This window comes from Cnephaeus nilssonii (assembly GCF_951640355.1).
Source record: "Cnephaeus nilssonii genome assembly, chromosome: 8".
Lineage (NCBI taxonomy): Eukaryota > Metazoa > Chordata > Mammalia > Chiroptera > Vespertilionidae > Cnephaeus > Cnephaeus nilssonii.
In genome coordinates, this window is record NC_137079.1 from 59,984,727 (window position 1) to 60,273,084 (window position 288,358).

At 41.5% G+C, this 288,358-nt stretch overlaps 2 protein-coding genes and 1 pseudogene across 7 annotated transcripts in view; 2 read left to right on the plus strand and 1 right to left on the minus strand.

Annotated features, from left to right (window-relative positions):
* Nucleotides 1–1,035, plus strand: part of COMMD6 (COMM domain containing 6) — a 15,245-nt gene extending 14,210 nt beyond the window's left edge. For both annotated transcript variants that reach the window (XM_079779195.1, XM_079779194.1), the window contains exon 3: nt 1–1,035. This exon is cut by the window's left edge and continues 640 nt beyond it. The gene's annotated coding sequence lies outside the window, so the exon portion shown is untranslated.
* Nucleotides 1,036–25,122: 24,087 nt separating this feature from the next.
* Nucleotides 25,123–233,960, plus strand: TBC1D4 (TBC1 domain family member 4). Of its 4 annotated transcripts, XM_079778638.1 has the most exons (21): nt 25,123–26,289; nt 152,481–153,065; nt 154,753–154,842; nt 158,083–158,187; nt 164,890–165,022; nt 174,422–174,513; nt 174,784–174,894; nt 179,678–179,797; nt 188,481–188,555; nt 190,064–190,290; nt 191,871–192,035; nt 196,549–196,572; nt 203,118–203,278; nt 205,772–205,981; nt 209,428–209,586; nt 212,929–213,087; nt 215,958–216,202; nt 219,934–220,093; nt 224,309–224,478; nt 225,754–225,930; nt 231,705–233,960. In XM_079778638.1, the coding sequence occupies exons 1-21, from the start codon at nt 25,792–25,794 to the stop codon at nt 231,936–231,938; spliced, it is 3,900 nt and encodes a 1,299-aa protein (XP_079634764.1). In that variant the 5' UTR covers nt 25,123–25,791; the 3' UTR covers nt 231,939–233,960. The 4 variants fall into 4 exon arrangements, with proteins under 4 accessions (XP_079634764.1, XP_079634762.1, XP_079634761.1 ...); XM_079778636.1 differs by lacking the exons at nt 191,871–192,035; nt 196,549–196,572 and adding an exon at nt 178,510–178,556 and having other exon boundaries at nt 25,124–26,289; nt 179,725–179,797; XM_079778635.1 differs by lacking the exons at nt 191,871–192,035; nt 196,549–196,572 and having other exon boundaries at nt 25,125–26,289.
* On the minus strand, nt 85,036–86,641 carry LOC307104434 (ubiquitin-like FUBI-ribosomal protein eS30 fusion protein; annotated as a pseudogene). The gene is made up of 2 exons: nt 86,555–86,641; nt 85,036–86,232 (listed from the first exon to the last, which is right to left on the minus strand). The product of its transcript is annotated as a ubiquitin-like FUBI-ribosomal protein eS30 fusion protein (transcript).
* Nucleotides 233,961–288,358: the final 54,398 nt, after the last annotated feature.

Genomic DNA, 288,358 nt, shown 5'->3' on the forward strand with positions numbered 1-288,358 from the left:
AAGGAGCACAAGAGAGAGGGAACTCTGTCTGAGGATTTTATCCTTCCAGGATTTTGTGTGCTTGCAGTGGCTCCGCCCTCCTAGCAAAATTATCTTTTTTTCAGGCTAGACTGGCAGGCAAGCTTCTTCCCTACATCACTCTGACTTCACTGCACATGTGCCATGTCCCCCTTTCTTGAGTACTTTCCCCCAGTGATCTGCAGGGAACCGACAGGTGATTCCCTGGGGAAGGTGAAGCTGTAGCTTCCTGGTGAAGCTGCCCAGATGCCCATACTTATAATGTCTGGCCTCCTCTCTGTTCGTTTCCTGTTATTAACTAGCTAGTTGTGACAACAAATTGAACACTTTAAAGGGGGAACTCAGTGGTATGTGAATTACATATCAATAACAATGAAGGAAAACATTGAGAAGGATGACATTACTTTATAAATTCAATAACACAATGTTCAATTACTATAAAAGCAATCAGTGAGAAGAGTGAGTTTGCTCTCAAACGTTTGAAATCAGGTTAGGATTGACCATTGTTTCCTTATATTAGCCAAACATTCAGTTATTTCTGTTATTAATTTTTATAGAAAGTTCAAATACATGCCCAGAGATAGATAAGTTTTATTCTGAGTTCTGTTTACAACTGAGTAAACGTGTTAGTAAAGTTAACATTTTACACGATCTTTGTTGAATTGATAAACCAATTGTTAAAGTTTTTTATATGAAGCCACAGCAATCAACACATATGGCATTGCTTAGGAATGGGCAAATAGATCACTGAAATAGACTAGGTGGCCTACAAATAGATCAAGACATTTTGGACAAGGATGGTATTTCAGCTAGGTGGGAAAATGTGATTATTTAATAAATGATACTAGCAGTTACAATATTTGCAAAAATAAATTCCAGATTAATGAATTAAATAGAAAAGATAAAAATTAGAAGTCTTAGAGAATATTTATGTTAACTAAGGCTTGGGAAGATAGAAACCCCATAGCTATAATATAAAGCATATTTATTTGAAAATAAAATTTTTTTTTAAAATTTCTTTATTGATTAAGGTGTCACATATTTGTCCTCATCCCCCCATTCCCCTCCCACACCCCTCCCCATGGATGCCCCAACCCCCTGTTGAACTTAACCATTGGTTAGGCTCTTATGCATGCACACAAGACCTTTGGTTGATCTCTCCCTTCTCCCCCCACCCTCCCCTATCCTCCCTCTGAGGCCCGATAGTCCGATCGATGCCTCCTTGTTTCTGGTTCTGTTCTTGTTCATCAGTCCATGTTGTTCATCATTTCCCCTAGATGAGCGAAATCATGTGTCACTAGAGATATACTTATAAGAATTGAATGTGCGACGAGCAATAATAGTTATGCTGACAGGCAAATGAATCAGTCTGTAGTGAGTTTCTTTCTGGACCAACAGTTCTTTTGAGACCCAATATCAATGTCCACCAGTTCCTTATGAGTACATGTCGGCACTGACCCCTAAGCTCTGGATGGTGGACAAATGGTGGTAATGCAGGTCGACTCCCTCTGGTTTGGTCTCGGCCGGACCCAGGGGCATGGCTTCACCCGGATCCAGGGGCCCACGGCCTCACCCGGACCCGGGGCCAGGCTCACCCGGATCCAGGGGCCCACGGCCTCACCCGGACCCGGGGCCAGGCTCACCTGGATCCAGGGGCCCACGGCCTTACCCGTGAAAATAAAAATTAAACATTTATTTGTAGAAAAATAATGGGCCATATACAAAGACAAACACTAGGTTGATATATAAGTTAGTGCTTTAAATATTTCAAGTAGGAAGAGAGTTTAACAAGAAATTAGACGTTCACTAAACTGTCAGACTGAGGAAACGAGTCGGGAGAGAGGGCTGGCTTTAGAAAATCCGGTAGTGCAGGAATTCCAGGGAAGGCCACTGCCAGCAATCTGCACAATGCCGCTCATCACCTGGAAGCCACTGTACAACGTGCTCTCTGCCATCTGTCAGTGCGGGCCTCTCATCATGTGGAAGTTAAGCCAGGGCCCTGCTGACACAAATTTAGCCAACTGAATTTCCAGGTTTTTAGTGCCTATGAAGGGTAGATTTAGAAAGAAGAATGGTGCTGCGTATTTTGACTTTGCTGGCAGAACTAGTTGTGGTCTTTTTGCAAAGTGATTACACACACAGACATACACACAGTTCACATAGAAATTTCACAGTCCAGGAATATATCATTTGCAATAAATCCACCAATATAAAGATATTTGGCAAAATTGTCTACCTGCTCATCTATTAAGTCTGGGCCTATAGGAAGACTGCATTTCCCAGCCTCCCTTGCCGTTTGTTTGGGATCACATGATTGGGTTGTAGCCAATGGGTTTGGGGCAGAAGTATCTTAAGGCACATCCAGCCTTCCTCACCAATCCTTCCTTGTCATCCTCCAAGCCCTCTCCCATCCTGGCTGCTGGTAAAGAAGGACTGTAAAACAGCAAAAAGAAGGTGGATCCCTGAAGCACCACTGGAGACAAACTGTGCAAGAACACCCTGACTTGCAGCGGACAGTAGTGTGAGCGAGAAACAAACTTTTATTGTAAGCTGGTGAGATTGTTGGATAACATAAAATATATGTACGAAGATTTTTATTGTAGTATTTCCAGTGCAAAAAGCAAAATGAAGCAGCCAAGAATACCTGTCAGGAAATGGTTAAGTAAATTTGACATATCTATGCTATGGGATGTTATATAGCTGCTAAGATTTGTCTCTGGGATATTATCAATATTGTACATATTACTGTGGCATATAAAATTTTGTAAAAATGCATCCATACAACCCAGCTGGTATGGCTCAGTGGTTGAGCATTGACCTATGACTCAGGAGGTCATGGCTCGATTCCCCTTCAGAGCAGTTGCCTGGGTTGTGGCTTGATCCCCAGTGTGGGGTGTGCAGGAGGCAGGCAATCAATGATTCTCATCATTGATGTTTCTATCTCTCTCCCCATCTCCCTTCCTCTCTGAAATAAATAAAAGTATATTTTAAAAAATGCATCCATACATTTGAATACTGAATGGAAAACTAAGAGAGGCATGGAAGGAAGGCTATCAGGTTAGAAGCACTGGTGGAGATGGTATCTAGAGAAGGAAAGGAAGAACTGTTAAAACATTTTTTCTTGTTTTAAGTCCATGATGTATTCTAAAAATCACGTTAGGTTTTAAGATTTTTAAAAAATAGATTTTGAGAGAGAGAGAGACATTGATATGAGAGCAGATCATTGACTGGCTTCCTCCTGCATGCCCCCTATCAGGAATCAAGTTCACAACCTGGGCATGTGCCCTGACTGGCAACTTTTCAGTGCATGAGATGATGCCCAACCAACTGAGCCACACTGGCCAGGGCTGTGCTATGGTTTTAAAAAAGTACTTGGAAATACATTATTTTTTAAAAAAAACACTTGTTTTTAAGTTGCTTTTGAAAAGCTCTTATAGTTTTTTAGTGATATAATGTTTTATTTTAATATAACTAATATGTGGTGTTTATAAAACAAAATGATTTATAAGGGGCCTCCTCAAACCAGGATAGACAACCCTGAAACACATCAAATGTAGGCCTTGCTGTGCTTTAGAAACAGTGACTCCAGGTGGGTCTGACATTTTGGTTGGCACCCCTCTGAGAAACTTCATTTCTACCACTTACCCGTTTCCTCTTCTGATCCTCCACGTTGGAAATGGATGTCCTTTTCACTTCCCGCCAGCTTGCTTGCAGGTCTCCTATGTAAGCCTACATTCTTTCTTTATCCTCTGCTAGGTAGCACACTGCTGTGAGGAGCTCAGGTCCAAAGTCTCTGCTGCCCACCTGGGGACTGAGGTCCCAGCAGCTTGACGAGTTAGCTAGCTGGTCATTCGGGCTTACCCACTGCCACCAGACGTGTCCTGTTACCCACCCTCTGGGTAGTAGCACATTACTGATTCTGAGACTGAGGAGCCACGTCCCTTTCCATTTCTTTTTCCATCCTGTTGAGCACCAGTTTCATTCTATACCCAGAAGTCACAGGAGAAACCCTCCCACCCCCACCCAGTCTGAGTGAAAACAACGTGCTTGCCTTCCCAGACTGTGCATAGGGTCTCTCCATCTACCACCTATCCCAATTCAATGCCTTCCAATCCCCTCCCTTTCCACATTTACAGTATTTAAGGTTATATGCAGAGGCCCAACGTGAGCTCCTGGCTCAAACACTTGGGGTGATGGAATTAATCTGAATAAATTTAAATTGTACTTTTAAATTTATCTTTTGAATTTAAAAGACAAGCTTTTTTTTCATAATATAATTTTATACTATTTTTATTGCAAATGTCTTTTTGCTTATAATGAATTTAATGAGCTTCACTGGGCAGGCCTGGGAATTAACTACTGTTTGTAATAACATTTCTGTGGGAAAATGTGTTTCAAGTTTCAAACACTTGATTTAAATGTAAACTTTTGGAAAACAGCTAATTTTCAACTTGGAAAATGTATTAATGAGCTTTTTGTTTACAAAAGGAATAGATTGCTCCTGAGCTTATCAAAACATAACACAAGTATTTTAATATATTCTGCTACCAAGACAAGTTAACATAAGAATCAAATTTATGTGGAAAGAAGGCAAAACAGTCACATTTATTTAAAGGGACTGACTGAGAAGCATCTATTAGACCATCAAACCTCAGAGGGAAGGTAGGGGAGGGTGGGGGTAAGGGGGAGAGATCAGCCAAAGGACTTGTATGCATGCATATAAGCCTAACCAATGGACACAGACATCAGGGGGGTGAGGGCATGAGTGGGAGGGGCAATGGGGGGATAAGGACACATATGTAATACCTTAATAAAGAAAAAAAAATAAAGGGACTGAAACTTCCAATATACTGGTGGCTTGTTTTTAAAAGTGCTTAAGCAGAACGATCTTTTATAATAATTTTTAAAGATTATTTTGTGATTTAGATTAAAAAAAAAATAAACTAATTTTTTTAGAAGTTTTAGATGTATAGAAAAAATGAGAAGATATTATAGAGTTCCATCATACCTCACACTGTTTAACATCTTACATCTTACATGGTACATTTGTTATAACTGACAAGCCAATAGTGATACATTAGGTTTCTTTAGTTATTACCTAATATCCTTTTCTGTTTCAGGATCCCATCCAAGACATCATGTTACATTTAGTAGTCATGTGACAGACCGTTCGTAAGACTTTCCTTGCTTTTGTTGACATTGACAGTTTTGAGGAGTACTGGTCAGGTATATTGTAGGATGTGCCTTAATTGGGATTTGATGGGGTTTTTTTGGACTGGAGTGGTAGATATTTGGGAGGAAATCACAGACATAAAGTTACATTTTCTTCACATCATATCAAGGGTGTATTCTAGCAATATGATTTATGACTTGATGTTGACCTAGATTACCTTGCTGAGATGGTGTTTGTTAGATTTCTCCACTATAGAGTTCCTTTTCCCCCGCTTTTCCCATACTTTACTCTTTGGAAGGAAGTGTCCATCTGCAGTCCATACTTAAGGAGTGCTGAGTTATGTGCCCCTTCTTTTATGATATATATCTTACCTAATAATAGACAAACATGTAAATTGACCGTACCTCTGCTATGCCCACAGCCAATCAGGAGTGAGTATCCAAATTAACCCAACAAAGATGGTGGGTTATTTTGCATATGCAGGCGTGGAGCGGGAGGGAGCTACAGGAGTGGTGCTCTGGCCGGGAGCAAGGACTTGCAGGCTCCTGGGTGGCCGGGAGCGAAGCCAGAGGAAGGAAGGCCTATTCTTGTACAATTATTGTGCAACGGGCCTCTAGTGTGTGTGTGTGTGTGTGTGTGTGTGTGTGTGTGTGTGTGTGTATATATATATATATATATATATATATATATATTAGAGAGAGAGGTAGGGAGAGAGAGAGAGAAACATTGATAAGAGACAACCATTGATCAGATGCTTCCTGCATGCCCCTTACTGGGGATTGAGCCTACAACCTGGGCATATGCCCTGACCAAGAATCATACCTTCGACCTCTTGGTGCACGGAATGATGCTCAACCAACGGAACCACACCAGCAGTAGCTACATATTTTAATTGTAATTCTTATGTGAGGTATTTCTCTTCCACAATTATTAATTATATCAGTATGAACTCATGGGTATTTATTTTATACTTGGGATTATAATTGAATACTCTTGTTGCTCAAATCATTCCAATTTTGACCATTGGGAGTTCTTTTATTTGGCTCCTGTGCCCCTTTGACATTGCCCCCCCCCCCCATTTTTTTTATTGAGGACTTCCCTACTTTCTGTCACTTGACACTACAAGATATTCCAGCCTCATTTGTATATTTTCGGTCCTGGTTCTAGAGTCAGCCATTTCTTCCAGGAGCCCTGGTTCTTTTTATTGGATAATGGTCTTAGGAACCAAGATCTGGATGCTAAGTATGTTCTATATTTTAGATTTTGAGATTATTAAAATTTTAGGAGTCTGATGTACAGCATGGTGACTATAATTAACAATAATGTATTGTATATTTGAAAGTTGCTAAGAGAGTAAATCTTAAAAGTTCTCATCACAAGAAAAACAATTTATGACAGTGCAAGGTGATGGGTGTTAACTTATTGTGATAACCATTTCACCATATATACGTATATCAAATCATTATGCTGTACCTTAAACCAATACAATGTTATATGTCAGTTAGAGCTCAATAAAACGGGGAGGGAAGGGCACTTAGCGGTCTGAAAGGAAAAGTTCTGCTGCTGATAGAGGTCAGACCACAAAATCTGGCCCATGTTTTAGGATTGGTGAGAAAGATGACCTGGACTTGATTAATGTTATTATGGCTTCAGTTTACAGTTGAACCAGCTGACAAACAGGGCAAAATAATATAGGTGGGATCATGGATGCATGAAAGTGGGTGCATCTTCCTAGTGAGGTGGGCTAAGTAAGAGAGTTGATGTGGTGGCTCTCCTTTGGAAGTCATCGAGGGCTCCGGATTCTTTATGGATTCCGTGTGGTGAAGAACATGGCTGCTCCAGTTTCTATCACCATGTCTACATATCAGTCAGTAGAAGAGAGAAAGGGAATGGCAAGGGCATATTTTTCCATATAAACCTATGATCTGGGTGTTACACACTTCATTCTGCTCACATGCCATTAGCCAGAACCTATTCATAGGCCACCACTGCAAAGGAGACTAGAAAATGTCTGTAGCTGGGTAGTCGTGTGCTGGTTTAAGAGTTCTATTGCTATGTTACAACACTGTATCCAGAATCATAAGTTATAGTTACAATAAATTGTTACAGTTTTTTTTTAAAAAACTTATAATGCTTAGGGAATGCCCAAATTTTCATTAGCAATGCATTTATAAACCATTTCTTACAGGGTGCAAATTTGTAATCCTCCAATTAAGTGATAGCTTTCAAAATAGACTTGGGGATTGTGTTGGGAGTGCTCAAGACCACCCTTAGTTTTGGTAATTCATTAGAATAACTCCCAGACTCTCAGCATGTGGTCATACTCATGGCTATGATCTATTACCATGAAAGGATGCAAAGCAAAAACAGCAAAGAGAAAAGGCGTCTGGAGTAAACCAGATGCAAGCTTCTGATTCCTCTTCCAGTGGAGTCACAGGATGTGCTTAATTCCTCAAGCAACAAGTTGTGACAAATTGTGGGAAATACTGCCAACCAGGGAAGCTCATTAGAGACTCAACACCCAGAGTTTTTATTGGGTGCTGATCGTATAGGCACCCTCTGCATGGAACATACCCAAATTTCAGTCTCCCAAAAGGAATGCGAGAGTTTGCATAAATTATATTGTTTGTACGAACAGTTTAGACCTAACAAAGAGTCGGGCATATCAGTTAATGGTGGGAACCCTCCTGAATCCAAGTTCCCATATGCCAGCCAAGGGCCAACCTTTTACACAAGCAGGCCTTTTTAAGTATAAGCAATCAGGACTACTATGTTAACTCTTTTCAGCACAGGGACAATTAAACTTAGCTAAAAATTCTGGAGGTAACTTGCTATAAGCTTCTTACATGTTGCCTAAAGAAACAATATACCTGCTTTTGTGCTATTAATATTACCGGTAATGTTTCATTAATTATCATGAAATGAATGATGCTAGTATAAATTTAGCCCATATATTCTACTACACTGGTCAAGAATTCACTGATAAAGTATTTTAGAATTTAAGTATTAAAAGTTTAAGTTTGGCCTTGGCTGGTGTGGCTCAGTTTGCTGAGTGTTGTCTTGTGCATGGAGAGGTCACCGGTTAGATTCCTGGTCAGGGCACACACCCAGGTTGCATATGGGAGGGCAGCGATTGATGTTTCTCTCTCCCTCTCCCTTCATCTCTAAAATCAATAAAAACACATTAAAAAAATAAGTAAAAGTTTTTATGTTTGAATAAGAAACTTATGTGTGCCATCATTTAAATGGAATTTTACTATTTCACGTGTCATTCTCCAAAGGGTGTGCTGATTTTCCCAGGCCTATATTTGATTGGGGGGATATTCTAGCAGTTGATTTAACCACCATTTTATAGCTCACAGACATACTAAGGATGATGGATTGCATAGCTTGATTGACTTGATCTTGATGTATGCACTTCTGAATTACAAGTGCCGTAGGAGAAAGTAGCTATTAATATTTGGCTAGTTATTATTTCAGCATGTGAAGAACATTTGTTAAAGAAAAGTACTTACATGCCTTATTATGTTTCACGTTTCTGTACCAAGGGAAAGGGCAAAGGAATATTTAAGACATGCTATTCAAGGACTGCTGTTATCAAGAACACAACTGCAGGATGCAGGGAGATTTCAGATTCTAAGCCAGGATGATTCAGGCAATAGGTTTGAGGAATTCAGACAGAAATGAGCATTCTCGCCCATAGGAGTTTCCAAAGGAATGCAGGGCAAATGGGAATCTCAGAGAACCAGACTCTGTTCCCTGTCTCCTTCCAATGTATGCCCACCCCTTCACACCATACACATAGTTTTACTTAGTTTGAGGAATGAGGAAAGAGAGTGTTTTTCACTTGCTAAAAATGTTGCCCACTGGGGGAGGGGGATTGTTTGGAAAAACCCTTGCTTTCTGGTATAGACATTTAACTATTCATCAATCATATACTTGGTGCCTACTTTGTACCAAGTGTACACCAAGAGTCAAGTTTATTGAATGAATGAAAGTGATTATGCCCTTGAGAGATAAGATTTTGAGGTAGTGTTGTTCAAACTATAAGGTGAGTACAAATCAGCTGGGGAGCTTGCTGGTGGATGGGGGTGTGTGTGGAAGATTAACCACTTATTAGTAATTGTTGGAATTGGGTGGTGTGTATATTTGGATTCCTTATGCCACTGTATTTTTGTGTGTGAAAATTTCCATAATAAATATTTTTTAATCCTAGTAATTTACCATGTTTTATTAAAAAATAAAAAAACTGTAGCATTTGTACCTTACTTTCTGCTCTCCATTTTGGATTTCACCATGCCAGCTATTGACTCAAACAAGTGGCCTCCTGATCAATTTAGACATCAGCATCTTTTTTGGTGCCAATTTTGGTTATAGGGATCACTTTTTGTACTTTGGTTTTTTCCAGGAGGTCCTGATTCCTGCAATGAATAGTTAGTCATTAGGGGTGATAGCAACTAGTACAAATCCTGGAGGACCATGCTTCCAACATTCAGTGCCTGGTTGTATCTTCAACCACCTTGCTGAGTGTCTCATTTGCTTTACTTAGGTATGTGATAAGGTCATTTCTAGCTTACTGTTGTCTATGTCCATGCGTTCTCTCTCACAGGACTTATGAACTTGCTTGGTTCATCAGGATAAAAATCTGGACAAAATAGATCCAGAGACATGGAAGCATGCAACAGATGAATCTCAGAAGGAAGGGTTGGGGTGACAGGAAGATCTTAACCAAAGAACTTATATGCCTACATGCATAACCCATGGACACAGACAATAGTGCAGTGAAGGCCTGGGGAGGGGGTGAGAAGGGGATGGAAGGGGTCAATGGGTGAAATAAGGGGGACATCTGTAATACTTTCAATAATAAAGATAAATTTAAAAAAAGATGGACATCTGAATTTCCTTCTGCTATATAAACTACATTTATTTTCATAATTTTCCATAATGTTCAGTCTTTCTGTTATCACAAGATAACCTTTCTCATGTTTCACATTGCCTTTGCCTCTATTTCTTCCGCATTCCCATTGGCTTCTTGTTCAATGAAAGCCATCATGTGCTTACTCTACCGCTGCATGTCCACAATGCTGAAGGCCAGACAAGGGGAAGCTAGCCGGGAGAATAGGCTCAAGCTGGTGTTTGAAGGGACAGAAGGAAGAGGTGGCAGAGGGACACTCAGCAAAGGTCGTGGCTGCTTCCTCGACATATGACCGCAGATGCTGGTTTTGCTATTTTTTTAAAGTTGATTTATGTTATTCTTTCATGACTTCTATACTTTTCTCAATTTCTGTTAGCTTATTCTGAAGTATTAGATTTGTTGGTATGTCTTTCTGAAGTGTTTTTCATCATGGTTGTGGGAATTTTATTCTGACCATCATTCTTCTTTTTTTCTATAATTTTGCATAACATTTGGCTACAATTCTTTCTTTTAAAAATATTTTTATTGATTTCAGAGAGGAAAGGAGAGGGAGAGAGATATAGGAACATTAATGATGAGAGAGAATCATTGATCGGTTGCCTCCTGTACGCCCACACTGGGGATCGGGCCCACAACCCAGGCATATGCCCTGATCAGGAATTGAACCATGACCTCCTGGTTCATAGGTCAATGCTCAACCATGAGCCATGTTAGCCAGGCAAAATTTCGTCTTTCAAAGATCTGCCTCTCACTGCCTTTTATTTTAATGAAAGCAATGGATTACTGAACAAGGGAGAATTACTTTAAAAGAAGAAATATCACAATGCTTAACTGAAAGAGGAGTTTTTATTTTAATGAAAGCAATGGATTACTGAACAAGGGAGAATTACTTTAAAAGAAGAAATATCACAATGCTTAACTGAAAGAGGAGTTTGGTTGAAATCAAAGGTACATATTGAATTTAATAATATAAAACAGATTAATAGTTCTTCTCTATAGTTATAGCCATAATTATCAAAATATTGTCTAGTCTAAATAACTTATCCCACACATATTAGAGCAAAATGATGAGAAACTTTGGTAACTATATAAACCAGAGGCAGTCCCTCTGCTTCTTGGAGTATTTTTAACTCCTCAGTCATTTTTTGTTTCTTCCATCCCTCACCCACCCCTTCGTTTAAAATAAATTTCCTAGGCTACCCTTTTCAGTGTTTTCTCTTAAGTGGTCTCACTACTAGGTAATCAATTATTTTGGCAAAGTGTTCTATGAAGCTATATGTATTATTCATAAGTTTGTGTGCATTCCCTGAAATTTTTATGAGAAGTGATTTAAAATTCCCTACAGTTTATAAAAGATACTTTATATAGTATTTCTTTGTGTCTTCTTCAGTTTCTTTTAATAATGTTTTATCGTTTTCTGTGTATAAGTCCTTCACACCCTTTGTTTATTCCTAGGTATTTTATTCTTTTTGTTGCAATTTCAAAAGGAATTGTTATCATTTCTTTTTCTGAAATTTCATTGTTAGTATATAGGGTGCAGTGGATTTTTGTACATTGAGTTTTGTATCCTGAAACTTTACTATATTTGTTTATTGTTTCTAATAGTTTTTGGTGCAGTCTTTAACGTTTTCTATATAAAGAATCATGTCATCTGCCCAAAGGGACAATTTTACTTTTTCATTCCCAATTTGGATGCCTTTTTGTTTATTTCTCGGTTAATGAAGATGTGGTACATATATACAGTGGAATACTAATCAACCATAAGAAAAGATGAAATACTGCCATTTGGGACAACATGGATGAATCCTGAGAATCTCATGCTAAGCAAAACCATACAGAAAAAGTCAAGAACAATATAATTTCACTCATATGTGGGGTATAAAACTGAAAGCAACAAATGAACAAACAAGACAATGAAACAAAAACTCACAGACACAGACATGATGGTGGTTCCCAAAGGGAAAGGGGTGGGGAGGAGGTAATAAAGAGTAAAGAAGGGCAAATATACGGTGACAGAAGATTTGACAATGCAATATGCAGGTGATGTACCATAAAATTGTATGCTTGTAACTTAAATAATTTTATTAACCAATGTCACCCCGATAAATATAATTTAAAAATACTTTACACATTGTTCAATTGGTTAGATAATGACTAAAATCAACATATAGTTTATTATTCTGTTCAATTTTTGTGATGTGTGGTAATATTTATCTTTATACATGTTTGACCTGATAGTGTAACAAAATCACCCATCTTATGACTATTTTTCTCTCTCAGAGGTGTGTTAGGTTTTCTGTGTTATATCCTGATGGGGTTTCCTTGTGGAGGCCATAGACAGGTAATATTCCTTAGATTTTCAGCAGGATTTCATCTCAAATGGAGAAGTCCTTTCCACTATCAGTCATCTGAGAAAGTGGAGGGACTTACGCCCTTGGGAGGCTGGAGCAGGGATGTAAGGGCAGACTCCATGGCCCTGGCTTCTCTGCCTGAAGATGACTCAAGTTCTGTGGGAAGGGACTAATCTGGTGGGACAATGCTGAGAAAACGAAGGAGAGAATAAGTATTGAAGATCGTGGCCTAGGGTTTCAAGTGAGGAAGGTACAGGAAAAGGTGCCAAGTGATGATGAGTTCATCTGATTCAGTATGAGGCCCAGTCCCGGAAGTACGTATAGGTCACTCCTTTCACCAGCCACCACACATATTGCAGAGGCTGGCAGCTGCTTAAAGGGGATTTTCTCTGAAGTGTTTTTTCAGAACAAGAGACTATTTCATAAACCTTTTTTATTCTTCTCAGTCCTTCCAAACTACTATCTCTTTTTTCATTTCCCCAGATGATCTCATCTTCCATTTCACAGAGAAAACAGAAGTCATCTGATGGGACTCTCTCAAGTTCTTGACACCATATCTACCAAGTGAACTTCATCCACACTTATTTCCTCCTTTTTGCCTTTTTGATGGAAGAGATATCCTGCTTCCTAACTACAGACGATTCTTTCACCTGTTTTCTGGATTAACTGCCCCTTCTGTCTTCTCAGGGAACCACTCATTTACTTCATAAATACTTATTGAGCACTTACTTTGTATTAGACACCATGCTCCATTCATTGAATAACTCTTCTTTTTTGTAGATTCAACTTCTCTCACTCTACAGGTTTCTTTCCAATAGTGTTTAACCATGATCAATGCTCTCTTTCAGTTAAAAACCAACTAAGTTAAACCAAACTGAAAAAAACACACACAACAAAACCCTCTTTCTACCTTACTCCTGTCTTCATCTACTAGCCTATCTTTCTTTTCTTCAAAGTCAAGCCTCTCTAAAACATTGCCCATACTTAGTATTTTTATATCTCTATGTCTCATTCATTCTACAACCCACAGCACTCTAGCTTCTGCTCCGATGGCTCTCACTAAAAGTACTTTCACTGTGCATTTTAAAACACAGTATGGACCGCTTCTTTTTTCACTAGATTTCCATGATACCACAATCTTCCTATGTCTCCGGTTCAACCTTCTCAGTCTTTCTGCAAGCTACACTTCAGTCTATATTTCCCTGACATGTTAATGTTCCTCAGGGTTTCCTAGGCAATCTTTCTTTCTCATTGCTGGCACTCTATGGTTGATGTCATTAGCTCCTAAGACTGTAATTATCATCCTTATCATGAAAGAAAAATACTTGACATTGTGTTTAGACACGAAGTGGTTGGAATCACAAAGATTGTCTTGTTAAAATAAGGAGAAAGCCAAAATAAATGTGTTAATGAATCCTGACAATCTATTTCATGCCAATTACATACCAGTGGAGTGACAGAACAAAGTTACTAGGTTTATAGTTAGTTTCTTAGTCATCACAATGCTGGGTACATATTACAAGGTAGATGTGTGGAGTCAAATCTTACCGCAAACACCCTAACAGATATAATTTCATGCATTACTGATGTAGTATATAAATACATCCTACATTATAAAATGGTAATATGTAAATTACCATCACTCCGCTACGCCCACGATTGGGCCAGCAGGAGGCGCAGGGGGCGGAACTCAGGGTGGCCGGGGTAGCTGATTGGGCCAGCAGGACGCTGAGCTCGCGGCGCCACTGGCGCCGCGAGCTCAGCGTCTGTGCCATGGCTGCGCCGGAGGCTTTCGGAAGGCCTGGGGCACCGGCGGACAGCCAGCCCGCTGGTGCACCAGGTGCATGATTAAATCATGCACTGGGCCTCTAGTATCATAATAAACAAGGAAAACAAACTTTGTAGTATCTAGCAACCCAAGTTAATGTTACATTTCAAAGGAGATTTTGATGATGGCAAAGATAATTCTTTTATAATCAAAAGTGAAATCCTTAGCAAGTTGTCCAGTGATTCATAAGATACAGAAACTTTATACATATATTGAACAACCTATCTATATACATGCTATATATTCTTTGTGCATTTATGATACATGGTTTATAGATATTATTAAATCTTCTTTATGCCAAAACCTGTGCTAGTTATTTTCCATTTGCTCATCTACATATGTTTTCTGCCCTTGTCTCTCTTGCCTTATGCCCTGAGACATTGTCCTCTGAGGACTGTATCACCTGTGCTACTTTGGCTTATCCAATGGGAGGTATACCAGCAGGAGGTGTAACACAGAAGGACAGCAAGGCCCAGGAATTTCTTCTCTGCTCCCTGCCTGCTCAGTGCCAGATCCCTGGCGATCGCTGTATCCCTCCCCAACTACAGGTTCTGTAGGACAGTGCCTCCCCTGGGTTCCATTAACACTGCTTCTTACTCTTGACTTTTTAGTCCTAGGTGTCATAATGATTTCCCACTGTTGCAAGTCTCTCAACTCCTTGATATTCTGTTGTCCCATCAATTCTGCCCACACTTTTGTTAATACTCTTTTGAGCCCCGGCTGGTGTGGCTCAGTTGGTTGGGCATCGTCCAGTGCATCAAAAGGTTTCAGGCTTGATCCCTGGTGGGGGACATGCAGGAGGCAGCCGATCCATGTTTCACTCTCACATCGACATGTCTCTCTCTCTCAAAACCAGGAAACTATTAAAAAATACTCCTTTCATTAAAGTCTTAATTTGAATTTATTTCTGCTCTACCCACTTCCCCCCAGGAACCTGACTGGTATGACAACGTAAAAATAGTACAGGGCTTTGCATCCTCAAAAGCACTCAGGTCAACAATCTTCTGCTTCTATTAAGGGTTCTCATTGAATAACACTGTGAGGTGGGAGGTCACCAGATTTCACCTCTATTTCAACCATGGCTGAAAGTTTGGATTTGTCATTTTGTATTTTCCCACGTGCTAATGACACTCAAATTTTTATCTCTAGTCCAGATCTGTCAACTCCTCTGATTTCTCTTCTCTTATTTCCTACAGATACTTAAAATGCCAAATATCCAATTCCAATTCATCTTCCCATACTTCCTTTGAGCAACTTTCTCAGCCTATTCCTGACTGTCTGAAGTTAGGGACCCAGAAACCTCTTTCCAATCTGAATAGTCATGGTCTCTGTTGGTCCAGGCTGGCAATACTTTTGTTAGTATTATTCCCTTAAGAACTTTGGGGGATTTCTATAAATTAGATTAAAGTTCACTCCATACTCTAGAAGCCAAACCTACAGATGTTTTCAAGACAGGCTTCTTTTTTAAAAAAACAAAACAAACAAAAAAAACCTGACTTATTGCTACCTTGGGATCAGGTTTCTGTGGGACTACTAGTACATCTTTAAACTTCCAGTGAACCAATTTTGTTCAGCTGAGAAACCAACAATTTAATTCCTTAGGAGTTTTAAAAAATTGTTTTATAGCCATAACTTGATTTGACCTTTATCCTTAGGCCATGTCTTAATTTGGGGTTCTTTTATTTGCTTGAGAAAAAGACATAATTTACATTCCAAGCTGATAAATGCTAGCCCCTCTATAATTTCTCTAAGTTCTGCTTACAAATTGACCAGTTCTTTTCTAAATATATTTCTTTCTTGAAGGACCTTATATTTAACCTACTTTCTACTGAAAAAACTCCAGAAAGATGGTAAGTCTGTTCACAATACCTGGGACATAGCAGGTATTCAATATATATCCTGTATAATAAGGAGTTAATATACTAATTAGACTGGACTGTGGAACGACTTTCCTGAACGACCAATAGGTGGGGGGCGGGGCCACGAGGCAGCCGGGGCTGTGAGGGCCGAGCCCCTTTCACAAATTTCGTGCATCGGGCCTCTAGTCACTTAGTAAGTAAATAAAGTGATTCTCAGTTTTCTGCTTGGAAGTCTCCTAGCTCAAATCCAAAAGTCCAGCAAGTAAGTGGGTAGACTATCTCTCAAGTTTCTGCAGGTGATACTTTCACCCTCACATAACATGGGTCACTATTTTTTCAGTTTCTATAGCGATTTCCTCACCATTTTCCCAGTCTCCTACTGAAAAATCATTTTCTTGCTATTTTTTCAGCCTCCACTAACAGTTTTTTCCCCCATCTGTCACATGGTCCTGGTTCAGTGTCACATATTTTAGATTGCTGTTAGGCACTTTCCAGTTCTGTATACCACACAATATTGTAGTTGCTTTCACTTGTCTGCATTCCTCACTGGACAAGCTCCATAAGGATGGCAAGTCTGTTTACAGTGCCTGGAACATAGCAGGTATTCAATATACATTACTTAATAAGCAAATAAAGTAATTCTTTTTTTAAAAAATATATTTTATTGATTTTTTACAGAGAGGAAGGGAGAGGGATAGAGAGTTAGAAACATCGATGAGAGAGAAACATCGATCAGCTGCCTCTTGCACACCCCTACTGGGGATGTGCCCGCAACCAATGTACATGCCCTTGACCAGAATCGAACCTGGGACCCTTGAGTCCGCAGGCCGACGCTCTATCCACTGAGCCAAACCGGTTTCGGCCAAATAAAGTAATTCTTAATGCCTGAAGATGTTTTAAAGGTATCATTGTTAAGTTTTATCAAAGCTCTATTATCTTAGTAACTATTAATCTAGTTCAGCTAGTTTCTTCTTAACTATTCTCTTTAGTATAGTACCTATTTGTGTACACTATATAAGCAGTGGCCCTGTTTTGAATCAAAACTTTCCCACTTCCGCTGTCCTTAAGGGGGACAGCATAATCCCTGAAAGCAAAAAACAACACAACTTTCCCACCTTCAAAGTGCGACCCTAAAAAAGGTTCCTAATGTCTGTATGTCCCAGTTTTCTCATCTGTAAAACAAGGATAATAGTAGTACCTGACTCATATGATTGTTATGATGATCCCTGGTGCAAAGTAAGTACCCAATAAATGGTGACCATTATGATTTCATTTTTAGATCCATTTATTTAATAAACTTGCATTAATGGCTGCTTCCAGGAAGAAAATGGGTAGCTGGGGAAAGGAGTGGAAGAGAGACATACATTTTGCTATATTTATATATTTTTAAAAACTTTGAGTTTTGTACCATATACATATATTAACTATTCAAAACATTTATTGTTCATTAAAATATACATGTATATTTTTTCATTTTACTATCTATCATATTAGTAGCTTAAATGATGCATTTTAAAATCAGCAAGAAAAACTTGGAATAATTATTCATTCATGACAAACTTAATATTGATTCATCTTAAAGTGCTTTATAGCCCATTGGGAATAGTTTTATTGTACCATTAATACTACTTTAAGTTGTAAGGATTTTCATTAGGTTCAAGAGAAAATAGTCATAATATTAGTGTAAATTCACATAATTCTGAAAAACATAAATGTGAAATTATACTCAATGATAAAGGAGTATATGGTGGGGGAAGTGTTTAATTTCTCTACACTAATGTCCTCATTCAAATGTATAGAATTTCATAACTTGTGGTTTATCTCATATCTGGTTTTCTAGTAGTTATCCCTTATTTATTCCCTCTTTCTTTGTCACCATCTCCCAAGTTGGGCAAACTTTCTTTAGTAGCTAAAGTAAGAGAAACTTACTCAGAGCGTATATTCTAAATCTCTTGCCTTTGCCAGGTCCTTGTCCTTAGCTTTGAAACCCGAAAGCTAAGAATGGACTCTTTGTTATCTGTGTTCTGCTGTGTCATCCTTTCCCTGAAGCTGTGAAGATGCAGTGTACAGGCTGCCTGGGATAGGGAAGGTCACAGGGAACGAGGAACAATAGGGGAAACCCTATTTTATAATGAACTGGTGTATATATTTATATGTTTTCCTGAAGTCAGCTAATTAAATAATTTGGTATATCACCCTGGGCTTTAAAACCCATTTTTAATCTTTAGTTTCTTGAATTCTAATTTGCTATTTATCCAATTCAATTCATTCCTTCAGTCAATATTAAGGACCTATTAAGTGTCAGCTACTGTGCTTTCTGCTAGAGGAAATATGAGACAAAATAAATAATCCCTTTACTCAAGTTGCTCTCTTTGTGGTGAAGAACACAGGCAAATCACCCAATAATTAATTATAAAGAATGTGATAAGAGCTGTAATTATGGAATTTATTTAAAGAGGGCAAAGAAGAGAGGACCACTAACTCTGACTGAGGAAGTAAGAAATATCTTCACCCAAAGAGATGCCCTTTGAGTTGGGTCTTGAACAATGGATCAAGTATTCAATTAATGAAGGGTGGGGAAAGTCAAGTTGTGGGGCCGTAGAGAACAAGAGCAATCAGGGAGAAGAAGCCTACGAAACCCCATAGAGACAACAAAGAAATTTGGGAATGGAGAGGTTGTCTGGATTAGGGAGCAGCAAATATAAGACTAGAAAGATCTGTGCTTTGAGCTTTAGGAAATATATCTTTGTCTAAATAATTTTAAGCAGGGAAGAAAAGTAAATGTTGGGGGTCACAGAATGGAAGAGAGAGAGAGAAAGAGAGGGAGGGAAGGAGCGGGAGAGAGAGAGAGAGAGAGAGAGAGAGAGAGAGAGAGAGAGAAGTTTAGAAATTGCAACAAACCTTTGTAGTCTTATACCACCACATTAGCTCACGCCCTTATGTATATAATGCAGTACAAATTTTTAAAGTAGGATTTGAGGGATGTTATAACTTCTAATTCATGCTGACACTTTATTTATTTATTTATTTATTTATTTATTTATTTATTTATTTATACATCTTTATTGTTGAGAGTATTACAGATGTCCCCCTTCCCCCCACACCATTACCTTCTTCCACTTGGTTCCAGCCCTACCCCAGGCCTTCACCACCCTATTGTCTATGTCCATAAGTAATGCATATATGCATATGTTCTTCGGATAATCTCTTCCCGGCCTTCCCTCTGAGATTTTTCTGTCTGTTCCATGTTTCCATGCCTCTGGTTCTATTTTATTCATCAATTTATTTTGTTCATTAGATTCCTTGTTTTTGATTTTTAGATTCAATTGTTGATAGATATGTATATATTGCCATTTTATTGTTCATATTTCCTCCTCCTCCTCCTCCTCCTCTTCCTCCTTCTTCATTTTCAAGAATACCCTTCAACATTAATACTGATTTGGTGGTAATGAACTCCTTTAGCTTTTTCTTGTCTTTGAAACTCTTTCTAAATGATAGTTTTGCTGGGTAGATTAATCTTGGTTGTAGGTCCTTGCTATTTATCACTTTGAATATTTCTTGCCACTCCCTTCTGGCCTATAAAGTTTCTGTTGAGAAATTAGCTGACAGTTGTATGGTTACTCCCTTGTAGGTAACTAACTGCTTTTCTCTTGCTGCTTTTAAGATTCTCTCTTTGTCTTTTAACCCTTAACATTTTAATTATGATGTGTCCTGGTGTGGGCCTCTTTGGGTTCCTATTGTTTGGGACTCTTTGTGCTTTCTGGACTTGTAAGTCTATTTCTTTCACCAGGTACAGGAAGTTTTCTGTCATTATTTCTTCAAATAGGTTTTCAATATCTTGCTCTCTCTCCTCTCTTTCTGGCACTCCCATGATGTGAATGTTGGTACCTTTGAAGTTGTCCCAGAGGCTCCTTCCACTCTCTTCATATTTTTAGATTCTTTTTTATTTTTGCTCTTCTGATTGGGTGTTTTTTGCTTCCTCATATTCCAGATTGCTGATTTGATACTTGGAATCCTCTACTCTGCTGTTGATTCCCTGTAAATTATTCTTTATTTCTGTTTGTGTGTCCTTCATTTCTGACTGATCCTTTTTTATGTCTTTGATATTCTCATTAAGTCCCTTGAAATTCTCACTAAGATCCTTGCAATTCTCACTAAGTCCCTGGAAGCTCTCATTAAGATCCTTGAGCATTGTTATAACCATTTTTTTTTTTTTTTTAACTCTGTATCTAGTAGTTTGCTTCCATTTCATTTGGTTCTTTTTCTGGAGATTTCTTCTTTTCTTTCATTTGTGACATTTCTTTGTCTCCACATGTCTTTGGCTGTTTCCCTGTGTTTGTTTCTATGCATTAGGTAGAGCTGCCGTGTCTTGTGGAATTGGTAGAGTGGCCTTGCATAGTAGGTGTCCTGTAGGGCCTAGTGGTTCAACCTCCCCAGTCACCTGAGCTGGGCATTCTAGGTGCATCCCTGTATGGGCTGTGTGCACTGTCCCATTGTAGTTGAGCCCTGATTGCTGTTGGCATCACTGGATGGAATTTCCTCCCAGGCCAACTGACTATGAGGACCAGCTGCAACTACAGTGGGAGAGCTGCTATGCAGAAGACACCCTTATGGAGGAAAACCTACTTCAGTGGGGCTTTGGTGCTCACTAAGTTTTCCCCTTGAGTGTATCACTCATGGATGTGTAGAATTTTAATCTGGCATGGTCTGAAGCTCTCCACTGGGTACACTGGCTTTGTGCCCTGCACAACCCTCACCCCCCACTGGAGGTGAAAAGCCACTGCCTGTACTCTGTATGGGACCACCTGCCAAGAGTTACAGAGTGATCTGAAGATGGCTTCTACATGTGTTGGGCTTGGAAGTGCTTAGGAGAGGCCAGCTGTGAAACCAAGCAGGCTGCTGCTAATGCCAGGCCTGGGGCCTCTCATTGAGAGGAATGGGGCATGAGGAGGCCAGCTGCTGCTTGTTTGAAAGATTTTAGGAATGTCTGAAGCCTGAGCCAGGACACACAATTCATATGGGAAATCTGCTGCAAACAGAGGGAGTGAGTAAGTCTGTGTGCTGGCCCCTTAAGAGGAACTGCCTGGGACTCCAGCCACCTCTGTGTCACTCAACCACAATCCCTGCTGGTTTTTATAGCCCAAAGTTTTGGGGACATCTCTTCCAAGCACTGGAACCCTGTGCTGAGGGGTTTGGTGTGTGGGTGCAACTCCTTGCTCCTCACAGCCCACCTCCACAGCCTAGATATCCCTCTTGATTAAATAAATGTGGGTGTCAGACCAGCCCATTCCGCACCTCCGCTCCTCCTACCAGTCTCGATATACTTTCTTCTTTACTTCTCTAGTTGTAGGACTTCTATTCAGCCAGATTTCAGGTGGTTCTGAATGATGGTTGTTCTATATTTTAGTTGTAATTTTGATGTGTTTGTGGGAGTTGGTGAGTACTGGTGTTTACCTACACTGCATCTTGGTCCTCCATGACATCATTAATTTAGATGGATATTAGAGGAAAAGTTAAAAATACACACACACACACACACACACACACACACACACACACAATTTGTTCAATTTGGAGGTAATAGGTAGAAGTGCTTAGAAGACTATTTAGTACATTTTCTTGCAGATTGTTGGAAATGCTTTCCATGAGCATATTCTTTGGCCCTCTTTGAGGGAAGTGTGAGGTTGAGTGTGAAAGGGCTGGGTGTCTGAAATTGATTTATGGCCCCACCACTTAGTAAACATAACAGATCTGCATATTGTGTGTAATATCTACCAAATCTTTAAAAAGTTGTACCTTGTTCTCTTATCTTTTTTAAGTTCAAGTGATCAAATATATATGAGCACTTTTTTATGTGCATGCAATTCTCTATGTTTCTGCAGATGATTCAATGGTGGTAAGAAACTGATAGCTTACCATCTAGTTCATAAATATAATTAGTCAAATGTATAAATGATAATAAAACAAGTAACGAAAGACACAATGTATTATCTATTATAGTATAATATGTTTTTTCAATAGTCTAGGATAGATTAACACCTGATAGTAAACAACTCCACCATCTCAGTGGTTTAACAGAACAAAATGCTTATTTCTTACTCATAAGAAGTGTGCTGTGGGCCGAAACCGGTTTGGCTCAGTGGATAGAGCGTCAGCCTGCGGACTGAAAGGTCCCAGGTTCGATTCCGGTCAAGGGCATGTACCTTGGTTGTGGGCACATCCCCAGTAGGGGGTGTGCAGGAGGCGGCTGATCGATGTTTCTCTCTCATCGATATTTCTAACTCTCTATCTCTCTCTCTTCCTCTCTGTAAAAAATCAATAAAAAAAAAAAAAAAAGAAGTGTGCTGTGGGCCTGGGAGGTTCTCCAGGACAACGGTCCTCCCTGTGTCCACTGAGCATTCTGGGCTGCGTTGATGAGGAGGACCTTCTATATGGGCATGTTTCCATGATGGCTACTGGAGGGGGAGAGTGTGGATGGAGAGCAAGAGTCGGCTGGGTCATTGACTACTGGCCATTTAATGCTCCTACTCAAACTGTTACCCAAGTCAGTTCTGCTTTTTACAGGACGGGGTCTGGGCCCAAAGTGGGTCAACCTTGGGCCAGCCAGCAGTGTGTGGGTTCTTGAATTCATGCAGGAAAGATTTCACAACATGGGTCCAGGCGATTTTGAGAGTATGTTTATTAAAGCTGGAGACAGTGAAACAAGGAGGGGCCCGGAAGAAGTAACAGGAGAGCCCAGGCTGGACTGCTTTAGCTCCCGGAAAGTCACAGAAAAGGCGGCTTTGGAGACAGGATGAGGTTAAAGCCTGGACAAGCTGCCACTGCCCATTCCTCCCCTGGTTGCAAGTCTCGTGAGGTCCCTTAGACAAAAAGAACAGAGATACAAGGTGTGGGTGTTCTCTAGCGAGAGCATGCTATGGGTCCTTTATCTTGAGGCTTTTTATCTTTCTTTGGCTAGCCAGACTCCTAGGGGAGGGTCTTAACAGAATATTTAGTAGCCTTTCAGATATTTCCTTCAATATGTTCATTCATCAAAATGTGCATACAGAGGGGTCAGGGGCTATTTTCTGGTTAGTTTTATTTTCAAAGAATGTCATCAAGAACTTCAACAAAGAGGGATCAGGACAGAGGCCCATCTGGCCCCGGATGGTCTGGAACAGCAGTCGCCAACAGCAGTCTGCAGACCACTGGTGGTCCGTGAGGTCTGAAAGGTTGGTGACCGCTGGTCTGGAATGTATAAACCATTTGCTCGTAAGTGTATTTGGTTGGGGAAGATAAAACCCTGTGATTCATTAGCTGGCTGTAAATTGCTCAGCTTGTTTGGCCTTGTTTAATTATTTTATCTGTTTCCCTTATTCCACTTGTCAAGGAATTTCCCCAACTTCTTACTCTCCTGCCACATGCTCACATTTCACTGTCAAAACAAGTCTTATGACTGTGCCTAACTTCCAGAGGGCAGGGAAGAGCTATCTTCCCATGTATCAGGAGGCAGAGAGGACCAGATATTTGTAGACAGTAATAACATTCATTAATGCATTGTAGGAGAAACATCGCAAAAACCTACAAAGAAAGGGCAAAGGGCATTCCAGAGCAGGAAGCAATCACACTTAGGATGTCATATAATAAAAGAAATGTCTTCTGGTTTTTTGTGTGTCAATAAGTGAAAGCTGTTTATTGCTTCCCTTTCTTTTATCAGTAGGAAATGGCCTGCTGGAGCACCACATTCGGTCCTGGCTGCAAAGCTGGTTGATTTGGTAGAACCTACAAGACTTTCATGCTTTTCTCAGATCCTTGTTTTTTTTTTCTTTCTTTTTAGATCTCAGATATGTGGCCTAGAGAAATGGGTCTGTCTGAGAGAGTTTCTGGTAGGGTTCTAGTAGGTTTCAGTCAACATTCCAAGAACTTTTCACCACTTTTTGAAGACCTGGGCCTATGGTGGTGTGGTTAAACCAAATGACTAAAACTCAGCAATGAATGTCTCCATCTTAGAGTTTAGATGCTTATTTACAAGAGAGCTATCAGGTGCACCCATACACTCAGCATAGGAATTAAGGCAGTTGATTATAGTGATTTTCCATAAATGGGGTAAAAAAATATTCCCTGGGTTTTATAGATGCTGAGACTAACATTGAACTAAAGAGCGAGAGCAAGAGGGAGAGAGAGAGAGAGAGAGAGAGAGAGAGAGAGAGAAAGAAACCTGGGTTTTCCTTTTTCCTATAAGCACTTTGGAAAAAGTTGGGAATTTTTAGTATCTTTCCCATTTATTTTGTTTACCTCTTATCTAATTCTTAATTATAATTCAGTAAGAGTAAAAAGAGAAGACAAGAGTCCAATTTGCTAAAATGAATAAAAAAATACTTCTGTAAAATTAGAATGACCAAATTATCCCTAAAACTTTCTTGAGGTTCTTGGGAATACATATCACTACATATTAAAGGGCGAGCAGTCTCTACACTAGCTCTGAACTGAGTACAAATAATGACTAAAATATGATTTTTCCTTATTTTAAGGAGCTGGCTGCATAAAGAGCTAGGAAGATTCATATTTCTTATACAGTGTTATATTTTTATGAGAAATTAGAATTACAATATTTTATTGTGATATTATGATTAAAAACACGAGCATTTTTCACATTAGGAAATAAGATTCAGAAATTACGCAATCTTTAGAAGGGATTGAAACCATGCAAATACTATTAATGAAAAGAAGAAATCCCAGCGCCCCATTGAGAGTGGCCCCCGTTCCAGGGGGCAGTAGAGATGCCCAGAAGAGGGCAGAGATCCGGGCGACCTGAGAGAGGCCGTGTGGGTCCGGGGAGTGCCCGCGCCAGGCGCAGGACTGCTCCCCCAGGGGCGGACTGGAGGGGCGGGCTGGGCCAGGGGCCGGAGGAAGAGGCGGCGGGGCGCCTTCACAATTATGCTTTCGTAGGACGGGAGGCGGGGTAGCAGCCCCATTAAAGCAGCAGCCTGGGAGGAAGGAAGGAGAAGGAGCGAGGGAGGGACGGGAACAGTGGGAGGAGGAGCGGCGAGTTGGGCCGCGGCGACCAGGGGAGGAGCGACCCCCACGAGGCCACGTTTTGTTTTTGTTATTTTCCATTCGAGTAGTTCTCGCCGGCCCTTTCGGAAGACCGATCGCGTGGAAGCCCAGCCGCCCCGACCTTCCAGGTGACAGCCGGTCACCCTGGCAGGAGTCGGCTCCGCCCCCAGACACCCGCTCCCGCCCACAGCCCGCTCCCCGCCCAGCCTCCCGGGCCGGCCCCAGGCGAGCGCGGCGGCCGCAGCGGCTCTGCGGCGCTGAAGGAGGCGGCCACCGGCGGCGGGGGACCCTCGCCTCCGACGGAGCAGAGCAGCGGCGGAGGAAGGGGCCAGTCCGGCCCTCAGGCCCGAGCCGCAGAAGGGAGCATGGCGATCTAACCCTCCCTCTCCTGCCAGTCCAGCTGCCCGGAGCTCCCCAGGTGCCCGCCGCCGGGACCTCGGAGCGGCGCCCGGGAAAGTGCCGCCTGGGGCAGGGCCGCTGAGCGCCGAGTTCTGGGTCGCCCCGAGGCGGGCGCGGGGCAGTTGGCACAGTTTCGGCAGCGCCTTCGGTGTGGGAGTTTGGGGCGCGGCGCGCCTCTTCTGCCGCCTCGGAGCCCGGGTGAGGCGCGCGTTATGGAGCCCCCCAGCTGCCTTCAGGACGAGCCGTTCCCGCACCCCTTGGAGCCCGAGCCGAGCGCCCCCGCGCAGCCGGGCCCCGGGAAGCCGGGCGACAAGATGTTCCGGCTGTGGTACGTGGGTGGGTCGTGCCTGGACCGCAGGACCACGCTGCCCATGTTGCCCTGGCTCATGGCCGAGATCCGTCGGCGCAGCCAGAAGCCCGAGGCGGGCGGCTGCGGGGCGCCCGCACCCCGCGAGGTGCTCCTGGTGCTCAGCGCGCCCTTTCTCCGCTGCGTCCCCGCGCCTGGCGCCGGGGCGGCGGGGGGCCCGGGCCCCGCGGCCGCGCAGCCCAGCTCGGCCGTGTTCATCTTCGAGCACAAGGCGCAGCACATTTCGCGTTTCATCCACAACAGCCACGACCTCACCTACTTTGCCTACCTGATCAAGGCGCAGCCCGAGGACCCCGAGTCGCAGATGGCCTGCCACGTTTTCCGCGCCACGGACCCCAACCAGGCAAGGCGGCGGCTCGAGGGCGCGGGGGAGGGCCCGGCGCCCGCGGGAGGAGCGGCGGGGCTGGCGGCGCTGGCTCCCTACTTTGGGGATCCGTCCGCTGGTGCGCGCTCTGCACGGGGCGCATTGGAGCGCCAGCTGGTCGCGCTCCTCGGACCCCGAGTCAGGAAACCTGCGTTCCGGGGCGTGTTGGGGGGGGGGGGGGGGGCGGGGTCCGACGGAGCACTGAAGCCGGCGCAAGGGCGGGAGGCAGAGTGGTCCCCGGACGGAGGAAGAGCGGGCGTGCCCTGGGAGGATGCGGGGAGCAGCGCGCGTGCAGGGAGGATCGCGGTGTCCGGAGTGTGACTGCAGATAACGACATGCCTGGCCAGCGCCTTGCGTGTGTGCATGTGTGTGTTTAAGAGGGAACGCAGGAGAGGGTTGGGTTTCGAGAGGTCCCGCGCTCGCTCTTGGTCTTGGTGGAGTTCTGCCCCTTGACCCATTTGGATGGTCGCATCCCGGCCACAGAAGCACCTGCGGGTCTCCGTCTGGGAGGCTATTTCGAGCCCTCGGCTTAGGAGAAGTTACTAGATATTGTCAGATTCTTGGCCAAGGACGAATCTGCGTTTAGATGTTGAGTGGAAAGAGTTTTGTTAAAAATGTTTTTATACGCTAACGGGAGGCAGAATCAATACCTACTTGGGTGGTTTAAAAAAAAATCAGTGTCTCAGGAGAGGTCGAACTCTGTTTTCTGAGATAATGTCTCCAGAGTTTACTAAATCGAGGTGCCTGTTACCAAATAGTGTATTTTTACTTCCTTAAAAACTAGCGCGGTTTTTATCTACTGGCGAGAGTAATCTAAACAAAACTTTACCATAGTGATTGTGTCTTTGAGAACAGGCTTTAAAAATGTGTGAAGAGTTTTTACCACATCAGAAGCTCCGGAAACGCTATGCTAGAGGTAGTTATTTAATGTTTGCATAGTACTTTAGGTCCTTTGGAAAAACAGTGTTGTCAAAATATAAATAAACGAAGTCTCAGTTGCACCATGTGGCTGTTCCTCTGGTATCTGGGAAATGAATAGTCAGATGAGTAAAATAGCCTATAAATAAGGCTTTAATTTTAAAAAAATTCACTATTTTAGTATCAGTAATTGAAAGACATTCTGTCTGTCCAGTAGATTTTCACGAACAGCCTGAGGCTGAATTGAAGAAAAGAAAAGCTCATTGTCTTAGATTTCATCAGTCACTTTATAAAGTAGTTTAGTAACAGAATTCCCAAAGTGAAGAGAGCAATTTTAGCTTATGTGACCACTGTTATATTTATGGTAAGGTATCTTACTACAGATTATTTTAAGACACTGAACATGATTAAAATAACTTGCATTTTATGCTTATTTGTTAAAAACTTTTAATCTTTCACCTATATTGTGAAATTAGAGTGCAGCCTGAGCGCCTCTGGTATTTATTGGTAGTCAATTAAAAACACCCCCTTTTATTTACCTTCATGATATATTTAGGTGTCAGAGGCTGAGCGTGCTTTTTACTTTACAAATAATAATAATATACTTAGGCTCATGTCCTCCTTTGGTTCATGTAGGAGCAGTGGAAGCCATGTGTCTTTTTGATAAAAAACACAAACATAACACTTTCTGTTTATTGCTATTTCCCAGTCGAATCTTTGATCTAAAGCAGTGATTTTCCACCTTTTTTGTCTCATGGCACACATAAACTAATTACTAAAATTCTGCAGCACACCAAAAAAAATACATATTTTTTGCCGATCTGACAAAAAAATAGGTATACTTTTGATTCATGCACACCGGACAGCTATTGTTGTGTTGGCTGTTGTCTTTTTTTTTTTGGACAATATAAGGGAAAAGAGGTCAGTGCCCTAATAGTCAGGTACTGCATGCTTTAAGAATTCTTTCAGCACACCGGTTGAGAATAAATTATCTAAAGAAATAAATTTCTGTTTGCTATTTTGAAAGGCCAGATGTTGTCCCTCTAGGGGTTGTCTCCAGCCATAAATCAGGGGTTATAAACTCTAATGCCTGGGAAGAGGGTTGAGTGAGGACTGTGGAGGACTACATAGTGGGTGTCCTTTCTTAAGGTGCTCTTCTGCTCCAGTTAGAAACCGAGTGAACAGGTTACAAACCCAGGGCTGCCAGAGCTTCTGATGTCCCAAGGGAAAGTGGAAATTGGGATTTTGATGAATGCATCCACATTTAAAAATATTAGCAACTGTCTTAAACATTTAAGAATCCTCTCTGGGCCGTGCAAAACACAGCTGAGGGTTGACTTCAGAGAACTAAGGACTGCCGCTTTCAGTCTTTGGCATTAATGTTTGTTGAGTGGATAAGTGCAGTCACCAGGCACTGCGTGCTGTTTGCCACATATCCTTTTGAGTATCTGAATTCATTTCATATGACTCTCATAGTAGGGAACATTAGAAACATTTTTGGGGAAGCATCTATTGAGTAAAACTCCGGTAAGAGATGATGCTTCATCACTTGTTGAGGGGATGATTTGCCACATTATTACCATGCAGCGGTATGCCTCGTAGAGTAGACTCTGGGTGGTCTGGGCACCCTTGAAATCAGAAGGAAAAAGCCGTGCTTGCTTTACCTCCCGAGTTCTACATTTGAAGAGGAGAAAAATTTAGTTGGACTTTCAAGATAATTGTTAAGAGATTCTCCTAAGTATTTTTCCTCAGTCACTGAACAAGTGTGGAAGGTAGCCTAGAGCAGTGGGTCTGCAAACATCCCCAAATAAACTTGCCTCTGGTTTCTCCCGCATGCCTGTCCCTTTTCTGAAATGGGCCTGTCTGTCGGATGACTATATAATTTATTGTTTTTTAATTACTTTTTAAAAAATATATTTTTATTGATTTCAGAGAGGAAGGGAGAGGGAGAGAAAGATAGAAACATCAACGATGAGAGAGAATCATTGATTGGCTGCCTCCTGCGTGCCCCACACTGGGGATCAAACCCGCAACCTGGCATGTGCCCTTGACCGGAATCGAACCTGGGACCTTTCAGTCCACAGGCCTGATGCTCTATCCACTGAGTCAAACCGGCTCGGGCTATAATTTATTGTTTAATCCGAGACAGTTTTCAAGAAGAAAGGAGTCACCATTAATGATTACACAGGCATAACAACTACAAACCTAGATTGTTGAGGGTAAACCGAGACAAATGATGACTCTAGTTAAATGGCAAAGTATATAAAACGTTTCTGTATATAAAATGAGGTTTTGCAGAATATCTTTTCACACATCTTTTTGGGGGTGGATCTGAATGTGACCTCGGAGATGGAAGCACTGTTAGTAGCGTGGGTTTGTTTTGGGGAGTTGCTGTAGTGACGTGCCCTCTGGCTCTAGACCTTCCTGTTAGGTCATAGGCAACTTAAGGATGTGTGTCTGGAGGAGCCCTCAGTGGGAATGGCCTAGTACAGAGCTGTTTCTCCCAGGTGCAAAGACAGGTGGGGGTTGGGAGCAAACCAGCCAGTTCCAGATCAAATATATGCCAACACAGTTTGGTTCCCATTTACTCAAGCCTGTGCAGTCTTGCACAAGGGAATTGTCAGCCTAGCGTATTTCAGCAAAACTTGGATATTTGAACTAGTAAACGTGCTTACCTCTTCTTGCTTTAAAAAGTTCCACTGGCATAAATTGAGTTGTAAAACTGGTTGGGGATCTAAGAATTCTCTACCTATGATCTAGAATGGGTCACTAAAATTTTTCAAATATTTATCTGTATCTACTTCCAGAAAGAGGCTGTATAGCATTATCTCAATTGCCCTACTAAGAAGCAGAAATTGTTTTATATCATGTGTATTTTACCATACCAGAGGCCCAATGCATGAAATTCGTGCAAGGGGCTCGGTCCTCGTAGCCCCAGCTTCGTCCTGAAGGTCGTCAGGAAGGTCATTCGGCTGCCCGGTCTAATTAGCAAATTACGCTTTTATTATTATCCTATATAATAAAAGGCTAATATGCAAATTGACCAAACTGCAGAATGACCAGTCGCTATGACGTGCACTGACCACCAGGGGGCAGACGCTCAACGCAGGAGCTGCCCCCTGGTGGTCATTGTGCTCCCACAGGGGGAAGCGCAGCTCAGCCAGAAGCCCTGAGCCAGGCTCACGGCTGGTGAGCACAGTGGCGATGGCGGGAGCCGTTCCCGCCTCTGCGGCAGCACTAAGGATGTCTGACTGCCCCACGGGGAGTGGGCCTAAGCTGTCAGTTGGACATCCCCTGTGGGCTCCCAGACTGCTAGGGAGCACAAGCCGAGACCCCCCACCCCCCAGTGCACAAATTTCGTGCACCGGGCCTCTAGTAGATTATAAAAAGCAAGAGTTGTTAGTGTTTATAAACATTGTTAGAGTTAATTATCATTTGCATGAGACTCTTAGCAGGAAAATTATATATCATAATTATAGCATGAACAATCATTTAAAAGATAAAAACATAATAGCTATAATTTTTAAATGTTTTTATTGATTTCAGTTATTGGATTTCAGAGATTGGAAGGGAGAGGGAGAGATAGAAACATCAATAATGAGAGAAAATCATCAATTTGCTGCCTCCTGCATGCCCTCTACAGGGGATCGAGCTGGCAACCGGGCATGTGCCCTGATTAGTGCCCTGACCAGTGCCCTGATCTGGATCCAACCCTGACCTCGTGGTTCATGTCAATGCTCAACCACTGAGCCACACTGGCCAGGCTAATTTCTGTAATTTTCATTGATTTTTTAATGTACTTTTATTTATTTATTTATTTATTTATTTATTTATTTATTTCAATTTTTTTATTAAGGTATTATATGTGTACATATCTTACCATTGGCCCCCCCCCCTCCCATATATTTTAAAAGTTGCCTATGACCCATCAGGAAGGTCTGGAGCCAGTTCACCTTCCATTGATTTCTAGAGAGAGTAGAAGGGGGGAGGAGGGAGGAAGGGAGGGAGGGGAAGAGAGAGAGAGAGAGAGACAGAGAGAGACAGAGAGAGACAGAGAGAGAGAAGCATCCATATGAGAGAGACACATTGGTTGGTTGGGTCTCGCATGTGCCTCCCCCGGGACTGGGGAACCTGCAACCGAGGTACATGCCCTTGATTGGGAATGGAACCCATGACTCCTTGGTCCACAGGCCAACACTCTAACCAGTGAGCACATGTATATATTTCTTGAAGCTTCTAAGGACATATTTTCTGAGCTTTACTCAGGTAACCAATTTTCAACTTAATTTTTATTAATGTATTTCAAAAAAGTTCTTTCTCATAGTTGATGGTCAGTAGCTTTGTGAATATACTAGTCAGGAAACTAGAGAAATAGAAATGTGGAAGTTTCCACAATTCTCCCTCTGCTTACTGAGTGGTTTGCTATTCTGGACAGGTAGACCTCTCCCTATGTTTGATGTAGTCATTTTTTTTGTTCTCTCCCTTCCTGCTGATCTGAGGTGGAGGTTAATGTGCTCTGGCTCCATGGCAGAATCTTGCCTGTGATATCTTGGGGAAGGTAGAAATGTGTGCCAGCGCGTCCCAGTTGTGAAGGAGAGTTTTAATGAAGATTGAGGCTCTTGGTTATCAGGGCTTGTGTGTCATAAACCAGAGGCTCTCAAACTTGGTTCTGTGTCAGAATCGCCTGGAGGGCTTGTTAAAACAGACCACTGGATCCGATGCCAACAACTTCCCAGATGATGCTCAGACTACTGGCCTGGGGACCACAGTTTTAGAACCATGGCTGTCAATGATGTTGTTCATGTGTTTGGTTAATTATATGGCCACAATGTTCCTTTGGTTATTTTTACAATCATTCTCAGACTTGAAAGTTCAAGGTGAGTGTGAAGAGGAAAAATATCTGACTACAGAAGATTTTAATGAAAGTCTTCTTTTTCTGCTTGATAACTTTGCGTCTCTTCTTCTCTTGATAGACATTATTCTGCCAGCCATCATAAGGCTATTCATATGTTGGATGGAAACTTTACCTTTCAAGCAAAAGTTCTAAGTTCTGCAGAGGAACTAAACAATTTTTGGGGGAATATATCCTAATGTTACATTAAGATGAGTTTTTGCAAAAATCAAAGCTTTATTTGCATATAGTGAAATAACAATATTCAGCATTTTTGATAAACTATCTGTTAAGAAAACCAGGCAAAAAGAAATAAAGATTTAATACTTTGGTGAATAAGATAATGGCCACTCTGAATAAATTACTGCATACTATTCTGTTTATTCCTTTTTTTTTTTTTTTTAAATAAATCCCAGGGCCTTTGTTTTGTCAAATCATCTGGATGGTTGTTTCATTTGGGCCATGTTAGCGTGTCTGAATCAAGTCAACATGCAGTTACTTAGATATAAAATGAGGGGCAGATTAATTATAATTTAGTATGTTCAGAATAATTGACCAGGAAAAGGATTGTGCCTGAAGTATGGTCTACATAAAATATTAATACAAATTTACCAACTCATTGGGAGGCATTGACTAAGGATGTCTTTGGCCTGTTACTCTAATGCTGTACACCATAGTATGTCTGTGTGAGCTTTGCAATGCATTTCCTTAAAAGTTAACATTATTGAGCTCCTGCTGGGTGATGTCAGTGCCTGTGGTGCATTTCCTAGGCTGTCACATTTTATCTTCACAGCTACCATGTATAAAGTGTACACCAGGATTCTCTCCCGTTTTACAGATGACATAACTGGTATAGAAAAGTTAACTTATTTCCTTAAGGACACAAAGCTTGTAATAATAGAAGCAGATTCCAGTCCAGGCAGACAGACTCTAAAGACTGTTCTCTTATCTGCTGTGCTAGAATGCAGTTGTTGAAAAATTGTTTTTAGTTGTCAGTGTTATGAACTTTTATGCTATCACTTTTACCCACTATTTCTTTCCAGCTTTATTGAGGTATAATTAACAAATAAAAATTGTGTATACTTTAGGGTACACTGTGATTTTTTGATATGTGCATCAAATGAAATGATTACCACAATCAAACAAATTAACGTATCCATCACCTCACAGGGTTATCATTTTTTGTGGTGAGAAAACTTATCTTCTCTTTTTGCAAATTTCAAGTATACAATGAATTATTATTAACTATAGTCACCATGCTGTCTGTACATTAGATATTCAGCACTTATTTATCGTGTATATCTGAAAGTTGATGTCCTTTGGTCAACACCACCCCATTTTTCCCATCTGCCAGTCCCTGGCAACCACTATTCTACTCTCTGCATTTGTGAGTTTGACATTTTCAGATTCTATATATAAGGAGATCATGTATTATAGATTCTGTATATAAGTGAGTATTTGTATTTTCCCCCACTTTTATATTGAAATTCTCCACAGTTAAAATAGGCATATTAACTTTGTAAATAACAATTAATGCTGAATGCATGCTTGGATGTAGTTATGCTAGTATGTACTTTTCTTTTAATAGGAAGAAAAAAGTCTATATGATTTGTTAGGCTGGTGAAGCTAACCTGCTAACCTTTTACTCAATCATTGGAAAATGTTTAGGATCAGTGAGGGAATTTAAAATATAAAAGCCTGTCAAGAAATAGAATACAATATCATCCATTTTCATATTGCTTTAATATTGTTATTAAAACTTTGGACAGAAATCTGAGCCTGCTTCAAATTAGATAAAAGGTGATTAGATATTAGATGATTTGACTGTGAGTGGTGGGCACACAATGCGATATACAGATCTTGTATCATAGTAATGTACACGCTTGAAAGCTATATGATCTTATTAGCCAATGTCACCCCAATAAACTTAATTAAAAAAAGAATTATGGATGAATATAGAGGGCACAACCACCATACATGCCAACAGGCCTTTGCAAAAATCTATATGAAAACTAAAATAAAAGCAGTGCACAATGGTTAACAGCCTTGCAAGGAGCCAACAGGAAGGGACAGGAACAAACCATCTCACAGAAGAGGGAAGACCAGCTTTCATAACTGGAAAGAAATTCAACCCAACAGCAGTGCACAATATTTAAAGAGATAGGCGACAAGCATTTGGTGATCTTCAAAGTGAGCAACAGAATCAGGGCTGTCCAACACAGAGTGATGAAGTATCCCAGCAGGCATAAAGAGCATGCTACTAGATTCTTAAGGGGAGGAAATATTTGGAGAACCAAGACAATCAGTTAATTTCTGGTAAACTCAGGAAAAACGCTTGGACTGCCCAGCTAAAGAGAATTAAACAGCTAACACCAGGGCAAAAGGTGAATTGAAGAAGCTGGGAACCATCTAGGGCCTAAAAACAGATTTGTTTATTGGTTTGTAAAAGGCCTAAGCCATAAATGTATTTCTTCAGATTATATAACTTATTACTGAAAATCTGTGTGAAGATTCAATTGTGAGATAGAAGACTACTTGATTTGCCCAACCAGAAACACTGACTTAGAATTTGAATTGGTAAGAAATTACTAACAAGTTACATAATACTGATAGTACAATGTTATATGATTTTAAAATTGGAGAATTTTTTGAAATTTGTGTAAAAATCCACAGTAGTTTCAAAGTAAAGACTATTCAACTGGTTAAGGGCATCCACAAAATACAAGAACTAGAGCAGCGTATTTAGGTTCTATATTTAGCCAGGAAGATCCCATTACTTGGAAATCCTTCCATCCCAACCACTTATAAGAAATGAAACTTGGAATAGATCAGTAACTAAAAAAATAATAACTCTGATATACTTTTTGGTGGGATTGCAAAAACATGTATCAAGGTTATCTGAAATTAAACAACCAAAATTTTAATCCCATATTTTTTCCCTTTCTGTCATCTAATCATTGAGTATCAGGGACATAATAAATAACATCTGAAAGTCTAAACTCAGAGGTTTCCAAACTTATGGTTGTTCAGAATCCTTTTAAATGTAAATTAAGATGTTAACATAATTATTTTACTGTTACTTTAAGTATGTTTGCAAAAATGTAGATATAAACTTTATATACTTATAGCTCTAGCTTTTAAACAATTCTAAAACCAAAACCAATTTACAAAATACCCACAAACACAAGTATAAAACCAGTAACACTTATTTTATACTAATAGCCTAAATTCAATATGATGAAAGATGTTATTTTCTAAACACATTACTATGGCACTGGATGCTATACATAGCACAGGTTCAGCACGCTGAGTTACTGTGGACCCTGTGGCGTTTTTGCGGGGAGGGAATCATTTGTTTCGGCTTGAACTCCTACAAAACCATACATCAGACCATCAGGTCACTGGGCTTTATCTAGCTAGCCTTAAAATTTAAATATTCCTTTTTCTTCAACCCAAGGTAATTAAGGTTGTACAACTTGGTGCCAATGTCCCTTGCTTTATTGTATATATTGTATAATGATGGTAAGATGCATTATTTTTATATTTTATACTTCATAGTACATGATATACTTTTATATAACAATAAATACACTTTAATCGTTTCTACTTTGTAATACTTTGTAGTATTTATATACTTTATGGTTCAATAAAATATATTCAGATTCATGGTTGTATCTGTTTCTTAAATACATCTCCTAATATTTTTTTATTCTAAACAAAAGTAGTTATAAAGTTTACAAATAGACTTTCATCCTTTACTTCCCTGCCTTTACTACACTATTACATAAAAGATACACCAGAGTTCAGATTCACCATTTGTTAGACTGGTGTAGTTCAGTTTCATGTAATTTCTCAAGTGTTCTTATATAAGTCTACCTCATAGTTTAACAAGAGTTTGCTATCTCTCTGTTGATTGACACACCATAGGTATCCAGCATTTGATTCTGTCTTTGGAATTAAATTGTAAACTTCTAGGAGTCAGGTTAGTAATAATAATAGATATGCATTCATAATAATAATAATACTCTAAGAAGAATCTATACTTTATTTATTTGACAAGAGGGTCTCAAACTTTAGCATGCATCACCTAGAGCTTTTGTTATAATACTGACTGCTGGACCACCCCCACAGTGTCTGACTCAGTAAGTCTGGGGTGAGGTCCAGAATTTGCATTTCTAACAATTTCCAGGTGACCCTGATGCTGCTGGTCCAGGACCACACTTGGAGAACCACTGCTCTAAACATAGGGGTTGGCAAACTATGGCCTTTAAAAACAACAACAACAACAGTTTTATTTGAACACAAGCCCACTCATCTGTTTGGATATTGTCTCTGGCTCTTTTCATGCTACAATGGTAGAAGTGACTATTTTGACTGAGACCCTATGGCCGCCAAGCCCCAAATCCTTATTATCTAGCCCTTTACAGAAAAAGTTTGCTGGCCTCTCCTCTGGACAATCCAATTAAAAATAGGAAACCCCCCCCTTTTTTTTTATAGGTGAGAAAGCATTAATTTCCCTAAGGACACAAATTAGCAAGTAGAAGATCTGGGTTTCCAAAACCCATGCATGTTTTAAAACCTACTTTGTGAATTTTATTGATGGTTCTTAAATTAATCTCTATAGCCTAGCCCTCTCGGTTGAGCGTCAGCTTTTTTTCAGTATCTGAATGCTTATTTGACACCTGCACTTGAATATATAGTTGCTGATTCAGGTAACCTAGGAATTATATTTGAGTCCTACCTTTTTGGTCCTGGAGGGAAGTCATGCTGATTCTGCCTCCAAAACTTAGTTTTAGTATGTCCACATCTCTCTATGACCAGTGCAGCCGCATCATCTCTTGCTGGGATTATTAGACTCCTCTCAACTATCCTCTCTGCTCTCCTTTTGTCCTACTATCAATCCCTTCTCCCATGGAGCAGTAGGAGTGGGGGTTGTAAAATTCAAAGCAGATCAGTTTTTCTTTGCACTCAAATAGGCAATTTCCTTCTCACCTGATCCTCTATGACTCAACCCCTTTAGTATCTCCTGTCTCATCTTAGAGTGCTTCTCTCTAGCATGCTCTCTATGTTTTAGCCATCTTTAAAGAAGCCCAACTCTTAGATTACTTCAAAGCCTTTGCATGTGTGGTTCCCATTCCTTTTTTTGTTTGTTTTTGTTTTTTGTTAATACTCACTCGAGGATATTTTTCCATTGATTTTTAGAGAGAGTGGAAGGGTGGGGGAGAGACAGAGAGAAACACTGATGTGAGAGAGGCACATCAATTGGTTGCCTCCTGCACATGCCTGGACTAGGGCTGGGGATCCAGCCTGCAACCGAGGTACGTGCCCTTGACTGAAATTGAACCCAGGACCCTTCAGTCTGTAGGCTGATGCTCTATCCACTGAGCCAAACCGGGTTGGGCCTGGTTCCTATTCTCTGCTAGATCAGCTTTTTCTCAGGTTTCAATTCTTTGCTTAACTCACAAATGTCACTTTCTCAGATTGGCCTCCAATGACCCTCTATCTAATAAACTAGCTAGGTATCCCAGTTTTGCACTTCTGTCCCAGCTCTATATTTGTTTTCCTTTTGTCCCTTAAACATTTAAAATTAAAATTTTTAACGCTTTCTGGGGTTACTGTCACCATCTCTGGAATGTAAAGCTCTGTTCACAGTTGTATGCCCAGGACCTAGTTTTATAGCAGGGAATCATTTGAACAAATTAAAATTAAGGTGAACCCAGCCAAAGTGGCTCAGTTTGTTGAGTGCCCATCGCCCTGTGCACGGAAAGGTAGCTGGTTCGATTCCCAGTCAGGGCACATACCTGGATTGTGGGTTTGATCCTGGACAGGGCATGTATGGAAGGCAACCGATTGATGTTTCTTTCTCTCTGTCTGTCTCTGTCTCTGTCTCTCTCTTTCTTCCCCTTCCTCTCTCTAAGCATGTCCTCCCATGATGATTAAAAAAAAAATTAAGTTGAGTAAGAATTAGTCCCTGCCCTCAAGGAATTTAAATCCACAGGCAGAGTTTAAAGTTTACGGGCAAGGATACACATATGCTCCCATATTTGTTGCCTTTAGTTATCATTAACTTTAACAAATGTTGGTTGTATTATTTGTACTATATTATTCCTTTTTTGTTATGAATATTTATAATTTTAGAGACATCATATTGCTTATAATATTAAATGGTTTTATAGGGCAGGTGTTTTTAATAAGTTATGTAGTTTCTGAAAAAATTAGTAGGCTAATTTGAGATGGATTTTTTTCTTGCCCCATCAAAACACATGAAATTTATTGATGCTGCCCACATGGTACAGACGTCTCTGTCACATTTTCATTGAATAATGTGAACTGAACCTTCGGGCATTTGGAAGATGATCAGCAAGAATGATGTCCTTGCAATACTTGGATTATTTTTCAGTTTCAGTTCAGCTCAGTTATTTTGGCTTCTCAGTGGGTAATGATCCAGTTTGGAAGGCGATTTAAGATATTTACTCAATGCTTTGAATGGATTTGTAAGTTTTTACTCCAAAGTCTAAAATTGACTATTTTCTTAGGCCCTGAGTTTTAAGTCTTATCCCAAAAAGGGCAGGGAGGACCCAAAAGGTGTCTCAAACATTTTTTCTTTAATCAAAATGGTAAATGGGCTGCTGGTCAGATGGTGGCATAAGTAAATGAAGTACTAGAATCCTTCCAGAACCACATAAAAAAATACAACTAATATTCAGAACAACCATCATTCAGAACTGCCTGAAATCTAGCGGAATGGAAGTCCTACAAATAGGGAATTAAAGAAGAAGCCCCATCAAAACTGGTAGGAGGGACAGAGGCACTGAACAGGCTGGTCCCACACACATGTGTGGCAGTTTTTAATGGGGAGGGATATCTTAACTGCAGAGGTCCCCCTCTGAGAGGTGAGGGGTCCCACCCTAACACCAGACTCCTCAGCCCAGGGTTCCAGTGCTGGGAAGAGAAGTCCGCATAACTTTGGGCTGTAAAAACCAGTGGTGATTGAGTCTGAGAAAAACAAAGGCTGCTGGAGTCCCAGGCAGTTCCTCCGAAAGGGCCCACACATGGACTTACTCCCTCTGAACTCCAGCTGTGGGGCCGAAGTTCGAAAAGAACAAGGCACATACAGGGAAGAACTAAATCTAGCCTTATCTAGCATCAGGGCAAGATCTAGGGTTGAGGGGGCAGCTTTCTCCCAGACAAAGTGCTGGGAAAGGCCATTGTTCCTTTGCTAAGCCTTCCTCACCACAGCAGTCACACGCAGGTGCCATATCTGAGTCTTCATCAGCCTTGCTTACACTGTTCATCCCATTCTGGTTATTCCCTGAGATCCACCCCACCCCACCCCACCCAACTGTGGACTCATCCAAGCCTTTTCCATACAACTGGCCTTACTTGGTTTATGCTTCTGACTTTTCTAAAATCTCTCAAACAAGTAGCAACTGGCCTCAGTGTGCTCTGTGCCTTTCACTAAATGGTCCCAGGCCCAGCACCAGTGGCAGCTCACCTTGGTTTACAGTTTGGTCTCTTATGGGCACCTTCCAGCCCATCACAAGTAGAAGCCATCTGCAGATTGCCCATTAGCTCGTGCCCGGTGGCCCCAGGCAGGGCACAGGGAGTGGCTGACTTTGTGCCTCCTTGGAGGCCTCAGAGCCAGTGCACCTGGTGGATAGCTTCAGACCACACTGGATTACAACCCTACCACCTCCATGAGTCACAAACTCAAGGGGTGGACTTGGTGAGCACCAAAGCCCCACTGAAGCAAGTCCTGCTCTGTAGGGTTGACATCTGCACAGAAGCTCTTCAGCTGTAGTCAAAAGTGGTCCTCACAGCCAATTCGCCTGGGGATCAGTTCTTCCCTGTGATGCCAACAGCAACCAAGGCTCAACTACAACAGGACAGTTCACAAAGCCCATACAGGGGCACACCTGGAGCATCCAGCTCAGGTGACTGGGGAGGCTGCATCATTGTGACCTATAGGACACCTACTACACAAGGCCCCTCTACCAAGTCTGGGAGACATAACAGCTTTACCTAACACATAGAAACAAACCTAGGGAAGCAGTCAAAATGCAAAGACAAAGACACATGTTGCAAATGAAAGAACAGGAGAAATATCCAGAAAAAAACCAAAAACTAAATGAAATGAAGGCAAGCAAACTACCAGATACAGAGTTTAAAACAATGGTTATAAGGATGCTCAAAGAACTTACTGAGCATATCAAGGAACTTAGTGATAACTTCAACAGCATGAAAAATATTTAGCAACCATAAAAAAGAACCAGTCATAAATGAAGGATACATGAACTTAAATGAAGAATAATTTATAGATAATCAACAGTAGAGTAGAATTTGCTCATAATTAAAAAAGCAATTTGGAAGATGAGGATGCAAAAATATCCAATCAGAACAGTAAAAAGAAGAAAGAATCCAAAAATATAAAGATAGTGTAAGAAACCTCTGGGACAACTTTAAGCATACCAACATTGGCATCGTGGGGGTACCAGAAGGAGAAGGGAGGATGCAAGAAATTGAAAATGTATTTGAAAAGTAATTACAGAAAGCATCCATTACTTGATGAAAGAAATAGACTTACAAGTCCAGGAAGCACAGAGAGTCCCCAACAAGATGATTCAAAGCGGCCCACACCAAGACACATGATAATTAAAAGGCCAAAGATTAAAGACGAAGAGAGACTCGTAGAAGCAAGAGAAAAACAGTTAGTTACCTAGAAGGGAGCTCTCATATGACTGTCAGCTGATTTCTCAACAGAAACTTTGCAGGCCAGAGGGAGTGGCAGGAAATATTCAAAGTAATGAATAGTAAGGACGTACAACCAAGATTACTCTATCCAGCAAAGCTGTCATTTAGAATTGAAGGTCAGATAAAGAGCTTCACAAAGTAAAAGCTAAAAGAATTCATGACCACCAAACCAGTAGTGCATGAAATGATGGGTCTTCTTTCAGAAACAGAAAAAAAAAAACCGAGATAAAAATATGAACAATAAAGTGGCAATAAGTACATACCTATCAACAATTGAGTCTAAAAATTGAAATAAAGGAACAAGCAGAATAGAAGCAGACTCATAGTTACAGAGAACATTTTGACGGTTGCCAGATGGGAGGGGGTTTGGGGAAATGGGTGGAAAAGGTGAAGGGATATACAAGTACAAATTAATATTTATAGTGTAGTCATAGGGGTGGAAAGTACAGCATAGGGAATATAGTCAGTTATCTAATAACTAAGTACTGTGTCAGATGGATATGCGATTTTGGGGGATAATCTTTTAGTAAGTTTTATAATGTCTAATCACTGGGGTGTACACCTGAAAGTAATATAATGTATGTCAACTGTAATTGAAAATAAAAAATGATTTAAAAAAAGGAGGCAGGAGGTCAGTCTTTGAGAAAAGTATTCCAGCGGGTTTCCCTGCATCCTCAAGTCTGCCTTGGACTTCTCCTTTAGGCCAGTACTTCTCAAACACAAAGATCCCCTGGATTACCTGGGAAACTTAAAAAAAAATCACTAACGTAGTACATATAAAATATGGAAACAATAAATAGACATACTAAATAAAATTAGATGTCTTCCTGCTAAAAAAAAAAGAAAAAAAAGTAAACAAATGAACGAATACAGGATGAGACCAGGGATGGGAAAGAAAACAGCTGTGGCCAACGTCCACAGTGAACTGTTGACGGATAATAAGATGTAAGATTTGTATTCTGGATTTTTTTTTTTGTTTGCTTAAACAGCATGTCCTGTGACAGAGTAATTACTTCCCTTGTATTCATTTTATCTGATGTTTAGAATAAGAACAGTTAATAGGTTGATTATAATGTTCAGTGGCCACGGGGGCGTGAAGCAGGAAGCCACACGTAGGATGGTATTCACACTCTGCAGTACAGTATTCCCCTGGGTCGGGGCTCTACTTTAAAGAATACACACTCAAGGAAAGAAGACTTTATTTTTCCAGGAAAAATGAAAAAGTGCCACAGTCATTTGCCTTTATGAATACAGGCCCCCTGCTTCTTCCTCTCCCCCTTAGAAAGGGCATTTTCTCCTCATTCCTCATTGCTTTCCGGTATGATTTGTGTACCCACCAGCATCTCCACGTTTCTTCAGTGTTTGGTCCCTTCCACAGGGTAGGAGAATACCTTTTGCTCCATTGATGGAGCAGGGTGTGTTTTCTGAAAGAGCTGCTCTGTTTTGTCATTGTTCTTTATTAATGATTGAAATATCTTTGAAAACCTCCTTTCCATTAGTAACCTTGGTCTGAAGACAGATATTGCTGATGCTGAATTGTTCAAAACAGCAAATATAGCTGTTATTAAGGCAAAAGGCAAACATGTAAATAGTTTCATAACACATCTGCCCATTTAAAAATGGTTGTTTTCCTTGGCTCCTGGAGTGGAGGATAAACCTGGGAGTCACTTCTGCAGAGAAACAAGCTGTAGTGTTCACATTGAGTATGGGAGTTGATATCTGTTAGCATTGGGTTTGTTACTCTGTTTACATTACCCTGAGGAACCAGTTAGGTTAATAGCTTTTGTGTATTTGTGATTCTACCAATTAATAGCTTCTCTGGAAATGTTGTTGGCTGTGATTTTGCTGTGATTTTTCTTTTGAAAGCAGAATTAATTCTGGACATCGACAGTGGGAACGAACGTATCTGTGCCCTGTAATTTTCTGTTATCTACTTACATTTTCCAGATGATTTATTTTTAGAAGTCCTTGCACCACCGTGAAAGAGAATTACAAGCACTTTGCCTATACTTAGATCTCCATAAATCAAGTGGATACTTTGAACTGATTAGTTTTCTAAAATTTGTTGATTTAAAAAATATTTGTTAAATTTCCTCAGTACCTGCACAGGGCTTAGTGTATGTTTTCAGTTTTGGGTTCTTACTCTCAATGAACAAAATGTTCATTTGTTGAATGCAGGTAAGGTAAATGCAAGAAAATCTCATTCTTAACTCATGTCATTCTATGTTTTGAACATATTCACTTATCATCTGTCTTAAAAGAAGCGAGTGACTCCTGCTTGAGTCTTCATTTGCTGTTCAGTGGCTTTGCAAAGGAGAAAAGACTACTTATTATTGACTCTGTAGGTGTACCATGTAGAACAGAGATAACGGACCTCCAGGGAGAGGAGCCAGACACAGGAAATGGAAGCTGTGGCCCCCATTCCTCCATAACATGGAAAATCTGTGAATCTGGATCATGGTTTTCCAAGTTGTTCCTTTGTTCATTACCTCATTCATTCACTTATACCTTCAACCATCTATTAATTTGTTCAGGTATTAGGTGAATTGAATGTTTTTTATGTGTCTGGTGTACTACATTAGACATTAATATTGAATAGTATATAAAATAAATGCATTCCCTGCTTCATCTATCTCGTAGTTTTGTGGAGGAGCGAGGAAGAACTAAGGAAAAGAACCACACCCGGCAGTCGCTGAGAGCCTGGGCTCTGGGGGCTGGTGGTTGGGACTCAAAGCCCTACCAGTATGGGCTCCATGGCCCTGGGCATCTCTCGGTATCTTGCTCTCCTCATCTGTAATATGGGGATGATAGGATTGTTCTGAGGATTAAGTGAAACCATTCACAGGAAGCATTTAGAGCAGTGCCATATAATAAGTGCTCTATAAATGTTAGCTACAAATCCACACATAATCCAATGTCAGACTGGGATAAGGGCTATGAAGAAAACGATTGTGGTGCTGTGAGAGATTGGGTTGAGTAGTAGATAGATTCTCCAACTCTCTTTTCCTAATAAAATCTTACATGTTTCTTAAAGATATCTGTTCTTTTGCCACTCAGCCCACATGGAAAGCTGGCCCCATCCCAGGTCCAAGGTGGGAAATGCCATTGACTCGTCCAGGAATCCAGGCACATACTAGTTTATAAGGTTGTATCTGGTGATCCGGGGAGTGTGTCTCAGGTTTTGCCAAGAGGAGAGAAATTGGGTTGGGGCTCCCGAGTAAGTTTTCTCCTCGGTCGTTGTGTATAGACTTAAAGCCTGGAAGTCCTACAGTTCTTTCACTGCCAGGGTGAAAACGGGACTAACACTGAGGGGGGCACTCTTGAGGGATGGGAAAAACTGCGCCTGAACTGGGGACATGCCTGATTACCGCCTACCTGAAGGCCTTTTCCGTTTATGAAAGTTGAGTTGAATTTTCTGGTACTTGCAGATAAAAGCAAGACATGAGTTAGGGAAGGAAGGGTTTTTGTGGACATGACAATTAAGAGGAACTCCCTGGTTTGCTGAACTTTTGACTAATGGGTGGGTTTCATACTGATAGGAGGAAATCTGGTTGGAGGAGTCCGGGAGAAATAGGCTTTAGGGGCAAATCAAGAGTTTTCATTTGTCAAATAAGAGGGCTGGATGCTAGCAGTGATTTGCACACTTTTTCTTTTTCTGACCAAAGATACCCGAGAGAGATGACATCCTTCATCAGGAATTAGGATTTTTAGAGCTTGGTCACCATTTTCATGAACATGGGGCCAATGAAATCAGAAACTCTGTGGGGGTGGAGAGGGTGATATGCAGGTAGTTTTCAACCTGAGAGCACATAGAATCTTGTGGGGATTTTGAGAAAAGCATACATATTTATTGGATTCTTGGGCCCCTCCCCAGATATGTTGAATCAGAATGTCTACCTGGGAATCTGATTAAAAACTGGTGACTGGAATGCAGTCAGCTTGGCAGTTGTGCAGCCTGGGTTTGGAGAACCACTGCACTGGGAGGTCAAGGCCCCTTCCTGTACAGGGATTTTGATCACAACCCTAGGAACCGACTTTGGTTAATTTAAGATCAGGAACCAGCAAGACCCACAGGACTAGGCACAGCACCATCTTGTTAAAAAGCCTCAGCTGCCATCATGGCACCGTTGCTTCTGGATACCACTTCTGGTCACATTGTTAGGATGTGAATTCTTTCAGCAGTGATAGTCAAAGCGCTATATCTGACTGCAGGCATAGTGGCACTATTGCAAGGGTATTAACAGTTATCAATGCTTGGGGGTTTGATTGATGGTTATTAGAACACTAGGGGCCCAGTGCATGAATTTGTGCACCTTGAAAGGAACTCTGGGCCGCGACGCTATGGTGGGCACAGGGGCAGGTCTTGGCCCATCCTCCATAACCCCACCTGGCCCCTCCCACCGTGACCCCCAGTCCCATCTGCTGGCAGCCCCGCTCCCACCTCTGCTCCCAAGTGCTGACGGTGCTGGCCCCACGCACACCCACTGACAGTGCGGCGCAATTGGGGCCGGCTCCAGCAGCGGGTGCGAGTGGGGCTGGCGCCGTCAGTGGGTGTGAGTGGCGGCTGCTGCCCCCATTGCCCCTCAGGAGCAGGGGGAGGTGGAGAAGCCCTCGGGCAATCAGGGCCAGCAGCCGCTGCTCACACCCATTGACGGCGCTGAGTGATCGGGGCTGGCGCCGGGTGGGACTGTGGCACACGGGAGCAAAGAATTTTCAATAACCACCAGAGGCATGCCCTGATGACAGCAACCAGCGCCCTGCCTTGGTCTGGTGCCCCTGCTCACCTGCTCCACCATTCCACTGTGGCTGATGCCCACCATGATCCATACTCTGCCACCTGCTGCCGATGCCTGCCATGTTTTGCGCGCGCCCCCTGGTGGTCAGCGCATGTCATAGTGACCGGTTGTTCGGTTGTTCCGCCATTTGGTCTATTTGCATATTAGGGTTTTTTATATATATATATATATCTGTTACTTAACTGTTAAAATGTCACTTTACATATTGGTAGCTGGTAAATTCCATGAGAAATCAGGTGCCAGATCAGCCTCTAATCATAAGGTTATGTTCCATAGTAGTTGCAAGGACATTACTATCCATGCTTTGCCCAACAGGTGACTTTCATCAGACAGTGAGAGGCTGTCCTGGAGAAGAAACGAGCCAAGGACACACTGAGGCATGATTAGCAGCAGTGTTACAAGCAGCAGGGAAGTGAGTTGTCTGTGATGGGGATGAGCCAAGGACGGTACTGGCTTCAAGGCTGAGACAGGCTCCCCCAAAGAATGAGATGCTCTGCAGAAAGAAATTGCTCTAATTAATATAATTAAGGCTTTATTCATGATCATTTCGGGCTGCATTGGCAGCTAGGCAATTTGCCCAAGGTAGTAAAGATTCTCTCAGCTTTGGAAAATGATGCTGCAGGCATTTTGGAGGAAATTTAGCTTTGCTTTGCCACATCTTTTTTTTCGTCCCCTTCAACCTCTACCCTCATAGATTTTCAAGTGGTGGATGGAGAACATTTAGTCCTGGAAGGAGGCAGCAGCATATTAATTCTACTATGTAGTAAGAGACAGGTTTCTGTTTTGAATTCCCCAGAAATAAAACAAAATGTAAATATAACAGTCTTTGTGCTGATTTATTTTTGAGGTAATATGCACTTTGGGAGTTATCTTAGGTATGATATAAACCTAAGAACGTTGGACACATTTGCATCTGTTTCTCTTTTTCAATTTGCCATCCATAATTGAACTGGCTTTTATACTTAAAAATTCGTTGAGCCTGGCTGGTGTGGCTCAGTGGTTGAGCACTGGCCTATGAACCTAGGAGGTCTTGGTTCAATTCTGGACAGGGCACAGTTCAGGGCACGTGGTTGTTGTGGGCTCGATCCCCAGTGGGTTGTGGGTTCGATCCCCAGGCAGGGGAGGGGCATGTAGGAAGCTGCTGATCACTGGTTCTCATCATTGATGTTTCTCTCTCTCTTCCTCTCACTTCCTATCTGAAATCAATAAAAATATATAAAAAGAAAAAAAAATTAGTTGATCTGAGAAAAAAAAAATGGTGTCAGTGTAGGATATTTAGAGGATGACTTTTGGTTACATGTTAGAACCAAGCATGTCAAACTCAAAGGCTAAGACAGGCCAAATGAACGAGGCATGTGGCCTGCAGGCTGTGAGTTTGACATGCTTGTGTTAGACCTTGGAAGCCGTGAAACGCTCGTAGTCATCAGAGTGTTTTAATTTCAGCTCCACTACGGCCATGAACATGGTTGAGCTAATGAAGTGTAAAGATTAGCGAGTTAGCAACCAGGCATGAGAGATTGGAGTGATTTCTGCAGAAACAGGTGAACAGTGGTAGAAGCATAAGCTTGCCTTACAGGTGAGGGAAGCGGCTGAGAGAACACATGTTTAGTGAGTCACTCCACATTCTCTGACATGAGGTCTGTACTATGTCTCCAGGGACTGGTTCTAGAGTTTAGAGAAAAGTGACAGATAATTTTTAACAATTAAGGATTTTGTTTTTTAGTGGAATGTTGCCCTTAATCTGTCTGAGACTTTTTAAAGTCAGTACATCTACTGGTATGAAGGAAATTAAGAACTCTGTTAGGAAATTTTAACGGCAGTGATTGTTTTATTATTCTTACATTTCTAAAAAGAATATGGCATTTATGGGTTTAATTGAGTTACACATTTCTTTCAGTAGCTTCATGATGATTTCCAAGTTGCTCAGAAACATAATCATGCCATTTTGAAAGAACATGCTGGTATAGCTGGCAAGTTTATAGCTCCTACTAATTTTTGAAGTTGTAATATTAAATAAATTTATAGCTCCATTATGTATGGAAATGGGAGCTTGAAAACATATGGTAATTGAAATCCACACATAGTCCTTCGCTTGGGGTCCTTTCCAGACTGTGGTGAGAAATAAAAATCATAGCACAAACCCTTTTTATTTTAAGCTCTCACTTGCATTTCTCTTATATCATATGTACTGAAGATTCTAAGAGATGTTAAAGTATTTTTAAAAAGTGGTAAACTGAATATGAGCTCCTCATTGTTTTGCTTCTTCCTTTCTGTGGTACAGACATTCATGGGACCCCAAACTTACACAGAATAGTAGAGGCACTCTTCTGTAATCTAGTGACTTAAGTAATCATGGTAGTATTGGAAATGACAACCAGAAACTATGTTGACTGTTCATGGGAACAGATTATGAAAGGGTGCAGCTTAATCTTGTATAATGTTAGTGTCTGGTCTCTAAGACTCTGTAGTCATTGTCGGGGTATTTGGCTCAACCGTTTATTTCAGTCCTTGTTTCTCTCCTTCCTTAGGCCCAGCCCCATTGCCCAGAGAATGCCCAAGCTGCTTAATGTGGCTTAGGTTCTGCCCCTTTCCCTCTCCCCCACCTGCCACGCCGGCTCTGCCTTCCAGCCTCTCGGAACTTCTCACGCCCCCTTCCCATCTTTATGTTTACACGCCGGTCTTTTTGTTGGGAATGTCTTCTTGCCCACCATCCTGGTGGTGTGGTCTCCTAATCTTGACAGGCACCACTCAAGTCACTTCTTTTCCTGTACCATCTTCTTTGCTATCAACTTCCAGCCCCCATTTGAGGGCTGCTTCTTCCTCTGTGCTCCCGGACTCCTTCTGTATAGCTTTACCATGAAGTTGTCTAGTAATCTTTTGTTCATTTATGAGCCTCTCTCCACTGCTAGTTGATAAACTCATTGCAAGTTGAGACATTGTCTAACCACTCTGTGGTACACCTGAAACTAAAAATATGTAATATTGAATGTAAACTCTAATTTAAAAAATTAAAAAATTTGAGGCAGTGCCATTTTTGTATCTGTAGCATCTAGCACAATGACTGATATGTATTCTGCATTCATTAATGCTTTGTGGAAATAATTTCAACAAAATATATTTTTGTTGCTGCTTTTGACTGGTTTCTTCCTTTCTGAGTGCTGTGTCCAGTGGTATAAGAAGTGTGACATCTGACTTGGGCCTTAAGAGGCTTAAAATTTTTTTTAAATCCTCACCCGAGGATATGTTTTTATTTGATTTGAAAGAGAGAAAGAGAGAGGAAAGGGGAGAGAGAGAGAGAGAGAGAGAGAGAGAGAGAGAGAGAGAGAAGCATTGATCAATTGCCTCCTGTATGAGCCCAGATGGGGGATCGAATGTGAAACCTAGGTATGTGCCCTGGCCGGAAATCAAATTCACAACCTATTGGTGTATGGGATGATGATCCAATGAAATGAGCCACCCGGCCAGGGCCTTCAGAGGTTTATATTGCAGTTGGAAGAGAAAAGATACAAAAGGAAAATGTTAAATAATTCAAGACAGTGAATGGTACTACCACTGCTTTAAGAAAAAGAACATGGAGAAAGCATGTAGGTCCTCCATGGAGAGCTGTGTAAAAAACGCTTTGTTTGTACAGAAGAGGAGAGAGAGAGAAGGAAGTTGGATGGAGCATATGCATCTATTTTGGAGGAGGAAAAGGAAAACATAAATCAGAGCCTGAGTATGGAGACTAGATAGAATTGGGAGAATTAGTAAATTTCTTAATCTAAATATTGTTTCCTCTTCTATAATAATAGGAATAATATTAGTACCTATTTCACAGAATTATGCAAAAGAAGTGAGATAATTCAAGCATTTAACATCATGCTTGCAACAAAGGAAGTACTTACATGGTAGCAATTTGTTGTTATTGTTGTTGTTATACTTGTTCTCAGTAAATTGTAGTGGCCAGGCATAAAAACTCACTATTATGAGGGAACCATGGGAAGCAAATCATGCACTCAATCAGAAATACAGTTGGAGAATCACATCAGCCGAAAGGAAATTGGGAATGAACACGGATCAGGTCAGTGTTTGGAGAAGGGAAAGGCAGAGAAGTTTGAAGAGCAGGCTAGAGCTAATACAAGAACTAGTGAACAGGAGACGACCTTGAAGCTAAGGCACTGCTTGCCTGAGGCTGGTAAAAGAATGATCAGCTTTCTGCTGGGACTGGAATGATCAAGGAGTGTGACCAGCCAGGCCCTGATGGCGGGAGCAGGTGTGTAGAAAGAGGGAGCTGGTAATTAGGATGACTTGTGGAAAGTGGGGAATTGCAGGAGGGGCAGATGGTGACAAGAGACAGAGGAGGCCCCAGCCGGTTTGGCTCAGTGGATAGAGCGGCTGCCTGAGGACTGAAGGGTCCTGGGTTCCATTCCGGTCAAGGGCACATGCCTGGGTTGCAGGCTCGATCCCCAGTAGGGGGCATGCAAGAGGTAGCTGATCAATGATTCTCATCATTGATATTTCTCTCTCTCTCTCTCTCCCTCTCCTTTCCTCTCTGAAATCAATAAAACATATTAGAAAAAAAAGAGAGAGACAGAGTAGTGCTGGAGGTAGGTAGGGATACTTTTGAGGAAAGAGAATGGCTGAAAGATTGACCAGAAACAGGACCCAGGTTTAAATTTACCTGCTGCTTTCTCTTCCCACTGCCCTCTGTTGGAAAAGCAAGACCAGCAATCCAGAAATGGATTGAGTGTGGCCCCTTGAGTGTGGCTCTTCCACAAAATACCACGTACCATAATTAAGTTAATAACAATGTACCTACCTATATAGTTTAAGTTTAAAAAATTTGGCTCTCAAAAGAAATTTCAATCGTTGTACTGTTGATTTTTGGCTCTGTTGACTAATGAGTTTGCCGACCACTGGCCTAGGGGTTCTCAGCTGGGGAGGGGGTGGATTTTATCCCCCAGGGGACATTTGGCAATGTCTGGAGACAGGCACCTAGTGGGTAGAGAGGCCATGGATAATGCTAAATATTATACATTTTTTAAATTTTAAAAAATATTTTTTATTGATTTGAGAGAGAGAAAGAGCGAGAGAGAGACAAAAACATCAATGATGAGAGGGAATCTTTGATTGGCTGCCAGCTGCAGGTCACACCCTGGGGATTGAGCCTGCAACCTGGGCATATGCCCTGACCAGGAATTGACTATGACCTCCTGGTTCATAGGTCAATGCTCAACCACTCTGGCCTGGTCTAAATATTCCTTATGACCTCCTGGTTCATAGGTCAATGCTCAACCACTCTGGCCTAGTCTAAATATTCCTTTTAAAAAAATGTATTTTAAAATTCATTTTAGAGAAAGAGGAAGGAAGAGGGAGAGAGAAAAACATTGATTGGTCGCCTCCTGTACACGCCCTGACAGGGATCCAGCCTGCAACCTGGGTATGTACCCTGACTGGGAATTGAACCTTCGACCCTTCAGTGCAACCAACTGAACTACACTGGCCAGGGTAATGCTAAAATATTCTATAGTGCTCGGACAGCCTCTTACAAACAAGGAATTATCTGGCCCCAAATATCACTAATGCCAAGGTCAAGGAAGCCTGGTTAGCCCTAAGGTCTGTCTGAATTCATCTCTATATATAAAAGCCTAAGTGACCATTTGACCATTTGACTGTTTGACTGGTTGCTATGATGCACACTGATCACCCGGGGGCAGATTCTCAATGCAGGAGCGCAGCTGACTGAGGGGCGCCAGATGCTGGGCTCACGGCGGCGGTGCAAGCCTCTTCCGTGGACACTCCCCCTGCACACCCCTCCCCAGTCCGGACCGGGACTGGGATTGGGACCAGCATCGGGACTGACTGGGCATGAGCCCATGGCCGCTTCTCGGTCACGGGTGTGCCGGTATTGCCTAGGACAGGCATGCGGAGACCACAGTGGAGTGGCAGCGAGCCTACCAAGTGGCAGTGGTGGCAGGTGCAGCGGGGCCGGGATGAGCGGGAGTGAGGTGGCGCCCACCCAGGCTTGGGCTCCTCCCCGGCCGCCTGCCACGTCGCACACTACTACATTTCTTGGGAGATGTTGGACTGCCGGTTTCGGCCCGATCCCCACAGGCCACGCTGAGGGACCCCACCGGTGCACGAATACATGCACCAGGCCTCTAGTTAATAAATAATTAGTTAATTAACTAAGTCTTTAATCACATATCATATATATCCCATGTGACTTCCATTCATATTAAATATAGAACATTTCCTGCACTCAAAAGCGTCTTGTGTCCTCCTCCAGTAGATACCCATTCTTCTTCCACAAATCATTATTCTAAACATCATAGATGGCTTTGTTTGTGCCTGAACTCTATAAATAGAATCATATAGTATGTACTCTTTTGTGTCTTGCTTTTGTTCAAATTTATACTTGGGAGATAAATTAATGTTGTTGCCTGTAGCAGAAGCGTGTCCTTTTTTATTGTTGCATATGTATTACTGCAATTTAGCTATCCATTTTACAGTTTGACAGATTTTGTGTTGTTCCCAATTTTTGGCTATTATGATTAAGGTACTGTCGACATCTTTGCATGTGTCTTTTAGTGGCTATAAGCAATCACTTCTCTTGCACATATTCCTAGGAGTAGAATTGTTAGATGTTGGGATAGTGTTTGGCCTCAGTAGATAACAGCCAAACAGGTTTCCCGAGTGTTAGAGCTCACCAGCGATGTGTGACAGTTGTATAGCTCCACTTCCTTCCTTCTGTCAGATGTTGGCAGCTTTTACATCTTTATGGGAGTATAGTGGTATTTTGTGGAGGTTTGAATTTGCATTTCCTAGATGACTAATGATGTGCTAAGCACTGTTTTATAGGATTTATTGGCTATTTGGATATTCTCTTATGTGAAACTAGAGGCCCAATGCATGAAATTCCTGCAAGGGGCTCGGCTCTTGCAGCCGCGGCGGCTTGCCTTGGCCCTCAGCTTCGTCCGGAAGGTTGTTTGGCTCTCTGGTCTAATTAGCATATTACGCTTTTATTATTATAGATGTCTGTTCAAAGTTTTTTGTGCATTAAAAAATACTGTATACCAGCTATACTTAAATTTTTTAAAAATTGGGGTTGTTTGTCCTTTTATTATTGACTAGAGGCCCAGTGCACGAAATTTGTGCATGGGTGTGCATGTGTGTCCCTCAGCCCAGCCTGCACCCTCTCCAACCTGGGACCCCTTGAGGGATCTCCGACTGCTCGTTTAGGCCCGATCCCACTGGGATCAGGCCTAAAGGGGCAGTCGGACATCCCTCTCACAATCCAGGACTGCTGGCTCCCAATTGCTCACCGGCCTGCCTGTCTGATTGCCCGTAACCACTTCTGCCTGCCAGCCTAATCACCCCCTAACCACTCCCCTGCCAGCCTGATCGATGCCTAACTGCTCCCATGCTGGCCTGATTGCCCCTAACTGCCCTCCCCTGCCAGCCTGGTTGCCCCCAACTGCCTTCCCCTGCAGGACTGGTCGCCCCAACGGCTCTCCCCTGAAGGCCTGGTCACCCCTAACTGCCCTCCCCTGCAGGCCTGGTTCCCCCCAACTCCCCCCCCCCTGCAGGCCTAGTCACCCCCACTGCCCTCCTCTGCCAGCCCGGTCACCCCTAACTGTCCTCCCCTGCAGGCCTGGTCGCCCCCAACTGCCCTCCCTTGCAGGCATGGTCCCTCCCAACTGCCCTCCCCTGCTGGCCTGATTGCCCAGAACTGCCCTCCCTTGCTGGCCTGATCACCCACAACTGCCCTCCCTTGCAGGCATGGTCCCTCCCAACTGCCCTCCCCTGCTGGCCTGATTGCCCAGAACTGCCCTCCCTTGCTGGCCTGATCACCCACAACTGCCCTCCCCTGCTGGCCATCATGTGGTGGCCATCTTGTGTTGGAGTGATGGTCAATTTGCATATTACTCTTTTATTATATAGGATTTGTAGTTTTAAAAATATATTCTGGATATGAGTCCTTTTTCAGAGCTATGTATATTGCAAATGTATTCTTCTAGTGTGTTACTTGGCCTTTTTGTTCTCTTTTGTCTTTTGTGAAATACCAGGACTTAACCCTTTGCACTCGCTTGCTTTTTTCTCGATTCCTGCTACCGATGCTAACCATGTCGAGTCACACTCGACATCCGAGTGCAAAAGGTTAATTTTAATTAAATCCACTTTATTAATTTTCTGTTATAATTAGTGCTTTTGTTAGAGCAGCGATTTTCAACTGGTGTGCTGCAATAATTTTTATAATGTGCAATACTTGACTATTTAGTCAGGGACCCTGACCTCTTATCCCCTAGATTGTCAAATAAAAAGTGACAACAGCCAGTCAGTGTGGCTCAGTGGTTGAGCATTGACCCATGAACCAGGAGATCACTGTTTGATTCTTGGTCAGGGCACATGCCCAGGTTTCAGGCTTGATCCCCATTGGCGGGGTGTGCAGGAGGCAGCCAATTGATGATTCTTTCTCATTGATATTTCTATCTCTCCCTCTCCCTTCCTCTCTCTGAAATAAACAAAACAAAAAAATATATTTTAAAAAATGACAACAGCCATCACAACAATAGCTGTTCAGTGTGAATAAATCAAAATTATACCTTTTCCCCCCAGATCAGCAAAAAATATAACATACTAGAGGCCCTGTGCATGAAATTCATGCACTCGTGGGGGAAAGGTCTCTCAGCCCGGCCTGCACCCTCTTTAGTCCGGGATCCCTTGGGGGATGTCAGTCAGACATCCTTAGCGCTGCTGTGGAGGCGGGAGAGGCTCAGGGCTTCTGGCTGAGCAGTGTTCCCCCTGTATTGAACGTCTGCCCCCTGGTGCTCAGTGCGTGTCATAGTGACCAGTCGTTCCAGCGTTTGGTAGATTTGCATATTAGCCTTTTATTATATAGGATTTTTTGGTGCACCACAGAATTGTAGTAATTAGTTTATGTGTGCCATGAGATGAAAGAGGTTGAAAATTGCTGTTAGAGAAATTAGTGCCTGTCTCAGACATCTGAGATCTTTTGATGTTCAAGCTTCTATGTCAGCTCTGATCTTTGTAGTGAACCAGATTTGAAGCAATTAGGGCTTGTTTTTCTTTTGTATAATGTAGTTGGTTTGTATTGGGCACTGTGTAAAAAGCATATATGAATAGCAGGCATATATATATATACATATATAATGCTAGTCTCTTGAGGTAGGTCCAGGTCAAGCTTCTTTTTTGCAGATAGACACATTAAAGAGAATAGAGTCTCTGATCCAAGCATGTCAAACTCACGGGCCCATAGGCCGCATGCAGCCCACAACGAATATTCTTGCAGCCCAGCCAATATAACAGTATGTAAGAAACGTTTTAATAAAAATTTCTTGACTTAATTTTTACAATATCCTGTTATATATAATTATTAATAACGAACTACAATGTTTGCTAATGACTGATTATTATAATCGTGTTGCATTCATTTCTCTTATGTGCCTTACCTGCAGGCGCACCATTTCTCTCCACTAATACTGGCAGCAAATATTTTAGTAGCCGATTGCCATGTCATTAGTCTTGTTTGGTGTGCGCAACAGGAAATATTTCGCTTTCGGAGAACTAGAAAAGTAGGTTTATTGGCGTTACGCTCATTAATTTGTGCAGTTACTCAGTGTCTAGTAAGTTAATGTTCAAGAAAAAATATTAATTTTTATTAAAATGTTCTATTATTTTATGTTAACTATTACTCATTTATTTCAGCCCTCTGTATTCACCATGTCTCTATCGAAACCTATGTTTCTATGAAAATTGAAGCTTTTCTTCTTTTGTGGCCCACATAAACTTAAACCTTGTTTATTTGGCCCGTGTTAGCCTTTGAGTTTGACATGCTTGCTCTGATCCATTTTTAAACTAAACTGTACTTTAAAGGTTCTCTTGAAGTGGAATCAGAATGTGAAGACACTTGGGAATCAGTCTAAGTCCAAAGTCATCCTACATTTTTACAATTTTTCTCATTTTCTTTTATGGTTGTCCAGTCTGCACTTGATTTTGACAAGAGGTTTTTGTTTTGTTGACTTGCCTTGGTCCTGTAAGTCACTTTTTTAAAATTTTATTTGGGACTCATACTTAATCAGCTTATGTTATATTTAGTTACTTGATTGTGATTACAACTGTTGTAGAGTGAGTACAAACAGGGCTGGGGACAAACACAATAGACTTACAAACACAGGATTCAACTACTAGGGGGACTGGTAAGTTTTCGTATGTGGAGGGCGGGCCCCTAATGACTAGTAGCTAGTGGATGTGTGGGCACACGGGACATGCATGTTTTACGTTCATCAACTCACTTTTGGGAAGGTTAATTAAGAAGCTTCTCCAGCTGGGTGTGGCTCGGTTGGGTGTCGTTCCATGCACCAGGAGATTGCTGGTTCGATTCCCAAGTAGTGCACCAGGAGGTCGCTGGTTCGATTCCCTCAGGGCACATGCCGGGTTTTCCAGCTTGATCCCTAATAGGGGGTGTGTTGGAGGCAGCAATCAATGTTTCTCTCTCGTGAATGTTTCAATAAAAACATATATTTTATTTATTTATTTATTTATTTTTAAATTTCTTTATTGATTAAGGTATCACATATTTGTCCTCATCCCCCCATTCCCATCCCACACCCCCCCCATACATGCCCCCACCCCCCTGTTGTCCTTAACCGCTGGTTAGGCTCATATGCTTGCACACAAGTCCTTTGGTTGATCTCTCCCCTTTACCCCCACCCTCCCCTACTGAGACCCGACAGTCTGATCCATGCCTCCTTGTTTCTGGGTCTGTTCTTGTTCATCCATCTATGTTGTTCATTATTTCCCCTAAAAACATATATTTTAAAGAAGAAGCTTCTCCAGTTCTCATCGAGGCATGTAGTTTGAAAAACAGGATGGGAAGGACTGAAAATCAGCTGGTCTTTTTGATCAGCTACATAGAAGCAGTCTCTACTTTTTCTAACCTCTCTAAAGTAGACAATTAAAATCTAAATTTGGACTTTTCACCAATTCATATTTTTTGAAAAGAATCAGAAGCGAATAAAGGAATAGCCATATATTTCATTAGGAAAAACATGTTGATGTTCACAGTTTTTCTAGAGAATACTGAGCTTTCAAGTTTAAAATAATAGTTTGGGATCAGATAGAAGATTCTGACAACTACAGAAAGTTACATTTGAGTACGTTTTCAGTGTAATTATGTAAAGTGCTTTAAGATTATATTTCAGAAGCAAAATACATGTGCCTTTCGATGAAATCATTGTAAACCCCGGGTAAGAGGACTGGGACTTGCAGACTCTTGTTGGGTCTTGCTTGTCTGTATCTAGAGCCAGCCTTACATGAACAAGCCAAATTCCACCCCATAAATTCTGCCAGAAAGCACTCTGCCAGTTTGAAGCTGTGTATTGCTTAATAAAGTCTAGCAGCTCCTATATGTTTTCTGTAGAAGCTGAATAAATGTAGCAAGATAGAATCTGTGCTTAATTCCAGAAATGATAGTATCTTTTACTTAAAATATTTCAGTTAAAAGTTGGAAGTATTTTTTGCATGTAGCTTTAATTTCACATGAACTATTTTTACATACTGTGGGAGAAGTCTTATAAGAATTTAAAATGGAACATCTATGCTAGCATTTGTATTAGTTTTTTTTTTAATATATACCTGGAAAGAACCCTCTTAAATAATATGAGTGTATAGTTTAAGTTACTATATACTTTTTTTTTTTAGTCACAAGTGAGATTTATTTTATCATGCATTGTTAGAAATAATTGTATTTCACAAGCTATTCCTTTTATTTTCATTTTTGCTTAATTTATTGTTAACAATTCCAGGTACTAGGATCTATCCACACATGATTTTTCTTGTTCACTCTTTTAAATAAGAATCTTTTATAATAGAAATTTTTTCTCTCCAGTGGAATATACTTATAATTAATGTTTTAAAGAGAAAATTGAATAACTTGATTTATTTTTATTTATTTTTGTTAATCCTCACCTGAGGATATTTTCCCATTGATTTTTAGGGAGAGTGGAAGAGAGAGGGAAAGACAGAGAGAAACATCAATGTGAGAGAAACACATGGATTGTTTGCCTCCTGCATGGGCCCTAGCAGGGCCCAGGCCAGGAGGATCCTGCAACCAAGGTATGTGCCCTTAACTGGAATCGAACCAGGGGTCCTTTGGTCTGCAGGTCGTTGCTCTATGCACTGAGCCAAACCGGCTAGGGCTAAATAACTTTTTTATTTTATTTTTTTATTTTATTGATTTATTACAGTGAGGAAGAGAGAGGGATAGAGAGTTAGAAACATCGATGAGAGAGAAACATCGACCAGCTGCCTCTTGCACACCCCCTACTGGGGATGTGCCCGCAACCAAGGTACATGCCCTTGACCGGAATCAAACCTGGGACCTTTCAGTCCGCAGGCCGACGCTCTATCCATTGAGCCAAACCGGTTTCGGCAGGGCTGAATAACTTGATTTAAATGTGTATGGGCTCTGTCTGGTTGCTCAGTGGTTAGAGCATCAGCCCGAGGACTGAAGGGTCTTGGGTTTGATTCCTGCCAAGGGCATGCATGTACCTTGGTTGCGGGCTCGATCCCTGGCCCCATCAGAGTGCTTGTGGGAGGCAGCCAATCAATGTGTTTCTCTCTGTCCCCCTCCTCCCTCCCTTCCGCTCTCTCTAAAAATCAATGGAAAAAAATATCCTCAGGTGAGAGTTAACAAAAACATGTGTATGGGTGTAACTCAATTACTTGGCAGTATTTGGGGAGGAAAATATGAATTGGTGAAAAATTCAAATTTAAGTTTTAACTGTATAATTTAATTATTGTGTTGAAAAGAAAAGCTGAATAAATGTAGTGAGATAGAATCTGTGTTTAGTTTTGGAAATTATAGTATCTTTTACATTAAATATTTCTTGTTAGAGAGTCTTAAGAAATTTGGATTTGAATAGCTAAGAAAACCTTGTAACTAGAATAATTCTAGATGTACAACTCAGTGCTTGAGGGTGCTTGGAAACAATTTTTTTTTTTTGCCTAAAAGTCCTATTTACATATTCATAAACCACCTGTTTGTGTTTATCCTTTTTTTTCAGGTAAAAGCACTATTTATTACAGATGTTTTACAATCTCATAACGCCTGGGATTACTCAATATATGGTGTTGGTAGTCTGTCTAGAAATCAGAAATAAGATGAACTTTTGTACTTCTTCCATAAAGGACAAAGATATTTTCTTGGAGTTTATGACCCAAAATACCCTAATTAACATACGAGGCCTCCATCTGTTCAGAAACTATGAACATATGATATGAGCATATTTTTATAAAGCTATGAGCATATCTTTTTAAAACTTGTCACATTGGCTTACAAAGCTAAATTACAACACCAATAAAAATGGGGAAACATAATTTGAAATATGTATTCATTCTTATTTCATAATTTTCTAAGAACCTGTCAATTATTTTTTATGATTAAATATTAACCCACATTCCATTGCCATTCCTTAAAAGCTGTTACAAATTGACACAAGTAATTTTCACCAGAGAAACGGGTAGAGGTTAGTCTATATTCTGTTTTAAAACACTTTAATCCCTCATATGTGAGTGGAGGAGTGTAGTGATTATCTGGATCACAGGAGATAAGATAACATTTCGTTGTGGTTCTGTAGAAATGCCATAGGAAAGTCTTTTTCCTTTTCGTGCAATGTCTGTTTCCATGTAGCGTGTTGCTGTGCTGGGAAAACCTGAGGAGGAAACCCAGGGCAATAGTGTCTGGAGGTCTTAGACTTCTCACTCAGCATCTTTAATCAGAGCAGCTGCTTTTATTTCATTTGTGTACTGGGATTACTTGGATGATGTCCTTTGAGATAAAGAATCCTTCCAAGACAAAACAAAACCAGGCTGGTTTAGAAAACCCTGGCCCAAGAGAATGTTTAAGGATTTTAAACATAAACTGAGCAGTTGAAAATTATACTAGAACAGAGAAGTAGAAAGGAGAAGCAATACAGATGGCAGGAGACAGATTCATTTTCTCTCCACACACCACAGTGAAAATGTGAAGAATATAATATGACTGTTTGGCTGCTAACCATATGCTACTTGCTGGGCTAATGCCGCACTTTATTTTTTTTTAATTGAGGTAAAAATTTTAGAACACAAAATTAACTCTTTTAAATAAACCGTACAGTCCCGTAGCATTTTTATGACTATGGAGTAGTACTTCTAATTTGTGCTTGTTGAATGTATTTATACTGGACTTTTTTTCCAAAAAGAGCTTGGAAATGGCTTTTACTAATGACTATTGATGAACTAGAGATGGAGATCAGGACCAAGGAAAGGAAAGGAGAAGGGAGCTAATATGGAATCACAAGTGTTAGTGTCGTCTTTATTCTGTGTCGTAGTTGCCTCTTAGGTGTCCCAGCAGCAGAGCATTCAGGTACATCCCATAAATAATCTAAAAGCAGAGCAAGTACCAGCTCCTCAGAGGAAACAGTTGTTCTTCACACTCAGCTCTAAATGAAATTTCTCGTTTTGGGACTTGACATAGCATTGAATGACATTTTTAATATGGCTGTTTTTGTAATAATGCTCAATAAAAGCTAAAGGTACAGCATTATTCTGTGAGGCAATGACAGGAATTTTAGAAATAGCAGAGTCACAGATATTTGACTTCTACTTGCTTGATCTCATTAGTCTAGGTAATTTTCTTTTTTAACTAAAAAGAGGCAGATGTGAAGTTGGCAGGAAGTCCTTAAGAAGGCCTCTGTCAGCAGTCCTGAGGAGATGGGAGCCTGGTTGGCCCAGAGGTATGTTTTGCAGTCAATAGTGAAATATTATAGTTTGAGGGCTGGAGTCTTTTTTGTATGTTTATGTAATGAGGCATAGAGGATACAAGTGTTAACATTTTGGGACATTTGTATTACCTTTTACCCCCCCTCCCCGCCCACCCCACCCAGCATTTTATTTATTTATTTATTTATTTATTTATTTATTTATTTATATAATCTTTATTGTTCAGATTATTACAGTTGTTCCTCTTCCCCCCCCATACCTCCCCTCCACCCAGTTCCCACCCCACCCCATGCCCTTACTCCCCTCACCCACTGTCCTCATCCATAGGTATACGATTTTTGTCCAGTCTCTTCCCGCACCCCCCACACCCCTTTCCCCCCGAGGATTGTCAGTCCACTCCCTTTCTATGCCCCTGATTCTGTTATATTCACCAGATTATTCTGTTCATCAGATTTTTTATTCACTTGATTTTTAGATTCACTTGTTGATAGATAGGTATTTGTTGTTCATAATTTTTTTTGTTATTGTTGTTGTTCATAATTTTTATCTTTACCTTTTTCTCTTCTTCCTCTTCTTAAAGAATACCTTTCAGCAATTCATATAATACTGGTTTGGCGGTGATGAACTCCTTTTGCTTTTTCTTATCTGTGAAGCTCTTTATCTGACCTTCAATTCTGAATGATAGCTTTGCTGGGTAGAGTAATCTTGGTTGTAGGTTCTTGCTATTCACCACTTGGAATATTTCTTCCCACTCCTGTCTGGCCTGCATAGTTTCTGTTGAGGAATCAGCTGACAGTCGTATGGGTGCTCCCTTGTAGGTAGCTAACTGTTTTTCTCTTGCTGCTTTTAATATTCTCTCTTTGTCTTTTGCTCTTGGCATTTTAGTTATGATGTGTCTTGGTGTGGTCCTCTTTGGATTCCTTTTGTTTGGGGTTCTGTGCACTTCCTGAACTTGTAAGTGTATTTCTTTCACCAGGTGGGGGAAGTTTTCGGTCATTATTTCTTCAAACAGGTTTTCAGTATCTTGCTCTCTCTCTTCTTCTGGCACCCCAATAATTCGGATGTTGGTACGCTTGAAGTTGTCCCAGAGGCTCCTTACACTAGCTTCATATTTTGGGATTCTTTTCTCTTTTTGCTTTTCTGGTTGGGTGTTTTTTGCTTCTTTGTATTTCAAATCTTTGACTTGATTCTTGCTATCCTCTAGTCTGCTGTTGGATCTCTGTATATTATTTTTTATTTCAGTCAGTGTATGCTTAATTTCTAGTTGGTCCTTTTTCATATCCTCAAGGGTCTCATTAAATTTATCGGCCTTTTCTAGAAAATTCTTGAAAAACCTTATAACTGTGGTTTTGAAATCTATATCCAGTCGTTTGCTTTTTTCCATTTCTTTCATTTGTGACCTGTTTCTTTGTCTCTGCATTTTGGCTGCTTCCCTGAGTTGATAGAGTGGCTTTGTGTGCTAGGTGTCCTATAGGGCCCAGTGGCTCAGCCTCCCCAGTTACCTTTGGTGGACATTCTTGGTGCACCCCTTTGTGGGCTGTGTGCACAGTCTTGTTGTAGTCAAGCCTTGATTGTTGTTAGTATCACTGGGAGGAATTGACCTCCAGGCCAATTGGTTATGAGGATCAGCTCTGTCTATGCTGGGAGAACTTCTGTGCTGGAGACACCCTTATGAGGCAAGACTCGCTTCAGTGGGGCTTTGGTGCTCACTGAGTCTGCCCCCTGAGTGTGTCCTTTATAGATCTGAGGAATTGTAATCTGGATGGTCCTACTCTGACCCCTGGGTACACTGGCTCTTGGATCTCTAGGGAGGTGCTAATTTAGCCTCTGCCTGAGACCACCCAGCAGGAGCTACAGAGAGATCTGCAGATTCCTCTTCTTTGTTTGGGTTTTGGAGGTGCCCAGATGAGGCCCAGCTGTGAAGCAATGCAAGCTGCTGTGGGGCCTTGGGCCTTCTTTTGGATGTTCTGGGTCTCTCTGATTCAGCTGCAGTTTGTTAGGTAAGTTTAGATTTCAAAGGACCAGGCCATTCATATGCAAAAGCCTCTGTGCACAGCTTGGATGGGGCAGAGTCTCAGGGCGGAGCAAACAGCAATGGCTTCCCATCAGCCCTGCCCTAAGAGGCCTCCGGGTCTCAGTGTCCCTTGGTAATCTCTGCAAGCACCTCTGAGAGAAAGTCGCCCTCAAGTTCTGCCTGCTTCCAGACAGTCCAGTTTCTCCCTGTATGAGTCTGGGTCCCTAGAGTCTCACCCGGAACTGGAGTTCAGAGCAGTCGAGAGCTTGTGTCTCCCTCTGGCTTGAAAAAGACAGCTGCGTACTCAGTTGCCAGCCCTCTCCATGCGCGCGCCTCCGTACCTCTGCCTTCCGCACCTCCTCTGAGTCTCAATGTGCTTTTCTCTTTCTTTCTAGTTGTAGAATTTCCACTCAGCCAGTCTTCCTGTGGTTCTGGATGATGTCCGTTTTGTCTTTTAGTTGTAGTTTTGAAGTTGTTGTGCGAGGCGGCAAGTTCAGGTGTTTACCTATGCCACCATCTTGGTTTCTCCTGTATTACCTCTTTTTATTAAATGCTGAACCATTTGAAAGTAAGTTGTAGATATGATATTTTAGCATGTATTTTTTTAAAAGTATGGTTATTTTCATTTATTCCACAACCACCCTGTCATTATTACAGCCGAGACATTTAACACTGATATTAGTAAAGTTATCTATATTCTGTCTATATTCAAAATATCCCATTTGTCCTGGAAATGTCCTTTATACTGTTTTTCTTTCCCCCCCCTAATTCAGGATTCAATCAAGGCACATGCCTGGCATTTGCTTGTCATGTTTCTTTAGTCTCCTTCAATCTGGAAAAGCCCCTGCTGCCTTTTATCTTTCATCATATTGATAGATTTGAAGAGTACAAGCAGTTTTTTTTATAGAATGACCAGCGGTCTGGTTTTGTTTGGTTGTGTTTCCTGTTGGATTCAGGTTATATATGGCAAGAATGTTACATAGGTGAGATTGTGTTCTTTCCATTTCATCACGCCAAAAGGCACATGTGTTGTTTGTTCTGTTTTTTGGTGATGCTCTATTTGATAAGTAGGTTATGGTGGTATTCCAGAACTTTTTATCTACTGTTAACTTTTCTCCTTTGTAATTAATAAAGGAGCTATTTGATAGCATATGAATATCCTTTACATCATCTGTATATTGCATTGTGTGCCCATCACCCAAATTCAAATCATCCTCTGTCATCATCTATTTGACTCCCTTTATTTACCCTTTACTATCTCCGATCCCCTCTTCATTCTGGTAACTGCCACACGGTTGTCTATGAGGTTTTGTTTGATTGTTTTTCTTGTTTGTTCATTTGTTGCTTTCCGTTTTAGATCCCACATATGACGGAAATCACTCAGTTCTTTAAAACAGGGTTTTGTTTTTTTTTCTGTTTTATCGCTCTGTAACATCACAACATTTTCTTTATCCATTCATCTGTTGAGGACACTTAGGTTGTTTCCTTATCTTGGTTATTGTGAATAATGCTGCCGTGAACATGGGAATGCAGAGAGCTCTTTGAGTTACTGATTTTGTTTCCTTTTAATATATACCAAGAAGTGGGATTGTTGAATCATATGGTAGTTCTGTTTTTAATTTTGAGGAACTTCCATACTGTTTTCCATAATAGCTGTACTAATTTACATTCACACCAACTGTGCAAGAGGGTTCCCTTTTTTTTACATCCTCAACAACAGTTGTTATCTCTTATCCTTTTGACAATGGCCTTTCTAACAGGTGTAGAATCATATCTTATTGTGGGTTTAATTATTTGTATTTTCCTGATGATCAATGATATTGAGTACCTTTTCATGTGCTTGTGGCCATCTGTATGTCTTGGGAAAAATGTCTATTCAGGTTCTCTGCCCATTTTTTAAGTGGATTATTTGCTTTTTTTTTTTTTTTTTTACTATTGAGTTGTATGAGTTTCTTATATACTTTAGATCTTAACCCCATATCAGATATATGTGGATATATTGTCTCCTATCTGTAGGTTACCTTTCATTTTGTTGATGATTTCCTTTGCTGTGCAGAAACTTCTTAGTTTGATGTAGTCCCACTTGTTTATTTTTTCTTACATTACCTGTGTTTTTGGTGTTATAGCCAAGAAGTCATTGTCAAGACCATTGTCAAGGAGCACTTCCCCTTAATTTCTTCTATGACTTACATTTAAGTCTTTAATTCATTTTGAGTTAATTTTTGGGAGTGGGGTAAGATAGGGGTCCAGTTTTGTTCCTTTGCATGTGGCTATCCAGTTTTGTCAGCACCATTTATTGAAGAGATTATCGTTCACCCATTATGTGTTTTTTTGCAGCTCTTATTAAAGATTAAGTGATCATATACGTGCAGGTTTATTTCTGGGCTCGCTAGTCTGTTCTGTTGGTTTGTGGTTGTCTGCTTTTGTGCCAGTGTCATGCTGTTTTCATTGTTATTGCTTTGTAATGTAATTTTAAGTTAGGAATGATATCTCCAGATTTGTTCTTTCTCAAAATTGCTCTGCCTATTTGGGGTCTTTTGTGGTTCCACACATATTTTAGGATTGTTTTTTCTATTTCTGTGAAAAAAGCTATTGGGATTTTGATAGGGATTTCATTGAATCTGTAAATCGCTTTGGGTAATATGGACAGTTTAACAATATTTATTTGTCCAATCCAAGATCATAAGATATCTTTCAATTTACTTCTTCAGTTTCTTTGATCATTGTCTTAATAGTGTTTATTATATGTCTTTTACCTCCTTAGTTACATTTATTTCCAAGTATTTTACGTTTTGGATGCTATTGTAAATGAAATTTCTTTCTTAATTTCTCTTTCAGATATTTTGTTGTTAGTGTACAGAAATACAACTGATTTTTACAATGGTTTCCGAGGAAAACACAACAACAGACATTATTATACCTTTTGGTACATATGACATAATAATGTGCTAAAGGACCATGTTTCATATTCAGATCTCCACAAGAAGTCCAATATCATATAGACAAGGGAGTGTTCTCTTCTACAGATTTGAAGATATTTATTCAATAACAGCTTGAGCATTTTTAAGAACAGTGCCATTCATTGTTCTATATGCTGTATGGGACACAGAAATGAACAATGCATACCTATAGTTTATTTCAAATTCTGTAAAGATGGGAAATTGAGAAATGGCAGTTCACTCTGTGGTTATATATATATATATTATATATATATATATATATATATACACATACATACACACTAGTAGCCCGGTGCACAAAATTCATGCACAGGGGCGGGGATGTCCCTCAGCCCAGCCTGCACCCTCTCCAATCTTGGACCCCTCGGGGGATGTCCAACTGCCAGTTTAGGCCACAAGGATTGGGCCTAAACTGGCAGTCAGATATCTATCCCTCTTACAATCCAGGACCACTAGCTCCTAACCGCTCACCTGCCTGCCTGCCTGATTGCCCCTAACCACTTCTGCCTGCCAGCCTAATCACCCCCTAACCGGTCCCCTGCTGGCCTGATTGACGACTAACTGCTCCCCTGCTGGCCTGGTCTCCCCCAACTGCCCTCCCTTGCTGGCCTGATCATCCCCAAGGATTTTATTAGTACACACACACACACACACACACACACATTTATTTATTTATTTATTTATTTATTTATTACACATATATGTTTAAATATATCTTTATTGATTTTTAGAGAGAGAGGAAGGGAGAGAGAGGTAGAAACATCAATGAGAGAGAAACATTCATTGGTTGCCTCCTGCAAGCCCCTTGCTGGGGATCGAACCTGCAACCCAGGCATGTGCCCTGACCAGGAATCAAAGGAGTGACCTCTTGGTGCGGGGGTGACACTCAACCACCGAGCCACACAGGCTGGGCTGGATATATTGTTTGATGGCTGCATGATGTTATTAGAAAATACCAGTTTCAACTTTGTAGTTCACAGCCCTTAGCTTTTCTATTGGTTTGACTTGGGCAAGTGATTTCTTTTTAACTGTTGTTTGGAAAATGGAGATAATTGTATCTGTTCCCAGAGGTTTTGGGAGGGTTAAATGAGACCACGTGCAATCAATATATAGTAGTCACCTGAGATTTGGCTGTCTGTAGGAAAAGGTGATTTCCTTTCAAGACCATCAAACTTGGGCTGAATATTCTCTTTCTTGACAGCTATCTATTTTGAGCCCGGGGGAAAGTATACTCAATTACTCAGGTGGATATAATATTCTATTTTTGTAATGTGCAAAGACACAATCTATAACCCAACTGGGAGTGAATTTTATTATCTATCTAGTTCCTCTTATAAATATTGGAATTATTCAATAAGTAGTTTTTGAATGCTAAAAAATGGTAGTCATTAATATAATTTCCTTTCAATATTGAAATATAAAGTAGAAATATAAAGTAATCATAATAAGTCACACTATAAATTAAGGTATTAACACAATATCAACACAAAATATGAATTTAGCTGTGTAAACTAACATACAGACTGCAGGGATATATGATCAACTCTAGAACAAAGGCATTTTATTTTATTTATTCTTTGTCCCTTGAGTCATTTTGTAAGTCTGTAGGTGGCTTATAGAAAAGCTGGGGAATACATCAAACATTGTCTGGTTAGAAGCCAGATTATCTGGCAAATCTAGCTGTCTTTGGGTCTATAATTCTAATGTTTATATTATTTTCAGAAACTTTCAAAACTCCATGACAAATCTTGCCTTTTAATTTCTTCATGGTTAAACTCAACAGTGAAAAGAGCAGTTACACAGTTATTTGTCAGTGACATATTTGGCCACTATATCCACTTTTCATCTGCCCACATTTAATGAGGGGCCTCTGAACTGAAGTAAGTAAGCCCTGGGGAGCTATGATAAACTTCACAGAAAAGACAGATCAGTGATACATGTAGCAGTTTAGCCATAATGGTGCTGTCCTCAGGCTAAGTGGTGACGCTATTTTTAGCTTTGACCAGGACCCAGAGAAGAGTTCTCAGCCCAGGCAGGAGAGGGAGTCTGCACTGTTTTTGTTTGTTTGTTTGTTTTTCCCCTTTGTCTCCCTTCACTATCTTTTCTTCATCCTCCCACCCCCCCCCCCACCCCAAGTAAGTCACACTCGAATTTAAATATTAGCTTTAGATTATATTCCAGGACCAAATGTAAGTGATTTTTACACTTGTCTTCTATTTGGGGATATTCTAGCATTGCTGTACTTTATTACTGTTGATCATTAGGATCTTAATAATAACTAGTAGCCCATTTGCAGGAAGAATCCTGCAAGCGGCCGCTGCGGCCGCTGTTGCGGCCGCCGCACCTGCACCCTCTGGCCGCTGCCACCCGCCCCGCTCTGCCCCGCCCCGCCCCGCCCCCCGGGGCTTTCCCTCTGGCAGCCACCTTGCTTTCAGCTTTTCCTCCCTCTTCCTTCTAAGTTGTCTTCAGTCTTCACTCCTCCCTCCCTCCGTGTATGCAAATTAACCGCCATATTTGTTGGGTAATTTGCATACTCAGCCTGATTGACTGGTGGGCATGGCTTTGGTGGGTGGGCGTGGCTTGGGCGTAGCAAAGGTGTGGTCAATTTGCATATTACTATTTTATTAGGTAGGATAACATTAATTATCATGGCTATAATGGCTAAGGTTTAGTAAACATCAGGTATGTGCTAGATTCTCTACTGGACATTTTATTTGGGTTCTAAAATGATTCTGTGAATAATGTTACTAATTGCCCTATTTCATGAAAGAAGAAACAGGTTTTAAGAGGTTCAACGTAAAACAACATTTGTCAAAAACTAACTAAAGACCACTTCCTCCTCTTTGAGACCCGATATATATTTTTTGAGGTTACTCATTATACAACTGAGGAAGTACAAAAAATATGTATATATAGCATATACTATGAAGTTTATAAATTATCCAAGTATTTACTAAAACTATTGAGTAGCCCTAAAATGGAAATATGACTAATCATTATTAATAAGTACATGTAGCGGAGTTAAATATTGAGTATAGTTACACCATACCATTAGATACAAAGATGTGTTAAGTGAGTCTAGTTTGTCTTCATGTGGGTGAAATAGACACATACAGTTAAACTGCAATGCGGATCAGATTGTGATAGCTGCTATAATTCACGGGGGAAGCCACAATGGGAGTACAGAGAATGCAGTGATTGATTTTTACTGGCAGGATTGGAAAGGCTATAAAGTTGTCCTACTGTTTCTGGATTTAACTGATCCTGTTGCAGCTTGCAATTTTAAATTAGTTCTAATAGTCATGACTACATAATTTTGTAACATAGTAGGTGTTGTAGGCCATCTGAGCATGTGGTACATAGACCTTCCTGGGCAATGGCAAATAAACTATATTTTTAATCTTCTTAGAGGTACTAAGAATATAATGCTTTTAAGGTAGCATATTAATTCATGGTTTCTTGTGGTATTTGATGTCTACTCTTGAAAATACGTTTTCTAGATGAGTCCCCTAAAATAGAGATAGCTGTCTTCATTGTATATATTTCACATATTGTTGAATATATAAAGCAATAGTTTTTTATATCTCAAAAGTAATGTCATGTCTTATTCTCTTTTTTTTATCATCTAGCATTTAGCATAGCACCTGTCTGATAGAAGTGAATAATCACTGAATGTGAATTAGTATTAAAATGTGGAGATGTAAACATCGGTTCAGTCTTCAATATGTATTTCTTGCTTTTAGTTTAGTCTTCATATTCTTTTAAAAAAATATTGTTATTGATTTCAGAGAGGAAGAGAGAGGGAGAGAGAGCTAGAAACATCAATGGTGAGAGAGAATCATTGATTGGCTGCCTCCTGCATGCCCTCCACTGGGGATCAAGCTCGCAACCTGGGCATGTGCCCTTGACTGGAATCGAACCCTTCAGTCCACAGGCCAAACCAGCTAGGGCAGTCTTCATATTCTTTATATCACAGGCAGTGTCCCCCCCCCCCCCCCTAAAATTTAATTGTGCCAATCACTGCACTAGTTAAAAACCCCAGCTGTTTTTCTCATTACTTGAAAGATGAAGTCCAATTTTGTGCATGGCCTAATGCCCACTTCATAATGTGACCTGGCTCAGCTGAGCCTCAGACTTCTCAAGGGACATATCCCCCCTTGAAGATTTAACCATTTCACGTGTGTATTCTTCACTCCCACTTGAAATACCTTCCTCTTTACTTCCAATGAAAGCACTTTCTACCCTATTGTAAATGTTCATTCACTTATATGACTCTTTGGAACTTCTTGAAGATGGGAATTTCTGCTTTGCTATATTTATATAATTCATCTTTAAAATACCAGTGTCTTTCTCATAGTAAGTAGATAAAAAAAATGCTTGTCTAATAATTGTGTGCTCTCTCAGAGTCCTGCACACAATTTTTTTTATGCTCATTAAGTATAAAGAATCTTTTAGTAAAAGATGCAGTGCAAAGTCAGACATTAGTTTTAACATGTGGTATACTATATTCCCAGGAGTTTGGACTGTTTTAGATACATCGACGTACTGTCATACTGACACATTGTACACTAGCACCAGTAAAAATGACTGTGTGAGTTTTCTATTGCTGCTGTAGCACATTACCGCAGATACGCAGGCTGAAAACAGCCCACATTGATTGCCTTACAGTTCTGGAAGTCAGTCTGAAATAGGCTTTGTGAGGGAGAGCCACTGTGTTGGCAGGGCTGCTTTCCTGCTGGAGGCTCCAGGGAGGACCCGCCTGGACTCTCGGTGCAGTCCTTGGCTTGTGGCTCCCCTCCAGCGATTGCATCACTGATGTTTGTTTCCTCCAGTGATAGCTTCTTCTCTCACCCCATTGCCTCTTTTTTCTAACTCTTGTGATGACACCAGTCTCGCTGGGATAATCCAGGATAATCTCGAGACCCTTAATTTAATTACACCCGCACCCGCAGAGTCCCTTTTGCCATGTAAAAGTATTGGGGATTAGGACATGGATGTCTTTGAACCGGGGGGTGGGGGGTGGGGGGTGAGGGGGGCGGGGAGGGATGATTATGGATGTTGTTGACAGGGGGGGGCATGATTCTGCCTACCACACTGATTAAATGCTCTTAAAAATTTTTTTTTAATTTTATTGTTTTTTTACAGAGAGGAAGAGAGAGTTATAGAGAGTTAGAAACATCGATGAGAGAGAAACATCGATCAGCTGCCTCCTGCACACCCCCCACTGGGGATGTGCCCGCAACCAAGGTACATGCCCTTGACCGGAATCGAACCTGGGACCCTTGAGTCCGCAGGCTGATGCTCTATCCACTGAGCCAAACTGGTTTCGGCTGCTCTTAAAATTTTATTTGTTTTTCTAAACAATGAGCCAAGTGAAAATAGTAATGGACAGAAAGAATAGACTGATGGATGTGTTCTAAGCAACTCCAAGTGAAGTATTTATCAATTTATACCAAGTTTCAGACGTAGTCAGTGGTTTATAATTTCTGTTAAGGACTCTCCATACCAACCTTATTATTTTGTATAATTAATATGATATTTTTTGAGTGAACAGTATGGTTTGCATAGGAGAAAGAACAAAAGATTAAAAGATCAAGCATATTCAGGATGATGACAAAGTATTAAATATGAACTGCTAAAAGAAAATAATTATAAGTTTTATCACAATACTGGCCTGAAGTGAATAAAAATCAGCATACATACAGTAAGAACTAAGTCTTTTTATAAAGTTTAGTATAAAGATATTTAGATGTAGCAAATTTTACTTAAACTTTCCATCAAGAAACTGGAATTATCTCTTGGATGAGGAACGAGGCACTTTTTTTTTGAGATTTACTCTATGGCAAACATTTATAGGATTTTCAAAAAGAGAAACATTAATAGTTTTGTTGCTAGAGCTTATCGTCAGCTGTAGCAGCTAAGCTCTCTTTGTTCTCAAAATATATGGTGCACACAACACCATAAAACAAAGTATTAAACCTTTGGCACTAAAAAATGTAGCTCTTCATTTAAATGATCTTAAACCGTAAATATTTTTTACCTCATATCATGTGCCCTTTTTACTATACAGGTACATAATTGTAAGAAGGGATTTCTACATTTTGTAAACAATGAGTCTAAGGGAATTGGATTAGCCACTGTTTATCTGCAGTGGATGAGGGTGACATTAAACTGTTACAAAAAATAAGTGAAGAGCCATGCCATGTTTTTGGATGAAAGTCTTTTTTTTTTTTTATATATATTTTATTGATTTTTTACAGAGAGGAAGAGAGAGGGATAGAGAGTTAGAAACATCGATGAGAGAGAAACATTGATCAGCTGCCTCTTGCACACTCCCCACTGGGGATGTGCCCGCAACCAAGGTACATGCCCTTGACCGGAATCGAACCTGGGACCCTTGAGTCCGCAGGCCGACGCTCTATCCACTGAGCCAAATCGGTTTCGGCATGGATGAAAGTCTTAACATTGTAAAAGTTTTCTGTAATGTTTTAGTGCTTGTAACTTGAATTTTCAGTGTTATATGGCCTTGTGTGTCCTTGCCTCTTAGACCCACTATTGGTAGAGAATTTGGCTACACGTTTGCTGGCTATGCTTCCTACACAATGGGTGTTATGGTGGACATTGATTGGATTTGCCCCTTTCTATACATCTAGGTTGGAGCCTTTTCATTTTAAAATTTTTAGATATTTGCAAGTGACTAGAGTTTTGTTAAGGTGGGTATTTCAGGAGCAGCTAATATTCAAAGTCAAAGTTAATGAAATGTTTCTAGAGAAAACAACATAAACATTGCTTCAATTAATTATTTGGAAAATTTTTTTACAATGGTCAGATGCTTTTTTAATTTTTATTTTTTAATAGATTTTTACTGATTTCAGAGAGGAAGAGAGAGGGAGAGAGAGAGATAGAGATAGAAACATCAATAATGAGAAAGAACCATAGATCAGCTGCCTCCTGCATGCCCCCCACTGGGGATCAAGCCCACACTTCAGGCCTGTGCCCTTGACTGGAATTGAACCCGGGACCCTTCAGTCTGCAGGCCAAAACTCTATTCACAGAGCCAAACCAGCTAGGGCATGTTTTATTCTTTATGAGTTATAAGTTTCTAATAATTTCTAGAAAATCTAATTAATGAAATATGTATTTCAAGAGGAAGGCTTGACTGTGAAAATTAAAAGGCGGAAGTTGTCTTTTGAAAGAGCAATTCATCATCATTTTAGTTATTGGATAAAGCAAGATGATAAAAAGTTTATACTGTTGAAAAATTAGGGTGTGATTGTAGAGTCCGAAAGTTTTCCCCCCCTATATTAGTTTAGCTTTTTTGAGTATCAACTAGGCTTACAATTTTCCCCAAATTACACTAATTGCAGCTATAGTTTCTCTAAAATAGTTTAGAAAGGCTTTTTAAAAAAAGAACTAGGTTTATTAATGATTTTAAGCACATCTCTACTCTTTAGGCAGCCCTCTACTTGTAACCAGGAAGAGTTAAAGGCATCTTCAAATAGTTCACAGGGAATAACAGTGACTTCTTCTCACTGAGAAGGTCAGGACACTTAGCAGCCTGCTTAGTTTTTTTTTTTTTTTTTGAGGAATTAGCTGCTACTGGTGAGTTAGCTATTCTCTGAGAGGCTGCTATCCACTGGAGCACTGCCAGGCTTTTTAAGACATCAGCAACTTTTTAGTGTGTTAAGTTTGAAAACTTGTATGTTGGTTTTTTGTGGAGGGGCTAGAAATAACCCCACATTTTTTTTACTGTCTGTAATGAGACTATAACTTAAAGGAATTTGCTCCCAGGTGATAAACTGGACACAAGGAATGTGTACACTGTAGCCAACTGATTGTAGATTAAAAAAAACCCCACTATATTTTACAACTATTTTGTTTTGAAATAGTTTCAGACTTATAGAAACTTTGAAAGAACATTACAAAAAAACTTGTCTCTTGCTCAAATTTCCCGTTTGTTAACATTTTTGCCAAATTTGCTTACAATTCTCTCTTCATACATTTTTACATATTTTAAAAAATATTGTTTTATTGATATCAGAGAGGAAGGGAGAGGGAGAAAGAGATAGAAACATCAATGATGAGAGAGAATCATTGATAGGCTGCCTCCTGCACACCCCCCCTACTGGGGATGGAGCGTGTGCCCTTGACTGGAATCAAACCCGGGATCCTTCAGTCCGCAGGCCAACGCTGTATCTATTGAGCCAAACCAAGTAGGGCATAATTCTTACATATTTTTAATGAATTTTTTGAACTATTAGATAATTAGTTGCAGATGTGATGTCCTACCACTAGCCCTGTTAGTACGTAAGTGGGCTTTTCCTATAAACAAAGACACTCATATAACCACAGTGCTACCATCAAAATCAGGAGGTTAACACTGATCTATTATTACCATGTAGTCCACAGGCCCCACTCAGATTTTGTCAATGACCTCCATGATACTCTTCATAGGTACAGGATTTATATCCAATTCATTTGTTTATTTGTTGAATAAAGCTGTTGTAAGGCCCATTACAGCCTTGCTTCCCTTTTATTCTCTCAGGGACGCCCCAGAAGTAGCTTAGCTTAAGCTTGCCATGGGTGTTCATTTGCCAGGGTCCCCTCATGAGCTGAGTTGAAGTTCAGCTCATTTGAAGCCACAAGGCTTAAAATTCACTTTGTCTTTACATGAGAAGCAGCAAAGATATTCTCAGTCATGGTGGTGGGCTGTGGGGAGTCACGCAGGAAGGCAAGCTCGAGCAAACACACCTCAGGAAGGAGCTATGCGGCTTTATGGAAAGGAGGAGTGTGGGGAGGATCAGGTGCTGTGCCAGGGGAGGACGCCCGAGGGGAGCAAGTGTTCGTATCCACAGATCAATGGGAAGTAAAAGAATGAAAGATTCAAAGCAGACACGGCCATCTGCACCTATAGTGACATTTGGTAAGTGGTGGTTTCTCCGTCCGTCCCCTGATGAGCTGGAGTGGACATTGGTGTCAAGCAGCAGCACTTAACAAGAGCAGCCCTTGCCTGGCCTCTTTCCCAGGTCGGCCGGTTCCTCATTCTGCTTTCTACATTCCAGTGGCGACCCTTTGGGTATGTTTGGAAAGAAGAGGAGATGTAAGAAAGAAAAGAGATTTTGGAGTGTGTGCTTGGGATGGAGCGGGAGCAGGGTAGAGACTGTCTTGAGAAATGGCCTATTTAATTTAGAATTCACCAAATTCACTTACTTAATTTCAAAGCAATGAGACAATGCTACATTAAACTCCAGAGTAGAAATGAGACCGTGCTAAACTTTTCAGAGTAGAAAGTTGTCAGCCTTTAAAGAACATTTGTGTTTCACAGTGAAAAAGGAATGTCCTCTAACGTAAAGTGTCATTTTTGTCATCTCTTTATTTAGATTACAGAATAAGTTTTATAATATCCAGTTACAGAGTGAATCTATAGGAAGATATAGGTACAGATGCTGAAAGAATATTTTGGGTAAACTTGGATTCCCAAGGGGTCATATATATTTGTCACAGTTTTATTTTATTAAGTTCACCAGGATGCTTTCTGTAGTAAATGAATAAAATTTCCTGTTCTGTCCTTGTCTGGAAATCTTGCTCATTCTTTGTGGACTAACTCAAGTTTTCCACCTTTTCCATGTGGGTATTCTTGGAATACTTTATTATGTAGATTACAAAATTAATTTAAAAATCGATTCATTCTATTCAAGTTCTTTAGGAGTACTTTGTGATCTGAAAGTGCTATGGGTTCTCAGACTGAGGTTTTTCTAAGTTCCTCTTTGCATTTCAGTGTTGTCTTTGTCCATTTGTGCGGCTATAACAAGGTGTTATAGCCTGGGTGGCTTACAAACAACAGAAACCTTTTACTCACGGTCTGGAGGCTGGGAAGTCCAGGATGAAGGCACTGGCAGTTTCTCTGTCTTGGGGCGGTGGGGCGGGGGCGGGCACTTTCTGGTTCATAGATGCTTCTTGGTTCCATCTATAACCTCACAGAAGGTGAGAGTGAGCTCTCTGGTGTCTCTAATCCCATAACCCCATTCATGAAAGCTTGGGTCTTAGGACCTATCACCTCCCAAATACCATCACATTGAGGGAATACGTTTCAACATATAAATTTGGGGAGGGCACAAATGTTCAGTCTACAGCAAGTGTGTTAAGGTTTATCAACTTTTTTTTTCTCTAATTTGCCTCACATGTTGTTGTTGTTTTTATTCCTTTTTTATTTTTTAGTAGCAGTCCCACATAAATAAATTTTAAAAACATTTTAGGATCATTTAAAAATTTATTATTATTATTATTTTTTTAGTATTTATTTATTTATTCTTTCTTAATTACTTTATTGATTAAGGTATCACATATTTGTCCTCATCCCCCCCATTCCCATCCCAAACCCCTCCCCACGCATGCCCCCACCCCCCTGTTGTCCGTGATCACTGGTTAGGCTCATATGCAAGCACACAAGTCCTTTGGTTGATCTATCTCCCTTATCCCCACCCTCCCCTACCTTCCCTCTGAGGTCTGACAGTCTGATTGATGCTGTTCTTGTTCATCAGTCTATGTTGTTCATCATTTCCCCTAGATGAGTGAGCTCATGTGATACTAGAAATTCACTTATAAGAACCGAAAATGAGACAAGCAATAATGGTTATGCTGAGAGGCAAATGAATCAGTCTATAGTGAGTTTCTTTCTGGGCCAACAGTTCTTTTGAGTCCCAATTTCTATGTCAAACAGTTCCTTATGTGTACATAACAGCAATGATATTTCAGTTCTGGATGGTGGACAAATGGTGGTAATGCAGGTCCGACCCTCTCTGGTTTGGTCCTGGGCAACCTGCAGTGACGCACAGCTGCTGACTGCTAGTATGGCAAGGCATCGTCAGCATCTTCCATCTCTGGACTGTTTCTCTTCTGTCTTCATGACTGGAGCACTCCTGTCAATTCCTCTCTGTTGCAGGAATCCACATGGTCTTGGAGTTGTTTTCTGAAAATATACAAACATATTCTTGACCAAAAGGTAATTAAGGAATCTTTTCTATAAATTTGACTTGCGATCCTTTTTCATTTTTTGCCCAAGCGATTTTCCTTTGGCTTGTTTTGACACCATGTATGTTTTACATGGGTGTCTTGCTGTTAGCATTACAAATGACAGTTAATTTTCTAAAGTAAAAATTTTCTAGATGTAATTTACTTACAGGATATTTATCCTTACATGATATTCTTCTACTATCCCCCCTTTTTTGGTTTAAATATTAGGAGGCTTTTGGAAATTTTATGCTGTAATCTTGATAGCTTTTAAATTTTAATTTTTTGCATTAAAATGTGACTGCTTTAGGTTCATTACATGTTACACAATTTTACCATGCGATGAACTACCAATAAAAATTTTATTTATCACTTTAAGAACAGCTTTTTTGTCCAGTACAATTGATTTTTCTAGAATATTCGCTTATTTCAAATAGCCAATTTAAATTAACCTGAAAACTTGACTACTATTTTACTGTCAAATTTAATACTCTAACAACCATCTTATTTTACCCTGTAAATATTAGTGGAAAGGATCATTTGCCTTCTTGAGTAGGCCCTGAGCATTCCTGGTGCTAGGCTGGGTTTAGATATCAAAGACCCCAGTTCCCCGCATCATGGGTACAAGACATCTCCATCAAGTCTTGTTGCAGTGAGAGGGCATCTGCTGTCGGCCAAGTCTCTGTCTGTTACCTGGGTCCCGATTTGAGCTGGGCATGGGAAGCTAAGCAGCCATGGGGTCAGGAGACCTCCCTCAGCAGGGGTGAGGGTTCAGGCCCCTGCAAACTAGGATCATTTAAATGAATTCCTTTTATTTTCTGTTACTAAGGATTTTTTGAAGTAAATTTGTACAGTCTTTCTTGTCTGACTGAAGTATAAATGCCCAGGAATGGAAGTGCTGGCAAACGGCACGATGTTGCCAAGACCCGGAACCTTAGCTACTATGCAAGGTCAGGCCAGAAGATCCTGGAAGCACTGGTTAGCCCTGGGTCACGCTGTCTTACAATCACACCCCAGAAGTTCTGTTCCAACTAGGACTTCGGCTTATTAATCGAATGGTGGAACTGGGCTCTTCCTTAAACGCATGTAGTGGAGCTGATTCTTCATCGGTCATAAGGTGAAAAACACAGAACAGGAGGAGGAGGGAGCCTGCCAATGGAGAGCCTGGTCTTTGATGAGGGGTCTTTTGTCAGCACTCTGGGATACCTAAGTCCCTAGTATCTAAGCATACTTTACCCAGACCCCAGAACTGAATAGATTTGGATAGTTAAGGATATTTGTTTTTTCCTCGTGTGATGCTTACTGATATAAACATGTGTGCCTGTCTGCTCTTTTCCATTGATAATGGACATGACTTCCAATACGAGTAAATGTCACATGTAGGTTTGTATTGTTTTCCTCTCTGTTTATGAATTAACTTATATAAATGTGCCTGTATCGAAGCATGCATGCACACATATGTAGAGGCATAAAATGCTAGTTTGAGCAAATTGCTATTGTGATATTTCTTTAAAAAAATTTTGATTTGAGAGAGAGAGAGACATAAACATTAATGTGAGAGGGAAACATCGACTGGTTGCCTCCCATACGTGCCCTGACCAGTGATTGACCCAAAACTTGGGTATGTGTCCTGACTGGCAATCAAACCTGTGCACCGAGGGAAGATGCTCCAACCATCTGAGCCACACCGGCCAGGGCTATTCTGATTTTTCTAGATACTTATAAATTATGACTAGGAACCTGGTGCCTCATTTAGGCGTCCTTATTGTGTTTTGTTTTGTTTTTGTAGCAGGTGATTTAATGCCATGAAAACAGAATGTGATGGTTTTAATTTGTCAGTGATGCTTAAAAATAAAAAACAAAAAAAATCTCACACAAAGCTAGGATTGTCACCACTGGAGACTCTGTGTAGTGGTAATCTGGGCATGTGCTGTATGAGATTTTGTGATAGTTGGGTGATTCGACAGTGACAGTTTCCATAATTAATTTTTTCTTATCTCTAGAATGCATGGGTTTTTAGGCAGTGGGGCTCCCGTCGTCATCATCTCACTGAAAGTCAGCGTCTAAAGACCAAAGCCGTTCAGGGTGGAAACGGAGCCATAGGAAATGTGTGACGAAGGGGTTCTTCGTGACAGCTAGCATTCTCCTATCGACCTCCCCCGCCGTCTTCCCTGAAGATGTTTGTCTCAAGTGTTGGTCCTAGAAGGCACCGGGTTTTGTAATATTGCCTCAGAAGCAGGTGACTCCATTTCAAAATGGACAAATGAGCTAGTCCAGGGAATTATGCCACCAAAGTCCATTTTCAGAAGAAAATTGTTCCTCGATTGTCTATTATATTTTCGTTTCTGTTATGTTCAATCCCTGATTCTATACCTAGGGTCTTTTAGCTTATCAAAGGATTGTTTTTATTCAAAGAGCTAAATGAAATCATTATGTGTTAATTCCAGACTTACTTGATTTTCAAGAAAATTTTATATAGAACCAGCTCAGTGAATGCCACACCAGTTTTCCAGTATTTATTATTATATACATAATTTTTAAAAGTAAGGATGGAGCAGAAACATGCAGGGGATGGTATACAAAACGTGAAATTTTTCATAGGTAAATTTTCAGTTTTTTTTAACTTTAAAAATCTGCTTTGATGGTTCCCATCGCAAATTGGTGAAGAATGTAAAAAAGTAGATAAATGTTTGTGATCTGTCTCTTGAGATGAAGCATATATACTGCAATGGGAGAGCTTTGCTTGCTTTATTTCTTGCCTTCCCCCCCCAAAAAAAACACCTTAATAAACAATAAAAACCCCACAGTACAGAAGCACCCCAGTAATGAAGGCTGCAGATTATATCCTGTGTGTTTATCCTTGTAGAGAATACCAGTTATTAAATACCAAGTTTTATATAATTTTACACCAAGTGTTAAGCACTTACTCCCTGACTTTATTTTTATGGTTCATACTTGTACAGTCTATTCCTTATTTCAGCCCTTCTTCCTGCTGCTAAATTGTTAGAGGATTGTTTCTCAAAGTACATTAGAAATTGATGAATAATTTACTAAATTAATTATTATTAGAAAAGTAATTTAGCATTTTCTTTTTGCTCCTCTAACCAACACAGTAAAAGCGAACAGACATGTGCAGTATGTTTTAAAGGTTTTTTGGTTAGAGTGTGAATAAAGCACTGTTGGAAATGCTGAAGTGGGTGCAAAGATGAGTGAGACCAGTGAGGAGAGTGGTGTTGATGAGTAAGTAACTGGAGAGAGTGAATGTAGGACTAACGTACGATCCCAGTGAGGTATAAACACAGAAGAAAGCCAGGCTCAACCTCCAGGAGTGTAAGGCTCATGACCTGCACTCAAAATTCTGTTTTAATAATGCTGGTATACATGGGTACTTAAAAGTTAGTGTTTTGCAGGTATTTATTTTTTCTACTTTGCTTAAAGATTTTTGATCTGGGGATGTTTTCCGTTTCATGAGGTTTTTGGAGATCAAAAGCTTTTTGTGGTAATTACCAGACATTGGACTGTGCAGGACGGCTTCCGAGCCTGTGTAGGTGTTTGTCCCATTAGGTAGGCAGTTGAACCAGCACTTCTTACCTGATGAATACTCCCTAGAATTTCATATCAATGTTGCTAGGAAATTAATTAATTTTATTTTAGAGAGAGAGGAAGAGAGAAGGAGAGAAAGATAGAAAGATAGAAACATTGATGAGAGAAACATCAATCAACTGCCTCCTGCACACACCCCACTGGGGATCAAGCCTGTGCCCTGACCGGGAACTGAACCGTGACCTCCTGGTTCATAGGTTGATGCTCAACCACTGGGCCACGCCAGCCGGGCTAAAATTAATTTTTATTGAGAGAGAATAAAACCTGTGTTATAAAAATAAAGCAGGGACCCTGCCAAAAGGAATTATACTAGAAAGGCCTTAAAATAGAGACTCAACAGAAAATGTAGCTGTGGAGTCACTGTATCATGGAAGTTTTTTTTTTATAGTCTCATAGAGAAGTCTTTCTTCCTGAGCCTTCAGTACTGAGGATCATTAGAATAATTAATATCTGGAATTGATTGATGTCTTTACCTGCTTGTGTTTGTTCCCCTCCACCTTGGTTATTCAATCTTCTTTCTTTTTACTGACTTATTAAAATTTTTTTAAAGAGAAAACTCTCTTTCTTAAATATAACTTCTGTAGCAAGGCAGTAGTCCTAACAAACCACCTCTTGTTAAAAACAGTGCTTCCTGTATTTTTACTGCTGTAATAACTGGGGGAAATATACATGTTATTATGCCACATTCTTTTGGAAATAAGTTATATGGAAATTTACTGACATATTTACCTGCAACTTAATAACTAGCTTTAACAGCAAAGAAAACTTAAATATATACATATCTAGCTATATAAATTAAATGTTAACATAGATTATATTACAGTAAAATTGTAGCTACTTTCTGTTGACTGAGGGCAAATGCCAACTCTCTACTTAGACCTAGTTTGTGATTACTTTGGGCTAATGTTTCTGCTTCCAATGTAGGGTGTTTTGCTTTTTGAAACTTTCCTTCCTAAGATTAGCTTTGGTATAATGCCATTATAATACGTTTTCCCAGTCAGCTGGGTCATTAGCATGAAATTGGCCTGATCTTTTAAAGTTTAATTTGAGTAAAAACTATAAGGTAAATTAAAGTAGAATTGATAAACAGATGGTGGTTAGACATACGTACAGAAATCAATTTTAAAATCCAAAAGTAGCTGGATACTTGATTTTAGTCTCTGTTTTGCTTGTATAGAAAAATGATCAAATTAAAGGTCTTCTAAATATTCTGTGACATTTAGAAATGCATTGAGGGCTTTTCCCCATCAGTCCCAATTTTTATTAGAAGTAATTTTTTTCAGCGACTCTTTTTAAAAAAATATATTTTTATTGATTTCAGAGAGGAAGGTAGAGGGAGAGAGAGATAGAAACATCAATAATGAGAGAGAATCATTGATTGGCTGCCTCCTGCATGCCCCCTACTGGGGATTGTGCCCATAACCCAGGCATGTGCCCTTGACCGGAATTAAACCCGGGACCCTTCAGTTCACAGGCTGACACTCTATCCACTGAGCGAAACTGGATAGGACTCAGTGACTCTTTTTATTAGGAGGCACGTTACATTGATGCTACCTTTACATAAATGCCCAGAGAATATCCTTTTCACAGATTTTTCTGGAACAGTTATGAAGGTAATTCAATAAATGAATAACAGAAGTATGACAGTTTTTTAAAAGATGGATTTTAATCTTGTGAACGATTAACTTTTTGAAAGAATTTTCTTTGATAATAAAAATTTATAGTAGGAATCCTCAATATTTTAAAATGCACTTCCAATATTTTCTGATTCCAAAATAAATTAATTTTTTATCTGAATAATTAACCAATTTTTGCTTGACATAAGTGTGCTTATCGAAGGGAATTTTAAGATGCAAGTAAATGGGATAGTATCTGGGATTGTATGTTACATGCAGCTTCTCATCTTGGTCATGAGAAAGGAAGGGCATCCAGTAACTGTCACAGAAGCGGTGGCCTTCTAACTTGAGGCATGAATTATTTTGATTTTGTTTTTAACACTATATTTTTCAGACAGCATCCCAGGGAACTCCACGAGGTCAGGGGACAGGTTGATTTCATCTTTGCTCAGTTCATAATGTGGGTCAGCAACTTTAGCCCCTTGGAATAAGGTCTGCCATATTACAGTGGGTGACATTAAAAATAACGCCTAGTTCACTAACTTTTCATTTTAGTGCATAATCTTTGTAAACCATATACCTGTGGGGAGCAGAAAGTGCCTTTGTACAATATTGGATGAAATGGAAGAACAAAGAACCCAAGTGATTGATTTCTCCCAATGTCAGTGATTAAGCTAAGTCACAATATTAACCTTGGAACACATATCTTTTATAGATTTGGAATATGGTTTTCTTTTGCTAAGAAAGGAAATTCTTACTTGTTTGTAATATTACAGGAAATGAGGTACATGTATTTTTCAAGCCTAAAATTATCTTACTGAAAATAAGATTTGTTAGAGTTCTCTTTGATTAGTCTGTAATATGCTGATTCATGTCATGGTTTGCTTCCAAGACTCTACACACACAACCAATAGAGTAACCATGAGTGCTCCTTTGAAGTGTAATTGTTCTTAGCAAAAATAATTATTCTGGAGTTCTTGTTATAGAACAGTTTGTAACAGGAAAGCATGTGTAAATATACTCCAAAGAAAAATTTGGTAACAGAGTTTCCAATTCTACAAGAAAGTCCTGAGGACTCATACCAGGCCCTCAGAGGTTGCAAAGAGGACTGTGACCCGACTCCTGTCCCTGAGGACTCTTGAGAACTCAGTTGGGGGATAAGATCACACAGTTCGGGAGACTGGAAATGGGGTCTGTGAGACCAAAACCAACTACAGTGATGTTTCCAAGGATGGAGAGATTAATGTGGCCAAAGGGGTAAGAAAAGTCTTTGTGGAGAAAGAAGGTGGCTTCTTTCATTGTTTTGAGATGTCGTTGATGTCATCATGAGATTTGCAGCAGCACCTCAGATACCTGTGGTGTGGTGGTGCCGCCCGTTGCCCCCCAGTTTACTGCTTCTCTGAAGGACACTTGGAAAGCAAATGTGGCAAAGCTTTCCAAGATTTTTATTAGTGCTTCGTTTTGAACATGTAGGTAGGGTTTCTGTTGATAAGCACGCATCTAAGTTGTGAATGGAGAAAGATGTTTTTGTTTGTTGATCTTGGAATGTCTAAAGTCAGGCTCTTAATAATAACCAGGTATAGCCGAAACCGGTTTGGCTCAGTGGATAGAGCGTCGGCCTGTGGACTCAAGGGTCCCAGGTTCGATTCCGGTCAAGGGCATGTACCTTGGTTGCGGGCACATCCCCAGTAGGGGGTGTGCAAGAGGCAGCTGATCGATGTTTCTCTCTCATCGATGTTTCTAACTCTCTATCCCTCTCTCTTCCTCTCTGTAAAAAATCAATAAAATATATTTAAAAAAAATAACCAGGTATAAATCTGCTTAAATCATTCCTACTGCTTTGCATTTTGTATTCATTCAGGTTCCATTTTCTAAAGGCCTTGTTCACCTCTTATATGTGCTACATTTCTTCTCTAGAATTTGTTCTCTCCTTCTTCCTGACCGATTTCCTGCTTTTATGTTTTCTTGGACTGTTTGTACTCTTCCTGTCTTCTTGGCATCGGCATATTCCACTATATTAGACGTGACTTAAAGTATTGTTGGGTAGAATTCACAAGGACCTCACAAGGCATAATTGTGTGAGGTTATTTGAAACTCTTTGTTATGTCGGATTATGTTCCAGGAACCTATAATAGTGATCTGCTTATGATTCCTCCTTATTATCTTCTTGAAAATAGAGTATCTGCATTTCAGGTTGCATTAAGTACTTGTAAATGTCTTGCTTATTTGTCTCACCAAATCTTCACTTGAGACCCATGTAGTTTCTGTCACAAAAGGTAGGATACCTACATGGACATTTTGTTGATTATTTTTTCAAAGTAGCACTCTAAAAAAATTCATCCTTTATAAGATCTAAAACTAATGCTGACTCCATGCTTATGAACATAATAAATGAACTACATCAATTTGACTACTTCTACGGCTCTGAATTTGCAAGGCTGTGGAATTAGAAGGCTAGCTGCAGCTGGTGAGTAGTGGCGATCCTCATTCATTTGAACTTCCCTGGGGTCAAGTGTCTCTCAAATAAGAGAAGTCTCTCTCTCTCTTTTTTTTCCATTCCCGTTTCCACTGCCCTGCCCAGTGCTCACCCCCCACCCCTTTCCGGAAGCTTTTGGCATTAACTTCTTAGTTTGCCACTGAGGAATTTCTCAGACCGAGGCTCTTTGGCCTATTCTGTCTCTGTCAAAATGTGTAACTTGGATTCTTCCAATACATTCTTCTCGCTCCTCTTTCTTTGCATTTGTTCCTGTAGTGTTCTTCCCAATTCTGCCCAGTGAAATCCTGCTTTTCTTTCAAAATCTAGCTCTTATGCCTCTTCCTGCATGAGGTCTTCTGATCCTTCCAGAAATTGTAATCTGTGCTAGTGGCATCATGTTTTTTTAGGGTTTATCATATTTGATATTCTGTGGCTGTATATATGAATCCCCCCCCCCCCCCCCCGCAGGAGAGCTGCTGTATCATATAATATATTTTTATATTCCCTATAGCATGTAGCATTGGTACCAGGCACACAGGAAGCACTCTGCAGAGAGTTTTTGGATTTAATAAAGTCTGTGAGGCCCAAATGTACCAGCACATATAAGGTGGCCATGGCAGGGAGACCACAGTTAGCTGTGATGTCTGCTTCTGTCTCATCTTCGAAAGATTATAAATTGTGATAAACCCTTTACTACCATGTGGTGGCTCTCATTCATTTCCTATTGTAATTTAAGAAATATATCTGTTAGAATATTTGGAAGATTTTTTTCCTCATTTAACATTATTTTAATAGCTTTTTTTCATATAACTTTGAGGTGTGCTTAATCTGAACTGAGATACTTGCCCTTCTTTTAGTCTATATTTTCTTAAAGCTGGTAATAGACTAGTAAATCTAAAAAGTTGGTAAAATCCCTGATCTTAACTAGATACACACTTTTTTTTTTTTTAAAATGTAGCAATCCAAGCGAAAGAATGTGGGAATGCTGAATGAAACGTCAACTTTTTCCCCCTCCAGTATTGGAATGGGAAGAGGACAGAGTGGTAGAGGCCAGACGATTGCTTCAAATCACCCCTTAGGTTTCCACAGAACTTGACTAGCAAAATAAGCTCCAGCGAAACTTTCTTAAGCAATTATCTGAGGGAATTGTAAAATTAGCTGCATAGTAAAGGGGCTGCTTAAGTAAAGGTCATATTCAAATTTGAATTACTATAAAAGCGCCTTGAGTTATTTATAATTAGAATATCCAAGTTATAATAGTCAGATTATGAACAATTATGTAGGACCGTGTATTCATGTTATCTATATTTTTTCATTTAATTTAACGTTGCTTGAAATACTGTCAAGTAAATATTTAGAAAGCAAGTATTTTATTAAATTGAATTAATTAATTAATCAAAAATTTTATTGAAGTATAGACATATAACATTATATTCGTTTCAGGTGTCCAACACAATGACTCGATATTTGTATATATTGTAAAGTGATCACCACAGTAAGTCAGCTTAACGTCCATCACCATACATACTTACAGGTATTTTTTTTGGACGGGGCTGTGTGGCTTTATTAGAGAGCCAGGATCACAGAGTACTTCAGAGTTGGCATTGGGGCTCTTCTTATTTTTTATTTTTTTTAATATATGTTATTGATTTTTTACAGAGAGGAAAGGAGAGGGGATAGAGAGTTAGAAACATCGATGAGAGAGAAACATCGATCAGCTGCCTCCTGCGCACCCCCCACTGGGGATGTGCATTGGGGCTCTTCTTGTTGCCGAAGGTGGGCACAGCGCTGACCAACTGTCTGTTGTATTGCATCTGCAGCTTGGCCCAACCAGTCTTCTTTTGCTCCTTTCTGGCCATCTTGGGGATCTGACCTCCTACTTTTCCAGCATGGGCCAGGGCACCGTGGACTTGACCTCCGAGCACGTGGCCGGCTACTTCCAGAGTGGACAGAGCCTCCACCCGCGTGGCGCAGGGCAGCCTCATCCTCGAGGGGCGTGCCTGCCAAGAGCACGACTTGATCTGGAGCGACGCCCTACAGCGAGGCTACATGAGCCTTGATCTGGGCCACCGTCTCCTGGCCGGTCACCTCGAGGGTGTGCGGCTCCTGGGCGCGGACAAAAAGCTATTTTTTGGTGACTGAACTGTGGCTTCTCCAGATTTTTTGTGTGTGATGAGAATATTTAAGATCTAGTCCCTTAGCAACTTTAAAATAGGCAATATAGTAGTATTAACTCTAGTCACCATGCTGTATAATACATCTCCATTACTTATTTAATTTATAACTGGTACAGTAGATATTTGGGAAAGGTTTAAAGGCCACATCTTAGATTAATTAGCAAGAAGGTTTGACCTAATAGCTAAACGTATGCCTTTAATTGCTTTTTATGTTTACTTTTTGCTAGGATTCTCTTCTCCCTTTGTTCACTTGGCAGATTCCTACCTACCTTCAGGGCCCAGCTCAGATTCCACTTGATCCACGTAACTGTCCCAGATTCATCCCCTTCTGGCATGAGAAGTAATTGTCTCTCCATCTGGATTCTTATTTAGATTGGTTTTTCCACACCTTTTATTACAATTTTTCTTAACGTTCTGACTTCCTAATAGACCGTAAGGATAAATACTCTGGTGTTCTAAGTACTACATTTTGGGGCTCAGTGTTGACAGTGACAAAAGCTATCACTCAAACTTTGAATTAAAAATTGGGAAATTAATTAAAATGAATTTTACTGAATGACTCAGAAGTTAGTCTTTGTCAAGTCTAACATTTTATGATTCCAGGAGAAATATAATTTTTAGTATTTTTAACAATAATGATGATGATAATAGCAGTAATAAAAATATAGTAGTCAACATTTATAGGTATTTTATTATATTCCATATACTATGATTTATACATATGTCCATTTAATTTTGGCACCAGCCTATGATGTTGTCAGTGTTATTATCACATTGACAGATGTGGAAGAGATAATGTGACGTACTCAAGGTCACATAACTCATAATTGACAATTTTTGAACCTAAAAATCTAACTGATTTCTGAGCTTATCTGTCAGCAGAGTTGGAACTGAAAAGTAACAAAACAAGATGCCATCTGGGGCATTTATTTACAAGGATTGGTAGCTCACGAATCACTGGAATAAGAATAAATACTGCCGAAACCGGTTCGGCTCAGTGGATAGAGCATCAGCCTGCGGACTCAAGGGTCCCAGGTTCGATTCCGGTCAAGGGCAGGTACCTTGGTTGCGGGCACATCCCCAGTAGGGGGTGTGCAAGAGGCAGCTGATCGATGTTTCTCTCTCATCAATGTTTCTAGCTCTCTATCCCTCTCTCTTCCTCTCTGTAAAAAATCAATAAAATATATTATATAAAAAAAAGAATAAATACTGCCAGTTAAAATAGATTTTCATGTATTAATTCCAACTATCGGAAGGAAGAAGCCACAGATGAGGCCTGAAGGAGGCTGTATATTTCGGTGGATGTGTCCCTCTCCCTCTGCCTCATCTCCACTCCTGTTCTCCACAAGTTTAAGGTCTGGCCCAAGACAGGCCTTTGATCCAGCCTGTCCCCATCCCCTAAGCTAGAAGCAGCATCCTATTCTGAAACTACACAGTGTTTTCATCTTCATGGCTCTGATTTTCTATCTATGCTACAGTGTCAGGAGGATAATAAAATGGGATTCTGTTTGAGCTGAGGTCCTAAGCGCCCATCACTCTCATGGTCCAAGGCACAGTGCTGCACCTCCTAAGCAGGACTTGCTCAGGGCAGGGTGAGGACCAAGGTTTGGGGATGCCAGCTCCACACCCACCTCCAGCCTGTCAATGAGGCTGCTGAGGCTGAAAGGAGATTTGGAAATAGGAGATGATGCGGCTAGTGTTCCGTCAACCCCCCCATCCTGCTGAGAAGGTGGCAAAGAGAGCCTCGTAGGTGTGCCCTGGAGCTTGGGGAGCAAGCGGACCGTGAGTCAGTCATGCCAGAGAAATCGAAAGGGAAGGAGCTGGCTGATACAGCCAGTGACAGAGGAGAGGATGTGGACAGGAAGGGACTGTTTCCCACTGCGGGAGGTGTTCTGTGACATTGTAAGTGACCGTCCAAAGAAGGTGCATTCATGCTTGTCAAGGATGAGCAGTCAGCTTTGATCATCTGCACAGCAAACCCACCAGATATTTTCAGGGCAGTTATGACTTTCGCTGCCCCTGTAGCTCCCCTGAGGGGGCCAGAAGCAGCTGTGTATCCGTTATTAGGAGGCCGGGGAGATCGGCTGTCCAAGGGAAGAGAGGAAGCGAGCCTGCCCTCCTGCCCCAGACACCCTGCAGGCTCTGTGCCTGCAGCAGGCCAGAGCAAGGGGAGGCAATGCCGAACTTCGAATGAAGTCCAGACTTTGGTTTTTACGTGGACTGGGTATTTAATTACTGAACTGAGGCTATTTTTAGGGACTTTTTATTATCCAATACCTGGCACACAATTTGGGCCTGTTTTAGATTTAATCCCGGGCCAGAGGAAGATGTAGCCTGACAGAGTAGGTTTCTAGGGGCCCATGAGAAAGGGAAAGACATTGCTTTGTGTTTTTTGTGTATTGTTCTTACAGCGTCCTGAGTCTTTTTTTTTTTTCTCTCCTGAACGTTCAGTTCCTTGGCTGTGGGAGCTTGGAAGTTAGAGGGAAGTGGGATTTTTGTCATCAGGTCTCAGTTACCTTTGCAAATGATACAGAGCTGCTCACCCATTTGTTCAATGCATATTTATTGAACAGATGCTAGGTTTATAATATTAAGCAAAACGTGATCTTTAAGTAAAAAGAAGTACAGTGATTCCTCTCCCCCACTCCCCAAAAATAACCTTTTTATTTTAAGGTAGTTTTAAATTGATGGAAAAGTTACAAAGATAGCGTGGCGAGTTCCTACACACTTGCCCAGTTTCCCCTATTGTTAAAATTTTACTTTAGTATGGTGCATTTGTACAAATTGTACTTCCTAGGTATGAGATAATACAGGAAAGACTGCCACAGAATTTACTTCAAAGAGTAACCATTTTGATTTCTGGATCAAGATTTTGTACTTAGTATTTGTTAAGCTTCTTCATGAGTTTGCTTTCTACAAGCAATATGCTTCCTAATTTTAGTTATAAATAAAAAGGGAAGTAGTTATGCTTTTCTTTAAAATGATTTAGGAGGAACTTGATACTTATGTGAGCTGCTGTCTTCCTCAGTCCCTGGTGGAGTGTGTCACGTTGCTGCCAGAAATAGCGTGAATTAAAAGTTAAGATTGTTTTTGGTTCAGGTGGTTTTGTACAAAACCATAAAATATCAGGAAGCAATCAAGTAAAGGTTTTTAATCTAAGAAATGTTCCTCTTTCACTAGCCCAGCCTTTACCAGTATATCCTTGATCCAAACAGTGTGGTCTTCCTCTCAGAATAATTGCAAAGAAAAAAAGCCAGTGAATGTAAGAAAAATACTCAAAGCTAAATAATGTGATACACACTTTGTCACTGTTGGCCGAACTGCATTGGGTGGTCTGTTCTTTAATATTTATGTGTTCACAAGCACAGTTTAACCTTACAGTAAACAATGCTGAGATTAGAAGTGCTCTGAATAGGTATGCCTATGTGAAAAATGGCTTAATAAACTTGTTTCTGAAGATGATTTAATCACCTGTCAGGGAAATTTTATTAATACTTTTTCTAGTGTCATTGGGACTTTTCCCACCAAACCTGCCACCAGGGCTGGCTGCGATTGGATGGCTTATGTCACTCCAAACTCAGTATATCTAAAATGAATTCAACTTTTGAAGTCTTAACTATTTCTCTTGACATCCTCTTTTCAGTTCATGGCAATAATCCAGTGACCTAGCCCCAAACCTCACATTTTACCTTTGATTTTTTCCCCTTTCTACTTCTGTGTTAAAAAAAATCTTCACATGGTTGACGTTGAATGCATTTCTTCTTTCCACTTCCAAGTCCTTGGTTTAAAGCTTGAACACCTCTTATTTGAATTATTGACACAGCATTCTAATTGGTCTACCTTCTTTTATTTTCTGTTCCCCGACACACACATACTACACTCCTACTCCTACCAGGCCACCCTCACGCTCCACACGCCCCTACACCCTTCCCACACAGGAAGCAAACGTGCACATGCCTTTGGTTGACCTAACTCATGGTTAGATTAATGTTCCTAAAGTACTTCCATTCATTTTAGCACAGTACAGACCTTTTAATGGGTGGCTCCTCATGCTGATAGGATATTGTCTGGGTTTCTCAGTCCAGCTTTGTAGGCAGTTCACCTTGTATTTTGCTTTGTTGAGAACTCTCCCTCTGCCAGCCCTAGATTTTTGTACGTAGGAGATTTATGTGCTCTTTATTGAGACTTCTAAGAATGTCAGCTATTTTTGTGGCATTGTCCAGAACTCAGTCAGGACTGTCCATTGGCCTAGGCCTAGAATCCTCCTTATCTTATGTCAAAACCAGAGAATACATCCAGGCAAGCTGAATGATTCGTGCTTAGCTTTATGAAAATTTATAGGATAAAATAGAGTTAATATTGCAAATGCAGATAGTACTTTTCTAAAACTATGTTTTCATTGATTTCAGAGAGGAAGGGAGAGGGAGAGAGAGAGAGAAACATCAATGATGAGAGAGAATCAGTGATCCACTGCCTCCTGCATACCTGGGCATATGCTCTGACCGGGAATATCGGTCAGCGCTCAACCACTGAGCCATGTCAGCCGGACCAGGTAGTGTTTTTTGATCCCTAACAGTCTTAAAAGACTCTGTACACATTCTGTGGTTAACTGACTTAATAAGTAGGGGTTGTTACTACAGCTTCAAACAACAGTTTCAGCATTGTTCTAGTAAAACCCTTTGGCCAAGTGATTCCTACCACTTAGGCCTTTTGAGAGAAGTTCTTTCCTCCAAATGTTTGTGAGTTTGAGAGGGATCCTAAGGGCTTTATGGAGTAGAGGCCTTTATTGATATATTATAGTTTGTGTATAATTATATCAATTATAATATTGATACTATTAATTGAATTTTACGTAAGATCTCCTGCTTCATACTAAGTGGTACCTAGCTCTATTTCATTATATTACATTGAAAAGGTGGAAAGAATAGAATTGTGTATTTTATTTTATTTTTTGGTATTGTGTATTTTATTTCACTATAATTATTGGCATTAGAAATTGGGTTATTGTCATATTTACCATATGCTTGCCTTTAAAGCTCAGTAAAGCAAAGGAACAGATGTGGAGAAGAGAATCATTTCAGTCATTTGTTGTAATATCTGTGGCACAATGTGACGGCAACTTTGACTTCATCTGATACAGCTTTTGCCTCTTGGATCTATGGTTTGTGTGAAGTATCTGGCATTTGACATGGGTTGAAATATTTTATACTATACTTAGAATGTAGGGTGTACATTTTCCCCTTTTTGGTATTTGTAAGATAGTTATTTTCACGTGTTTTGTTTTGTTTTTAATAATCCTCACCTGAGGATATTTTCCCATTGAGTTTTAGAGAGAGTGGAAGGGAGGGGGAAAGACACACAGAGAGAGACATATCAATTGGTTGCTTACTGCACATGCCCCAAACAGGGGCTGGGGACTGAGCCTGCAACCGAAGTACGTGTCCTTGACCAGAATTGAACCCAGGACCCTTCAGTCTGTGGGCCGATGCTCTATCCACTAAGCCAAACCCGCTAGGGCTATTTTCACTTTTAATTTCCATGTAGTATTTCTGAAAAAAAAAGAAGAAAAAAAAAGACAGGTGTTTAATATTTTGGTAACCAATTGTAGATCTGCAATCACGTAGCAGCATTCTTCTGAGCCATGTGCCATGAACCATCTTCTTAAGCAAATATAGCACATGTAGAGTTTATTTATAGTTTTGACATCTAGTCTTCATTGGCTCCTACTTTATTTGGGGCATAACTCACTGGGGTTATGGGTTGCAATATTTAAGGGTCAGCTGAGGAGAAGGAGACTATCATGTGTATAGTATACTGAGGTGTGTCCACACTTAAATTATGCATTATGGTGGGTGTGGTTTAGGCAGACGATGAAGGACAGATGGAAAGCATAGGGACCTTTAGTATGAAAGGGGGAGATAGGCATAATATAGAAAAGCTTTGAAAAAATATTTAAATATTAACTAGAGCCAGCATCTACTGAGGGATTATCATGAGCGTACACCGTGGTAAGAACTTTATATATGACAGCTTATTTAAACCTCACAACAATTTTCCGAGAGTGTTGTTATTTCCTTTGTACCAAATAAACAGCCGAGTTTTAGGGATACGGCAAGTCAGGGTAAAAGAAACAAACATGAATTTGGTGAACATATGTAAAACTCCTGATGTTGAGTAAATGCTTTATAACTTTGTGAAATGGATCAGAACATTTAAAAATTTTGCATTCAGATTTATTTTCTCAAGAGGTGATAGCAGGACAAGTATAAAGTGACACTACTATCTTAACATCCTAAGTTTAGAAGGAACTTTTGTAGCCATCTAGAAAAAGGTTTGCATAATTTATTAATTGATGTTATATAAATGTATAAAAAGAAGCTTGGATTGCAGACAACATTCACCAAATTTTTGAAGGTGCTTGTTGGCAGCAAAATATTAATCTGTTAAGGAGATTTGTGTTTTTGTACTATAAAATTGTGTCTAGGATTTTGTTTTTTCTGTTCTGAAACTTCTCCAAGGATCAAACTTAAGTGAATTAACCCAATTTTCAAAAATTCAAGAGGAGCCCAGATACTTTAAATTATTAACTAGAATATATTGAAGGGGAGAAAAACCTTAATGAGTATTTTAAAATAAATCCACATTGGAAAATAATTGAATGTTTGCTAAGACAACTGATATGGAATTACAAAATGATTGTGAACCCAGTCTTTAAATTAAAGCAATTGATCAACTTCTTGACAGAAGTGAAAACACACTGTTTAAACATTAATAAAAAATTTAAGATTTGAAAAAATTGTACACATTTATTATAGATAAAAATTAAAACAAAGTGAGCAAAGAGGAAAAAAATTGCCCATAACTAGCCATCACTATACCTTGAACATTGGTAAGATTCTGGTATGTACTTTTCTAGCTTAAAAATACACACACATAAGAGTATAATATGTCCACACACATTTACATATATTTGTAATAAACATGCCAAAAATTATGTTCAGAAAACAATTAATTTACAACAGCATCAAAAAGAATAAAATATTTAGGGATAAATTGCACAAAAGAAGTATAAGACTTGTACACTAAAAACTACAAAATATCACTGAAAAGCAATAAAATAAGGCTAATAAATGGAAAGTCATCTATATTCATGGATTAGAAGAATTAATATTGTCAAAATGGCATTGTCAAGTTGATCTACATACAACAATGCAGTCCCTATCAGAATTCCAACTGGCTTTTTGCAGAAATTGGCAATCTGATCCTAAAATTTATGTGGAAAGGGAAGGGATCCAGAAATCTGAAAACAATCTTGCAAAGTGCAAAGTTGGAGGACTCATACTTCCTAATTTCAAAATTTACAAAGCTGCAGTAGTCACGATAGTATAATACTCACATAAAGAGAACAGAATTCAGAGTAAAGAAATAAAACTTTACATTTATGGTCAGTTGACTATAGACAAGTGGGGGAAGGACAAGGCTACAGAGATGTTACTGGTAATAGATGTAAGTTTCTTTTTGGGGTATTGAAAATGTTCTAAGATTGGGTAATGGTGCTGGTTGCACAACTTTGTAAATATAGTAAACACTAGTGAGTTGTATGCTTTAAAAGGCGTTTTTATGGTTTGTACGTGATATGCTCATAAAGCTGTTAAAAATATGTAGTTTATTTTCTGAGATTTCCTAGCTTGTTCCCCTCTTTCTCTTTGATCTGAATCGTCTGTTTCTTTTTTCCCTATTTTGCCTGTTCTGCTCAAGTTTGCTTCTGTGCCCAGCAGTTTATCATTGTGAGTTCCTATCTTAAATATGAGTCTTGGGGGAGCAGTTTCCAGAGTGTAGACTGGGAGATGTGTTTTTGGGCCCATCTCACTCGCCTGGTACTGGTATTGGAGTAGACAGAAGCCTTCCAGTTCAGCTGCTGTTCTCCAATTGGCCAGCCAGGCTCTCAGTGAGGACCTGATGGATGCTCTGACCCCTCAGGCACCCTGTTGCTTCCCTTTCTTTCCTCAGAGGCACAGAGAATGTGCGGGTCTTGTAGGTATTCAGTATGTGATTTGTACCAAAACATTTGTATTTTGGGATTCTTCAGGATACATTCTCGCCTAATTTTGTTGTGGCATTGTCCATGGTTTTTGGTCGTTCTCTTTTAATGTGCGTCCATTGCTGCTTCCATCGTTCTAGAATTCAAAAGTATAATCTTTCAGACATACTTGAGGAAGAGATTTGGAAGGAATTGGTCTGACAGAAACAGAGGATAGCCTCCTGGAGATTAGGGAAGAGCCTGTGGTGTATTAATCTTTCTAAATCCAGAACCTAGCATAGGCTAAAGCATTAATTGACACCCAGCTAAATATTAGTCAGTTAACTAGAAGTGACCTAGAACTTATAGCTAGTACCCACTTACCAGTGTTGACATAAAGGGGTTCTGGGAAAGTGTTTTCCTTCCTTACACATGCAGATCAGAAACTGCTGAAGTCTTCGTTCAGCTACTCAGCTGTGTGACCTGCCTCAGTGTATCAAGAACTTGTAACATGATATCATCATTGTAAGTGTCTAGTATCCTAGGTATTGATGATCTAGGTTGCTTGGGTTCCACATGCACCTGAATGAGTATTGGTAGACCCTTAATTGACACCTAGGTTCTGGGTCTATGTCCCAGAAGGCCATGATCTTAGATTTTTTTTTTTTTTTTTTTGGAACCAAGGCCTCCGTGTGGTAAACAAATCACGTAATATGAGATAAAGTCATGTCACCCAGGACCTTCCAGACTGATACAGGGCAAACTGCCTGGTCTTTCTTAAGCTCCCTTGTTTCTCTAATAAATCAGTTTTGTTCATTCTACTCTCCTAGGAACCATAAAAACTTGGTAAATAGAACTGTATATTTTACACAAGTGAATTCTCTCCAGGCTCTCCTGTATTCTGAAACTGCTTCTGGGCTGCCTTGGGCCAGCTCCAGTGATGTGCCAAATCCTGCTGATCCCTTTATCCTCAGCATTACTCCCCTTCCCGTGTTTCATTTCCTTGGTACTCTGTGTTTTGCAACACTTAGTTTTATGAAATTGTGCTGAGATAGAAATGAAGGACAAAGGCATAAAATGTGCTGTTCAAGACAACACATTTATTTGTGTTGTAACAAAGGCCTGCAAGGCTTTGACTCAGAGAAGTTGAGTTGGGTGGAAATTTGAGTACTTTTGCCATTTTTCAAATCCAGATGATACCCAATGATGTGGGAAATAAGTAAAGAAATGTGAATAAAATGAGGAGTACTGAGTGGCTGTGAGCCTGATTAGAGTTACAGTTCTGGGTTGGGCTCCGGGATGGATTTCTTAACAGATTCTATTGAGACACATGTGTCAAATCAGCTTGTTAAAAAGCAAAGGAGCATGTAGCATCACCCTCACAGTTGGATGCTTTTAGACACTGCAGCTGTTCCAAAGGCCGGGTGAACTAATTCAATTATGGCTGAGAAACCTATCGCCCTATGTTAGTGCTTGTCGTGAACATCCCTCTTAAAATAATGATAGCTGGGGGGAGAGATGTGCAAGGATTACAAGTGACTACTTTTATTTTCAATTAGCAAAGGAACAAAACACCCCAAAATGGCATTTATGCTTTTAAAGGTAAATGAAGAATTGTAATCTTGGTATGCCATGCTTGAAATGCATCGAAACTTCCTTTATTTGATTCACTCTTTGGAACTGTGACTAATTTTGTATATGGTGTTTAATTCAACTTTTTAAGTAAATGAGTTTTTGACTTAAAGCTTTTCTATTTAAAAAAAATCTCAAATAATAATAGAAGATGTTTACAGTAAAGTTTACATAATATAAAAGTATAAAAAGTGAAAAACAACTTTCCTTTAAATTTTCCTTCCCCTTAGGAAATTACAGAGTGATGTATACCCTTCTAGACTTACAAATGCATATATATGATTTACTGGAGATGAATTTATTAATATCATTTTGTAAAAATTGCATCATGCTATTTATACTATTTTGCAACTCTATTTTTTCACCTACTAGTTCATGAAATTCTCTCCATATAGGTGAGAGTTTTAACGAGCTGAATTCTCCCTTTTTGTATTCATAAGGGTATTCAGTGTTGGCCTGTATGCAAGAAAGATGTCAGGGAAAAAGAAGCCTCTTCATATAGTTTGCCCTTCTCTGTCTCTAGCTTAAATAGATGTGCCAGTGCCTAGAAGTCATTCAACAGCTGTCAAATCAATTGCACGGCTGCTGGTGACACGGAGGAGAAGCAGCAGCTGGTAGACAAAGGTAGCCACCCCGTTTCTGAGTATGGGAGGAGGGACAGTAGATGGACATATTTATGCTATTGTCCCATTTTTAACTCCATGCTTTTCCCTTAGGTGTTCCTTTTTACAGCCATAAAAATGGTTTTAGTGAAATATTTTCAAACGTGATTTAGATAAATGAGAGAAGAAAAGAGTTACCCACAGAACCTCATTGCCCAAGTAAATTATTGTTAACATTGTGTTCTAGTTCTTTTTTTCAATGCCCTCTGTTAAATGTGTTGTTAGAACTAGCACTTCGCTTCTGTGATCTTCCTCACTGAAACTCATCACCCCAGTCTAATCATGAGAAAAGCATCAGAAAACCCCCAATAAAGGAACATTCTACACAGTGGCAGATGATTGGGCCTCAAAACTGTCAAGGTCATCAACAAGAAAAGTCTGAGAAATCGTCACAGCTGAGGGGAACTTAAGGAGACTTACATGACTATATAAAAGTGGTATACCGGAAGAGATCCTGGAACAGGAAAAAAAGGACATTTGGGAAAGCTAGGGACATTGAACATGGACTTTAGTTAGTAATGAAGTACTGAAATGGGTTCATTAATTGTGACAAATGTACCATGCTAAAGGAAGATGTTAGCAATAGGAGGAACTGAGTTTGGATTTTATTTTATGTACTAGAGGCCCGGTGCACGAAATTCGTGCACGGAGGGGGGTTGTCCCTCAGCCCAGCCTGTACCCTCTCCAATATGGGACCCCTCAAGGGATGTCCGACTGCCCGTTTAGGCCCGATGGGATCGGGCCTAAACGGGCAGTCGAACATCCCTCTCACAATCCAGGACTGCTGGCTCCCAACTGCTTGCCTGCCTGCCTTCCTGATTGCCCCTAACCACTCTGCTGCCAGCCTGTTTGCCCCCAACTTCCCTCCTCTGCCGGCCTGGTCACCCCTAACTGCCCTCTCCTGCAGGGTTGATCACCTCCAACTGCCCTCCCTTGCAGGCCTAGTCCTTCTCAACTGCCCTCCCTTGCAGGCTGGGTGCCTCCCAACTGCCCTCTCCTGCTGGCCATCTTGTGGTGGCCATCTTGTGTCCACATGGGGGCAGGATCTTTGACCACATGGGGGCAGCTATATTGTGTGTTGCAGTGATGATCAATCTGTATATTACTCTTTCATTAGATAGGATACCTCCAAAGCACAATGAGTAAGAATCTGAAGGTTTATGTGGCTTCTATTTGGTTTCTAGGACAAAGTTCTTTCCTTTACCCACCACTCACTTCTCTCCTTTTACTCTTGAATGTTAATTTCAACATAATTTTTGTAACACCTCTTGAAAAGGATCCCACCAAGTTTTTGATAGTCCACATGATAAAACTTACAGAATAATACAGCATGAGACTTTCATTCTCTCACTAACTTCTTCATATAACTGTAATTCCTCAGCCTCTAAAGAATGAAAAAGGAAAATAAAAGTGCCTTCTCTCATTCCAAGGCCTTTCTCAGTCAGGCAACCACAAAAAGAAAGAATGAGCCTACAATTCATGTCATGAAATCTCTATCAGGCATAATTCAAATCAAATCCCATCATGCAAAGTCTGGGATACTTAAAATGTATAAGAGAACAGTGGTGACCTGGGGGAGAACTTATGAAACCTTGTCTCCTGCTTTTGCTGACTATTCTTTTCCTTATGCTAGACTCCAAGTCCCTATCGGGGACTTGGTCAGGCGGCTGTGGGTGCTAACCCACGCCACCTGGATCCGTGATCCGGTACCTGGGCAGGCCTCTGCGGGTGCTAACCCATGACGCCTGCCATGGTCTGTGATCCATGATCGTGGACCTGGGCAGCCTGCTGCAGGCTTTAACCCACGCTGCCTGCCCTGCTCTGAGATCGGTGATCACGGACCTGGGCAGCCGGCTGTGGGCTTTAACCCACGCTGCCTGACCTGGTCCATGATCCCTGATAGGGGCTTTAAGTCAGCTGCCACTGGCAATGGCTGACTCGAAGCCCTTATCCAGGACCTGGTCAGGCGGCTGTGGGCGCTAACCCAAGCTGCCTGCCCTCGTCCGAGATCGGTGATGGCGGACCTGGGCAGGCAGCTACGGGCGCTAACCCTCGCCGCCTTCCCTGGTCCGTGATCCCTCATCATGGACCTGGGCAGGCGGCTGCAGGCCTTAACCCACGCTGCCTGCCCAGCTCTGAGATCAGTGATGGACCTGGGCAGGCAGCTGTCCTGGTCCGTGATCTGTGATCGTGGACCTGGGCAGCCGGCTGCCGGCCTTAACCCACGCCGCCTGCCCTGGTCCGCGATCGGGGATGGCGGACCTGGGCAGGCGGCAGCGGGCGTGAACCCACGCCGCCTGCCCTGGTCCGCGATCGGGGATGGCGGACCTGGGCAGGCGGCTGCCGGCGTGAACCCACGCCGCCTGCCCAGGTCCGCGATCGGGGATGGCGGACCTGGGCAGGCGGCAGCGGGCGTGAACCCACGCCGCCTGCCCAGGTCCACGATCGGGGATGGCGGACCTGGGCAGGCGGCTGCCGGCGTGAACCCACGCCGCCTGCCCAGGTCCACGATCGGGGATGGCGGACCTGGGCAGCCGCCTGCCGGCCTTAACCCACGCCGCCTGCCCTGGTCCGCGATCGGGGATGGCGGACCTGGGCAGCCGCCTGCCGGCCTTAACCCACGCCGCCTGCCCAGGTCCACGATCGGGGATGGCGGACCTGGGCAGCCGCCTGCCGGCCTTAACCCACGCCGCTGCCCAGGTCCACGATCGGGGATGGCGGACCTGGGCAGCCGCCTGCCGGCCTTAACCCACGCCGCCTGCCCAGGTCCGTGATTGGTGATGGCGGACCTGGGCAGGCGGCTGCCGGCCTTAACCCACGCCGCCTGCCCTGGTCCACCATCATGGCTTGGATCTCACTGACATGGGTGCTGCCCTTTCCCCCCGCCATCTTTGCTGGTTTAACGTGTATATTTGCTCCTGGTTGGCCGGTGGGCGTGGCCGGTGGGCGTGGCTTATGGGTGTAGCGAAGGTGCGGTCAATTTGCATATTACTGTTTTATTAGATAGGATGAATGTATTGTAATTGTATTTTTACTTAAGGTTAAGCATGTAGCATTTTATTTATTTATTTATTTATTTTTTAAAAATTTCTTTATTGATTAAGGTGTCACATATTTGTCCTCATCCCCCCATTCCCATCCCACACCCCTCCCCACGGATGCCCCCACCCCCTGTTGAACTTAACCATTGGTTAGGCTCATATGCATGCACACAAGTCCTTTGGTTGATCTCTCCCCCCTCCCCCAACCCTCCCCTATCCTCCCTCTGAGGCCCGATAGTCCGATCGATGCCTCCTTGTTTCTGGTTCTGTTCTTGTTCATCAGTCTGTGTTGTTCATCATTTCCCCTAGATGAGCGAGATCATGTGTCACTAGAGATATACTTATATGAACTGAATGTGAGATGAGCAATAATAGTTATGCTGACAGGCAAATGAATCAGTCTGTAGTGAGTTTCTTTCTGGACCAACAGTTCTTTTGAGACCCAATATCAATGTCCACCAGTTCCTTATGTGTACATGTCGGCACTGACCCTTCAGCTCTGGATGGTGGACAAATGGTGGTAATGCAGGTTCGATTCCCTCTGGTTGGGTCTCGGGCATTTTATTTATTTTTATTAAAAAAATCTTTATTGTTGCCCGACTGGCGTGGCTTAGTGGTTGAGCATCCACCTATGAACCAAGAGGTCACGGTTCATTTCTGGTCACGTGCCTAGGTTGGAGGCTTGATCCCCAGCAGGGGGTGTGCAGGAAGCAGCCAATCAATGATTCTCATCATTGATGTTTCTGTCTCTCTCTCCCTCTCCCTTCCTCTCTGAAATCAATAAAAATATTTTTAAAAATCTTTATTGTTGAAAGTCACCTTTTCCCCTCCATTGACCCTTTCTAACTCACCCCCACCCCAGGCCTTCACCACCCTATTGTCTGTGTCCATGGGTTATGCATAGATGCATACTTTGGTTGATCTCTTCCCACCCACCCACGCAGCCCTGCCTTCACTCTGAGATTTGACAGTCTGTTCCATGCTTCTATTTAAATGCTATACTACCTTTGCATCTTTTCTGTGAATCTAAAACCATCTACACTAATAAAAGAGAAAGATGCAAATTGACCATACCTTTGCGACGCCCACTAGCCAATCAGGAGCGAGTATGCAAATTAACCCAACAAAGATGGCGGGTTAATTTGCATACGCAGGCGCAGACCACCCCAGCCGCTCTGGGCCTCTGGGCAGCGTGGGAAGGTGGAAAGGTGGCTTCGGCCGGAGCAAAGGTGGTGCTGGCAGCCAGGGGAAGGAAGGTCCATTCTTGCACGAATCTTTGTGCATCGGGCCTCTAGTTCTAAATAAAACTTAAAAGTGTTGTAGTTATACTGTATATATTGTTTTATATTTTGGTTTTTCTTATTGTGTTGTCTTTAAAAACTTAGCGATTGTTTACTATTTCTCAGGATGAATATGTTACAACTCATCTATTTCTTTCATGTGGGTTATATATTATATAAATTGTTTCTAACAATTAGTAATGCTCTGATAACAGCTATATCATTTATTTGTATATATACTAGTATACTTAATATATGTATATATTTTTAACCTTTATTGTTGAAAGTATTACAAATGTCTTCTCCCCGCCCCCCATTGACCCCTTCTAGCCCCACCCCAGCTCCAGACCTTCACCACACTATTGTCTGTGTCTGTATATATATATATATATTTAATATTTTTATTAATTTTTAGAAATAAAGAAAGGGAGAGGGAGAGAGAGAGAAACTAAGATGTGAGAGCGAAACCCAGGCTTGACCCCTGACTGGGAATTGAACCTGTTACCTTTCAGTTCAGGGGACAACGCCCAACCAACTAAGCAACACTGGCCAGGACTGCAGAAGTATATTTCTATGTTAATTTTTTGAGGGGAGAATAGATTCTTAAAGTGCAGTTACTGGGTCAAGTTGAGTGAAGATAGTACACATTTTGCCCATTTGTTTTACTGAAAGATTAACCGATAGTTATACCACCAATGTAATTATATAAGTGCCTGGTTTCACAGGACCTCCTTGAGCAATGCTGATCATCCTTTGTTTTAAAAACCCTTTCAAAACTAGCATCTTAATGAGGTAATCTGTATTTCTTTAATTACTACTTCTGTTAAGACTTATCTGTTCACATCCTTTGTCCCACTTGCATTTGTGTTTTTATTGCCAGTTTTGCTTGAGCTCTTTAAATAGCAGACATAAAACTTTAATAGTAAACACAAAATCAGGTGAGATATTGGATGTCCTATGTACTCCTTTATAATAAGGATGTGCAACTAGGAAGAGGAAAAGTACAATTTATTATGACAAAATTTGATGTAATTGAAATTTGCATCATAAGAAGTTTAAAAAATACTATGTAATCAAACCATCATTTTGTAAACATAAAATTAATAGTGTTATATGTCAAGTATATCTTGATAAAATTGGAAAGAAAAACAAATAATAGTAAGTAGTAAGTAATTTCCTTTGTACATGGGTAATTCTTTTGGAGCAACATGTGAATTTTGGAAATGTTAGAGTGTTGAACAAAATTATTCACACTTTTTGCTTTTATTTATTAAAGTATCTACCAGATCAAAATTAGTAGGCTTTTTAACCTTACGATAATATGCAAAAAATCCACAAAATTATATGGAATGTAGTTGAAGCAATATAAATAACAGAACGTATAATAGCATTTTGTTTAGTAATGATGAAAAACTAGTTGTTATTATACCTATGAAATGAGAAGAAATCATTATTTTAATGCTCTCTCCCTCACCAAAAGAATCCAAAACTTTTCTCTGAAATATAAAGTGAGTAATGATGCGAAGCTGAAGACGCGGTGGAAGATGAGGAAATGAAAATGCAGTGACCTTGGGTCTATGATACCTGGCCATGCGCAAGAGCAGGTCGTCATCTGTGGGTAACAGGCAGTTCAGTCTCCTGGTTTGGTTTATTTTGGATCTGCATGCCTGGAACAGTCCTTCAGTGAGGGGCCCTGGAGCCCACAGGCTCACGTTCTTTCCCCATGACTGCAAATGCCAGGCATACTCTGAAACTGACTGCAGAGCTCACTCACCCGGGCCTGATGACCGGCATGCTTCACAGCTTCCTCTCGTTTTGTCTGGGCACAGAAGTTCAGAAGGCCTGTGTGTGTGTGTGTGTGTGTGTGTGTGTGTGTGTGTGTGTGTGTAACTTGATCTCTCTCTGAGTTGTTTTCCTCTTTGGGGCTTAGGCAATATCATGATTTTAGATATAAAAGCCTCCAAGTGTCTCTCTCACTTTTACATTCCTTGTAAATTTACCCTTTGTTCTGTGCTCACCTGAATTAAACTACATGTATAGAATAATTTATTAGAAATCTTTTTATCACAGATCATGATACTTGTATGTGGTGTGTGTGTGTGTGTGGGGGCGTGGTGTATACATGTTTTACTAAGGGTGGAAGATCACATGGAAAATGATTTTCAAAGTAAAATTGTATGTGCCAAATAAAATACTTGGAGTAAGGTTGACAAAAGACCTTTTAAATGGGGAATGTGAACAGAAAGTTCAACTTTAAATACTTTATTCTTTTTTTTTTTAAGCCATCAGCTGAGAATGGAAGTACTTATACTACAGTCATTGTTATATAAATGTCTGGTTCTTTGAGTAATATAATGGTGAAAAGTTCTGTGAAATGCTTTTGAGTTTTTTAGCAAAATCTTAAGGGCAGAGGAACGTGAAGGTGTATCCCTGGGTGACTGGGGTGAAACCCTTGCAGTCTGCCACAAGCTCTGTAGGACTTTTAAGCCCTGCTGTACATTAAAAACACATTCATATTTTAGTCTCTTCTATAATACACCTTGTTATTTTAATATGTCTTAACTTTGCTTATTAATAAAATTATTAAGCCCCCTCCCCTCTAGCCTACAAGTAAGAATGGTTCTATTAGAATACATGCCACATATATCATTGACTTTGGGACACCCTTGGTCGTCTCTTACCCAGTCTACAGAGTACACCCAACTTTGTTTAAATAGCTTGGCAATTTATGGAGGAAGAACAGCTCAAGATCTGCATGTTTAAGGAAATGCAAAGCAGAATTTTCTTTAAAAATATATTTTTTTTATTTTTAGAGAGAGAGAAAGGGAGAGGGAGAGAGAAAAAACATCGGTGTGAGAGCAAAACATTGTTCAGTTACCCCTTGCACGCCCCCTACCAGGTATCAAGCTCGAAACCCAGGCATATGCCTTGACCGGGAATTGAACCAGCAACCTTTTGTGCATGGGATGACACCTGACCAACTGAGCCACACCAGCCAGGGTGAAAAGCAGAATTTTTTTAAAAAATGTATTTTTATTGATGTTAGAGAGGAAGGGAGAGGGATAGAAAGATGGAAACATCAATGATGAGAGAGAATCATTGATCAGCTGCCTCCTGCATGCCCCCCACTGGGGATCGAGCCCGCAACCCAGGCACATGCCCTTGGCCGTAATCAAACCCGGGACCCCCCTCAGTCTGCAGGCCGATGCTCTATCCACTGAGCCAGACCGGCCAGGGCGAAAAGCAGAATTTTATTTGAAGTGTTAATTTGAGTAAAAGTCCACATATTTTCCTAATTTAAGTAATGCCTCACTGTTTAATGTTCACTTCTCATAAACTCATTCACTAATTTGACAAATATTCTAGTGCCAGGACTGAAAAGTGTCTGCCTTCATGGAATTTACAGTGTCGTTTTTCCTGTGAGTTCTAGTTTGACAGACACATTCTAAAACTAGTTTGAACTTCTTGCCTTTGTTTTTCATTAGCTAAAAAATAAAAAGTAAAAATGGAAACCAGAAGCATTTTTATTATATGAAAATAAATCTGCTGCATTCTGTGGGTGGGAAAATGCGTATACATCTGTAGATTCTGTTGATTATTGCTGAGAAGAGACTTTCTCATCACCAGAGCATTGTTTTTTTTAAGTTTTATACATAGCTCTTGATACAAAAGAATTGATTGTGCCCTGAAGGTGAAGCTATCAAACAAGCTGCCTAATGCCAAGATCATTTATGATTATGTACTGACTGAAAATGCTTACAGAGGTTGTGCTGCCTGGGAAGTACCTGATTCATAAACAGTGCCTGCACATTTCAGCAGGCGTCCTTTCCCCTCAGCTCGCCTTCACATCACCAGAGCCATCATGAGAAGGAAGCTCCCGGTTGTGAATACGATGTGACTTGAGAGGAAGAAAGGGGGGAATCAACAAACAAAAACAGTAAAAGAGTCATAGATGCAGAGAACAATCTGATGGTTGCCAGAGGGGAGGGTGGTTGAGGCACTGGGTGAAAAAGGGGAAGGGATTAAAAAGTACAAATTGGCAGTTACAAGATAGTCATGGGGATGTAACGTTCAGCACAGGGAATATAGTCAATAGTATTGGAATAACTATGTATGGTGCCAGGTGGGTACTGAAAATATCAGGGGGAACACTTTGTAAAGTATAGGATTGTCTAACCTCTATGCCAGTGATGGGCAACCTTTTGAGCTTGGTGTGTCAAACTTCGCCAAAAAACTGAGCATAACTCGGGTAGTGTGTCACTTTGAGGAAAACACATTATTTCGTGATATTTATAGTTTAAATAACATAAATGTGTAATTGTTATATATAATTGTATTTAATAAACCTCAGCGGCCGCGTGTCATCAGAAATGACTACGCGTGTCAGTGCTGACACGCGTGTCATAGGTTCGCCATCACTGCTCTATGCTGTATATATGAGACTAATATAATATTGAACATAAAGTGTAATTGAAAAAAAAAAAAAGGAACAGATAAGGGAGCTGATCCTGGAGACAAGATCTCATTAGGTATGAGAGGAGGGCTGGGGCCAGGGAGAAGAAGGATGGCATGTGTCACTGCCTTTTGAAACCTGATTTCCTTTTCTGACTAACTTTTAAAAACCATTTTGAGAATTAGAGCAAATTAAAGAGATCAAGAGATTGTCTAGGTTTTGTCTAACACTAGTGTTATAAGTAAAGGAAGCTGAAGCCTGTTTTAAGTGGCTTGCCCAAGCTCATATAATGTTAACGTAAAAAACCATTGAAACCTGTAAAGAATTTTTGTGAGTTTATTTGAGCCAAACTGTCGACATATGCCGGGAAGCAGAACCTCAACGAATTGAGATAATGCTCCAGAAAATGGCGGGTTACATCTGTATTTATACATTGCAATCAAAGGAGGGACATAGGAGGGTTACATGAAATTCATTGGTGACGGATTAAGGAGGTGGGATAAAGTCAAATGGTGAGAAACCACTGGGATTGGATAAAAAGTAAAATGATGGACACTACTTAGGTGGGTGCAGGAACAATTAACATGTAATGAAGGAATTTGTGGTATTTGTCCTGACGCTCACCACATTTGGTTGTGCCCCAGGGGCTCCAGAAAAAGGGAAGTTACAAGTTACCCAGACAGCTCACAGATATGTTATCGTAGAGGCAAAAGGCAAATGGGCTCAGTAAAGATCTAAGTTGATCTTTGTCAGTGAAGATACCGGCCTAGGATGTAACTGCCCACCATAACTGCATTTAGTTAAAGTTTAATTTCAGGCCATCCTTTGTGGTTCCTTTAGGTCTCTGAGTTTGCAAGACCGCCATGCAGGCCTTCCCTGAGCTTGTCAGGTCAGCACGTGGCCCCTTTCGTCCACATGGTTAATTAGTGGCAAGATATATGCATCTAGATTCCAGAACCTAGGCTTGGATTGTTTTTGTACTAGACTTATTATTTCTCTGGAGTGCTCATTGCCCATGGAAAATGATGGGATGTGGAGTGAAGCGGTCTGAAGTCAAACATTGAGAGGCATTGTATGCCTTACTGAGGGATTCTCTTGTGTGTGATGGCAAACTAGGGATGATTTTAAGCACGGGCATGACCCTAGATTTGCGTTTAGAAACTTTGTACTCTAAGTCCTCACTTAACGTTATTTATAGGTTCTGTGACTTTAAGCAAAACATGTATAATGAAACCAATTTTACCATAGGCTAATTGATATAAACAATAGTTAAGTTCCTATGGCATCTCATCAATGTTACAATGAAGTGGTGTTGAATGAAATAATTTTATTTGAGGATCTGCTGTAATTGAGAATATGGGTTATATCTGGGATGGTGGTGAATGGGTGAAGGGATATTATTAGGAAGCTACTGGAATAGTCCATTCAAAAAATTACGAGGCTGAATTTAAACAGTGCGAGTCAAGAGAAGAGTGGACTTGTTAGAGCAATATTAGGGAGGTGGAAATAGAATTTAAGGATTATTTGTATATTGGTGCTAGATGGGGGTAAAAGGAGAGTGAGAAATTATGTTTTGATATTCTAGGGTGCATAACAAATCACCTTACCAATTAATGGCTTAAACCAATAGCTACTATTCAAATGTTCACTATTTTACAAATTGGACAGGGTTTGGTGAAGACTGTTCTGTACTTCATATGCTATCTGATAGAGCTGGGATATTCAGGATGGCTTTTTAAAAATATATTTTTATTGATTTCAGAAGGGAAGGGAGAAAGGGAAAGAGATTGAAACATCAATGATGAGAGAGAATCAGATAGGCTGCCTTCTGCCCCTCCCCACCTCCTCTGGGAATGGAGCCTGCAACCTAGGCTTGTGCCCAGACTGGGAATTGAACTGTGACCCCATTTCTATACACTGATTTTTCTTTTGTTTATTGTGTTACAAACCACCCCCAAACGTAGTGGCTTCAAATGACAACAGCATTTATTTACTTACTACCCTGCAATTTGGGTTCTTCTTGGTGAGGACAGCTTATCTCTACTCTACAAGACAGCTGCTAGGACTGGAATGTCCACAGTGGCTTCTTCATTCTCACATCTGGATGGTTGAAACACCTGGAGCCTGGCTAAGCACCTCTTTTTTCTTTATACAGTCCCTTTACAAGGCTGGCTTGGGCTTCCTCACGCCATGTTGGTCTCATGGCAGGCTGGCTGCTTACATACATGCTGGCTTTTTTTTTTTTTTTTTTAGAAGGCAAAAGCAGAGGAAGCCAGGCCTTTTTAGTTCCTGAGCTTGGAAATCCCAGAGTGTTACTTCAGTTGCATTCTATTTGTAACAAGGGCAAACCCTGACTCAAGGGGAGGCAAATAGCCCTTACCGCTCAATGGGAGAACTACAAAGAATTTGAAGGTGTCTCAGAATCACTACACTGGGATAATTCCTAGGTGATTCGGGTTTCGGTAACTATTCACTTAGATTAAGTTTTCTGGAAAAGGTCATGTTTTACTTGTAGATACATTTAAAAAAACTAAGTCCAAAACAAAACAAAAAAGAAAAAGAAAAACCCATTCTGTCAAAGATAGAGACTGACTTACTCTACCTCTCTCTGCAATATAGTTCTGTTGCCATTTTCAGGTCTTCTACCTGTTACCTCAGTTGTCTATCAGCTGTAGATAACATCTCTTAACATTTCTCTGTCAACTCTACCACTATGGCTTTTATCTATTCTTCCACTTCCACTTTTCCAGTTTCTGTTTGTACTTTCTTTATGTTGTTAAAATTGAGATGACATCATGGTGTGTCCATATTTAATACCATGCTTTGTAGGCTGATTCTAAATTTGATCATTAGTAATAGGTTTTATGCTACTGTGATTATGTAAACACTAGTGGCCCGGTGCACGAAATTCGTGCACGGGGAAGGGGTGGTCCCTCAGCCTGGCCTGCATCCTCTCCAATCTGGGACCCCTGTGGGATCGGGCCTAAACCTGCAGTTGGACAAACCCCTCGCAATGTGGACTGCTGGCTTCTAACCGCTCACCTGCCTGCCTGCTTGATCTCCCCTAACTACTCTGCCTGCTGGCCTGCTTGCCCCCAACTACACCCCCCACCAGCCTGATCACCCCCAACTGCCCTCCCCTCTTGGTCTAATCACCCATAACCGCTTCTGCCTCAGCCCTGCCACCATGGCTTTGTCCAGAAGGACATCTGGAAGGTCTCATGGTCTAATTAACATATTACCCTTTTATTAATATAGATAGGATATGACATACTGCCATAACTATAACATATCTACCAGTATTACTCTATGAGAATACATACTTCATCCAATAGGAAGGCATCTAATACATTACATTGTATATGTTGTAAGTAGTAGGAAATACTGTATTTGTAGCAATAATATATACCCTGTGACTTCCCTTCCTGATGTGGGAATGGTTCCCCAGTTCTTTTGACGTTTCCTGGCCCCTAATGTATTTTTTTTGTCATTCAGTGTAACTTTATTTACTGTTTATTGCACATGATTTGAGGTCTTTAATTTCTAACCACCAAAGATTCAAAGGATTATCTTTTCCATGAAATTTAACATTAACATTAGTGAATTCATGTATTCATGTATTTTTATTGTAAACATCTGAATTATTCACATTGTCATAGATCCTGAACTCATAAGCATGGACCATGCACAGGCTGGCAGCAAGCCAGGAAGCCACTCTGCAAGCAAACAGATACTCTGCATAAGGAGAAAAGTTATAGCATAACATTTAATGTCCAACCTGAGTCACCTCAGAATGTTATATATATTGACTTCTTAATTCATATCGTATTGGGAACTCAACTGCTTGGTTGGTGGCGGGGTTGACCTGGTTTTGGGAGGATTATTCCTGAAATAATTAATGAAAGGAGGGCTCAATCTTTCTTCTTGGTTGCTTGCTCCTCCCCAGCACCTTCATCTTTCTTCTCGTCCTCAGCTTCTTGGGCATCTTCTCCTTCACCTTCACCTCCTTCTTCCTCCTTTGCATCCTCAAATTCTTCCTTGGCACCTTCTTCCTCTTCCTCCCCTTCCTCTTCCTCAGCCTCTTCCTTCTCCTCCTCTTCAGCTTCTCCTTCAGAAGGGGGTTCATCCTTAGCTTCCTCAGATTTTGCAGCCTCAATGGTCTCCTCCAACTCAATCTGCTCTTCCTGAACGTGGCTGGTGTATTAAGAAGGGAAGGAGTGAGCAGACATCAAGTAGGAGCTAGTCTGTAAACCACCGTAGGCAGATCACCAAAGACCTGGGAACTCTGGTAGTAGCTGCTGGCTATGCTTCCCATGCTGGTGAAACTGAGCCGGTCTCCTCACCTTCCAAGAGTTTCCTGTAAGCTGCAATGTCAATATCCAAAACTATCTTCACATTGAGGAAGTCCTGGTATTCTTTTAAATATCCTGCCATTTCACTCTGTGGTTCTCAACTCATTTTCTAATTTGTTGATTGTGTCCTGCAGAGCACTAACGTCAGAGTTCTGCTTATCCTCCAGCTCTTGCAGCTGCTTTCCCAGCGCTTTGTTCATGCCCCAGCTTGCTTCAATCTCCAGGGTCTTGGCCTTGAGCAGTCGCTGGCCCGCACCCCGTAGGTGCTCTTGGCAGTGCTCTCTGTCAGCATGGTGAAGCGGCTCTTGTACCATTCTTCGGCATTCTGCATGTTCTTGGCAGCCAGCTTCTCATACTGGGTGCGGATGGTCCTTGAGCATAGTGGAGAGGTCGGACTTGGAGAACACGTCCATCTCCACGGAGATCTGAGCATACTGGACATGCACCTTCTTCAGAAAGGCGATTTTGTCCATCAGGCTTTCGATGCACTTTTCCAGCTCAGTGCTGGCAAGAGCCGCCTCATCTGCATCTTTGCTCACCTCCATCAGCCAGCCCTCTGCATCCTCATGGTTCAGCACCTCTTCCTGGTAGCTCGCCTGCAGGTTGTTCCCAGCCACTTCAGAGCCCCGGTGCCTCCTAACTGCCCACTTCCCTTTCCTCTCCAGGGACAGGGCATGGTGGGGCAGGGCACAGGCATCGCATTTTCATTAAAATGTTCAACCCTGGCCTGCTCCACCGGTGTCCACAGGTGGCCCGGGGCAGACAGTGATCCCGGAGACCCTGGCCACCCCCGCCTACGGAGCCCGCAGGCAAAGTCAGGCACTGACCACGCTACCTGCCCAGTCCCAATTGCACCCTGGACCCCGTGGGTGACATCAGGTGCTGTCCATGCCGCCTGCCCGGTGCTGATCGCCACCTGCACCCCGCGGGTGATGTCAGGCGCTATCCATGCCGCCTGCCAGGTCCCGATCGTCCCCTGGATCCCACAGACAGCGTCAGGTGGTGTCTATGCCGCCAGCCAGGTCCCGATTGCCGCCTGGACCCCGTGGGTAGTATCAGCCGCTGTCCGTGCCGCCTGCCTGGTCCCGATCTCCCCCTGGACCCCGTGGGTAGCGTCAGGTGCTGTCCATGCTGCCTGCCTGGTCCTGATAGCACCCTGGACCCCACGGGCAGCGTCAGGTGCTGTCCATGCCACTTGCCAGGTCCTGATCTCCCCCTCAACCCCGTGAGCAGCGTCAGGCGCTGCCTGCTGAAACTGCCTGGTCCCGATTGAAGACTGGACTCAGCGGGTGACGTCAGGCGCCATCTGCCGGGCCAGCCCAGTCCCGATCACCGCCTGGACCCCGCGGGTGACATCAGGCACTGCCCATGCTGCCTGCCTGGTCCTGATGGCACCCTGGACCCCACGGGCAGCGTCAGACGCTGTCCATGCCGCCTGCCCAGTTCCGATCGCCACCTGGACTCCGCTGGATGACATCAGGCACTATTTGCCAGGCCAGCCCAGTCCCGATCGCCACCTGGACCCCGTGGGTGACGTCAGGCGCTGTCCATGCCGCCTGCCCGACCAGATCGCCCCATGGACCCCGCGGACAGCTGCCATGCTTAGTCCCGATGGTTTCCCGGTCCCGCGGGTGATGTCTGGCGCTGTCCGCTGGGCCTGCCTGTTCCCGATTACCACCTGGACCCCGCGGACAGCTTCAGGTGCTGCCTGCCAAGTCTGCCCGGTCACTATCATGGCCTGGACCTTGTGGGTGACATCAGGTGCTGCCCACCAAGCCTGCCGGGTCCATGGCGGCCTGGACCATTCAGGCTAAGTCAGGCAGCACCGGCTTGCCTCCCTTCTCCGCTGCCCCGCCTGCTTGCTTCTTCACAGCTTTGCTCCCTTCTGCAGCGCTTCACTTCTTTCTACGCTGTCTTGATATGCAAATTACCACCATCTTGGTTGGGTTAATTTGCATACTCACCCTGATTGGCTGGTGGGCGTGGCTTGGGCATAGCGAAGGTGCGGTCAATTTGCATATTACTCTATTGTTAGGTAGGATTCACTACAGAGTCAGTGTGCTATAATGATGCATATTTTGTTTTACAGGTTCCCCCCCCGCCCCCCCCCCCCCGGAGTCTCTACCAATTTTTTCTTGCCTTCTTTTCTTTAATTGTATCCTTAAGATAGTCTAGCATCACAGGTGTACTCACTAATCTATGAAACCTTGTGTTTCCTAGATCCTCCCCAGCTAGAGCCCCCTGATGCTCGGTTTCAGGTGGGACTGATGGCTCGCTCTGTTGTCTGTGGCACAGCCCTAAAGTTTGGAATCACTGTTTCCTAGATCCCATGACTTCTGTTTTTTTGTTTTACTGTTTTGTTTTGCTCAAAAATAGCTTTAAATAACTTTTCCAAAGTGCTTGTATGGGAAATCTTCTGAATCTTTCCCATTGGAAAATGAGTCTATTCTGATCAGAATTTATTTCAACATTGTTGGAAACAAAATCCCTTAAGTACTCTTAATTACGCTATAAATAAATGTGTGTTTTTTAACTTGTCTCCCTCCCCACCCCCCCACAAATCTATGTATAATCTTATGTTTGTCCACTTCATTCTTGTTTATTTTTTCTTTTTGGTGTTCATATTTTTGAATTTTAGGCATTTTATCAGACATTAGTTGTTGGGCTTATTCATTGGTAATTTATTACATTAAGTAACACACTTGTAAAATTTTACCTAATTGGAAATCATTATTGTGAAACAAATAGATAAGCTTTTACCTAAGACTAAAAAATGTTCGGAGTATTCCTTCTTAGTCCTTATTTAATAATCTCTTTGCTTTTTAACCTGGTGAGATAAGTTGGTACTGTTTAAAACTCTTATTTCAGGAAGGTTTGTCCCTACAGGTGAATTTAAGCTTTATCTTTTAAAAACAGTCAACAAGGTCTAAAAAGGTTTTAGACCCCTGGGCAGTGGTACTTTTAGGTCAATTCTGTTACCCTCCCCCCTCCTTTGAGACCACTGTTGAGAAAATAAAAGGTTGAGCTATAAACCCCATTAGCAGCATTCATGCCTGGAAGAAAAATGTGCTTTATTGTTTTAGTATAATGAATGGAACAGCCTGTGAGTCTGTGCTGACTTTACCTGTGGAGGTGTGAGATTTGAAGCTTGTGATTTTTAATGAAGGAAACTGGATTAAACATTGACCCTTTACATAAATTATAAGCATGTGAAATTACACTGTGGAAAACATTGCCTGGAAGCAGGAACTACATTAATAGCAGTCATGAGACAAACGAGGTGCTGTGTTGGCAAGTCCAGAGCCCGTGGTTTGCAAAAGCCACCTGATCCTGTATATAAATGAGGACGCTTAAACAAGCCAGCCAATTAAAATGGAAGGACCAAAAAACTAACTGGTTCTGGAGCCATGATACAGAGCAAGGTGTCATCCCCCCCCACTCCAGTGGATTGTGAACATTATAAACTGCTTATAGGTTTGCTACTTCTAGCAACACCAGGCATCATTATATAAATAGCCTTTGATAGTATATAGGTATTTTATTATAATGTTTGAGGAATGCATTTCATATTATGACTTGTGAACTTTACTACTCACGTTTAAAAAGCGTGGAAGAGGTCTTCTAGTGTAAAGTCAGCCTTGTACACATCATCCTGTGCCTAAGGCGAAGAGTCACTGGGAGAAGTAGTGGTACTTGTGTTCTTCTCAGGCCTAACCTAATCACACTGCCCAGTAGGTACAGACCAGTGCATGCACTGGCCATCCTTCAATCTCTTTGGATTTCAGAGAAGTTCTACTCTTGTTCTTTTTTTTCTTTAAGTATTTTTATTGATTTCAGGGAGGAAGGGAGAAGAACAGAGAGGTAGAAACATCAATGATGAGAGAGAATCATTGATTTACTGCCTCTTGCACACCCCACACTGGGGATCAAGCTCAAAACTGGGCATGTGCCCTGACTAGGAATCAGACTGTGACCTCCTGGTTCAAAGGTTTATGCTCAACTACTGAGCCATGCCAGCCAGGCTCTACTTTTGTTCTTAAAGAAAGACTAATACTTAAAGGAACAGCAATATTCTTTTCAGAAAATATATTAAAACTAGAGGCCCGGTGCACGAAATTTGTGCATGGGGGGGGGGTTGTCCCTCAGCCCAGCCTGCACCCTTTTCAATCTGGGACCCCTGAGGGATGTCCGACTGCCCGTTTAGGCCCGATCCTAGGATCGGGCCTAAACGGGCAGTCGGACATCCCTCTCACAATCCAGGACTGCTGGCTCCCAACTGCTCGCCTGCCTGCCTTCCTGATTGCCCCTAACCGCTTCTGCCTGCCAGCCTGATCACCCCCTAACCACTCCCATGCCAGTCTGATTGATGCCTAACTGCTCCCCTGCCAGCCTGATTCCCCTAACTGCCCTCCCCTGCAGGCCTGGTCATCCCTAACTGCCCTCCCCTGTAGGCCTGGTGCCCCCGCAACATCTCTCTTCTGCAGGCCTGGGTGCCCCCCAACTGCCCTTCCCTGCAGGCTCAGTTGCCCCCAACTTCCCTCTTCTGCTAGCCTGGTCTCCCCTATCTGCCCTCCCTTGTAGGCTTGATCGGCCCCAACTGCCCTTCCCTGCAGGTCTGGTCCCTCCCCACTGCCCTCCCCTGCTGGCCTGATCTCCCACAACTGCCATCCACTGCTGGCCTGATCCTTCCCAACTGCCCTCCTCTGCTGGCCATCTTGTGGCGGCCATCTTGTGTCCACATGGTGGCAGCCATCTTTGACCACATGGGGGCAGCCATCTAGTGTTGGAGTGATGGTCAATTTGCATCTTACTCTTTTATTAGATAGGATAGAGGCCTGGTGCATGGGTGGGGGCTAGCTGGTTTGCCCTGAAGGGTGTCCTGGATCAGGGTGGGGGTTCCCTTGGGGCATGGGGTGGCCTGGGCGAGGGGCCTGTGGTGGTTTGCAGGCTGGCCATGCCCCCCGGCGACCCAAGTGGAGGCCCTGGTATCTGGGATTTATTTATCTTCTATAATTGAAACTTTGTAGCCTTGAGCGGAGGCCGTGGCCGGCCAGGGTGTGCAGGAAGCTTGGCTTCCTCCATTGCTGGGGAAACCCAAGCCTCCTGTTCTCTCCGTGGCTGCAGTCATTTTTGTTGGGATTTGTTTATCTTCTATAATTGAAACTTTGTATCCTTGAGTGGAGTCCAGGGCCAGCCAGTGCAGGAAGCTTGGCTTCCTCCATTGCCAGGTAAACCCAAGCCTCCTGTTTGCTCCGTGGCCTCCGTGGCCGCAGCCATCTTGGTTGGGTTAATTTTCATGCTCACTCCTGATTGGCTGGTGGACGTGGCTTGTGGGTGTAGTGGAAGTATGGTCAATTTGCATATTACGCTTATTAAATAGGATATGATAAACTCATTTTTTAAATTTTTTTTTTTATTGATTTCAGAGAGGAAGGGAGAGGGAGAGAGAGATAGAAACATCAACAATGAGAGAGAATCATTGATCGGCTGCCTCCTGCATGCCCTTGCCCGGAGTCGAACCTGGGACCCTTCAGCCTGCAAGCCAACACTCTATCCATTGAGCCAAACCAGCTAGGGCAACTTATTTTTTAATTTACTTCTAGATGCAAACTTTCTGCATTTAGCATCTGCACTCTGTAAATGCTTGTTGGTATATCTGGCAGCTTCTCTACTGAGTGCAATCATTTTGAAGGCAGTGCTTTCCCCCATTGTATAAGTCTAGCAGGGTTTTGCACATGTGAGATGCTCAATAATGTTTGTTGAATGAAATTAACTAGATGCAGCCCTGTTCCTATTGTTGTTTCCCTTTAAGGCAAACACTGTGTTAGGGTATTGAAAGCACAGCAGCGTTGTTCCCAGTGTTCAGATTCATTGGGAAGAGCATATTTGACTTGATTTATACTGAGAAATAAAACGTGAATCCAACAAAACAATGAACTGCATACTTTTTAATTTTTTAAAAGATTGCCTGGCAAATCTGGCTTCTGTTGTATGTGCAATATGAAATATAATTCTTTGTGTATTCTAGCAAGTATTTGGCAGGTTGGTGGGTTTTTTTTTTTTGAGTACTTCCTTTTTTTCTTCTTTTCCTTATTTTAAAAAAGCACAGCTGAAACATCTGGCAAACTGATTTAATACACACAGACAAATCACCACTGTTTTTTCATGAATGTGCTTTTGATGACTTCTTGTGTTTAATAATGTCATTTCTTTTTTATAATTCACAAGGGCCTAGCAATATCTAAAATTCATGGAATCTAATCCCTGGTTCTGCCAGGTCTGTAGGCTTAATAAACAAGAAAGTAATATGGTAATATGAATTTGAGTTGAAAATAAATGGGTCTGGGTTGACAGTAAACTTGTGTTTACTTCTCTAAGATAATTATACTTGTCCTATCTTCCTCATAAGGTAATTTTAAGAGTCAACTTAAAATTAGTTGAAATACTTTATATAATATTGGGAAGTCCATACTTGGTAAATCTGACCTATGCCTAGCAAGCCCAGTGGGCAGTAGTGGGTAGTATACTGTGTGGTGAATCTAGTACAGCAAAGGATATCTATTGATTCATACTTGTAAAATGTTTAGAGCAGGGCCTGGCACACAATAAGCCCTATATAATTTTTATTATATACACTTTAAAAACTAAGGAAATATTAATTATTTTAGTAAAAAGGTCATTACCAATAACATTCCAGAGACCAGTTTAGTAGAATGAGGATCAAAAGTATGAAGGCAAGGGTTTCAACGTGTATAAGGAAAGAGTATCCATTTTGTTTTCAGAGAGTTGGGCAGCTAAGGGCAGGAAAAGAAAACCTATGTGGTGGAGTAGTGAGATTAAACAAAGGCTGTACATGTGGTGGTGGTGGTGGTGTGGTGTGTGTGTATTTTTTAAATTTAAATTTAAATATATATTTAAGATGACAAAGAAAGAAAAAAAGATGAAGCCCATGGTGAAGAAATGAGTGGAGGTCTTAAAGAAGAGGATATATTGAAAAAATTGGAGTCCCATCTCCCAGGAGGAGAGATGGATTAGGGGCTCAGTGAAGGTGAAGGATTTACTCTAGAAAAGAGAAGAGAGACGCCTGCAATACTTAGAGGAAAGTGTGAGATGATCGATGTAGTGACAGTGAGATACTGAAGTGAAACAGAAGCACATGAAAGAACTTACGTGATCTCACAAGTGCGGTAAATTGAAAGTGGATTGTCTGCTGTGGGGACCTGCTCTTTGTCTTTGGATTAAGAGTACTGGAGAGGAAATGGAACTATAGGAAATGTAGATGTGATAGAGAATGCACTTTGCTAATGAAGTAGAAATAAAGTATGAAGGAGAATATGGTGATATTTATGGTAATATTTGCAACATACTGTTTGGATTTTTAAATATGGCAATTTTTAGGCTCATTATAGGTGCATTTTAAAACACAGTCTTTTGCTTATTCAATAAATATTTTGTTTGCTTAACAAACATTTATTAAATATTTAATTTCATAGGGCTTATATTTCAGAGTGGGAAGACATGTTGAAAAGATAAAGAAGCAAAATATAGAGTATGTTAAATAGTGATAATTGCTAAGGAGAAAAATTAATGCAGAAAGGGAGGGTGAGGGTGGAAGGAAGGAAAGAAGGAAGGGGGAAGAGAGAGAGATAGAGAGAGAGAGAGAGAGAGAGAGCGAGAGTGAGGGAGTGGTAGTTTTGGGAAATATGGCCATTGAAGTTCTCACTGAGAAGATGACAGCTGAGCCATGATCTAAAGGAGGTGAGGGAGAGGGACAGGAGTTCATGGACCTGAGCAGGAAGCCTGCTGGTCTGTGGAAGGAGCATAAGGAGGCCACTTGGCTGGAGTAGCCTGAGTCGGGTAGAGTGGTAGGAGATGAGCTCAGAGAGGTAGTAGGAATCAGATAGTGCAGAGGATTGTATGGGAGACTGGGTGACATTACTAAGTGGAGTGAGTATAGACAGAAAAGAGAAGAGGCCCAATCATTGAGCCCAGGGTGTCTCCAAGGGTTAGAGTTCTGGGAGATAAGAGGGAATAAGTAAAGGAGACGGAAAAAGGAGAGCCAGGGACATGGAGAAAAACTAGGACAGTGTGTGTCTGGAAGCCAAGTGGAGAAAATGTTCCCAAGGAGAGGAAGTGATTTTATCTGTCAAATGCTCTTGATGAGTCCAGAAAGAGGACTGAGAATTAACCATTGGAGTTAGCACTGTGGTAGTCCAGCCTCTGATTTGATGGGATAATGGGAGCAATTGCCTGACGGATGTGGTTTGAGAAGGAAAGGGGGAGGAGCAATTAGAGACAGAGCACAGGTAACTAACTCTTGCAAGGATTTTAATCGCAAGTGGTGGAGAGAATTGGCATTGTTAGCTAAGTATCTTTGAAGTGCAGCGTTTTTAAGCTTTTACTTTAAGCTTTGAGAAATTGCTGTTAGAAAGGCAGAATGTTAGAGTTGGATTCCAGTTCACTTTCATTGATTATGTTTTAAGTGTGGGCTGCTGTTATAAGTACTAGTCACACAGGTGAATGAAGATTGCTGAAAGTGGCAGTAAAAGAATCCCTTGGTGTCAGAAATTAGTAACACCTTTACAAACCCTCTTGGGCATAAGCCCTGGTGCTGGGATAGTGGGGGGAAAGCCCTGTCTCAGTTGATTCCATATCCTGGTCACAATGCAGATAGACTGGTACCTGATCTCCTGGATACTGGACCTTTTGACCCTTGAGACTTGACTTTCCATTTAATCTCTGTTTTGACCTTTCCATTTAAATTTTTTGCCTTAAAAACTTAAGTCTTCTAGACTAATTCTTTCTGTGATTTCTGGCACCCCAGACTTCTGATTTGCTGATAATTTCCTACAATATTCTTTGCTTTAACTTGTTAACTTTCATATCTTTCTGCTCACATTTTTTTGCTGGTCTTTGTCTGCATCTGACAGACACAATTGTTTTGATGCCTCGAATTGGTATGCAGTAGACAATTAGTCTGTAACAAAACTGACTGGATTTCTAATTTGATTTATAAATTTCAATAATTGCTATGCCTGAACTGATCAGAATGATTTCTTTCTTGAAATTATGAAATTACTTAACTAGTACAAATTAGCTAATTAATTAATTCTATATTATTTAGTCAATTTAACTGTATCTCATAATCTACAGTATTAAAAATAAAACATAACTCTGAAAACATAATAGTGAGCTAAAACTAAGCTTTTCTAAAACTACTCTGTTTTTACAGATAGTTTTTTTTTTTCCTGAAAGAGCAAAAAGAAAAAAAGACTGTGGTAGCTTTTGAAATAAATAAAATTACATAGAAAATATGTAGTTGTGACTTAATTTTCACAGTATGATTAATGCTTTTGTCTTTTTTCCCCCAAATCTCCTTTCAAAGTTGTTTGTGATTTATTTTGACTGCAGGGTAACTGACAGAGGCAGGTCCGTCGGCAGAGTGAGTTCTCCTGGTAATACATCATGTGGTCCTAGTTGTCATAAAAATAGGATTCAAGTAACATATTGAGGTCCCGTTTTAAAGATGAGAGGAATCTGGAATATTGCAATCTGTCTATCAATTTTTTAAAAAGCCAAAATACTTGAACCCAGAATAGATGTTGAGCAACAATGGCTTACCGTTCAGTGAGCACTTATTATGTGCTGAGCAAATATACTCTCTCATTTACTCCTTGCAACAATTATTGGAACTAGTTTCAGTAAACCATTTTATATGCAAACAAAACTAAAGTTTTAGAGAAGTTTGTGATCCATTTGTATATGGCCACACAGGCAGTAAATAGGAGAGTGGGGATTGCAGCCTGTTTAAACAAATTTGAAAGGTGTTACATTTATAACCTATATGTTTGTCGGTTTAGCAGATTATTGAATGTAGTGGAGATAACTTAAGTCAATGTTATAATATGTTTTTGCTGTGGGCATGGTGGGATACTCTATTACCATGAACCCTGGACTTCCCGAGGTGCATTAAGTGGGACAGCGAAACTATTTTCATCATAATGTTAAGACGTTCTGAGTCCTTTCATTATGTTGCCATATTCACGGCTGGTACAAAAGCAATGGTAGATAAAATGCTGTTGCCTTAGCATGTATTGGCACCAACTCTATTAGTGGTCACTGAACTCACAGTTTTTTTTAAAAGACCCATTCACTTAAGAGTGTCCTTGATGAATCAGTAGAAATTACTTAATTTTAAAAATTTTGACCCCTTAGAACACATCTTTTTAGTATGTGTGACAAAATGAGAAGTGCCAATACATTTTTTAAAAAGCCAAAATACTTGAACCCAGAATAGATGTTGAGCAACAATGGCTTACCGTTCAGTGAGCACTTATTATGTGCTGAGCAAATATACTCTCTCATTTACTCCTTGCAACAATTATTGGAACTAATTATTGGAGATAACACTTAAAACCTGTATAGTTTTGTGAACCAATGTCACCTCAATAAATTCAATTAAAAATGGATTTTAGCCCAGCCAATGTGGTTCAGTGGTTGAGCGTCAACCCATGAACCAGGAGGTCATAGTTTGATTCCAGATCATGGCACGTGCCCAGTTGCAGGCTCGATCCCCAGTAGGTGGCGTGCAGGAGGCAGCCAATCAATGATTGTCTCTCATCATTGATGTTTCTACCTCTCTCCCTCTCTCCCTTCCTTTCTGAAATCAATAAAAATATATTTTAAAAAATGGATTTTAATGGAACAGCATATAAAACACAGTTTCACATTGTAAAACACTTACAATCCAAATTACAGGGGTTGTTTAGAGGAAACTTATCTGTGCAATTATATGAGTTCTGTGGTAGGCAGATTAATGGACCCGAAATATGTTCTTGCCCTAATCCCTGTGAGTATTTCACCTGACATGGCAAAAGGGACTTTGCGGATGTGGTTAAGGTTAAGGATCTTCAGATGGGGAGTTTATCCTGAATATCCAGGTGGTCCCAGTGTAATCACATGAGTCCCTGAAAAGGGAAAGAGGAAGATAGAAGAGGAGTTCAGAGAAACATGATATGAGATGGCCTAAACCTGCCATTGCTGGCTTTGTAGATGGAGGAAGGGGCCACAAGCCAGAGTGCAGATGCCCCGGAGAAGCTGGGAAGAGCCCTCAGGTGAGAGCCAGAAAGAAAGTGGTCCCTGGTCATACAACTGTAAGGAAATGCATTCTCTCCTGAGACTCTGAGAAAGAGTTCGGTCTTCCAGCACCATGACTTTAGCCTCGTGAGAATTGTACTGGACTCTGGACTTACAGAACTATAAGACATTAAAGTAAGGTTTTGGCAGTTTGTTAGGCAGCAGCAGAAAAGTACAAGTGATGAGCTGAGCTAGTCACTGGGTGGAACACCATTTTTATCTGAAAGCATGACTCACAGCAAAAGATGTTTAATCGGTATTGGGTGTATGGCAGACATTTTCTTGAAAATGGACAAAATGATCTTACCACTTCAAGGAAAACAAGTGATAGTATTGAGAATTTTGGGAAAACAAATTTATCGCTCTGTACTTGTTAATACTAAAGACTTCTGATGAGAGTAGTGGTGATATTAACATGTGTGATATTTTGGTAATATTTAATAATGTCAGCATTTGCATAACTCAATGAACCAATATTATCCAATAGACCAAAGCATGAGTTATGAAGTAATGCATTGATAAAAGATTCATTTAAAGTGCAAGAAAAGAAATAAATTTTAATTCTAATGAACAAAATAAACTGATGAACAAAATAGAAATAGAGGCATGGATACATGAAACAGATGGACAGCTGTCAGAGAGTGGCAGTTGGGGCTGGATGAAAGAAGGTGAAGGGATTAAGAAAAAATATATATTACATAGAAACAGACAGCAATGTGGTGATAGCCAGAGGGAAAAGAGGGTCGGGGCAAGTGGAGGTGGGCAAAAGGGGGATAAATGGGTATGGAAAGAAACTTTGCTTTGGGCAATGGGCACAAGATGCAGTGTGCAGATGAATGTTTTATTGAGTTGTACACTTAAAACCTGTATAGTTTTGTGACACAATTTCACTTCAATAAATTCAATTAAAAATGGATTTTAGCCCAGCCAATGTGGTTCAGTGGTTGAGCGTCAACCCATGAACCAGGAGGTCATGGTTTGATTCCAGGTCGTGGCACATGCCCAGTTGCAGGCTCGATCCCCAGTAGGTGGCATGCAGGAGGCAGCCAATCAATGATTGTTTCTCATCATTGATGTTTCTACCTCTCTCTCCCTCTCCCTTTCTTTCTGAAATCAATAAAAATATATTAAAAAAATGGATTTTAATGGAACAGCATATAAAACACAATTTCACATTGTAAAACACTTACAAAAAAACTGTCATTTATTGGTTTTGGGGATAGTGTCAAAAAAGAATATTCATAATTATCTGAAAGGAGTCTTAAAATCCTCCTTTTTCCATTTATATATATTTGTGTGCTACTGGAGTTTTCTTTATATACTTCAACCAAAGAAACATATTGCAGTAAAATGAATACAGAACTGAATAAGAGAATCCGGCTGCCTTCTATTAAGTTAGACATTTAAGGGATTTACAAAAATGTAAAACAATACCAGTATTCTTACAAAATGTTTTGTTTTGAAAAACTAAGTTACTTATAAAAATATGCCACTTAGGTTAATATGTAATGATTTATTGTTATTTTAAATGAATACATAAATATTAATATTTTAAATTGCGATATCTAAAATGATGAATATTGATAAATACAGCCACTCAAAAGCTCTTACAAATCTCTCAATGATTTTAGAACACAAGAATGGCTGTTCTAGAAACCTCTTAAAAAATGATGATAAAGATATATAATTATTGAGATGGAAAAGTGCCAAAGCCATGTTTCAAGCACAAGAGCAGGGGGGAGGGGGTGTGTCACAAAAAGTCTGCTTAGAATGACCCTTTTTATTTAACACTTTATACCTACACTAAGTATATGTGCATAAGATGTGCCTGGAGGGGTGTTCACTAAAATTACAGTAATAGTAATCTCTAGATAAATATTTTCTTATTTGTGCTTTCTTTTTTTATTTTGTTATTTTATTAATGAGCAGCAATCATTAAAGAAAACAAGAAAGATATATTAGAAACCACATTTTATTATTTTACAGAAAGTGTCATTTTTATGAAACCATATAAAAAGTGTAGAATGTTCATAAAACCTTTTTTATAGTGCATTCTTTTTCAGAGATGCTGAATAATAACTGTGGTTTGTGTTCCAAATTTATAGCCCAATAATTTAACTTGGTAGTTTGAATGGACATATTTAAGACGGTGTTATTTGTAGCTTGACGCAATAGATGTTGATATTAGATATCTGAAAATGCAGCTGTACTTTAACTTTACTACTATTTTTGTTTTCTACCTAGTATTTATGTTTAAGACTTATAAGACAGAATTATACTGAGGATGTTTGTAAAAATACTGTGAACTGTTTAAGATCATAGCAGGACATGGCGGCATTATGGTGGGTGTAGTTAATCGTGAGCAACACTGTCACAGAAATCCAGTGTTTGATGTCTCGTTCCTTTGATCTCTTCTTTCTCTCAAGTTTGGAAATTGTCATATTCATTTCCTTGATTCAGTTAACATGATTTAGTGAGTTAAGCAAATATGCAGAACCTAGGGCAGTTTCTTATCAGTAAAATCAGAATAATAATAGAATTACCTCAAAGGATGATTGTGAGGATTGAAGGAGATAAAATATATAAAGCATTTAGAACAGTGCCTGGTGCATAATAAATACTCGATAAATTATTTAGGAAGTGCCCAAAGTAAGTGTATAGCAAACATTATTTACAAATTGCTAACTTTTCCCAATATCTATGTATATAAAAGGCTAATATGCAAAGTGTCCCCTTGGGAGTTCGACTGGGAGACCAGGAGTTTGATTGTTTGCTATGACGTGTGCTGACCACCAGGGGGCGGCATGGAACTAAGGAAGGCCCCAGCCGGCAGCCGGGGAAGGAAGGAAGGCAGGCCCCGGTTGGCAGCCAGAAGGCCTTGATCGCCGGCCAGGCCTAGGGACCCTACCTGCATGAATTGCGTGCACCAGGCCTCTAGTTCATTTATAAATTGTCCAGTGTTTACATTAGCATTGGTTATAAATAGGCTGTTAGGTTTTCTTTTTAGAATAGGCACCTGCTTTTAGGGGGCATTCATAATTCGATTAATACTGCTTTCTCAAATGAAAACACTCTGGGGTTAGGCAAGCAGCTTTGTAGTGTTCTGATCTAGGAAAGTGAGTGGAACCATTTTCTTCTTGATTGTTTGCTCATTCATCTATTCATTCATTTTGCAAACATATATTGAATGTGAGCCATATGTGCTATGCTTTGTGCTAGGAAAAGATAAAAAGCCACTCTGGCTGGTGTGGCTCTGGTTGAGCGTTGACTTATGAACCAGAAGGTCACAGTTCTATTCCATGTCGGTCGGGGCACAGGTCTGGTCTGCAGGCTCGATCCCCAGTAGGGGGTGTGCAGGAAGCAGCCAATCGATGATTCTCTCTCATCATTGATGTTGCTATCTCTCTTCTCCTCTCCCTTCTTCTCTGAAATCAATAAAAATGTATTAAAAAAAAAAGACATGAGACATCTGTGGGAGAGACAGATGCTGTTAGATGGCTAATATGGTTTGGTGTGTCTCTGGGTCATTTGGAGGGGCCTGATGCTGCTACTGGGCTCTTGGTTTGGGCACCTGTTGGAGAGGGGGTGGAGGGAAATTCCCTGAGGGAATGATGTTATCTTGTGGAAACCCTGAGCAAAGGGCCTCCCAGGTCAAAAGGGCCTACCAGGTTGAAGAGCAGCGTGGCTTTGTTTCAGTTCTCCAAGAACATTTTACCATCTGCTGACATGCCCTGGAGGCAGTTTGCATGGAAGACTTATTAGTGATGTTTTTATGTTCTTCACATTCTATTCACCAGGCTAAAGGAGAACATATGTGTTTTTCCAATATTTATAGGCCATCAAAAGTTTTAGGAATGTTTAATAAGGGCAAGGAGGTTTCTGAAAGTTTTTCCCTTGTGTTCTTTTAACTATCACTGGAGTTTTTAAAAATTTAATGATTATTTGTTTTATTTCAGAAACACTGAAGGAATACTCTCTCCCAAATTCTTTTTTTTTTCTGAATCAGTCTACAAATTTGTAGATTAATCATAAGAAATTCATTTAACTGGTATCTGTATAAAGAAATTTTTTTATTATAATTAAATGTTCAAATTTTTGGGTTCATATTTTTACCTTTTGCAATAGTTTTTTAAACTAATTTTCCCTTGATTTTTTTATGTCGCTAAACGGAAGTATAATTTGTGAGGAACTGGAGAGTTACTGTCAGGTTGATCTGATTCATTGCTGTAGGGGTGTCCAGGAGGGAGTCTGTTAGCTCACTGGAGATAAGTTTAGAAATGGCTTAAGTGCTGGGGAGTATGAGATGGGAAAATAGTTCAGGGAAGCAGACACACTATGTGCTCAGGCGATATATAATGAGATAAGAAAGAGTACTGAGCAAGGGATTTACAATCCAGTAAGAGCCACAAGGGAAGAAGACAAATTATATACAAGTCAGAATGTAATAAGTACCATGAAGATAAAAACAAAATGTTTTAGCAGTTTATTCAATAAATATTTGTTGAGTGCCTATTCTATGCCATGGGTGGGAGGGATATAATTCCCACTTCAACAATTCAGGAAAGTTCATTGTTTATAAGTTATGATACATCTCTTGAAGATTAAAAGAATTAATCTTGTTTATCTAGTTCATTACCATTTTAGAGAGAGACCTCTCGTTTGTTTCCTTTTTCTAACTATAGAGTTTTATAAAAATCTAGGGGTTGAGAGGAAGAAACATAAGAATAGGTAGGTGATTTTTGTAATATTTTTCAATAGATTCTAATAATTAATATAGACTTAATATACATTTAAATAAATTTTAATAATTTCAACTAACTTTTAGTAAAATAAAATTTAAAATATATTGATGAATGTTTATTATACAAGTTGGAATATATGGAAACAGGCTAAAGTTGAACAAAGGATAAGGAGTAAAATCATGTTGATGAATTTTTTCACTAACAAAATGTGAGACATAACTATAGTACTAGTATATTGCTCTTTAGCATATTATAATAATTGTAATTTATGAAACTTCTAAGATATGAGAATCCCAAATCATAAGATTTTTATATTTCAGAAGAGAAATTTAAGGCTATCAATTAGAAGTATATTTTCATGTCATCCTGTATAATAAAAGCCTAATATGCTAAGTGTCCAGTTGTCTGGTTGTTTGTTCAACCAATCAAAGCATAATATGCTAATGATATGCTAAGGCCGTTCAACCACTCGCTATGACGTGCACTGACCACCAGGGGGCAGATGCTCCGAACGGTAGGTTAGCTTGCTGCTGGGGTCCAGCCGATCGGGACTGAGTGAGATGGACCGGACATGCCCTGGAGCCCTCCCACGGTCCCTCTCCAGCTGGCCAACCTCCCGTGTCCCTCCCTCCCTGGCCCTGATTGTGCACCAGTGGGGTCCCTCGGCCTGGCCTGTGCCCTCTCACAATCCGGGACCCTTCGGGGGATATTAGAGAGATGGATTTGGCCTGATCCTGCAGGCCAGGCCGAGGGACCCCAATGGTGCATGAATTTGTGCAATGGACCTCTAATTAATATATAATTGCATGCTACTTTTATGCATTCATTGTAGCAAGTTCCTAAGTGAATTCTATTAGGTCTGGTTTAATTGATACATATAATGTTTTTAATATAATAGAATATCATTAAAATATTTCTGTGATTCAAATTCTTGCAAGTGCTGACTTGTCTTTATCAGTGAAATAGTACTTGACTAGCAGGAGAGTAAGCGCATGTCTTTCTCTTTGCTCATTTGTGTTTGAAGAAACAGTTGTAGTGTCCATGGGATAGAACAGTGATATGTGCATCAAATAATTGTTGCAGTTGGGCCTTTTGTTCCCTTTGGCTTTCAGGGCCATAGACACAAATAACAGTATGGTGGTTCCAGAGGGAAGGGGTATGGAGGAGTAAAGGGGGTCAAATATATGGTGATGGAAGATTTGTCTTTGGGTGGTGGTCACACAATACAATATGCAGATGATGTATGTGGAATTGCACACTTGACACCTATATAATTTTATTAACCAATGCCACCCCTGATAAATTCAATGAAAAAAAAATCAATATACAAAAGTAAAAAATGTGTATTAAAAATGCTGAGACATTTTCTTCTAGAACAGTGGTTCTCAACCTTTCTAATGCCGTGACCCTTTAATACAGTTCCTCATGTTGTGATGAGGAACAACACAACATGAGAGACCATAGGAAAACACAGATATTTACATTACGATTCATAACAGTAGCAAAATTACAGTTATGAAGTAGCAACGAAAATAATTTTATTATTGGGGTCACCACAACATGAGGAACTATATTAAAGGGTGGCAGCATTAGAAAGGTTGAGAACCACTGCTCTAGAAACAAGCATGGTGTTAGTAAAGAATCAAAAAGCACAATTGTATGTCACACCTCTTCATAGTTTTGGAGAACACAGTCTACAGAAGTAAGCAGATGGCCATAGCAGTTGCTCTACACTGTATATCGTGGAAGTAATATGGGGGCCATATTTCACATGTAACTGCCTCTCTCTGTTTGAAGGGGAAGGTTCTTTATGGTGCAAATAGTTTTTTGATATTTACTTAGCAGTTGGCTAGGAACAGGGGGACACTACTGTGTTACATTGAAGGTCTGATGTTCACCCTTTACAACAGACAGAAATATTTACATCACGCCTGGTAATACTGTTTATGAAGGCAGAGATGTATTCAATACACACCCCAAATGACTAAAATGAAAAATTATAGACATCAAATCAACTATCAGCTGCTCCGTATATTCTTGTAATAAGATAAATGCTGGTTTAAGGGTGATAATGTTCCCTTTGCTTGGACTATTGGAATGAATTGAATCTATAGGTCCCAAGATAAAACATAATTAAAAATTTAATTATATTTATTAACTAGTTTCATTGCTTTGTGACTGTGCCAGAATACTATGTGCAAGGGCTTATTACAGGTTGAAATAAATATTAGGTGGTTATTTGTGGGTTGTTGCCCTATTGCTATCTCTATAGACCACCACACTAACATGGTAGGTTCCAGTTAGAAAAAATATTTACAACTAGGGGCCCAGTGCACGAATTCGTGCACTTTGAAAGGAACTGTGGGCTGCGAGGCTGCGGTGGGCACAGGGGTGGGTCTCGGCCATCCTCTGTGCCCCCGGCCAGCCCCTCCCGCCATGGCCCCTGGTCCCCTGTCTGCTGGCAGTCCCGCTCCTGCCGCTGCCACTCCCATGCGCTGACGGCACCGGCCCCGCTCGCACCTGCTGATGGCACAGAGTGAATGGGGCTGGTGCCAGCAGCGGTTGCGAGTGGGGCCGGCGTCATCAGCAGGTGCGAGTAGGGCCAGCACCAGCAGTTGGTGTGAGCAGCGGCTCTGGTGCTGGCAGTGGGTGCGAGCGGGGCCATCACTGGCAGTGGGTGCGAGCAGCGGCTACTGGCCCCGATCGCCCTTCAGGAGCAGGGAGAGGTGGAGAAGCCCTGATGGGCAGTCGGGGCTGGCAGCCGCTGCTTGTTTCCGCTGATGGCGCCGAGTGATCGGGGCCGGCGGCAGGTGTGAGCGCTGGGCAGGACCACGACGCGCAGGAGCAAAGAATTTTTATTAACCACCAGAGGCTTGCCCCGATGACGGTGACTGGCGCCCCGCCTTGGTCTGGCACCCCCGCTCACCTGCTCTACCATCCTGCTGTGGCTGATGCCCACCATGTTCTGCGCTCTGCCGCATGTTGCTGACACCTGCCATGTTCTGCACACACCCCCTGGTGGTCAGTGCACGTCATAGCGACTGGTTGTTCAGTTGTTCGGTTGTTCGGTTGTTCTGCTTTTGGTCTATTTGCACATTAGCCTTTTATTATATAGGATGTCAGTGGTGACTGTTGATGTAGCTAACTGTGTTACCATCACAAGTGCTTATTATATTTGAATTAGGGCCCAATGCATGAATTTGTGCACCTTGAAAGGAACTGTGGGCTGCGAGGTCTTGGCCCATCCTTCCCCGCCCGGCCCCTCCTGCCACAGCCCCTGGTCCCCTATCTGCCGGCAGCCCTGCTCCCACTGCCACCGCTTCCACACGCTGACGGCACCGGCCCCGCTCACATCTGCTGATGGCGCAGAGTGATTGGGGCCGGCGCTGTCAGTGGGTGCAAGTGGCGGCTGCCGCCCCGAGGCCCCTCAGGAGCAGGGGGAGGTGGAGAAGCTCTCAGGGGCGATCAGGGCCAGCAGCCGCCGCTCGCACCCGCTGATGGTGCCGAGTGATCAGGACTGGAGCTGGGTGCCGGCAGCAGGTACAAGCGCCGGGTGGGACTGTGGTGCGCGGGAACAAAGAAATTTCAGTAACCACCAGAGGCTCGCCCCGATGACAATGACCGGCATGCTGCCTTGGTCTGGTGCCCCTGCTCACCTCCTCCACCATCCTGCCACAACCAACACCCACCATGTTCTGCACACACTCCCTGGTGGTCAGTGCATGTCATAGCGACTGGTTGTTCGGTTATTCAGTTGTTCTGGTTGTTCCACCATTCTGTCTATTTGCATATTAGCCTTTTTTTAAAAAAAATTATATTATTGTTTAAAGTATTACAAATATTAGTACATATATTTCCTTTTTTTCCCCATTGACCTTCCCCCAGCCTCCCCTACCCACTGGCACATACCCTCATCCCACCCCCCCAGTGTCTTGTGTCCATTAATTGTGCTTATATGCATGCATTCAAGTCCTTCAGTTGATCTCTTTTCCCCCCTCCCCAACACTCCCCAGCCTTCCCGCTGTAATTTGACAGTGTGTTCGATGCTTCACTGCCTCTGAATCTATCTTTTTATTCATCGGGTTATAATGTTCTTTATTTTCCATAAATGAGTGAGATCATGTGGTATTTTTCTTTCATTGCCTGGATTATTTCACTTAGCATAATGCTCTCCAGTTCCATCCATGCTGCTGCAAATGGTATGAATTCCTTCTTTTTTTATGGCAGCGTAGTATTCCATTGTGTAGATGTACCATAGTTTTCTAATCCACTCATCTGCTGATGGGCACTTAGGCTGTTTCCAAATCTTAGCTATGGTGAATTGTGCTGCTATGAACATAGGGGTGCATATATCCTTTCTGATTGGTGTTTCTAGTTTCTTGGGATATATTCCTAGAAGTGGGATCACTGGGTCAAATGGGAGTTCCATTTTCAGATTTTTGAGGAAACTCCATACTGTTCTCCACAGTGGCTGCACCAGTCTGCATTCCCACCAGCAGTGTACGAGGGTTCCTTTTTCTCCGCATCCTCGCCAGCACTTGTCGTTTGTTGATTTGTTGATGATAGCCATTCTGACAGGTGTGAGATGGTACCGCATTGTCGTTTTGTTTTGCATCTCTCAGATATATAGTGACTTTGAGCATGTTTTCATATGTCTCTTGGCCTTCCTTCTGTCTTCTTTCGAAAAGTATCTATTTAAGTCTATTGCCCACTTTTTTTATTGGATCGTTTATCTTCCTTTTGTTATGTTGTATGAGTTCCCTGTAAATGTTAGAGATTAAACCTTTATCGGTAATAACATTGGCAAATATGTTCTCTCTCCCATACAGTGGGCTTTCTTGTTGTTTTGTTGATGGTTTCTTTTGCTGTGCAAAAGCTTTTTATTTTGATCTAGTCCCATTTGTTTATTTTCTCTTTAGTTTTCATTGTCCTAGGAGCTGTATCAGTGAAGGCATATTAGCCTTTTATTATATAGGATGAGAAACTACTGTATAGTCTAATAAGGGTTGAACATAAGGTTTTTTTTGAAACACCTAGTCCAGGCATATCTTTTTAAAATACATATAAAAATACTCGGTCTTATACCTATCCTCAGCTTTTCTCTGTTGAAGAGCTCTGACTAATGCCTTTTTTTCTGCTGAATCATTGACAATTTTGACAGGAATGCAAGTTGTTCTTGATGTCTCTTATCCCTTCTTTAGTGTTAGAATTTTAAACTAGGTACATGTCCATTCAGAGTCAGAACTACATTTTTTATTTTTATTGATTTCAGAAAAAAAGGGAGAGGGAGAAAGAGATAGAAACATCAACGATGAGAGAGAATCATTGATCAGCTACCTTCTGCACACCCTACACTGGGGATCAAACCTGCAGCGGGGGTATGTGTCCTGACCAGGAATCGAACCATGACCTCCTGGTTCATAGGTCGATGCTCAACCACTGAACAACACCAGCTGGGCAGGACTACATTTCTTAGTTGCTCTTGCTGCTAGGAATTCCTCTAGTTCTGTCCAGTGGGGTGTAAGTAGATTTTTGTGTGTGATAGCTTCCTTAAGAAAGAGAGTGTCCAGTGTGTGTGTGTGTGTGTGTGTGTGTGTGTGTGTGTGTGTGTGTGGGCGGGGGGGGTGAGGTAGGGAGGGGGATACCTCTTGCTCTCTTTTTCTCTTTATTCATTCTTTCTTCACTTCCTGCTGCCTAGAATACAGTTGACACTGTTTTGGACAGTGGGATCGAGGCCCCTAAGGTAGAACAAGAAGAGAGAAGGGACCCGAGTCTTTGATGTTCAGTGGCACGACGGAGTTCTAAAACTCCATCCCTGCTCCCTCCACTGCACTTTTGTAGAGAAGGAAATGAACTTGTGTTTCGTGTAACCAGTTGCTCTTTTGGTTTTCAGTCATAGCAGATGAACCCAATCCCAGTGATCCTCATAGATTTGGCTACCAGTTAAGACGTAGAGGCAGGGGTGAAAGCCACCACCTATGTAAGGATCCTGAGTGACCCCCAGAATTGGAGGCCCAGGCTGTCTACAACCAGGGTTCTGACCCTACCATTTCTCTTTCTCACCGTATCTTCTTTATTTTTTAAGATGATGCAACAGAGCCAGCATCTTTCTTTCTTTTTTTAAAAATGATTTTTAGAATTAATTTTTAGAGAGAGAGGAAGGGAGAAGGAGCGTGAGAGAAACATCCATGTGAGAGTGAAACATCCATCAGCTGCCTTCTGCATACCCCCTACAGGGATCGAGCCCACAAACTGGGCATGTGCCCTTATTGGCATCGAACCAGCAACCTTCCGGTGCATGAGACAACACCCAACCAACTAGGCCACACCAGCCAGGGCTGTATGTTGGTTTTAGTTCTCTTTTCCTCTGGGTTTCATTATGTGTCAATCCAGACTGGCTTTCTTCAGCAAAGGGACCTGGCCGCCTGTTGTGCCAGATTAACTTCTTTATCAGCTTGAGACCTCAGATGGGAAACAGTTGTATCCCATCTTCTTTTGAAAAATATTAGGGAGTGACTCAGATTGACTTTACTTGGGTCCCCTGCCCACCCCTCTATATGTCACTGGTCCAACTTGGATTACATGCCTTTCATTGTGGCCCACTTTGTGGGGGGTTGGGAGATTGGGTGAGTGGAAGGGTGCAAGAATTGGCAGTGTCCATTAGAGTCATTTGTTCTAAATGAAAGTGAGTGGTGGGTGCTGTTTAGGTAAAACAGTGCCTATTTCAGTGACTAAGTCGTTCACAAATGATTTAAGAATCATTTCTTTCTCAAAAGCAGTCCATATATGAAAAAAACACACACCAAAAACAAAACCAAAGGCTGCTAATTTGCTTTGAATTTGCTTTCTGACTTGGAAATTGTGAGTTTTTACAAGCTGCAGCTCAGATTGCTCTCTTGTTTGGAAATTTTAATGAAAATGAATTCTGGCCACATTTACACTGTACAGGTTAATTACTAGTAGCCACTGAACAGATTTCCTTAATTTCTTTTATCTTCAGCCATGTTGATTGTAATGTCAGCATTGAAGCATTGTTGTAATCATTAATCCTTTTAGTATAGATACTAGATGCCTGGTGCACAAATTCGTGCACGGGTGGGGTCATTGGGTCGGGCCGGCAGCGGGGAGGGGACATGGGAGGTTGGCCGGCTGGCCCTGTCCCCGATGGGGGGGGGCGATGAGGGGCCGAGCTGGCCAGGGGGAGGGGCCGCGGGAGGTTGGGGGGGCCGTTCGGGGCTCCGATTGGGCCTGTTGGCTGCTGCAGTGCGCATCATAGTGACCGGTTGTTCTGGTTGTTCCGTCATTCTGGTCACTTGGCTTTTATATATATAGATGAGCAAGCAGGTGGGTGTTAGAAAATTAAGGCTATTACATCATGAGAAATATTTCAGTGCCACACATTCTATTTAAAATTCTAAAATGAGAGTTTCCTTCAGGGAATTAAAATTCAGCAGTTACACCCTGGTCAGTGCGGTTCAGTGGCTAGTGGCTAGAGCATCGGCTCGTGTACAGAAGGGTTTCAGATTCAATTCCCAGTCAAGGGCATGTACCTGAGTTGCAGGTTCAATCCTGGCCAAGGTCTGGGTGCCTGTGCGAGGCAGCCAATCGATGCGTCTCTCTCACATTGATGTTTCTCTCTCTGTCCCTCCCCCTCCCTCCCCTCCACTCTCTCTAAAAATCAATGGGAAAAGTATTCTCGGGTGAGGATCAACAAAAAAAATTGGCAGTTAAATGTTTGACATACATAAAAGTTGATAAGTAAAAATGCTTTTGGGAGGGCTTTCTCATACTAACTTACCAGTTTATTGAAAACTGAAATGAAAGACCAGTTAATTGAAAGGTAAAGGTGTAATGTGATTGAGTTGTGTGAAGGGGAGAGATCTCTGTCCACAAGGCAGGTCCAGGGGTGTGCGGGCCTGGTTTGTGCTGGCAAAGGCTGTTCCTGACAATGCACTCTTCCAGGTGGCTTTCAAGCAACTTGGTGACATTACAGAGACTTCAGAGGCGGAGTTTGACTGCTTTAGAATTACTTCATTCATTAATGTGGTTTCGAGTCAGATGTCTGGGGAGTGCTTAGAAGGAATATATTCTTTCTCCAGGACTCTGAAAGGCTAATGATTTTCATTGTTTTCTGCAATTAAAGATGACAGGGAAATGGGTTGCTTGAGTCACCGAAGTCATTATATGCTTTCCCTTGGTGTCATTTAGCCAGACCACACAGAGAAGGGGAGGAGGGGACCTCTGATATGTAATGAACAAGGAAGAAAATCTTTTTACAGCCAGTAGCAGCTCTGAAAAAAGTCTTTTCTGACCAGAAACTTGTAGATAATATTCATCATCGTTGCAAGCAAGATGAAGGAACGAGGGCCAGAATGGCAAGTTTTCGTAGTGTTAATTTTTTATGTCCCTAGGAGCAGCTGTATCAGACACACTCCATTGTGACTTAATTATGTTTGCAGGAGGTTCGTTCTACTGGGCGGCTGGACACAGGGCAGTGTAGACGAGACCTCCAGTGCATAGTCACCGTGGGCAGGCAGTGCTTCTTCTTCACCCTCGGAAAGGGCCAGCCCCGGTCAGAGATGAGGCATCTGGTCGCTTGCCATTGCCTTTCCTGCCAGCTAATTTTTGAGAGAGGGGAAAGCAGGTTTCCCTTTTTCTCCTTGGGTAGCAGGCAGTTCAGACTTCTTAGAAGGGAGACATTTGCATATTTCAGGGGTAATGATAATCATGTGTACAAGAAACTTGATGTCTCTGAACAGAAGCTCAAGAATGTTGTGTCGTTTTCATTTGCAAGGTGTAAAATCTGTGGTGGTGGTATAAATATCCGAAGGAATACGGAAGCCAGGACCAAAATAGGTTTCTGGGAAATCCATGGTGTTTTCTGCTTCCTGATAGTATTACAGCTTTATCCAGGATCTCAGCCAGGGCTCGCCCTGCCCAGGCCCCTGTGGGTTAGCCTTCGCTCCCTCGCCTCTTTTCCCAAGCCCGTTCCATTGCACAACGAGCCTGGCTCCAGCAGTCCTCCCCTCGGCAGTTCAGACATTTCATAAGTTAAAACTGCTTATTAAGTGTTCAATTTCAGCATTTTGTTTAGATGACTTTATACCTTCACGGATCATGATAAAGGATCACAGCATATGTTCTTATTAGATTTATTATGTCCTGTATAAAAATATCTAACAGATTAAATGTTGACATACATAAATGCATTTATCAAGTGCTGATTATTTTGTTATACTCTTAATTTTTTTAGTCTAACTTTATTTTATTAACTTACTAATATTATTTTCAAACTTATCTCAGTTAAAATTCCAGTTAATTTACTTGCCAGTGACTAATTTTATAAGCCTGAATGGGAGCAGTAGTAGTAATATTTTATAAAGAGTGACTTTTTTTTTTTTACTATTATGAAAATCCCTTTTTTAAAACATTTTTTTTCTTTATTGATTAAGGTATTACAAATGTGTCCTTATCCCCCATTGTCCCCATACCCCCCCAGTCTTGCCCTCTCCCTCACCCCCTGTTGTCTGTGTCCATTGGTTAGGCTTATATGCATGCATACAAGTCCTTTGGTTGATCTCTCCCCCTTATCCCCACCCTCCCCTACCTTCCCTCTGAGGTTTGAGCATCTGATCCGTGCTTCTCTGTCTCTAGATCTGTTTTTGTTCATCGGTTTGGTTTAGGTAAACTAGTTCATGTGGGAAAGCTCCCTCTAGTGTTTCTTGGAGTAAATACAAATGTATTGAACTGCTTACTTTATTTTTTTTTTGTAAAGACTTTTTTTTTTTAATCAAATGCTTTTTCTGCATCTATTAATATGATCATGCAGTTGTTACCCTTTGTGACAGGTAACAAAAGGTAACATGGATGGACCTGGAGAGCATTATGCTAAGTGAAATAAGCCAGGAAAGATATGTACCATATGATTTCACTCGTATGTAGAATCTAATAAGCAAAATGAACTACCAAGCAAAATAGAGACAGATTCATAGATAAAGAGCAGGCAGACAGCTCTGGTGGGGAGGGAGTGCCTGGGGATGGAGGGATTGATCAAAAAAGAAAAAAAGAGAGAGAGAACTCCTGGATAACAGTGTGGTGACTGCAGGGGTGGGCGGGGTAGGAGGGTAGGTTGAAATGGAAGAGGGGATAGAGGGGATAAATGGTGATGGAAACAAAATAAAAAAGAAAAAAGAAACATAAAATAAAAAAGAGTTTTTAAGAGAAATTTAGGGTTCATAACAAAATTGAGAGGAAGGTACACCACTGTCTTCCATACACCTCTGTCTCCACACATAGCCTCTCCTGTTACTAGTATGACTAACAAGAATTGTGCATTTGTTAGCAAGGGTGAACCTACATCGACACATCATGATCACCCAAAGTAAATAGTTTACCTTAGGGTTCACTCTTGGTGTTGTATACTCTTTGGGTTTGGACAAATGTGTAATGACATAGATACCTCATTATAATATTATACAGAGGATTTTCACTGCCCTAAAAATGTCTGTGTTCTGCCTAGTCACTCCCCTCCCCCACTCCTTTTTTTTGTCTCCACAGTTTTGCCTTTTCCAAAATTTGTGTAGTGGAATCATATATAGCCTTTTCAAATTGGCTTTTTTCATTTATTAATATGCATTTAAGGTTCCCCGATGTCTTATCTTGGCTTGATAGCTCATTTCATTTTGGTGCTGAATAATGTCCCATTGTGCGGATGTACTTCAGTATATCCATTTATGTACTGAAGAATATCTTGGTTGCTTCCTTGCTTTGGAAATTCTGAATAAGTATTCTGTAGATATCTATGTACAGGTTTTTGTATGGGTATACATTTTTGAGCAAATACCAAGGTGCCTGGATTGTTGTGTCAAATGTTAAGAGTTATGTTTAGTTTTGTGAGAAACCAGTATTTTTACTTTTATAACTATCTTTCAAAATATCTATCTTTGAATGTGCCTGTGTCAGTTTGCGTTCTCATTAATCATGCATGAAAAGCTTCTTCTGTTCCACATCCTTACCAGCATTTGGTGTTGGCAGTGTTCTAGATTTTGGCGATTCTAATCAGTGTGTAGTGGTATCTCATTGTTGTTTTAAGTTGCATTTCCCTGAAGACATATGATGTGGAGCATCTTTTCAATATGCTTATTAGCCATCTGTCTACCTTCTTTGGTGAGGTATCTGTTAAGGTTTTCCTTCCATTTTTTAATGGGGTTGTTTGTTTTATTATTGTTGAGTTTTGAGAGTTCTGCATATTATTTTGGATAATAGTCCTTTCCAGAAGTGTCTTTGGCAAATATTTTCTCTCAGTCCATGGCTTGTCTTCTCATTCTCTTGATACTCTCTTTTGCAGAACAGTTTTAAATTTTAATGAAGTCTACTTATCGACTATTTTTTTCATGGATTATATCTTCGATGTTGTATCTGAAAAGGCATCACCATATCCAAGGTCCTCTAGTTTTCTCCTGGAGTTTTATATTTTTGCATTTTACAGATAGGTATATAATCCATTTGAATTAATTTTTACAGAGGGTGTAAGATCTGTGTCTAGATTATTATTTTTTTTGCATGTGGATGTCCAGTCGTTTCAGCATCATTTGTTGAAGAGACTATTTTTTGCTCCCTTGAATTATCTTTGCTACTTTATCAGAGATCAGTTGACTATATATTTAAGTGGCTCTATTTTTGGGCCATCTCCTCTATTTCTATTGATCTATTTGTCTATTCTTTTACCAATACCACACTGTCTTGATTATTGCAAATCGTGAAGTCAGATATTGTCAGTCCTCCAACTTTGCTCTTCTTCAGTATGATATTGGCTATTCTGAGTTGTTTGCCCCTCCATATAAACTTTAGAATCTGTTTGTCAATATTCATAAAATAACATGTTGAGGATTTTGATTGGCATGACATTGAATCTGTAGATGAAGTTGGGAAGCACTGACACGTGGCCAATATTGAATCTTCCTAATCGTGAACATGGACTACCTCTCCATTTATTTAGTTTTTCTTTGATTGTGTTCATCAGAGGTTTATATAGGTCTTGTGTGTGAATACTTAGATTATACCTAAGTATTTTATTTTTGGAAGTGCTAATGTTAATGGTATTGTGTTTTTAATTTCAAATTCCACGTGTTCATTGCTGGCTAAGCAATTGACTTTTATATGTTAACCTGAACTGCACTCAGCACGGCCAGGGTGAACCTGAGGAGGGGCGGTGAAGGATTAAAGAAGACAGACAAGAGAATACAGCTGGGGCTAGGTGGATCTCCTGGGCCTGGATGAGGACACAGAGAGACCCAGCCTGCAAGCCGAAGCTTTATTTTATAGTCAGAGCACACAAAGCAAAACAAGGGAAGTGGTCAACATGTTTACAATGTTCTTGTGAGTTTCACCTTGTTTTGGCAGCACTTGCTGCACCTCCCACAGCCCATTAGCTACCTAGGGAGGACTATAAGATCAAGCTTAATTATGCTAGGAGGGCTCTGCCCTCCACGCTGGGACTTGTTTGTGGCCCTGCCATAGGTCAGTCCGAGGCTTAACCCTATAGCCACTCCCTACATTAACCTTATATCCTACAGCCTTGCTATAGTCATTTACTGTATTAGTCCTAGGAGTTTATTTTGTTGATTCAGAGATTTTACATAAATGATTATGTCATCTGAGAATAAAACAGTTTTATTCCTTCCTTTCCCATCTTTATACCTTTTGTCTTCTGCTCTTGCTCAATTGCATTAACAAGGACTTCCAGTGTGATGCTGAAATGGAGGGGTGATCTTAGTGGGCACCTGATCCTTGCCTTGTATAGGAACTTAGTAGGAAAGCTTTGAGTTTCTCATTATTAAGTATGATAGAGCTAGGTTTTTTTTGTAGATAACCTTTATCAAGTGGAGAAGTTGCCCTCTATTCCCAGTTGGCTCAGAGTTTTGATAATGAATGGGTGTTGGATTTTGTCAAATGTTTTTCTGCATTTATTGATAGGTCATGTGATTGATTGATTGATTGATTTTTGGTCTGTTAATGTGATGGATTATGTTAATTTATTTTCAAGTGTTAACCAGCCTTGCACACCTGTGATAAATCCCACTTGGTCTTTGTATATAATTCTTTTTACGCTTTTTTTTTAAATTCAATTTCAAGGATTTTTGCATCTCATTGATATTTCAAGGATTTTTGCACTTACGTTCATAAGAGATAGTGGACTACAGTTTTTATCTCTGCTTTTTTCCTCTGAAAGAGATTAGAGAGAAATGATATAATTTCTTCCATAAATATTTTATAAAATTTAACAGCAAACTCATGAACCTAGTGCTTTCTATTTTGGAAGCTTATTAGTCATTGATTCAATTTCTTTAATAGAGATAGGCCTAGTCAGATCATCTGTTTCTTCTTGTGTGAGTTTTGCCAGATGTGTCATTTAAAGAATTGGTCTATTACACTTAGGATATCAAATTTCTGGGCATAGAGTGGTTCATAGTATTATTTTATTATCCTTTTAATGTCCATGGGCTCTGTAGTGATGTCCCTTTTTCATTTCTGATATTAGTAATTTGTTTTATCTCCCTTTTTATCTTAGTTAGCTTGGCTAGGGGATCATTGATTTTTTATCTATATACTTTTAAGAAGGTGAGCATGAAGAAAACAAGATGAATTTGATGAAAAGAAGGCATCCAGTTGAATAAACGGGTAGTAGATTGATCTCACATTGAAAGTGCTTTTTGGTTGGGTAAAGGGCTCTGCTGCATTTGAAATTGAGATTCTCATAGTACCAGCGTACATAAATAAATAACAACTTTTCAGGGGTATTTCTTAGATACCCCTATTTGTAATTATAGTGAAAAAATGGAAGATTTAACTTTCTTGATTACATTTATATAAGAAGTTTGCTTTTCTTGTATTAATGAGTTTGCTTATTTCATGTTTTTGGTTGTATCTGTATAAATACCCACAATCAATAAAAGAAATATGGAGTTATTTTACACAAGTGGCACAAATACTTTGTAATCAAACTATGTTATTTTTATTTTGGTAAGGTACAAGACTGTGTTTTTTATTTTTGGTGTTTTTTTGTTTTTTTTTTGCCTAACTGCATACACTGTTTTTTCCAAAATTTATTTCATATATAAATTCAGTACTGTTTTCTCCCCTGAGCTCTAGACACATATTTTCAGTTGCCTACTGTCATGTCCTCTTGGACTTGTCCGAACAGAACAGCTTCTCAAAATTAACATGTCCAAAACTAAGCTCCTGCTTTCTTAAGCATCCCCGTCCCTCAGTGTGTTTCACTGGCCCAAACCCATGAAGGTCATTCCTTCCTCCTCTCCCCTCTTACACATCACATTAACTACATCAACAGGTCGCCTTGACGGTGCTTTTAAAACTATATCCAGACCCTTCATCTTCTCACCACTTTCCTTGCTGTGGATCCTGGGTGAGCCACCATTGTCCCCCCTGGGTGGGTGCAGTAGGCTCCTGCCTCCACATCTTTGCCATCTAATCACACAGCAGCCAACCGGACCTTTGCACACAACTCAGCACCCGACCTTGGCTTTCTGTCGCACTAAGAGTAGACGCCAGTCCTTTCAAGGTCCTGCATGATTTGGATGCCCCTGGCCTCACAGTGGCCTCTTGGATAATCTCTCCTGCTCACTCGCTCACATTCAGCCACACTGGCTCCCTGTGGTTCCTTGAACGTGCCAGGCGATTGTCTGCTTCAAGGCCTTGGTACATGATGTTCTGTCTGTCTGGAATGCTCCTCCCCCACATATCAGCATGGCTCACCTCCTTGCTGAAAAGAGGTTTTTACTCCACTCACTAAAAGTGCAAATCTTCTGCCACCCCCTCCAAATTTTCTGTCCCCTTTGCCTGCATTATTTTTCTCCTTGGTAATCTTTACTATCTAAAACCCTTTATATTTTACTTATTTTATATCCCTGCTACTAAATTTCATGAAGACAGTGTTTTCTTATTTAGCAGCTTCTTCCATCTGCTTACACAGTGCAAATCCGACTTACCTATTTTATTTACTTGAACAGCATTGAATGTTTTCAGTGTCCTAGCAGTGTGTCAGGCACATTTGCCCATTTAATTTAATTTTCCCAGCTTACCTCTGAAGTAAACACTTTCCCATTTCGCAGAAGGAACAAGCGAGGCTGAGAGGATATGGTGTCTTTCCTGTAATGGGCAATATGGATATTGGAATGGGGCTTTCAACTAAAGACCTCTAACTGCATGTTATGTCCCCTTCTGTTATGCTACGCTGTGGACTAATCTGCTCTAAAAAATAATGATTTTGCTTTTGAAAGGGAGTTTGAAAGGGACTGTTCTTACCTCTCCTTTGCCATCTGACCTCTGTCACCACGTTTCTACCTTGTGCTCATCTTTTCCTGCAGCACTTAACTCAGCTGCTGCTGAGGACATTCCATTCCCTGAACCCAACGGCATGATTCCCCACATTTTGTTCCATGAGTTAGTCTCATGTGTTTTATATATGACCGCGTTTGCAAATTCTAAGTGGTCTTACAGGCAGTGGTCATATCTCCCAGAGAAGGAATTCGACGATATGATCAGTGAGATGGAGTGGGAGAGGAGAACTTAGCTGAAAAGTTTAAGGAATTTCTCTCTCTCTCTGATGCTGGATCGGACTCAGATGCCACCAAGAAGGCAGCAGTTAGAGAGCTGCTGAGCCAAAAATGAGTTTGGAGCAAAGTGACAGGGGACTATCTGAGAAGGAAAATCCTGGTCTGAGAGGAAACTGTTTTGGCTCAAGCCCAAGACAAACTAAGCAACTTGGAAGCAGAGATACTCCGCTTTCTTTGGCCCCAGAAAGTCTCCTTCCCTGCACTCTCGTTGTTTTCTGCTTTATTAGCTTAACTTTTGATGTAAATGGTTTGTTTCCACATCTGTAGAACAAGATAGTGCACCTTTAGTTTTAAAATTCTGTAATTTTAAAATCACCGTGTTACTCCAGTCAATTTAGACTCTAGACCTAGTGAAAATCACACATCTTTTTACTGGTGCAGAATATCTCTTAAAGTAATATTTTAGATTTTTAACAAAGACTTGCTGAAGTACTTTTGGGCAAAAGTGAAAATGGTTTAAAAATCATTTTCATTTCTAATTAAGATTGTCAGACGGCCTCACGTTAAAAATGACAGACCACGATCCCAAATAACTGGGACTGGAAAAACCTAAGGGTTCTTAGGGAGCAGTTAGTGTTTCCGTAATGTGAGTGGGCCATTTCACGATGTGCATATACCTTCTGATCACTTTCCATTGGCTGGAGATGAGCTTCAGGAAACCAAATAGAAATTATAACGTTAAATGACAAAATTGGACTTTTCTCAAAATGCTGACCTGATCTTAATAGTTTAAGTCAGACAAAATTAGGAAGGGACCCTCCCCTCCCCTAAAGGCACATATTACTCCCAAAGCAAACATATTTCTTTTCCATACTGTCTCTATTTGATTGAAGCGAGTTTAAATTGTTAGTTCTTCTCATTAGGCAGTTTTTTTTTTTTCATTTTACTTGAAATGTTTCCCAAGGTTTCCTTCAAAAGTTTTTACACCTCTTTTTGCAATTTTCTATATCTTGCTGTACTTACTATAATTATTATAAAAATATGAATAAGAAATGAATCAATTAATCTCATCAATTGTAAAAGGATTTACCCAGGTTTTTTAAAATTTTATTTTATAGAATTTTATTGATTTCAGAGAGAGGAAGGGAGAGGGAGAGAGAGAAACATCAATCATGAGAGAGAATCACCCACTGGCTACCTCCTGCACACCCCCCACTGGGGATTGAGCCCACAACCTGGGCATGTGCCAAGACTGGGAATCGAACCCTGACCTCCTGGTTCATGGCTATGCTCTACCACCTAGCCATACCGGGCCAGGCCCAGGTGTTTTGTTTTTTTTTAAAGTATGTTTTTAAGCAGCTTATTCTCACATTCATATTTGTATCCATTTCTAAACGTTTGCTGAGGTTCATCTGTTTATCAATGAAGTCTCTGAGGAAAAAGACATGGTACCAGAGGTTCATCTCTTGTCTTCATTATTAATGAGTGCCGGGCACTTGTGATTATTTAAGTAGCATAAGAAAGACAATGGCTATCAAATTTAAAATGTTCTTTCTAAAGAAAGCCAGCGAACGCTCTTGTGCTTCACTCCTGAACAATCAGGGTGTTTCCTGATTGCAGAGTCAGGAAATACTTTCCTTTTGAAGCAATAACGGTTACTCCTGGAAGCTTTTATAATTGGCTGCATAGGGATAAGGTGGACTTCCAACAAACACAGTGCAGTCACGGCTGACTGACTTAAGAAGAAAGGGAACTTCTAAGTGTGACGGAGGCGAATACTGAGGATTACATCGGTGTGGTGTATTCAGTGCTTTTGGAGAACCACTTGCCACCGGCTTCCTGAGCACAGGTATCTTTCCTTAGTGCGTTTAATGACCTCGATTTTTACCCTGTGTTTGCCTGAGTCTGTAAACTTTATTGTGCCGTAGTTGTAGAATTTGTTTCTGAAGTCAGGCAAAATGTAATTTTTACAATTCCACTGGGTTGCTTGGAGTGTGATAAATAATTATGATAATTAATGAGAAACAACAGCATGACATTTAGGGGTCTAGTGGGAAATTCCTTTTACTCTAGAGTGAGGAATTGCTTTAATGTCTGAATTTTTGATACTTGAATCTAAATTCTTTTAGTGAGATTACTGAAGTGTAACAGCAAAATGTTAGCTAAAGGTGGCACTGTGCTTTTTCTAAAGAATCAAGAGGCATTTGTAAAAAGCCCTGTTCATTTTATTGTTTGTTGAATTGATTACTTTGTGTCAATGGAGATGAATAATTTCAATGACTTACTATATTTCTGGCTTAATAATAGAGACAGTTTTCCATTTTCTTTTAATGTATATTATCTTGCTCCTATAGTGACAATTGATACAAAAATAAACTCACAGATATTTGTATCTAGATGAGACTCTATTAACTATCTATCTGTCCTCCCCTTTACTGGAGAGGAAATTCAAAGAGGCAGAATAGCAAAATTTCTGGTCCAACTAGAAATAGAATTTAAACCTGTCAATCTCTCGTGTGGTGGAACTTTTGAGGTCATTATTATTGTTTTATGTTAAAGATTATGTGCTGCCACAGAATAAACACCTTTCCTTGAGTTGGCATTAAGTCCTCATCGGCTCTGTGGGATGCGGGTGGACTCTGAGCAATGGTGTCTTCTGTAGCTAGGGTGTGAGGACCCAGAGTGAGCAGCAGGAGTGTGTAGCTTGAGGTGCTCCATAGCTTCTGGAGACATTCCTGACACACGCATTCGCTTCCTGCTTGGGGTGAGCAGAGTGGAAAGCCATGGCTCCCTATTTTGAGGACTGCCAGACCTCTTGAGGTATCAACAGAAATTTAGTAAACCTATCTCACTCCCAGAGAACTTTTATCAGGGTTCTAGGTAGCTGTTCACTACTACTTCTATGACTGTTTGCTGACAGCAGTTGCCCCATTTCTTCTGAGCAGAGAACACATTCCCAGTGGTCATATGGAAGAGCTCTAAGTAAGATTCAAAATCACCCCAACTCATTCTTTCACTTAAGAGCTTATGGTGTAACTAGAGGCCCAGTGCATGAAATTCATGCACTCAGGGAAGCAGGGGTTCCCTTAGCCTGGCCTGCAGCCTCTCGCAGTCCAGGAGCCTTGGGGGATGTCTGACTGGCGGCTTAGGCCTGCTCCTCATGGGGAGGCTCCCGCCACTGCCGCTGCACTCGCCAGCCGTGAGCCCAGCTTTTCTGCTGTGGGCTGAACGGCGCTCCCCCTGTGGGAGTGCACTGATGACCAGGGGGCAGCTCCTGCGTTGTGCACCTGCCCCCTGGTGGTCAGTGTGCATCATAGCAACCGGTCATTTCGCCATTCAGTCGATTTGCATATTAGCCTTTTATTATATAGGATGTTGTAGAAACATAGGAGATGTAAGATTCAATACACACAGGAAGTCAAGTTCATTTATATATGTAATGTCAGTTAGCACTGTCCTCTGGGAGAATATTGTTTCCTCAAAATATCATTTGTATGTGCAAGTACTAGATGGAGATTTTATTTCTCTTCTGCTGCTTCTGATAGCTCCTTTAAATAAATGCCTCCATAGAAGGTTTTCATGATTCTCTGATAACTCATTTCCCTACTGTGAGTGCGACTTTTCTGCTGTGGGCTCTGAGCGTGTAGACAGGGGCTGTATAACGTTAACTTTTATGTGTGTCTTGCACATGATGACAAGCAAAACCAGAGCTGAGTGTTGTTAGGTCAGTCTCGCAGCTAGTCTCTCTGCAGCTGTGGTTAGCTATGACCTGAGAAAAGCTATTACAGGCAGCTAGAATTTAGGTTTCACAGTGTAGTTAACAACTCAAATGACTGGAAGGTTAAATGGCTCAGTTCAGTCCAGATGATGAGCTTTGCTTGTATAAGCTGGGTCATTAACTGTATCACATGTAGGTGCTGAGCCTTTACCTGTGGTCATAGGGAGCTGTCCTGTGAGACTAGAAATTCAGACACTGATCAGTCCTTCCTGTAAGAGCTCTCAATATAATGGAAGAGAAAACGTACAAACAGGTAACACAGAGTGAGTGACACAACTGAGGTTGAGTTGACTTTATATGCAGCCTCAATGGTGGAATACAATATAACTTTAACGCCACACCAAAATAACTTCAATATTTGTAACAAGATAAAAATTCTCCAGGTTCATAAAATCCTGCCGATACTATTTCTGTCCGTACTTTTACAGAAACATGTCTGGAAATTTAGAAGCATGTTGGTTGCAAAATCAGATGAAAAATATGTAATAAAAAGATGGTTTTTATTACCTTTCGCAGGGTTTAATGTCAGCTAGCTCACTTCCATAGCTTTGAACCTTATCAGGTATTGAAGTAAAAAGAAAATGCCAGAGAGCTAAGGCTGCTGGTCATGCTTTAGTACAAAACCCCTGACGGTTTCCCTGAGCCATGCCAAGTGTTCAGGGCGAGTCATTGAAACTATAGTGTTTAGACTTTATCTTTTCATAACAGCCAGCTGAAATTATTGTGATTTTTAAATTGTGAATTCTCTGGCAATATATCCCAAATAATTACATGGAAGAGAAGAAATTCTGGATTTAGAATTGGCGCTGGAAGGTTTGAAGATATGCCGTAGGAGTCTGAATGTGAAGCAGCCCTGAAGATAAGATGATCTCCTCTTTTTTCAAAGATAAAAATGACCAAAGCAGTTTATTTTTGCTAGTACACATATTGAGGGTCTGAGATGTACCAGGAATTATTCTAGGCTCTGGGGATACAACAAGGAAAAAATGAAGAAGGAAGGAAGGAAGGGAGGGAGGGACAAATCACCACCCTCCTAGAGCTTATATTTTAGCAAATAAATCATACAAAATGTTAAAGTTGGTAAGTGCTATGGAGAGCTATAAAGTAGGGGAAAAATCCAGGAAAACGCTGGCTGTGTCAGTGTGTGTGCGTGTGTGTGTGTATGTGTGTTTTCGTTCCAGTGGGGGATGGGCGCTGCCTCACAAGATGACATTAGAGCATCAATTTAAATGAGGTGAGGGGGGGAGACTTGCAGTTATATGGGGGAGGAGCATGGAGTTCAGAGACCTTAAGAGAGGAGTGTGTATCCGGGTGAGGCTGGGTCCCGGGTCCGGGCGAGGCCGGGTCCGGGCGAGGCCGCGCCTCCCTGGGTCCAGGTGAGGCCGTGCGCCCCTGGATCTGGGTGAGGCTGGGTCCCGGGTCCCGGTGAGGCCGCGCCCCTGGGTCCGGGAGAGGCCACGCGCCCCTGGGTCCGGGTGAGGCCACGCACCCCTGGGTCTGGGTGTAGCTGAATCCTGGGTCCGGGTGAGGCCACGCGCCCCTGGATCCGGGTGAGGCTGGGTCCCAGGTCCCGGTGAAGCTGGATCCTGGGTCCGGGTGAGGCCGTGCGCCCCTGGATCCGGGTGAGGCTGGGTCCCGGGTCTGGGTGAGGCCGCGCCCCTGGGTCCGGGAGAGGCCACACGCCCCTGGGTCCGGGTGAGGCTGGATCCTGGGACCAGGTGAGGCCGCACACACCTGGATCCGGGTGAGGCCACGCACCCCGGGGCCTGGGTGATGCTGGGTCCCAGGTCCGGGTGAGGACGCACGCCACTGAGTCCAGGTGAAGCCGCGCCCCTGCATCCGGGTGAGACCAAACCAGAGGGAGTCGGACCTGCATTACCACCATTTGTCCACCATCCAGAGCTGAAAAGTCAGTGCCGACATGTACACATAAGGAACTGGTGGACATTGAAATTGGGTCTCAAAAGAACTGTTGGTCCAGAAAGAAACTTACTACAGACTGATTCATTTGCCTGTCAGCATAACTATTATTGCTCGTCTCACATTCGGTTCTTATAAGTATATTTCTAGTAACACATGATCTCACTCATCTAGGGGAAATGATGAATTACATAGACTGATGAACAAGAACAGACCCAGAAACAAGGAGGCATTGATCGGACTGTCGGGCCTCAGGGGAGGGTGGGGGTAGGGGGGAGAGATCAACCAAAGGACTTGTGTGCATGCATACGAGCCTAACCAATGGTTAAGGACAACAGGGGGGTGGGGGCATCCGTGGGGAGGGGTGGGGGATGGGAATGGGGGGATGAGGACAAATATGTGACACCTTAATCAATAAAGAAATTAAAAAAAAAAAAAAAGAAAAGAGTGTGCCTGGCAGGTTCCAGGAATAACTAGGAGGCTGGTGTGGCTGAAGGTAGAGTGAGTGTGAGGGAGTGCTATGTAGGAGTAAGATCAGAGCTAATGAGCCGGGGATGAAAAAATGAAAATCCAGGTTGACCTCTGAAGGGGTCATGGAGGATGTGTAGCCACAGTGCACGCTTAATCTATATGCTTCTCATATTCAGATGACAAGGACTCTGTACATTGTAAGTGTTAGGTCTGATCAAATAATTGAATAAATACCCCCTCCTCTGGGAACTGACCTTTAGACCACTTCACAACAGACAATCCCTGTTGCTTAGACCATGTTCCACTTGCTAAGACCATTATCCTTCCCCTTCAGACCTTCCCAGGATCTGGACCCGCCCATAGAATTCTCCGCCCAGAAAAAGCCCGCCTAGAGTCATTTAAAATCTCTGACTTCTGTCTCTGGGGGCTGATGCCATTTTGGGGCTCAGCCCATCTGGTATCCAGATGACCTAATCCTATACAATAAAAGGCTAATATGCAAATTGACCAAACGGCAGAATGACCGGTCGCTATGACGCACACTGAATACCAGCGGGCAGATGCAGATGCTCAATGCAGGAGCTGCCTCCTGGTGGTCAGTGCCCTCCCACAGGGGGAGCGCCGTTCAGCCAGAAGCCGGCTCATGGCTGGCAAGCGCAGCGGCGGTGGTGGGAGCCTCTCCCGCCTCCGCGGCAGCGCTAAGGATGTCCGACTGCCAGCAGTCAGACATCTCCCAAGGGCTCTGGGACTGCTAGAGGGCGCAGGCTGGGCTGAGGGGACCCCACCCCCCCAATGCACGAATTTCGTGCACCGGGCTTCTAGTAATTTATAATCATTTACCAATTTTGGCCTTCTTCAGGGACCCTAACAGTAAGGATCTTGTCTTTTACCCTTAATGAAATGGGGAGCTTGGAGGATTTGCTAGTAACATGACAAGTTTAAAAAGGATCCCTTTGACGTTTAAGAATAGACTGAAGCGGGCAAGATACACCAGTTAAAAAGTTTATTGCAATAAACTGGGTGAGAGATGATGAGTAGTATTCCATTGTGTGAATGTACCACATTTTTCTTATCCATTAACTTTTTTCTTCAGTATTATTGACATACTAGAGGCCCAATGCACGAAATTTGTGCAAAAGTAGGTCTTCTTACCCGCGGCTGCTGGTACCGTCTTCCCTCTGGCACCTGGAAGGTCGTCCAGAGGGACGTCCGGAAGGATGTCTGGTCTAATTAGCATATTAAGCTTTTATTATTATAGATGATGTTGTATTAGTTTAAGGTATACAACATAATGATTTGATACATGGATGCATTGTGACACGATTTACCACAATAACTCTAGTTAACATCCATCACCTTACATCAGCAATTTCAGCTGGTGTGCTGCAAGAATATTTAAAACATGCGATACCTGACTAGTCAGAGGCACTGACCTCTTTTATCTTAGACCGTCAAATAAAAAAATGACAACAGCCAACACAATAGTAGCTGTTCCGTGTGAATGCCCTGTCTTGCACCAAAAATATATAGGTCATATAACAGAGTTGTATCTTATTGGTCACATAATAAGATTGCATCTGATTGGCTAATTCTTGGTGCCAGAAATTAAACAATGATTTTTTAAAAAGTCACTTTAGAGCAAAAATGGTAGGTAATTACTATTCTTACTAGAGGCCCAGTGCACGAAATTTGTGTGCACGGGGGTGTGTGTGTCCCTCAGCCCAGCCTGCACCCTCTCCAATCTGGAACCCCACCGGGATCGGGCCTAAATGGGCAGTTGGACATTCCTCTCACAATCCAGGGCTGCTGGCTCCCAACCGCTCACTTGCCTGCCTGTCAGATTGCCCCTAACCGCTTCTGCCTGCCAGCCTGATCACCCCCTAACCACTCCCCAGCCAGCCTGATTGACGCCTATCTGCTCCCCTGCCAGCCCAATTGCCCCCAACTGCCCTCTCCTGCTGGCCCAGTCACCCCTAACAGTCCTTCCCTGCAGGCCTGGTTGCCCCCAACTGCCCTCCCCTGCTGGCCTGGTCCCCCCCAACTTCCCTCCCCTGTAGGCCTTGTACCTCCCAACTGCCCTCCCCTGCAGGACTGGTTGCCCCTAACTGCCCTCCCCTGCTGGCCTGGCCGCCCTTAACTGCTCTCCCCTGCAGGCCTGGTCCCCCCCAACTGCCCTCCCTTGCAGGCCTTGTCCCCTCCAACTGCCCTCCCCTGCAGGCCTGATTGCCCACGACTGCCCTCTGCTGCTGGCCTGGTTGCCCCTAACTGCCCTCCCCTGCCGGTCTGGTCACCCCTAACTGCTCTCCCCTGCAGGCCTGGTTCCCCCCAACTGCCCTCCCCTGCAGGCCTGATTGCCCACAATTGCCCTCTGCTGCTGGCCATCGTGTGGCGGCCATCTGTGTCCACATGGGGGTGGCTATTTTGTATGTTGGAGTGATGGTCAATTTGCATATTACCTCTTTATTATATAGGATATTTTTGTAAGTAATTCAAAAATATACCTATTTCTTGTCAGATCAGCAAAATACGTAATACATTTTTTGGTGTGCCACAGAATTTTAGTAATTAGTTTATATGTGCCATGAGATGAAAAAGGTTGAAAATCGCAGCTGTACATACTTACAATATTTTTCTTATGATGAAAACTTTTAAGGTCTCCTCTCTTAGCAACTTTAAAATATACAGGCAGTCCTCGGGTTACTTCAGTCTCGACGTACATTTCGTGGTTGCGTCGCCATCTCTCATTTACAGTATTTATATAAAAAAAAAACAACGTTCCATCATTTTGACGTATGTACATATGTGCTTTATGTTTTTTATTATTTAATTACCACAAGTAAAGGTCAGGAATAGTTATCTTTCTTTTAAAATTTTTTTACTGTTTCTCTTCATTACTTTCATGTTATTGTGAGTGACATAGGTGCTTATGTAGGTGGGTTCCGACTTATGGTGAAAATCGCGTTATGTCACGCTGTAGGAACGAATCTCCGACGTAACCCAAGGCCCTACTGTATAATAGAGTATTATTACCTACTAGAGGCCTGGTGCACGGATTCATGCACTGGTGGGGTCACTCACGTGGCCTGCAGGGATCCGGGGAGGAGCCGCTTCCGCTCATCCGGGCCCCACTCATCCTGGTCAGCTGAGCAGCGCTCCCGCTGTGGGAGCGCACTGACCACCAGGGGGCAGCTCCTGCGTTGAGTATCTGCCCCCTGGTGGTCAGTGTGCATCATAGCGACCGGTCGGCCTGTTGCTTAGGCTTTTATATATATAGTTACCACACTGTATATTACATCCCCAGAGCTTATTTATCTTTTGGAAGTTTGTACCTTTGATCACCATTCCCCCCACCATTGGCTTCTGGCAATCACCAATTTCTTCTGTTTCTATGAGCCTTTTTTGCTTTTGTTTTTGTTTTTGGATTCCACATATAAGTGAGATCACATAGTATTTGTCTTTGTCCAATTTACTTTACTTAGCAAAATGCTCTTAAGGTCCATCCATGTTGTACCAAATGGCAGAATTTCCTTCTTTTTTATGGTTACATAATATTCCATTGTGTGTGTGTGTGTGTGTGTGTGTGTGTGTGTGTGTGTGTGTATTTCACATTTTCTTTATCCATTTATCTGTTAATGGACACTTAGGTTGTTTCTGTGTCTTGGCTTTGTGAATAATGTTGCAGTGAACATGGGGGTGCAGATATCTTTTCAAGATAGTGATTTTGTTTCCTTTGTATATATGCCCAGAAGTAAAATTACTGGGTCATAAGGTAGCTCTATTATTAGTAGTGTGAGAAACATCCATACTGTTTTCCACAGAGGCTGCACCAATTTACATTCCCACCAACAGTGCGCAAGGGTCCCTTTTTTGCGTGTCTGCATCAGCACTTGTCATCACTTGTCTTTTTGATGATATCATTCCAACAGGTGTGAGGTGATGTCTCACTGTGGTTTTTTTTTTTTTTTTAATCCTCACCTGAGGATATTTTTTCCATTGCTTTTTTCAGAGAGAGTAGAAGGGAAGGGGGAGGGAAGGAGGGGTGAGAGAGAGAGAGAGAGAGAGAGAGAGAGGAGAAACATCAGTTTGAGAGAGACAAATTGACTGGTTGCCTCTCGAACGAGCCCTGACTGAGGGTGGGGAGTGGACCCGAAACCCAGGTATGTGCCCTTGACTGGGATCGAATCCAAGACCTTTGGTGTGCGGGTCAATGCTCTAACCACTTAGCAACACTGGTCAGGGCTCTCATTGTGGTTTTGATTTGCATTTCCCTGATAATTAGGGAGTGGTCACTTGTTGATGAACATTTGTGAGTTTTTGGTGTTTTTTTCCCCCCAGTTTTGGGGTGTTTTGACTAAGGCTTCTGTGAATATTCATGTACCAGTACAAGCTTTTATGTGAATATGAATTTTCAGGGCTTTTGGCTAAATCTCAGCAGTGGACTATTGGGTCCTGAGTTAAGTCTGTGTTTAACTCCTAAGAAACTGCTGAACAGTTTTCTAAAGTGGTTGTGCCTTTGTACATTTCCAAATACAATGTATGAAAGTTCCAATCGCTTTGCCTCCCAGTGGGCTCTTGGTCTTTTGATTGTAAGCCATTCTAATAGGTGTGTAATGTTGCCTTACTGTGGCTTTAATTTGCATTGTTCCTGATGGCTAATGCTGATGGTGTGTGGATTTTAATTTGTTGATCTGGAAAGTTGAAACTTTGGTTCCTGTCTGCTGAGGCTCATAATAACTTTTATTTGTTTATTTATTCATGTATTTTCAATCATTACACTTTAAAAATGTTATCTTTTCCCCTTAATTTTGATGCCTCACAATAACTTATAAAAGCACTCAAAAGGTAGACTATGATTTATTAAAGGTTGATAGTGGCCTATATCATTCATGGTTTTGTTGTTTGGAAAATGAATACATTTAAAACGGGAATGTATAATACGGTATCATTAAATGTCAATCTTACTTTTAAGTCATCTATGTCTGATAGTGTAATTTAAATTTACTTTACGTAGGGTCTGATTGTTACTTTCCATATTTTATCATTTGGTAGCATTCTGTGTGATGATAACAGGTCTGGGAAACATACATGATCTCTAAGAGTTGGCTGAAACGAGTATTGTAAATTACCTTTTAGGTTCCGGATGTCATCAGCAGCATAAGGCAGTTGTCCAAAGCGGCCATGAAAGAGGATGCCAAGCCCAGCAAAGACAACGAGGACGCCTTCTACAACTCCCAGAAGTTCGAGGTCCTGTACTGCGGGAAGGTGACCGTGACCCACAAGAAGGCCCCGTCCAGCCTCATCGACGACTGCATCGAGCAGTTCAGCCTGCACGAGCAGCAGCGCCTGCGGGGCCAGGGCGAGCGCGGCCCCGACGCCGCCACCCCCCGCGCCGTCTTCGAGGTGGAGGGGCCCAGCTCCCCCGCAGACATTCTGTTGGAGGAAGGCGATGGCATCCCCGACACCCCCGCTGCCTTACCAGCCGTGGCCAGCCAGCCTGCGCTGGCCGGCTCTCGAGTGTGCTTCCCCGAGCGGATTTTGGAGGATTCTGTCTTTGACGACCCGCAGGAGTTCCGCTCTCGGTGCAGCAGCGTCACCGGCGCCCTGCAGAGGAAAGTCCCAGAGAACAGCCACAAACCACAGCCACGAAGGCGACACGCCAGCGCGCCCAGCCACGTGCAGCCCTCGGACTCGGAGAAGAACAGAACCATGCTGTTCCAGGTGCTGCCCTGCAGGGGGCTCTGCGGCTCCGCAGCCCCGGCTAGACAGAAGCACGGGGGCCGGCGCCTCCCACTGCCGCCTCCTGCAATAATCCAACTTTTATTTCTCCCCACCTTGGGAAGCAGAGAAGGCAGGTGGAGAAAGAGGAAGGAAAGGAGAGAAGGGCCGAGAGACAGGCGTGGAATGCGGATTGTAAGAAACGAGGGAGCAGGGAGAGATGGAGAGAAAAGCAATGAAAGAAAGGAGATTTCGGGAAAGCTAGTGGAAGGCGTAAGAACAGAAGAGGACTCTTAATATCACCAGCAATTTGCCTTAGGGGGATGAGTAAATAAAAGTTGCTGTTTTCTAAATAACTGTAGAAAGCCAGTTTTTTTGTTGTGTTGTTGTTTATGGGGGTCCACAGTGACCCTCAGTCACGACTTTTACTTCATTTGGGACCCTGAAGAGGCAGCTTTATCTTTACTTTTTTTTTTTTTTTTTTAATCCTCACCCAAGGATATGGGTATTGATTTTAGAGGGAGGAAGGGAGAGAAGACATCACTCCTCGATCAGTAGCCATGTGCCCTGACTGGGAATCAAACCCACAGCCTTTTGGTGTATGGGTCAATGCTCCAACCAACTGAGCCACACAGCCAGGGCCAGAAAGTCAGTTTTATAGATTATTTAACGATGTGGATCTGGAGAGTGAGATTAGGCATGGAGGAGAGGAAAAGGAAAAGTCCAGAGGCTTATAGGGGTGTTTTCAGATGAGATTATACACAAAAGAGAAGGTTAAAGAAACACCAGAGGCCTCATTATTTCCTGGATCAGGGATTAATGTAATTTGGTGCACGCTCTCTTTATTATAGGTGTAAAAGATACCGTCTTAATTATAAAAAGTTTTTGAAGTTTTATAGGGTATCACTTAAAAGAGCTTAATTTGTTACAAAGCCTTGTAGAGGTTCTTTAATCCTGAGTTTGTCAAGTTAGTTTTCTTTAAAAAAATAAAAGTGTTGATGTTCTTTATATCCTGTTATAAAGAACCCAGGAAAAGGAAATTCCACAGCATAACTTGGTAAACAGTCCCTGCGTGTAATATTTCCTTCATCAGAAGTTCATGAGTTCTTTAGTTTTGTTCTTTTTAAAAAGTTAATATCACTCTAAGCATATTATTAAAGTGTCTATCATCTCGCCTTTGGTGATGAGTTAATTGTTTCCCTCTTCTTTGGGCTGTCGGATTTATTCTTTTCCTTAGATAGCCATAGTCCATGATGTTAATTTTTCTGAAGAGTTGTTTATTTAAAAAAAATTAATTACCTGTCCAATGGCAAATAGTATATCTCTTTGTTGACTATTTGGGAGAAAGTTATGATTATAAATTATAATTAAATAATTGGTATTTTTAGAAATCACAAAGTAAGGAAAGGTTACATTTTTTTTGAAGAGACAATCACTTTTAATCTGAAAACAAAAGGTATCTTATAAATTAAGACCAACTTAATTGTTATGATGTTTAGACAAAAGAAAGAAATATGAGGCTGCTCATATTTGGAGTTGAAATATTGGTTAGAATGGATGATAAAGCACATGTGCATATGTATATCTGGATATAGCATTTGAATCTATATTATTAGTTGACTATTTAATTATAAAGTAGGATGTTAGGCCCTTGAGTGTTGAAATTAATTGGAATGTTTTTACTTTTAAGGTTGGGCGGTTTGAGATTAACCTGATCAGTCCAGACACTAAATCAGTTGTGCTTGAAAAGAATTTTAAAGATATCTCTTCTTGTTCTCAGGTATGTATTGAAGTAAATCATAGCTTTGAGGAAACCAACCAAATCCTGTTTCTAAATTAGCCACAAATAATTGGGCTTAAACATCTTCAAATTGGGCTATTTAAAAACAATTACAAATTTTAAGTGGATTTGTCTTAAGTTGAGAGTGTTCATGTGTTTGTGTCTATGTCAGTAACAAAAGCCTGCTCAGGGTCAGAATAGTTTGTCCTCATTTTCATCAGCCCTTTCTCTTCGTGGCGTCACTTCATTAAATTCTCCCCACTGTTGGAGTTTTTGTGGTGATGAGTTCTTTTGAAAAACACCTTCACAGATAGTGTTCCTCCAGATCTTGGTCAGTGGGACTTGTGGGTATCACTGAGTCATGTTGGCTCTTGACACCATAGTAGGCAGTAAAAGGAGAACCGGTACTTTCAAATTCTGTTAATGGAAAGCCTAAATTTTGAAAAGAAAATTTTGGTGTATTTTTGTTCTTTTGTTTATTTTAAATTCATAAACCGTGTCTTTGAAACTTGTTTAAATAATTGATACAGTTAAATGTGTACAAGTCATATTAGACACAAACTAGTGTCCTAAATACCATGCTGATAATTTAGAATATCTATCCAAAAGTTAGAACTACCTAAATATATTGTAAACATAGAAAAAAAATGTGAAGATGTTGGAGTAGAGGGAGTATCTAAATCTAAATATGGGCAGGTTAAAAATGCAAGGATGCCTCTGGAATAGAGAAGGATTAACTTCTTTCCTAGAAAGGTGACTTAGATATACTACAGGGCTCTTGATTTTGCCAAGATCTCTTCCTCTGTTTTTATGTTGAAAAATCAAGACTTTTTAAAATTGATTTTTAGAGAGAGAGGAAAGGAGAGGGGGAGAGAGAGAGAAACATTGATGTGAGAGCGAAACATGGATTTGCTGCCTTCTGCATGCCTCCTACTGTGGATCTAGCCCACAACCCGGGCAAGTGCCCTGACCTGACCTGGAATTGAACCAGCAACCTTTCAGTGCATGGGGTGAAGCCCAACCAACTGAGCCACACTGGTCAGAGCAAGACTGTCTTAAAAAAAAAATTGTTTTTCAAGTTAGCATTACCATAGGTATGATATTCAGACATTTTTCCCTTCGAAAATGACAAGCTTTTGTATATCTTCTTAATTATCCACGTCAGCCTCAGCTAATTCATTTTGTTCTATTATATGAAGGCATAAAATTATGTTGTAAAGGTAAACATTTTCTACTCTAATAAGAGATAGAAGCAGCATATCTCTATAGGAAGAATATATTCCAAATTTCTAAATTCCCATTTAAAGGACAAAAAATTGAGAAGAAAGATGATTCACTTTGATGGAAAAAGTATTTTATTGAGCATTCTCATAATTATCTGTTTACTGGGAGATCCTACGCTCTATGAGGGCAGGTGTTTTATTCTGTGGTGTCTTATTCTACAGAGCATCAGAAGAAGATGTGTTAAGACAATCTTCACACTTAGGTATTCAGTAAATGTTGAGTGGATATTTCAACATGTAGGGCCTTGTGCCAAGTACTGGGGAGAGAGTGGTGTATAAACTGTGTAGTTACTGCCTCACTCCCCCCAGAGTACAAAGAATCATCCTAAAAAGTGCCACTTACCCCACAGTCCCCACGCCTTTCTGTAAGAAAACTGGCAATGCTCATTGAACACCCAAAGGAAAAAAAAATAGTTAAAAAACAACAACAAACCCAGCCAAGTCCAATATGTCAAACTGGCAGTTCAAATGTGGTTTTTGTCCCCCCCTACCCCCCCCCAGCTTTTTAAAGCAATTTTTCTATTCTGACATTCTAAAAAAAATATGACAGAAATTTGTGGAAAAGCCTTTGAATGGAATAATTGTCAGGTTATCCCTTGCTCCTCACTGAGTGGCTCTGCTCTTATTACTTCTTTCCCCAGAACTGAACTGATGTCATGTGGCCACTTTCAGGAATAGGCCTGTTTTTTAACACATGCACACCTACTAACGTTTCATTCTTCGGAATCTGTAGGACTGTGTCCCTGGCAAGCAGGGGAACAGGAGAGTGGTTTTCTGTACTGGAAACAGTGCCCCTGCCTGAAGACTCACTGAGCTAATGAGGTCCCGTGAATTTTCCCCATTTAGGACTAAGCTAGTAAGCGATATTCTTTCATCACCAGTGAGTTGTACCAGGTGGAGCTGACTGTCACCTCATGAATTGTAGCCTCTCTCCTCACTACAGACTTTTTCCTTTTTATCAGAGTTGATTTCCTTTCACCATATCTAGTAGGTAGCTTGAGCTTATTAGTACAAGAATAGTGGTTACCATTTAGCAGACGTGCCAGGAACTATGATAGATATTTCTTAGTTCCAAATCACAAAAATGTTTTGCAATTAGTGCCATTTCCACTCTTTCATAACAAAAAATGGAGCCTCAGAGGTAATTACTAGCAACCCAGCGCAATGCCTCGTACCCAGTAGGTGGTTGAACTAAGATTGAAACTCAGATCTGTCTGAATCCATACCCCGCACCCTGCACACTATTTTTTTTTTTTTTCCTCATTGGGATTTTGGTTGACTGCAAGACAACTTTAAATTTTTGCCTACCTGGCTTTTCAAAATCCCATGCTTGCTATTAAAATAACAAGGTACTGTCTACTAATTGGTATGTATGTATTCAGGCTGACTGAGATTCACCAATGACTCAGAATGTTTTAGTAAGTGTAGCTGAGTTTGTTTAGCTTAGCCTACATTCAGGGAGCACAGTGATTTGTGCCTTTGGATAACTGACATCTGCAATAATTTCTTTAATGCATCGTTTTCTAGCAGGCATGGCTCCTTAAGGTCTATAAGTAGACAAATGTTCTAGTATTTTTAATGCACACTTTAGGGAATTGTATGCCATTTAATTAGAGCATTGTTAGATGTGGCTTCTCTGATTCTTAGCCTCTTGGAAGCAGGGTTTATGATGAATCACCAGACCGCCCATTCACTGAGTAGCAGTTCATCATATTTTTCTCCTGTGGCACTGAGTAAACAATGTTTGTCTGAAATAAAAAAAAAAAATAGAGTTTTTGGTCTCACCCTTTATTTTATGTATCAGAAGGCCACCATAAAAATTTGGTGTGACATTATGTTCCCTGTCACAGTGCTGTAAGGAGCCTGGTGGGAGTGTGGAAGCATAGAACTAATGTTGATTTTCACAGCGTTGAGTAAAAGGACATATTCCCATAAACACCACTTCTTTCCCTGCCAGGGCATAAAGCATGTGGACCACTTTGGCTTTATCTGTCGGGAGTCCCCAGAGCCTGGCCTGAGCCAGTACATCTGTTACGTGTTCCAGTGTGCCTGTGAATCTCTGGTAAGTGGTGTGATTGTTTCTGCCCAGAATTCCGGCTAATGGGAGGCACGTCTCTTATGACCCAAGCCTCACAGAACAGCCACCAGGGGAAAAGGAAGAGGACACCTGGAAATAGGTTTCTTCTCTTTAAAGGAGCACAAGAATAGGGAAAACAAAAATTGCCATGGTCATTTTTAAGCCGAGATACTTTCTAGAGTTTAGCAAATCCAGTCATCTTACCAGGAGTATTTTTAAAAAGTAGGAAAAGACAAATAATAGAAGAGCTGTTACTGTTTTCATTGCTCATGTAAGAATATAAGGAAGGCCACTCACCTCGTATTCCCTTAATTGCTATAACATCTCAGAATACATAATGCTTCCGAGAATGACTTTGTTTTATTTCATTAGCCCTGTCCTCATTTTGAAAATACTTCATTCTTTATGGTCTTTAGCCTTCCTTTTCTTTCTTTGGAGTTTGAAAGTCGATTCATGTCTTCAACCCCCTCTACTTTTTATGGGGGCTGTTGGAGTTTGGAAGAAATATGTAAGGCACACTTGGAAATACATCTGAGTGAATAAAAATATATTGTTATTTTCCCCTAAAATGTCTTACTTTTTCTTTCACTTGTGTTATCTTTCCTAACCATTTTAACACAGACCTTTACATATATCACCATCATTTGAAGGAAGATGTTTCCTTAGACATACAATGATTCTTCCACAAACATTTCTCCTACACACACCTTAGACATACTCAAACGAGCCAGGCAGCATTCTCTTCATTTCCTTGGTGCATGATTCCGGTGTGGCTCTTGCCGTCCATAGTCTCAGCCTGGAGACTGCGTTTGGGAATAATGAAGAAATGGAAGTGCCCGGATACCAAGGCACTTTCTGACACGTGCCTTCTGGGTCTCAACCTTTTCCTCTAGGGATTATAGTATTCTTGCCTCTGACCGTTTGTTATTCAAGAGTGGTCCATATGAGTTTTGTTCTCACTCTAAGTAATTAACCACACCTATGGCAAATCCAAATGTTGGTATCCAGGTGGCCACCCTGTAATAGTTCAGTTCAAGACTTGAGAGAGAAATTTGAGGGACAGTGTGATGTAGATGACAGTTGAAGGCATGGAAGTGAATGAGCACCCTGGGGGAAGTAGGAGAGAGAAAGCCAAAGAGAACCAATGACTCAATACTGGGAAGTGCCCACCAAGTAAGAGGTAGGCAGAAAGATAATGGAGGATAATCTGTCCCCATGCCCACTGCTCAGTTCACTCCTCACTACTTCCCTTCTCTGTCCCTCTTTTCCATCTAAGACCGATTCTTCCACCAGGTTTTGGATCCTTTACTCTCCTTCCTTCCCCAAACCTGTCATATGGGCCATGTTTTATTTTGGCAGCTCCATTTATCCAACTTCTCAATTTAGAAACCACAATGCATTTTCTTCATCTTCTATACCCACTGTTCACTAAATTCTATTAACTCAAGAGAGAAATATCCCTTCTATCCATCTTGCCTTCCTTTCTTCTCTGTCTGCTTCTTGACTCTGGGCATTTATCTTCTTACACTACTAGAAGCCTGGTGCACGAAATTCGTGCACGGGTAGGGTCCCTAGGCATGGCCGGCAATCAGGGCCAATCTGTGGGGCAAACAGCAAGGTGATTGGGAGGCTCCCGCTGGCACCCACCTTGGCTGGCCTGACACTGCCCGCTCGCCGGTCCCGCCCCCCACCGCCACCACTGGTCACCTCCCTCTGCGGGGAGACTGGCGGGGCAATTGGGAGGCCCCGCTGGCACCCGCCTTGGCTGGCCTGACACTGCCCGCTCGCCGGTCCCGCCCCCCACCGTCACCACTGGTCGCCTCCCTCTGCGGGGCGACTGGCGGGGCAATTGGGAGGCCCCGCTGGCACCCGCCTTGGCTGGCCTGGGGCCTGCGGGCTAGGGGCAGCTCCTGTGTTGAGCGTCTGCCCCCTGATGGTCAGTTCACAGTTCACGTCATAGCAACTGGTTGTTCTACTGGTCATTCTGCCGTTCGGTCAATTTGCATATTAGGCTTTTATTATATAGAATTGCATTTGTGTTTTAACTAGTCTCCCTGCCACTGGTTTAACCTGTCTAGCCGCAGTTTCCTTGCTCACAACATTTCCTCATCAAAAACCAGTTTATGCCTCCTTGGTCTGGGACAAAATCTAGATTGTCTAGCATGGCAAAGGGCTCCTCATTCTCCTTCAATCCCCACCCTTTCATGACAACATCCTCACACATGCTGTTCTGTCCCGGAGCTGTTCTCCAGGCCAGACCTCAGAGACTGGAGTGACAGTCAGTGCGATGTTGCTTTTGTTTGGTTTGCCGTTGAATCAGCAAATACTGTGTGCATGTGACACATGAGATCTAGGATTTAGGTCAGTGGCTGGGGCTCACAGAAGTGCAGTTCAAGTTCAGAGGTCACTGTTGGTTCTCACATAGCGGGAGGAGCCTGCCGTGTCAGACAGCCAGAGCCAGGGCTCACTGCTTTCATGCTGCGGGTGGGCAGGAGACCACGTGGGCCTTAAGGGTCTGCCCTGCTGCTAAATGAGGAGATGGTGCCGGCCTTCGTTATCTGTGTTTACATTCCCTTTCCTGCTGCTTCATTGGATGCGACGGAAGGAGTACTGAACATCTAAACTTCCTGGCCTGGCCTTGCTCTCCTGTGCGTGAGCCCACTTGCTCTTCTTTTCTACCATGCACATTTTAGGACCCAGCTTAAGTAGCACATCCTAGCGGAGCCGCCGTTCTCAGGAATTGACTTCAGTTGCTCTGTCGTCAGGGGGCTTACCTTGTGCTTAGGTCACTAGCAGTTCTTACAAATCCCCACACTTATTTATTGTTCACAACTCCCTACCCCACTAGACTGTGAATGCCACGGGGCTGGGGTTGGCGCCATTCGTATTCTTGTGGCATCCCCTCAGTGTTTCTAGGATATTGGGGGCTTGGGAATAGTATTTTAGTGATCAAGAGTGTATCATTCTTAACTTCAAGCAATCATTTTCTGGGTGCTGGGTCATCTTCGATGACTGGATAATCTACATTAAAAGGAAGACTGTGGAAACCTTTTTACTTCCAACCTCTTTTACAAGTTTTGCTTTGTTTGTAGTTTTAGTATATCTGTTTTACCCTCGTGCTTATAGAGTGAGTTTTGGAAACAGGGATTCAGGGTAGAAAGTCTGGGGACGTGCTGTGTCTTTCCACCCTAACAAGCTCCGTGACTAAGGCAACAGACAAGACTGGCTGAGAATGCCTTCCTGGTCCACAGAAGCTGGACTAGAATCCCAGTTTGGGCACCATTATTCTGAAGGACAGGCCCGTGCTGGAATCTTTGAAACTCTGTTTATTCTAATTTTATCAGAAGGCATCTTAACAGAACAGCGAGTCATCAGAACTGCAAGCCAGGAGAAAAAAAAAAAGTAAATTTCCTGCCTCACAGAGGATGGCCCAAGCAGCTGACATATGGAACAAAACAACACAGTCAATTCAATAGTATAGGTCTGAGCACAGTGCTATGATTGATGTGGCTTGGCAGTCGTGTAAAACAAAATATTGCGAAACCACAACATGCTGACTTCTCTGAGTACAAAGAATACACAACTAGCATTTTTTTTTTTTTGCTTCTTTGTAGCAATTGCTGTGAATTGATAAATAGTATGGTGTTCTGATGGGTGCTGGAGGGTGATACTGGAAGTTTAGATGTTCAGTACTCCTTCCTTCTTTTGTAAAATAGCTGTAGGTAGGTAAGTTAATTTTGTTTAACCAACCCCTGAGGTTTGTAGAAAATGTCATTTCTGTTTTCAACAAAATTGGTTTAAAAGGTGTGAAAAAAAGAAAGTCACTGTTACTTATAGACAAGGAGAAAGTAAAACCCCACGGACAACAATATCCAGGGAAAGTAGAACAATAACAAAAAAAGACCCAGGCTACCAAGACTTAGGTTTAAGTTTTTACAGAGAATTTGACTCCATAATCTTTTGAAGTCCTTACACATTCTGTGATTTTTAAGACTTATTCTAAAATGCTATAAAATACCTAAGTTTGGCATATAAATGTTTATGAACATTGTCTTCATTATGAGTTTCACCTAAATATCATAAATTGGCTTTCTTTGTCTCATCTTGTACTTTTTACTGGAAATTGGCTTTTGCCTGATGATAACACTAAGAATACTTTCTTTTTGTTTGCAAATGATTGATTTATTTTTACCCATTCTTTTACTTTTAACCTTTTAACACAACCTATGAGTTTTTGTTGTATCTAAACAAAAACACTTAAGTTATTCACATTACATTAATTTGAAGTTGCAGTTTCTCTGTTCCTATGGTAGAACTCATAGGCCATACGGGAAAAAAAAAAAGGTGGATTAAAAAAAAAGAAGACATTTAAAATTTTAGAAGTCAAATAAAGTTTTTAATAATATTTGTGGCAGGAAGAAATTGGTAACCACATTTCAGACATAATTAAAATGGCCTTTTGATTCATCTAGAAATAAATAAAACATGAAAGTTTAGTATTTCCATTGGAGGCCTTTTACAAGGCAGTATTACTAAATATCAAATAATAACCCTGTATGAAAGCTAATCCCAAGATAAATGAGAAACAAAAAAAAAATAGAAATAAATGAACAGTTGCGTAAGTAATTGAAATTGCATTTGAATACATAACAAGGCAAATGAAATCAAAATGTGAAGGCATTAAACATGTAGTGATTTCATTTTCAAGAACTAGAAATCTTTATTTTTAATCACACTATAAAAGAACACATTTTATGAACACTTCATTTTAATTCATAGAGTGATATAAAATTATTCATAAGCCTTTTCAAAGGTTGGTAATATAGTAAAACATAACTGAATAGTGACTGGCGGCTTAGTATTTGAGATCTCCTTTTAGTAAGAATAAAGTTTCTTTTTATTCCAAGTTCCAGGTACACTCAAATGCAGAAGTAGATTGAATCCTTTAAATATTAGATTATTCTTCAACTAGGCCATAGGGGAAGGGGAAAAAAGTATCTTAAAAAAAAACCCCAAAACAGTTTACAAGCATGGTGAATGGTTTTGAGTATCAAAGGTAGTTCTGATGAGCCCTTAGTACTCCATAGCCCCCCATGCAGAGCCCAGACTTTGAACACAGTTGGGAAAACTACACCTAACGTCGATGGTTGCCTCCCAGAAAAGGCGGCATGGCCTGAGGTTGGCTTGACAATGCTTGAGGACGAGCTGTTAGTTGACCTGAAGGAAGCAACCAGGAAACTAGAATGCTAGACTCACACTTACTGACTGAATCATTGGAAGAGCAAGGAAGAAAGTAGCTGGCGGTTTTTAAGCTGCTGGCCCAGTGGTGAGACCAGCTGTGAGACAACACGATGTCAGAACTTCTTAGTGTCACCAATCAGAAGCAAGACGATAATAAATTAGAAGCCACAGAGATAAGATGAGCAACCTTTACAGTCTTCCCCAACATTATTTAAAGGGGATTCATTTCCCCCCAGAACTTTGCTTGAATATTTTTTGTTTCTACACTAAAAATGATCCAGAAGTGTTATCGGTGGAAGTGGGGGAATCCCCTTCCCCATTGGGTGCTGGGGGGCAGGTCCTTATGATATCTCGAGAAAAAAGAACTTTCTGAGACTCCCACGGGAGGATGAGATGTGGTAGAAAGTTTTATTTTTGTGGAATGACATCCCTGCATTTGCAAAGCCCCATTTCCCTGAATCCAGTCCTGGGAGATGTGCAGCTGGGAATTCAGTAGAGGAGGAAGCAAAGGCAGTGTCCAAAGTTTCCTTTCCCTGGTGAAGCCGGGTCCAGTTTAGCATTAGGCAAGTTGCAGTCCGTTAGTCCGTTGTGTGGGGTCCATATGGCTATGGGCCGTGTGGGCAGATGCAGGGAAGCCAAGAGAGCGTGTCCCCTGCAGCAGGAGGGCCACCCAGAGCCAAGAGAGCAAGAGCGCTGAGAGTGACCTTCTTTGTTTAGGGGAGTAAATATCTTCCCACACTTGCAGTGGCCACGGCTACTCTGGCCCATGACCTGTTCCCAGGTGTGATTGACAGAGGTGTACCTTCCGTATTTCACCCAGACTTTACTGGCCATGTATCTATTCCCCCCCTGTCCAGTCCCTTCCCCCAGTGATCTGTGGGGAACAAACAGGTAGGCCCCTGGGGAGTGTTTAACTGTAGCTTTCTGGCAAAGCTGCACAAATGGCATGCCTATATTTGGTCTTTCCTTTTGCTCCTTTCCAGTTATTCATAACTAGGTTCATTACAATGGTATCAGAAGGACAAAGTAAATGGGATACCTGTTAACAAAGTGAACAGTAAGCCTATTTTGCTGCTCACTATACGTATATTGCAGGGGAAACTTCCAAAGAGACCTTTGTCTGAGGAACGACTTAAACAGAGACCCGATTGACTATCAGACTGGCTGTGCTAGCATAACACTTAGTGGGATTCAAAAATAGCATTCCAGTAACAGACCAATGTTATGCTACACACATTGAAATGGTCTAACTTTATCCAGCTTTCAATTAGATGTGTAATTGAAGGTCTGACTTCAAGACAGTATTTTCTAAAAGTTCTGTAGTCATCAAAATTCTATTATGTATTATTTAGTCAGCATCAATAAAGTCTCACATGGCTGTTGGCGTTGTGATGTGTTACCGTGAACGCAGACTTTTATAGACCTGCGCTTTGTTTCTTCCTGTAGGTGGATGAGGTAATGCTGACTCTGAAACAGGCGTTCAGCACGGCGGCCGCCCTCCAGAGTGCCAAGACCCAGATCAAGCTGTGCGAGGCCTGCCCCATGCACTCCTTGCATAAGCTCTGTGAAAGGATTGAAGGTACGGTATAGCTTGGCCTTTGCAAACGAGCAGTTTGCTTTGGCATTTGGGAAGTGAGAAAGTGGCTACTGTCATCAAAAGCTTCTTTGTTTTGAGGTAAAACCAGGACCCAAAGAATCATTTCTCATGTCCAGTCAAATTTGTCTCGTCAGTCTCTCTTAGGTGCTTGGCTTCCTCCCCTTTCTTTCTCTCGTTTTTTATTTTTAACTTTTTTTCTGAGGACAGACTCGAGGAAGGAACTTGTATTTCCCACGGTTTTTAAGATGTGCTATGTACACAGTGGGAACTGACCAAATATTTGTTGAATGAATGAAGAGAGGCAAAACCATCCCAGAATATTGTCTATTTAAGTCTTTCCTTTTTCAAACCCTTTTACTTGGTGAGGTAGGCCTTCCCCTACAAGTTTAAGACTGGAATGAAATTGTGTGGTTTGAGGGACATTTAAACACGACAGTCGTGATATCGTAAAGCAGGTCTAGAAAAATGTTCTGAGCAGGGGAAGGGGCATGAGGGAGAGGTGACTCTGTGATTCACCTTCCTTTCTTCCTATGTCTTACTAACAAAACAGTTTTGAAAAATACTGCATGGGAGAAGAAACACAATTTAATGAACACCTGTTACACACCTCCTATGCACCAGGCACTGTGCTAGGCACTGGGGATTCAGAAGTAATTGAGATGAGGACTGTGCCTCTAGAAAGCTTGCAGGTTAGAGTGCAAGACAGGCATGTGAGCCAGTAAGTACAATTCAGCATGATCGGTGTTACACTAGATGGGGAGAGTGCAAACTCCAGAACACAGCAGAGAATGGTCTCGTCATTGTAAGTGCAGGTTGTGGTTTTCCTTCAGGAGGCAGCAGCATCATAGGCACATGGCAGAATCGATGATGGACAGTGGTGTTTATTGAATATCCATTCAACTGTGTGATCAAGAGCTATTTAAATGTAATATTCAGATTTTAAAACTTGTAATAGTAATTTTATAGAATACATGTTATTTTCAAACATATATTTAACTTTTCCACACATGGACTTTTTTTGGTGGATGGTAAAGGGAATATTATAAATCTGTGGAGGAAAGGCTGAATTACTCAAGATATGGTGGGTGTTGGATCAATTTGCTATTTAAAGAGAGAAAGATTCCTTCTCCTTATCTTACTGAATTTCACGGTAGATGGATTGAAGTCCTTGGTGTGTAAACAAACAAAATATTAAAATCATTAAAAGAATGCCCTGACCGGTTTGGCTCAGTGCATAGAGCATCGGCCTGGGGACTCAAGGGTCCCAGGTTTGATTCCGGTCAAGGGCATGTGCCTTGGTTGCGGGCACATGCCCAGTGGGGAGTGTGCAGGAGGCAGCTGATTGGTGTTTCTCTCTCATCGATGTTTCTAGCTCTCTATCCCTCTCCCTTCCTCTCTGTAAAAAATCAATAAAAAAAAATAAAAGAAAATAAGACCATTGTTATGTATGTCCTTAAACAAAGCAGCCTTTAAGACACAAAAATGGAAAAACTATTAAAATAAGACATTGACAGATTTGAGTTTATAAAAATTTAAAATTTTTACCTAACAACAACTGTTTACTTAGAAGTTAAATGCTAAGTGACAAATGAGGAAGTAGCAGGTTGATATTCAGAATTTGTAAGAACTCTTATTATCTACTAGGAGCCCAGTGCGTGATTCGAAATTGCATGGCGCCACTCACCCTGCCAACCCTCGAGTTGCTGGTCCGGCCCCCACCTCGCTTCCCGGGCCCCGCAGTAGCTATGGCGCTGCCGGTCTGGCCCTGCCTCCCTCTCTGGCCCTTGAAGCAGCCACGGCCATTGCTGATCAGGCCCTCCCCCAGCGCAGATGCGCGGAAGCCCCTGCTGCCCTGCCCCCCATGCTGCGTGCGCAACCTCCTTCTGTCCAGTTGACCCATTATGGCGTCCTGGTTACTTAGCATATTTCTCTATTATATATAGACTAGAGGCCCGGTGCACGAAATTCGTGCATGGGTGTGTGTGTCCCTCAGCCCAGCCTGCACCCTCTCCAATCTGGGACCCCTCAAGGGATGTCTGACTGCCCGTTTAGGCCCGATCCTAAACGGGCCTAAATGGGCAGTTGGACATCCCTCTCACAATCCAGGACTGCTGGCTCCCAACTGCTCGTCTGTCTGCCTTCCTGATTGCCCCTAACAGCTTCTGCCTGCCAGCCTGATCACCCCCTAACCACTCCCCTGCCAGCCTGCTTGATGCCTAACTGCTCCCCTGCCAACCTGATTGCCCTAACTGCTCTCCCCTGCAGGCCTGGTACCCCCCAACTGCTCTCCCCTGCAGGTTTGGGTCCCCCACAACTGCCCTTCCCTGCAGGCCCAGTTGCCCCCAACTTCTCTCCTCTGCCGACCTGGTCATCCCTAACTGCCCTCCCTTGCAGGCCTGGTCCCTCCCAACTGCCTTCCCTGCTGGCCTGATCGCCCCCAACTGCCCTCCCTTGCAGGCCTGGTCCCTCCCAACTGCCCTCCCCTGCTGGCCATCTTGTGGTGGCCATCTTGTGTCCACATGAGGGCAGCCATCTTGTGTGTTGGAGTGATGGTAAATTTGCATATTACTCTTTTATTAGCTAGGATAGAGGCCTGATGCACAAGTGGGGGCCAGCTGGTTTGCCCTGAAGGGTGTCCCGGATCAGGATGGGGGTTCCCTTGGGATGTGGGGTGGCCTGGGTGAGGGGCCTGTGGTGGTTTGCAGGCTGATCATACTCCCTGGCGACCCAAGCAGAGGCCCTGGTATCTGGGATTTATTTATCTTCTATAATTGAAACTTTGTAGCCTTGAGCAGAGTCCAGGGCTGTGGGAGCTTGGCTTCCTCCATTGCCGGGGAAACCCAAGCTTCCTGCTTGTTCCGTGGCTGCAGCCATCTTGGTTGGGTTAATTTGCATACTTGCTCCTGATTGGCTGGTGGGCGTGGTCTGTAGTAGAGGTACAGTCAATTTGCATATTACTCTTTTATTAGATAGGATAAGAAAAAGATAAAACCACTAGTAGGAAATTATGCAAATCATATTAAAAAACACCCCTCTGGAAAGGAAATTAAAAGGTCCAATAATAAAAATGAGAAGATGTTCAATCTTACTACTTGTCAGAGACATGAAAATGAAAACAATAAGTTACTCATCAGATTAACTGTTGGTGAAATTGTAGGGATATTGGTACATTTATGTGATATTGATGGGAGTGCAAAGTAGTATAGACATTTTGGGAGGCAATTAATAGAAACTCACTAACCTAAAACTGCATAGACTCTGTTAACAAGCAGTTCCATGTTGTAATAAAAGAAACTCTCATATAGGTTCAGAAGGGGACATTTTTATTTTCAAGGTTGTATTATTTGTAAATAATCGAAAATTGGAAAGACCCTATATGTGCATCAATAATGTAATTGAAGTGTGTTCATATAATGGAGCAATGAATGGGAATGAATTTTAACTGTTTATCAATATGGATACATCTTAAAATTATATTATTGAGTGAAAAAAATAATTTGCCGAATAACACGTACACGTTGATACTATCTCTGGAAAAATACATAAAATGATACCTTGTATTTCGTTAACATGAAAAAAATTAGTATTTATATATTTAAAATGTTTATATCTTTAATTACCACATTTAATCCTTATAGAGCAAACAACAACAGTACAGATCTCCCTTTTATATTTTTAAAATAAATTTTTATTGATTTCAGAGAGAGGAAGGGAGACGGAGAGAGAGAAACATCTATCATGAGAGAGAATCACCCATCGGCTGCCTCCTGTACCCCCATAATGGGGATCAAGCCTGCAATCCAGACATGTGCCCTGATGGGGAATCAAACAGTGACCTCCTGATTCATAGGTTGGCGCCCAACCACTGAGCCACGCTGGCCAGCTACAAAAAATTGGTCTATTTTTAAACGTTTACATAGAAGTTGCAGGGGGTTTCCAAATATTCCACCCCCATTTTCCCACCTCCCCCATTGTTAACATCTTCGATAGCCCAGTGCAGTGATCTGAACAGGATATTAACATTAGTACAATAGTATTATCCAAACGAACACTTTATTTGATCTTCACCATTTTTTTTCACTCACGTCCTTCCTTGTTGTTCCAGGATTTCAGTCAGGATCCTACATTGTATGCAGTTGTTATTTCACCCTGGACACCTGGTCTACAAGTCTTCCTCAGTCTTGCTTTGTCTTTTATGACTTTGACATCCCCAATGAGTATTGCTCAGTTATTTTGCTGAATGCCCCCCAGTTTGGCCTGTTGATATCTTCTTACATTTGAACTGAGGTCCCTCCTCCCTGAGCAGAGCACAACAGAGTGATGCTTGCATGCTTGCATCCTTCTCAGCACATCATATCATGATGTTCACAGGTTTTATTACTGGTCAGAATAACCTCATCACCTAGTCAGGGTGGTCTCAGGAGTGTTCCACTATAAAAGTACTGTTGTTCCTCATGATCCCAAATATTTTAGGGAAGACAGTTGAATCTACACAAATCTCTTTTCTCTCATGCCTTTGCCCACTGATTCTATAAAAGGCAAATTTAGCTCTACTTATAATGTTCTGATATTTTTAAAATGTAGGACTTATATTCCTTGAGTTAATAAAATATAAAGCATATATCTATTCACTGGCAGTGACTATGCCCCAAATGTTAATAGAATAAAGATGAGTAATATTTTCCTCTGTGAATTTTTAGTTTTCAAACCTCACTCTATAAAAATAAGTTATGTGTTTGTAGACAAAGCTAAACACTTAGGAGTAAAGAAGTGCCTTTGTATTTCTCTTTTTAAAAACTACATTGTAGTGCATTTTAAAATATATTTTCTATTACAGAAAAGAAGTTTTTAAACCTTCCCACAAAGAGATAGTCTGTCGGAAGCTCACTCTAACAGGACAGGGCGCTATAGCAGGTGGGAAGGACTCTCTGTATATGTGCATAGAGCTGGGCCTTATTTTGGTGGCACCTGAAGTGTTTATAGTTTTAAAGACCTTTCTAAAGAAAAAGCATACAAATTATGAATCCAGAATTAGCAGGGCCCTTCCTGAAACTTAAAGGGATTCTGAAACTTAAGCTTCCCTGTCTTCCAGGTAGGCATGTATCTGCAGGGAGCCAAGGAGGGGTCTGTGCTGACTGGAGAGAGACTCCTGCAGGCTGTTTTCCATAGGCCTTGGTTAACACCTTCTGATCTGATTTTTTTTTACCCTTCTTTTGACATCAGGCAAAGAGCATAAGATTGGGCAATGCTGTCATAGTAAGAATAAAAGTAATAACTATAGGAGTCACTGTGTCTAGGCACTGTTGTGTTTTGCTTACATTAGTCCACTTAATTCACACAGAAATCCCGAAACACAGGTACTGTTTTTAATCCTCATTTTACTCATGAGGAAACTGAGGCACCAAGATAGTGTGTGGGTAATAGCTACCATACCCATAAAGCTTGGAAAGGGCAGAACCAGGATTTGAACTTGTTCAGTCTGTTTCTAAAGCAACCCACTGCCTTCTCTCTGAGGGACCATCAGAAGGCAGGATTTTCGGGGCCACGCAGCCTGGAAGTCTGGGCCTCTGTGTGCTTCCCAAACAGTTATTTTCATTTAAGTAAGATGACAGCATGAATTCTAAACGTCGTATACTTGATGCTTAGGTACAAAGTGTGAGGCTGGAAAAAGGACCACATTTAGATTCAACACAAATGAATAGGAATAGGAATTCAGTGAGGAAGGTATTTGGAAGGAGTATGTAGATATTATTCCATATCACTTACTGAGGATTATAGTATCCTGTCAGTATGTTTGGCTGCATGAGTGAGATCTATTTTCATTGAAAAAAAGAAAGTAGATACATATGCTGCTGTGACCTGAAGTGAGTCTCGCCGTTTAGATCCGGAGGGAGGAACAGGGCCAGCCTTGCCTGGGGGCCAAAGTGCGTGGAGGAGGCAGTGTCTGAGGGGGAACTCCAGCTCCTAAGGCCCCAAACCTCGGAAGGTGAAACTAAAGTGAGGTTGAGCACCATGCAGATGGGGCTGTTATCCTCAATCTTGTTTTCCTGAACTGAAATTCACGAGGGACAATTAGTGAGTTACTGATGCCTCTCAGTATCAGTAACTCACTAATCGGTTATTCCAAAATGGGGAGAAGAAGGAAGTCAAATCAGAGTCGCCTTGATGAGGTGGAGGGGATATGTATACTTTGAAAATAAATGCCGGCTGTTTCCAATTTCTCTACTGAAATAAAGGTCCAAATAAATGTCTGGGGCTATGGATTTAGTCACGTATTTCAAATAACTGCCCTCTTTACTTCTCCCCTTTGTAATCTTTTATCCTCCCAGGCATGTTAATAAGACACTGAAGTAGTAAACAACTTAAAATAAAAACAATCATGTGAGTCAGTTTCTGCATATATTGCCTAAGGAACCTCTTACCTTTGCCAGCAAATAAGCTATGGGGTAGTGAGTGTCATCGCATATCACAGTGAATTTTATTGCCGCTTTTCTGTGTGCAAGCACAGAAGTTTTCACGGAATTTTGTTGTAACAGGTTTTTCAGAAGCCTTTCTCCTTTCTGATGCACAGTATACACTGAGTGGCCAGATTATTATGATCTCTGAACACATAATAATCTGGCCACTCAGTGTGTGTGTGTATGTATGTATCATAGCTTATCCATATATATATATATATATATATATATATATATATATATATATATATATATATATATATATATATCTTAGAGGCCCAGTGCATCAATTCATGCATGGGTGGGGTCTGGCCAGCCTGGCCAGGGGGAGGGGACATGGGTGGTTGGCTGGCCTGCCTGCTGGTGGAACTCCTGGTCGAGGGGACAATTTGCATATTAACCTTTTATATAGGACTAGAGGCCCAGTGCATGATTGAATCATGCACGTGTAGGGTCCCCTACACGCTTTTGCTTTTCGCGGTGGAGCTGGGTGCCTGTCCGCTGGTGCACCAGGCCTTTCAGAAGCCTCCGGCTCGGCGGAGGCTTCTGAAAGGCCTGGTGCCGGAGCAGACAGGCACCCAGCTCCCCCACTTTTGATGGTCCGTGGCCGCTGAGGGGGGCTACCCTGCTGTTGAGAGGCGCAGGGGGTGGGACTCCCACCCCCTGCACCTCTCAACGGCCGCTGAGGGGGGCTGCCGCGGACACCTGGCTACCCTGCCATTGAGAGGCGCAGCTGGGTGTCCGCGGCAGGCCCCCTCAGCGGCCGGGGACCTGGCCAATGAGAGGCACAGGGGGCGGGAGTCCCGCCCCCTGTGCCTCTCAACAGCAGGGTAGCCCCCCTCAGTGGCAGTGGATTCGTGCCTCTCAATGGCCAGATAGGCCACCCCGAGTCCCGCCCCCCAGCCTCCCGCCGCCCAATAGTGGGCGTAGCGGAGTGATGGTAATTTACATGTTACTCTATTATTAGATAGGATATACACTGAGTGGCCAGATTATTATGTGTTCAGAGATCATAGTAATCTGGCCACTCAGTGTATACATGCAAGTGGTTTAGAACAGGTTCAGTGGTGGCCCTGTGCACATTCCAACAACCATCAATGAATTCTAGTTCTTTTACAACAAAACATATTTTGATGTGATTCTCTCAGTGATTTTAAAGTGCCAGATTACTTCTAAGGTTCACTAAATATTATATATAGCTAGGTATCCTCTTCCTAATAAAAATATAATAGCAATCAGTGTTATAAGTGGCACCAAACTATGTCTCCTTAAAAATAGATGAAAACATTTGAATCATTGTAAATATGAATTATATTTTCTCTTTTTAAAACAATTATAAAAAAGTGTTTCTATGGGAAAAATTTTTTTGTCCAAGGATTTAATATAAGTTATGTGTAACAATGTGATAGATAAATACATAACATGATTTTAAGAAGCAAATACTTTCTTGGTAAAATGATAGTATTAAAAATGTCACTAAATATTAATGTTGTTATTGAAGTTTTATTACCACAGAACAAGAGCTGCATGATGGGGGAGGTGTGCCTGTCTAAGCTGTAGCTCTACCTTTTAACATTATCAGTTTGTCTTCATTTTTTAATTTTATTATTTTTTATTTTTTTAATTTCTTTATTGATTAAGGTGTCACATATTTGTCCTCATTCCCCCATTCCCATCCCACACTCCTCCCCACGGATGCCCCAACCCCCTGTTGAACTTAACCATTGGTTAGGCTCGTATGCATGCACACAAGTCCTTTGGTTGAACTCTCCCTCCTCCCCCCACTCTCCCCTATCCTCCCTCTGAGGCCCGACAGTCCGATCGATGCCTCCTTGTTTCTGGTTCTGTTCTTGTTCATCAGTCTATGTTGTTCATCATTTCCCCTAGATGAGCGAGATCATGTGTCACTAGAGATATACTTGTAAGAACTGAATGTGAGACGAGCAATAATAGTTATGCTGACAGGCAAATGAATCAGTCTATAGTTAGTTTCTTTCTGGACCAACAGTTCTTTTGAGACCCAATATCAATGTCCACCAGTTCCTTATGTGTACATGTCGGCACTGACCCCTCAGCTCTGGATGGTGGACAAATGGTGGTAATGCAGGTCCGACTCCCTCTGGTTTGGTCTCGGCCGGACCCAGGGGCACGGCTTCACCCGGACCCAGGGGCACGTGGCCTCACCTGGACCCAGGGGGTGCTTGGCCTCACCTGGACCCAGGTGCGCACGGCTTCACCCGGACCCGGGACCCAGCCTCATCCGGATTTGTTTGTCTTTATTTTTTAAAGGTCATGTTTCATTCTTAGAGATTTTGGCCAAGGCTAGTGTTTAGCTTTGATTTCCATGTCAGGAACTAGGATAATGTTAATTCACCACAAGTTCCTGTGGTGGCTAGTTAGATTGTTACTATATTCAATGGTATCTGGTTAAGCTGTTGATGTATCATTTAGAATTATTTTGTTAATAAATCTGACTTCAGGGTCACTGATGGGGCCAGTGATTTTGGTAATGAGGTTTTCTATCATGTCCTCTTTTATAAAAAAACATATTTTTATTGATTTCAGAGGGGAAGGGAGAGATAGAAACATCAATGATGAGAGAGAATCATTTATTGGTTGCCTCCTGCACGCCCCCTACTGAGGATCGAGCCCGCAACCCCAGGCATGTGCCCTTGACCGGAATCGAACCTGGGACCCTTCGCCTGCAGGCTGACACTCTATCCACTGAGCCCAACCAGCTAGGGCTCCATCATGTCCTCTTGATTTCACTGTAGTGTTCCAAGGTTTGTTGTAGGCAGGTATACCTCTCCTTGAGAAGATGTAACCTCGGAGCCTGTTGATGAAGGGATAAGCTGTGATACATGATATTCATTCTGATTTCTGCAGCTGCATGCTTAATACTTATCCCCATCATTTTCCTTAGGTCTCTACCCCCCAAGAGCCAAACTGGTAATTCAGAGGCATCTCTCATCCCTGACAGATAATGAGCAAGCTGACATCTTTGAACGAGTCCAGGTAACCTCACTTATAATCCTCACAAATAAGACATAAGGAATGAGAATTGGATCCTGTTTTTCTAAGTTCTTTTTCTTATTTCTGTATCTGAAGTTAAACATTGTATCATTGGGTAGGAACTGGAATGCCACTGGTACGTGTGCTTTTAAGAGCAGCCAAATGCTGAGCTTTCTTAGGTGTGTCTGCCAGACAGATAAAACCAAGTGGGAATAAAATTAAACAAGAGAAGCCGTGTTGCCATAGTGTGCTCTTGGTTTGTCTGTTCAACAGAAAATGAAGCCAGTCAGTGACCAAGAGGAAAATGAACTTGTGATTTTGCACCTGAGGCAGCTGTGTGAAGCCAAGCAGAAGACACACGTTCACATCGGGGAAGGCCCGACGGTGAGCAGAGGCTCTTCCTTGACCTTGTTTTGTTTCTCTGTGCAATCAGATTACCATGGAAAGTGGGAAAGGAGTTTCCTTCCTTTGCCTTCTACCTTTAGGGCTCAAGTCCTATCAGATTTATTTGTCAGCATTTTAGGAGCTTCTTAGGAAATTTAAATGGGCATTGGCACATTGAGATAAAATAATGGTTTAAAATGTAAAAACATTTGTGGTTTTTTTTTTTTGGTATAAAATCATTAATAAAATTTCATGATTTAGGGTAAACAGGAAATTTCAGTTACACTAATCTATTATTTTATTTTAAATTTATGGGAACATGTTGGGTAGGAAGGAACTTTCCTCCACCCTTCTAGGCTTTTTTTTTTTTTTTGGGGGGGGGGCTGCTCTAATAATCAAGTAGACCTGAGGCAGATGAATAAGAGAAAAAGACCCAATTTAATTACACACTTGTGTACGGGAACCCCACATACTTGAGAGGCAGAGATCCCATATACGAGAGAGGTTGAGTTTCAGAGACAGAAAGGGAAATGCGGACTGTGTGACATTCTGAGGTAAGGGTGCCTTGGGCTTCTGAGGGGAGGAAAGTCATTGTAGGATGATAAGAAGAGTAGTTGTTCAGTAATTAGGAGTTTGCCCTGCCCTATAGATAGGTCATAAATTATTTCTTTTTTTAAAAATATTTTTATGGATTTCAGAGAAGAAGGGAGAGGGAGAGAGAGATAGAAACATCACTGATGAGAGAGAATCATTATTGATCAGCTGCCTCTTGCATGCCCCCCACTGGGGATCGAGTCTGCAACCCGGGCTTGTGCCCTGGCTGGGAATCCTGGTTCACAGGCCTAAACTCAGCCACTGAGCCACACCAGCTAGGCAGTCATAAGTTATTTCTGGTGATAACTTCTATTATGGGCAATGCCCCTAATTTAAATCCTTTATGGGAGTGGCAAGTTTCTTGTCAGTCCACAAGGTCTTGATTGGTAAGTAGCAAACACCCAAAGAAGCAGTAATATCATGGAGACAGCTATTCTGGCTGCAAACTAATGAATGCTCTTTTTGTGCACATGGTTTAGAATGTGTCTCCAGTTGCATATAAATAAAGCAATACCACCACCAACAGCATGTAAAGAGCTGATGACATATTTACTTCTTAATAACACTAATTCAGGTTATGCCTTTATTTCACTTTATTCAGAACAAATCACATATCACTTTTTTCCCCTTTATTGATTAAGGTGTTACATATGTGTCTTTATCCCTCCCTTTTTGTCCCCCGCCCCTCATGCCCTCACCCTCCTGGTGTCTGTGTCCATTGGGTTATGCTTATATGCATGTATATAAGTCCTTTGGTTGATCTCTCCCCCTTACCCCCACCCTCCCCTACCTTCCTTCTGAGGTTTGACGGTCTGATCAATGCGATACAAATAACATATCATTTTATTGGTGATTCCTTAACTTATTCATTGAACAGGCTCTTCCAGAGAACCTTCTATGAGCCAACCTGTGTGATAATGGTGAACAAAACCGTGAAGAATAAATGATGCTCCCTCCAGAGAAGGGTTCAGATATTCCAAAGGGGGTTGCAAACAGTTAGATGGACACCCATAATAGAGGCAACAAAATACCGTATATTCCGGCATATAAGACGACTGGGCGTATAAGATTTTCCTGGGTTAAAAGTCGTCTTATACGCCGGAAAATACGGTAGATTGTTGAAAGAGAAATCTACCCTTCCCCCCAAAAAGAGCTTACCAAATACCGTATTTTCCGGCGTATAAGAAGACTTTTTAACCCAGGAAAATCTTATACGCCCAGTCGTCTTATACACCGAAAATACAGTAGCTTTTTAAAAAATATATATTTTATTGATTTTTTACAGAGAGTAAGGGAGAGGGATAGAGAGCCAGAAACATCGATGAGAGAGAAACATTGATCAGCTGCCTCCTGAACGCTCCCCACTGGGTATGTGCCCGCAATCAAGGTACATGCCCCCGACCGGAATCAAACCTGGGACCCTTGAGTCCGCAGGCCGACGCTCTATCCACTGAGCCAAAGTAGCTTTTTAAAAGGATGTGCAGTGAGCAAAAAAGTAGCTACCAGTATGTCTTTGATCTGGAGTAGAGAGTAGGGTAGAGGGAAGAATGAAAGAATTCAAGAGGAAGATTTTTTGTGTGGGGGGGAGGGGAGCTGGATTTTAAGGGAGATAAAGTTTGCTAATCAGAGAAGTTGAGGAAGTATGTTTGAAGAAAGGGACATTGAGCACAAAGCTGTATAGTAACTTTGTGACCAGGAGTGAACACGTGCGCCATGCAGGCCCAGGAAGTACACACTGGTTTTTCAGGGGGCGCTTGGAGATTGATGGGGAAATAAGGCTGGAAGGACAGGCAATGGTGAGATGATGAAGAGCCTTCAGTGCTACGCCTTGGTCATTGAAGGATGCTAAGTAAGAGTGTGAGAAGACCATATTTGTACTTGAAATAGAAAATTTTATTATCACAGTAACAGTCAATTTGTGGAGCAGGTTGGTGGGTGAGGGTGTTGACAGCATTAGGAATAAAGTCACATTCTCAAGTTCGGAGAATTTTACAATGGAATATGTGATAAGTGATTCATTTAATTTTTGCACAAACTTTTATAATGTGCATACTGTTACTAGGCAGCGGTGATGAATAATGACAGCTCTTTTCTGCCATCTAACTATTTAGGAGGAGAAACCAACATGTACTCAAATAAATTAAAATATGGATATAAGGTGTGACTAGTACAATGATGTAAGTATTACCAGGCAGAGATAGCATGGGTACACAAATAGATTGAATGGTTCTGTCTTGAAAATTTTGTTTGGGTGATAGGCCAAACTAGAACACTGGAGAGGAACTGAGTCCAGGGCTATGGGAGGCATGATCATTAGGATTTAGTGTCTGACTGGATAGATACGTAAAGGAAGGGAGAGACTTCAGGGTTTCACATTTGGGGGGACTGGATAAAACGGAGGTAGAAAATACAGAAGGAAGATGAGAGTGGGGTACGGGATGGAAATGAGAAGTAAGAGTTTAAGAAATGTGCTTGAGATTTAATTAGAAAAATGGATTAATTTAAAAAATGGAGGCATTTGAGTTGGAAGTGTAAATATGGAGAAAATGAGCTTTGCCAGAGATTGAAAGTCAGAGGGGGATGTGCTGAGGAACACCCACATTTCAGGCAATGAGTGGATTAACATTGAGTCAGTGAACAAGACTGAAAGGGAGTAATCCTATCTAATAATAGACAAATATGCAAATTGACCACACCTTCACTACACCCAAGCCACGCCCACCAGTCAAGCCACGTCCACCAACCAATCAGGACGAGTATGCAAATTACCCCAACAAATATGGCGGCTAATTTGCATATCAAGACAGCTTAGAAAGAAGCCAAGAGATGCTGAAGGGAGCAAAGCTGCGGGGAAGCAAGCAAGCGGGGGGGGGGGGTGGGTGGGGGAGGGGAGAAGGGAGGAGCGGAGGTGGGGCCGGGGGAGAAGGAAGGAGAGCGGGGCGGGCTGGCAGAGAAGGCGGGCCGGGGGACAAGGGAGGAGCAGAGGCGGGGCGGGGTAGAGTGCAGTTTTTCTTTCTATAGACTTTTTCAAATAGTACAATCCCGGAAAATGCGACAAGCAGTGGAAGGTTCAAACTTGATGTTCTGAAAAATAAGTGTTCCCTATTGCAGGATTTTTCCTGCAACGGGAACGCTAGTGGAGTATAAAGGGGCTTAGAAAGGTTTATTATGGTAGGTGACCAAGGTAGGAGAGCTGAAATATGATCAACAATGGAAGGTCAAGAGACAAAGACTAAAATCTTTTTTTTTTCCCCAGAAGGTGTTGAGATGTTGTTTATTTAGCTATTTTTTCCATAGCCATTTATCTCCTCTATGCCCTCTTCCATCTCCACCCACCCCCACCCCTGCAATCACCACACTGTTGTCCATGTCAGTGAGTTCTGTCTCTCTTCTTTTTTCTTTTTTGCTTAATCCTCCCCAACACCCTCCCTCCCCACCACTGAGAGCTGTCTGCCTACTCTCTGTCTATGGGTCTGTAGACTAAAATCTACTAATGGGTTTGCTTATATCAGTTATTGATGGTGATAGTGATGTTGACCAGAAGGACAAAAACAGTGGGTGAGTAGTTACTAGTATGTGCATTGTTTTTTGTGTGATGGAGGACACTATAAAGAAAGATTTTTAACAAATTGTAGTTCCTGCTAATATTTCTTCCCTTTCTGTTTCTCTTTCCCAACCTCCCTCCCTTCCACTCTCTCTAAGAAATCAATGGAAAAAATACCCTCAGGTGAGGATTAATAACAACAACAGCAAAAAAGACAATGGAATTGTAATAGAGGCCATAGAGGAATCCAGCTTTCCAGAAAATGCATTGTTTTTCAAACATATTTCCTGTACTTTCCTTGGCAATTTGGATACAAATATGCAACTTCAAAAGGGATGGCTATAGTTGATAATCAAAATAACAACAATAAAAACATTTCCAGTGTATTTTTTTGTTAAATGCAGATGGAATAAATTAGCAGAAAGAAAAGGCATAAAGGAAATATCTTATTTCTGTCTTTTTATTACTTACAGTATTAAAAAGTAAAGCCCTTTCCTTATAATCTGTCTGTTCACAGTGTGGAACCTAAATTATTACTCCTTAATAGAACTGCAGAAGAATTCTTGTGCTTTTTAATGGTGTCTTTAAAGCCTCTATTAACCTTGAGTATTCCCAACTAAAATTTATCTGTTTTTCTTTCTATAGACTTTTTCAAATAGTACAATCCCGGAAAATGCAACAAGCAGTGGAAGGTTCAAACTTGATGTTCTGAAAAATAAAGCTAAGAGATCTTTAACTAGTTCCCTGGAGAATATCTTTTCAAGGGTAAGAGTACACTGAGACCCTTTTAATATCTGTGTTCTTTAACTGCTTTGCTTCATTCTCAACTGACTCACAGAAAAGTTTTTTTTTTTTTTTTAAAAAAAACACACAACAAAAACTACCACAATAACTGTAATTTTGTTAACACTTATTTAAAATAATCTCTCGGACTAAATTTCATTCTCAGATATAGGTTTATTCTGGTTATTATAGTATCTGAATTTCAGCATTAGAGATTTATTAGTGAAGATATATATGTATAGAAAAGAGAAAATAGAACATTAACACCCAATACTAAAGGATCTTTTTAATCATTTGCCACATAAAGTTATAAAGAAATCCTTCTTTTGCTCATTTTAGGAGCTGATAGGAAATGCTGAAAATATTGATATAAGTGAACAGAAATTTATGTATTCCTTTTAGTAAATTTGGAAGGGAGAACATAGTCTATTTAAAAATAAGCAAAGTGATACCTATTCCCCTTCATTTTCTTCTTCCTGAATAATTCAGTCCTAATGCTGTTAGTGAGATCAAGCCAGGCAGGTGTCTTGGGGCTGGAGGGCAGGGGAACCGCAGTGGCTCAGAGCAGGGAGACAGTGCCTAGTGGGTGCTGTATGTGGGGTTGCCCAAGGCAGCATGTGGGAACCAGAGTGTGGTGAGGAGGGTGTCAGCTTAGGAAGTTGCAGCCTGAGTTGATGATGCCCAGTGCAGGGTGTCAGAGCCAGAGTGGAGGGGAGAAAGCACTCCTGGTGCCCGATACAAGGAGCTGGAGTCTATGCCGGGTGGGGATGATGACCATGGCTCGGGGTGGCAGTCTGAGCATGGGTGTTGGAACCTGAGTAGGATGGGGAGAGTGTCTGTGAGGTGACAGTTGTGGAGACCAGTTACACAGAGGGGACTGATCCAAGATATAATGTATTAAGATAGTGGGATGTTGGGAGAAAGGAATTACAAATATGCAAAGGGAGGAAATTATAATGAATCCTGTGTTGTTGGATTCAACTCAGAAGTAACAGCGTGGAATCTTGGTTATCTATCTATCTATCTATCTATCTATCTATCTATCTATCTATCTATGAATCATTTGTCTATCACCTATATTTTTGAGGAATAGAATTTTATATATTATACATATAATACATGTATTGACATGTGTGTGTAAATGTGTACATATGGTCTCTGGCCCTTCCACTGATAGGAGCTGGGACTAGCTTTTCTACAAATAATATCAGGTAATGAATTAAGTCTTGCTGGGTGACAACTAATACACAGACTTGTGTTTCTATATATCATTCTACAAGAGACAACCATGATCCTGGGAGAAATGGATAGTTCCAGGACTGTAGGGAAAGTACAAGATAAGACCAGAGTATGTTGGTAATCTAGCTAGTAAGGAAGTGCTCAGAGAAAGATGCTGCTATGTCATAAAGACATAGAAACCATGAAGGGCTCCCACTGGTGACACCTGAGACAATATGAGCATCAAAATGAATGATAGCAACAGATGAATCTATTGCATAACATAGGAAACCATGAGTCTATTCTGACATGAAAAATAAATGAATACATTGAGAGTTTGAACATGATTTAATTAATACTTACTGTTTACAAAGAGGAAAATAGTAAGTTTACAATGGAGTAATGAAATTGAACATCATCACCAATGGGACATATGATACAAAGAATACTTCGGTGGTATTTCTGCTAAAGGGGCAGACCTGAACCTGATCATGAAGAAATATCAACAAACTCAAGTTATTCTCTACTAGAGGCCTAGTGCATGGATTCGTGCACCAGTGGGGTCCCTCGGCCTGGCCTGCGGGGATTGGGCCGAAACTGGCTCTCTGACATCCCCCAAGGGGTCCCAGATTTGTAGAGGGCACAGGCCAGGCTAAGGGACCCCACTGGTGTACAATCAGGGCTGGGGAAAGACCACGGGAGGTTGGCTGGCTGGGGAGGGACCGCAGGAGGGCTCCAGGGCATGTCCGGCCCTCTCGCCCAATCCCAGCAAGCTAACCTACTGGTCCGAGCATCTACCCCCTGGTGGTCAGTGCATGTCAAAGTGACTGGTCGAATGGTTGAACAAACAGTCAGACACTTATCATATTAGGCTTTTATTATCCTATCTAATAAAAGAGTAATATTCAAATTAGCCATCACTCCTCTACACCCACAAGCCACGCCCACCAGCCAATCAGGAGTGAGTATGCAAATTAACCCAACCAAGATGGCTACGGCAACGGAGAGAGCAGGAGGCTTGGGTTTCCCTGGCAATGGAGGAAGCCAAGCTTTCCGCACACCCTGGCAGGCCCAGGCCTCCACTCAAAGCTACAAAGTTTCAATTATAGAAGATAAATAAATCCCAACAAATATGGTGGCATCCACGGAGCTGGAGAGAGCAGGAGGCTTGAGTTGCTCCCGGTGATGGAGGAAGCCAAGCTTCCGCAGCCCTGGCCTGCCTTGGCCTCCTCTGCTCAAAGCTACAAAGTTTCAATTATAGAAGATAAATAAATCCCAGATACCAGGGCCTCCACTTGGGTCGCCAGGGGGCATGGCTAGCCTGTAAACCACCACAAGCCCCTTGCCCAGGCCACCCCATGTCCCAAGGGAACCCCCACCCTGATCTGGGACACCCTTCAGTACAAACCAGCCAGCCCCCACACGTGCACCAGGCCTCTATCCTATCTAATAAAATAATAATATGCAAATTGACCGTCACTCCAACTCACAAGATGGCTGTCCCCATGTGATCAAAGATGGCTGCCCCCATGTGGACACAAGATGGCCACCACAAGATGGCCAGCAGGGGAGGGCAGTTGGGAGAGACCAGGCCTGCAAGGGAGGGCAGTTGGGGGCAATCAGGCCAGCAGGGGAGGGCAGTTGCGAGGGACCAGGCCTGTAGGGGAGAGTAGTTGGGGGGGGAGGACCAGGCTTGCAGGGGAGGGCAGTTGGGGGCAATCAGGCTGGCAGGGGAGTGGTTATGGGATGATCAGGCTGACAGGCAGAAGTGGTTAGGGGCAATCAGGAAGGCAGGCAGGCGAGCAGTTGGGAGCTAGCAGTCCTGGATTGTGAGAGGGCAGCCGTACATCCCTCGAGGGGTCCCAGATTGGAGAGGGTGCAGGCTGGGCTTAGGGACACCCCCCCTCCATGCACGAATTTCGTGCACTGGGCCTCTAGTATAGTATAATCCACAAGATAATTAGTAGCCTGTTATCTTCAAGAGTGTCAAGGTCAAGAAAGCGCAATAGCATTAGGACATTGTAACTTCCAACATATAGTGCTCTTATTTTTTTTATTTTGCTAGAAATCAAAATATCTTGATAGGTATTTTTCTTAATGGTTGAGATTCTTCTAAGTCTATCAGAAGCCCCACAGCAAGCATGCAGCTTTCAGTGCTATTATTTTATCACCAGACACAGAATCTAGAAAAAGAGTATCTAGGAGGTTACTCAAAAGTGTGTTAAATTTTCATAAAATTTTACTACCTTATTTTCTCCAAAATGTATTATGTATTTTTTCCAAAATGTTCTTTCTCCTCCCTCCCTCCCTCCTTCCCTCCCTCCCTCCCTCCCTCCCTGCTCCTTTCTTTCCTTCCTTCCCTCTCCCCTCCTTTCCTTCCTTCTCTCCCTTCCTCCCTCCCCTCCTTTCCTTCCTTCCTTCCCTCCTTCGCCTCTTTTTCTTCCCTCCCTCCCCTCTTTACCCTGTCTCCCATGGTGTGTTGGTGAGAATTTTAATAAAAAGTCCATTTAGATAGGTGGTCAGGGGATGTAAATTCAAGACCTGGCCATAGCAGATTTTATATTTATGATTTTTGGACAAATTACTTACCTTCTCTAAGCTATAGTTTCCCCATTTATGAAACAGGCATACTATTATCAGCTTACCTCCCATTACTGTGAGGGTGAACTGTCAGTATATTAGCAGAGTATCACATTATAGATATGAAGTGGTGCAAACAGTGGGAGCTCTGGAACCTTGCTATTTACCAAATGACACAAGGACATGTAGAGTTTCTCTCTTAACCCAGCTAGCACTTTGGCATCCTGCACAACACCTGCACCGCTGTCTTTGAAGTGCCACTTATGTAGCTTTGAATGACGGTAATGACACTTTAAACAAGAGCACAGCCAGTCTGTTTTGCTCAAGGTGGATACTGTAGATTTTATGTCACCAATGCCGCCAAGTGTCATAAATTACGTGACCAAACAAGGTCTTGCTTGCACCATGTGCAGCAGAATGGGCTTACTGAGAGGGTTGGCAGCTGCCCATGTTGTGTCAGAGGTTACATAGAGAAGGGGTTTTGTGTACTTCTAAAGTTTGTTTTTTTTCTCTTTGAGTAAAAAGTAGAAAATTGACACTTCAGTCATAAAGTTCGACTCATAATTACTGTCATTTTTAAATGTAAAAATACTTTATTTAACTGACTGTAATTGTTTATGAAATTGGATACATTTTTAAATAGCTGAGAAGCTCAGATCACTGACAATCAAAAAGTGGGTCCAAGGGAGACGGCTTGACACATGTGTTACCAAATCACAGTATAGTAAAACTGAACAGTTGTCTGTTCAGAGGTGAAAACACAGTCTTGTATTCTGATTGTTTGTTGCTTTTTCTCAAGTTGAAGTTTACCAAAAGAGAATATTTACGAATATATTTATTAATATACATATTTCTAAAAAAGGTCTATAAATTAAAGTGTGAGTCATTGGAAAACAGTCCTCATTTCATGCTTTCTTCAAAGTAATATCCATTGTCCTTACTTGTTGAAAATGTGCAAATAATTAAAACAGTAAGTTTTCTTTTTTTTAAAAAAAACCTGGGTTGCAGTTTCCAACCCTGGCCTCAGTTGGGGCATGGAGGCAACCAATAGATGTGTTGGTGTTTCACGTTCCACTCTCTTTAAAAAGCAATGGAAAAAATATACTCAGGTGAGGAGTAATTTAAAAAAAAAAGAAACAACAACAAAGAATTATCAGGTCCAAACCAAATGTCAGTAGTGCCAAGATTAAAAACTCTGATCTCAGGCATTTGGTCAAGAACATGATAGAAATGTACTGATTGGGTGAAGTGCTTGCTTGAAAAAAAAAGCATCTTTAAATTCTTCAGGGAGTATTATAATTGAGCCTGATGGACATATTCATCAGCTGTCGTGTTCCTCATCCTGTTACCTTTTTCTTGGAATATTAAAGGACATTAAAAACCAAAAGATAATACTGATAATAGAAGAAAAGCAATGTATTCAATTAGAAGAAGAATAAAGAAACCCTTAGTAAGTATGATGGAAATAATTAGTGCTTACATGAAAGTTTACAGCACTAAACATCCATGTTAGAAAGAAGAAAGGTACAAATTTAATAATCTAAGTTTAAACCTTAAAAAGCTGGAAAAGCCATACAATGAAATATAGATAAAAAGAGATGAAGTACTGATACATGCTACAAGATGGATGAATCCCCAACACCTCAGTGTTGTTTTTTTTATACACACATATACATGCACACGCAATACATTGATAAAATACCACTGTGAGTAAAATGTGTGATTTAAGTTGCTATTATAATAATGCAAATGGTTCAGTACCCATCTTACTACTTTTACTATTGTGACCAAATAACCTGTTTAAGATAACCAGTTAGGTTGGCATGTAAGCAGCAGCTAAAAAAATTGCAGAAAGTGACCTGGTCTTCATAATCTTTACCTCTTGGCCACACACAGTTACCCAGTCATTTATCATCCGCAAATACAGTTTATTATTGGAAGTATGACATGTTATAGAACTGAAGAACTGAAATAACCTTGATCAGATTCTATGCATTTGCATAACTACACTTAATCAATGAAGGCTAGTTAGTTTTGTTTGTAATTCTACTTTTCACAAAGCTCTATCTTCAGGGAGGAGTATTGAGTAAGAGCTCAAGAGCTTCACTTTGAAATTGTGCTTCCTGGGTTCAAATCGATGCTTTGTCCTTTAACTAGCAGTGTAAGCTTTGGCAACATAATCATATCAGAGCTTCAGTCCCTTTATCTGTAAAGTTGAGCTAAAAACGACACCTCCCTCACATAATTTTTGTGAGGAATAAATGAGATAATGCAGTGTAAAATGCTTAATATAGTACATAGCACACGATAAGCATGCATCTCTTAATTTTATTGATATATAATTGTTATTTAGAGAGCCACCAGTAATATAAAACTGTAAGTAATATACATAGATAAGAATAAATATTGCTTCTATGAAACAAGATAGGATACCATAAATATAAAAGTCGATTGAGAACAAGAAAGAACTCTTAAAACTTTCTGATAATAGACATCAAAAGAAAAAGTCAATAAAAGTCTAGGAAGCTAGAGTTAAAAAAAAATCTTCAAGAAAGTAAAGCAAAATGGTAAAGAGATGGAAAATAGGAGAACAGGGTAAAAAGTCAAAAGATTAGTCTGAAGATCCAATAGCCAAATGGTAGGAGTTCCAGAAAGGGAAAGTGCATGCAGACATTTTCAAAGAAATCATTTCAGAAATTTCCCAGAGCTAATGGACATGTTTCCGGATTTAATGGGCTCAGAATCTGTACAATAGAACGACTGAATAAAGCCATGCCAAGGCCCAGGGTTGTGAAATTTCAGAACGCCCAAGGGTAAACTTAGAATCAGTTCCAGAGAGAGAGAGCAGGCCATACAAAGGCTCAATCACAATGGCATCAGTCTTCGGTGCCAGAAGACACTTGAGCAATGCTCGCATTGTGAAGGAACGTTTGTAACCAAAGTTATATATTCAGCCAAACTGTTAGTGAAATATAAGCGTAGAATAATGACATTTACAGATGTGTAAGTTAAAAAAAATATTTCCCAGTCTCCCTTTTGTCAGAAAGCACTTGGAATACGTGCTCCATCAAAATGCAGAAGTAAACTGAGGAAGAGGAAGACCTGGGATCAAGGAAACAGAAATTCCGGGGTAGCATTAAAAGATATTTCTAGGTTAATAGTGAAGGAAAAGACAGGGCAGATCTGTTTAGCAAGCCTACATTGCAGCCAGTCCAGACTGGGGCAGGAGACAGAGGCCTTCATAATGGGTAGCTCAAATGAAAAGAAAAGAAAAAATGTAATTGATAGATTATGGGTTGACTATACTGAGATCTGTTGGTGATTTCTGTAATACATTAGTGATCGCTAACTCTTTGAAAAACAAATTGCACAAGTTATAAGTTGTAGTGATAGTCAAATATATAGCTCAGATGCAAACACTATTTACAAAGTCATAATAATCTAATCACAAATTATTGTTTTAACTGAAACCTGGGATATAACTATTGAGAGAAGCGAGAAAGGGAGTGTGTGTTAGGGGTGGGTAATGAAGTAAGAATACTAAAGTCTCATCTTCCGAAGTAGGAAGTGAATAAATAGTGCCTAAAGCGGAAAGATTAGGAATAGGAATATAAGCTGAATACCGGAAGCAAGTATTTGAATGCACTTTCAAGTATTTGCTTTTGGAGAATGGGATTCAGTGTGTGAGAGAGGGGGCGGGGTGGTGACTGTCACTTTTCATTTTGAGCTTGGTAGCACAATTTGGCTTTTGAAATTTTGTGCAGATATTAATTTGATTAAAAATGAAAATGAAATTTAACACTCTTCCCTCCAAAAATTAAACCCTGGAAAGTATGGCCACAAAACATTAAAACTGTAAACTGCTGTACAAATTTCATGAGTTTTTTATTTTGCAGAGTTTGTCACATGGTTTGTATTTCTAGTTCTTCTTTTTAGAGCTTTTCTGTGGGTTTAGAGTTACAGAGAATGCCTCAGTCTGTGGTGTGTCTCTTAAGACCTTCTGTAGGATGTGGTGCCAGCCTGCCCTTCCATCCTCTTTCCTTCAAAAGTTGGCTTCAGTTTCTTCCTATATGAAGTGAGGGAAATGCAGAGTGGAGCAAAAGTAGGTTTACAGTTGTTTGTATGGCAAGTAATACAATAATCAATAAGTAATAATACAAGAATAAACTCCCATACTCACAACTGTAAACCTACTTTTGCCTCACACTGTATATAACATGATTTCTTAGGTTCCTCTTTCTTAGACCATCTATGAGATCTACACCAAAGGTATGTGAAAAGAAAAATAAGATCCAATATTCACCAATATTGAAGCAGACTGTTATTTAGTCTTTTTAGAGAGTAATGCTTCATTGAAGTTGTTTTGGATTATGGAATAATGAATGAAACTTAAATCCACACATTTTAGGATGCAGTTTTCTCTTCTTAACCTGTGTCTGTTATAATCCTGCAATGTGAATTACGATGTTTGCGATATTGGTCGTAGGAAGGTTGTATGTATTAAACCATGTGGTGGTTAGCTGTGCTTTACCTTCCAATTTGTGTTTATCTACATGACACACAAAGTTAGTGTGACTCTCTTACACTGATGGTGGGGATGAACAATGTTTAACCTTGTAACCAAAATAACTCCAAAAAGCTTGGTCTGATATCTAGTCATCTAAAGGCTGAGTGAAGAATACTGGAAATAGATGGTGAATAGTTCTATTTACTGTGCTGGAATGGCTGTTAATACTGCCAAGAAAATTGAGTGAACCACAAAAGGGATCAATTTAATGCTAACATAAAGAGCCAACTGCTTTTCATAGTAGTTTTGAAGTAAAAATTCAGACCATCTGAATACTTTAACTTTATTCTCTTCATTTAGGGAGCTAACAGGATGAGAGGGCGGCTTGGAAGTATGGACAGCTTTGAACGGGCAAACAGTCTTGCTTCAGAGAAGGTAGGCAAGCAGACCCCTCCCCCCATATTTTTTTTTTTTACTACTAATTGGGACTTGGCACAAACCAACACTGATATGGTAATTTGTGCGCTTAGTTATTTTGTTCTGAGTCATTTATGATTTAAGAAAATATATTTGAGGCTTTATTATTTTAAATAAGAAGATTCTGGATATGAGCATGTTGCTCTTTATTCAGCTGAAGCTTTCACATGGTGAGACAGAACATACCCCTTGCAGACTAATTCTGCTCTATCAGGCTGCTTACTATGCGGAGCTAGTATGGAGGACAGTATTTGAGCAACCATTGCCCCAAAGCCATAGAACAGTGGTTGGCAAACTCATTAGTCAACAGAGCCAAATATCAACAGTACAACGATTGAAATTTCTTTTGAGAGCCAATTTTTTTTTAAACTTAAACTTCTTCTAACGCCACTTCTTCAAAATAGACTCGCCCAGGCCGTGGTATTTTGTGGAAGAGCCACACTCAAGGGGCCAAAGAGCCGCAGTTTGCCAACCACGGCTATAGAAGAAGCCATGGAATTATTGCACTTGTGCAGTGCTCTTTTTATCTTTTGTTTTCTCTCCATGTTACCCCTCCCGCCCCCCCATTTTTAACCATTTTAACTGCAACATTATGCTCTTTATCTCATAGACAGTTCTCAGTAGGGTTGGTTTCCTGTTTCCTGTATCATGCAACATGTAACCTGAGGCATATGCAACCTATTTATTAATGGAAAAATATTAAGTATTTTTATTAAACTTTCTGTTGATAAAATTGAGGACTTAGTTCAGCTGTGAGTCTTTTAGCCCTAACTCATGTTTATTAAGCTAAGCATTTCTATAGTGGTGATTGTGCTGGAGAGTATAAACAGCATACCTGTCTAAATTGAAAGATTTATGAAGTCTACACATGCAATATGAGATGCATTCCAGCATAACTCACTTCTCATTCATTTCCTGTTTTTCATGTCTTTTAAAAAATGTACTATCAGGGGACACGTAGTTGGATAGAAACATTCATGGTGAAGGAAGATACTTAACAGGCTCTATTTTATTTCCCTGAATGCTTTGCCACCAGACTTGGACACTTAAACGTTGTGATATTGTTTTGAGAGTACAGGAAGCATGCAACTGATAAGTCACGGAAATCAGTAGATACGTAAACGCAGACTCCACCCTTTTTTGTGTCATGATCTCTTTTCATCTTTCTGGCAACAATGAGAAATGCTACAGCCTTTTACCACAAAGCTTGAGGGAAAAGAATACCTTTTCTTATCATCCCTTTCGCTTTCTGGCCTATCTTTACTGATGCTGCTATCAGAAGAAATGGGTTGTGGTGATGCTGACTAGCCTTCCGCATGGATCCAATGAAAAACACACAAAAATCCCACCAGCTTTGTGTGGGCCCAGGAGGAAGAAGAGGCTCCCTGTCCTTGCTGAGCTCTGTGTTGACAGGTCTGCCATGATCTCTGTGGGAAAGAAAGACCTCATTTCTGCTTGCTTCTCAGGACTACTCACCGGGAGACTCTCCGCCAGGGACCCCCCCAGCCTCCCCGCAGGCCTCTGCTTGGCAGACGTTCCCTGAAGAGGATTCTGACTCCCCACAGTTTCGAAGACGGGCACACACGTTCAGCCACCCGCCTTCGATCACAAAGAGAAAGCTGAATTTGCAGGAGGGAAGGGCTCATGGGGTGCGCTCCCCTCTCCTGAGGCAGAGCTCCAGCGAACAGTGCAGGTGAGTCCAGACCCCTCTCTGCAGTGGGGAGTAACGTTCTCCTCCCAGCCTGTTGTGATCACGGTGGAGTCAAGATTTGTTGTGACTTCGTGCTGTAGCCTACCTTTAGTTTTTAGAAAGACCATCAAAATAAGTTGAATGATAAAAACCTTAGTTACTAGGGGAAACAAGGCAAGATTGAAGGCATACCCAGAGAGCTGAGTTAAAGCATTTTGGATGGAAACTTTTTTTTTCCAGAAAAACAGAGGAAGCAAGATATTATACATGTGGTTTCGCCTGAATAACGTGCTGACAGGACATGTTATCAGTGACTTCTTGATCACTTAATGAAACACAGTCAGCAAATTCATAAAATAACAGAGCAGCAGAACTTCCTGGAGGCCTACAGTAAAGTACAAGGGTTAAAAAAAAAATCACGTAAATTACCCTCATGCATGAGAAAAATTAACTATATTTTATTTCATAATAAATTAGAGCCAAATCAAAAAATTTTTAAAAATTTTATCTTGAATAACGTGATATCTATAAAGAATACACACAGCCTAATTGACAGGAAGTAGCCATAGGGATTACTTTACATGGTTATTTAAAAATATAACTCACCCAAATTGTTGGCATTTGATAAGAAATAATAACAGGGGTAAACCTGGAGTAGTAGAATTTTTATATGTCTTACTGTGTAATACAAATCAGAATTTATATCCTAGAACTAATTTTCTTTTTCTTCTTTCCCTGTGAGTTTGATATGGGAAACAGGGTCTGGTAGAGATCCCAGATGAAGGAAATAAAAACAAAAACCAGAACACTAAGTGAAAAGAGGCTAAATTTTTTATTGTTATCAAGATTTTTTTATGATCACTTTATATTTTTAGGAAAAATTATTGTTAAGAATTTAAAATATTATTTTAAACTAGAAACGATATCTATTCTTCCTTACGCTTTTTACATTTGATAATGTATAAGGTCAAATAATTTCTATCAAGATGCTATTTGTATTGTTGTCAAAACATGCTAGGAAAAGAATCTTCTAAAAATAAAATGACCTATGCTGGCGATTTGGGGCTTCATATAAAACCATGGCTGCAGGAAAGAATATGGACATAAATGTTTGTTAGGCCAAAGATATGATGATTCCAGCAGCCAAACATGTTGTCCTTAAATTGTTAGAAGAGTTTATGTCTTTAAAATAGTGAAGTCTTTGAACTACTGATAATCGTTTTTTTTCTTCTGGAACTTGTTTCCTGTAATTTTTTGTGCTTTCCTATTTTTTTCCCCTTAAAGTATCTTTTGCATGTAAAAACAAACACTGTTTGTCCTAAAATTGTTAAGAAACTGTTAGAGACAAACACAGGAGGAATTCAATTTGTGAAAGGGTGAAACAAGGTCATACTTTTAAATAGAGAGAACTGCATGTTCCCCTCCTCCATCCCCCCCCCCCCCCGCCCCATCAGATCCAGCCCTGAGCCTTTAAAGGATAGATTTCATGAATAACAAGAACTTGTTTATATACTTTTTCATAGTGAATGAAGGTTTTGCCAAAATATAAATTAAGACCAATCTGCTGTGTTTTCTGTACTCAGCATTCTTCCATCTGCTCGGCGCATGCACAAGGAGAGTAACTCTTCCTCCAGCCTTCCAAGTCTGCACACTTCCTTCTCTGCCCCTTCCTTCACTGCCCCCTCTTTCCTGAAAGGCTTTTACCAGAATTCAGGTAGACTGTCCCCACAGTATGAAAATGAAATCAGGTGAGATCAGTGTCCTCTGTTTGCAAAGCAACATTTTCCACAGTGTGATGTACTGATGTGTTAACTAAAGAGTGGCTAATTTTGGAGTGACTTTTATGTATCCTTACGTTGTGCTTGTTCTAATCTATTTCTAATATATTGGTTTTCATTCCACTTAATTTTATTAAGAAAACTTTTATAGCCAGCGTTTTGAAACTTTTAAAATCAGCTTTTTGGGTACATGGTAATCTTTTAACATTATTATTATTTTTGTACTATTTGTATGTGTCTTTGCCTTGGGGAATCCAAAAGCCACTGATTTAAACAAGTGTACTGAAGTGATGGATATAATATATTTTTACTTTTAAGTATATAGGATATTTCCTAGGCATTTCTTTGATTTTTCAATGACAAGGACTCACTTCTCTGAATCTCAGTGTAATCACATAATGGGTACAGCATCGTGTTGACAGCAGCACTCTCATGAGAGAGCTCTTGAATTTTGTAGACATTTAAGTTTGTTTGGTTACCAATATGGAAAATGAATAGCCTTTAAGTTTTGTTCTTTGCTCTACACAAAATTAGATGTAGTGGTTTTGGAAAACTGCCTTTTATAAAAATTTGAAATTATGAACTCTTACTGATCATTCATATTCTTAGTGGGGTATTCGTCCCTTTGGAAAGAGGTGGTTAAGTTGGGAAGTCTTCTGAGGGGATCACTGTTGGCTTAGAAGTTTATGAGATTGATTCATTCCTGTTTTTATGCATGGCTTGGCGCTTTCATTTGTATTGCTGTATAGTATTCCATTTAATACATCACAACTTATCCATTCTCTTGATGGGACATTTGAGCTGTTTTGAGTAGTTTGATAATTGGCAATTCTTGTACTCAAGGAGAGGAATACATGCTATCAGTCAGCCTGGTGCCGCTAAAATCTTCTGTATGCTTTTGGCTTCCTTTTCTTTAGATTTAGGAAATCCCCAAAGTTAACATATATACCCTCAGTAATTAGTTAAATTAGACTCTTCCTTAAATTATCTCTGAGTATCTTTCGTCCATGTGTGCCAATATTTTTCACTCCAACAAAGATTACTAATATTGGATTAATGAACTTTTGAATCTGAACTTTTCTCTGAAATAGTACACGTTCAAGCATTGAATTTCTAGTGAAGAAGTTGATGAAGAATTGATCTTAAAAGGCTTTTTTTAGGGAAAACCTTAGGGGAGGAATTTTAAAGGAAGTTTGCCATAAAAATATAGTAAAATGTATATGTAGAATATGCAATAAATTTAGAGAAGCAAGAATGTGCACGCATAAAAGTATCAGTTTGCCTTATCTCTATAGTACCACCTACTAATAAGAATACAACACTTTTAGTGAACTCTATTTGCAGTTTTTTATTGTTATGTTAGTTAAAGTAAGCATTTGGGGAATCACAGTTTCCTTCCAGAAACAAAACCAGGCCTGAAAGTGACAATGAGGCTAGCCATTAAGAAGGTCAAAGGTTAGCTGTGAATAGGATGTAGAGTACAAAATCAGTGACTTTTAAAAGATTATTTATAGTGCTTAATATAAGGTTATATGTTCATCTTGAGTAGTATTTGCTTAGATGTGTGTACAAGGTGTCCCCCCAAAAATGCATACACACTTTAACAGCTGATAGCTTAATTTTGAAAATGAAATGTATTTTAATAAACACTGCCTTTGTAATTATTAAAAGTATGTATATACATTTTTTGGACACCTTATATTATTCTTTCTCATAGCTTCCTTTAGCTCTCTAATTTCATTTTAGTAGAAGGATATTACAGAAGGCAACTAAATGTTCATTTTGCATTGAAAAAGGTCAACTTTTTGCTATCTTATTTGAAGTGCTCTGTTTAAACATGAAGAGAACCTATAAATTTGTAGGATCATTAAACATTTTGCTAAATTTTTTTTGTACTTTGTAATGTTTTCTTGGCTCTGAGAAATTCTAAAAATCAGAAAGCACTTTCTATACTTTTGTATGCTTTTTAATAATTTGACAGCATGGAATCAATAGGCTAAAAAGACCCTTAAATCCTTTTCATTGAAGTATTTTTATTAAATATAACCATACAGCTCACCAGAGGGAACAGTCCGTGTAACCACCGCCTGGTCACTGCCAGCAGCCCTGCAGCTCCTCTCCTTTTCCCACCCAACCAGCACGCTTGTCCTGACCTCAAATACCATAGCTTAGTCTTGCCTGGTTTTGAACTTTATTTAAATAGAACAATACAGTATAAATTCTTTTATATCTGGCTTCTTTCATGAACCTCAGTTTGTGACATTTATTCCTGTTTTTATGTACACTTTAGTTTATTCCTATATATTGCTGTATAGTATTCCATTTAATGCTAGATTTATCCACTCTTTTACGGATGGACATGTGGGTTATTTTTACTTATTTATTTACTAGAGGCCTGCTGCACGAAATTCGTGCAAGAGTAGGCCTTCTTTCCCCTGGCTGCCTGCACTGGCTTCCCTCTGGCACCCGGGACCCAGGCTTCCCTTGCAGCCCCGGCTTCGTCAGGAAGGTTGTCATGAAGGACTTCCAGTCTAATTAGCATATTATGCTTTTATTATTATAGATTTTGCTTATAAAGAGTAATATCCTTGATATCATTGTTTATGTCTTTAGCTGTATATTTCTATGTATTACTGATGACCGAGTAATAAAACTGTCAGACAAAATTAACTTTTAATAGGTTTATTTCAATGAGTAAGTCACTTAGACATAAATTGACTAGTTACAATTTTGAAGAGAGTGCTTTTAAATTTGTATTTGGAAATAATACCAAGTTTACAGGAAAGTTGCAAAAATATTATGGAGAACTTCTGCTAACTCTTTACCCAGATTCATCAGTCTTTAATATTTGTCCCATTTGCTTTATCATTCTCTCTGTTCATTTACATAGGAATATATACATGCATACATATAGACATTTTAAAATTCTAACCCATTTGTGAATAGGTTGCATACATCATGTCCCTTTACTCGAAATAGTTTAGTGTGTACCAGTGTTCCCTATGAAGGAGGAGAGTCAAGAGTGTGGTTTTAATTCACTGACTTCAGAGCTCTACATCTCTCATCATCACTACTTTCAGAGAGAACATCATACTTACACAGTTATCATGATATCTGGAACTACTCAGAATATTGAGGGGAGGAGGTTCATAATATTATGAATGCCGGGGTTCTTGTCCCAGCCTTACAAAGGGTTCAGCATTCTGGAGAAAGGGGATGATGCGTAGATTCAAGAAGGAGTCCAAAGACGAAAGATAATTTTGAAAGGCATTGGGGGTCAGAGGATCTTCAGCTAAAGGAGCTGAAAGACTACCCCTTGTCTAAGGACCCCGTGCTATTTATTAACACAATTTGTCCTAAGGCAAGGTGGAGATAATACACTTCAAAGGATAGAATTTACAGAAGCATTGTCAGTTTGGGGAATAGCCTACAGCTGTTCAGGTGTTTGGCCAACAGGAGGCAATAACATGTAGATTTAAAATGCTCTGGGCTGTCTGGTAGCAAGCAATAATCCTATTCAGGTTTGGGGGAAGTGCTGTTTAGCCGTTCCAACAGGTAAACTACACATGTGGCTCACCCTTGTTGAGCCGCCCAAGCTTCACCAACCTTTTGGTGAAACTCTTGTAATTATCACATGCTGGAATTGGTTCTCGGCATGAATTACAGTTTCCTTTTCACTTGGGTATATCTTACTGGTTTTATAGAGTGGGTCTCTAGATATGCATCATCAAGTGAGGGAGAGAATAGGTTAGCATATAGGTTAACAAATACTACTTTTTAGAAGGCATATTAATTTGAAATTTGAAATTCAGATTAGGCATCCTTCTCTAGGACCACTATTTGAATTATTGAAAAGATGTCAGGTTACTGTTTTTAACAGGCTGAGAAAAAGGAGCCAAGATATTTTTAATGTCATGATTGATTGATTAGTAGGTTCACTTGCACAGCATTAAAAAGGTAAAGGAAAGGGAATAAGTGTATGCTTTGAATACCTTACTTCAAATTAATTTTTTAAAGTTTAATGTTATTTCATTGTTTAGTAGCTAAACAATAATTGTCTATGATGATACAGTATATTTATATAATATCCATTTATCAAATGTGTAATATGTCTTTTCTATCAACAGGCATCTTATCACTCCTTATTATTGCTTCTCAGCTTTTAAGGCTATAATTAAAAATTATTTATATTGAAGTTCATTTGTCAAAAGTAAAATGATAGTCATTAATCTATTTACTTATAAAACTTCAATGATAAAATAAGATTTTGTTGATGAAGTACGTTGTTAGACAGTTTTGGTTCTCTGTTGTTCTCTCGTATCCACTGACAAAAATAGTATATTCACTCATTTGGTTCATTATTGAAATAACCTTATTTATGCATTATTGACTTATGGGAATGTCTTTTTATTCTAAATACTGATTTTGGACATATGTCTCTTTCTTTGTGCTAATGTCATTCCTTGTTTTCCTGTTGAACTAGACAGGACACTGCTTCAGAATCAAGGTGATTACAGGTCTAAATATTTTCATTTAAAAATTTCATAAATTCTTCCAACTGAATATCAACATTAGTTTAAAAGCAGTTTTGGCTGTCTCCTGAATGCATGCCATCATTCTGGTGCTATGAGGTTTACACAGTAGAAAAAATATGACACATGATATAATCAAAGATCACAGATGACCATAGGAAATCCTGTTTCTACTCTATTCCATGTTGAGATTTCCCTAGAACTGTGCTGTATCCTTCAAGCCAAGCCTAATTTTAATTTTGAATTAGTAGAGTTAGAACATATAAATTCCTTATATAAACTATTTTAGAGGTACATCTATACATATAAGTAATTTATTCTAAATCCCAAGAAGATTCAGAAATAAGAACCTACTCATTAAATTGACTCTGGTTTTGACCTGAAGAGGATTATTAATCTAATTCTGCCCATCTTAATTTCTGTCATGTTGGGTACTTTGAGACACTACTGAGGCCTCCAGACCTCCCACTGGTCTGGACACAGGAAAACACCTACTTCCTTAGTGTGGGAGTCTGACCACATCAGCGATGACATTTCTTCCTCTTGACCAGCATGCTTCCATGGTCAGCATCCAGGGCCACTGCTGAACAAGGTCACTGGAAACGGCTCCTCTTCGCCTTGTTCTAGTGTCCGTGCTTTGCTTATGTCCCCAGCTCAGTGAAAGACAGTCATTCCCGTCTTCCTGTTGGGGACCACTGACATTTAGGTTTCTTTCAAGTTGGAGTAAAAACATGGTATTAAAGACTGAACTAGAATGAGATGTACAAGGAGAAAAATATTATCTCAGAAATTATTTCGGCCACATTGGGAAGGTGAAACGTAACTTTTTGGATACTTGTAATTGACCTTTACCTTCTTTATGGTTGGCTATAAGACCATTTACGTAATAACTCTTATCTGCTTTTAAAAGCCTAATGGAAATGTTAGTTTTACTTTTTGCCCTTTTAGGTTTTACAACAGCCTAGAATTGGATCTGTTTATTACCTTACATGTCATTTGCCCTATGATTTCCTTATTTTACATATGTTTACATTAAGCGGTGGGAAAATTAATGTCTTGCTTGCTATCATTTTCTTAATCTTAGGTTAAAAGGATGTAAGTAAATAAGCTACCCAGAGATACTTTCAATTCCAATGTAAAAAACTTGCTTTTAAAATAAAATTTGCATTCAGTGTAGAGTTTAGAAAATAAAACTTTTTGTTTTCCTCATTCTTTTTTTCATTTGCACATCGTTCCACTGGTTAATCTATCACTTTTGACTCATAGCTCAGATGCTGTATGTTGATTTCCACTAGAACAGTTCAATCTCAATTTTTTTTTTAATTAGTAAAGATTTTTCAGGGTGATAGATGGTTTACCCAATTGAAAGCCAGGACTTAGACTATTAGTGCACCTGATGTGCTATGGATCGTGTGCAAAAAAACTAAAGTTTCATCATGTTCCACGCACCCTTTCTTGGGACATTTACAAAGAGAAAGCCTTTTTATTTTTAGATTTCTTTTAAATAGTTAGTATTACATTAATCAAGTTTTGTTTCTGTCCTGAGTTGTGATACATTGTGACTTAGCTTTAGATTTAATCAGTGTGTGTAGGCATTTATTTGGACTTTATGAAGCTAGTAGTTTTAGATGGGTGCTCGGAGTTGAAGGACGAGGGGCAGTTTGCTGCTCAGCAGAACAACACCTTTGTACAACGGATCCTGGCCTAAGAGTTTGCCTTTATGAAAAGTGTATCCAGGTTGCCCTGGTGGGAAATAAAACATGATGACATCTTTCTCAAAGTTGAGTCCCTGTGAGTGGTCACTAAAATGCTTTTGTTCTGTACAATATCCAGTCATTTAATTGTTATTAAATCTGGCAAGTGAGCATGAACAATTCTGTATTAACGTAAGAACCATCATGTTAATTTAATAGCTCATGTGGTGAAGGCTCTAATTGCTTGGAGGATATGTTACTAAAAAGTTATTTTGAAGCTTTGTGGGCGGGGTGCTTCATATCATACCCATTGCTTTTGATCAAGGCTCCATCCAGAAGGGCTTGGAAATGCCTGCCCGCCCTCATTGTGGTCCACACACTTCCTCCCCTTAGAGGCCCTCATTTTGTTCATGGATTGCGGGGACTAGTAATAGGAAGAATATATAGAATACACCCACACAAAAATAGGTGGAAGTTCTCCACATTGTATTTCCTTCCTAGTTATTCATTTTTAATTTAATACATGTAAATAGAGGTAATGCTGGCACAGAATAAATTTCCAGAATATGTTTCTTGGGAAGCAGTTTTATAATGCACATGTTGATATTCTAAAATACAGAAGAAGAAGAAAATATTATATGAAAAATAAGGGAATGGTTATAATTTGTTTCATTATTTAAAAAATGTAAAGATAGTTAATATGATAATATGTGTATATTCCACCATGTTAATGTGTTTTTGATTTGTCCCTCCTAATTAAAGATAAAAAAGTCTTCACATTTTGGAATGCAATGATTTTAACAGCAAAGAAAAGGAAGTGAGACATTTACATAAATGAATACCTAATACTACTCTGAAGTTATTTATCTGCTGAAATAAATTACATTTTTCCATTCAAATAAATGAAAAGAGAAACACTGACCAAAAGACTTACTACTAATTAGAGACTGATATTTTTCACCAGAAATACAGGGGATCCTTAGAGTTCTGACAGCTTTGGTTTTGAGATTTTATAGACCTTTTCTGAACTGATGCAAAAAGTGTTTACATTGACAAGATAAACCTCAGTACTTAAGTTCCTGGATTTTGACTGCCTGAGTTTGAATTCTGGCTCCTCCACTTATTATCCATGGGACTGTGGGCAAGTTACTTAGCGTCTTTCTACCTCAGGTTTCTCACTAAAATGGAAATAGTAATAACACCTTCCCCATGAGGTGCTGTGAGGATGAAATGAGTTCATACCTGTAAAATGCTTAGAACAATGCCTGGCACATAGTGTGTGCTTTTTGTATTAGTTTTATTATTACTACATGTTGTTTTGTTTTAATTTTCACTCAAAAAGTGGACATTGTGCTTGGCTACCTGCTAAATTTAATTAAAGGAGAAGTCAAAGTGAACACTAATGTTACAAGTACAAAAACAACTCAAACAACCAATCTTTTATATATTAAAAGATATAATAGCATCCCCCACCCCCACATTTTTCACCTCATCCCAGTGTAGTTTTTTTTTTTTTTTTTTCAAATTTGTTAGTGCTTTATTTCACTGCTACTACTCTTTTAAGAAGAGCATCAAATCTTGGGAGCTTGTGATTGCTGCCATGAAATCCAAGGCTTCCCTTTGAAACACATCACTGACTCACTTCCTATTGGTCTCCAGACACCTTTTTTTTTTTTTAAAAAAAAAATCTTTATTGTTGAAAGTGTTACATAGGTCCTCCTTCCCTCCCCCCCCCTCCCGCCCCATTAACCTCTTCCAGCCCGCTCCATCCTCCCCACACCAGGCCCTCACTAACCCATTGTCCTTATCCATGGGTTATGCATTTGTGCACACAAGTTCATTGGTTGATCTCTTCCTACCCACCCTCCCCTTCCTTCCCTCTGAGGTTCAACAGTCCCCAGTGTAGTTTTCAAGGTGGAATATAAGAATTTTCATGCATCATCTTTTACATGGTTTTGATTCTTGAAATGACCCATTTAAGAACGTCAGATTGCTGACTACATGTAAATCCAAGATTAAACTACTGTAAGTTGCCTCTGTGCACTGACTGTTGAAACCCTTTATCTGGACCCTGGCTTCTGAATCCATATCTTCTCGCAGCTTATGCCTTATCTCAGCCACCAAACTGCTTTTTCAGGATGTCGTTTTTTAGTAACAGATAAAGGTCAGTGGTCTGTTATGTAAGTCCTTTCAGTATATTATTATCTTATATTTTGACTGCTAATTTTTGGCTTATTACTCGTTGTTGAATTCCAGACATGGGAGGACAATGGGTCATTGGCATTTTATTTGGATTGCAGGATTTAAAATTGTAGACGTTATGAAATTTTCAAATATGTAAGGCTAATGTAAGGCTACTTTATGTACTTGTTTTATAACATTCCTCCCCAAAGTCTGTATTTTATAGTAGTAAACTGATATAGGTACTTCCCAGTCTTATTTGTAGTACTTTCTAAACACTTGATGTGTCACTAACAGTGAATCAGATTTTCAAAAGATGGTTTAATTCCAGAATTAAAATATAAAAGTTTAAGAATCCTTTGATTTGGTTTACTCTAGTATTATTAGAGATACTAAGAGGTTAAGATAAGCTCACCTGTGAGGGATTGAAATAGGTGCTTTTACATAATTCAGTTAGCTTTCTAGGCTTAAATTATAAATTAGATGCCCTTATATAGGACAGGAACAACACTTACTTGGAAAACGATGCCTTATGCTGTTTACTAACACTTTTCATTGTTGATAGCTACTAGTGCCATCAACAGCTTAGTCTGTACTTTTGGGAAACAGAACTTTTTGCCAGAAAAACTTAAAAGTCATGACTACCAAGTAAAGATTTTAAGAAGGTCCATCTTTTATTTATTCCTGTCATGTTAGCCCAGCCAATATTATTTTTTGTCCATTTTACTAACCTTCTGAGTTAATGTTTCATATTGTTTTACAGTATTTATTCAATGGACATTTATTGAGTTATTACTGTTATTTGCTAGTTACTACACTAAGAGTTAGAAATACACCCATGAACTAGCATTTAGCAAATAACTGCCGAGGGGATAATGTTACTAAAATGAAAGTGTTGCCTGGCCGATGTGGCTCAGTGGTTGACCTATGAACCAGGAGATCATGATTCGATTCCGGGTCAGGGCACATGCCCAGGTTACGGGCTTGATCCCCCAGTGTGTGGCATGCAGAAGTCAGCTGATCAATGATTCTCTCTCATCATTGTTTTATAACATGTTTCTATCTCTCTCTTTCCCTCTCCCCTTCCTCTCTGAAATAAATAAAAATATATTTTAAAAGACAATATAATGAAAGTGTTTATCAGGATATGACTATTATATATAGACATCTGAATCACAGTTTCTAAAAGGGTAATACTTTCCAAAGTGGAAGTAAAGATGAACAAATGTATTCAATATTTCAGGGAGTTTTGAACCATGGGCATATATTAGGGTTATAATTTTATCCAGGATACACAATGAAGGAGGTTTGACTATATTGAGATCTATGTATCAGCCACTTTCTGAAGTATCATAGTACATCATGACAGCTGCTGTCTGTGTAGCAGCTTGAAAGTATTAACCTTCATTTAGCTAATTCAGAAGTAATATTTCCAGGATGATAGATCAAGATTAGAAATAATGGAATTACCTGATATGTGAGTACATGAAGTAAATAAAACTATGACAGGCAGGTCTGAATGTCTCCTGACCTCTGATTACCCCAGCACCACAGAGCTCAGTTGAGAATCTAGGTGGGTGTGGTTTTTCAACCTGAGTTTCTTTTCTGACTTAAGAGCTGACACTTCCTGACTTTATCAACATTTTTGCACCTTCACTTATTGGTATCACACCTACAAACATTGCATCTTCCTCATTCTCAGGGTAGCTCAGAGGCCTTGCAACTCAAGAAAAGTGAAGTATTCCCACCACTAACAGCAACAATTATTGCATGGTATTCCAGCTACTGACATAATTGGTCTCAAAAGTAAATTTGAGTCATAATGACCTTTGATTGCAGATAGGCCTAGCATAACTTAGAGTGACCTTCTTGGAAAGGAAATTCTTAGAGCAGACCAGCCTTTCCACTTATATAGAAGGGTGTGACACCCCAAACCTTCCCAAAAAGCTGGGGTTGAATAAGGGAATTTTTGTACACTATTTCCCTCTTGGAGAGTTGCAGTGTTTGCTAGAAGATTACAGTCTCTGTTTAGTCCTACTATAAAAAATATGTTTAATATTTTTAAATTTAACCTATTCAATCTTATTTGACCACAGTTTTTTCCTTAACATATTACCTGACAGCAATCCCAAAGTTGACTGTTCTGCCTTAATTCAGGTTACTTTCTGCCATGATCCAGCGATTGGTAGCGATCAATTCGGAGGCAGATCTTAACACTCATAGCCATTAGAAGCTATCTTTATTAGCCTATTCTATAAGAACTATAAGAAAAGTTTTTTATGAACCTTTTATGGAATACTTACATTACTTAGAGCACACTACTAATTTGAAATTTTTAGTAAAGCATGAGTTCATTACTTAAGCAACCTTTGCATTCCTTACATTAGGACTGAGAAGGTGGGCTACTATGGAATGAGTAGAAACAGGCGAGCTTCTCATGACTGGGCTGTGGCCTGGAGTGCATTTCCCCTGAGGTGTGGTGGCCCGGGTGCCCAGGGTGCCTCCTGATGCATCGCTCCATGCTGCCTGTGGCTGTGCTTGCCCGTGGCGGGACTTGTGAATGGCTTGTGCTACCATATCGTTGCAAAGAACCAGGTTGTGCAGTGATCCTTACAAGTACATATTTACGTATTTGCTTTCTGCAGTGATGGAGAGGGGAGGAAAAGGACCTCGTCTACTTGCAGCAATGATTCCCTGAATGTCGGAGGAACCCCTGTCACTCCTCGCCGAATCTCCTGGCGGCAGCGCATCTTCCTCAGGGTTGCTTCTCCCATGAACAAGTCTCCCTCGGCAATGCAGCAGCAGGGTCTGTATGGCGCTCACGAAAGAATTACTCCTCATTAGTGTAAATTAGGGAATGGAATGCAGTGGTTTGTGTCCAAAGAGACTTACGTATTATAGTGGAGAAATAATTTCTCTTTCTATATCTGAGATAGTGGTTAACTTCTCAGATATCATTAGAACGTATCTGGCATTCAGTAAATGCTTGTTTAATGAATGAATAAGTTTCCAAAATCAGGAACTATCATAGAAAAGAAGTCCTAGATTTTTGTGCTGGAAAAGAAGTCATAGATTTTTTTAACTTTCCTTTCTCCCTCCCTCCCTTTCTCCCTCCCTCCCTCTCTCCCTCCCTCCCTCCCTCTCTCCTTCCCTTTCTTCCTTTCTAACTTTGAAATTTTTAAAAAAATGAATTTATTGGGGGTGACATTAGTTAATAAAACCATATAGGTTTCAAGTATACAACTCAGTAACACATCATCTGCATACTGCATCTGTGCTCGCCACCCAAGTCAAATCTCTTCTTGCCACCCTTTATCCCCCCTGTATAGTCTTCCCCCTCTCACCTCCCCCCTTCCCCTGGCAATCACCATATTGTTATCTGTGTGTCTGTGCTTTTTAATTTTTGTTTTTCCCCCTTAATCCCTTCGTCTTTTCACCCAGCTCCCTCCCAACCCCTCTCCCCTCTGACAGCTGTTAGTCTGTTCTGTTCAATTATAGTTGACATTCAGCATAGTCATAGCCTTTTTTATTATTGGAAAAGCAATGTACTCTTTTTTAACAGTCACACATAAAACAAAGTGACATAAAATGTTGAACAATAAAGAAATGGATACAGATACACTAGGCGAATATCAAGCAAAAGAGAGCGTGGCAGCTGTCTTCGAATGTTAGGCCTGTTGTTAGAAATTAAAGCAAAAACATACAGAGGGGCAAAAAAACCCAATAATAAACAGAAAGATATAAAAATAATGAGAACACACATAAGTATACAGACTTGAAAGCTATAAAATCACAGAATTTTTGACATAAATAAAAAAAATCACTAGCTCTTTTAATATATTCCTCCATGAAAATTAAATATAGAAAAATTGAATACAGATAATAATTGAGAAATACAATTAAACAAAGTTTATCTGATATTTATATGGAACCTTGCCATCAGAGAGAAAATTCATTCATTTATAGCACATATGTAACAGTCATAAAAATTAATTATGTTCTTGGCTCCAAAGATTTCTTAATGAATTCCACACCATCATGACCATTTATACTATGTTCTCTGATCACAGTGCAAATAAGAATAAAAAGAAAAAAGAAGGAAAAAAAAAAGATGAAAGAAAGAAAGGAATCAAGAATTAGAGGACAACTAAAATATTTTGTCTGTTTGGAAACTGAAAACTCTACTAGAAGCTAGAAGAAAGACAATATGATAAAAAAATTGAGTGGTATTTAGAGAGCATTTCTAAAATTAAGAAAGCCAAAATGTAAATGTACTAAATATTTAACTCCAGAAGCTAAAACAAGAGTGAAAGAGTAAAAAAAAAAATTAAAGTTATTTATTAAGAAAATAAGGATACGGGTGGAGGTCAATTAATAAATTAAAAACAAACAAACAAGAAAACAGTTGACATTACTAAAGATAAAATCAACTCTGCCTAGGCTGGTCAGAAGAAGCTTCAGGGCAAAGTTAGGTATTTGTTTAAACTCATTTCTGAGACAAGTATGTTTCAGAAAGAGGAACTAGCAAAGCTCTAGAGTCATTGGAGGGACTTTTGTGGGTCAGAGAATCATGAGAAATTAAACTTTGGGAGAACAGAATGGAAGGCTGAGATGAGGTTGGAAAGGTTACATGAGGCCGGAGTCTGAAGGGATCTATATGCTACCCTCTGTAGTCTGGACATAGTTCTTTCGTATATAAGCAATCATTGACATGTTTTAAGAGACATGATCATTCCTGTTAATACAGAAAAAAATGGCAACAGTACAAAAGATGGCCTGGAACAGAAGGAGAAAATGAGCTCAGGAATTGGGTAAGAGAGTGTTGCAGGAGTGAGCAGGGGTGCTGAGCCAAGACGTGCCCAGAGTTGCTCAGCCGCTTTTCTCCTGGAGGATTCAGATGGTAGATGTAGCTTTTAGGAGAGCCCTCATACCGACTCACACACTCTTTTTGCTTTGCACAACCAGAGGGTGTACGTAGGTGAATTGCAGAAGTGTTAAAACTCAGGGGAAAGGCCAGTTCATTTTGGAGCACCTGTCTTTTAGGTCATTTTGTGCGGAAAGGAGAAGTGGTGACATGAGGTATGCTTTCATTTCACTAAGAGAGGGAACTCTGGAAGGGGAATTCAGTCTAGTGAGTTTACTTAAACCATTCCTTCCAGAAACTAACAGTGCCTGGGAAAGTGGCTCTGTGCAAAGCTTTAAAGGTGGACTATAGGATGAGAGCACGTTGATTCTGGAGAAAACTTCTGTAGTCTGGGTTACTGCTGTGGAATGCCTCTCACTGTGTTCTTCTCTGCAGATGGGCTGGACAGGAATGAGCTGCTGCCGCTGTCCCCTCTTGCTCCAACCATGGAGGAGGAACCGGTGGTTATATTCATGTCTGGGGGCGATGACCCAGAAAAAGCTGAAGAAAGAAAAAAATCAGAAGAATTGAGGAGTTTGTGGAGAAAAGCTATACACCAACAAATTTTGTTGCTTCGAATGGAAAAAGAAAACCAGAAACTTGAAGGTTAGCCATTCAAATAGGGCTAAACGATATGATACTACAATTTAAGATTGTTGTCTCGGACTGTATACGCACTTGTACTAGACTACTGATTATAATTGCTTATTTCTATTTTGTGAGATTATTATAACACGGGAAAGACCAGCTTGAAATATTTGCATTTTGGCTTAGTAGAATTAAAACATCAGGCACTCTTAGAGCTATTTGGGTAATAGAGAGTGTAGATAATATGATAATACAGTCATATATATTTGATCATCAATGTATTTGATATGACTGAAATATCATTGTGCATTACTTTAAAAAACTCTTAAACATGAGAAAGCAAATTCTTTTCTTGTTGAATATGATTTTCAACTCTCGGGATAATTGTATTTATAATAGGCGAAATAAGACTATTTCAAATTAATTGTATCCAATTCAAGTGTCTAATTACATATTATCAAATCAAAGTTCACATTTTTGTTATAAATTTTCTATTTAAAAATTATATGCAAATCATTAAATTTATAATTGGATAATTTAGAATAGCTACTGTGCTGTTTGTTTTCTCCTGAAGGATTCAGATGGTAGATGTAGCCTTTAGGAGAGCCCTCATACCGACGCACGCACTCTTTTTGCTTTGCTTTATTGCTAAGTTTATAAATACCAAATGCTTTAGAATGTGTCCAGACTGAAATATTGATGTTATTTACCTCAGTACTGATAGAACCACACACAGGAGATGTGGAGACGGACCAAAATGTATTAATGCCATTATCTGTGGCACATCACTTAACATAAAAGAGTCTTACCTATACTTACCTGGCAGGGGAGATACCATGATCACGAAGGTGGTTTTCCCAGGGCGAGGCTTATCCATTGCACTCCGGATGTGCTGACCCCTGCGATTTCCCCAAATGTGGGAAACTCGACTGCATAATTTGTGGTGGTGGGGGACTGCGTTTGCGCTCTCCCCTGAAAGAAAAAAAAAAAAAGAGTCTTACATTTTACATTTGTAAAATGAAAGATTTAGCTTAAGTGGGCCCGTTGATTTTTTGGAGTCTTAGAAACTGTACAATTGAGGATTGTCTTTGAGTTGCTTTTATTGTGTTGTCTTCCAAAAAGCTTTTTAAATATAAGTATTCACCTTTCTGTGCTCATCATCTAGCTTAAGATTCCTCTTACTATACCTGTTACTCAATTCAGTTTTTAATTTCAACAGTATTGCAAGCTCATAATTTATTTCCTTTATTGTTATTTTTCTTAGCAGAATGAAGAGTACTAAGATTTTACATATCCCTAGGAAGTAAATGTTCTTTAAAATAAAAATAAAAATGCAATTAGTTGCTGTTGACATAGCTTTTAAAAGTTTGGTGTGATAAATGGTATGCCCACTTGAATTGCCATAGATTTTTTAAAAAGGAATTGAATTTATAGGATGGGGCAAAAATAGGCTAACAGTTGTTGGTTTGGCAAATAATAATACAAGAATAAACTCGGTGTTTCTCATACCTACAACTGTAAACCTATTTTTGCCCCCTCCTGTGTGTTTTTAAGCAATTGGTTACATCTTGAATTAACTCATAAACAGAAAAAGAGGTTGAAAAAAGCATGGCTATCATCCTCTAAAACATTTAAAGCATGAACTTAGATATTTCATTAACATTTGGGAGTATGTACAAGTAGAATCTTATATTAAATTTTAAAGGAAGTTTTAGAATCATAGACTGCATTGGAAATGGCCTTAGAGATTATTAAGCTCCATTCTTCATTCTGCAACTGTTAGTCATTGGCTTGGACTAGATAAGGAATTAACCTAAGGTCACACAGTGATGAGCTGGCAGACAGGTACTAAACCGCGTGTTTACTTCTCATGGTTCTCGGGTTTTTCCCAGTATGCCACAGTATTTCTCAACTATGTGTGAATATAGGGAAGTGGAATGTTTCAGTGCAACTGACTGCGTGTATACTATAGAAACTCTTAGAATAAGAATGGAGGTGACATTTAGAATATTTAGAAAACTTTATTAGTTTTATATTTATTTCTCTACTTATGTAACAAAGACAAAATAATTTAGCTTATTAAAATTCTAGCCAATGGATAATCATTTTTTGGTAGTACTTTATTCTCACCTACTTAACCAATTGAGGGCAGAGATGAACTGCTCTTACTTGGTTTATTCTCAGGGCCTGCAGTTGGCACATAGTAGGTGCTTATTATTATTTTAAATGAAAAAAAAAATGGTCTACAGAAGGCTGGAATAAAATCTGAGGATATGTTGTGCTCTGTTCATTGTGAAAAAAATCATTAGCAAGGTTAAATGTGGGATTATATTTATTATTAGCTTTAATGAATTCACTCCTTGTATTTGATGATCATAGAGAAATATGAGGCAAATATTGAGAAGCAAAGCAAAATTATGTTAGAAAGCCATCTAGTGGTATCCAGGAGAATATTTTTGTGTGCGATTTTTTTTTTATTATGTCTGGACTTTTATGTAGAACATTTTACAGTCCTGTTCGAATAGCAGTCAATTGTAAGATATTTAAATTTTTTTGAAAAGGTTTCAAACACACTAAGTAAAGAGTAATACTGGTTTTGCTGTTGTTTTTTGTGCTGTCGAGGACTTTGGATGCATGACAAAGATTTGTGTTGCAGAAGGTAAGGTGGTTGAGCCCTGTGGGCTTGAATGAGTACAGATTAGACTGAGAGACTCCTGTTCAACGTGATATGAACGAAAGAGAAAAAAATATATTCTGTCATGGTTTTTCTTCCTTCTTCATTTTGAAATCAAATAAAAACCAAGTTAAGATAGTGGTTGCTTTTATAGACATTTCTTTTAATAAGCTCTGGGCTTATATTTTAGACCAGCAAATGAAAGAGAATTTTGTGCTATTTAAAAAATGGAAGTAGTGATAACTTCAGTAACATGAATTCTCCTCTTTAAGATTATTACCAGTGAACACAGGAGCACATAACTCAGTGTTGTTAAGGACAGTGTTCATAATGGAAATAGTTACAAATATATACCAGGTTATGATGGTCAAATATTTATGGAATCAAGGTTAGCATGAGGCATTGTTTTTTCATAGATGTCAAATATAAAATATTAACACTTCCATGGTGTTTGAAATGATGTAAGTTGTCACTTTGGAGGCTATCACATTTATAAAAAAGTTGAAATTTTTAGCAGAGCAAACATGGTCTATTTTTATATTTATCAGAGTGACAGCCTGTAAGATACAGAATAAAACCTCCTCAGAAAGTTATTCCTGACATTTTCTTACATGAAATGACCCCAAGGTCATGTATTCTCACTTTTTTTAAAAGTTTTCTTTTTTTCAGAAAATATTAGTGGTTGATTCCTAAAAGTCATTTGGTATAGTTTTACAAATACAATACAATGTTAAAAATACTGTGTTTTAAAAACATATCGGTCTTACATAAATTCTCTCCTTTTCCTCAGCAAGCAGAGATGAACTCCATTCCAGAAAAATTAAATTGGACTATGAAGAAATTGGTGTATGTCAGAAGGAGATCTTAATAACCTGGGATAAGAAGTTATTGAACTGCAGAGGAAAAACAAAATGTGATATGGAAGACATTCATATTTCTCTTAAAGAAGGTATTCTAGAACACCTCAATCTTCTTCTTTTTTCTTTTTTTTTGTTAATCCCCACCCGAGGATACTTTTCCATTGATTTTTAGAGAGAGTGGAAGAGAGGGGGAGAGACAGAGAGAAACATCAATGTGAGAGAGACACGTTGATTGGTTGCCTCCTGTATGAGCCTGGACTGGGGCCAGAAATTGAGCCTGCAACCGAGGTATGTGCCCTTGACCAAAATCAAACCCGTGACCCTTCAGTCCGGAGGCTGACGTGCTATCCACTGAACCAAACCGGCTAGGGCTCAATCTTCTTTTTAGAGAAAGCTTCAGAGATTTTTTTTTTTTAATTTGTGCACCTTGGGCATACTTTTGTCTTTATACTTTACCTATAAAAAAAGGAAAGTGATTACTCTGCCAGCAGTCAGTGACTCCGTTGGTAAGAAATGGTGCTAATGGAGAGAGTGTCCCTGAAGAGATAGCAACACCTTTTCTGCAGACTTTCCTGTCTCCTTCAGTCAGCGGTTCTCAGCTCAGTGTTGTCGTTTACCAAGGAAGGAGCAGATTCACTGGTACACATCTTTGATCATGTCCATAAAAGTAATTCAGGCTTACAGACTTGACTCATTTCCATCATTTGGTTGGAAGAGTTTATTTACACACACGTGTACATGTATATGTATATTCACTTACATGTATGTGTTTATATATACAGAATTATATTCTTGTTAATCTATTAGTAAGTTTTCCTTCCATCTATTTCTTTCTTTCTTTATTTTGGAAAATTTACTTTTATTTAGCCATGATATTGCATTGCTGCTCTGTCATATAAAATGACTGATAATGAATCTTGTTTTAAAAGGTTATGGTAACGTGTGAAACTGTTGCATAACTAAATTGAAATTAAGATTAATTTTTTAAGAGCCTACATTTACAGGCCTAATATATCGGTGGTTTGCCTTAAAGATATAGAAATCCTAAAGGTTTTCATTGAGTGCATTATTTGAAAGATAAAAAAGTGGTTCCTAGAATGTGTGAGAGATGTATGACTTTTAAAATATGTTTTAGGGGGTGCCCATCTTCCCATTTCGTACAGAATACAGTTTAACTTTCTGAACATCGTGCCCAGTACCCCCATAACCTCTCCTTCTTCATCTTTCTGGTCTCACTTTCTGCCTCTCACTACCTTGTATCACGTGTTTCCCACTATGTCCCAGGCTATTTCTGCGTGGATTGCTGCAGCCTCCCTACACTCCTCTTCCTTACCATGCTACCTGCTCCCCTTTCCCATCTCCCTTCTTTCCATCCCATCTTCTCACTCCTCCTTCCTCCTCCCATTCCTCTGCCCCTCTCAGGGCGTTCACACACCCTCCTCCCGGAGAGATTGCTGCTCATACTCCCAGTCTGGAGAGTCCTAGTATCCTTCAGCACTCAGTTCAAATTCCATTTCCTCAGAAATAGTATGCCCGCCCCTCTCCTCCACCAAAAGGAATTAGTTTCACTTTATCATTCTCTCTTATAATTCTTTCCCTGTAATTGTGGTGATCATAAGTTGCAATTTTGTATTTACATGTACATTTGTTTAATGTTTTTCTCACCCCACCACTGCACTGCACATCTAGCATCTAAGAGAGCATCTTGCACAAGTTACTTACTGAATGGATGAATGGATGAATGAGACTAATTTTCCTGAGAATGCATTTATTCACTTCTTAGTGATGAGGTACCCTCAGGGCCATGCTCTCCACTCTGCTACATAATAGATGCTCAATAAATACTTGTTTAACTGAAGTGAATTACATTTTTGTAAAACTGTTATTGGATGGATAATAAAAGAGTCCACTCCTGTTATCAATAATTCATTTAATAAGCTGATGAAAATTACCCTCTAAGAATGACATTTTACACATTCATTCATTCATTCATTCATTCATTCAACAGATGCTTACATTGCAAGGTATATTCTTGGACTTCATCATACAGAGATGAAAGTGTGCTCACTGTTCTCCAGGACCTTGCCATTGCAGTGAGGAAAACAGATGAACATACAGTCGAGAGCTACCTGTAATCTAATGTGGCAGTGTTAGTAGAGGATGAACCAAGTAGTAGGTGGAAAGGAGTGCTTACTCCCAGAAATGTCCGGGAGACCTTCGGTAGAAGAATGGCATTCAGGCTCACCCATGAAAGACAAGCGGAAATACACTAGGCATTCAGTGGGGGAGCTTGGATTTCCTTGAGACAACAGTAAGAAACTGGAGGTGTGAAAATAACCATAAGCTTCTTACGCTTCGTGAACGGTGGGGAATGAGAGGCAATTGGACTGAACAGGTGGTTTGGAGCTATATTGTGGAGGGCCTTGTGAATCAGTCCGTGAGCCTGAGCTATAGCTTTTGCAAAATAATACTTTTAGCTGATGCAAACTGTGGCATTGCAGTCCAAAAAGATAATTGCCATTAAGCCTTCCTTTACCCAGCTGGAGCTCAGGAACGTATTTCAGAGCTAGTCTGTCTGAACTGGAAAAACGTAGCGAAATAAAATTAGCTGCTTTGTAAAGAATTGAATTCTGTCCCTCCCAGTGCTTACGTCATATCCTTTGGCATAAAAAGCATAATTCTAGCAGACTTTGAATTGATTGTGATACCCTTTGGTTTTCTAACACAATGGAGTTAGCTTCATTTCATAGGCTAGATGTTTTCTTCTCAAAGACTGAAGGTTGTTCATTAGCACTCCAGTTATACCTCCTCATTGTTATTATTTCATTATTCAATGACCATATAGGAATGCTGTTTAATTCTCTTTTACAACGTTTCTTGTTTATGACCAATATTGAGAAGTTACATGAGGATTTGCATTTGTTACTAGCTTCAAACCAAATAAAAGGTGATAATAGGCAGTAATACATACCAGGATTTCAGAATTTGGCCCCTGAAACCAGATTTCTGGAGTTCTAATTCTAAACTGCCACTTGTTAGCTGTGTGAATTCGGGCAAGTTACTTAGCCTCTTTCTGCCTCAGCTTCACCATCTGTACAGTGGGGGTAATAGTGATCACCTCCCTCATTGGGGTGTTTTCTGAGCCCATTTACCATGCTTAGCAGTGAGGCACCCTCAGTAAATTGTGTATTAGGTGCTCACTCAGTGTTGGCCCATGTTGTCAGTATCGCCGTTGTTATTTGAGGGTGGTTTTTTCCCCAAAAAACATCAGCAGCTGCGGGATTAAACTTGTTAGTCATGCTCCATGTTCACACGGTGGCATGCAGGACATTACAGCTGCCTGTTTCAGGCATTACATGGTTCACCAGCTATGATTCAGCAACTTCAGTCCAGAGTTCAAGACCTTGATTTTTTATCTCGGACTACTGTAGGTGTTCCCAAAAGCCGACGAGGAGAAATCTGGCAGTTCCTAGCTGTACAGTATCGTCTAAGGCACCGATTGCCCAATAAGCAGCAACCTCCAGACACGTCCTATAAGGAACTTCTGAAGCAGCTCACGACCCAGCAGCATGCTATTCTCGTGGATTTAGGTATGTTTGTCCTGTTGATTATTATTTACAAAAGTTTGTTGAGTTTTTTTGTTTGTCTGTTTTTTGGTGTTGAGAAAGAGGAGCTGTTGGCCTATGTAGAGATACCGACTCTGTCTTTTTTGGAGGGCAGTTGGTTTTATACCTAGTTGAAGATGTCATAATTGCCCGAGTAGAAAATGAAGTTTTTGTCACCAAACTTGCCCTCCGAAGAAAGAGTTATCTTATATGTGAATCAGTATAAAGGTCATAGTGTCAGATACTCTGAGTTCCTGTTTTTGAATAACTGACTTTTGTTTGGGGTAGACAGTTATCTCAATCAGCTTTGACTTTGAAATAGGTTAGAGTAGGTTAAAAAGGCTGCCAATTTTTTTTTTTAAACAAAGTTCCATTAAGTATATCTGGACAGGTTGCTGAAAACAAGCCTTTGAATATGACTTTATAAAGCAATACAATGAGTGGTTATGTTGTGGAAATCATGAATACTTCCCTATAGGGTGGAAGAAAAATATCTGTCATAATGTTAGATGAATGGGTAACTACAACCTGGGGGAGAATTTCCAGTGACAGCATCATAAAGCTGTGTTTGTAAGTGCTAAATTTCAAATAACTTAAGGAAGTAAAAATAGTATTATTTTAAAAATTATATTGTGCCTAGTTTTTCTCTAAATTAACATATTATAATATATACTAGTAGCCCTGCACATGAATCCATACGCCAGTAGCTCACTGCTGCCCTCCTGTAGCTCTCCGCCGCCCGCTTGTAGTTCGCTGCCCCACCCTCCTGCAGATCCGTGATCCGGTTGTTACACAGTCTGTCGTTACGCCTCACGGCGTAATAGATAATTAGCATATTCCTCTCTTATTATATAGGATTTTATTATTTTATAATATCAAACATTTTGGATTAAATATTGTACACTGACATTTGACTATTTCATCTGTATCCCTAAAAATTGGTAATTTTAAAGTGGACAGATATGTTACTTGAGCCCATTTGTGAAAACAAGTGGTTACATTTTATTTGGAGTCACCTTATATTAGGGCATATAAAAATCACTGGCCAAAACCTAGTTTTGACCTCTGTTCTTTTTAGATGATAGCTTTTTGTTGGGAAAGGAGCCCAAATCTGTTAATATTTTTGAGCCCAATAAAATTAAAAGGGAGAATTTTACAAAGAAACTGGAAACGTCAGTTCTTGTTCTGATTTTACCACGGAACTGTGGTTTTAGGCAAATTACTTTGCTTCTGAGACTCAATCTTCTCTCTTAAATGAGGACTTGGCACTAGGCAATCCTTGTGTACCCTGCAGATCTGTGGTTCTGTGACTGGAAATTGATCCTGAGACTAAAAATTGGGATGATACATTTAGGGTGAGTCAAGATGTCCTAATAGAAGGAGATGATGAGATCAGATTGCAGGGACTTATTTATATAACTTATTTATCGTTTTCTTTAACAAAAATTTTAACTGAGAAAGTAAAATGATAATTTTAAAAATGCTTATTTGACTCTACTTGTAGCCATCTGTGTTTTGTCAGAGTGTTCTTGTTATTTCTCACATCTTCCCCTTACTTGCTCTGCAGAATTAATCTTATCAGTTCCTGAGGATGGGGGGAGGGGTGTCACTCTTAAGCACATGTGGTGGAAACATTTAAAAATCTGGAATTCTTATAAGATTTAACTGACACGAGTAGTCATTTCACAAGGAAGCTACCATCCCTTCATTTTCGTGGCACAAAGAAAGTCCCGCATCAGGCTGTGTGCACAGCTTTGGTGGTGAAGATGGGTTTGTTTCTCTGTTTAGTACCAACTTTTCAGTGATCCAGGACTGGTTGTGTTTGCTGCCTGAAGTATCTCCATGGTAATTTTATATCCAAAGGAGAATTTACAGAGGAATTAAATATATATATATATATTTTCATTGATGAGAGAGAGAGAGAGAGAGAGAGAGAGAGAGAGAGAGAGAGAGGAGAGAGGAGAGAGGAAGAGAGAGAGAGAAACATCGATGTGAGAGAGAAGCATCAATTGGTTGCCTCCTGCATGCACCCCAACCTAGGATGGAACCTGAAACCTTGTCATTTGCAAAGAATCTTAGGTCTTTTGGGTATGTGTCCTGACCTGGAATCAAACCTGTGACCCTTCAGTGCATGGGACAGCGCTCCACTACCCGAGGGGAATTTTTTTGAAATCACCTTGACCCCTTACTTTCCTTGTCCTTTTTCGATATATTGAGAAAAAAAAAAAAAAAAAAGACGAGTTCTACATGGCTCATGGAGATGGTTTAATAAACAGAGAGCAAAGGATATTTGAAAAATAAGTTTTTCCTGAATGATAGATTGAATGTAAAGCAAAACAGCTCCAAAAAGTCCCTCCAGTGTCATAAGAGAAGCAGGAATAAATCTGTTTAGGACTACTAAGATTTCCTTTTCAATAATGATACCTCTTATGGTTTCAGTGAGCAGGTGGTTTTTAAGTGACCTTAGAATTTGCCTTGATTTATAGTCAGAACAAATTTTATAGTCAGAACAAATTTTATATTTTATTCTCTTAAGATCTCTTCTGGATATATCCTTGATTTGCTTATGCTTATTTTTTACCCCCTAGATAGAAGTTCTGGTTAGCATAAAATGTTTACTTCCCTGTCTTGTATGTGGAGATAGGGTGATTATCTGGCAGGCAAGACGTGGGGAGAGAGAGAAAGGGGCGGGGAGGGGGAGAGAGAGAGATTGACTCAGTTCCATGAGCACTCTAAGCAACTCCAACTGGTTTGAGCAAGAATATTTATTTCTGGAAATCACTGAATTGCAGTTTTGCTCTGGTCTCCAAAGCACGAGGACATCTCAGAAATATTTCCTTTCTTTTCCTCTGCAGGAAGGACATTTCCTACTCACCCTTACTTTTCAGCACAGCTTGGGGCAGGGCAACTGTCACTCTTCAACCTCTTGAAAGCCTACTCCTTGCTGGACAAAGAAGTGGGTTACTGTCAGGGGATCAGCTTTGTGGCTGGAGTCCTGCTTTTGCACATGAGTGAAGAGCAAGCCTTTGAAATGCTGAAGTTCCTCATGTATGACCTCGGCTTCCGCAAACAGTACAGACCCGACATGATGTCGCTGCAGGTGAGGCTGCGGACATTCTCAGGGAATGCGTAAAGTTGTGACCAGAAAATCTTAGGAGCAACCCTCTTTTGAATTACAGTAGATTTAAAGAGGTTTGGACCCACTGTGCCCTAAGTCTACACATTACATGGAAGAAGAATTAAGTCATCTTAATTCACTTTTCCTCAACTTGTCAGTTGCAAAGAATCGCAGGTCTTTTGTTTAAAACCTGAAAATATAATGTCTTTCTTCCTTTACTTGGCGTGCAGAAATGGCAGATGTATATGGCATGGTTCTTCTGAGCTTACCATGTCTCCCCTCTTTTACCATAAGGTCAGATAGCTTCTGAGATTGGGAAAGTTCAAAGTATATGGTACTGTGTCAGCCTACTTTTCTGAGCATGCTCTAAAGGAGCACTGTTAAGATTTTTTGGTTAAGTAGGGTATTCACTGCTACTTCTATCTTCAACTTAGTTCCAACTCCCTGTTTACACATTTCTCCTCTCTAGTTTAAACTTCATTTTCCTTAGTGTGTAAGTTTCTGACAAGAAGTTTAAATCTTATCTGTAGATAGGATATCCCAAACATCTACTACCTTGCAATTTAAAGCTTTTAGTAGTAAAAATAATAAAGGAAGACTCTAAAGAGAGGAATCTCTTGCTTTGAAGTGAGGTCAGTATGATACCCAGTTAGTCATAATGTTATGCTTTGGATAAGAAGTAAAAGATTTAAAAAATGCTCTTACAATATACTCTATTTCCCGGTTCCCAAGGATCAGTTTTCTCATTTAATACCTTAGTTACCAATTCACAGGCAAAAAAAGACTTGATGTTTTCACTTGAGGAACAGGAGAGTGTATGGGGTTCTCCTGAGAGGATGGTGGAGAAGGAGCGCCCCGTTTCTTTTTATGAAGATGACGTTTGTGCTAGGGGATGGACCTTTTTTCTCAGTGTCCGGTTTTCAGGTGTGAGTTCATATGAAGGGTGTTCACCGTAAAACAGATACGGTGATTTGGTTCCTAATTGTTGACCATTCATAGGTCTATAAACATTCCCTACGTGAAATAATAATGACCGTGGAAGGTTTTATTTTTCATTTTATTGCTTAATAGTTTACTAGTCTCATATCGGATAGGAAGCATTGCTGCCCTTATAGGAATTAAATAGTCCTGATTTCCAGAAATACCAGTTTGGTAGCTCTCCTTAGAATTGCAAAGATTAGAGAGTACTTGTGAATAGTTGATTTTGGTCAATAAATAAAAAGATAGATATAGCTATCACTTTATTTTTTTTAAATTTCTTTATTCATTAAATTATTACATATGTGTCCTCATCCTCCCATTAGTCCCCCATTCCCCCCTCTCATGCCCTCACCCCCCTGTTGTCGGTGTCCATTGGTTAGGCCTATATGCATGCATACAAGTCCTTTGGTTGATCTATAGCTATCACTTTAAAAATGCAGTGACTTTTTTATTTAAAAATATCTCATCAATTTGACATTATAAAAATTTATATAAATTGGATTTATGCATTAATTTAATATGACTTGCAATTGCCAAGAAATCTGTTAAGTCTGTACTAATGAAAATGAAGATGTTTTAACATTTTTGGTGGTAGCATTTTTATAGGCCACAAGATAGGGAACCTTATTCTAGAAGAGTAGATCTTTTTGCTCTGTTAACACTTTTCCACTTTCTAGAGCAAGAAGTGTTTTTTTTATCTAATCAATATGAATTTCAAAAGTGGAAGCAGCAATGGGCTTGGGATCACTTGGTATGATTTCTGATACCTGCGTAGTGTGAGCTTGGGTATTGTAGGCTCTGTCTGTAAAAGGAGGAGAGGGTTGAGAACTCTTCTAACCACGTCTCATTTTTTTGTATCTGCAGTTTTTTGTTTTGAGTGTAAAACCATCATATCTTTTTATGTAAAATCTTTGGTCTCTACTTTTTTCCATCTTCTCATGCCCCACACTTCTCACTTGTCCCTGTATCTCCCCTCTTCCATCTGAAGATTTGCCACATTATCTATAAGGTAGAATGGAAGAATTATTTATCTTAGAAAATGGCATTTTATTATTAAAGTTTCCTTTGAAAGAAGAATGAATTGTGCTTTTGTCTTTTTCAAAATAAATTTAGTGGAAATATATCTTCATGGAATGTTCTCCACCCTTAGTTTAGAATGTAGGAAAAAAGTAGCGTTCTTCAAAAAAAAAAATTAAAGATTGAAGTATTGCTTCTGAATTATGATCATAACTATACAAGAACAGAATGCTTTTGATGCTATGTGTTCTTTTTATTCTGCTAATTAGATTTCTCTGATTTTTGTGCTACCAAAGCACTTTGATATAACTTCTCTTGACATAACTCAGTATGTCTGTCTAGTTTATAAATTGTAAATGGCCTAAGGGAAATATAGGATTTTTCAATATGACTTAGTAAGATAATAATCTCATTTTTAAACCTTATGTTTGCCTGTAGCTAAGCTTCTTACTTTATAGCTATGACTTCCTGTGTCTTTTTCTTTGCTTTTACAGTTTGTGTCAAACCTTAGTTTCCAGATATGTGTATAAAGATCAAACAAATAATTTACTTTATTCATATATAGTACTTTGAATTTTAGTTTTGTGCTCTGGAAAAAACAGTTGCTAACTTCACACTATAGCTGTATATTTTAATGTATTTTTATAGAGCTAACTATTTAAGGGTGATATTTTGATGATACCTTCTCATGAAAGAAGTCTGCTAGATTTTATAAGATATTGTGTACATTTCTTACCAAAATGCTAAGCTGATATAACTGATCAAGGAACCACTACTCAATCTGTTACTGTATGGATAAAAATATAAATTAAAGCCCAATTCACAAATTTGTTTATTGTTTGCTTCTGCTTAATCTTTATATCTACTACAGACATAAGTTTAAAAGTTGCTATATTTTGTCTTTATAATTTTTTTGAAATATCAGTAATCAACTCAGTAACCACATGAAATAATTTCTTATTTTAATACTAGAAACATTCAGACTGCAGATTTTGCTTTAATCCCCTTTGTCATGAAAAATAAGCTGCTGGAATACCGTGGACATTAGAAGTCACATCTCAAGCTTCTGACTCCATAACATGCTAAGCCTAGCAGTGTCTATTGCCTGGTGGGTGTAGGCAAGAGCTCCATCATAAATCAGACATGGAGCCCAGCAAATAGAGTAGGCTTTGCTTTTGAACTGAATGTGGTAGATTCTTTAGAGTGGAGGCTTTTTTGGGATTGGCCTGAAATTAGAATGGGCCTCCCATGAGAGTCCTGACCCAGGACAGTTCTGATTAATACCTTCCTGCATTAATATCTACATGAGGAAAGAATGACCACCCTATATAATAAAAGGCTAATATGCAAATTGTCCCCTCGACCTGGAGTTCAACCGGGAGTTTGACCAGGGGACGGGCTGGCTAGACCCCACCCATGCACGAATTCGTGCACCAGGCCTCTAGTTTCCATATGTATGTTAAACCAAAACATACATGATGGTAAAACTTGCCAATAGTCTTAGATGACCTTTCTGTGACTTGCTTTTATGACCTCAGTTAAGTGAACTTAACTATCAACTATAACATAACAATAAAAATAAAGTAATACTGCTTTTATTTGAATATATGTGGATTTGTCATTGAATATTAGAGCAATAAAATTAAAGTTGGTGTATTTTATGCACCCTCAGACAAATGCATAACATTTTATTTTCTTCTCCAAATTAACTTTAGATTCAAATGTACCAGCTGTCCAGACTCCTTCATGACTATCACAGAGAGCTCTACAATCACCTGGAAGAAAATGAAATCAGCCCCAGTCTTTATGCTGCCCCCTGGTTCCTCACATTGTTTGCCTCTCAATTTCCATTAGGATTTGTAGCCAGAGTTTTTGGTAAGAGATGCCTCTGAGCAAATGGAACAGTGTTATTTATTTCAAAGGAATATACTTATAGCCAGTTGTTTTATCATGTGTTATACAGAATAGCAGATTGCTAGTGGAGTTGAATAAACATGCCTGGCTCTGTTCTGAGAGTAATTTGAAACCATATTGATCTTAAATAAAATTGATATTACAAGGGAAAGAAGAAGAATCAGGCTCCTGTATTTGAGTGAGCTATATTGGAGCCTTTACTTTCATTTATACCTAATAATCAGAGTATACTTCTTTCAAAATCCAAACTAAGAAGTTACTCTGAATAATTTTCAAAAATTTCATACATATCTTTCTGACCTTTGTTTTGTTTTTTTCCTTCCCATTGTCCTCTTCAACCTGGATCCAAAACACAGAGAAACATGTTTTCTGACTGCATCAATAGGAATACCTATATCAATGTCATTTCTTTTCTCTCTCCTTTTTTGATGTTTTTATTGACTTCAGAGGAAGGAAGAGAGAGGGATAGAAACATCAACGATGAGAGAGAATCATTGATCGGCTGCCTCCTGCACACACCCTACCATTGCTGGGCACTGAGCCCGCAATCCAGGCATGTGCCCAACTGGGAATTGAACCATGACTTTCTGGTTCATGGGTTGATGCTCAACCACTGACAAAACCAGCCAGGGCTCAAGTTCATTATTTTAAAAAATATATTTAAATAATATGCTTAACCCCCCCCCCAAAAAAAAACAATGCTTTACTAGAAGTTTGTTCTAATGTTGTTTAGGACCTTGTTGACCTCAGAAAGGGCTCCCACAATTTTTATGTTCTGCTTATATATCTGGTATCTATGATGCAAGTAGTCAATATTTATAACTGTGCTTTTTCTAAATTGGAGCTTTTTGTCAACTCGTATTGGCCCAATTTTAGGTCATTACTAGCATTAGAAAAAAATGAAATGAATAGAATACTGTGAAAATATTAGAGAGTTTTACAAATAATGAAAAATGTTGTTTGGAGAAACTTCAATTTTTTTAGGTATATGTGTAATATGTTATACATATATCAGATTACAATGTACAGTGTCTTTCTTATTGGCGGCTATGATTTAAAAAGTTAAACACTGTATTAGCGGCAATACAGTCTATAGAGAAAGTGCAGCAAAAGAGTAAAATCAAGATGCATGGAATCAAATGTTCATCAACTTTCTCTTCTTTATGGAATATAGATGATTGCTCTTCTCCAGTGAAGTTTTCTTCAGGAACTTGGGTTCCTATTAATATGTCTTTTATATACTAGTAGTCTATATATACAAATATATTTCTTCTCAGAGAATAGGTTATTAAATCAAAATGATGTTATGGTGTTTCAGGGCATCTCTCTCTGACTTATGTTTAGAGGCTTGATGTCAGAATTTAGGAAAGAAATCTCCCCAGTAGTCTGTTTTTTCCTATGAGGAGATATATGAGCGATGCTGTCAGCTCTACGATAGCTGCTCGGCCTGTTTCTCTGAAGCTAGCAAAGGATAGTGACTCTCAGGAAAGGGAAAGGTGCATGAGCAAGAAGAGTGACCATGTTTGTAACAATGGTTTCACAAGTCCCTCTTTTTTAAAAAAAATACGTTTTTATTGATTTCAGAGAAGAAGGGAGAGGGAGAGAGGGATAGAAACATCAATGATGAGAGAGAATCGTTGATTGGCTGCTTCCCGCAGGCCCCATACTGGGGATCAAGCCCACAATCCGGCATGTGCCCTAACCGGGAATTGAACCATGACCTCCTGGTTCATAAGTCGACGTTCAACCACTGAGCCACGCCGATCAGGCACAGTTCCCTCTTTTTAAAGACTCCAGAGGGACGGAATGCTTTCTTTTTTTATTCTGCTAATTAGATTTCTCTGATTTTTGTGCTGCCAAAGTACTTTGACATAACGTCTGTTGACATAACTCAGCATGTCTAGTTTATAAATTTAAATGGCCTAAGAGAAAGATATGATTTCCCCCCAATATGACTTATTAAGTTAATATAATTTTTACACCCTTAGGTTTGTAGCTAAGTTTCTTATTTTATAGCTATGACTTCCTGGGTCTCTTTCTTTCCTTTTACAGTTCATGTTAAACCTTAGTTTCCACCACAGATATTTGTCATAAAGATCAAATAAATAATTTGCTCTATTTATAATAATAAAAGCATAATATGCTAACTAGACCGGACATCCTTCCGGACAAAGCCGGGGCTGTGAGGAAAACCCGGGTCCCAGGTGCCTGCCGGCGGCTGGAGCAAAGCCCGGGTCCTGGGTACCTTTCTTCATAGAAAATAAAGAAAGAACTGGACAAAATCTATGAAACATCTGTTTGTAAACATTGGACAACTGGCAATGCAGAATTTTGATCACTGAGAGAAGGGAAACAAAGGGAGAGAGCCTTAATATGTATGCCCCTGATTTTCTGCCTGGAGAAAGTTTCTGGATCGTACATAGTACGTGGAAGGGGATTCTAAACAAACATGGTGGTCTCACTGAGTTGGGGAAACAGATCGGGAATCAGGGAGGCTGCAGTGGCTGGACTTTGTGGGCCAGTGTATCAGAGAGAAGGGCATTGCCCAGATAAAGAGCCCCAAACATCTGCATGGGGTCTCATTGAGTCTCTAGCTGAATACTGTGCCCTGCATACTTAGAATGAGATTTCAAGTGGTTGGTCAAAGAATAATTACTGAGAACAAACTACTAGGAAGCTATAGGCTAAACAAGTCCCAGCACTAACAAAGAATTGAGAGATGGTAGCGTTCTGATACCACACAGCAATGAGACCTTTTTGAACATCTGGTACAGTTAATAGAGACCCCAGAAGGGCCAGGCCTTGATAATAAGGCTAAATAGCACTAGATTAAAGGCCACCATAGGGCCTTACCAACAGAGCTTACATTCAAGTCTTGAAAGCTGATCTGCAGGCAATTTAACTGTCTTCCAAGTAAAGCTGCTCTTTAAAAGAAGAACAAAAATTTTAGACACTTAGCAATTACTGGGAAGAAGCAGGAAAGTGGGAATCAAAATCAGGAAATAGAAATAGACTAAGAAAAAAAAGAATAATGATCGAAAGCAGACAAGAATTTTAGACAGCTATTATAAAGTATGTTCAGGAACTTAAAGGAAAGCATGAACATAATGAGGAGGTAAATAGAAGATATAGAAAAGAGCAAAGTATGCCCTAGATGGTTTGGCTCAGTGGATAGAGCTTCAGACCGTGGACTGAAGGGTCCCAGGTTCGATTCCAGTCAAAGGCATATGCCTGGGTTGCTGTCTTGATCCCCAGTGGGGAGCATTCAGGAAGCAGCCAAAGAGTGATTTTCTCTCATCATTGATGCTCCTATCTCTCTTTCCCTCTCCCTTTCTCTTTGAAATTAATAAAAATATGTATTTAAAAATAGAGCAAAGTGGAACTTATAGAAATAAAAGATCCTATATAATAAAAGGCTAATCTGCAAATTGACCAAACGGCGGAACAACCGGTTGCTATGATGCGCACTAACCACCGGGGGCGGGGGGGGGGGGGATGCTTAATGCAGAAGCTGCCCCCTGGTGGTCAGTGTGCTCCCACAGGGGAGCGCCCCTCAGCCAGAAGCCCTGAGGTGGGCTCACGGCTGGTGAGCAGCGGCGGTGGTGGGAGCTTCTCCTGCCTCCGTGGCAGCACTAAGGATGTCAGGGAGCAGGCCTAAGTTGTCAGCTGGACATCCCCTGAGGGCTCCCAGACTGCGAGAGGGTGCAGGCCGGGCTGAGGGATCCCCCCGTCCCCCCAGTGCATGACTTACGTGCACCGTGCCTCTAGTTTATATATAGTATTTTGAATTTCAGTTTTGTGCTATGGAAACAACAGTTGCTGACTTCACAATATAGCTGGATATTTTAATGTATTTTTATAGAGGTAACTATTTAAGGGTGATATTTTGATGATATCTTGTAGTAAGAAGAATAAACATCTGTTTGTTTCCATCATATTTTTTGGTTTTATTTTATTTATTATTATTTTTTAAGTCTTTAATGTTGAAAAATTTTTTGTTTTTAAATCTAGGTGATTTTGACCACTTTTCTTTGGCAAAATATTTTGTGGTTTTGCTGCAGTAATTTAAAACAATAACCACAATAAAAAACACACACTTAACTATTAACACCAATAGCATGCTATTTACAATAGTGGATGCATAATTTTGATTATGAAAATTATCTCTTTTTTTAGATATTATTTTTCTTCAGGGAACTGAAGTCATATTTAAGGTTGCACTCAGCCTGCTGAGCAGCCAAGAAACACTTATAATGGAATGTGAAAGCTTCGAAAATATTGTTGAATTTCTTAAAAGCACGCTACCTGATATGAATACATCTGAAATGGAAAAAATTATCACCCAGGTATGCTTTACAAAATGATAGTAATAAGATACAAGATTATAAAGCAATTTCCTCTACTAATTATATATTAAATGTTTTAGCATAAAGATGTAGTTTTGCTTGACAGATGTTTTTTATTTGATCAGCTATATTCTATTTAGAAGTGAAACGTGAAATTTCTGTATTGTGATATTTTCTGTGTGACTATTTTATAACTGCCAATTTATACTGCTTAACCCCTTCACCTTTGGCACCTTGAAATTTAAAACCTTTTAAACTACCTTTTACACATCTCCCTTTGCTTATATATACGTATACATATGGATATATATTTTTACATAAGTGAAATTATACTATACATGCTATTGCATAACTTAGTTCTTAATTAAAATATCTGTAAAGTATTAGACATTCTTCCATGCCAATAAATACAGCTCCATATCATCATTTTTAACGATTGTACAATAGTCCATTGTGTCCATACACACTAGTAGGGAAAGAGTGATACTTGTTTGAGAGGAATAATAAGATTGTCTAGAAATCTCATTTAAATTCTAAGGTTTGAGTATATCTGATTATAAAATGATAAGTCAGATTCTTTGTGGGCTCTTTTTTCTCCACAATGTTAGTGTAGACACCAATGCTTAAGTGGCAGCGGCTGCCTCGCCTTCCCCCACATGTTTAGATTAAGCAGGGGTTACCTATCCTCTAACTTCTAAATAACCTGTCTTCCTATTGGCAGCAATATGGGAGAGGGGAGGCAGCCCAATTAAACCCTGCAGCTCTGTGCAGTGCACAGGGTGTACAATTTTGAAGATTCTCTGTGTGGTAGAATACATAGATGTCTCCTAAGAGGCCCACCATGGCTTAGCAAATGGATCAGAATGTGTAGTATACGACCTTTCTGCCCCATTGACAAATAATTAGAAAGGCTTTGGGTGTCATCATATACTCTATGCAGTTTTGCTTACTGATCAGCAAAGATGATCTCTAACATAGATAGGAGGTACTCAATAACTATCTGGTATGCTACATGTTGGGAGATAAGTTACTAGATTGTTATATTTTGGTTACCAGATGTCTTTGAACATTAACTTATTGTAGTCTTGGCCTCATGATGACAGTGTTTCATGTGTGTAGAAATAATTTATTTTTCCTTACATTGACATTCCTGCTATGCCATACTATTCCTCATTAATAAGTATTTGGACATCTCTATGAAATACACCAGCTACACAGGCTGTACATCAGTATACATGCTGAAGACCAGACTAACCCGTGATGTTTTCATGGCAGGTTTTTGAGATGGACATTTCTAAACAGTTGCATGCCTATGAGGTGGAGTATCACGTGCTGCAGGATGAGTTGCAGGAATCGTCCTATGCCTGTGAGGACAGCGAGCCTGTGGAGAAGCTGGAGAGGGCCAACAACCAACTGAAAAGGCAAAACATGGACCTCCTAGAAAAATTGCAGGTAAAGACAGAAAGTTTTGACAAAAAAAAAAACCCAAAACTCCTCCCCCCCAAAAAAAAACAAACCACTTGAATGCCTCCTGCCTGTACAGAGCTATACTGGACTAATAGGGATGTGACATGGATTGAACCATTGCTGACAATGGGCCACAGTGTGTCAGACTATGTCAAAGTGCTGTGGGGCTGTAAATGCACATATCAATTGAAATATCACTTGAGAGAGGAAATGTACACTTACAAAAGAGTGAAATGTCAACTCAAAGTAGAATCTGGTTAACTACTCAATGGGTGTTGCACATATAGGGTGGAGCCAAAGTAGGTTTACAGTTGCTTGTATGGAAACGAATACAATACATAAATAATAATACAAGAACAAACTCTGTGTTTTGTGAACTCACAACTATAAACCTATTTTGCCCCACCCTGTATTTGGTTAAATTCAAGGAAGGAGAGGTTGCATGTGGGAAACTGGGAATGTTCTAGGGAACTTGGGGCTTGAGCCAACTCTGAATGGTTGGTGGAAGGAGCGAGTGAGGAATGGAGGGGTTGGTATAAATAAGGAGGATGTGGCAGAGCAGCAGAGTAAGCTTGGTGTCAGTTTATGGTTTATGTTGAGGAGTGATGGGATAAACACAATGGAATTGTAGATAACTCCGTGTGAAGCAGAAGAGCATGGCTTTCATCCTGTTGAGAGGGAAACGTTTTCCAACTGTTTGAGCCATTCTTTAGAAAGTGGTGCAGATTAGAATGGGAAGAGAAGGTGGGAGACCAGCTAGAAAACATTTGCACAAGTCTGATCGGAGATGATGAGAATTGTCTAGAGTAAAACTCACAGAAATGGAAAGAACAGGAGACACATTTGAGAGAATGGAATGAAAATGTGTAATGCCTAATCCCTGCCATCAAGAAGTTGACAATTACTAGGGAATACAAAATTATATATTCTATAAAATAAAAGGCTAATATGCAAATTGACCGAATAGCGGTCGCTATGACACGCACTGACCACCAGGGGGAAGACGCTCAATGCAGGAGCTGCCCCCTGGTGGTCAGTGCACTCCCACAGGGGGAGCACCACTCAGCCAGAATCCGGGCTCATGGCTGACTAGCGCAGTGGCGGTAGCAGGAGCCTCTCCCAAATCCGTGTCAGTGCTAAGGATGTCAAACTGACAGCTTAGGCCCCGAAGGCTCCAAGACTGCAAGAGGGTGCAGGCCGGGCTGAGGGACGCCCCCCACCCACCCTGAGTGCATGAATTTCATGCACTGGCCTCTAGTCTACACTAATAAAAGAGAAACATGCAAATTAACCATCACTTTGCTACACCCACCAGCCAATCAGGAGCAAGTATGCAAATTAACCCAACAAAGCTGGCCACGGCCACGGAGCTAGAGTGAGCAGGAGGCTTGGGTTGCCCCCGGCGATGGAGGAAGCCAAGCTTCCCGCCCGCCCTGGCCGGCCCTGGCCTCTGCTCAAGGCTACAAAGTTTCAATTATAGAAGATAGATAAATCCCAGATACCTGCTTCCAGCTGGCCCTGGCCTCCGCTCAAGGAGGCGCTGAAAAAAAAAAAAAGAAAAATGGAGGGGCTGGGAGCTTGGGTTGCCGGTGGGTGTGGCCAGCCTGAAAACGGCCATCATCCCCTCACCTAGGCTGGCCAGGCATCCCAGCAGGACCCCCCCACCCTGAAGGGGCTGTGGCCAGCCAGCAAACAGCCATCAGCCTCTCACCCAGGCTGGCCAGGCACCCCAGTGGGGATCCCCACCCTGAAGGGGGTGTAGCCAGCCGGAAACGGCCCTCAGCCCCTCCCCCAGGCTAGCCAGGCACCTCAGCGGGACCCCCACCCCCTGAAGGGGCTGTGGCCAGCCTGCAAACAGCCCTTAGCCCCTCACTCATGCTGGCCACACCCCCAGGGATAAGGGACCCCGCTGGGGGGCTTGGCCAGCCTGCAAACAGCCATCAGCCCCTCACCCAGGTTGGCCAGGCACCCCAGCGGGACCCCCACCCTGATCCGGGACACCCTTCAGGGCAAACCAGCCGGCCCCCACCCGTGCACCAGGCCTCTATCAATACTAATAAAAGGGTAATATGCTAATTAGACTGGGAGGCCTTCCAGGAGACCTTCCGGACGTTCTTCTCGACGAAGCCATGGTGGCAGGGCCTAAGTAGAGGCTGTTAGAGGCCAAGAGGGAAGAGCAGTTGTGGGTGATCAGGCCAAGATGGGACGGAAGTTGTGGGTGATCAGGCTGGTGGGGGGCAGGGCCGTAGGGGGTAAGCAGACCAGCAGGGGGGTCAGTTGGAGGTGATCAGGACAGCGTGGGGGGGCAGTTTGTAGTGAGCAGGACAGCAGGGGGGCATTTGGGGGTGAGCAGGCCAGTGGGGAGGGAAGATGGGGTCGAGCAGGCCAGCAGGGGGGGCAGTTGGAGGTGAGCACACTGGCACGGGGCCAGTTGGGGGTGAGCACACTGGCACGGGGGGCAGTTGGAGGTGATCAGGCTGGCGAGGGGGGCATTTGGGGGTAAGCAGGCTGGCAGTAGGGGGCAGTTGGGGGCGAGCAGGCCGGCAGGCAGAGTGGTTAGGGGCAATCAGGCAGGCAGGCAGGTGAGCAGTTAGGAGCCAGCAGTCCCAGATTGCGAGAGGGATGTCTGACTGCCGGTTTAGGCCCGATCCCTGTAAACCGACAGTAGGACATCCTTCGAGGGGTCCCAGATTGTAGAGGGTGCAGGCCGGTCTGAGGGACACCCCCCCCAGCACGAATTTCGTGCACTGGGCCACTAGTTTATAAATAAATGCACACTTACAACTGCAGTGAGCAATTTAATGGAAATTAAAGTTTCACATCTGCAGTTATATAATGGTGCTGTGTATTCAAGGCTGGAGGGGTGGGACTTAAGAGTGTTTAGTGGAGAGGAGATTAGAGGGCAAACCTTCTGGGGGCTGGGAGATGAGTTCTGAGTTAGAGCTTCAGTGCCTAATGGCTCCTTGCTTTCTGCTTATCCCTCACTTCCCTCTGTTCCCACACTAGAGACCACTACAGTCTGCTTCTATGTGGTGAACCTCTGGACCAACTAGGAGAGAATCAGCTCAGAAATGAGGGATGCTAGAGTAACTGCTCCCCAAGGAGAGGAACACTAACTTCCTTTACTTCATCTTACGTTAGCTCCGGCCCATTGGGAATTTTATGCCTTTTCTTATTCAAAAAAAGAGCCAACGTTATTTGTTTTTGAAAAGAAAAATAAACAGTTGGGGTGTTGTTCATGATTACATGGATATTTCAAGGATGGTTAATTGAGTATGTCTGCATGCATTTTGAGTCTGCTTAGGCATTACCTTAGACATGCCTGAGGAGAAAGCAAGGTTGAGGTGTGTTTGCACCTGCTTTATATTATAACTAGAAGCCCGGTGCACGAAATTCGTGCACGGTGGGGGGGGGGGTTGTCCCTCAGCCCAGCCTGTACCCTCTCCAATCTGGGACTCCTGGAGGGATGTCCGACTGCCCGTTTAGGCCCGATCCCGGTGGGCAGTCGGATCCCTAAACGGGCAGTCGGACATCCCTCTCACAATCCAGGACTGCTGGCTCCCAACTGCTTGCCTGCCTGCCTTCCTTCCTGATTGCCCTTAACTGCTTCTGCCTGCCAGCCTGATCATCCCCTAACCACTCCACTGCCAGCCTGGTTGATGCTTAACTGCTCCCCTGCCAGCCTGTTTGCCCCCAACTTCCCTCCTCTGCCAGCCTGGTCACCCCTAACTGCCCTCTCCTGCAGGGTTGATCACCTCCAACTGCCCTCCCTTGCAAGCCTGGTCCCTCTCAACTGCCCTCCCTTGCAGGCCTGGTCCCTCACAACTGCCCTCCCTTGCAGGCCGGGTGCCTCTCAACTGCCCTCCCCTGCTGGCCATCTTGTAGTGGCCATCTTGTGTCCACATGGGGGCAGGATCTTTGACCACATGGGGGCAGCTATATTGTGTGTTGCAGTGATGATTAATCTGTATATTACTCTTTTATTAGATAGGATAGAGGCCTGGTGCACGGGTGGGGGCCAGCTGGTTTGCCCTGAAGGGTGTCACAGATAAGGGTGGGGGTTCCCTTGGGGTGTGGGGCAGCCTGAGCGAGGGGCCTGTGGTGGTTTGCAGGCCGGCCACGCCCCCTGGCAACCCAAAGGGAGGCCCTGGTATCTGGAATTTATTTTCCTTCTACAATTGAAACTTTGTAGCCTGGGGCGGCAGCCATTTCCGTGGCAGTTAATTCACCTTCTACAATTGAAACTTTGTAGCCTTAAGCGGGTGAGCCTGGCCAGGGTGTGCGGAAAGCTTTGCTTCCCCTGTTGCCGCCAGCAACCCTGGCCTGCTCTCTCAAGCTCCATTCTGCCACCATTTGTTTGAATTTGTTTACCTTCTATAATTGAAACTTTGTAGCTTGAGTGGAGGCTTAGGCCTGCAACGGCTATGGAAAGCTTGGCTTGCTCTGTTACCTGGGAAACCTTGCTCTCTGTGGCTGTAGCCATTTTGGATTGGGGTTAATTTGCATACTTGCCCTGATTGGCTGGTGGGCTTGGCTGGTGGGTGTGGCTTATGTAGCAGAGTGATGGTTAATTTGCATATTACCATTTTATTAGAGAGGATGATTTTTATTAATGGTAACAAACTTTTATATTGACAGTTTATGTTGTCATCATGTCTGGGTTCCCAAGTTACCTGGGTACCGCTGACACCCATAAAAACTGGTAGGATTCTAAGTGCGTTTAGAAAAAACTGCACCTCCATTTAGGGAGTAAAATGTCCCTTTTAGCACCTCAAGGCAGTCAGGAATCCCCTGTTTCTCCATCAGATCCCACTCATTCTGGGGGAGCACCAATGTATGGAGTGAGGACCCTCCTCAACTTGGACTAATGACAATGTTGCAATTTTGGTGTGCTCAGTGAAATGAGATGTATTTTGTTAGTACCGTAGTTAAATTTTTTTGAGAAACCTATAAAATCTCCATTTCATAGAAGGTTTCAGAGTATCTGCTTCACATACTATTTTATAAGTCATCAGAGGCCTGGTGCACGAATTCGTGCATGGGTGGGGTCCCTCGGCTTGGCCAGCGATCGGGGCCATCTCACCCAGTCCTGATCAGGGCCCATTGGGGCTGGCTGGCCAGCCTGGGGGAGGGACCGCAAGAGGTTGGCTGTGGGAGCGCACTGACCACCAGGGGGCAACTCCTGCATTGAGCATATGCCCCCTGGTGGTCCGTGCGTGTCATAACAACCGGTTGTTCAGTCGACAGGTTGTAATGATCGCTTAGGCTTTTATATATATACTAGAGGTCCAGTGCATGAAATTCATGCACTCCGGGGGTGGGAGGGCAGGGGTTTCCAGCTTGCACCCTTTCACAGTCCGGGAACCCTCAGTGGATATCGGCCTAAGCTGGCAGTCAGACATCCTTAGCGCTGCCATGGAGGTGGGAGAGGCTCCCACCAATGCCGCTACGCTAGCCAGCCATGAGCCCAGCTCAGGGCTTCTGGCTGAGAGGCACTCACCCTATGGGAGCGCACAGACCACCAGGGGGCAGCTCCTGCGTTGAGCATCTGCCCCCTGGTGGTCAGTGCGTGTCATAGCAACCAGTCGTTCCACCATTTGGACAATTTGCGTATTAGCCTTTTATTATATAGGATAGATATGATAGGATTGCTTAATATACATAAGGTCTGGCTGCTGTTATAATGAAAAACCAGAGTCTTCACATGTTTTATTTGGAGGATTTTTATTTTGTCTCTCCTCCCTTCTCCCCGCTAACAGATAGCTCACGCTAAAATCCAGACCTTGGAATCCAACCTGGAAAGTCTTTTGACCAGAGAGACCAAAATGAAGTCTTTAGTCCGGACGCTGGAGCAGGAGAAGATGGCTTATCAGAAGACAGTGGAGCAGATCCGGAAGCTGCTGCCCGCCGACGCCCTGGCCGACTGCGAGGCGCTGCTCAGAGACCTGACCTGCAACCCCAACCACAAAGCCAAGGCCGGGGGCAAGGCGTAGCCGGGGCTCTGAGGATGCTGCGGACAGTCTGCGGAGCTGCGGGCCACGCTGGGCAAGGCACTGAGGGCGGACCACGTCCCGGCTGAGCCCCAACCCCAGCCCCAGCCCCAGCCAGTGGGCCTCGCTCTCACCAGAGTTTGCCAACCCTAAGCCATTGGGCACAGGCGGACTAATGTCTGTTGTTGTGGACTATGTACCTATAGAAAATGGACATCGAGAATTCACGCTTCGGGACAAAAGGAGTCCATGTATATTTAGAGCAATTTTTAAAATCAAAACTTCATGAAATCCACACCATGAAGTTCCCCTTAGACACATGCGAAATCATCTCATCTTTGTAGTGAAACAAAGCTAGCGAATCTTTGTCTATTGAAATATACTTGAAAAAAAACGAATGTATTTTTTTCTCCAAAGAACAGCATGTTTCACGCAGTGGTGTGTGTGTGGGGAAACATTTGTGTGACTTAATGTGTGTCTAGACCAGGAAGATGACTGATTGTCAGTCACGCTCCTGTGGTTTTCCCCAGGAAAATGTTCGGGGACCTTTCTCCCCCGCCTGCTTTGTGCCAACCGGCATGTTAGTCTACATGCGTCTTGAGGCTGCTCAGGCAGTACCTTCCCGTGCCTGAAAAGGCAAGGCTGAGTCTACCCGCCCGGTTCACGGTGGGAGAGAACGTTGCTAATTTTCTAGCAAATTAGACCAGCATTGTAACTCAAACTAAAAAATATCAGGTCTCCGAGTTTTAACTGGGGACCTGCACAGTTTTCCCCCCTTTTTATTTAAATCACTCCCACATTTGTCTCCCCTTTACTTGGTGCCACAGTGGTGACAGGATTTGCCATTTCCCCACCAAAATGGGGGAGCTGTTACTTCTCTCTACCTTAAATGAAGGACAAGGCAGTGCAATCACGATTGGTTTGCTAAAGATGACAGGCTATGTTCAGACACTTTATTTGGACAATTGATAGAATGTAACCAGCTCACAGTCATCTCCCCCTTCCATGTGAACATGTATGAGAACCGTGAAATGTGTAAAACAAGCTGATGAAGCGTGTTGGAAGGAAAGGGGAAAGCGCAGCAAGCCCTCCTGAAAGGCACACCTCTGCGTTGGGACGCCCGGCTTTCTCAGCCACGGATGGTGTAGGGGAAGACGTTCTCGTACGCTGGGTGCATGGAAGGGAAGCGATGTTTAAAGCACGCAGGCCGTTCGCCGTTTCAGAGAAGATTCTGTGATGGTGCCTCTGGAAGTGGGTGCGTTTTTGCCTTCCCAAACAGCATTGATGATTACTGCTTTTTGCAGTACTAACATCATCACAGATGGATGGTCTGGGATAATTTTCTTCGAAGGGAGTTTGGTATATACACAAGCTACACTGTGTCATAGAGTAGAAGAGTCAAGCTCTAAAGGTTTTGGACAACCTTGATGAGCAGATGAAAAGCCCCCTCCACACAGTTACCCAGTATAATTGTGCTGACTCATGTTACCAATCAGCATGCTCTCTAATGCAGGCAGTTCCTCACAAGAAAATGAAATCTTAATAGTCAAGGTAATGTAATTTCTAGGTTCTAGGAAATGCTGATTCTATATACCCCATTCAATTGGGGCCACCAACTGATGGGTTGCTCGAATTTCCCCAAAATGTCTCTACTTGAAGGAGAGATTTTTTTTTTCCTATGAGGAATATGAGAAATATTCTTCTGTTACTCTCTGCTGATGAAAATCGCCTGATGTGTGTGAGAGCCAAGGAATCTTCAAGTTGGGAAGAGAAACTTTTGTTCCGTTTAAAGTAAATTTTACTCTGGATGTTCAGAGGCAGCGACATGAGTTGTGTTATGGTGTTCAGAGATTGAGGTGTCTTGGATACAATATTTCTGTTGAAAATGAATTTCCTTTTCTTTTGTGATTTTGTAAGCATTGCATCAGTTATGCTTCACGCATTGTTACATCTTCATCACATCTGCATCGGGTATATGTAATGTCTAGTTCATTTCCAATAAATACATCGCTTCTGTTTCCTTGACTTACTTGTTTTACTTTTGTTTGTAATAGGAGAGAAGAAGCTCTTGGTTAGAATCCTTTACAAAATGTTGCTACTTAAAGTTGGTTCACTGATAACTCTTTTTAATAGAATCAGGGACAACAAAGATAATTTTTAGGAACATTTGTGAAAGTACATTGCTGGTTACCAGTTTTCAACTTCTTGTCCAATGGAGCCTTTGGCTGATGGAGATAGAAAGAAAATGTCAACCACACTGACAGATTTGCATTCTACACTTTTCGTTGTCTATGCTCCTCATAAATAGCAAGAGAGAGAGAGAAAGTACATTTTAAAATATATATTATTTTTATTGATTATAGAAAAGGGAGAGGAAGAGAGCGATAGAAACATCGATGATGAGAGAGAATCATTGATCAGCTGCCTACTGTATATTCCCTACTGGGAATTGAGCCTGCAACCCAGGCATGTGCCCTTTACCGGAATCGAACCTGGGACCCTTCAGTCCTCAGGCCGATGCTCAATCCACTGAGCAAACCAGCTAGGGCAAGAAAGTACATTTTTCAATTGGTTTAACTTCCAAATAAGAATTAAGGCACTTATTGGAGGATATGATATGAATGTGTTTACATAAAATAAATGGGAGACATCTGTAATAGTATCAACAATACAAATTATACATTAAAAACATATCTTTAGAATATCCTCAAGTATGTTTGAAATCTAATAAAAGGATACTGTATCTTCTTGCTAATATTAGGACTAAAACTTTTAAGTATTTTGCACTACATGTAGTAGTTAAATATTTTGAGTGTCAGCAAGAGAATCAATAGGGAGACAAGTGTGTGTGAGTATGAGACTGGGGCGGGGGTTGGGGGGGGGAAGGGGGAGGGAGGAAGTGTGAAAGGCAGGAGAACAGGAACTGTTAGCCAGACATTGGCATTCCTTCATGAACTATCCTTCAAAACACTCTACCACTGTGGTGACTGATTCAGTCTGTGGCAGCTTGTGAACCTGGGTTTTTCTAACAACAAAACTCGCGTTTTGTCTGTACAATGAGGAAGACCACCTAAAACAAAGGGGTGTTTCCCAAAAGATCTTGTCTGAGAGCAGTCACCCAGCAGGGCCTGGGAGGAGGGCAGCCCCAAAGCCCTCTCGCTCATTTTGGCTTTCTGATGACTACTCATCAGCAATCGCCCCTTCTCTCAGCAACAGGGATTTGTCCTTGACTTCAAGTCGGAGACAGCCAAGGCATTGAGAGTGTGGCTGTTAAGAGTTTCATTAAATCTTTCCAATTCTGTTGGATTTAGTCTTTAAACTCTATGGAAGTACTTATACTAGTGATTGGCCAGTTCCCTCCCGAGGGTTTAGTCATGTGTTGGCCCTATGGTTTTGGGCTTGTTTTCCCTTACGTGTATGTGCTGAATAATGAATGGGAAAATCTAATCTTGAAATAGGTTTGTGTCTATATTTAAAAAAGATTATTAGTTTTAATGTATAAAGCATACAGGGATTTATTGAATCATAGCTTGGTATATTGCTGAATTTGCCACTAGGTGACACTATTGTTTCGACTTATCTTTACTTTCTTTGGAATTGGCTTCAAGGGACAGCAAAGCTACCTGAACAAATGTAGTTCACCACTCTGCTTTCAGGCAAAGTATCTCCAATATAGAAAAATCTGGCTTATTTAGAAATGCCTTTGGGGAAAGTATTTAAATCTCCCTAGTAACATCCTTAAAACTTAATTCTCTTTAGTGTCAAGAAACTTTTTTTAATAAGACCTATATTTTTAATACTGCTGATTAAACACATTTCTTCTTCCTCTGTTCTCAATGGAGATGTAGAAAAACAGACCATCTTATATATAAAAGTCTCTCATATAAAGAAGACCCATATAAAATTACTTTACATCTTTTTTTTTTCCCTTAAGGCAAAAATAATAGTTTTCTTTAAGTTTTCATCACATTTCTTCACCATTCGTTCTGCCTAGTTTTCTTTTTTCTTTCTTTCTTTTTTTTTTTTAATGAAATCTGGAATCCAAAATACTCCAAGGACTTTGGATTTCTGTTCATGGATGATTTGCTTGTTAGATTTCCAACATTTCATCAATATGACCTAACAATAGTTTCTGGGATTCTCAGACGAACACAGAGAATAAAGCTCATATTGGTTGAAGTCTCCATACTTCATCCTGATACTGATCATAGAGAGTAGAGTGAACAGGTGTTCATCAATTCTGACTTGTCGGCCCAAACCGTCTTTGAAGACACCATGCCCTTTTCCACCCCAGACCTCGTTATTTCCTCTAGCGGGGGCGATGGCCATGTCTGCACCCTGCGCTCCTTCCTCTTGCCCAGCTTCCACACATCTTCACGCGCAGGTCATTTCCTCAGGAGTCGCTCCATGAGCCTACCACCCAGCCGCTGCTGCCTGCAGACCCTGTCATGGATCCCAGAATAGTCTTCCTCAACACCTTGCACTTCTCTTTTGTAGAATTTTGCACACATGTGGCAATTTAATTATTTGTGAACACTTGTTTAATGTCTGTTCTCTCCCCCCCCCCTCAATTAGACTATTAAGTTAGTGATAAGGTCCGTTTGTTTTCCCCTCCCCCCTCCAAAGAGCTCCAGCACTTGACTGGTTTACAGCAGGCACATGTTGGGAACTCAGCTGGCCTATTTTGACCAATGGACTAATTTCTAACTTATTTTGCATCTTTTCCTTTTCCAGACATATAATGGTTCTTAGTAGGGCAATTATCAGGAATCAGAGGACAGACAGGAGCATGGCTTATTAAAACATCTGAGAGAAAAGTCAGGGATGTAAATGGGGAGGAAGAGAGTGATACACAGCAGTTTGATAAGGAAGGAAAAGCCAGATTTTAAATTTGGTACCATGGGCAATTCAAACTATTGGTGGATCTTTAAAGAGGGAAATGGCATGATCAGATGGTTGCCATTCACCAGGAATGTTGATTGACTCATGAGGACAAAGACCATTTGTGCTGATAATCTTGACTTTAAGCCTGCTCTTCTTAGCTGGTAGTAATTTCATTTCCAGCTGTTACTTTGAAGGATATTTTACTGTGGTTTAGAAACCTTTCACACAAATGTAGATGGCAACAATGATGTCAATAATAACAACGCACATAACATTTGCTGAGCACTTACTGTGCACCAGGCCCCGGGCTAGATCAGTGATCAAATGTTAGCAGCATATCGAGCACGGGGGACTTCCTGTTAACTGCAGGCACAGCTCGTCTGATTGCTCTTCCCTGTACTGCGCCCCACACATGTTGTGTTTTTACAAATTGAAGGCAAGACCCTCCTCTATAAAACAGATTACGGCTCACGTTACCACGACACTGGCGTTGTTGGGGTGCTCGGGAGCCGGACCCACAGCATCTCCGAGGTATGCCTGTCCTGGTAGGCTCTGCTCTCAGAGTTTCTGATTCAATAGGTGTGGGGGAGGCTGGTAATTTTTGTGTATCTGACATATCCTAGGTGATACTGACGCTACTGGTTCAGGGGCCACACTTGGACAACCACTGTGCCTTATATCACTTAATGGACAACTGTAAAAGGTAAGTACGACTATCATTTCCTTTTCATAGATGAGGAAACTGGACTTGACTGCACATCATTTTGAAACACTTAAAAATGAATTCATTACATAAAGGAGGGGATAAAGGGAGAAAGACTCCACAGCCGGCTTTAGTAGGGAGGAGCGCTGAGCGTAGGCGCTCTGGGCTTAGGTTCTATTGTTTACTAACTCTGCTGTCACCTTGGCTGAATCACCAACATTTTCCTAAGTCTCCGTTGCCTCATTCGAGAATAGGAATAATGATGTGTGCTCTACCAAGGCCTAGTATTCTTGTGACGATTAAGTGAAGTGATGTCTTTTAAAGGCTTTATGAACTCTGGGATACTAAACAAGTGTGAGCTTACTTTTGCCCTGATTCAAAGAGAGACTTCTCACCAAAGACACATCCCAGCTGGCAGTACGCGAGGCTCGTTTATTTTTTTATTTATTTTTTCTCTGCACAGCAGCCATAATGCTCAGCTCCTATTCAGGTAGTTATGTCAAAAAAAATTTCCTTAGATTTTTTTTTTTCCTGGCAGGCATAAACAGAGTCAAAATCTTTTTATATCATCTGTATGCTTTCCTGAAAGCACCAAATTATGGGCAGGACTAATGGGTTGAGAATGCTGAATGCCAGTTTATTGTGGCTTGCTTATGACATATCACCGTCTGAAAAACCATCACAGAGGGGAAAAAAAAGTCTCACAGTTTAAATAATAGTTGCATCTCTGCAATGATGACAGACTGTGACAGTTTATAGGTTTTAGATGACGACTCCTTCACGCTGTGAAAACAGATCAGCTGCCAGTAGGCCTACAATTATTGCCACACACATCTGTGGATTTTTAAAGGGAAATTGAGTGGGCAGCTGCCATTACAAGCAGGTAAATTTAGTTGAATGAGCATATCCATCAAGCAGAGGTTAGGTTACTCTCTCTGCTCGGAATGGAGAGGGGAGGTGACAGACGTCTAAAGTTGTGCTAGTAATGACTACCATTTGTATCATACTCCCAAAGATTAGCACAGTTTCTTTATTGAATTCCACCAAATGGCACCTTCACTTTGGGCCCCTGACTCACTGAAATGCAAAGATTGCAGTATTTAAATAAAATGGTTTTTTGAGTGATATGCCAGTGACCTAAGTACAAAGCCAAGGATGTCCTCAGCCTTCATCCAACTTGACCTTTGACATGCTGAGCCTCCTACTTCACCTTCTTTCCTTCTGAGGCTTCCCGGCCAGGCGAAGTAGAAAAGACGGGAGATTGGATACGGGGCAGAGAAAGAGGACATAAGACCACTTCTATATAATGTGAACCTGGCTTTTATTTCTCAATGATAGCACCTCCCAGGTTGTGTGGTGATTTATTGTACTAGTGCATTCCTCAGTGTAGTGTACACAGTGCCTTATACATAGTAAGTGCTTGATAAGTGCTTAGTGAATGAATGAATATTTTTTAAAATTCGTTTTTATTTAAGTATAGTTGGTATACAATCTTATATTGGCTATATTAGTTCCATGTGTACAACATTGTGATTCAACATTTTTGTATCTCAAGATGTGATCACCCACTAATTCTTGTAATCATCTGTCACTGTGTAAACTTACCACAATATTGTTAACTATATTCACCTTTCCCTTTTTACTTATCCCTCCATCCCCTCTCTTCTGATAACAATTTCTTTGGTCTCTGTTTATATGATTCTGTTTTTGTTTTGTTTTTAGATTGCACAAATAAGTGAAACCATTTGTCTTTGACTTATTTCACTGAGCATAATACTGTCTAGATCCATCCATGTTGTCACAAAGGGCAAGATTTCCTTCTTTTTTATTGCTGTGTAATGTGTGTGTGTGTGTGTGTGTGTGTGTGTGTGTGTGTGTACACATATCACCATCTGAAAAGCCATCACAGAGAAAAAAAATAATTCAGTTAATTTAAATAATGGTCACATCTTTACAATGATGACAGACTGTGACAGTTTATAGGTTTTAGATGGTGACTCCTTCACTCTGTAAAAACAGATCAGCTGCCAGTGGACACATCCACACCCACACACACACACACAACACTATTTCTTTATCTATTCATCTATCAATGGATGCCTAAGTTGCTTCCATATTTTGGCTATTGTAAATAATGCGGCAATGAACATAGGGGTACGTATATTTTTCAAATTAGTGTTTTCATTTTCTTTGGATAAATACACAGAGTGGAATTACTCGTTTGTATGGTATATCTATTTTTAGTTTTTGAGGAATTTCCATACTGTTTTCCAAAGGGGCTGCTGTAGTTTGCAATCCGACCAACAGTGCAGAAGGGTTCCCTTTTCTCCACATCCTCGCCAACACATTATTTGTTGATGTTCTGATAATAGCCGTTCAGACTGCTGTGAGGTGATACCTCATTGTGGTTTTTATTTGCATTTCTTTGATGATTAGTGATGTTGAACATTTTTTCATATACCTATTTGCCATCTGTATGCTTTCTTTGGATAAATAGTCTTTTCATGTCCTCTGCCCATTTTTTGATCAGATTGTTTATTTTTTGTTATTGAGTTGTATGAATTTCTTATATATTTTGGATATCAACTCCTTTTTGGAAATATCATTTGAGAATACGTTCTCCCATTCAGTAGATTGCCTTTGATTTGTTGAAGTTTTCCTTTGTTGTGCAAAAGCTTTTTAGTTTGATGTAATCCCATATGCTTATTCTTTTGTTTCCCTTGCTTGAGGGGACGTATCCAAAAAGATATTACTCAAGTGGTAATCAAGTTGGATAGTTTATTTCCTATGTTTTCTTCTAGGAGTTTTATTGTTTCAGGCCTTACATTTAAACCCATTTTGAGTTTATTTTTGAGTATGGTATAAGAGAGTGGTCCAGAGTATTTTTTTGCACATACCTGTCCAGTTTTCACAACTCCACTTGTTAAAGAAACTGTTGCCACTCCAGGATATATTTTTACCTTTTTTGTCATGGGTTAATTGACCATATACTAGGTGTACTAGTTAATAATGCAGATTTTTTTCAATAAATGGAGTTACACATATGTTGATATATATGCGATTTGATATGTATGCCTTTTTGTTGTATTGACAGCAAGCTTCAAAACTTCATATGTCAAATTTACTGAAGGTGTTAACATCATAGATATTTTTACGCTTAAAAATGTTGAATTTTGTGCCAAAAAAAGAGCATTTGTGGGAAGTTTTAATTCATTAGTTTATTTTGAAGAAAAAGTTATCATGTACTTCGGAAAGCTTATGGTGAACATGCTCCATCTCAAGATACTTGTGGATGCTGGTTTAAATGCTTTAAAAGTGATGATTTCGATGTGAAAGACAAAGAACATCCAGGTCAACCGAAAAAGTTTGAAGACCAACAATTACAAGCATTATTGGAAGAAGATGCATGTCAAACTCAAAAACAACTTGCAGAAAGATTAAACGTTGCTCAGCAAACAATTTCTGATTGTTTACAAGCAATGAGAAAGATTTTAAAGGATGGAAAATGGGTGCCACATCAACTGAATGAAAGACAAATGGAAAACCGAAAAGTCATCAGTAAAATGTTGCTTCAACAGCACGAAAGCAAGTCTTTTTGGCATCTAATTGTGACTGGTGATGAAAAGTGGATTTATTTTGAGAATCCCAAAGGCTCAGAATCATGGGTTGATCCAGGTCAACCATCAACACAGACTGCAAAGCCAAATCACTTTGGAAAGAAGACAATGCTCTGTGTTTAGTGGGATCAGGAAGGTGTGGTGTATTATGAGCTTCTAAAATCAGGTGAAACTGTTAATACTGATCACTACCAACAACAAATAATCAATTTGAACCACACTTTGATTGTAAAACGACCAGAATGTGCCAGAAGACATGGCAAAGTAATTTTGCTTCATGATGACGCACCATCACATACTTCAAAACCAGTTAAAGACATGTTAAAATATCTTGCCTGGGAAGTATTAACCCACCCGCTGTATTCACCAGACCTTACTCCTTCAGATTACCACTTGTTCTGATCCATGGCACACGCACTTTCTGAGCAGCACTTCAAAACATACGAAGAAGTGGAAAATTGGATCTCTAAATGATCTGCCTCAAAACAAGAAAAGTTCTATTGGGACGGTATCCACAAATTACCTGAAAGATGGGGGAAATGTGTAGCTAGCGATGGACATTACTTTGAATAAAGTACTTTTGATGTTTCTCTTGAAATTATCGTGTTTTCTTTGATTACAAAATCTGCATTATTAACCGGTACACCTAGTAAATGAGGATTTTTGGGATCTCTATTCCATTCCATTGATCTATGTCTGTTTTTGTGCCAGTACCATATAGTTTTGATTATTATAGCTTTGTAATATAGTTTGAGATCAGGGATCATGATACCTTCAATTTTGTCCTTCTTAAGATTGCTTTGGCTATACTCAAGATTTTTTGTGATTCCATATAAATTTCTGAATTATTTGTTCTGATCTGAGAAGAATGATATTGGTATTTTGATAGTAATTACATTGAATCTGTAAGTTGTTTTGGGTAGTATGATCAATTTAACAATATTAATTAATCCTTCCTATACATGAGCATGATATATCCTTTATTTTATTTGTGTTCTTTATAATTTCTTTCTTCAATGTCATAGTTTTCAGAGTAGAGGTCTTTCATCTCCTTGGTTAAGTTTATTCCTAGGTATTTTATTCTTTTTAATGCAACTGTGAATAAACATTTGAATCCACATATAATAGCCTGATAGATGTCCATCAATTTAGAAGAACTTTTGTGTTATATAATGCTCTGTTTTAAAATACACATATATTCATACATGTTACTGGTATAGTCACTTCACCAGCTTCGTTACAAATACAGTCACATTTCTCTCACCTCTAAAATATTTTGGGATACCAGAGTTTTATTTTAGTAGAAAAATCGGTACCTTTCTTGAAAATTATTCCACCTTGATTTGTTAAAAAAACCTCAGGGGTTTACTTACTCTAAATGGGTCTGTGAATATCTGATTGGTTCAATAGTGGGCCGTGGCTTTAGGAGTCACTGCTTTTGTTTGATTGGTCCATATGCTTTCTTGCCTGCCTTCCAACCCTGATCCTTTATTGAGTTTCTTCTCTGGGTCACATATTGTTCTAGGGTTACTATTTCACGTGTCTCTGTTCTCTGCCGTAGTTATAGGCACCAATCTATTGGCTGTTTCAGATATCTACATAGACCACATGGGACTCCATCCTCAGAATTTCAAGGTTACCTCTTTTGCACTTTATTGGACTCACATAACAGGTTGGGTCTCAAGGCTCTTCTAGACTCAGCCACACACTTGTGCCGGGACTAACCTTTTCCCCAGGTCTTAGGCCCTCACTTTGAGAGAATGGATTAGCCTAGAATTTTCCTACCATTCTGGAGCCCTTGTGGTCCTTTCCTACCATCAGGCCTTTTTCAGGAACATCCCAAATATTCGAATAACATTGAACTTCAAAAAGAGAAAATATGATGCTCACCTTCCTTTCCTTCTAGGAGACTCATAGACCCTTATGCAAAATTGTCTAACCTCTCCACAAATGCTGACTCTGCATTTTAAGGGAGATAGGGAGGGTGAGACTGTCTGGTTCCAGAAGGTTCTGTTATATCTTTCCCCAGGCAATTGGAAACTGCTACCCTTATTTTCGTGTAACTAAGTGATGTCAGTCAAGTGAACTCTTCTCTGAAAAAGGAAAATTTACTCCAAGATGTCTTATGTTCATCTGTAGATGCAAGAGTTTTGGAATAAATGCTATCTAACAATTTCTTCTCAACGCGCGCGCACACACACACTCTTCTTTTTTTTTTTTAAATATATTTTATTGATTTTTTACAGAGAGGAAGAGAGAGGGATAGAGAGTTAGAAACATCGATGAGAGAGAAACATCGATCAGCTGCCTCCTGCACACCCCCTACTGGGGATGTGCCCGCAACCAAGGTACATGCCCTTGACCGGAATCGAACCTGGGACCCTTGAGTCCGCAGGCCGACGCTCTATCCACTGAGCCAAACCGGTTTCGGCCACACTCTTTTTAAAAATATATATATTTTATTGATTTTTCACAGAGAGGAAGGGAGAGGGATAGAGAGCTAGAAACATCGATGAGAGAGAGACATCGACCAGCTGCCTTCTGCACACCCCCCACCGGGGGATGTGCCCGCAACCAATGTACATGCCCTTGACCGGAATCGAACCTGGGACCTTCCAGTCCACAGACCGACGCTCTATCCACTGAGCCAAACCGGTTTCGGCTGTGTGTGAATTTTTAATATAAATGCAGAAACATAAAGCATTAATGCAAGTCAAATGTTTCCATGAACAAGTTTCAGCAGTTCAATTTTATAACAATTTAAGTAAACCTTTAAAATTTTTCTGGACAAGACCAGCATTTGGACTCTTTAAAAACAAATTTCTTATTGATGGCAACTAAAACAAAACAAAATACAAAAAACTATCTCTGGATAATAAGATTGCAAAGTATGACTTTATTTTTTTTCTTATTTACCTCGATAAATACATCTTATTTGAACAATAAAATGTTAAAAGTTAGTAAAATAAAGAGATATAAAGCAAATAAACCCATAACTTTAGAATAAAAGATATTAAGCACATCCAGTTAGGCCAGAACTGGAATGTCTTTGAAAATAAAACATGGCAATCTTACCCTCCTTTTCACGTCAAACTCAGCTTCAGGTGAGTTTATAAAAATATCAAAGCACCTGTACTACTTGCCTACTTTCTGAAATGCAGGTGACGGTGACACGCCATGTGTACAGTTCAGTGACATTTGCTGGGCTGTTTTTCACAGAACTCTGAATATATATTTTAACTATATTTTACTCTCCTTTTTGGAATTTATTATTTTTCTTATAAAGCGTATAGATGGACAAGTGATTTCAAAACTTTTATTGCAGAAAGAGAACAAGTTGTTGCCTCCACTTCTGTTTACATATCATTTTATTGCCAATCTAAACTTTTCTGAGGGAGATAGCTCATCCACTGCCACCTTTTCAGGAAGGCTAGCAAAATCTCTCAGGCAATCTCTTTCACATTTAATTATTCAGAAATGCAATTTTTAGTTGTTGATTTAATCTCAAAACCTATCCTGCAAACAAAATAATCCTACAGCAGCACTTTACTCTTCAAAGGCAAAGTAGAAGAGACGGATGTCCACACATTGGAGACAGACCACATGTGCAGAACGTGCTCTGGAGGATCAAAACTGGAAACCCCCTTCCCCGGTTCAACCTGGTAAGAGAGCAGCTCCCTCCTCTGCCGTCAGCTGTGGCAGCGGGGCCTGCAGAAACTCGCACTCCCTGCACAGCTGGGAGGGGATGAGAAAAATGATTTCATTAGGAAGCAGATCCTGAATTGGAAGAGAGTTGCTTTTACAAATTTCATAATAAAAGCTGGTTATTGTTTTTGCACACGCTTATTCTGCAAATGTTCGGCGTTGTTTCTGTCGGCTAGGTTTAGTTTCCTAATTTGGCTCTGGTTTGCATGTGAAACTGATTTGGATAAGTTAAAGGGAGGGTGTTAAGGGTCTTTTTGGGAGAGGGACAGTGGGACTGCTCAGTCACAGGAACTTCATGATCTTCAATGGGCTGCTTGCAGTCAGATGTCACAGAATTCAGAGGGTGAGGGATGCTCTGCGTTAATGTCACATATATTAGATTATTTCATGATTCAATGGATCATAAATCAGGGATTGTTTTAGTTGGCTGGGGACCATGGTGGAGGGTGGGGTGCACAAGTTGAACAGTGTCTGGGGTCAGCTTGGGAGTTTTCTCATAAGCCACACAACAAACCCCTCTTCCTGACCACTCCTAACTTCCCTCAGTCATGGCAAGGAACAATTCCTTAGAGATGGAAATGTTTATTCAAAAAAAAATTTCTTAGAAAATTCTAATAGGATCCTCTGGCTGAGAATCATAAATTTTATATTCACATGAAAAAACACAAAAGAAATTCCAGGGAGATAAAATAACATCCATCCACTAGTACCTACTTTTTAGACCATTTCTCTTTAAAATCCATTGAGGTTACTATAGGTAAATATACAGTCATGCACACTTAACAATAGGAATATGTTCTGAGTAATGTGTTGTTAGGTGAGTTCGTTGTTGTGCCAACATAGAGTGCACTTACACAAACCTAGATGCGATAGCCTAGCACTGTAATTGTAGGTGCTAAACTTTTATACAACTGGCAGCATGTAGGTTTATTTACACCAGCATCAGCACAAACCGGTGACTAGTGGGTTGTGGTACAACAGGTGATAGGAATTTTTCAGTTCCATTAGACTCTTATGGGATCACTGTCATATATGCAGTCTGTAGTTCACCAAAACACTGTGATGGTGTATGACTCTACCTTGGTTTGCAACCTCAGGAGTTTGCCAGGTGAAATCTGAACCTGGCCCCATACATGGAGGACAATGAGACACTGAAGCCAGAGGTAGCCTACACCTGATTAGCAGGTGACAATTTTAATAAACAAGGGAACTTACTAGGTTTGTGTGGGGTAATCGCTAAGACAAAGATCTCCTGTCTGCCAGAATTCTAAGAGTTTATATAAAAGACTTAATGTGGTACAGACAGTCTCAAAAACACATTGGGCTCTCAAGGCTGCATCTTTGAAATGGCTCCTAGTGCAAGAACGGTGCACAGACCATACAGTCCAAGGACCGGAGAGAGGTGAGGAGCCTCCAGTTGTCCTATCTAGCTCATGGGTCAACCAGCAGTCATGTTCTCTTCTTGACCTCCTTTAACATCTATGTTGAGGTAATCTTTCATGTATTTCTGTGCAGAATTGGAATATATAGTCCAAGTGTTGATGTCATGATTCTTTCCTGATTTGGGAGGTTGTAGGGCAAGCTGTGTCTCATCCAGAGGGAAAGAGGTCTCACGCTGAATTATTTAGAAGCAACTGTTCATTTGTTTTGTCCTGTTACAGCACCAGCCTTTAGTCTTGATAGTGAGAGTCCACTCAGTCCCTGCATCTTTCTATAAATATCCCCTAGATGGGTTGTTTAAATTAGATTTTTGTGAAGATAGTAAAAATTTATGAACTCATATTATTGAGTGAGATGTCTCTTCCTCTGTTTTTATTTTATTTTATTGATGATAAATGCACAAAATATACACCTACTATGAATAGTTTATAGTGAGCTTTAATATTAATTTCCAATTCTTTTTTTTACTAAGTCAAAGCTGGCAATACAGCATGGGAAAACGTAGGTGTAGAGTTGTTTGTATGGAAAATAATACTATAAGTAATCTATAATAATAAAAGTATAATATGCTAATTAGACCAGACGTCCTTCTGGACATCCTTCTGGATAAAGCCAGGGCTGTGAGGGAAGCCTGGGTACCAGGTGCCAGAGGGAAGCTGGTCCCAGCAGCCGGGGGGAAGGAAGAACTACTCTTGCACGAATTTCGTGCATTGGGCCTCTAGTACTTAATAATGCAAGAGTACACTGTTTTGTGTACTCACAACTATAAACCTACTTTTGCCCTGCTCTCTACTCAGCCAGTGCACCTAACAGAATCTCTGGTCTGGCCAGTCTCTTTTCCTTTCTGGCTCTGTGATGGATGTCCTTCTGTAGCTTCATCACTGTCTATGCTGGATTAGCTGCTTCAGGACTCATAAAACTTGATCTTTGCTCATTCACTTGTTTAAGGCATACTAGTAATATTTATATACTAAGTCTAGTTCAAGCATATTGACTTCTGTATGAAATGCTTTGTAAAGGTGGTTTGTACGCTTCACTATAAAATATCGGGGTACGCTGTATATCTTTTTAATCTGAGTGCTCAGTATCTGTTCTTTGTCATCTGCAAATTCTCTGCCAAATCTGTGTATTTAAAATCCATCAGAGAAGTTTGATGTCTTTGGGCGAAAGAACCACTTCCTGCTTAAAGTCTCAACAGAAAATGAATGACTTATTAGATAAAAAAAGTGACACTTCAGCTATAACACCAGTAAAATATACCCAAGCTTGGAGGCGTTCCTAGTTAGACATTTCACATCCAGTACATATTGGTTACATGGCAACGTCTTTCTGAGCCGCACACCCCAATGCATGTACATTCACGGCTGCCCAGACCCCACACCAGTACTGTCCATAAAAATATAATGCAAGCCATATGTGTTATTTAAAATTTTCTAGTGGCCACATTAAATAAAAGAGACAGGTAAATTAATTTTAATAATTTATTTAATCTAATATAGTCAAGATATTTCAACATGTAATCAGTATAAATATATTAATGAAATACTTTACATTTGCTTTTCCTTACCAACTCTTTGACACTGGTGTGGATTTTTACATTTATAGCACTTTTCAATTTGGATGCTAAATGCAGAATTTTCATTGGCAATACTTGATCAACATTCATATTTAATAAAATTTATAGTTGAAATGTAGATATATACCCATGTTTTTCCAAACGTATATAAAGGTTTATGAATAATTAAATTGAGTACTAAAAATTAATTGTCCTCTTAAATTCACATTCACATTGATAAAATGAATTCATCTTTGTATGAGTATTAATTGGAATTTGAAGCCAAATATTTTTCAAAACTACATCTGTCCAAGTTAAATAAATTCACTAACTCTTGTGTCAATGCAGTATTGTTAACATTGAATTCAAAAGCAACTCTGAATTTATCATTATAAACAGTGTTTTTCAAATTTTTCTTGTAGTTTTCAAAGCCAATTTGTATAACACTGTCCATTACAATGAAAATCTTGTGCATATTGATTCATGTGAGGAAAAACTTGTAAATTCTTTATTATATGTATCATGAAATTTCAATTTCAAAATAAATTTTTGTACTTGTCTAGTTTAGTCACAAATAAGCTTTTCCTTAGTGCTTCAAATTCAGCTCATTCATATGCAGAGTGATATCTGAGAAATCATAAATCACCCTTTTGTCTTCGATTATTGGGTATTTGGCAAGTGTTCAGTTTGTTTTAACTTCTATCTTCAGTAGAAGTTAACAGTACATTTTTGTAAAGTGTTTCCATGACACAAACAAACAGCATTGACTAAGAATGCAAGCTCTCTGAATCTATTTCCTATGATTTGTTTGAACAGTTCTATTAACTAACAATGATTAATCATTTGCACATAATTACTGAATGATTTTAACAACTGTAACTGGGATACTTTTTGTACAGCCTGTTTCAGAAAGCGGAGCACAAATTTATTCGATATGTATCATACAATACAACAAAGTGATAAGAAGGAAAATGTCAGTCTCTTGTTTTAAAATTTTAATAAATGCAGAGTTTTGACCTAACCTAGCTGGAGCACCATCTATCATGATAGAAAAGAATTTTTTCATATCTAGCTGAGATTCTCCTTTGACAGATATAAAAGATTGAAAAAAAAATCTATTCTTCGAGTTTGAATTTTAAACTGCAAATGGACAACATTTCTTCATACATTGGAAGTCCTTCAAGACAAAAGGACTCTTGGGGAACGCCTAAAGGAACATGGCTTTAAATACCATCCATATGCTGATGACTTCAACAAATACAATATGTTCAGCCCTGACCTCTTTCCTGAATTCTAGTCTTGAAAATCCAGCATCTACTAACATTTCCAAACTCTTGTGTCTCCTGCCAAACTGCCTTTCCCCTAATCTTCAATAAATGACAACTCAAGACCAAAAAATTGGGAGTTATTTTTGACTTCTCTTTTTCCATCATACCCCATATTCAAACCCACCAGCAAATCCTGTTGACTCTACTTTTAAAAATATATATATATATTATTGATTTTTTTTTTATAGAGAGGAAGGGATAGGAATAGAGAGTTAGAAACATCGATGAGAGAGAATCATTGATCAGCTGCCTCCTGCACAACCCCCACTGGGGATGGAGCCTGCAACCAAGGTACATGCCCTTGGCTGGAATTGAACCCGGGACCCTTCAGTCCACGGGCCGATGCTCTATCCACTGAGCCAAACAGGCGAGGGCTCTACTTTTTGAATGTATCCTAAAAATGACTGTTTCTCACCAACCCCATTGTTATCTATCTTCTCCCATATGATCTCTTGCAAAACCTCCTTGGTAGTCTGCTTGTTTCCATTTGTAACTTTTGTAGTCTATTTTAATACACCAGTAAGTCAGATAATTATGTTTCTCTTCAACAACAACTCTAATGGATTTCCATCTCATTAGAATAAAGTCCAAAAGTCTTTCCCATGAGCTATATAACTTTGCTCCTATCTACCTCTCCGTCCTTAACTCCTACCACACTCCCATTTGCTCCTTTCCCAGGCGCTTCCTTGCTATTCTTCAAATGGGCCAAGCCGACTCACACTTCTGGGTTTTTGAACTTACTATTTCCTCTGTCTGGGACACTCTTTCCCCCACAGCCAGTAACTTGTTCCCTCACTTTATTCATGACTTTGCTCAAAAGTCTTCCCTGAATACTCACCTAACATGTTACACTGTGTCCTTTTACCTTGCTCTATATTTCTTTATAGTAACTTTCACATTATATAGTTATTTGGTTATTGGGTTATCTGTCTCTCCCCTTAGAATATGAACATCAGGAGAGCAGGTTATTAATTCACTTGTTATTACTTTGTCTCCAATGCTTAGATCCGCATCTAGCACAAAAGATGCTCAATGAATGGTTGTTGAATTTATAAATGATTGACACCTCTGATTGAAACTCCATCAGCAGATTGAAATCTTGGAATAATTGTTTTCTAGATGTCTCTATTTTCTGAAAATAATTCATTTGTTTGTGGGATGGTGGCTAAAATGCATGAGAAAGAAATTATGCTGTGAAAATAACCAGCTGTTTTTTTAGATTTTATGCTGCTGGCATTTTGTGGTACTTTACAACTATGCCGTGAACATTGGCCAATGTCTCTTACGGTTTTGGAGGATGGCTCTGTTCCTAGAAAGGCCAGATTTTTAAAAAATTATTTTTGTTTATTCTCTTCAGTTCACCACAAGCTTTATGCTTCTCTGTAGGCAACCCTCAAATTTCTAGACAGTCTAGGGATGAGCCTTCTTATCTCTGCACTGGTAGATATTTTATAGTCACTACCTTGCATGGGCAAAAATATAACTTTATTGTCTATAACATTTTATTCTGGGGCCCTGATCTCCTACTCTGAAGGTAGCATAAAACTCTATCCAGTAACCTCCAGGGAATTTTGGTCACATTCATTGATTTCTCAGCCACTTCAGACTTAACCCAGTTACAGTCAGAATATTTTATGTTTTGTTCTCCCTTCCCCATGGGCTCAAAGCTGCACTCTACAGTGGGAATACAGAGCATAGTGGCAAGGAGGGAAGAGTTGCCTCTTCTCTGTGCTGACTATGTCCTATGCCAGTTCATACCTGTTCCTTTGGGCTGTCAGCACAGACAATATGAGGTGCTTCCTGGAATGCAGGTCCCAGCTGGGCTCCCCTCAGGGCCAAGGAGCCACCAGTCATCTCACATCAACGTATTCAAGCTGGTCCTCAGTAGGACTGTCCATGCTGCATCCTTCTGATGGAGCTGCCTCTTGTTTCAGCTACAGCCTAGGCCTTCCGGTTCAATCTCCCTCATCAATAATGAGGTCCCGATTATGGGCTGAACATCTAAGTCTTATAAAACTGAAGGGGTTGTCTCCCATGCCTGCAGAAGTCCTCTGATATTTTTACTCTCCACTACACAGCTAGGGAATTTTCTCTGAGGTGCCCTATTGCTGGAAGCCAGTTCCAGCATGTCATAATTGCAAGAGTTTCATCGAAAGGTTGATGGAACTTGGGGACTCAACAAGAGCTGAGTTATATATGTTGTCACCTGTTGGGAATGGCATTTCCCCAAACCTGAAAAGGATGCATTAAATTGATTGTTTGCTGCCAGACAGCTCAGGGCATCTTAATATGCATGTTATTGCCTCCTGTTGTCCAAACACCTGAACAGCGAAGGCAATTCCCCAATCTGACAATACTTCTGTACGAAATTCTACCCTTTGAAGTGTATATCTCCACCTTGCCTTAGGACAATTTGTGTTAATAAAAAGCAAGGGGTCCTGAGACAAGGAGGAACTTAGTTTCTTTAGCTAGGTTCCTCTGACCCCCAATGCCTTTCAAAATTATCTTTCATCTCTGGATTCTTACTTAAGTTACACACAGCCTTTCTCCAGATTGCTGAACCCTTCTTAATGCTGGAACAAGAATCCCGGCACCCTATTTCTCTGAACCAGGAGAAATACCTGGGAGCCACAGCTCAGCTTCTCTCTCCTCTTGAATCTTTTTATTTAAAGGAAGTCCACTGTCCTTTCCCCCACTCCAGACCTAGTACTTAATGCAAGAGAGCAGAGGTTCAGATATGTCTGACTTTCTACTTCTACCAATTCAGAGTGTTTTTCTAGCCCTTAGAGAGTTGATGCAAATGATATGGGGAGAAAATTGGTTTTGTCTTGTCAGGGAACATTGTCTAAGACTCGTAAATGGGCAAAGGGACTACTAGACATTCTTTCAATTAAGAGTGGTTCTCATTTGGCAATGTCTAGAGACATTGCCCTCCAGTTTTTATTAAGATATAATTTACATACATTGCTGTTTAAAGTGTATAACACAATGACTTGACTTTTACACATTGTTGAACAATTACCATAGTAAGTGTAGTTAACATTCACCATCTCATATACATACAAAATGAACATTTATTTTTTCCTTGTGATGAGACCTCCTAAGATCTACCAAGAGACAATTTGAATTGTCATAACCGGGCAAGGTGTATGTTACTGGCATCTAGTGGATAGAGGCCAGGGATTCTACTAAATATCTTACAACTGATGAGACAGGCCCTTACAACAAAGAATTATGTAGCCCAAAATATCAGTGGTGCCAAGGTTGAGAAATCATGGTTTAATGGACTCTATGGGGATTATATGATTTATAGGGGTTGTGTTTCTTTGATTGATTTTTTCTGTTGACTAGACTGTTTTATATAACTGTAGGGTAGAAAGTTAACTTGTTAACTATTAGTAATGCAAGTGATTCTTGTCCATAGCAAGGCAAATGAATTTTGCCTACTTGTAGGAAGCAGTAATAGGGTTAAGCCTCAGACTGACCTGCTGGCAGTCGCAAACAAGTCCCAGCTTGGAGGGCTCAGTCCTCTAAGTATAATTAAGCTTGATCTTGTGACTGCTCCCTAGATCTTTCCTGGGTAGCTAGTGGGCTGCAGCAAGTGCTACCAAAACAAGTGAAACTTATAAGAACATTGTCAATTGCCTTGTTTGTCCCTGATTATAAATAAAGCCTCAGCTTTGCAGTCTGGATCAGTTCTGTGGCCTCAGCCAGGCACAGAAAGATCCACCCAGACTCCCAGCTTCATGAATCTATTTCTGCGTCTTGTTTTCTTTATTTCTATTATTTTCTCAATCCCTGGCCGCCTCCATTTAGAACCGGTTCGTTCATCTCTCTTTCCGCGCGGGACGCGGAAAAGGGAGATCCCCGCCATGTCTGGCCCCCGCCGCATCAGGCCCCCGCACCTACTAGAGAGACTTTTGATTTTTACTTATAGAAAATATGACCCCAAACATTATATTTTATTGCCCTGTAAGATAATAACCAGTTTTGCATCTATTAGCAAGTTTATTTCAGCATTTTTGATTGCCTTTCACAGAAATGATCAATGAACTCCACATCATCAAAGGAAACATGCAAGGAAAAATCAAATCTAACATTGCTCTTTTCAAAGTCTTTGCTATTTCTGTTGAGAGAATTATCAAGAGCCTTCAGACCCCTCACCTTTATTGTGTGATGGGAAAGGGAGAAATCAGGCATGCATCCATTATATTATTTTTCTTGTCATTTTAAATTACTAGGTGGCAGTTTGGAAATACTGTACATGGCTGAATATGGCTTGAAGTGAATAACATGTCTGATGCTGGCAGGCAGTAGTTTTCCACAAACCTGAGACACAATTTTTAAAGCTCTCTTTTTCTCCTCTTCTTTCTTGAGGTTTGCAGGTATTTTATACATAAAAATAATAAGCTTTAAGAATATGAGCCTATCAAATATACTTAAAAATCCCATCTACATTTAGGGTTTTAGCTTTAGTCATTTATTTTTTTTAGTATAACTTCAATCACTATCTTAGCTTTTTAAAAAAATCCTTCCCTATACCCTTTGATGGTTCTATTTCCCCATTTGTCTTCTTTAAAATAAAACTCAGTGTTTGAAAAGGAATACTCCATTCTCCAGCATTGCTTTCTCTGGATATCAGGACCCCAATTTCTTATTTTACATGAGGATTTAGAATGAAATGATGTGTAAGACTAAGATGACTCAATTTTGGTTTATCGTCAGTCTTTTTCACAGACTAAGTACAACTCTTGGGCACAGTAGTCCAATGTTTTTTTCTTATATATTTTACTAATGCTTCTTTTTTATTAATTAAATTTATTGTGGTGACGTTGGTTCACAGAAACATACAGATTTCAAGTGTACACCTCAATAAAACATCATCTGCACTCTGCATGGTGCATCCATCGCCTCAAACAAAGCCTCTTCTATCCCCACTTTCCCCCCTTTGCCCACCTTCACTTACCTCCATCCCACTTTCCCTCTGGCTACCACCACACTGTTGTCTATATCTATGGGCCATCCTATCTAATAAAGAGGGAATATGGTAATTGACCCTCACACTGTTGCAAAGATGGCGGCGCCCACAGCCAATAAGGAGGGAATATGCTAATTGACTGCCACGCCCTCAAATATGGCAGCGCCAACAGCCACAAGATGGCGGCGCCCAGGCTCTCAGCCCCGCCAGGGTGCCTACCTCCAGAGTACCCCAGTCCCCTCAGCCCCACATCCGCCCAGGGCTGGCCCAAGGTGCAGGCAAGCCTCGGCTGTCAGCTGCCCAGCCACCCAGGGCCGCCCGAGGCTCAGGTAACCAGGGCCAGCCAAGTTTTGCACTGCCAGCAGTGGCAGAAGCAGAGGTGTGATGGGGCATCGCCTTCCCCTGATCGCCGGGTCACCTCCCGCTCCTGAGGGCTCCTGGACTGTGAGAGGGGGCAGGCTGGTCTGAGGGATCCCCACTCCAGTGCATGAATTTTCATACACCGGGCCTCTAGTATATATACTGTATATATATGTTTTTTGGTTAATACCTTCACCTTCTTTCATCCATTCCTCCACCAACCTCTCCTCTGACAGCTGTTGGTCTGTTCCATGTATCCATGTCCCTTTCTATTTTGTTCATCAGTTTATTTTGTTCATTAGATTCCACATATAAATGAGATCATATGGTGTTTATCTTTCTCTGACTTAGCATTATAATCTCCAGGTCCATCCATGCTGTTGCAAAAAGGTAAGGTTTCCTTTTTTTCTTTTTACATGGCCGAGAAGTCTTTCTTTGTGTAAAAGCAATACAGTTGTTTTATCTACTCTTTTACTGATGGGCACTTGGCTGTTTCCAGATCTTGGCTATTGTAAGTAACACTACAATGAACACAGGGGTGCATATGTTCTTTAGAATTAGTGTTTCAGATTTCTTGGGATATATTTCCAGAAGTGGGAATGCTGGCTCAAAAGGCAGTTCCGTTTTTTTGTTTTGTTTGTTTGTTTTTGAGGAAACTCCGTACTGTTTTCCATAGTGGCTACACTAGTCTGCATTCCCACTAGCAGTGAATAAGGAATACTTTTCTCCATGTCCTGGGTGACTCTTGTCGTTTATTGGTGTATTGATGATAGCCATTCTGGCAGGCCTGCGGTGATATCTCATTGTGCTTTTAATTTGCATTTCTCTGATGATTAGTGACTGAGCATCTTTTCATATGTCTATTGGCCATCTGTTTGTCCTCTTTGCAGAAGTGTCTATTCAGATCCTTTGCACATTTTTTAATTTGGATTGTATTTTATTTTTTTGGTGTTGAGTTTTATAAGTTCTTGACAAATTTTGGATATTAACTCCTTATCAGATGTATCATTGGAGAATACGTTCTTCCATTCTGTGGGCTGTCTTTTCATTTTGTTGATGGTTTCCTTTGCTGTGCAAAAACTTTTTAGTTTGATGTAGTCCCATTTGTTTATTGTTTCCTTTGTTTCCCTTGCCTGAGGAGATATATTGGCAAAAATATTGCTACAAAAGATATCAGAGATTTTATTGTCTATGTTTTCTTCTAGGATTCTTATGGTTTTAAAACTTTTATTCATTTTGAGTTTATTCTTGTATATTGTGTAAGTTGGTGGTCCAGTTTCATTTTTCCCCATAAACCTGTCTAATTTCCCCAGCGCCGTTTATTGGAGAGACTGAGACTGTCTTTATTCCATTGTATGCTCTTGCCTCATTTGTCAAATATTAACTGACCATAAGCTGTGGGTTTGTTTCTGGACTCTCCGTTCTGTTTCATTGACTGATTCACCTATTCTCATGCCATTTCCATGCTGTTTTGATTATAATGGCCTTGTAGTATACTAATCTTTCTTATTAAAGTCCTTTTCACATATTCACTCCCATTAATTGAGACCTTTCCATGGGTCAAACTTTGGAAATACAGAGTAGAATAAGAGATTCCCAGATAACATGGAGATAAAGTTTCCACATCTGAAATTAAAGCCGTTACCTTTCTCCTTCTGATGTCCTATTTCTCTCAGCATGAAATTGTCCCTTTAACTAATAACCAGCTGATAAACCTTATCTCCTGTCTTTCCCTTAGTGTCTTTTCTAAATGTAGTCAGTAAACAATTTCTGCTAACTTCACAACAATTTTTACCAATTTTCTTTTCCATTCTCACTACAGCCCCCATGGCCTGGATATACTGTATATACCTTTATTTCGATTTTTGCCAGACCTTTATCGGTCTTTCTCTCTCCCTTCTCTTCATCAAAACCAGCTGGACTTCAAATTAATATCCCAGTTGTATTAGTTGAGTGTCCCTTTACACTTTCAAACATTTTCAGTTACGAATGCTTAACTTACAGCTGCATCCCCCGAAGCTTGTTCTCACAGAATGCGTTAACTGCCTTTAACCAAAGTGAAGGTTTTGTAAAGTTGAAAGCACTTGGGTGAGCAAAATAAAATAAATTAGTTAAGGGTGAAAGTCTTCACTGTGGACTTCTGTGAGCCTCAAATATGCTCCAGGTGATATTTGTTATGGTGGTTCCAATTTCCCACATGGATTTGGCTATAAAATACTTCAGTTCTCCCCACTGGTGTGTGTGTGTGTGTGTGTGTGTGTGTGTGTGTGTGTGTGTGTGTGTGTGTCCAATGGGTCTTGTGGGATTAGTCCCACGGGGCATCAGCTTGACAACTGCTGGACTGTGGGGCAAATTCTAAACTCCTTGGACTGGCCTTTAAGTACCTGGACAATCTGACCACCCTCCTGTTTCAGCCTCTCCCCTCCACGTTCCCTCAGCAGCCATCTTCAGTCTGCAGCACAAGGTACGCACCTTCTCTCCTCACATCCTTGCTCACGCTGCTGCTTTCTCCGACACCATCCACTCTGTCTCTGTCTCCTGGGAGCTTACTCATCATTACAGGGAACTGTACAAACCTAAAAGAAACCACCAACAACCAGAGTTGAACTTGTGCTTTGAGTCCTATGGGGAATGCGGCTGACTAACAGGGGAATGAGGAAGGAAGATTTCTGGAGTAGAGAGAGGCTGTTATCACGAATACTTTGGAAGCTGCCATCCTGGTCCAGGAGGAGGGAGAGGAGGAGGCTCCAAGATGCTTCCTCGCCTGGGAAAGGGTAAAAGCAAACCCCCACGCCCAAGTTTACACCCAAGACCCAGGCAGTGTTGCTCTTTGGGAGAGCCCTCTGCCAAGGACCCAGGAGAAGGAAAGGAGCTTAAAAGTTCCTCCTTGGGCTCTGGGAGGAAGATAGGTGAGCCGTACCATAGAAGCCTTTTCCTGCAGGGATGGTGGGACAATGCTGGAGAGGCCGGGCAGGGGTTATAAAGGGGCTGGTAAATAAAAGTGAGACAGCAGGGGGACTTGGGCCTGGAAATGGAGAAATACTGGGTGGCCAGGAAGCCAAGTTGAGACCAGGTGGCCAGAAGAAATGCCAGATAAGCTGACCGCAAGAATGTCACCCCCTCTCCACCCCCTACTCAAAAACGCAGAGGTAGTGATTTTATCCCCCCTCTAACTGCCTGCTTCCCTGCAGATGTTGAAACTACTGATCCACATGGGCAGCTGATCAAGGTTTGACCGCTATAGGACCTTTCTAGCATGGCAGTCATGCCATCTTGCCCCCACCGCACAGGCACCATATAGTTACCAGGCAAAGCAACTGGAAAAAGAAATCACCTGAAATGGAAAACTCCACAAGTCCTCTCTGTCCCCAGCCTGTAGAAGCAGCCAGACAGAGCCAGCCCGGAGTCAGTTCAGAGCACTTTCCTTTCCTCTGTGCTGTCTCCCTTGTGCTCGAGCATAAGCTTAATAAAATCTGTCAGAAATTTCTCTGATTTCTGTCTTGGGGAATCCAAGGACCTCAAATACCAGTAACAAAAGTACAGCAGTGGTGGCAGCATCCCTGGAGACTGTCATGAAGGAAGAGGTGCTTATAGTAGCCCACACTGCTCTTGGAGCTTTTAGCAGTGATGTACACTGCTTAGTGATTTTGTTATATGGGGTGCCCTCTGTGTCCCTACCTGTCACTGGTGGAAGTAGGCTTCTTGGGATGCCCTGGGAACAAGAATTTCCTGAGGCCCCCTTGGGGGGTTAAGGTATCATGGAAAGCTTTATTAAAGATGTAACAGTAAGGTAGCTCCCCTTCAAGATCCTACCTCCCACCATCCCACAATAGAAAAAGTCCCATCTTGTCTTCGGTAGGGCTAGAATGAAAGCCACTCCCCAGAGTCTTCCCACTCATATTAAAGCACCGTCCAGTCAAGCATCTGGCTAGCTTAGGTTGTGTTCCCAGCTGCAGTTCATTGGATATGGAATCCACATGGCCACGGGCCATGGGGCGTCTAGGGCCACATAGTAGGCTAGCGTGGGTCACAGAGCAAGCTGGTGCAAGGAAGCTGGAATAAAGCAAGAGGAACAAGAGAGCAAGAATTCTTGTCTTGGGGTTAAAACTAGGAGCATAACCAATTAAGCCTTCAGAATTTTGTGTGCTTACACTGGGGTCCACCCTCCTAGCCAAAGATCGTTGTTCTTTAGGTTAGACTGATAGGCAAACACCTTCCCTATGGCACCCTGACTTCCCTGCACATGCTCCCATCTTCCTTTTTGTTGGACCCCTTCCCCAGTGATCTGCAGGGAATGGACTGGTAATTCCCTGGGGAGTGTAAAGTTTCAGCTTCCTGGCAAAGCTGCCCAGATGACCATGCTTATTATGTCTGGCCACCCTTTGCTCCTTTTCTATTAATAACTAGAAGCCCGATGCACAAATTTTGGTCCTCGCGGCCCTGGCTGCCCTGCGGCCCCGCCCACTGGTCGTTTTGGAAGGCCGTTCCACTGTCTGGTCTAATTAGCATATTAGCTCTTTATTATCCTATATAATAAAAGGCTAATATGCAAGTGGATGTCACGCCCTCATGCGCAACGACCGATCAGCAGGAGGCTGCATGTGCAGCAGGCACGTGCAGGTGGGTGGGGCTGCGTGCACAGTGAGGCGTGTGTGGGTGGCAGGGCTGCGTGCGTGACTGGTCACCAGGAGATGCATGGAGCACCTCTTGGTCCCTCCCTTCCCCTAGCTCCCACGGGCGGTGGTGGCTCCCTCCTGGATCCCTCCTGTGGAAGCGGCGGGTGACCTACTGTGCACGATTTCGTGTGCTGGGCTGCTAGTATAGGATAATAACTAGCAAGTTATGGCAGTAACAGTTTGAGGAAAGTGTTGGTATGAGGGGTGGTAAAGAGAGGGGGAGTTTGGTTCCTTAGCTTTTGAAACACACTGCAGTTGTTCTGCTACAATTTACTTCTTTTAAAAAATATATTTTTATTGATTTCAGAGAGGAAGGAAGAGGGTGAGAGAGATAGAAACATCAATAATGAGACAGAATCACTGATAGGCTGCCTCCTGCACACCCCCTGCTGGGGTTTGAGCCTGCAACCCAGGCATGTTCCCTGACCAGGAATTGAACCATGACCTCTTGGTTCATAGGTTGATGCTCAACCACTGAGCATCACTGGAAGGGCCCAATTTACTTCCTAAAGCACCCATAGGCTTGTATTACCACATAATACATTTGAGTAGTACTTTACAGTTTGCAAAGTGCAATTCATTTACATAATCTCCTTTCTTACAGGATTCCTGCAGGTAGACTCAGTTTTGCAGGCAGGCAGTTAATGGTGGGAGTGAAGGAAGGAAGGAAGCCTGAGCAGAGAGAGGAGCTGGACTGCAATGCAGTTAGGACAAAAACTGACCCCCCCAACCCCCCACAAGCTCTGCAGCTGGGCTGGCTGTGGGGAGTTGGGTCAGGGCCTTGAACTTTAACACAGTCTCTCCCTATTGTATGCAAATAGCTCCCTTCCTCCACCCTGGAGGTTTGTCTTGGACAAAGGCAGCTTTCTTTAGCCTAGACACTCTCAGGAGCAGGAACTTCAAGTGAGCTGAGAGTCCCCAGCTCTCAGCAGATGAGAGAATGAAGGAGTGCTTCAGTCTTACTGGGAAGGGGGCAGATCTGAGGGCTGCATCATAGCACCTGCTAATCCTGTTATCATCAGAACTAGAGGCCTGGTGCATGAAATTCGTGCCCCGGGGGGGGGGGGTCCCTCAGCCTGGCCTGTGCCCTCTCTAGTCCGGAAGCCCTGGGGGGATGTCCGACTAACAGCTTAGGCCCATTAAGCCATCAGTCGGACATCCTTAGCATTGCTACGTAGGTAGGAGAGGCTCCCACCACTGCTGCTGTGCTCGCCAGCCGTGAGCCCAGCTTCTGGCTGAGCAGCGCTCCCCCTGTGGGAGCACACTGACCACCAGGGTCAGTTCCTGCATTGAGTGTCTGCCCCCTGGTGGTCAGTGCGCATCATAGTGACTGGTCATTCCACCATTCGGTCATTTGCATATTAGCCTTTTATTATATAGGATACGCTGTAGATGAGGCCCCCTAGAACCATAGAAATGCAAAAAATTCACTGTTAACTCATTTTCGAATTGCCCCCACTTAAAATCAAATTGCCCCCCTGTGGGGCATGTGCTGCTCCTTGGGAACCACTGGGCTTGACACTTTTTCTCTCTGAGCTTTATTTCTGAATACATACGCATATACCATGGGAACTGTAATCTCTTCTCTGCCTACCTCACTGGGTTGTCATGAGGAGGTTCTGAGCTAATAAACCTAGAAATGTTTCATCAAGTAAGTGATGTCTAAACTGGAAGGGATTGTTATTTTTAAGCCCACGGGTATGCTCGCAGGTAGCAGGTGCTGATTAGGGGAGGAGGGCATGATTGCTTCCTGGGATTGTAGCTTTGGAAGCTTTGCAGAGGGTTCCGCAGGCCTCGGAGGGGCAGTCTCTGGCCAGCAGCCCTGTAGCGGTGGTCGTCCCTGGATGCACTGACGGGGAGGGGGGAGGGTGGGGTGCTAGGGGATGGCAAGGCCGAAGGGGGAGTAATTGTCAAACCTTCCCGCTTGGTGCCATTCTTTAAATTGTACGTGGCCGTTTCACAGTTATACGTGCTCAGGGCGGGGTTCCAATCTCCTAGAGTGGGGCAGGGGCTGGGCCAGGGCGGGGCCACAAGTGGGCTAGGAGGGCGGGTTTGGCTGAGGCCCCCAGTGAGGTTCAGTGTGTTTCCGCTGCGGAGAAGGCACCGCTGTTGTTGGCCGGGGAGGGAGGGGGGATGGGTCTGACCCTGGGGGGCTGCTCAGGCCTGCCTCCACCTGGGTCTGGAGTTTTAGGGAGGAGAGGTATGCCCGGCCCCTGTGAAGGGGGCCCAGCAGCAGCGGGCCATGGCCCCCGGGTGCCTCAGAGGTGCTGACAGGTCATCGCCGGTGTGCTATTGTGGGTGCCCCTGGCGGGGGTGGTGGGGGAAGAGATTGGGAATCAGAGGTGTGGGCTGTGGCTATCCCCAAGGCTGGGTCTTCTCCCTGTCCAGTCAGCCTCCCTGTCCCCCCGGAGGTGTGGGGGCTGGGGTAGGATGTCCGTGCAGGGGGATTGGAAGAGCTCCCTGTGGTCGCTTCCTCTTCCTTCTTTGCATTCTGGGCTCCTGTCAGGTGCTCTCCTCAGATCCCCGGGCACTTGGCTCCGGCCGCCTCGCCCCTTCATAGCTCCCTGCAGCCCCTGCCCCACTCGGCTCTCCCCAGCCGCTCACCTGTCAGGAGGCTGCTGGGGTGTCCTGCTGTGGGCAGTGTGGTCCTGGGGCAGAGGGTGGAGGTGTGGGGAGCAGCTCCAGTAAAGTTTAGTAAACCCCAGGTCAGTGTCAGGATTTGGCTGTGGTTCTGAGGGGAGTTTGCCTAGGCGGGACAAAATTGCGCTAGACCTGCAGCCCCGTCCACCCTGTGAATGGTTGTGATGTGATGGCATCCCAGATAATTTGCATATGCATCTAACATCCTATCTAATAATAGAGTAACATGTAAATTACCATCACTCCGCTATGCCCATGATTGGGCGGCGGGAGGTTGGGGGGCGGGACTCGGGGTGGCCTATCCGGCCATTGAGAGGCACGGATCCACTGCCACTGAGGGGGGCTACCCTGCTGTTGAGAGGCGCAGGGGTGGGACTCCCGCCCTCTGCGCCTCTCAACGGCCAGATCCGCGGCCACTGAGGGGGCCTGCCACGGACACCCAGCTGTGCCTCTCAACTGCAGGGTAGCCAGGTGTCCACGGCAGCCCCCCTCAGCGGCCATTGAGAGGCGCAGGGGGCGGGAGTCCCACCCCCTGCTCCTCTCAACAGCAGGGTAGCCCCCCTCAGTGGCCGTGGACCATCAAAAGTGCGGGAGCTGGGTGCCTGTCTGCTCTGGCACCAGGCCTTTCAGAAGCCTCTGCCGAGCCGGAGGCTTCTGAAAGGCCTGGTGCACCAGCAGACAGGCACCCAGCTCCACCGCGAAAAGCGAAAGCATGTAGGGGACCCTACACGTGCATGATTCAATCATGCACTGGGCCTCTAGTATACACACACACACACTCACACACACACACACACACACACACACACACACACACACTATGGATCCGGTGCATGAAATTTGTGCACTGGGGAGGGGTCTCTTAGCCCAGCCTGCCCCCTCTCACATACTGGGAGCCCTCAGGGGATGTCCTACTGATGGCTTAGGCCCACTCCCTGTTGGGAGAAGACCTAAGCCGCAGTCTGGCCTTTGTAGGAGGTGACCGGGCTGATCAGGGGAAGGTGCCAGTCCCATCACCCCGCTGCTGCAGCCACTGCCAGTCACCGCAGCTGCCAAGGTATTTTCATCAACACGGGCTCCAGTCCCTTCACCTTGAAAAAAAATGACAACTTTCTTTAGGCATTTTCAAGATGTGTCTTTCATAGGATATGACATTTCTTTCTTTATTTTTCTTTTTATCCTCCCTTGAGGATATGTTTCCATTGATTTTTTCCCCTTCCCTCCGATCCTAGGCTTGGGAAGCGGGGCCCCCCGCCCCTCCGATCGCAGGCTCGGCCCCTTCCCAAGCCGAGGCTTTAGGCTTGGGAATGGGGCCTCCCCACCCCTCCGATGGCCGGCTGGGAGTGATCTGAGTGCTGAGGAAGTTCCCGGGACCCAGGTATGTATGCAAATTAACCGCCATCTTTGTTGGGTTAATTTGCATACTCACTCTGATTGGCTGTGGGCGTAGCGGAAGTATGGTCAATTTACATGTTTCTCTATTATTAGGTAAGATAGATATTCTTTAGAGGATTCCCATTTTAAAGAGGAGGACATGGATACCCAGGACTATTAGGGGAACTTTGCAATTTTATGTAACCAATAAATACTCAGTAAGCCAGTACTACTAAGAATTTAAATTCAGGATCTCAGAATCCAAATCTTAATGCTCATTTCACTGTACCCCGTGGTACATGGTACATCTCTCCTGTAATATAAGGTACCTTCTCCCTCATGGATTCAGTCTTTGCAGGTGGAAGGGGTGTTGCATTCTGGGACCACTCTTATTTGGTACCATGAACTAATATTATATTTATACTTATGTTTTATACGTTGGGGAGGCTTAAAACAGAGGAAGCATCTTTTGAAAATGGGGAAATAAGAGTTTTCCATTTAAAGAGGTGTCAGTTTAACTCTGGAAAATGTTCTCTTTTTATGACTTTAACCTTTTGCACTCGGATGTCGAGTGTGACTTGACACGGTTAGCATCGGTAGCAGCTCTTTTTATACTCTTTGAATGTATCAATAATTTGAAATATAAAAAAATCCAAATAAATAAGTTTGTATGAAAAGAAACTCCAGTTTTTTATTCTACTGCCGCGCTTTGTAAAATCTGGGGTATTTAAAAAATTAAATCCCGAGTAGAATAAAGAAATCAAGAAAAAAGCAAGCGAGTGCAAAGGGTTAAAAAGTAGGCATTTGATGTCTTAGCTGGTGAGGCTCAGTTGGTTGGGCCTCATCCCCAGCACCAATAGGTCACCGGTTTGATTCTTGGTCATGACAGATAATGGGCTCAATCCTCAGTGAGGGTGTGCAGGAGGCAGCTGATCTATGTTTCTCACATTGATGTTTCACTCTTCCTTCTTCTCTTTCTAAAAATCAATAAAATATCTTAATAAAAGAAAAAGATATACATTCTTTACCCTCATTGATATGTAGATGCTAGAAACTCTCAGATTTCCCTTCACAGATTGGCTCTTACCTGGTTGATTCTGTACCTAGTGAAGGGCCTATGTCTTGCCTTTGCAGCTATCATGTTCAGTGTTTTAGGCACATACGAAGTATCATAAGATTTCAAAAACTTGCAGAGAAAAGATAGACAAGGAAAAAAGACTGCAGAAGACAGTCACTTCTGAGTTTTCAGTGAAGATTTTTATTCCCCCTATTCTGATAATAGCCTTTCTCCCCAACAATTACAGCGATGCAGAGGGGCCAGACACTGGGAAGCAAGTGTGCATTATTATCTTGGGGATAGAGTTCCTTGTGACCTCAGTAAGTTTTTGACAATAATGTACCCAATGAGCGAGGCCTTCTTCTCTTGAGGAAAATTAAACTGTCTAAACTCCCAGCTTGATCTTTGCTTAAATGACCCCAGGTGACTCCAGAGGCCAAGACTAATGTAATCACAGGGCATCCCAGGACTGGGGACACATTACCCAGCATTGTTTTAGTATAACCTCCCCGAGGGCAGGGACTGTGTCTTTTGCATTTTATATGCTCTATATATGAATTGCTCTCTTATAGCAGTGTGCATAAAAATTGCTTGAAAATACATTAAAAATAAGGTGACCAGACATCCCGCTTTTGGTGGGACTGTCCCGATTTTTAACAATTTGTCGGGAACGGCGGGAGAACGGGAAGGGAATATACGGTTTTCGACGGCCATGTGGCTATTTAGCCAGGATATGAATTTTATATTATTTTTGTTAATTTAATAATGTTAAACTTTAATAATAACAAATAATTGTTGAGAACTGATTATCGAGAACTGCTTATCAAAGTTCGCATAGTTGATCAGTTGTTAGAATTCGACCACCATTGTTTGGACTTAATGAACAATGGCATTTTTTGGGATTGGCAACGACGAAAATATTTTGTAACTGTCTCTCAGACGATACACATCGTACTGCGTGCTAGTAAGCTAGTTAAACAAGTGATGTCATTACAAATCAGCTATTCAGATAATTTAGGTAAGTAATTTATTTATTTATTTCATAAATACATAAATTTTCTTGAATTTAGCAGACAGTACTCGTATTATTTATATTTTATAGTGGCAGCAAAAAGTCTAGTGCCGGCCTTGAAAGTGACACTTACGACTTACGTTACGGCAAATTCATGACCTTTTAAACAACGACAGCAATTTACTAAAAAAAATTCACTCAAATGAGAAATATGCCAAAGAATAAAATAATACTATACATAATTTTTTATTTATTATATTTGTAAATTGTACTTATGTTGAAATTTAAAAAAATATATTACAATACTATTTTTGCGTTCTATGAAAATTTTTGTTGCTCCATATAGACCAAATTTTTAATCAAGAACCTCCCCCCCTCCCCCCCGGTCAATGGTGTCCCGCTTTACCAATGTTAAAAGCTGGTCACCTTAATTAAAAATGTAGATTCTGGTCTCTTCCTATATCTCTGTTCTTGAGAACATTTTCACAAAGCACCCAGTCTATTCTTATGTAAGAGCCCCTTGTCATTTAATAGGTACTTCTTAATGTATATAGAGTTAGTATGGTTCTTACTGCTTTTTTTTGCCGCTATTTTAAAAAGTAGCTAATTTATTGAGATATAATTAACATACCACAAATTCACTCTTTAATGGTGTACACTGTGGTGGTTTATTGTATTTCACAAAGTTGTGGAGTCATCACTACTGTCTAATTCCAGAACATTTTCAAAAGCCCCAAAAGAAACTCCATACTCATTAGCAGTCATTCTCCATTTCTGCTTGTTTTGTAGTTTTCAATGTACAGGTCTTGTATTTTTTGTTGTTGAATTTATTCCTAAGTATTTTATTCTTTTTTTGGGTGCTATCATGAATGAAATATTTTTCTTAATTTCATTTTTGGATCGTTCCTTGCTAGTGTTTAAAAGAAGATTGATTTTTTTATGTTGATCTTATATCCTGCTACCTTGCTGAAATGGTTCATAAGCTGTAAAATAGTATTTTGTGGATTTTCTACCTATAAGATCATGTTGTATGTGAATAGAGTTTTCCTTTTTTCTTTATAATCTTCCTTTACAGAGATAGTTTTACTTCTTTCTTTACAATCTTCCTTTACAATCTAAAGCTTTTACTAGTCATAGCTTTATCATTTTAAATTTCTTCTTGAGTCAGTTTTGGTTGTTTATGTTTTTCTAGGAGTAGGCTCATTTCATCTAGGTCATTTTGATACCGAATTTTTGGGCTGGAACCTGGATTCTTTGGCCGCTGGAATCAAAGAATGAATCCACGGATAGAAGTTAGTATAGCAAAGGTGGAGATTTATTGAAGAACAAGTACAGACTCCCATGTGGGGAGGGGGAAGAGTCCCACTGGGTTCCCTTTCCCTATGGCTTATATAGGCTGCAGATACTGGTGCCCCGATATCCCCTCTGATTGGTCACTATTCCCTTACACTGGTTACTATAGTAACTCCTGGGCTCAAAGGTTGTGAGGTTCTCCCCTCCTCCTCCCTTATTGTTTTCCTATTCCCTTTGGGCTTTCTTCCTTTCCTTCTGGATGAAGGGCTTCCTTCTCTTTATTTTGTAATATAGACCTTTTGCTGTTCCCAGCTCCCTCATTCTATGGAAATGTACCTGTTGCAGCTTTCTTGTCTTATGGAGATGTAACTGCACCTGGCTTCCTTGCGTTATGGAAATGTACCTTCTCCCAGTCTGCAGCCCCTTGCTTTTCCATGGACCCCAGTTCTAAAAAAACCCCTAAGCCTGCCTATGTCCCCCTAAAATTCCTGTTTCAATTTGTTGGTGTACAGTTTTCATACTGTGCGGGGCCGGATGCGGTGGGGCCAGATATGGCGGGGATCTCCCTTTTCTGCATCCAGCGCGGAAAGAGAGATGAACGAACCGGTTCTAAGTGGAGGTGGCCAGGGATTGAGAAATAAAAGAAAGAAAGAGAGAAGATGCAGAAATAGATTTAAAGCTGGGGCTGGGTGGGACGCCATTCTCTCTGATGGAGAGGCAGCAACGATGACCCAGCCCAACGCAGCACATTTATTTATACCCCCAAATACCAGGAAGTAACACCAAAACTTAGGATCAAAGGAGCTTATTTGCATTCTTAAGTAGGCCCTAACATGCCTGGATTTACCTATCTAGTCCCGCCCCTGCTGACACCTGGGCGGATATGAAGGCCAAGCTGATTACACTGTCTGCCATCTTGGGGAAATGTGTATCCAAGACGCGGCTCTGCCAGTCGTCTCAGACTCAGCTGACAATTTAAAGAAATGCCCATGTGCCTTCCCAGGCGGCCCTCTACAATACTGTTTCCTTAAAGGTCCTTACAAAGAAAAGAAGGAGGCAGGAAAGTCAGAATCAGAAGTCGTGACCATGGAACCAGAGGCCAGGTTGGTATGGGGTCGTGAGCCAGGAATGTGGGCAGCCACTCGAAGATGGGAAAGGAAAGGAAGTGATTCTCCCTAGAGCCTCCAGAAAGAACAGAGCCCTGCCCACACTGTTTGAGCCCAGGGACACCCATTGCCAACTTCCGATTTCCAGAAATATAAGAAAATGAATTTATTTTGTGAAGCCACTCAGTAATTTGTGACATCAGCAATTGGAAGCAGATTACAGGTGAACCTTCGTTGCTCAGCAGTTCACAATCCTGCCTCGGCCTCTACTTCCTGCTTGTGCAGAGCTGGAAGGTCAGAAGGAGAGATGAGGCCTCTTCAGGTCTTTCAGGTGAACACACAGACGGGGCTTCCTGGACCTCCAGCAATACACCTGAATGCTGTAAAGGCCCCTGTGCATATGTCCTTCCCCTCATGTTCCTTTTAAATTGTTTAGACTGTCTATTGTTTGTGCCAACTGGTATCGTTGCCTTGGGCAGCTGCAGTTTTAAACAATGGCCCTGTTTTATTTTTACAAACACCTGGGGACAGGGCTTCTCCCAGGGAGTGAGCTGTGAGTCAGATCAAATAAAGGCCAGCCCTAGGAACAGCACTTCCCCAGGGACTTCCAGGCAGGTCCTATGTGACAGTTCTTTGGGAATGGGGCTTCTGGGAAGCTCTGCATCCATTTCCACCCACCAAGGCTGCTAGGCTGCTGGTCGTCGAGGTTGTGGGGCTGATGGTTTTCAAAGCTACCACAGATCTGGGAGAGTGTGATGCAAACGGAGCAAGTTAAAATGCCACGAAGCCTGCTGTTTGCAATGCGAATTGGCTGCGTTTTTGTTTTTGTCTTTTAATAATGCTCCTTGGATTGTTGGAAGTCTTGAGTTAATTTCCAAAGTTCTGGAAAGTCACGTTTGACCAGTTTTGCTAAGTGTTCTTGTTGCTTTTATGAAGGAGTAAACTTTTGGAGGTCCTCATTCTGACATTTTGGAAACGCATTCACTGTCTCTATTGTGAACTTGTTTTCAAAACAACTCTCTTCTGCCAGCTCAGTTCTCCAAGCATCTCCTCCCCAAGGCTTTCTTTGTGGATCCTCTGGGCAGGAAGAAAGTCAGCTTGACTCAGATGATAGTCCCCTCACCTGAGTAGAGTTGGCCTGATAAGTCTCCTGTGAACTAGAAAGAACAAGCAGTCTTTGAGGAAGGAGCCCACGTTTAGGGCAGCAAGAAGGAAGACACCCCAGCTTGCTGTGGGACACCACTCACTGAGCGAGCCCTGGCTAGTGCATCACAGAATCCCAGGTGGGGCCCACTTCTCTCCCAGTCCCGGGAGCTGCAGAATGGCAGCCCGGCCCCAGCCCCTGCGAATGCCAGCGTGGCCAGGTTCAAAAGCAGCGAGGCGGGTGGGGAAGGTCCTGGAAGATACAGGGGGGTGTTTGAAGTGCCCTGGCTCCTTGGGTGGGGGTTGGGAGGGGTCTCATTAGCATTTCACCATAAGGAGTTCTGTGAAAGGGAGAAGTCTGGGTTTAAGGTATGCTCCAGGAACACACAGAAATAGTTCTGCAGGGAGCAGACAGGCCCTTTTGTGGAGATTAAAATTCCTTTAACAAAGGATGGGGGCAGAACAAGGACAAGGTAATTTGTCCTGTCGTTGTGAGCATTTTAAATTCTGGTAGACTGGGGGTGTGTGTGTGTGTGTGTGTGTGTGTGTGTGTGTGTGTGCCGAAGGTCTTTGGCTCTAGCAGAGAAGAGGAGCTGGCGGCCTCCTCTCCTGGCCCCTGGCAGCTTGTGCAGAGGCTTTCAATGCCCAGGGAGGGAAGGAGGCCTGAGTTCTCACCTCCTCAGAGTAGTCTAAAGTTCTTTACCTTGTATGTCACTCAAATTGTTTTGAGTCTTTGCCTCACCTGTTTCTTAAAGTTAGGGGGAAGACTTGTAAATGGCTTACGTAAAGTGTTATCAATTTAAAGAAGTTCCTAGTTTCCCTAGAATCTCAGTGGAGTGGAATTTCTTGCTGACAGAGGCTTCTATTAGCCCATGAGTTTCCTCTTTGGCTGTGTGTGTGTGTGTGTGTGTGTGTATGTGTGTGTGTGTATGTGTGTGTATGTATGTATGTGTGTGTGTATGTGTGTGTGTATGTGTGTGTGTATGTGCGTGTGTGTGTATGTGTGTGTGTATGTGTGTGTGTGTGTGTGACTGCATGTGTGTGCTTTCAGTCCACCTCACCTATACTTTTCAGAGCTCATTATTCGTTCTCTGGTTTAGATCTGAGATCTTTTTTCTCTCCCGCCTCCCCCAGCTAGTTTAAATTGTACAAAGGGTGTGTGCTGTGGGTTGAATCACGTCTACCCCTAAATTCATATATTGAAGCCCTAACCCCAAGTATTGGGGCCCCTAAGGAAGTAATTATGGTTAAATAAGATGCTAAGAATGTGTTGTTTTTTTTATCCAATAGAATTGGTGTTCTTGTAATAAGAGACAGCACACACACACACACACACACACACACACACACACACACATGCAAGACCATGTGAGCACACAGCAAAAAGTCAGCCATCTGCAACCCAAGAGGAGAGCCCTCATCATACATCAGCCCAGCTGGCTCCTTAGTCTTGAACTTCCAGCCTCCAGAACTGTGAGAAAATAGATTCCTGTTGTTTTAACCACCCAGTGTAGGGTATTTTGTTATGGCAGCCTTCGCAGACTAAAAGTGTGTGAGAACGTAAACGTTTGGGATTAGATCATGAGACTAGGAAAGCAAAAAGTTAAACATTAAAAGGAAAGAAACACGCTCATAGAAGGAAGTATTAACCCAGAGAACTGCACACTGAGGGCCAAATGACTTTCTGCTGTCAGCAGATTTCTCGTGAAGCCAGGGAAGTGCCAGTAACGAGGGGACTCGGAGCCCTCTGCTAAGCCCTGGGTGTTTCTTGCCTCTAAACATCTGTCCTATTTAGATCTTACTATCAATTTGATGGCATTTCTTCTTGAACTAATTGCAGAGCCTCCCAGGGCAGCAGACACAATTTCCTGGCTTTGTGGCTCCAGGGTGTCCCGGCCCGCTCATCCCATGCATATTTCTCATTTCCCAGGCCCTCTCTGCTCTGAAGGCTGACACTGTGATGCTTGGGGAAGAGTGGTTTACTTTCATTCTTTTGCAACAAGTAACCATTCAGCATTATATGCCAGGCAATGGGAGGTGCTGAAGTACAGCTGTGAGCATAATGGACAAACATTCCTGCCTTCATGGAGCTCACATTCTTGTGCTTTGTATATGTGCTCTTTTCTTTACATGATGGCTGTACTTGCACATTGAACACCTCATTGTTTAATTGGAGTGTCAGCTCTGCTTCTAGATGGCAAGCACTTTAAAGAAAGGAATTCTAGCTGTCTTATTCACTGTAGCATTGCACCTGGTACACAGCAGGTACTCAACGTGCATTTGTATAGTAGATGAATTTATGAACCGTATGTACTTCCCATAGGTTTTTTTTGCACCTCATCCCTTCATAAAGCAACTCAGAATTTCCAAACACAGGATAGCCCTCAACTGTCTAGAATGATTTACACCACTAATAAGGTTTGCTCTTTACCCATAGGCCTTTGATAAAATATTGCTTACTTGCCCTGGTCAGGTGGCTCAGTTGGTCGGAGCATCGTCCATACACCAAAAGATTGCGGGTTTGATTCTCAGTTGGGGCATATACTTAGGTTGTGGGTTCAGTCCCCAGTTGGGGCACATATGGGAGGCAACAGATTGATGTTTTTCTCTCATATTGATGTTTCTCTAAAAATCAATGAAAGCATATCCTCATGTGAGGATTAAAAAAATACATATGTACACACACACACACACACACACACGTGCGCGCACACACACACACTCACACACACACACACACATTACTGACTTGCCATGAATCTGAGGACTTCCACACTCAGAGTACTGTCCTCCACCAGCGGTGTTCCTCCCTTTACCCAGGGATCTCTGCCCCATAGCCAGTGGTGTACTTGAGCCAGCTCATATAGGCTTGTGAGATCTGATCGTTAAATTTTGGGGAATTTTGCAGACCAGTCAGCATCGCCTGGGAAGGTTAAAATGAACTATTGTGGAAGTATTTACACCGGGGAAATTGGCAACTGCAACAAATCAAAATGATACACATCAGCAGGTGCCCCCACCCTAGCCAGCTGTTAAAATTCATCAGCACCACTTGGGTGGATAGAGAGAAAGGGTGCATGACTGTGTCACGGAGGCACAGAAGCAGCCCTGAACTGCCAGCTTCTCGTCATCTTGTTAAATTAATTGCAAGTGTCTTTGTGGTTTAAGCTCTTGCTACTTCAAAATGTGGTTGGTGAACTAGCAGTGCTAGTGTCACCGGGGAGCTTGTTACAAATGCAGACACTCTGGCCGCACTCCAGACCTGCTGCATCAGAATCTGCATTTGAACAAGCATTCCAGTTAAATATATGAAAACTAGAGTTTTTGAGCGCTGGGTTAAGTCACTACCTCTCAAACATCAGTGGGCATCAGATTCAGCTGAATGCTTGTTTAAACACAGATCTCGGGGCCCAACCTTTGGGTTTCTGATTCAGGTCTAAGGTAGTCCAAGAGTCTCTATTTTTAACAAGTTCCCAGAGGACGATGATGCTGCCATTCTGGGACCGTGTTTTGAGAATCTCGGGTGATTTATCTGTCCTTGGCTGCATTTTCCTTTTCTTGTACCTGAATGCCTCCTCATTGACCCAGGCAGAACCGGGTGGACGGGTGAGTGTTTAACAATCAGCTCACCTGTTTAAGAAAAACACAGCCTTGATTTGTAGTTCTTGCCCATTTTATATGGTGTAAATGTTCCCCTTGGCCAGTTTCAAGGTGTCACCGAATGCAGTTGAGCAGAGACATGCACAGGCAGCTCCCTGAGGCTGTAGAGCCTGCTCCTGCATGGGGCGAGGCCCCCATAGATAGCCTGGACCTCAGAGCAAGGAGTTAGTTGTTAAATAGCTTTAAGCAAAGTGACCCCATTAGATTTGGATTCTAGAGGAGTCTGCGTCTCCAGGCTCCCTTTACAGGGTCAGGTGGAGTAGGATATCTCTTTAGAAAGTGATGGCAGTATTTCAGCAAAGAAGCTCGGTCAGTGCAGCCGGGGAGGGGTGGATTTGAAAGTTAAGTTAGCAGGTGGATTTGCAGCCCAGTGAGTGTGGGGCTAAGGCAAGGGCAGAGTGTATATAGGATGGTTCCCAGAATTTCCAATTGGGTGATTGGTAGTGTCATTACTTAAGGTTAGGAAAACTGGAAGAGGAGGAGATTATGGCAGAGTTGGAGTGGATCTAACTTCGCAGTCCTTTAGAAAATTACTAGAGGCCTGGTGCACAAAATTCATGCGGGGGAGGGGAGCGGGAGGGAGAGGAGGGTCTCTTAGCCCAGCCGGCACCCTCTCCAATCTGGGACCCCTCAGGGGAAGTCAGACATCTCTCTTGCAATCTGGGACTGCTGGCTCCTAACTGCTCACCTGCCTGCCTGCCTGCCTGATCGCCCCTAACTGCTCTGCCTGCCTGCCTAATTGCCCCTAACCACTCTGCCTGCCTGCCTGTTTGCCCCAACTCCTCTGTCTGCCTGATTGCCCCTAACCACTCTGCCTGCCTGCTTGATGCCCCTAACTGCTCCCCTGCCTGCCTGATCGCCTGTAACCACCTCTGCCTGCCTGCCTGCCTGCCCCTAACTGCTCTTCCCTGCCAGCCTGATCACACCTAATTGCTCCCCACTGCTGGCCTGATTGCCCCTAACTGCTCTCCCCTGCTGGCCTGATCACCCCTAATCGCCTCTGCCTTGGCCCCCGCTACCATGTCTTTGTCCGGAAAGATGTCCAGAAGACGTCCGGTCTATCTGGTCTAATTAGCATATTATCCTTTTATTAGTATAGATAGTCAGCAGCAGCTTATTTGTTAATATACTAGAGACCCGGTGCATGAAATTTGTGCATGGGTTTTTGCCTCTCCTGTGGATACTTACACATTGTAGGGGATTTTCTTTTCAACCCCCAAGCTGTCAAAAATCTAAACAGTTTGGAGCTCCTCAGGGTTCCCAGATAAAATATAGGATGCTTGGTTAAATTTGTATTTCAGATTAACCACAAACAATTTTTTTAGTGTATGTATTTCCAAGTACTGCATGGAACATACTTATACTAAAAAATCTGGTTTATTTGAAATTCAAAACTTGGCTTTCTGTATTTTTATTTGCTGGTACTTCTAGCCTTCAATATATTCATGATGGAGATGCTTCTGACTGGCTGCATTGAAATTAGAGAAAATAAAGTGTCAGGCCTGCTGACAACAGATTGTAGTGGACATGGTTGCTTGTAATGGGAGTGCAGGTATAGATGACCCATGAGCTCTCTTGGAGGCTGGAGTAGGGAAGGCAAGAGGGAGGATGACTGCAGAGAACTGGGTGTGAGTCTGTGGAAATCTGACTAAATGTAAATGTGAAAGTGGGTGTGTAGTTCATTACCACTGGCCTGAAATGTCTCTTCTAGGAAAGGGATTATCTAAATTGCCCCTCCCGAAAATGCTTCAAATGTTTCTGTACCATTCGTCACTTCCCTTCCCTGCCAACTGAGGTCTCCAGGGAGCATTCCATGCATCACTCTAAGATCAGACCTCGTGATTCCTTCACTCTGGACTCCTTCTCCTGTTTTAAATCATTTTTTTGGTCACAGTCCTGAATCCCCCTGAGCAGGGCCCAGCTGGCCCCACCCATCCTGGGTGAGGTACAGACCACGTCTATACATGCTTACCACACCTGGACCCGCCTGGCAGGCATTCCCTTGCTACAGCCTGGTCTCCTGGAGGCTCCCGTGGAGATTTGCAGGAATCTGGAGTGCAGACGGGCCTCTGCCTCCCAGGATATCCCAGCCAGAAGAATGACCCTGACATTGAAGGGATAAGCATGCCCATGTGTAAACTTGGAAATGTGAAGTCATGAGCGTGTGTGCAGTAGGGTACATTCGATGAAATATTTGGGCGATCCTGTGGGCAGAACATTAATCAAGTTCTAGGTAAATGAAAATTTTTATGGGTCTAAAGTGTTTTCAAATTATTTTTGCGATATTGTAGAGGCGCTATTTTTCCATTGTTTGTGCTTCTTGGGAAAAGCATGTCTTAAAAAAAAATTTTCTTTATTGATTTCAGAGAGGAAGGGAGAAGGAGAGCGATAGAAACATCAATGATGAGAGAGAATCATTGATCGGCTGCCTCCTGCACATCTCCTACTGGGGATCAGGCCTCAACACAGGCATGTGCCCTTGGCCGGAATCGAACCTGGGACCCTTCAGTCTGAAGGCTGATGCTCTATCCACTGAGCCAAGGCGGCTAGGGTGGGAAAAGCATGTCTTAATCATCTATGTGTTTCTTAGCCCATACAAAAGTAAGTCATCGCCTCCACTCCTTTCCTGTCAAACCTGCTCTTATCCTTATGTTCCTAACTTTATTAAATGTGCCATCATTCACCCAGTCAACAGTACTCAGGCTTTGGGGCCATCCTAGGCTCTGCTTTTTCTCTTAACTCCTCCACCAGCTGGACATCACATTTTTCCAGTTCTATTTCTCAAAGCCAGTCTGCCCTTCCTTTGCATCCCCACTGCCTTAGTCTTGCCTCTCAGCTGAAAGATGGCTGTGGCCTAGTCCCATTTCTGAATTAAATAGTATTTTATTGAGGGCAGAGAATAGATGGATAGACTAGTCTCACAGTTGGTGTTAGTTTGAGTTTTCTCATAATTTGGCTTATGTTAAATTATCGTTGTCTTCTTTCTTGACAGGAAGTCTAGAATAGCACAAGGGTGGTCACAGAATAGAGAGTCAGTGTAGCATAGAACATAATAACATGGGATCTGGAGCCAGCCCGCTGAAGTTCAGTGCCCAGCTCTGCCAATGTGTGACCTTGGGCAGGTAACTTAGCATTACTGTCTCAGTTATCTCATGGATCAAGTGCAATGATAACCTAGAACTATTATAAGGATGAAGTGAATGTCTGTACAAAATAGTAAGTACTCTGTAGGTGTTGGTTAAATAAAATGGTAGGTATTAGGGGATGCCACATCTGCACCTGTCCCCCACCACATCTGCCACAACTTGGGGACTCACCAGCAGTATGGCTGTCTTCTCACGACTGGATGGTACTTCTGAAAGATTGAGATCCTGGCTCCACACCTGCCTGTAGGCTCTGGGTGGGAAGACTTGGAACACTAACTTATCTCTAGATTTGTATCTGCAGGAGGAAAGCAGGGGCAGGAGACCCTGGGACCAGGCATACTGTGCACCTATTAGGGATGAGGGGTGCCCAAGGGGTTCTGTCAATTGGGTAATACTAGTATCATCCATTTATTAATTTATTTGTTTGTCTACATTTATTGTACATGTATGTCTTTTATGTGCCTGGCGTTTGGGCACATAACCAAGATGTACAAAGAACCACAGCATTACCAATTAAAATAAGCAAATCATTTACACACATGGAGACCAAGGTGAGATGAAAGTGGCCAAGAGTTGAATGAAAGAGACAGTGACATTCAGTGTTTGGCAGTCCAGGCAAGCAGATGGTTGATCATCATTCAGGAGCAGAGCTCAGCGATCCAGGAACTCAACATAAGACTTTATGCTCAGGTGGGATGGGGATGTAGGCGGGAGTTACTGGCCAGAATCTAGGCACAGGGCCCAGAGCAGGAGCCCACCTACGGCAAGGCCAACAATGAGAAGTGGTGATGGTGGTGGTGGAGGGGACTCTGGGGCCACAGGAGAGACCTCCCTGGAGATCCAGGTCCCAAATAGGAGCCAAGAGAACACAGTTAGTCTGGGCTTGCCCCTGAGGGACCTGATCCTGATCCTGAGATGGTCATTTAAGTGTCTGCTGAGCCAGCAGCGTTGTTTTTATGCTTTCCCCTTAAGTATTGATTTGCTTAAAAATCAGGGCAGGCCGATTTGGTGGAACAGACCTTGCTGAGTACTTGCTCTCCATGGAGCACTGTGTTAGGGACCTGAACATGAAATAGGAAGGAAAACGAAGTCTTTCTCTCCAGGAGGAGTGGATGCTTTAACAAAAGAGGTGTGGGCAACTCAAGAAGAACACATATGGACACATACACATCTGGACACATCTCCCGCTTCCCTGCTGGCTCCACTTCCCATTTAAGCAACATCACTACACACACATTAATACCTAGGTTTGCTTCGTTTAAGTGAATCTACAAGAGGGTAGCTTCATTTATTTAAAAAGGGTCTTAAATGTTGCAGAGTTGTTGAAAGGAGGAAGGGATACAGTGTCATATAAAGAATGAGCAGTTTTCACTTTCTTAATGTTATAGCTATACTAGAATTTTATGTAGTAACCACCCTTCTAAGCGTCATCTCTGCTTGATGATTTTACACTGAAATTGTTCTTGGGTTATAAGTAATTTAAAACATAAACCCAATCAATTAGTCCCTTCTGCTAAGTTTGGTAAGGCTGAAAAAAATACATCAGTAGTGTGTTTCTTTGGTTTCTTTCTTAGGATTATTTTTATTAGGGAGTATTTGACAAAATGAAGACAACCTGGGAAAAATCTAATGCAGGGTCCCTTGTCTCATTTTCAGCAAAAGAGTTATCATATTCTTTCAAAATGTGTGTTTTCAATTTTCCATAAAAAGATTCTCATCTTTTTGAGATGGCTGGCCCAGATCAGCGGAATCAAAGATGTGCCAGCCTCCGGGACTGGTTCGTAGGGATTTTGCTGAAGAGCAGGCTGGGTGATGTGGGCTGGCTTCAGACCTGCCTAAGGAGGCACAGCCTGAGACGTGGTGAAACTGCCTTGCTCCAGTCTCACTTGCAAATCTGATGCCTCTGTGCTTTATCTGTGTAAGTGAATAACGCGGTCCTCACTTGACAGTGACCTCTCAGAAACCCAGAGAAGGGATCTGTTGTACTACTCGTCCCCCTTGATAGCTAAGCAGTTGTTCCCAGTTTGGGTCTTGTAGTGTATGTTGGCTTTGCTGATGCCAGCCCGTTGAAATGGAGAATTCTGTGTTCCCTGGAATCCTTGAAAGGGAAGACTTCGTAATGGAGCTGCAGTGGGTAGGAAGGAAGGGGTGTCTGCCTGTGGTGGGGCAGCCCCACCCTGGGCCAGAAATCAAGGAAGGTAGTGAAGATCAGACTCTTTGGGGTCTGAAAATAGGCCCCTGTATGGAGAGACACCTTATGGGGGCTGGTAGGCTGCTGCTGGTTCTGGGTGACACCAGGGCTGTCCTTCAGTCCGGAAGTCTGGGACAGAGAGGAAAGGGGAGCTTTTGTTACACTTGGGAGAGAAAGCATCTGTTTGGAGCTTCTGGCCGGACCTGCCTGCAGCCCTGTCCCACTGTCCCTTTGTTGCAAGTGGCTCCTGAGCCCTCGGTGAACTAGTAATCTCATCAGCTGGCCAAGCTGACTGAGGTGGAGGGGATGGTGCCCAGCATGGGTTTAAGCCTTTTCTAAAGCCTGGCCTCCAGAAGCCAAAACCAGCCCTATTCTCTGCCCTTCCCCAGACAAACCAAAGTCTGCCATTCCCTGCTTTTCTAAGGGTATGTTTCCATTTATTTCCCTATGCATTTTCTTCCCAAGCATATTTGGGGGAGGAAAGTTATGGAAGGGGTTGAAAGCATATGCAGTTCAACATTTTTTCTTTGGATCCTAACTTGGAGTAGCCAGATTCCAAAAGCCCTATTGATAAAATGTCCCAGATACGCGGGGCGCTCCTCACGCCTGGTGCCAGTAGGTGGCGCTCCGTCACCACTCAGCCGTGTAGGGAGCCCAGGAAATTGGGGCTGGGCTCTGTGGTCCAAACTGAAAACCGGTGTTACCCATGCAAGCAAGAGGCAAATATTAAACCTAGCATGTTAATGCATTTCGAGAAAGAAAGCCTTTCAATTTAGGTTCACTCCAGATTTTCTGGAGATGTGTTTGGAAACCCCGTCTGCCACTGAACTCGGCACTCTGGCCTTTTATTCACTTACAAAATGCTTCCCCCAATCCCAGCTCAATTACCTTTTGTCTCCCCTCTGTCCTAATACTCTGGCTGAATGAATGAAAAACAAAGCAGCAAGGTCAGACAACCCCTTTTTCTTTCACAGTGGTTTGTCCTATTTTCCAGAACCAAATGGAATAAGTGGCCCTGCTGCCCAAATATATATGCGTGCGTGTTTGTATATGAATGTTTTCAACAAACATATACTTTTGCTCAAAGGAAAGAAATATATTAGCACATGTAAGTAAAATAAGGAAACATACGTATATCTTTTCTGTGGACAAAAGCAAACGTTTTTGGACAGTATTTTTAACCATGTTTACGTGATATTTCAAAGGTCCACTATCTGAAAAACTATCATAACTGATAGTTAATCAATTCAATAGCTAGGTACTGACTGGGATGATGTACAAAGTCTTATAGTCCTGTGTTGTGGGGAATCCTAAGATAAGTAAATTCTCACCCTCAACGACTTTACCACCAGGTCCTAGTAAAATAGCCTTCGGACAATTAGAGCCAAAGCATTGTGTGTATGGACTTGAAGATGTGCATGTAGCATATAGGCTGCATGTGCGTGTTAGTGCGCATGGCATTTGGTCCCTATTGAGGTCTGGGGGCTGTTATCAATTAGAGCAACGTATTGGCAACATATTGAGATAAGTAGAATGGTTTGGTTGCTCAAGGCACCATTTCTGGATTGAACTGGTCTTGGGCTCAATGGATAAAGAGTGAATTAGGCTCTGAAAAGGACTAAATTTACCTTAGGTTGGTAGAACAATTTACTTTTCTTATTTATTTATTTTTAATCCTCACCCGAGGACATTTTTTTCCCATTGATTTTAGAGAGAGTGGAAGGCAGAGGGAGAGACAGAGAGAAACACTGACTTGAGAAAGACACATTGATTGGTTGCCTCCTGCACACCCCTTACTAGGGCCAGGAGATCTGCAACTGAGGTATGCGACCTTGACGGGAATTGAGCCCAGGACCCTTCAGTCCACAGGCCAACGCTCTATCCACTGAGCCCAACTGGCTAGGGCAAACAATTTACCTTTCTTAAAGCAATTCTACATGTATTATTTCAGAGATAATACTTTGCAAATATTTTATGTTGAGACTTAACTTTCAGCAATATATAAGCAAGAGACAAAAAAATAAAGATATTAAGTCGCAATACATGACCAGGAATGCTGGCCATAGCTTCATCTATTTTGCTTCCTATTGCCTATTATTTGCCCCCAGAAACTGTTAATGGGTTTGGATGGAAAGGGAAAATTCCTCTGGTGGGAAAGCAAGTGAACGTGTGTGTGTGTGTGTGTGTGTGTGTGTGTGTGTGTGTGTGTGTAGGCGTGCACATGTGCTGTTAAATGTCTTTCTAGAGGTCTTAGTCTGTTGTAATAGCCTTGCCAATCCTTCAATTGCTGTTTTCTTTCATGAGAAATTGTTACTGGAATGCATTCACCCTTTTAGGGAGCTGTGAATGTGGTTATAATTGCTTGTTTCTAAGATAATTGGCCTGACTGCCTAGCCCTGGAAAAGTTACTTGAAAGAGTGGAATGTGGAGGGGAGCCTGTGCTGCCTTCTGACTCAATCTCCTCTGTGTGGCCCCGCTGCTACCATGGACCATGGTCCTGGCGGAACCACAGTGCAGAGCAAGAGACAAGAAACAGAAAGTTCTGTCAATAAGGCCATCTTGAAGTGCCACGGCCACTTGAGTTTTGGCATTTCCTTGCAGGAGGGATTTTTTTTTTAATGGTAACATTACCCATTCTAGCTTTTGATGGTAAGAATACTCATTCTAGCTTTTGATGGGTTCAAATCCAGTAGCTGTGGAATATTAGACTCTCCAGTGGATCCCACTCCCCTCTTTATAGAAGGTTCTGGAGAGGAAGGATCTTAAGGCTATCTACGCCTGCAAGAGCAAAGGAAGAGATATAGAATGGTGAGAAGTTGATTGATAGCAGGCATTAAATCAATGCAAACTTTTGTGACATCTATATTATTGCTATTCTCAATAGCTTTTGATGGCATTGATGAAAGAGTTGGGCTAATTCATTAGAAGCGGATGTGAAATGACCATGCTATTAGCTCCTAGGGCAAAACTAAAATATACTTTCATTTAAAAGTGTAGGATCCCGAGGTGTTACAGGATGAAATTAGTTTTTCTTTCTCTTACACTTCAGGCTCATTTTACTTTCTTAAAAAGAAAAGGAAGATACTATAAAACTCTTCATTGGGAAAAAAAATTCTGTGACAATAACTGAAAGTTGGTCACCTTAGAGGTTAAAGAATCTTTAACTTGCTCAGAGCGAGAGAATAATAATTCACAGGGGGAAAAAGAGGCCAATGTTGTAATAAGGTGTGTAACCCAAACACAAATCCCCCAATGTAATGAAAGATTGCCTGACCATCCCAGGGTTTATGGAAAGCAGTAAGGACTGTCAGGAATATCAGCCTAACCAATCAGGGGTGCTCTTCTATTTCTTGTGTTCATTCTCCCTTCCTCCCCACAACAACCTCCTCTTGGCATTAAGGACTCACAGGGTTGTGGGGAAGCACAGGTTATATGTAGAGCATTGTCAGGATTGGAAATTATTTGAACTTCATCAGTTTCAAGGAGGTATCGCCAAGAGTTGCTTACCCAGGCAGCTCCCCCTAGGACCAGCCAGATTTCAGACAGGGTCCATGCCAGGTGGCCTCTGGAAGCAGTGAGCCCTATGGTTCATTTTGTGGAGCATTTTTTCCCCCAGTAACTAGCAATTTAAGCATGGTTCTGCAAATGGCCATTGATTTTTCAGAGTTACTAGAAAACTAGGTGAATCACACACTTCTTTTTCAAAGTTCTTTTGAGCCATGACAATCCTATATAATAAAGAGGTAATATGCAAATTGACCATCACTCCAACACACAAGATGGCCGCCCCCATGTGGTCAAATATGGCCACCCCCATGTGGACACAAGATGGCCACCACAAGATGGCCAGCAGGGGAGGGCAATTGGGAGGGACCAGGCCTGCAAGGGAGGGCAGTTGGGGGCAATCTGGCCTGCAGGGGAGGGCAGTTAGGGGTGACCAGGCCGGCAGAGGAGGGCAGTTGGGGGTGACCAGGCCAGCAGGGGAGGGCAGTTGGGAGCGACCAGGCCAGCAGGGGAGGGCAGTTGGGGGTGACCAGGCCAGCAAGGGGAGGGCAGTTGGGGGTGACCAGGCCTGCACGGGAGGGCAGTTGGGAGGGACCAGGCCTGCAGGGGAGGGCAGTTAGGGGTGACCAGGCCTGCAGGGGAGGGCAGTTGGGGGCAATCAGGCCAGCAGGGGAGGGCAGTTAGGGGCGACCGGGCCAGCAAGAGAGGGCAGTTGGGGGAAACCAGGCCTGCAGGGGAGGATAGTTAGGGGCGACCAGGCCAGCAGGGGAGGGCAGTTAGGTGTGACCAGGCTGGCAGGGGAGGGCAGTGGGGGTGATCGGGCCGGCAGGGGAGCAGTTAGGCGTCAATCAGGCTGGCAGGGGAGTGGTTAGGGGGTGATCAGGCTGGCAGGCAGAAGCGGTTAGGGGCAATCAGGCAGGCAGGCAGGTGAGCGGTTAGGAGCCAGCAGTCCTGGATTGTGAGAGGGATGTCCAACTGCCCATTTAGGCCTAAACGGGAGAGCATGCAGGCTGGGCTGAGGGACACCCCCCACCCCCCATGCACGAATTTCATGCACTGGCCTCTAGTACAATTATAATTTTCTATGTCAAATCACAAGGATGCAATCAGTAAAGACAATAATATATACTAGTACTAACATGGAAGGACCTAAATGATGTTAAGTGGAAAAGCAACAAGCAGAAAAATGTTTAGGAAAAATCTGTTATTTACCTCAATATAAAGGAAAGTGGCCAGAAGCATACACCAACTTGGTTATGTTAGGGGAGAAAAATGGGGGTGTGAGAGATGTAAAAATGGACATCCATTTTATTCTCTATCCTATGTAATAAAAGTCTAACATGCTAAGTGTCCAGCCGTCCAGTCGTCTATTCAACCAATCAAAGCGTAATATGCTAATTATATGCTAAGGCAGCTCAACCGCTCGCTATGATGTGCACTGACCACCAGGGGGCAGATGCTCTGACTGGTAGGTTAGCTTGCTACTGGGATCCGGCCGATCGGGACTGAGCAAGATGGGCCAGACCTGCTGTGGAGCCCTCCTGCATCCCTCCCTGTCTGGCCAACCTCCTATGTCCCTTCCCGGCCCCGATCATGCACCAGTGGGGTCCTTTGGTCTGGCCTGTGCCCTCTTGCAATCTGGGACCCCTTGGGGGATGCCAGAGATCCAGTTTCGGCCCGATCCTGCAGGCGATGCCGAGGGACCCCACTGGTGCATGAATTCGTGCACTAGGCCTCTAGTACTTCTATATTGCTTGAATCTTTTCTTTTGTTGAAAAATATTAATTATCCTATCTAATAAAAGGGTAATATGCAAATTAACCATCACTCCGCGACAAAATGGCGGCGCCCATGGCCACAAGATGGCGGCGCCCAGTCCTCTTAGCCCCGAGCCCCGGCGGAGTCTCCAAGTCTGCCCAGCAGTGGCAGTCCAGGGTGTCTAGCTGGGAGGCGCCCACCCCATACACAGCAATCCCGGCCCAGTGGCGGCAGTCCGGGGTGTCCGGCTGGTCACCCCCGAGCCGTGCAAGATCCAGGGCGAAGCGGGCCGCTGGGCTTGCGGCCGGGGTGTCAGGCTGGCAGCGCCCCGCCCCCTGAGCCACGCGTGATCAGGGGTGAAGCGGGCCGCGGGGCCTGGGGCCGGGGTGTCAGGCCAGCAGCGCAGTGCACCCCCAATGCGCGATCTTCAGGCCAGGGAAGGCACCCACTGGGCTATCCGCAGCCAGGCTGAGATGGCAGCCTGGGCAGGGGTCTCAGCCTGGCTAGGGCCCAAACCCCTCCAGCGGTGGCAGCCTGGGGTCTCAACCATTGAGTCACACCAGCCAGGCAGATATGGAGGAATCTTAAATGTTTCTTTTTTTATAATATATATTTTATTGATTTTTTACAGAGAGGAAGGAAAAGGGATAGAGAGCTAGAAACATCTATTAGAAAGAAACATCGATCAACTGCCTCCTGCAAACTCCCGACTGGGTATGTGCCCCCAACCAAGGTACATGCCCTTGACCAGAATTGTACCTAGGACCCTTGATTCTTCAGGCCAATGCTCCATCCACTGAGCCAAACCAGTTAGGACTGTCCAATATGCTAAAGAAAAAACCCTATCTAATAAAGAGGGAATATGCAAGGGAAGGCATTTGGGGGTGACCGGGGTGTCAGGGGAGGGCAGTTAGGCATCGATCGGGCTGGCAGGGGAGTGGTTAGGGGGTGATCAGGCTGGCAGGCAGAGCGGTTAGGAGCAATCAGGAAGGCAGGCAGGTGAGTAGTTGGGAACCAGCAGTCCTAGATTGTGAAAGGGATGTCTGACTGCCTGTTTAGGCCCTATCCCATGGATCGAGCCTAAACAGGCAGTCAGACATCCCCCAAGGGGTCCCAGATTGGAGAGGGTGCAGGCTGGGCTGAGAGACACCCCTCTTCCCCCCCCCCCCCCCCGTGCACGAATTTCGTGCACCAGGCCTCTATGTAATAAAATATTTTTTTAAAGAGTAACAATAAATGTGATCAAACACACTGATAAAAACACCTATTTTATTTCCTTCTTTGTGTTAGAGTAGATGCCCAATTTGTTGTTGTTCTGTCACTTACTGTAGCACAGACAAGAAGGGGTTAAGCCATCTAGGCCATTTCTAAATGCCTGGATTCTTGCAATCAAGGCAATCAAAATCCGCTTCCCCCTTAGCCCTCTGCCACCATTCATCAAATAGGTCCTGCTCTGCTGGGAAGACAATATTTTTTCACAACTAGGAAAACACCCAGCTGCACCTGGTGTGCACTGTGCTGGCGGGAAGAACGCCACGGAGCATGCAGGAGACCAGGCCATGGTGTCGGCCAGTGTGGGTCATGGTGCTTGCTTGCTTTTCCTGCAGTGACCACTCCCTTGAATATCCTGATGTCCTGGAGATGAATGAATATATCCTGGCATGCAGAGAGGGCATGAGAAACGAGTGTTGAATTAATTCTAATGTGGCAGGGATAACACTCGGGAATTTTCTCTGAAGGAACGGGAACTGGAATGCCAAGGGAGCCAGCCTGGGCGGAAGGCCTTTCTGATTTCTGGTGTGTGGTCAGAGCTCTGCTGTCACACCGTGTGACGCCTCACTTTCCTCAGTGTCTGTCACTAATCCACGTCTTTAGAAGGGGAGGGAATGGGCCGCTGGCCTCGGTGCAGGGGTCCTTGGTGAGCACAGGAGATGTTTTTTCCTTCTTTATTTCTAGCCCTTCTGATTTCTCACCTTCCTCAGTCAAAGCTTTCTACACAACCTGAAGCAGGCATATTAGGGATATGTCATAAAACAAGGGCATATGGCACCATGGCCTTTAATCTTCCTGGGAAAGAGCAAACCTGATGACTTAGTATCTGATTGAATCTTTGGTTTGCTTGTTTGTTTTTCCCTCTCTGGGTATTATTCTGAAAGCCATAGTCTTGACCCGGTCATTGCCTGGTGCCAGTGGCAATAAGAACTGGTGGAGAGATTTGGGGAGGTGCCAGAGGGAGTCACTCCTCCACAAAGCCAGCCTCCATGCGGAAGGGCTTGTGTGTTTCCCCGTTTTGGATTCCTGTTGGAGGGCCATGCACTCATCACTGCGGAAATGCTTCGCAAGGTGATCCTGATACCAGGAATCCAACACAGGCATGAACCATGACGGCTCTCCAAGGCACTCTCTGACGTACATCTTTACCAAAGGGCTTATAAAACTGTTTTGCACCTAAAAGGAGATTTTAAACTCAGAAAAGGCGTACATGAAAGTTAAGTTCAAAGAGTTGGGATATATAATCCAACGTGCAAAGTTAAGGAGGCAGGGTTATTTAATTCATATAAGAATCGGTGTTATTTTCGAGGCTGAAGAGATGTAGCTGTCGATTCCTTAGGGTGTGCCTTCCCCGGGCCGTATTCACTCTCTGAGAACAGATCCCCCTCTCCCCACGGCCAGCAGCCAGCCTGTGTGTGTCATACAACCCTACTGACCTGTCCCTGACCATGTTGAGTGACCAGAAGAATGGACGCTGGCCCAGGAATGTTCCATCCAGAGACTGGGTTAGGCCAGTGGTCGGCAAACTCATTAGTCAACAGAGCCAAATATCAACAGTACAATGATTGAAATTTCTTTTGAGAGCCGAAAACCGACTTCTGCCCATGGGCCATGAAGTTTCAATCGCACTGTACGTGCGCGCCCGCACGTGGTATTTTGTGGAAGAGCCACACTCAAGGGGCCAAAGAGCCGCATGTGGCTCGTGAGCCGCAGTTTGCCAACCATTGGGTTAGGCCAATAACTTCTGTAACAGGGATTTAATTTTCAAAATGCATCCTCCTGCATTTTAACCTTTCAGCAGTCCTGTTTCTTTTTTTCTGAAGTCCTTCGGCTAGGTTTGCCCAGGAAAAGGGGAGGAGAGTGGAAGCGCTGTTGAGCCTTCCCAGGCTAACAGGTCCAGGTGCAAGTGATCCGCCCCGTAGAGAAGCCCTTTATTCATGTCACCAGAGCCACAGGCACTTCTTGGACAACAGAGTAGAGGGGTCAAGGCTGATGGTCCTGAGCCGGCTGCTACAAGCTGATAGGATGACTAAGTGAGAATTAGAAAAAGTTACCCCCTCTTCATGGAGGTGGTAGGTATATATTTGGCCATCTGACTAGTTAGTGCCTTTTTGCAAAAGTCACCCCTTTCCTCCAGATGCAGACAGTGCAAAGCCAGAGCACACAGCCTGGTGGGCCTGATACAGGTTGGATTCTGAGCCCACTTGCTCTCTAGCTAGAGGTGTCTGTGCAGTGCACACGTGGTTCCACTGTACCCAGAAGCCCGTGGCCTGGAGCTACTTCCCACAACATCCATGCTTTCGTGTGGGGTTTAGAAAGTGACTGAGATTTCCCAGGCGCTGCAGGAGGCGACAAAGTGGTTGACGGATGGTGGAACCAGCCACTCTGCACAAGGCATGCGGGGACTAGGCGGGACAGATTTCACAGAGAACATATGCAGGTGGCCAGGGTTCCATGAATATCTGTTTGAGAAACACCATTAGGTGTCCCCGGGTTCTCCTCATATCCTGGTCTTTGGCATTTGCATTCATTGGAGCTCTGCATGTTCACACAGATTGGGCTTCACTAAATAGAAGTTATTTAGCCAACATAGTAGCAACATTAATTCCCACAATTTGATCTTCCATTTAGATACAAGATTTTCTTATATTTTTCTACTAGTAGCCCATTTGCAGGATTCAATCCTGCAAGCGGCCGCTTCGGCCGCGTGCACTGCCGCTGCCGCAGCCTTGGGGCCACCACACCTGCACCCGCGCGCCACTGCCGCCTGCCGCGCCCCGCCCCGCCCCGCCCCGCCCCGCCGCGCTCCGCCCCGCCCCGCTCCGCCGCGCCCCGCCCTGCTGGCGGAAAACTGGTGCCGGCAGCCACGCAATTGGCCACCCCGAGTTCCGCCACCAGCGTCTTCCGCCAGCCTCATGGGTCCTTCCGCAGCGTGAGTCCCGCCCCCCGCGCCTCCAGCCGGCCCAATTGTGGGCGTAGCGGAGTGATGCAATTTGCATATTGCCTTTTTATTATGTAGGATAACCAAAATCCTCCTGCTGTACCCCTTTTATGCAATGATAACCAGTAATCTTCTCAAGCATCCACACCAATATAGTCAAAGTTACACAGTGTTTTTTTGCAAGATCTGTACTCTGTGATCTTCATCAGGGTTCCGAATCCCTAAATCATCCACTTCATTAACTCATGGTATATCTAGTTAAAGGCTGATCATGTTAGACCTGTTGACCCAAAAGAAAAGAGGTAAACTGAGGCAAGCTCAAGTCACCAGAAAGAGAGTTTATTTGGGAATAGCAGAGGGATTGCAGTTGGGGACATGCAACCGCAGCGAGCTGTAGGCAAGTCCCATGAGGGTTAAGGGTGGGTTGCTCTTATGGGCCAGGAGTACAAAAGGGGGAGGTCTGGCCAGGGTCCATGCAGCGAGCTCACTGGCTCTAAGTTGAGGGGAGATTCTTGGCGGATGCTTGTTGGTCTGGAGGTAGTTTTGATTTTCTGTAAATCAGGGATTTCTGAGAAATCAGTCTCTCAGTCTCTAAGTTTCATTTTTCTGAGGGTGCATGCATGAGATTCTCCATTTCTTCTATTTCATTTTAGGTTAAAATCCTTTTACAGACCCATGGCAGGCTTTGAGCCAAAAGTAATTCTATTGTCAAGTAAGTTTGAAAAGACTGCATAATATATTTCTCTCTTCAGATTCTCTTCTCTTTCATATCATCATCATCATCATCATCATCATCATCATCATCATATTAGAGTTTATGAAAATTACTCTAACAGCCCATCAAACTCTGTTAAACTCAGAATGGTTTATTTGACTGAAACTCTTTGTCCCTGTAGAGCTGTTTTAGGAGAACATTTTGACAAGTGCTGTTCTAGACATTGGATTCTGGCACTCAGGATAATGAAGGAACATTTTGTGTTGGACCTTTAGAAAAGTTGTACATATTCAGAAAGGCTTGTTTTCCTATTTGGGAAATGATCTCTCCCTGTTTTAAAACAACTGACTATGGGCTTCCATTTT

Excerpts from the sequence above, each read along its gene's own strand:
- TBC1D4 (XM_079778638.1), top strand. The coding sequence starts at position 25,792 with ATGGAGCCCCCCAGCTGCCTTCAGGACGAGCCGTTCCCGCACCCCTTG. Across the intron at positions 203,279-205,771 it reads CTCGGCAATGCAGCAGCAGG|ATGGGCTGGACAGGAATGAG; the intron begins GTCTGTATGGCG and ends TCTTCTCTGCAG. Across the intron at positions 224,479-225,753 it reads TGGAAAAAATTATCACCCAG|GTTTTTGAGATGGACATTTC; the intron begins GTATGCTTTACA and ends TTTTCATGGCAG.